Genomic DNA, 288358 nt, shown 5'->3' on the forward strand with positions numbered 1-288358 from the left:
TAATTATGGCAGTTACAATAACAAACAGTGGCCTAGCTGCCAGGAGCAAGGAGATTGCTGAAAGGAAAACTATCAAGTGTGCATTAGAATTTTTATAGCGGCTTTTCACGTACTACCTACACCCTAATTGGACCGCTTCAAATGTGTTTCTACTTTCAATTTAATTAGCCCGCGTTCCACGCGTCAGGACGGCTGATGGCGTATCCCGCTACCTTTTAACCCGCGTTCCACGCGTCAGGACCGCTAATGGCGTATCCCGATACCTTTTGACCCGCGTTCTACGCGTCAGGATCCCGATACCTTTTAACCCGCGTTCTACGCATCAGGACCGCTGATGGCGCGTCCCGATACCTTTCAACCGGACCGCACTCCGCGTGTCCCCAGGACCGCTGATAGCATATCCTGATACCCTTTAACTTTTTTATAACCGGTTTAACTTGTATACAAAAAAATTTTTCAAATATCTTACCTTGTTTTCTTTTATAAGGCCTTCATCTTCCCTTCATGTCCCGGGTTTCGGCACCAGTTATCGCGCTCCCTCTGCCCGCAGAGAGAGACACGACAAACGTCTGAAGCTTTGGAAGTTTATTATGTACAGTCCCTCTCCTACACTTCCCTTACTCCTAGCTTCCGCGCACTCCCAGCTTCTCTTCTCTCAGCTTCTCCCAGCTTCCGCGCACTCCAGCTTCCAGCTCAGCTTCAGCCTCCGCCTCCGCCACTTCTTCCGCTTCTGCCTCTCCACTCTCCCACCCACCAGGCTTATATACACTTCAACCAATCAGGGGAGAGTACACGAGGTAAACGCGGACAGCTGCAAGCCTAGGATAGGTACACGAGGGGGGCATGCTCTAGTCACATCGTTAACTAGCCAATCATTAGAATTCGCTGGTTGTTTACTGTATAGCTGGCCGCTTTTGGCTCAGCGTCAGGCGCTATCTTGACCATGCCCAAGGCTGGGGGTCCTGGAAACCCCGACAGGTGTCAGACCTATTGTCAGCATAATGACTATTTTGTTTTAAGTTAATTTTACCAAACTGCTAAGCAAAACATATAAATCTTTAGCTCATATTATTATGTTTTTGATTTAATCTTAAAAGTCTATTACCTAAACAAGCTCAGTGAAAACTAAGATAGGTTATTTACTGCCAAAGAATCAGTGTGAGTGCTTAATTTTTATCCTAATATTCTTTATGTTATGAATTTATCCTCTACCTACTATAATGTGAGACCCAAGCCAGCATAAACTACTTAACCAGTTAACATGCAATGAGGGCATTTGATCTTAAGATAATATTTTTCTAGTTGTTTGCATATGCGGTTTCTTTGTTCTTTAGGCCTACATTTCCAGGGTAGCCCTTCATGTCCAAGCTTTTGAAGGAAGGACAAATATTGGACATTTGTCCATTTACCACTAATACTAATTATTCATTTACCATTTTCATTGCACACTACTGTATAGGGAAGAGGTGGATCTGTGGGAGGTGGGTCCTTATACTTATTCACTTGTTTCCCTGTAGGTGGATACCACAAATATCCCCCAATCTTGTAAGTTAAGTAGGGCTGTCCTAGTGCAGTGGGGACAAGTCTCCTGTTTTGTTTGACAGGCTATTTTACTGGTAAAGCATTAACTGAGGCAGATGTGCTCAGCATAGGAGCAAGCAATTCCTGTAACTGTAGTTCCTGAAGAACTCCTTAAACTCTGTACTTTCAGACTTATTATGTGTGATATTGGTACATTTTTTAAAGCATTCCTCATCCTCCCCCAAGCTCTGCAGACTCATTGAAGTTAAATTCGTATCACAACACTCCAGGGAATAGGATTCGTAGTTGCATAGTTATAAGTATGTTAATTACAAGAAAACACCTAATTCCTTGTTGAGATGACAGTGGGAATTTCCTGGAATGGTGGTGGCCTTGTAAAGCCCTTCCCCATGCTTGGACCTTGTCAAGCAGTATGGTGGAAATGGTCCCTGCCATGGAACTGAATGAGTATTAAAACACAAAATGCCAAAAGCTGGGGGATGCAGCTAAAACAGTTCTCAGGGGAAAATTTATGGCATGTTTTGTTTGGTGTTTGTTTATGTTTCTTGTATTCCCTATATAGACTCATACCTGGAACTGATGAGATGTGATCCCAAACTCTAGACCTTGTGTCAAAGCCAAATTGAGTGGGACTTTGGGGGTATCTGTTTTGAGAAAAGGAAGTGCATTTCCATGTAAAAGGCAAACTAGAGGACGGCTGTGTTGGTGATCTTTTTTTTCCCTAAGTATTTACTACTGATGCCCAGTGTATACTCTGCATAAAGGGCATTCCTATGGGGATTATACGTACTAATCCATTGCCGTGAATCACAGAGCCTTCTAAGACAGGAGTATGAGTCCACCAGAACTCAGCCTGCAATTGCCTAGTTTATTTTTGGAAGTTGCAGGCTTTCTCACTTAGTCCAACTGAAGTATAGCCCAGTGTCATGTGGCCTGATGCAAATTCAATTTGGGGCCCATAGTTACAAAAATAATATAAAGTTATAAAGTTAGACATAAAAATGTTACAGGTTTTAGTCAACTCTTGAAAGAACTGACATAAAATATTTTGGGTTTCTTTTCATTTTTGATAAGTCTTGTATCTTATCTACATTAATATAATTACTATGTGATCCTGCTATGTGTGCATGTTATAGAAGTGTGAATTTTACATACAAAACAGTATCAAAATTATGTGAACAGTATTAGTGTCACCAGTATGATAACAGAAAAATTAAAGAATTTCTTTGTAGTCCTTAAAAAATAATAAAATAGATGACCTAGTTCTCATTTTTACCCACTTATCTCATTTTTGATCCTGAGTCTTTCCATATGTCATTTCATTGACTATGAGAGTGTGAAAGGAGAGGTCTAAAATAGAAGAAAAATGGGTTTCTTCTTCAAGACCCAACATGTTATTGCCTTTGCAGTGGAGGCCTTGCTGACTTTCTGTCTCTGTAGTGCCCACACATCCCAGTGGAGTGATCGCTTTACACATCTGCCTCTCTCATAGACAAGACTGCCTCTCATGCTGAACTTCCTTAATATTCTTTGCCAGAAATGGTGCTATTGCTGATCTGCTGACACCAGAATTCTGGGGCTGGTTCCAGTCAGTCACTAAGGCCTGCAATAGTTATTGCTAAAACATCTCTCTAATCCCCATTTACCCCTATTTCCAGTGCTGCAATCACCCCTTCAAGTCTTATTATATCTCTTGCCCAGAATAATGTAATAGCATTCTTCTGTCTTTCCTAGTTTTTAATTCTTGAATTCCCAACAATTTATTCTCCATATAGCAGCTACAGTAATCTTACAAAAATGCGAATCTAATCATTCCATCCCTGTTTTAAACCACTAACCCTCAGGGCCTGCATAACTTGCATAACTTGCCCACCTCTTAGCCTTACCACCCTCATTAGTCATTCTTGCTGTTTAGGTTCCTCTAATGTGCTCTGTGCCTTTTCTGCCCAGCATCTTCTCACATTCTCTTCTCTTTCTGGCCAGCTATTCCTTCACCTGTCCCTTCAGTAGTAATTCCTATTCATGCTTCAGTTCTCAGGCACCATTTTCTCTTTCAGGAAGCTGTCCCAGATTGCTAACTAGGTCAGACATCTTGCCTCACAACTTCATATCAACTTATTTGTAGAGTAGTAGGTCACACAGCAATTCCATACTTAATTAAGACTTCAATGTTTTTCTCTTCTACTAGAATATATATTTCAGGGAGGTTTATCACCTCAGCATTCCTAATGCACAGCAAAGTCCTTTACTAATTTACTTACTAAATAAAATACTGTCTTTTTTGGGTTGCTATAACAAAATGTCTTAGGCTGGGTAACAGAAAAACAGTCATATATTTCTCACTGGAGATTGAAAAGTCCAAGGTCAAGGTGCCAGCATGTCTGGTATCTGGTGAGGACTCTCTTCCTCATAAATGGCACCTTTCTGCTGTGTCTTCATGTGGCAGAAGGGGCAAGCAAACTCCTGGGTCTGTTTTTTTTTTTTTTTAATTTTTAATTTTTTTCTAGTTGTACATGGACAGAATGCCTTTTTTTTAAATTATTTTTTTAATGTGGTGCTGAGGTGTTGAAAGTGTTCAACATCTCTAGTAATTAGAGAAATGCAAATTAAAACAACTCTAAGATTTCATCTTACTCCAATTAGAATGGCTATTATCAAGAACACAAACAATAATAGATGTTGGCGTGGATGTGGGGGAAAAGGCACACTCACACATTGCTGGTGGAGTTGCAAATTGGTACAGCCACTGTGGAAAGCAGTATGGAGATTCCTAAGAAAACTTGGAATGGAACCACCATTTGACCCACCTATCCCCCTCCTTGGTTTATACCCAAAGTACTTAAAATAAGCATACTACAGTGATGCAGTAACATCAATGTTTATAGCAGTGCAATTCACAATAGCTAGATTGTGGAACCAACTGAGATGCCCTTTGACAGAGGAATGGATAAAAAAACTGTGGTATATATACACATTGGAAAATTATTCAGCCATAAAGAATAATAATATTATGGCATTTGCAGGTAAATGGATGGAGTTGGAGAATATCATGCTAAGCAAAATAAGCCAATCCCAAAAAACCAAAGGCTGAATGTTTTGCTTGATAAGTGGAGAATGATATATAATGGGGGTGAGGGGGTGGTGAGTGAGAGAAGAATGGAGGAACTTAAGATTACATAGAGGGAAATGAGGGGGGGGGTATGAAAAATCATGGAATGAGACAGACATCATTACCCTGTGTACATGTATGATTACATGAATGGTATGAATCTACATCGTGTACAACCATAGAAACGAAATGATACACCCCATTTATGTACAATGAATCAAGATGCAGTCTGTAAAAAATAAGAAAATAAATAATTAAAGAAAAAAATGTGGTATTGAGGATTGAACCCAGTGCCTCACACATGCTAGGCAAGTGCTCTGCCACTGAGCTACAGCCCCAGACCCTGGATCTGTTTTATAAAGGCATTAATCCCATCCATGAGGATGAGCCCTCAGGACTAATCACCCCCTAATCCCACCTCTTAGTACCACCACATTAGGGTTTAGGTTTTAATATATTTGAGGAGGGAAAGGGAAAGGGAACATAAACATCTGGATTGTTGCATTTATTTTCTGAGTTTCTTAATGGCTTGAACAGTTTGTTAATCATCTTTGAGTCCAAGTGTCTGGCATATGTTGAATGCTCAATAAGTGTTTGTTAAATGATTGCCTGAATGGAACCATCTGAAGGAATGACTAGGTGAAGTGGAGCAGAAGTCCTGTGTGACTGCAGGAGAGAGAACCAGGACTGAAGGCAGAAATTATGGAAAGACAGAATTTTCCAGAAAACAGATAGAAATGCTGAGTAACCCAATGGGAACCATACTTAAACACTTCTGTTGAGTATTTCTGGGTTCTTAATAATTAATTGTGAGTAATTGCTGTTATAGGTTAATAGTTTTTGTTTTCTGAATTTTCTATATTTTTTTCATAATCAGAAAAATTATTTTAAAAAGATGTGGACTGAGGATAAAATAATGGGCTCTCTCTCCTAGAAGCACTTGAGTAGCTGGGAATGACACCTGCCATGAAGACAAGAGAGGACCTTCACAGGGAGGGGAGGCTGAACCCAGCAAACTAAGATTTTCCAACTCCGACAGCCTGGACTGTGTTTATTGACAGGTAAGTGCCGAGTCCCCTTTCTTGGAAGAGCTGGGCCTAGTTTGCTTGGCTGCCTTGCATTTCCTCCAGTGGCTTCATTGCGCTGGAACCTTACTGTGGCAGCATCAGCTGTGGTAGGATCTGACTTGTGTCCACCTGGGGCAGATACAATCGTAGGGTTTCAGGAGATATTAATATTGTAGTGAGGCCCAAAATGCCTATTGGTAGCAAGAGGTGTTTATGTGGAAAATCGTGAGATATCCCTCTATGAAGTGTCTGAGCAAGTCCTGGTTAAAATATTCTCAATGCAGCTCCTGAGGCATGCATACACTCAGCATTATAATTTTCCAGGATAGACATTTCCAAACTGGCTTTTGCTAAATTAGAAAGATGAGACTCATTCTGATCTTAAGGTTTATGAGCTAGTTTGGCAAACAGAATCATTGTTTTTCTCTTGTAAAAGAAAAGACATTTAGATAATTTCCTCCATATTATAGCAGCTCTGAATTAAGAGGGAACAGAATACTCCCAGAGGAAATCTAGTGTGTAGAAAGTGAATCTCTGCTAAGCACAGAGAAACACACAAAGTTTTTTCTGATTAGGCAAAATTCCAGCTAAGAGGAAACAGAGATTAGAGACATAAATCTAATATGAGATAATGAGCAGTAAGATTGATCTACAGAATGCATGTTAAAACAATTATTGTATCATTAACACCTGTGTCAAAGCATATATGTATGATTCATACTATGGATATTATGTTAATATGAGTGGACTGGTTGACAAGTGAAAAAAAAAACAAGGTAACAAAGAATTCCAAAAGAATAAAATAAAGAAAAATTAGAATTTACCGTTGCTAACCTTCTTTTGCCATTAGTTTCTAATGAGGCCTCATGGATCACTGTTATTCCTGTGCATGATTGAGTCTGCCATTTGTTTGATCACTTCACAATTTTTACACTATTTGAGTACTTTTATAACTCCTCCAGATTCCCTATACTAAAGTGAATTTTAATCATTTTATTGATTGAAAGGCAGAGGAATGCATTTTCTATTTGATGTAAACTTTAAAAGTTTTGTCCAGCTGGGCACAGTAGTGCATGCCTGTAATCCCAGTGGCTTGATAGACTGAGACAGGAGGATCAGAAGTTCAAAGCCAGTCTCAGCAACTTAGAGAGGCTCTAAGTAACTCAGCGAGACCCTATATCTAAATAAAATATTTTTAAAAAAGGACTGGAGATGTGGCTCAGTGGTTAAGTGCCCCTGGATTCAATCCCTGGTACCAAAAAAAAAAAAAAAAAAGTTTTGTCCAAAAAGGCATAAAGGAGCTATGTAAACACAATGTGTCTGATTATCATTTTATAGACAAATGTGCAAGAAAGTTCCAGAATTTCTAGCTTCCCCTCCTCATAGCCCCAGGAAAAAATTTCTTTGAAGTAAACAAATTCAATATGTACTGGGGCTGGAGTGGGGATGAGAAAAATGCCAATATGGATGTGTTCTGCCAAGGCTGGGTTCTCCTGGCAGCATCTGAGAGTGAAGTCTTCCACCAGAGCCAGTTGCTGTTGTGCCAAACACATGGCTGAAGAGCCTTGCAAAACCTGGTAATAGAAGGATGTACACAGGAAGTGGAAATCGTCTCATCAAAGCACATTCAGCAGAACCCTCACAGCAAGGCAAATGCGTGCAAACACCCAGCATGGATGTTGTCCTGCTTCCCTGACTGTCATGCAGCCCACTGCCCATTCTGCCCACTCTGTACTCTGCCTCCTCCTGCTTTTCACTAGTCCACCAACTTTCAGCTTGGCTCCAGGCCTTGCCTTCCAACTCCTGTCTTTGTTAAGACTTTGAAGATCTCTTCTGGAAGTGCTCCTCCTACTCAATCAGCAATTCCTCCTTAGACACCATCCTAATTTTACCCTTTTGGCTCTACAGTCTGTGATAGTGGGTTAGAGACTCACCACATGCACCCCCCACCTACCACCACCTCTGCCATCTTGGCCCATTCCCTACCCAGCTTCCCTGAGAGGCACCATACAAGAATGGCCTGTATGCTTAGTCCTTTGGAAGAGAGGGCAAGTGGCACAGGAATGGCTGATCTCATACTTGTGAAAACGATTGCATTGATGGATTTTTAACCATTTCTTTTAAAGCCACTTCAATTAAATTATGTGGATGGTTGACATTGCATGTGTTAATTGCTGTTAAGTATATCTTAAACAAGTTGCAATATGGTTTAGTTTTAAAACAAAAAGTAATATACATGGAAAAACACAAAAGCAGAGATTTATGCAAACCAATGAGCCATCATTGGAGGAGTGACCACAGTTCAAAATGGTCTTGCAAAGTAACAACCAAAGGTTTCACCTATGGAAAACATCCACTGGGAGGCAAAGCCATGTTTCATTTTTCTCATTGAAATTGACACAAAATAGTTACCTATCTTATACTGACCTATGTACCTAAAGTTGGGAGTAACTGCCAAATCCCTCAGAATAGATAAAGGATGTTTGAAGTAACAACACTACTCAGAATGTCATTAAGACATTGCATCATAGTTTCCTTGGAAGATTTTGCCCTTAATGGTAAATTAAAAAAAAAAAAAAAAGAAAGAAACTGGTAGTGGTAGTGCACACCTGTAATCCCAGCAACCTGGGAGGCTTAGGCAGGAGGATTATAAGTTTGTGGCCAGCCTAAGCAACTTAGTGAGACCCTATTTCCCAAAAAAAACAAGTGCTGAGGATGTGGCTCAGTGGTTAAGCACTCCTGGGTTCAGTCCTGGATACCAAAAAAAAAAAAAAGAAAAAGAAAAACCCAAAAAAAAAAAAACAACAACAAAAGCACCCACTACAGAATAGAAGACACAGAGACAAGCCCACATAAATACAGGTATCTCATACTAGACAAAGGTGCCAAAAACATTCACCAAAGAAAAGATAGGTTATTCAACAAATGGTGCTGTGCTGGGGAAAATGGAAAGCCACCTGTAACAGAATGAAATTCAACCTCTGTCTCTCTCTCTGCTTGAAACTCAACTCGCTGTAGATAGAAGACTTAGGCACTAGAACAGAGACCCTGTGACTACTAGAAGAAAAAGTAGGCCCAGATTTTCACCATGTCAACCAAGGACCTGACTTCCTTAACAAGACTCCTAAAAGTACAAGAAGTTAAATCAAGAATCAATAAATGGGATAAACCTAAACTAAAAAGCTTCTTCTCAGCAAAAGAAACAATCAATAATGTGAAGAGAGAACCTACAGATTAGGAGAAAATTTTTACCACGTGCACCTGAGATAAAGCATTAATCTCTAGAATATATAAAGAACTCAGAAAACACCAAATAAACAAATAAATCAATAAATGGGCAAAGGAACTGAACAGCCCCTTCACAGAAGAAGATATACAATCAATCAACAAATATATGAAAAAATGTTCAACATCTCTAGCAATTAGAGAAATGCAAATCAAAACTACTCTAAGATTTCATCTCACTCTAGTCAGAATGGCAATTATCAAGAATACAAGCAACAAGAAATATTGGCACGAAGGTAGGGAACAAGGTACACTCATACATTGCTGGTGGGAATGCACATTGGTGCAACTGCTATGGAAAGCAGCATGGAGATTCCTCAGAAAACTTGGAATGGAACCACCATTTGAACCACCTATCCCCCTCCTTGGTTTATACCCAAAGTACTTAAAATCAACATACTACAGTGATGCAGCCACATCAATGTTTAAAACAGCTCAATTCATAATAGCTAAATTATGGAACCAACCTAGATGCCCTTCAACAGATGAATGGGTAAAGAAAATGTGGTATGTATATATGATGGAATATTACTCAGCTTTAAAAAAGAATGAAATTCTGGCATTTGCTGGTAAATGGATGGAGTTGGAGAATAAATGCTAAGTGAAATAAACCAAACCCCCAAAGGCTGAATGTTTTCTCTGATATGCAGATGCTAATTCACAATGGGAGGATGGGGAAGAATAGAGTTACTTTATACTAGGTAGAGGGGGGGTGAAAGGAGGGGAAACGGTAGGGGGGAAGGAATAATAGAGTGAAACAGACATTATTACCTCATGTACATGTATGACTGCATGACTGATGTGATCCTGCAATATGTATAATCAGAAAATGAGAGACTACACTTCATTTATGTATGATCTATCAAAATGTATAAGTGCATTCTACTGTCTTGTATAAGTAATTAGAACAAATAAAATTAAGCAATTAAAAAAAGATTCTCTGCTGCATGCTTTTACATGACATGTGTGTCCCTCACCAGTTCTGCTCTGTCGATATTGCTATGCCCATTCTAGAGATGAAAGATGTGTCACTTGCTCAGGTTAATGATCTAGTTTTGATAGAGTAATCAAAACTTGAAAGCTTGAATCTCATGTGTCCACACCCAAGCCCATGCCATTTTCCTGACTGCACTGCTACAGAGCTATCTTCCTGATGTTCCAATCCCTTTGTCTTTTAGGACGTCACTGGGGAGAAGTGGTCCTACGGGGTTCACACACTGGCTTTATTATGGAATAAGATATCTTAGGTTATTCTTGGTTTTCCATGTAAAAATTTAGGTTTTGGAGATTGGAGATCCTTTTTAGGGCATTTAAGCTGTGTCATTTATTTCTCTGTAATACAACTTGAATTTTTTCCTAAAGTGGGTAATGCTTCCTTACTCATGTGATCTTTATTTATGCCTGAGAATAAGTCAGCACAAAGAGGCCTGAATGTACCTATGCAAAGTAGGTGAATTGAAGATAACCCAGTAAATATTCCTTGGCATCACCAACCAAGGGTTTTCTAGAAAACTCAATATCAGAAAAGTATTGAGCATTTATTTTTACTGAACTCTGAAGTTCTGAAGAAATAATCAGATGAAGTACTTAACAGGTTTACCAAGGACATCTGGGAGAGAAAAAGAATCAAAATGAAATAAAAATGAAATAATTTGAACTTCTGTCCACAATTATACTTTTTTTCATATCAACATTTTTTAAAGATTTAAACATGTTTAGAAGAGTGGTTTCCTCTGAGATCAGGGTCAGGAATGGCAGCTCTCTTGGGTAAGGCTGGTTTGTTGTAGACTTGTGATTGAGGTGGAAGTGCCAGAAATATCCATGGCAAGCTGATGATTTTGAAAATCCTAGTTTGATTTTGAACCCAGGAGAATTTGCTTGCATTTGCAATTACTGCATCCTGAAGTGAAATTATTATTTATATTTCATACATTACTTCTTTTTAGATCTGTTCAAAGACACTGAGAACTGTGCTCTAAAATAGAGGCATCCAGTTAACTAAATCACCAAGACTTTGTGATTTCTTCCTCCCAATTAAGTTGGCAGGGCCATCTTCCTCTTTCTTAGACCACACATTCAGTGAAGAAAGAGCCAGCACATGGCTATTGTTATACCACAGCCCTCACCACACAAGGTTTGAGCATACTGTTGGTATCCAAATTGTTAATCACTAATGCAGATCCATCTCACTTTGTGACTATTTGTCTATAACCAGGTTTTCATAATTTATTAGAAAAGCTAGGGTTATCCACAGACTATAAGAATGGTAGATTTAAAAATAACATTTAGAGAATCATTTGCAGCTACACCTGCTTTCACCCCTGTCCTGCCCAACTTCATGTAGTAGATGTCCCCCTGGTCCAAGGTGAGTCCCCCATCTATACTCTGACTGTACACATCAAAACTAAATTTATGGGGAAAGACTGACCAATGGGTACTAAGTTGCGGTTACAAAAGAGTAAGAAGTCCTGGTGTGCAGTTGCACAGTAAGGCGACTACAGATAATGATTTTGCACTGAATATCTAAAAAAAAAACTAGAAGAAAGTTTTGAATGTTTTGCAATGAAGTAGTGATAAATGTTTGAATTGATGGATACATTTAACATAATTAATGCAATTTAAACGTATTAAAACATCATGATACCCCATTAATATGTACAGTATTTGTGTGCAAGTTTGACTTAATGAAAAACGTCAGTCTCCTTTAGAAAGGAAACAAAAGAAAAGGAACAAAAGGAAGAAAAAAATTAAACCTACCATCTGCTTGATGTCTCCAACTGTTGCTTCTGAATTTTCTATTTCAGTGAATGCCACCATCAACCACCCGGTTTCCTATGTAAGCACTTAGGAGTCAGCAGACTCCTTTCCATTCCTATACTACAGCTCCATCCAATCACCAGTGTCCTGTCCATTATTTACCAATTCAATTTTCCTGACTTTCCATTTGTATGAGTCCATTTTCCTTTACTATAATAAAATATCTGAGGCTGGAAACTTTGTAAAGAAAAGAGGTTTATTTAGTTCACAATTCAGGAGGTTCAAAGGCATGAAACTGGACTTGGCCTGACTCTAATGAGGACCTTATGGCAGATGGCATCTCAGTGGTAAGAGGAAGAAATCACATAGCCAGACAGAAAACCAGAGTGGCTAGGGAAGTGTCAGTCTTGCTCATTATAACAGCCCTTTCTAGAGGTACTGCCCTCCATGATCTACGTACTTCCCACTAGGCCCTGCTTCTTAGAGTTTCCACACCACCTCCCAACACTGCCCACTGAGGACCAAGATCCCAGTATGAACTCTTAGGGGACACACTCAAACCACATCCAAACCACAGAACCATTTCTATCTCCTCTGATGTGACACCACTCCAGAGCCCCACTTAGAGCCTCCACCTTCATTGCAAAAAATGGTCTCCCTGATACAAGTTTTGATAGCCGTACAATCCACTTTCATACAACGGTCGGGGTTGTCTTTCTAAATGCAAACCTGCTTAAAACCTTTGAATGGTCCTTTATCATCCTAAGGACTGTCTGCTTTGCAAATGGACTATGTTTCCTTACTCTCTTTTCCCTTTATAGAATGTTTTCCTCTACTGAACCTTTGCTCCTTGCTTGCCCTTCTTTCAGGCTAGCTCATCTCCTGCCACCTCTGGGAAACTGAGAGGCATTCTGGGTTTCAAGTCGATTACAACAGCATTTTCCGTGTTTCTGTAGGCCCCTGGGCAAAACTCCACCAACGCTCTTCCCACACAGCACTTTAATTTTGTTGCATGTGTCTGTCTCCGTTATACTTATCCTTGAAGAGAGAAGTTGTTTTTTTATTTTTGAATCTCTAAGCCAAGTATAGTACAGTAAGTGCTGAATACATTGCTGCTGACTATAGAAGTTTTAATTGACTTCTATCACATCTGGAAATTTTGCTCTAGCAAAGTTGATTTTCTTTTCTTTTTCTTGTTCTTTGTTTCTTTTGTTCTTCAAATCCCTTGCTCTCTGTATTTTTCTTTCTTTTTCTCTTAAAATGTATTCATCTTAAAAGACAAGCAAGAAAACACCCTCAACGCTAGTCCTTTCATCTTAGCCCCATCCTTTTGAAAGTTTAGTCCAATTGTTACTATGAATTCCTGACTTCCAACGATTCTTCAGTTCACTCCAGGGACATTGTTCTTACCAATGATATCGATTGCTTTTTAACTGAGAAAGTCTAACTTTATCTTGAGTGACTTTTCTTTAGCATTTCAGATTGTTGATCCCTCCCTTTTTCTGGAAATCATTAATTTGGCTTCTGTGGCTCGGCCTACATCATCTCTGAATGTTAACCATGAATCCAGCCTGCCTTTGTTTAAATGCTGGTGCCCCAAGGGGTCCCTATTAATTATTTTCTTTCTTATTCTCCTTGCATAATTTCATTTAATTCTGCATCTTTAGCAACTACCTGTATACCCAGCAAAGCCAAACTTTGACCTCTAGAACTCTATTTCCAATGTATAATAACTTCTATATCTCACAATGTCCTCAAACTTTACAAGTTAAAATTGTTTCTTTCCTCAAACATGATTTTTGTTGTTGTTGTTTCCTGTCCCAGTGAATTAGCGGTGGAGTCAAGGTATTGACTGTACTCTTTCTCCAGAGTTCTAGATTAAACTACATGATAAATAAATTTTAAATAAAAAGTTATCCTCTGTATATTCCAAGTGAGCTTCTGTATTAATTATCACTGTATAACAAATTACCACAGATTTAGCTGTTTAAACAGCATACATTGATTATCTTAAAATTACTGTGGGCCAGGAGTCCAAGCGTGGCTTAGTGAGTCCTCTGCTCAGTGTTCCGTGAAGCTGCAGTCAAGGTGGTGACCTGGCACTAGGCTCTTTTCTGAAGTTGAGAGTCTTCTTCCAAGATCAAGTGGTTGATGGTAAACTCAGTTTCCTTGCGGCAGCAGAACACATGGCAGCATGCTTATTTAAGGCCAGGAGGAAGACTGTGGACTTGCTCACCCTGTTTTAAAGAACTTACCTGACTCGGTCAAGCCCATCCAGGAAAATATCTGTTTGATTCACTCAAAACCAGTTTATTAAAGGATCTTAATTACATCCGCAAAACTCTCTTCACTTTTCTTATGACATTATCTTGGGAGAGAATATTACATTGCTTTTATCATGTTTTTTTTTTTTTTGGTTAGAAACCAGTGTCAGGTCCTACCCACACTCACGTGGTGGAGTGTAATACCAGGGCATGGGGCATTGGAAGTCAATTCTAGAATGACACCCTGAGGGTGTGTGCTCTGTGGCTCCTGCTGCTTCCTGGAGTTAAGACAGCAGGCATTAGGGCGTGAAGCCTACTGAGAACCCTGCCATTGCAGGCGCTTCCTAGGACGACCGTCTCACTGGTACGTAGTGAGACACAGCCTGACCTGGTGCATTTCTCTCCTTTTCTTGCCACGGCAACGCCCACTGGGCATGCTCAGGGGAGGCTGGCGTTAAGTCCCTACAGATACGTGGTCACTTCTCTGTTTTCCCTCTCTTTTGCTTGGGCAACTGCCACACTGAGGCACTGCAGCCACTCTTCTGCATTTTTCTCATCCTTGGCCTTGAAAATGTAGGTTTTACTGTCTGTGAAGATTTCAAAAGCCCGAGGGAGAGAGCGGTCCCTGCGTTTCTTGGCCACAGCTTTCACACTCTGTACCTTGCTGAGCTCTATTGGGGCGTCTTCAGGATCATCTTTCTGAAATGCATGGAGAAGACAGAAGATGAGTTGGCTCCTGCTGTAGGCTAGTGCTCTGGCTTCTAAGGGGTTTTATTTTATTTTATTTTATTATTTTTTGGTACCAGGGGTTGAAACCAGGGATGCTTTACCACTGAGCCATATCCCCAACTCTTTTTTTTTTTTTGGTACCGGAGATTGAACTCAGGGGCACTTGACCACTGAGACGCATTCCTAGCCCTATTTTGTATTTTATTTAGGGACAGGATCTCACTGAGTTACTTCGGGTCTCCCTAAGTTGCTGAGGCTGGTTTTGAACTCATGGATCCTCCTGCCTCAGCCTCTGGAGCTGCTGGGATTACAAGCATGCTTCACAGCACCTGGCTGCCAGGGGCTTTAAACAAGGGCCAACCCTTTCGCTTCCTGTGACTCAAGACCTTTGCTATTTGGGATGTGAAGGCCCCAAAGAGCCAGTAGAAAACCAAGGGAGTAGGCAATTGGGCCTTCATTGTAGTATCATAAGTTGGCACAAGATAGCGATCAATAGAACGTTATTACTATTTGGGAGTGGGGAGAGTGCTTTGATTTTCTGTCATTTTCTGTTGAAGACAGCAGTACAATTTGGAGTTCTATTAACTCAGAATTTCAGAGAGTTTGGGAGGCACAACATAGAAGTTTCCTTTGTGCTACCTCTGAGAGAGGTTTGGATGAGACTGTAATGGAATAAACTGGGGTCCAGTGTTTGAGTAGATCAAACTTTTCCAAACCTCTTCCAAACTTCTATAGCATGTATTGTCTATACCCGTGAGATGAAAGAACATTTAATGAAGCAGCATTTGTCTTTAATGAAAACAGAGGTTTAAGGATCTCTGCAACTCCAGGATCCTCACACTGGGCTAGCACAATTGTCTTAAGGCAATTAAATATTTCCTGAAAGCAATTTCAGGTCTTTGAGGTTCCTGAATACATTTTTTTCTACTAGAGAACGTACCTGTGGTTGAGAATCTTGTCCATTTTCCTCTCCCATACCCCCATTTACAGTTACCCTTCTTTCATTTACCATGAGAAAGCACCCTTCTCAGCCATCTTATTGTCCCACTTGGACAAATCTTAGGAGCTTCACACAAAAACACAATTTAACATACTGGTGTCAGAGAAATATCTGTCAACCAAGCAAACAATCACTCTCCACCAATTTCATTAGGACATAACATTTCCTTTTCTAATGTCTAATAGTTGTTTATTAAATTTGGTTTTATTAAATTTGGTTTATATCATAACTGATGTAAATTCTAAAAAGGATAAATCAGAAAATATTAATATTTAGAGACTGATGATCACAAGAAGTTAAAAAAATTCAATTTATACATATAGTTTTATTATAGTGAAAATTATAGGTAGATTGGGATAAATTATGTTGGGAGATACAACAAATATTATTTCCAGGCAAAAAGCAATGTAAATATCCATGAAAACAGGTTAATTTATGTATTTTTAAAAATTAATGAATGATGTCAGGTATCAAAGTGCTTTGGTGTTTTATTCTAATATATTTAAAGGAGAGATGGGATCTTTTTATTTTTAAGTGTCAATATTTATAATATAATGAAAATTACAGTCTGTGCAACTGTTAAAACTTATAATGAAGGTGTTGATGCAACTGAAAATATTGCAAGGTATTTCACAAAGTTTTCAAAGTTATTTTAGGGGATATGCAAGAGAAAGTCTGAAGATGCATACACTAGACAATGCCTTATTAACTGAATTTGGTTTAAATTAAAGTAATAGAATTATAGTTCTTCCCATTAGTCTAAGGTATAGAAATTATACATGGAGGAACTGATGAGGAAACTAAAAAATTATCATAGTAACCTAAGGAGGAACAATGACTCAATTAAAATAGGAATAAACAGAAAGTCAAAGGATACTATGGCCTAATTAGTGGAGATCAAGACCCTAATGATGGAAAAGTTAAAAAAATCGCACTGTAGTCTTTCAGCCTCAGTTTTAATTTAAAAAATGCACATTTCCCTCATTTAAAAGAATGACTTTTTAATGATGTGGCTGAAGTTTCAGCTGATGACCACTGGCAGGTTGTATCCCTGGAGATTAGAGGTATTTCGCTGTGGTCTTCATGCTGTATCATGTTATTTCCTACAATTTGAGCCACACGTTCTGTCAGATTTTTTGAATGCCAAACCACTATTCCCTGACAAGATGTCATACAAGATACTAATTGTAACTAGCTTGTTCTCGTCTTCTTTTTCTTTAGTTTAACATAAAATCTACAAATTTACTACTTGGGCTAAACAAAATAAAGCAAAACAAAATAGCACAATAATCCCAAATCAAACCGATCCCCAAACTTAAGAAAATAACTTATTCTTTAAACTTTACTCAAATATCCTGAGTTAAGCCAGGCACTGTGGTGCATGTTTTCCCAGTGCCTTGGGAGGCTAAGGTAGGAGGATTGCAAGTTTAAAACCTGCCTCAGCAATTTAGTGAGGCCTAAGCAACCTAGCGAGATACTGTCTCTTAAAAAAAAAAAAAAAAGCCAAAAATTAAAAAGTGGATGTAGCTCAGAGCTCAGTGGTTAAGTTCCCCCTGGATTCAATCCCTGCTGAAAAAAAAAAGTCCTGAGTTAAAAAGTATACAGGTCATTATTTGTGTTCTGGAAAAATATCCTTATAGACAAACTGCTTTCTCTTAAGGGGTATGAAAAATCATTACATCTCCACTTCTATTTCTGATTTCTTGAACAAATACAGGAAATTCAGATGATAATTTTAGGCACTTTAAAAATGCTTCAATGTGAACCTAGTCAAAAAAATTTTGCTTCAAACCTCCAAAAACTGTTTTAAGTTGAAGTTGCCATGAAGGGAGGGGAAGGGGTATGTGGGTAGGAAGGATAGTGGAGTGAAATAGACATTATTACCTCACGTACATATATGACTGCATGGCCAATGTGATCATACGATATGTACGAACAGAAAAATGAGATATTATACTCCATTTATGTAGGTTTATCAAAACACATAAATTCATTCTACTGTTATGTATAACTAATTAGAACAAATAAAAAAATTAAAAAAAAAATCTCCAGCCACAGAAAAATTCACATTTGTATGTTATGATGCAGATGAAGTAATGTGAGTTGAAAGTGTTGCAAAAATATTTTAAAAACCTAGCAAAGGGGCTGGGGAGATAGCTCAGTTGGTAGAGTGCTTGCCTGGCATGCACAAGGCCCTGGGTTCAATCCCCAGCACTGCAAAACAAAAACAAAAACAAAAACAAAAAACCTAGCAAAAAGTTTTATTAATTAAAAGCAGAGATCAGAATTTGTGATATACCATATTTAATTTCTATTGGGTAAATTTTTCAAAAAAAGTTTGTATTGAGAACTATAAATATATAGTGCCTATACCCAGAGTGAATTGAGATTTTTAACTAATTTAACATCTTTCATTAATTAATTAGGCATCTTTTGGTTTATGTGGTAAAGTGTACATGTCCACATGACTGGGCTAGTGGATACCCTGATAGTTGTTAAAATATGATTTCTGAGTGTGTCTGTGGGGGTGTTTCCAGAAGAGATTGAAATTTGAATGAGTAAAGGAGACTTGCTATCATCAGTATCTAATACACTGTAGCTGAAAGAAGTGGAGGAAGGGCTGTTTGCTTCCTCTTCTTGAGCTGAGATATCCATCTCCTGGCCTCAGACAGCAGAGCTCCTGTACTTGGACCTTTTTGGACACTGGGACTTAAACCAGTTCTCCCCCAGTTTCACCCCCAGTTCTAGGCCTCTGGCCTCAGTCTGGATATTACAGCATTTCTCCCTTGCTTCCCAGGCCTTAGGTTTTGGACTGAATTATACTGTCAGTTTCCTGGTGCTCTAACTTGCTGATGACATCTTGTGGAACATCTCAGTCTCCATAATTGTGTGAGTCAATTCTTACAGTAAATCCCCTCTGTGTCTCCCTATATGCTATTGTTCTGTTTTTTTTTGGAGACCACTGACTAGTACAACTCACCACTGGCTCTATGTTTTAAGTGTGCATGGAAGCAGCAGTGCATCCTCATTTAAGAACATGCTCTGGAGCCGCAGCCTAAGCTGGACTCCAGTGTCACCCTCTCTCACTTTATCAGTACTGCCCTTGGGCAAGCCAGCCTCTGGGAGCCTCAGATTCCTCACTGGCAATATGACTGTAATAGTAGTGCTGGCCTCATGGCATTGATCTGAGGCTTGTGTGAGGCTGTGCAGTGTGGCACATGACAGACACTGAATACGTGCTCTTATGACTACGTTTCAAAATGGCCAAGAAGTAGTTCAAGATTCCGTGCTCCAATCCTGAATGAGCAGAGCTTAATAATGAACAAAACTGTCATGCAAAGAAGGAAAGAGGATAACTGTTCCACTTGACTGGGATGGGATGCTATTTCAGAGGACCTCACTGAAAGTATAGAATCCAGGTACTTACTGAGCATCCTAGCTCAGATTTTAAATTACATTAATATTTATTAACTCTGCTAGAATTCTATTCTATTCATTAACTGAATGTCAAATGAATGAAAGATAGTAATATTTTCCCTAATCAGAATTGAACTTTGTTAGTTGGCCATGGTGGACTGTAATCCTTGTGACTCAAGAGGTGGATGCAAGAGCGTCACAAATTCAAAACCAGTCTCAGTAACTTAGTAAGACTGTGTCTCAAAATAAAAAATAAAAAGGTTGGGGATGTGTCTCAGTGGTTCAGCACCTCTGGGTTCAGTGTGCAGTACCAAAAATAAATAAGTAAATAAAATAAAAAATGAAATGTTAATATAAAATATATTTACATCAACTTTTATTTCTTCCTTCCTGCCTACTATTCCCCTTCCTTGGCCCTCCAATTCCACATATAACCTATAGCTATTTTGAAAACCGGAGGCAATATCATAAGCCATAAATTTCTGTAGGTGGTCCCTAAGAAAACAACAGCACCATGTTTGAGTCAAGACCACAAAGTAGTTGCTCTTCAGTTTAATTTCTAAAGCTTACATCAACTAAAAAAAGCTCCCATAGCTGGGGAGATAGCTCAGTTGGTAGAGTGCTTGCCTCGCATGCACAAGGCCCTGGGTTCAATCCCCAGCACCGCAAAAACAACAACAACAACAACAACAAAAAACTCCCATAATAAATGACTGTGAGCAAACTAAAATAAGAATTAGAATAGACAAAGGGACATCTGCAACAAAATTATACTGTGTGATTGTAAATGGGAAAAAATTATCAAAAGTTTAACTCAAGACAAAATACCTAAGGAGTTGGTGGAGATCAAGGCCTTAAAAATGCAAGCAAGATAGATGATGGAAGAACTTACAGACTTTCCTTTTTGAAACAGAAGTTGATTTCCAGCCAGTGTAAAGTAACGAGTTTTCCACCTTTTGATGAACTTCCATCTGACTTGCTTCTCCTTAAGTTTCCCTTCGATGAGAGGCTGGCCATCTTGGTTTATAACTGTTGGGGTGACAGAGCAATCAAGCCATTCATTTTCCTTTATTGACTTGGCAAGCGATCAAGAGTGAGAATTGTACAGTGAACCAGAACTCAGTAAGCACATCTGAAAAGTGGGCTAATAAATTGTGAATTTGGTTAACCCGTCCTTTGTCCCTGAAAGGATGCACACACTTCAGACAGAATAATGAGAATGTATGAAGCCCTCACTGAGATCTTCAAAAGGATTAGCTCACAAAGGAGCATCTGGTCCAGGGGACCTGGGTTCATAGGACTCACCACTCCCTGCCCTTCTTGGCCCCTCTATTCTATGTCTTCTGTTCCTTAGGTCAAAATGACCAAATCAGTTTACAACAAGTATGAAATGTTGGCCCCAAATAGTGTGCCATAAACTCATTTCCTACTTTTGATTTTTCCAATAACTAGATAATAAAATGCAAGTTTCCATGCTTTATGACGTGAACTGCTTAGAAATATAGCTTAATAAATAATCATAAATCAAGTATATTTAAATATTTGGCATCAAATGTCAACACACTGCTCCAAAAGACGAGTTTTCTAAAGTCGTCACACTAAGCTGTAAGGCAAACATACCCAAATCTCTTGTACATATTTTGACTGACACACTCAGACATTCTCTTTCCTCTCCATACTTCCATTTTCCTTAGTCAACAACTGACTGCTTCTTTCTATTTGAAATGCTTCCTTCAAGACACCTTTCCCACACCCAGGCCAGAGTGGCTTCCTCTATACAGGCTCTCATAGAATGTTTCTTTTTATCAGCCGTCAGCATTTGTGATGGTCACTGGTGTTTGTCTGACTAATGTCTTTGTGTCCCAACTCAGCTGAAGGGGCACAGGTGCAGGGGCTTTGCTTACTCAATCACCAGGTGTCTAACTCAGCACCTGGCAGAGTGAGGGCGTCTGTATTTCCTGAATGAATCTTGCATTGATGCAGAGTGTGATTACACATGATCACAGAATGAGAAGATCCATTAGTGTCAGAAGTTGAGATACCAAAGAATTTCATTCTTTTGACCAATGACATAAGATCAACTCATTAAATTTATGTGAAAGTCTGTGGTTTCAGTGTGGTTGGACAATGGAATCTCCATTTAGAGCAGGGTGACATTTAGTTATGTACATTTATGTTGTTTTCCTAGCACCTTGAAGTAATGAAATTTGTTCCACTGCTTTGGAAAAACCAGACGGTGCCTGTTTGACCATATGAGAACAACCCTGCTTTTCTACACTATCACGTATTTTTTTCTTAATGTAGGTCAAATAACCACCTCAGACAGGTGGATTGTCTATCTTGGCAGAGCACTTCCAGGGTAAGGATACTAAAAGGTTGTTTTCATAAGCAAAGTTCTATTAGAGATAGTTTGACTTTTTCTCCTTGTCTGATGACTATTCAATTGGCTGTTCTCCTGTCAACTTCAAATTAAGGGTAACAATGGAAAATATGTATCAAAATATACTAGGTAGTGATAAGGGCTATTGTAAGGGTAGACCAGGGAGGGTGCCTGGAGGTGAGTATGCACGTCTTTAGGAGTCAGGAAACAGCAGGAGCAGCTGGGGTCTGCCTGGACCCGGGGTCGGGGGGTGGGGGTTGGGGGGATGTTCAGTAGGTGTTTATTCACACCATGCTGTAGAGTCACAACACTAGCAGTAGGAGGAAAGAAAGTTTCAAGATTCAGGAGGAAAACAACAACAAAAATCAAAATTAAAAAAAAAAAAATGAAAACCAGCACCACCAAAAAAATCTCAGGCCAAAAATTAGGTTAAAAATGTTTTAGAAAAATGTTTTTCCATGTTTTCAAATTAGAAAAAAATAGTCTCATTGTAATGTTCAAAGATTTTGAATATGAACTAAGAAGGTTTAGGCTGGAAATAACAATAGCCCCCTTCTGCTCAAAGGGAACTGAGAGGTCAAAAATCAAAATAAAGAAGTGTGCGTGAGGTCATTGGGTCAATGCCAGCAGGCAGCACTACTTCCCTCCCCCATCTTCCTTGAAGGTTTCACTCCAGTTTGAAACCACACTGCTTTCTTGCCACAGTTTTAATGCTAAGGCAATTTAATGTAACACCATTTAATAATGGTACATTTCTTATTTATCCAAAGAAATACTGGAAATAGTTAAGACACCCAGGATGATTTGGAGTCGTGATTGACTTTGGTAATATCTGAGCGCACAGACCCTCTGGGTCTGGTGCAGGGGATTCACTTCTGTTTCTCCTCAAGGTAGATCCAGATGCTTCACTTGAAGACTGTACGTGACAAAAGTTTTCAAGAAGCACTTGGCCAGATTGTTGAGGGATCCTTAGGGGCATGGGGTGAGCTGGGTGTCAGGCCCACACTACCCATGATAGCAATTGGAACCCACACTGTGACCACAGCTATCAATCTACATGTTCTTCAGAATGCTAATACAAATATTTACACATTAATTGCAACCCTTTTGTGCATCAAGAGTTTAAAATATCTGTTGACAGAAAATGAATTTTGAAGGTGCTACTCAAAGTGAAGTTGATGAGTAAAAGTGAAATAATAACAGGTTCCTTAAAGCTGAGTCTCCACAGCAGGAGGACTATAACGACAAACACTCACCCGCCATTCTCTCAGCCATCCCTCAACTCACACGTCTGGGCCACTGTGTTCAGATCTGAAGGGTCACACAACCTGGCTTACAGGGAGCTTGGCTTTATTACTTGGTGGGTAGGTAAAGTATTTTACAAAGCTCAGTGTCCAGCTTGGCCAGTGCCCCTGGAGAAGTTCAAGCTAAGTGTTACCCCAAGAGAGGAAATGCCACTTCTGGTTGGGAAGAGAGGCTACTGATGAGGAAGGGGAAAGCGTTTCCCAGGGTGAGTGCAGAAGCGGCTGCAGTGCAGGAGGATGTGCAGAGGAGCCCAGGACGCTGGGAGAAAGAAGGGGTCAGAGGCAGGTCCTGAGGCATTTGCTCTGGGAAGACAGGTGGGGGCTGGGGGACACATCGATCCACAATTTTCAAGGTATAAGTCAGGAAGGAGACTGGGCATCAGTCATGGGAGGTCACATGGACTTTTTTGGGGTGATCTTCTGAAGCCATAGTAGAAAGAACTAGTGAGGGGCTGGAGCCTGAGGCCCAAACACTGCTCAGACGGCTTCATGGCCCCCAGCTGGGGTCAGCAGTGTACACAGAGGGCCCAGCAGGAAGCAGGTGGCCTCCAGCTGGGTAACTGAGGAGGTTAATAAAGGGACAGTTTACACAGGTGTGGGCAAGGTGTGCACAGGCACCATAGCTCTCTGGGGCCAGTGGCCATGCAGGCCAATACCTCTGTGCCTGAAAAGGAAAGGGAAAGGACAGTTAGGGATCCTGAGGGAGACCTGTCCATGGCAGGCACTGTGGTTCAGAGTGGAGACCCAGTCAGCCCACAGTGGCCAAGCAGGGAAGGAGCTCCTCAAACACCTGCCTCATTCTCCTCCACAGTGACACCTGCTGGTGCCTTAGTGCTGAGCAGAACCAAAAGCCAGGGGTCAGGAGAACACCGATGCTGTCACATGGCCTCGCGGGCGTGGAGCTGGGTAGACAGATGGAGAGCAGGCCAGTGGAGTGTAGATCTATGTCACATTGGGTAAAGTTGGAATCGGTATCTGCAGCGTGCTCATTTATAGGTAGTTTGTGCCCCATTCCATAGTGGTTTGAGCACTAGACAGGGTGGCAATGGCCTGTTCTGGAGGAGGGGTAGGAAGGAGCAAAGGGAAGTAAAATATAGAGAAACATCTTTTTACACCTCAGGAGTGGAACTTACTAGAAGCAAATGAAGTGCCATAGTAGTTGCCTCCCAGTTAATGAGATGGTTCAACAGTCTTAAAACTCTTGTCACGGAATACTGAGTTCCACTTTTTATTAGTACCTTCTGTCGTTCATTAATTCTCACTCTGTTTTATTCAAAATGCGATTATGGAAGGTACCAGGCGAGGGACATGCCAGGAAAGGGAGATGCAAGGACAACAGGGCAGTCTGAACACAAGAGGGAAGCCGGTGCAGTAGTCACAGTACAGAGGCTAAACCCAGGGCAGAGCTGTGCTCAGGGTCTCTTAGTGTAAACTGGGGTGGAGGAAGCAGGGAAGCTTTCCCGAGCAGACATTGTCGGAATTGAATTCCCAGGAATAAGCTGCAGGTGTGAAGGTGAGGGAGGAAGGTTGGTCTGAAAACCAAACAAAAGAACTAAACCAGCAGAGGGATAGAGCTGAGGGAGAGGCTTGAGCTGTGTTCTGGGAGCTGTAACTCAGTCTGTGTGGGCAGAATCCAGGCGGGAGCTGGAGACCCATCCGGTGGGAGAAGAGGAAGTGATGAGGTGTGAGACTCAAGGAGAGGCCAGTCCCAGAGAGACTCAACCTTCACGAGAGCTGGAACCTAGTGCTTTGTAAGGTATGAAAGGCAATATTTGAAGACATATGACCCCTTTCTTCTTAGGAGCACAAGAATTTAAAAATTTAAAGTCTGCATCTCAAAGTGCATGGCAGTTCTGAATGTTTTTGACTAATTTTAATTAAATACAGTGTGCCATATTTACTCCTTATGTAACAGATGACACAGAACTGTGTGGACTTTCTCTGATTTGATCTATTATTTGTGGGGCAAGGACACTGTCCTTTATGACTGGCTGGTCTTGGGTAAGGCATTTAATCTTAGTGAGCTTCAGTTTCCTCCCTGTAGAGTTGTGCTTAACAATGGGGCAATATGCATGGTGATGTGGGTTGTGCACTGCACAAGGGCACTCTGCCAGGGTGGGGAGGGGAGCTGAAATTCAGCCTGAATTTGAAATTGAGCCATATACCCCTGAGTGCACTATGTCCACCATAAATAAAGGGACATAAAAGTGGCAAGAAGGTTCACAGTGGCTGCTAACCAAGACCTGGCCATAGTAAGGAACAATAACCAGCAGTTACCAACATCATAATTATGCTAAACAAAAATGATTTTCATCATCCTTTCATTGTGATGATGTACAGAAGGTTTTAGAAATAGCACACCCTAGTGGATTTAAATAGGAAACTCCTTCCTTCCTCGAAGAGTGTAATGACTATTCTGGATCTTTTGTTGTTCCAGATGAATTTCATGATTGCTTTCTCTATTTCTATGTAGAATGTCATTGGGATTTTAATTGGAATTGTATTAAATCTGTATAGCACTTTTGGAAGTATGGCCATTTTGATAGTATTAATTCTGTCTATCCAAGAACACGGGAGATCTTTCCATCTTCTAAGGTCTTCCTCAATTTCTTTCTTTAATGTTCTGTAGTTTTCATTGAAGAGGGCTTTCACCTCTTTCGTTAGATTTATTCCCGAGTATGTTATTTTTTTAGAGGCTATTGTGAACGGAGTTGTTTTCCTCATTTCTCTTTCAGATGATTCATCACTTATGAATAGAAATGCATTAGATTTATGTGTGTTGATTTTATATCCTGATGTTTCATTTATTAGTTCTAGAAGTTTTCTGGTGGAGTTTTCTGGATCCTCTAAATATAGAATCATGTCATCCGCAAATAGTGATAGCTTGAGTTCTTCTTTTCCTATTTCGATCCCTTTAATTTCTTTGGTCTAATTGCTCTGGCTAGTATTTCAAGGATGATGTTGAATAGAAGTGGTGAAAGAGGGCATCCCTGTCTTGTTCCAGTTTTTAAAGGGAATGCTTTCAGTTTTTCTCCATTAAGAATGATTTTGGCCATGGGCTTAGCATAAATAGCCTTTACAATGTTGAGATGTGTTCCTGTTATCCCTATTTTTTCTAGTGTTTTGAGCATGAAGGGGTGTTGTATTTTGTCAAATGCTTTCTTGCATCCATTAAAAATATGGTACTGGCAAAACTGGAAATCCATATGCAGTAAAATGAAATTAAACCCCTATCTCTCGCCCTGTACAAAACTCAACTCAAAATGGATCAAGGATCTAGGAATTAGACCTGAGACCCTTCACCAAATTGAAGAAAAAGTAGTCCTGAATCTTAATCATGCTGGCTTAGGACCAGACTTCCTTAACAAGATCCCCATAGCACAAAAATAAAAGCAAGAATCAATAAATGGGATGGATCAAACTAAAAAGCTTTTTCTCAGCAAAGGAAACAAATCAATAATGTGAAAAGAGAGCCTTCAGAGTGGGAGAAAATCTTTTCTACACACGCCTCGGACAGAGCACTAATCTCCAAAATTTATAAAGAGCTTAAAATACTTTACACCAAAAATACGAAGAACCCAATCAATAAATGGGCTAAGGAACTGGGTAGACACTTCACAGAAGATGATATACAGGTGATCAACAAGTTTATGAAAAAGTGTTCATCATCTCTAGTAATTAAAGAAATGCAAATTAAAACCACCCTAAGATTTCATCTAACTCCAATTAGAATGGCTATTATCAAGAACACAAGCAATAGTAATTATTGGCATGGATGTGGGGAAAAAGGCACACTCATACATTGCTGGTGGAGTTGCAAATTGGTGCAGCCACTCTGGAAAGCAGTATTGAGATTCCTCAAAAAATTTTTAATGGACCCACCATTTGACCCAGCTATCCCACTCCTCGATTTATACCCAAAGGACTTAAACTTAGCATACTACAGTGATGCAGCCACATCAATGTTCATAGCTGCTCAATTCACAATAGCTAGATTGTGCAACCAACCTAGATGCCCTTCAGTTGATGAATGGATAAAGAAACTGTGGTATATATACACAATGGAATATTAGTCAGCTACAAAGAAGAATAAAATTATGGCATTTGCTAGTAAATGGATGGAGTTGGAGAATATCATGCTAAGTGAAATAAGCCAAGCCCCCAAAACCAAAGGCTGAATGTTTTATTTGATAAGTGGATGATGATACATAACTGGGGTTAGGGGGTGGTGGAGGTGGGCAAGAAAACAATGGAGTAACTTTGGATGGTGTAGCGGAAAATGGGTTGGGAGGGGGTGGGGGAAGGAAGGATAGTAGACTGAGACAGACAGTATTACCCTAGGTATATGTATGATTACATGATTGGTGTGAATCTACATTGTGTACAACCATATAAGTGAAATAATGTACCCCATTTGTGTACAATGAATCAAAATACAATCTGTAAAAATAAAAATAAAAATAAAAGAAAGAAAAGAAGCCAAAGTAAAAAAAAAAAAAAAAAAGCAATTACTTCCCATTCCTAATAAAATCAAATGTATTTCTCTTCACTTTAAAAAAAGAAAAAAAAGTCATGAGATAAAAGTGTTAGGGACAGTGAGCAAAGCCAGAGTGAGAAAGGGAGTCCTTTTCAGGTTCAAAGCCTGATGCTTTGAACTTTTACCTTTAATGAAAATGCAGGTGGGAGAGGCACTTCAGGATCACAAAGTGAAGATGAACTCTAGTTTTGGAGTAACTGATTGACTTGTTCATAAGACAGCCATTTTCTGGTCAACTCCATAATGGATTGGCTGCACTGGGGGTGTTTCCCATGGTGTCTGTGGTTGCTCCCTTCTCTTTCTGGGCTACCCCTGGTCCTTGTGTTAAGTTGGAAAAGTGACAGGAGACAGTACTCTCCATCCAGACTCAAATTCCTTATCCTGTGTGCTTTCTGGCATTTGCCAATTTTGTCTAAAAAATGTTGTATTGCATACCCGATACTTGAGACCATCATAATTTAATTTATCTTTGAATTTTTAGATAATCTTTCCTGATTGTTGAAGATACCTTCAAAAGTAGTCATATTTTGGAAGAAAATACATAAACCCCAAATACTAACTTTTTAAATTTAGAGATGAGGAAAAAATATGTAATCCACCCACATTTTGAAATCTCTGCTTCTGGGAATCATGGCTCCTACACAGTCCGTAGGGAATTCATTTGTGTGTATTGAGAGTCTCAAATTTACTTCCATCTCTTTCCCTGGTTTTACTGATTTTGCATGTGCATGTGTGTGCGTGTGCTCGTGTGTGTGTGTGTGTGTGTGCACCAGTTCTATTAAAGCAGAGGGTGTGCTTACAGAGGGTCACGCAAGTGCAGAGGCCACGGGAGCCACATTTACTAGACTGCTCGTCTGCGGCTTTTGAAATCACTGAGCACCGCAGGAGAAGGCGTGTTCTTATACACACCCATGCAGTGTTTTAGAGGCCATGCTTCTTCATCAGCAGTGTGAACAAGGAGGCGTGAGCAGCATGGACTTTGTAATGCCCCACAAGATGCTTTGGGGACCAAACAGGACAGACAAGGCAGGCTCTATAGCACCCCTTTGAGGATACTTGGTGTGTGCCACTTGCTCAGTGGCTACACCAAATAGCGTGCTTTCAGGGCTTCTCTGACCAGTTGCTGAGTAGTGAGCAGCACTACCACTGTATAGGCCTTCAGAGCTGTGTCGCAGGCTGGGTTCTGAGAACCACCTCTGTCACAATTATCCACTGACTTGTTAAAAGTCACACTCCACGCACTACCCCAAAACCACTGAATTCAAATTTTGGGGCGGGCGAAGGGCCTATTTTTTAGTGACTATTTCTTCCACTCAATAGTAAGTTTTATGCAGTAGTCCCTCCTGAAATTTTAACAAGTTTCCCAGGTGATTCTTGCTAGTCCAAGAACTTCCAGGAGATGGTTGGCATCCTCGTGATAGATGACAACGGCAGGTCCTCTCATGTACAGAGGAATAAAACTGATAAACTAACAGTAGAAAGAAATTTAAATGCCCTTGCTATGAAATAAAAGGCGAGGACAGCAGTGTAAGATCATATTCATAGCCTTGGCTTCAGCTGAGAAGATTCTAGAGAAAAGGCTCAGATCAGTGTCCGCACCATTTGATTTTATTGTCTTATTGGTTAGACAAAAATTCTAAGGGTGCTCTCCAGGAAGATGACCTGTTCAGGAGTTCTGAGTGGCATGTGTGGTCATCTTTGTCCCTTTATAACCCAAAGAAGATTGGGCTAAACTTGCCAAGCGATGACTAATATTTAGGGACCAATGGAAAAGACCAGGGAAGGGAGATAGACAATCATTCAATTTTAGGGTTACATTTTAAAAGAGTTTCACATAAACTGTGTTGGTCCCACTTAGTCCCATTAATAAGATCTCATGGACAGATACCACTGGTACACCTGGCCATAGGACTTTGGATTGTTTGAATCACTGACCACTTGCCCATATAGCCTGGACATTGCAGAGCTTGCTGGGTGCTGGGAAAAAGAAATCTGATCTGCTCATACCTTGGTGACCAGGAGAGTTTGGGTTGTGCAAGTTGAGCATGTTCTAACCACTCTCCCAGTTGCTTCTGCTGTCCTGGGATTCTAGAACACTTTACAGGAGTTACCTGCAGGACCTTCATGGAGTTCTTAACACAAATTCCATAAGCTATCTTCAGCACTTGGCCACAAACCTTTTGGCAGTGAATAGGAGTTTACAAGTCCTGCATTAGGAACTTTGGTGAGAATATATACATCATCATATACTGTAGGTCTTATATACATACCCATGCATATGTATTTACATATATATGTGTATATAAACACACATGAAATACTTCATGCATTCTGCTAAATAATCTGTTTATCATAGTACTTTTGAAAGAACTTGTCTTGGAAAATTGCTTACACAAAGAATATATTTGGGATGAAAGGTATGCAGCAAATGTCATCATATGAGTGTCTACCCTTTTTCTCCTAAGATGAATCTATTGTGAGTTCATTAATTTGTTTTTTGCCACTGCTTGACTGAGAAAAATTTTACTATTGAAAATCTTCCAAGATACAAACTTTGGTGATTCATTTATTTGGTAAATATTTACTGAGCATCTTTTGTGTACTAGGGACTGAGAATGGGTGCATGAGGAAAGACCACTTACTTCATAGAACTGACTGTTCAGTGGAAGAAATAGGCACTGATCAAAGGCTCACCCAAGAAACAAGATGGCAGCTGTAATTAGTGTTACTGTGGGAGTGTTGGCTGCGGTTACAGAGGCTTCCCTGAAAAACCACTGAGTATATTCAAAAGAGCTCTGGGCATCAGTTTTCAGAATAAGTATAATTTTTAATTCACATATAAATATTTTAGGAATGAAGTTTTGTTTCCATTTACAAACTCACCCGTTGAAAAGTATAGCGGTGCTTTTTAGCAAACACAGAGAACGAAGTCACTAAATGTCTCAAGAGGGCGTTCTTATCCTGCCTAGGTTTTCACTTCCCATCTTCTCAGAAACTTACGGTAAAGATCATCATCTCCCCTCCTATACTCTGATCTCTCCCACCCAAAGAAGCCTCCCGAGGACTTGTAACCACACTCAGGGGCTTCACCTCTGCTTCGCCTCCACCCACTGCTGTTTTTCTCACCTCCTCCTTATGCCAGAACTCTCTCCATTCCCTTGCCTCCTTCCTCCCTTGAGGCAGCCTCCAATCCTTTGCCTCTCTGTGGTCTCTGATGGCTTCAGGTCACCCATCTGTGCACATGGTCAGTCCTCATGATACTGGCCTCTGAGCAGCATTTAATCCTATTCACTGGCTCCTCCTTAAAATCTTCTCTTTTAGTTTCGGGGACACAACACTTCCCTGTTCCCTCCTGCCCTCTGGACACTCCTCAGCCTTTTTTCCAGCTCTTTCCTGAGGAACTTCTCTCCTTTTCACTCTGTACTCTCCTGGGCCAGTCTTCGCTGGTTCTACAGTTCAGTGACCACTTCTTCAAGAACCATTTTCATGCACATATGCAGGTTCCTCTGAACTCTAAATTTTCACCTCCCACCATCTACTTGATACTGGGTATCTCAAACTCAGTTCATTTAAATTAAAACTCACCACTGTCCCTCCTTCTTCCCCCAAATGCTTGTTTTTCTTCCAGGATTCCCTAAGCTGTGTAAATGAAACACCACTAGGTCTGCTGCACCAGGCTGAGACCCACTGTCCTGTCACCCAGTCTAGTCTAACACCCGGTATTGAGGATTCTACTTTCTCATGCCTGTCTGCCCCTCTCCATAGCCCTAGTACAAGATGTCCTCACCTCTTACCTAAAATAACAGCAATAGCCTCCTCATTGAATGACTCTGGACCCTTCCAGTCTGCCTCTCACACTGTGGCCAGAATGATCTCTTAAAGCAGAAATCGATGGTGACATTGTTGTGTGACATCTCATGGGGCTGGCTTTCCATCACTCTTAGCTTAGGGACCACTCTTCAGGGTCTCACATGGACTGGTCTCTCTGCCTCTCGGCTTCAGCTGACCCACATCCTTCTCCCCTGTGCTCCACTGTGCTGGGGAGAAATCTCTCCGTTCCTAATACCCACCATGCCCTTTGCTGCCACCAGGCTTTTGTGTGGGTGTTTTCTCCTGGAACTCTCTTTCTGCCCTCTTCAGCTGCTTAGCCCTCCGATCACAGCTCAGATCTACTGCTTCAGCAGTATTTCCCCAGGAACACATTTCTGTGCTGGCGATTTGTTTGTGGGTAATCGGAGTGACTAGTGGCTTGCTGCAACTGAGCCTTACCAGACACTTTTACCTACATCAGGACAGGGCTGTTGACCAACACGCAAAGGCAGATGAAAAGTGGTGCCAGTGAAACAGGAAGTCCACCCAGAGGGTGCTGGGCCACTGGACTCAGCTTCTCTCCCACCCAGGCTCACCAGTTACCAGCAAGACTGCAAGGGGCTCTGTGCGAACATGTGTGGGAAGCTTTTGAGTAAGACGTGACAATTGGCCTTGCCTAACCTTTAATCTTGTACACAGCAACTTTTATTTCAAAGCTTTAGTTCAGTTAGGTTTCTTTTTTCTTTTTTTCTTTTTTTTTTTTTTTTAAGTTGGGGTCTTGCCATTTTGCCTAGACTGCTCTTAAACCCCTGGGCTTAAGTGATCCTCCTGCCTCAGCCTCCCGAACAGCTGGGACTACAGGTGAACACCACAGTGTATACGTTTTGTTAGCTTATAAAAATTTTTGATAAAGTGTTAAATTTCCTTAAGTTAGACTCTAAGACTGCATTTCAAAACAAACCCTACCTTTTCCATAGTTGTTCTATCACTCACATGACTACTGAATTAGGCATCCATTTGCTAAGTGCTTATTAGGCATTCCCGTGTGCCAGGCCTTGGGTAGGGCACACAAAGATGGGTGATGTGTGGCTCCTCCTCTTGCAGTTACTGTCTAGTGGGAGACTGATGGCAGACAGCATGCTCTGTGCAGTGCAGAAGTGGGCAGGGGACAGGAAGGACAGAGGGGAGAGGAGTTTCTTTTGTTGTGGAGTATGTGTGTGTGTGTGTGTCCAGGTGCATATGTGCATGTGTGTGTGTGTGAGTGTGAGTGTGAGAGAGCGAGTGGGCAAGAGAAGGAGAGTGTGGGAGGTTTGACAGAGGAAGGTCCAGGACACAGAAACGCGGAAGGAGTGGAGGAGGGGCAAGGAAAAAGTTCCGTATCTGAGTCGGTTAATGAAGTGTGGATTTGATTTGTCGTGGATATTCCACAGTATCTTGGAGCAAGCTGGGGCTCAGTTTTCTGTGATTAGCATACATCCAGTAGTCCTGACAGAATGCAGACGTGAATGCATGCAGCTACGTGCGGCAGGCCTGGCCCTGGTTTTGGCACTCTAGCAACATTTAGCACGGAAGGCTATTTTAGCCTGCGTGGCTGGAGGAAAGAAAAAAGACAAACCAAAACATCGCCTACAACCAAAGTGGGGTTCCTTTCATCACTTCAAAAAGCCTGTGAAAGTTGGCATTGAAATTAAGTGGAGAAGTTGGATATTGATGCTCATGAGGCTATTCGTGGCATTAGGAGTGGGGTCCTCGGAGCTCCTTCACATTGGCATTTGGAGCAGGAAGTCCACTTGCCCATGAGAGGGAGATCCATCACAGGAGAGCCATGGTCATAAGTACCAGTCGCTGCCATGTCTCCTTCCAGAGGAGGCCTGTTTCTACTGATTTCATTCCCAACCATCTCTGATTGCCATGCGATTCAATTAACACCACGTTCTTGTGAATATTTGAACTCAGTTCTATAGAGGAATCAGAATAGAAGGTCGTCTGAAAAGAATTTGCCCATTTCCTTTTAGAACCGGAGGAGACCTCCCAGTGACAATCACGTTCAGATTCTCCGTATCTAGTGATTCAGAGAGTGGTCACGCTGGAGACGGCCCAGATTTATAGAGGAGAACATGACTGCCAAAACTCCAGGCTGCTTTCTGCGGGACAAAGGCGTCCCACGTGTCTTGAGAAGCAGGAGTGAAAGTCATGACCTAGTTCTTCCTCCTACTTTAAAGCATGGGACTGAACAGAGAGCCAGAAGTGTCCCAGGGTAGTCCTCTGACTGACTCTTACCGTCACATGCAGTTCCAGGACACAGGGCAGCTGAGGGAGGGGCCCGCATGGTTTTCCAGAATAAGTGCTGTTCTGTTACGCCCACTTGCTCAATCCTGCGACAAACCTCACCAGCAAGTCTTCCAGGATTACTGAGTTATTTCTGTGATTTTCTAATTTTCTATTCTGTACTTTTAAAAAGTGGTTACCAAAACTGAATCAACAATCAGAGGAACCGGAAATAGCAGCGATCATTTGTTGTGTGTAATAATTTCCCACACATTGCCACAGCAAAATTCTTGCTCTTCTTGTAAAATATCACCCAGAGGTAGAACACTTCTAAAATATCAGACGTCCTCTGGGTCCTGACAATATATTATAACATTAAGGAATAATTATTCTTGCAATTTCTGAAATTCGATGCCCTTAACTTGGACTTGCCTTAGAGGTTGAAATTCTGGGTTCTGGAATCAGCCTGTCTGGATTAAAATCTTGGTTTTGTGATTAGATAGATGTGTAACCTTGGAGAAATTGCTTAATTTTGGTTTTCTCAGTCGTAAAACATAGTCAGTAATGGTCACAAAATGATAAAAATGTATGTAAAGCTTCATATATAGTAGTTAGAATGGTAAATGTTAGCAATTATAATCATTTCTGGGCCTCTGCAATAACTCTAGAATTTCGTTTCCTCTGACTTAATATACACTTAATTGAATACAAAAATTATTGATCTTTAAATATTAAACTCCAGTGAACTTCCACGTGTTGGTGTGGAAGTCAGTGGGAAGGTGGTGAGAATTTACCCACAGAGGGGACACAGAGGTTGCTGTCAGGTTCTGAAGGACTCCACAGCTAGGTCCACACGTTTGGAAGAAGCATTTTACGTTTCTGGCTGTCTTTCCTGGTGTCTAGATGCCTAATTGCCTCAGATATTTTCCTCATTTATGGAGATGCTGGCCAGCATTTTAAAAAATGTTGGAGAACTGAGTATGTGAGAACAATTATTGTATCATTGATTGGTCTCTTTAAAGAATGCTAAAAATCCAGTTCATTCAGGCTTTTGAATTAGAGTCTGATTCTACTTCCTTAGACTCCTCCTCCCTGAGGCTGGCAGGGCAACTAGCCCTGGTGGAGACACCAGCGGAGGCCAGAGCAGCGCACCACACATAGTGGACACAACAGTCAAGCACCAAGACAGGCAGAGAGCGGCCTTTTGGTTTCATGTGGCTACTTTTCTTAAGGCGGAAAGAGCACCGATGTCCACTTACCAGGTTCAAAATTTCCTGGGTGTGGGTGGTGCTGTATTTGGCATAGTTTACACATAATCACGATCCTGAGGCAGCACATTTTAACATTCAAGGCATGTTTGACTTTGCCATTTCTAAATATTATACATCCATTCACTCACGCAACAGATATCTAGTCCATGCTGACGACATACAAAAGATTACACTAGATTTTCTCATGTCCATCTTCTGGCTCTGACTGAATCAGAATCCCTTTCAGGGCAGAGATGTGGTAGCTTATTCATTTTCCTATCCCAGGGGCCAGCCTGTAGAGGATGCCCAGCCAGTGCCACCAGCATGTGCTGCCTAAATGGAAACTGGGTGCAAGTGCTGAGCTTGCTGTGCATGCCCAGTAACAAGATGTTCTGTCCTGAGCATCTTAAAACCTGGAACTCAAGCAGAATGTAGATGCAGATGCTATCTCCATGAGTATGCTTGGCAGCAGCAGCATGTTAAACCTTTCACTTAAATTAAATATATGATTTATATGCTTAGGTAAAAATAAGAGACGAAGTCAACAGCCTATATAAACTCTTCAGGGGGTCTATGGTTTTGGTGAAAATAACAGTTTAAAATAGGATTTCTCTCCAACTCGAAGCCCCTTTCATGTAGCAAAAGGAAATGAGCAAAGAAATCCAAACACACTCAACTTCTCAGGGCCAAACATTTTGATTCAATATGTTCTGCTATAAAATATTTGGCCTTGTTTGAATTTTTATTGCTATATGTTCTCAGTCTCTGGGTAACTGTGAGAAACAGATAAGAAAGAGTGAATGTGTGAAGTGTGCTTTTCAAGAGCATGGCAGTGAACTTGAGAAAACATACGCTAAGGGAGCACTTTGTGCTTCCAAGTTTTCAGCCCCTTTCCTGAGGCTTCCCTTGGCCAGAGAGATTAAATGCTGGTGCACCAAGGACTCAGCTTCCTCGGAGGGAGCCCTCAGGGCTCTCGGGCCACCTTCAATAAGTACTTCACTTCACCATGCTCTCAGAGAGAGTCTCCTTCATGCTCATTTTTACATGCGAAATAGGGCCTAATTAGAAAGTTTTATAAAGGAGACATTCAATTCTGCAATTCCTTATTTGCTTGAATTAACTTTTTAAAAAATTGGGGTGTTCACTCTGGCATTGATTCAATTCAGTTTCTGCAATCAGCCAACAATCTGTGCCTCACAAAGGCTGGCGTCCTTAACTGCCGGCTCTTCATCCACACCTTTTCCGTGGGGTAATGCATTTTAATTAGTGCCTCTCTGTGAGCGCCTTACGTCTCCATCTGGCCATATAAACACACTTTTCTGATTCAGCCTCAACGTCTTGGCAGTAACAAGAGGATAGACTTGCCACAGTGGGTAATCTTCAAGATGCACAGAATCCTGAAGTTAAAGAACCGGTACAGGTGGCATTATCAGTGGCTTTCTGGAGGGTGGCTTATCTACCAAGTGCCCTTGTGTTCTACAGTATTTCAACACTGCTCCCTTGGTCTAAACTGCACTTCCTGAGCTGAATCAGCATTGCAAAATCTCCTTTCAGAGGGGAAACTAGTCATAAAGTATTCGACCTGCAAGGACACATGACTTTTTAGCATTGGCTTATTATCAGCCTCTTTCCACTGGTCATGTAGGCCAGGTCACCAGGAGGGAGAATGGCAAACTGCTAAAAGAATGGTTCTGGAGTCAGATAGAGTTCAAATCCTGTGTGACCATGGACAGTTGCCATACCTCAGTTTTCCCATCAGTCAACAGAGATAACCTCAGTACTTACCTCATAAGAAAATCATTGAGTATTGATGAAATGATAGAAGGTATCTGATATATTTAGCACAGGGCTTGGATCATATTCACTAATGATTATTATTTTTTTGAAAGGTCAGAAGACCAAATTCCTAGGCAGCAGAAAAGAAAGGGGAAGGGAAATAACCAGACATGGGTTATTCTTCAAATAATCCCTTACTCTTTCAGTGTTCTGCTGTCTACACAGCCAGTCATCAAGCCACCCTGGAAGGGGTCACTCTGAGATAGCAGTACCTGTGTGCACACTCACTTGGTGCACTTCCGTGAGACTCTGGAACATACCTTCACAGGGGCTTGATTTTCTCTAACCCTCTGGACTTTCGGGTGAAATGAAGGGTGCTTTCTGAGAGAAATGACTGACACTCCCTCTCCTCTCCCTTCCACCCTTCCTCTCCTTCCTCCCTTCCTCTCCTTCCTCCTGCACTGGGGATGGAGCTAGACAAGACCCGGCCCCAGCCCTGGCCCCAGCCCAATACTGCCTTCTCCAGACCACGTAGGTGAAAGGCACTGTCTCGTGCTTGCCTCTGGTCTGAGCTTCTCTCCTCCCAACATCTTCCCTTTCCCCATGTCTTTGGTGAGATGCCTTTCTCAGCATGAAGCAGGGATCAGGTACAACCGCATGATTACAACTGGGGATGTTTATGCAGAGGAAAGTCAACCAGGCAGCGGGGCCCACAGACCCGGTGAGCCCACGGGGCACAGGGCTCTGGGCGACGCGGGGCCTCTCACCGCTGGCTCGGTCAGGGTTGTTGCACATGAAGCACTGCCACGCTCCCGCCGCTTCACTGAAGCCAAACACGTCAAAGAACCGCACTTCCTCCAGGCGGAGCTGAACCTGGTCCAGATCCTGTTGCAGGAAGACAGAGCACAAAGAATACAGGTGATCTGCTGCTCTTGGCCTCCCGAGACAGTGAAAGAGGATGCGGGATGAGGACAGCCAGTGCTCACCAACAGGGGCACCGAGGAAGTTGCTGTTGGCCACAGTGGATGGAGCAGTCAGCTCAGACTCCGCCACGGGAGTGCTCTCAGATGCAGAGAGGAAGCAAGCCCCAGGGCTGGTGTCAGCACCTGGCGAGGCCCAGAATCTCTTGCATCCCTTGCATCCAGGAGCAGTTCCAGATTTTCTAAAAAGGAGGGACATCCCAGGTAGCAGTGTTGTTGAAGGAAATGTTGGACGACTTCTCTTTTATTTACATTTTATATAAAATTATGAACCAATATTATTCTCATAAATATTGTTTTCATAAGGCTGGTTTTGCAGGGGCTGATGGAAAACTACAGGGATGGACCTAATGTCTCAGCCCTGGGCTCCAGCACTGTTTTGGTCATACTGTTTATCTTAAAAGCATGTGCAAATTTGCATTCTATTTCATAATATAGCTCTATTGGTTTTATTGGAAAATTATGTCTTGCTATTTATCAGTAAACCAGTTAACTTTTCCTCTAAATGGTGGAGTTTAATTTGATCACGGAGAGGATCGTCCAGTTTTAGGACCCTGGGGCACCCTGCCAATGTGCTCCTGTTGAGAGGCTGAGGAGAATTTCCATTCGACTGTAAATGGATGGAAAAGTATTAGCCTAACCAAATTAAATAGCTCTACTGTCCTCCTGAGGCCTTGCTGGTATGTAAATACCGGTGTCTTTTGTTCTAGGGTGGCCAAGGCTGCACTCTTCAAAAGTTGCTCCTTCTCAGGGGACTGCATGCTCTCCCTAGCCTTCCACGCTCCTTGCTCCCCGTGTACTTGTGTGTTTCTTCTGGGTTGAGCTGGAGTTTCTGCCCCTGCCCTCTGGCCCACGTACTCTCATCTCCTCCACCTATGGTAATGATTCTTTTTCCCAGATCTGGACAGTGTAGGCAATATGTGCACTGCTTGTAATGGTCTAAACAAAGAATGGCTATCTGGAGCCTGTCCAAAGCTCCTGATCCCCACCTCTGGGTTCTTCACACAGGTGACAGGGACCATGAGATCCTTGAGAGCGGAGCATGCCTACGTGGTTTGCAGTTTCATCCTCCATTCTGGCACCAGGAATGGAATAACATCTTTGGTTTGAGACCCAGGGCAAAGTCCATTTTCCAATAAACTGTATGAGGGGTGTCATGGAATTTAAGGGAATTCTTCTCAGAGAACGTTCTCGCTTACTGGAATGTAAGCACGAGGAATTCAGGGATTGTGTTTATTGTGTTGGCCGCTGTGACCTCAGCAACTGAAGAGCTTGTCACATAGCAAGCCCCGAGTGAGTGGGTGGAACAGTGAAAGGCGTAACTGGGACTGAACTGGGTCCTTTCCAGCATTCTCTGTTAAGATCCTCCGTGTTAAGATTCTCTGTTAAGAGGCTCCGTGTGCTGAGTATCTGGGGTTGCTAACATTTCATAACTTTACAGGCTTTCCGACAGGCACTGCATATACAGGAATGTTGATTTAACAAGGTGATTTAGAATATGTTCACTGGAAAAAAGGAGACTTTTCTCTCTCTTTCTTTCTTTTGTTCTTTCTATCTTCCTTTCCTTCCTTCTGTCTTTTTTATAAAAAGAATGTTCCACAAGATAAAGACTAAAGAAGCACCTGGGAGTTTTGTAGGTTTCAAAGGATGAAATCCATATTAAAATTTATGGGGAAAAAGCAGATGTTCATAAATATCAGTTTCGAAACTGCTAACTCTCTGAAGTCTGTGCTTGGCCATTGGCATGCATATTACTTCTCTGTTTCTCACACAATTAAGGATCAATTTTTCATTCACCACAAACACTACTAGCAAACAAAGTACCTAAAATAATACTTTGGGGTTCCTTTATTTTTCCTGTTCTGAGACCAGAAAGGTCCCAGGTTGTTGCCTATAATCCACATTTGTCTTGGCAAAAAGTTACTTACAAAGTTTAAGACAGATGGTAAGCTACATCCCTGCATTCAAGTTCTGAAGCCAAAAGCAGGCTTAGCTCTTCAGAGGATTCAGGTGTTCTACAAAGGGAACCGAGTGAAGAGGATGAATGGTAATCCTGCGAACAACTGAGGTCGGCAACAGGAGCCAACTTTAAACAGAGACAGGCGAAATATGTGCAATTTCAAATATTTGTGGAAGATCAAAGTAAGACAAATCACACAAGAAGCAAGGACAAACCAGTGACAGCTGAGTTTGGGGGTGCTGACCACTTACATGTACTTCAGTCACTCTTTGTCTTCTTCACACTTCTGGGCGCTGTAGCTTCCCTGGGTCTTGCCCAAGAATTGCTACATGGCCCTTCTATTTTGTGATATTTAAAGATAAGAGAACTAAAATTGATTTAGAGAATTACAGATGTCCTTTAAGACAACCAGATTCCAGAAGAATGATAAAAATAATTCACCGTTAACTCTAAGTCATTCTGAGTACTTCAGTTCTGATTGGATTATGGCAGATGGACCCTCGGGTGACCACCCTGTAATTTCTACCTCCTGGTGTTCCTCCCTTTGTGTGTTGGCGGGTTCTACCACTTGCTTCTAACCAAGAATAAGCAAAGGTGATGGGCTGTCACCTCATGACTATCACACACACATACCCAACCACAGTTGCGGTCCTGGTTAGCCCCCACATGCATAGGGAGACTCCCACTGGCCTTGAAGAAGCAAGTTGCCATATTACAAGCTTCAGGGAACTATGGCCAGCTTCTGATAGCCAGTAAGAAATCAAGTCCTGTTGGGTACAGTGGCACACACCTGTAATCCCAGGAGCTTGGGAGACTGAGGCAGGAGGATTTTGAGTTCAAAGCCAACCTCGCTAACTTAGTGAGGCCCTGTCTCTAAATAAAATATAAAAAGTGACTGGGGATGTGGCTTAGTGGCAAAGTACCCCTGGGTTCAATCCCTGGTACCAAAAAAAAAAAAGATGTATAATAATCATACACTAAGAAGGATTTTCCTGACAAGCATCACTTAATTCAAAAAGACAAACCATCACTGAGGGGAAATGATCTTTTAAAATAGTTGGATAGATGAGTTTTTCTCCAATTTTAGGAGAAAGTCATTAATGAGAGCAGGAATTTGGAAAACTACATAAGAAGCCTCTTAGGGGAGAAATGAACCAGTCAATTTGGAAAGAGGAGGGAATATTTCCAACATTGTTCTGCTGACGATGACAGCGTGAGTCCACACAGTGAATCCTGCTCAAGTGTGTAGTGGCCTCTGGGTCTCTCAGTGTGACCCACATGCTGCAGGGGGGACTGTGAGCAATTCTCCAGAGACCAGCAAAAGCACGCATCTGCAAGAACTGTGGGTTCTGGCACACTTCTACTGTCCTAAAGCTATTTATACAACACAGGGCACACAGGTTGCCTCCTGAGCTCTGTGTGCCTCTGGGTACCAGCAGCAACTCCAGCCACGTAGTTCATGCGCACTGTAGGAGACGCAAACAAAAAACCAAAACCCCAGCATTTTCCACATAACAGTAAGGCTCTCTGTCTTTGTAGTTATTTCTAGTGCATACATGCTAATTGTACAGAGTCTGGGGGTGAAATGCACTCATCCAGGGGACATGACGGCAACTCGTCTGCATATTGTTCTGCAGTGTATAGGCGTGGTGTCTTGTAGGCAACTTGGTGTGTTGAATGGACTACCTGGCAAAAGAGACTTCGAAGCACATCTGTGCTGTAAACTTCTGAAAAACAGTATTGAATTCAATTTAGAACACTTAGTACTTACAGCACTGGTGTCAGAGAACATGATACAGAGCCAAGGAGGCACCGTCCTGCATGGAAGGGAGAAGGCACTTGAGTTGGTGCGGTTTTCCTCACAGAGCAGAGCTGGAATAGGCTTTCACCCAGCTGGGGGTGACTGTGTGAAGCTGCTTCTGGTCTGACTCTTGGCCCTTGACTAGATTATATCTGCTGGGCGTGAAGACTGGTTTCTGTGTTATTTTGTTACTTCTGAAACTAGAATAGCATTTTGCCCATTGTAGATAGATACTCAACAAAGCATTATGAATTTTGACTGAGTGAGGCCTATAGACCTCATCTCTATAATAGTCAAGGCATTTAGGAGTTCTATTCTCATGTCTATTCAATTATGACCATTAAGCTTTTCAAAATATTTATTTTTGATTTTTCTTAAGAGATGGAGTTTTGCTGTGTTGCCTAGGTTGCTCTCAAACTCCTGGGCTCAAGCCATCCTCCCGTCCCAGCCTCCCAAACCCCTGGGATTGCAGGTGTGCGCCATCACACCCAGTGGCATCTGCAGGTTGTACTAACTCCCCAAGTCAAATTTGCACACTTGCCTAAGGATCATGAAAAAATAATGTGACAAGAGAATGTTGGCAGATAACACAGCAAGAGGTTACACACAGCAGTTTCTAGAAAAGCTGATGAAGAGTATGGCTTGATTAGAAAATGCAGGTGGCCACCTGGGTGATGTTAGCTAACAAAATTTGTAATATTTGATAGACCCACAATTAATTTTTTAAATCCAATTTATTTTAAACTTAAGCCCATTAAAAGTAGCAAAATATTTTTATCAGTGAAAACCAGGACAAAAGTCTCTGAAAATAGTCAAAATGTCAAGAAAGTGGCATTTTTACAGTGGTGTCAGCATTAGAGTTTCTGGCCATCAGGATGAGTACTTCTATGTTCTCCTTTCATATTGGGAAACAAAGGATTAAGGTGGTTTCTAACTGATGATTTCCATCTACAGGTGTATAATGAGCAGCTACTGTAGGGCACTGGACCAGAGGGCGCTGGCACAGAATGGTTTTTTAGAAGGGTCTGCCTCTTCTCCCTTGGGAATCTCCCTTGCTGGGGGCAAGGTCCTTCTCTTGTCCTTTTAATTTTTCCCCTCTACCCTGATACCACTCATTCCCACTTCCCCTTTATGCAGATGATCCTCAACTTACAGTGGGGTTATTTGCTCACGAACCAAGGTAAATTGAAAAAGCATCACCAGCCGAAGATACATTTAAAACACCGACCCAAAGAATGTCAGAAGCCAGTGCACAGCAGAGGGCTGCTCATCCTGGGCTTGGGGCAACTGAGGCTGCCCAGCAACCTAGAGCATCTCACCACAGTCACTGAAGATTCACATTTGAAGGGTTGGGGATGTAGCTCAGTTGGTAGAGTGTTTGCCTCACATGCTGGGTTCAATTCCCAGCACTAAAAAAACAAAAAAAACAAAAAAACTGAAGATCCACATTTGAAGAAGGGGTCTATCAAATGTGCACTGCTGTGACAAATTTTCAAGTTAAAAGATTTTCTGTGAAACCATTGTACGTCAAGGGCCGTCAACATGGTCGCTCATCTTTTGGTTTGATATCTTGGAACAGGCGTGTGTTCTTGAAAAATAGCAGCGTCTGCTAGTGTGTTTCATGTTCATGAAGGACGTCAAGCCCCAGGCCTCATTCTGTTTCTCGTTTGTTCACTCAAGATTTCACGTGGTGCTGTGAGTACCCAGCTTGTGCCTCTGCGGCTGTGCGGTGAGTCCTGGTGCATGCCCACACCTACCCATCTCATCTGACTACTTCCCCGGTCATGGCCACCCTGTGCCAACTCTGTAACAAAGCACATCCTCACACGTGTCTGTGGTGGACGTGAGCAAGTGTTTCCAGGATGGTCACTTCATAGTGGAACTGCTCGGTCACAGGATATCAGTGTGGGACTGCAGAAAGGTATTTTTGTGTTAGGGTTTCCCGAGCAAATTGTACTGAAACTTGGGAGCTGAGCTAAAAGAACAAAGTGTAGCAGTGAATTTAGGTTTGTTTTCTCAGAGATACGTGTACACGTGTCAAGATGCGGCCCTGGGTCTGGGAGGTGTCCTGGGTTGTCAACTGGAGATGCTGCTCATCTTCTTCCTGGAGAGATTCATTCATCTTCCAAAGGGTGAAAGTAAGAACCAGAGCCCTTCCCCAGAGCTAAGGGTTTTTTCCCCTTCTTTCAGGTGAGAAGGCAGCAATCCCTCCTCTGTATGAATTCCCTGATAAGAACCTCAGAGTTCCTCACCCATAGTGCCAACCTTAGTTTGTGGAGGATGCCTCTGGACCAACCTCAGAGGCAAAGGGAACTAGCAAGCTTATTTGCTGTAAGAAAGTTCTAATCTCCTCTGCATAGAAACCTTGTTTGCATGGGATGGTAAAAATGAACCTTATGCATATCTTTAAGTTCACTCGGTCCTTCCAGACACCTTCCAGAATCAATGCCCAGTTTACATTCCCACCAGCATAGCACGATTTCTTTTTCCACATCACACAGGAAAACTTTCTAGGCTCTGAATTTTCTAGAAGAATTACCATCCCAAATCCCAGTTTGAATTAGGTCAAACTTTTGCAGAACGACTTTGCATTGGGTATTTGCAAGAGTCTCTAGTAACTTCTTAAATGATTGCTCGTTAAATTATGGGGAAATCTAACCATGCTTCCATAGAAGTCATTGTAATTTTCTTCTTCTTTATTGTCCTTTTCTGAGGTATTCCAACTTCTGGGAACCAGATCATCAGTGTGAGGTGTGATTATTTTAATACTCTAACACACGTCAATATTTGGTCAGAATCTAATTTTATTTTAACAACTATCATTTTGTTGATGTGTTCACTACTTGAAGTGGTGGAAGGGGAGACTCTGTCATGGACTTGGAGAGAAAGCATGGCTTCCCAAGATGTTGGAATATTAAGTGTCTCCACTTAGTCATTCAATGGACCAAGCTGCACTCCAAGTGCTGGTGATAATAGTGAGTGTTGCATATGTGGTCAGTAACTGTACTGGCCCTCAGCAGAGAAATGGATAACTGCTCTCCACTTACACAGTGGAAAATTTTACAGATACTCAATGAGTTAGCCCTAAATGTATACAGATATATACAGATATATCTTTAAAAAATATAATGTTAAGGGCAGAAAGCACATTGCTAAAGATACTGCAACATGAAAATATATCAGTAAAATTTTAAAACAATAGTACAAAAACATTCATGGAAATAAAACACATCACCCTCAGGAGATGCCTCAATTTCTTTTTGTAAAGGGAGATGGTTGAAGCAAATATGGAACCTCACCTTCTAACTTGTGGTGGAAGTGGGTATCATATTTCTCCACTCTCTGAATTATGAGCTATTTCATGATTTGATAAAGAGTAAAAGTGAGGCAGAGACTGAGACTGAGGAAGAGGAACTCGGTGAGCAGGGCTTCTATGGTAGCCCTCAGGGCATCCAGAGAGGGGCCTCTGATGTCTCCAGGGGAGGCTGGTCTTGGTGGGCAGAGCCACTAGAGGACTACCTCTTTCTCCTGATTTTTGCACCTATCCTTGTCAGAGGGCTCCATGGTAAAGTTCTTTAACCCAGCTCTTCAACCATGGAGATGCAGAGATAGGCACCAAATAGTGTTTGAAATATATTCTATTTTGTTTTAGAATATAAAACAAACTTAAAGCACACTGACACCAGGTTCTAAATAGGGAGTATTAGAGACTGGGTCAAATGACAGAGGTCATACTTAAAAATAAGATTCCTTCCTCTGCCAAGTGTGGATTTTGGAGCCTGCTGTTGCCATTCGTTAGCATTTCTTGGGAAAATAGCTCTGTTTCCAATGAGTTTCTCAAACTGCCAAATGACTGCTCTCTGAACTCCAGCAAGTCGTAGCCACCATCAGTTCATGGGTGATCATGCTATTTTGTAAACTAGAGAAATAATAGCACGTGGTGAAATTATGATGATTTGAAAAAGCAAGCTGAGAAGTCCCCTTTTATGCATATAGAATACAGTGCCTTTTGTCTTTTAGCTAGATAAATGTATGTAAACGTTTCTGAAGCGAATGGCTGGTTTAAGAAACACTGGTGTTGGGTGTCTGAGAAACATATTTGGTTTTCTAAAGAAAGGGACATGCTTATCTGTCTCTTTTTGTTGGGCTGTTGTCAAACCTGGGAGGTAATGAGATGCAAACAGAAGGGTGTACCGCAAGGCCAGCATTTCAAAGGGAGTAATGAGATGCACATGCTTGATGGGGCCGTAATGAGGCGTGCGGAGAGTAAGGCGCGGGTGATGTGCACAGGCCACGGGGTAACGAGATGCATAAATGGATGAGCGCAACGGGAAAGGTGCCGGGGGTGTGATGTGATTCATAAACGGGAGGCTGGAAAGGGGCAGGATATGATAAGAAGCGGAGAGGAAGACCAGGGCGTGATGCCCGGATGCGGGGCTGAGGCATGTGCAGGATGAGGGGTAATGAGGCCGAGTGGGATGGCACCAGAAGCCGCGGGTGGAGGGGTGTGGGGTGCTGCGGAGGAAGGAGGGGTAATGACAGAGGGAAAGGAAGGATTTGATACCACGAATAAAGAAACTGGCGTCAAAAGATGTGAGGACTGAAAGGAGGTGCAGAAGAAAGGGATGTGGGTGCAGGGATGGAAACAACCAGGTGGGCCGAGCAGCGCTCTAATGAGATGCCGAAATGAAAGGACGCAAGGGGCGTGCCGGTTTAGGGAGCAGCCAGGCACCCACGTAGGATGCTAATGAGGGACCCGGCTCCCATCAGCCACAGACGGCCGCATTTGGTCCTTACTGAGGAGGGGAGAACCGAAAAGAATTCAGAGTGAGCCGCGGTGGCTTCAGTCCAGGGGAGCAGACTACATGACAGCCTTGAAGTTTCCGAGCTAATGGTTTACGGCTGCTGTTTCTTGGGTGCTCGCTCTGTGCTGGGTGCTCTGCTGGGTGCTTCTCCGAAGGCACCATCTGCCTCCACCTCCCGATCAACCCAGTGAGGAAGGGGCTGGCTTCTGGTTTGCAGATGGAGAAACTGAGCTGCCCTGAGGTGAACTGACCTGCAGTGTGCGGGTGATGGAGAAGGAACTTGAGCCAAGCCAGCTGGGTTCCAGTTACCTTTGTCTCTGTCCTGGTGCTTTTTAAAGATCGGCTATGGGACCTTCTGCCCCAGAACTCCAGGATCACTTGTCAAAGATGTAGAGTCACAGACCCACCCCAGCAAGTACCATCTGTAGGACTTGCAGAGACCTGAAGAACTGGCAGTTTTTAACTGATGCATGTTATACAGAATGATGTGTATTCCTGTATGTATGTAAGTGTAATTTGGTCAATTTCATTCCTAAAGCCCTCTACCTCCCCCACTCCCATGGTCCCCTTCTCTACCCTAATTATCATCTCCCTTCTGCTTTCACGACACCCTTTTTTCCTGTTCTGTTTTCCTCTTTCAACTTCCACATAGAAGAGAAAACATACAATCCTTTTCTTTCTGAGTCTCACTTATTTTGCTCAAATTTATGCTCTCCAGTTCCACTCATTTTCTTGCAAATGGCAATTTTGTTCTTATGACTGAGTAAAACTCCATTGATACTACATTCTTTTGTCCATTTGTCTGTTGACACTTGGGCTGGCTCCATAACTTGGCTACTGTGAATTGTCCTGTGATAAACGTGGAGATGCATACATCTCTACAGTATGTTGACTTTAATTTATTTTGGATAAATACCAAGAAGTGGTAGAGTTGGATCATATGGTAGCTCTATTTATACCGTAGAGGACCCTCCATAGAGATTTCCATAGTGTCTCTACCAATTTACATTCCCACCAACAGTGTATAAGATTCATTTTCCCCTGCTTTCTCGTCAGCACTTATTGATATTTGTATTCTTGAGGGCTGCCATTCTGACTGAAGTGAGATGGAGTTTCAGTGTAGTTTTTGATTTGCATTGTCCTGATTGCTAAAGATTTGAACATTTTTTTCACATGATTGTTGACCATTTGCATTTCTTCTTTTGAGAAGTGTCTGTTCAGTTAATTTGCCCACTTATTGATTCTTGCTCTTTCCTGAGCTACAGGAGTTCTATTCAGGAAGTTGTTGCTTCCATCTATATGTTGTAGTGTTTTTCCTAGTTTTTCTTCTAATAGTTGTGAAGTTTCTGATCTTATGCTTAGATCTTTGATCAATTTTGGGTTGGCTTTTGTACTGGGTGAGAGATAGTAATTTAGTTTAATTCTTCTGCATATGGATATCCAGTTTTCTCAGTACCACTTGTTAAAGAGACTCCTTTCTCTAACATGTTTTTGGTACCCTTGCCAAGTAGAAGGATGCAAAATCAACATACAAAAATCACTAGCTTTTCTATACACCAATAATGAATCTGCAGAGAAAGAAATCAGGAAAACAGTTCCATTCATAATCCACCTCATAAAAATCTTGGAATAAACCTAGGAGGAAAGGAGGTAAAAGACTTCTACAATAAAAATTATAAAATACTGAAGAAAGGTCAAAGAAGATACTAGAAAATGGAAAGACCACCCATGTTCATGGATAGACAGAATTAATATTGTTAAAGTGGCCATATTACCAAAAGTGATCTACAGATTCAGTGCAATCCCCATCAAAATGCCAATGCTATTCTTTACAGAATTAGAAAAAACACTCCAAAAATTCATATGGAAAAACAAAAGATCCAGAATAGCCAAAGCAATTCTGAGCAAAAAGAGCAATGCTGGAGGCATCACAATACTCGATTTCGAATTACAGACATAGTCATAATAACAAAAACAGCACAATACTGGCATTAAAACAGGAATGGTATTTTAAATGAGCTCCCCAAGGACTTTTGCGGGCACTGAGATCTGGGAACTACTTAGGGAAACCAGCTTTTGAGAGGGTGGTAATCTAATGTTGCCCACAGAGCACAGGAAAGGGCTTACATATGACATGAAGAATTTACCTTTGTAAATTAAGAGGACTGTCACACAAAGAGGACTGTCTATTGGTAGAAGGAATTACTAGACCCTAGAATGAGGTATCAAATGATTTCACAGACCTTCATTTAACAGAGAGGCTTTTAAAAAATGAGTTTCTTTAGGACTGGTATTCAATAGGAGGCCAAAATAATATTGAACATAGTATCAAAACGAAAAAAATATATTGAGAAAAATTAGACTCTTGGGCTGGGGCTGTGGCTCAGTGGTAGAGCACTTGCCTGGCATGTGTGAGGCACTGGGTTTGATTCTAAGCACCACATATAAATAAATAAAATAAAGTTCCATTAACAACTAAAAAATATTTTAAAAAATAATTAGATTCTAGGAAATATTTGTATATCGAATTCAAATAAAATAGGGATATTCCATATTCTTGTTAGTCCCTAAGGGAAGAAGGCAATGTGTTCTTAGAACCAAAAATTTGCCAATTCCCCAGAACTTTCAGAGTTCTAAAGTTAAGAGTAAATAATGCCAATACTGTCCTCTTTCCTAATATATCCAGTACTGAGATATCTAACTTACTATGATTTTAAGGTAAAAACTAGAATTTATATTTTGAAACGAGTTTAATAACTTGAATGCTTACTCACGTTTTAGTGACACAACCTCTGCTCAAAACCTTTTTAGAAGTCTGGAAGTCTCTTTTGGAATTTTTTGGGAGTGTACTTGTCACAGTGTAAGCAAATGTAAGAACCAAGTTTCATTTCTTTCATGAACCCTGCTTTTAATGTGGGAACCTATGTTCAGTTTGAGAAGTCTCCTTTAATAATATACTTGGGCCCAGATAAATTTGGGGTTATTTGTGAAAATAAAAGTCATTCCCAAAGGGTGAAATTTTTGTCACGACTGAGAATGTATATTCAAAAAGTATTTACTGAGTAGCTGCTTTGCCTTAGGCTGGCAGTGCGGGGCGACAGATGTGAATAGGAACTCCCTGACCCCACAGACTATGGAAGGCACAGACACCAAAATTCAATGATTCTGCAGTATGTTGGCTGCTTCACTGACATGGGAGGTTATGGGGACATGGCTAAGGGGGTCATTTGTTTTCTTCAGAGGGACTTACTTTATTGAATTTTTACTAGAAGGCAGTCACTGTTCCAAGAATTTTGCATGAATTACATCTTTTAAATCTCATATGAAGTAGGAATCTATGAAGTAGGTCCTGTGCTTTTCTGTATTTTCCAGGTAAAGGAGCCAAGCACAGAGGTATCAGGTAACAGGAGTGGTATGCAAGTGGCAGAGGCAGGGTCAAGCCCAGCCCATTTCTAACCACCATGCTTTGAGGATGCATGAAAAGAGGTGCTGTGTATTCCAACAGCTTGGTGCCCAGGGTTTTTTGGCACTCACACAATATCCATGATAGCAGCAAGGGGGACACAGATTTCACTCATGCACTGTTTAAAACAGGCTTAACCGCTATTGGATCAGAAGAGACAGTTCAGAGGGACTGCATACTTTGGTTCCCCTAGGAATAGAGTTATTTCTGTTAACTGTTTTCTAAAGCTTTCTCTCTCTCACTCTCTTTTAATTTCCTTGACTGATGCAGAACATCTGGCTGACTGTGTAGGAATGTTCATGACAGTAGTAAAATTGACATGCTTCATTATAGGATAGTCTGGCTCATGAACACGAAGGAAATACAATACAGGTGATAAACCAGGATTTTAACTAAGCTGAGAAAACACTTCTATGCCAATTTAAATTTTTTTAAAAAGCATATGTACAACATAAATATAGTATACATGGACAGTTAGGGAGGTATGAGTAATATATATTTATTAGTTCAGTGAAGCACAATGATTTTCCAAGGGAGATAAGAGTATTCAAAAACAAGGGCTATAAAACAACAGACCAAGGAAAAGAAATTTGTTTTTAAATGGAACGGTCACTTCGGTCAGGTTCAAGTGTTTACAAAATTATGTGCACTTAACAGAATGGGTCACGTGCATGGAACAGTTTAAACGAGGGACCCTGATGGATGGCCATAAAGGGAAAGAACTGCATCCTAATGAGGGCAGGGATAGTGTTTAGGGAGGCAATGTTTATCATTTGCCTGGACTTTCAAACTCTGGTCCCATAGCATCAATAAAAAGCCCTGCTGGAGAAATTTCTAAGGGCCATGTTATTCCTCACCAGAACTTATTGCTTCAAACCTCTCCTCCTCTGTCATCATGTGAATCCCAGAAGAAACATTGTGAGACCATGGCAGAGGAGTGGGAGCCCACCAACTACAAAAACTGATAAAAATGGGAGCTTAAGCTACAAGCCTCCCAGCATCACCTTGCATTGCAAACCTTATGCTCAGAGCATGGTGCGCATGGGCCTCCGTGTCTGTGGCCTGCCTTCCTAACCTGCATCTTTACCCTCTGTCTTCTCAAACACATCTCCCCTATCTGGAGACGTTTCACCACATCAAACCACTCACACCAAGGCCCATGCTCAAGCCTGGCTGAGCTCCATTTCAGCTCCTGCTCCTGGATGGATAACACTAGACCTCTGTCTTATCTAGAATCCATAGCTCAGGCTCCACATGATGCTGCCTGTTCCTAAGAAGCTGGGGAGTGTCGTTAGGAAGCTCATGGCTCCTTTCTCAAAGACTACATTTCTGACCTCTTTCCTCAAATCTCCTGTGTCCTACCCATTCCCCCTGACCCTACTTCCCGCTAATGATCTCTTGTCTTATTTCACTGATAAAGATGAGAAGCCATTGAGAGAGAGAGAACGAGAGCAAGAGAGAGAGAGAGAGAGAGAGAGAGAGAGAGAGAGAGAGAGAAAGTCACTCATCTTTCCACCATCAAATCTACTAAAGGATCTGGTTGGAACGAGTTGCCTTTCTGTAAACTGCCTTGTCAGTCTGCCTTAGTTCCCTTATAACACAAACACCAGAAAGCCCTTTGCCCCTTCTGCCAAGGGAGGACGCTGTGAGAAGGTCCATGAGCCACACAGTGGGTCTTCACCACACTGAATCTACTTTGATCTTGGATTTCCTAGTCTCTGGAACTGTGAGAAATAAATGTCTGTTGCTATAAGCCACCAGTGTATGACAGTTTGTTATGGTGGCCTGAATAGACCAAGACACTGGGCAGTGTCTGCTGATCAAAATTCATCAGGGTTTTCCCACAGGTTGCAATAAACCCAGGCTCCTCACTTGGTCTACGAGGCTAAGACTCACTCTGGTGTTGACCTCCTCCACTCTGCAGTGTCCATCCTCCCTTTGCTCACCAGCTCCTACCTGGTCCTTCCACTTCTCCAGTGCTGTGGAAGAGAATTATGCTCTCAGGTTGGGCAAGACAATCCACTGTGATATAGAGAGAGGACAATACAACTTTTATTTATATGATGTGATATGTTAACACATGCATACAGCTTACAGTGATCAAATTAGGGTAATTAGCCTCCTGATTGTTCCTTCGTGTTTAGAGGTGTTGAGCCACTTTCTTCTAGCTCTTGGTAAAGTGTGTGATGGTCACGTGGACTCCAGTCATCCCTCTGTGCTGTGGAGCTGGACCTCATTCCTCCTCTGAGCTGTGTTTGATGCCCATCATCCGCCCTTCCTGTGCTCCTTCCTGCCTACTCTCCTCAGCCTTTAGTAATCACTAGAGAACGTGGGACTTGTCTTTCTGTCTGGCTTTTTTCATTTTCCTTCAGTTCCTTCCATTTTGCTGCAAATGACAGGATTTCAGTCTCCTTTATGGCTGAATAACATGCCATTGTGTAAGTGGACCGCAATTTGGACACCTAGGTTGATTCCGTATCTCAGCACCACAATAAACACAGGCTTGCAGCATCCCTAGGCATGCTGACTTCATTTCCTTTGGATCTATACCCAGAAGTGGGAGAGCTGGATCATATGGTGGATGCATATGTAGCTTTGAGGGATATTCATTCTGCTGTCCATAATCTACATTCCCACCAAGTGTGTTTCAGAGTCCCCTTTTCTCCAGACTTTCAGCATCATTTGTTATTTTTGTCCTTCTGACAGTAGCCCTTCTAATTGAGGTAAGAAGATATCTCCTTACACTTTGAATTTGCACTTCCCTGATAGCCAATGACATCACACATTTTCACTTTTAATTATTTTTTCACCTCATCCTTTAAAATTTCTGGTTTTGAATATGTTTTATAGTAAAAATAAGGATGTAAAATAATATATGCATACAGTTTAAAAGTGAATAAGTGTATACACTTTGAATGTGTTTGCTCAAAAATATTTTTCTGATGGTATGTGTGAATTTAAATTTGGATGAGATGCTCCAATACTCCAAGGGTTTTTCTTTTCCTTATGTTTCCTTTGTTGTTGTTTGTTTTTAGGCCTTTGTGCAAATTGCTCTTCCAGGAGAACTTACCTGATATCTGCTTAAAGAAGCCTCCCTGACCATCCAACAAATGCTCATGTTTTTAAAGTATCAGTGTAGAACTGTGTATTCATTTGCTAGTATGTTGCTTGTCTACATGATTTTCATGTGCATTCTCTGCACAGTGGTTAGCATAGAGCAGGTATTTGCTCATGTCATTCGTCCAAGTAGAACTATTTGATTCTTTTTTACAAAAAACACTCTAGCTCTGTAATTTTAGTGTCCACTACCCTTCCAACCAGCTCCCTCAGAAGGAGTGTGCCAGACACTTACATTAGTGTCCACATTCCACCTCTGTCTTCCTGCTTTGTGCTGAAAATCAGTTTATTAGTCACTGACTCAAACCTTTCCTTGGTTTCTTTGGCTATTCCCTTCTTCTTTTTTTAATTTTTAAAAAATTTAAATGTTTGTTATTAGTGCATGTTATGTTTAGATGTGGTGTCCCCCAAAAGCTCACCTGCAAGACAATGCAAGAAGCTTCAGAGAAGAAATGATTGAGTTACAAGAGCCTTAACCTAATCAGTGAATTAATCCCCTGATAGGGATTAACAGTGATAACTGAAGTGTTAGGGTGTGGCTGGAGGAGGTGAGAATTGGGTGTGGCTTTGCGTTATATATTTGTATCTGGCAAGTGGACACATCTCTCTCTGCTTCTGATTACCATGTAAGCTGCTTCCCTCTGCCACACTCTTCCATCATGATGTCCTGCCTCACCGTGAGCCCCAAGGAATGGAGTCTGCTGTTCATGGACTTAGACCTCTGAAACCAACAGCCCCCAAATAAACCTTTCCTACTCTATAGTTGTGCTGGTCAGGTCTTTTAGTCACAACAGTGAAAAAGCTGACCAAAACAGTGCATTATATTTATACATAATAGTGGGTCTCATTTTGACATAATTTCACATGTATGGAATAGAATTTACTCTATTCAGTCCCTAGTGCTTCATCTTTCCTTCCCCTCCTCCCTCCTCCTGTTCCCCTTCCTCTACTCTACTGGTCTTTCTTCTAGTTATTTATTGGTTTTTAAAAAATTAGTTCTTTGTAGATAAACATAAAGGTGAAATTCACTGTGGTATATTCATATGGACATAGAAAAATGTGGCCAATTTTATTCTGCATTATCTCCCTTTCCTGTCCCTCCTTAATCCCCCTCCATCCTCCTCCTTTACTGCACAGATCTCCCTTCTATGCTCATGGGTTGAACTTGCTGGAGCAAAGTGAGGGGAAAAGCCTATCCATGAACATGGGAGGTTTCTCCATCTTCTAAGGTCTTCAGTGGCTTTCTTCAGTGTTCTATAGTTTACACTATAGAATTCTTTCACCTCCTTGGTTAGATTTATTCCCAAGTATTTTATTTTGTTTTTTGAGGTTACTTTGAATGGGATAGTTTTCCCAATTTCTTTTTCTGCAGATTCACCACTGAAGTGTAGAAAAGCTATTGATTTATGAATGTTGACTTTGTATCCTGCTACTTTGCTGAATTTATCAACTCTAGAAGAACTCAGATGGAGTTTTTTTGTTTTTTGTTTTGGTGAGAAGTCCTTTAACATAGGATCATGTCATCAGCAAACACAGATAGTTTGACTTCTTCTTTTCTTATTTGTATCCCTTTTATTTCCATCTTTTGCCTAATCCTCTGGCTAGAGTTTCAAGAACTATTTGAATAGGAGTGGTGAGAGTGAATATCTCTGTCTTGTTGCTGATTTTAGAGGAAATATTTTCAGCTTTTCTCTGTTCAGTAGGATATTAGCTTTGGGTTTGTTGTATGTAACCTTTGTAATATTGAGGTAAGTTTCTTATATCCCTGGTTTCTCCATTGTTTTCAACATGAAGGAATGCTGAAATTTGGCAAAAGCTTTTTCTGCATCTATTAAGATGATCACATGATTCTTGTCCTTAATTCTATTTGGTGAATTACATTTATTGATTTGCACATGTTGAACCAACCTTGCATCCACTTGATCATGGTATACTATCTTCTTAAAGCTGTCTTGAATGCAGTTTACTGATATTTTATTAAGATTTTTTTCATCTGTCTTCACCAGGGATATAGGTCTGTAGTTTTCTGTCCTTGAAGTTCATATCTTTTTACCTCTTGACTTCACCTTTGCTTTGGAGATACTGCCTAACAGATTTTCCTGGTCTTGAGTTTGTAGAAACCCAACTAGGCTTCTGAAATCCCAGCCCCTCCCCTTTAGCTTGCTCTGAAAGGGGTTTAGCATAGCTAACCTCCCCCACACACTGAGGCACACTGCCCTCCCTGGAGGCTGAGTATCTACTACCCTTGTCATCTGCATTACCCGTGTGGACTTAAATTTCTTATACGACTTTGAACTGTTATTCTTATACAAAAGAAGCCCAGTCTTTATTTACTTACTTGTGCATTTATTTATTCAAGCACATTAGCACCTTAACTCAAAGCACTACATCTAAGCCTCTGGGAGCATCAGGAGGCTTTTTGTTTCACCCAGAATCGGCACTTTAATTTTATTTATGCTTCAACACCCTGGCCAATTACCCTGGAAACTGTCAAGTGTGTTTGTAGCAATGTGGCCTGAAAACAAATCTCCAAATGGCAGCCAGATGGGGCACATTTGATTTCAGCAGTAAATTTAATTTTTTTGTTTCCATAATGGGCATAATTTTGAGACCTAATTTCAATGGCATATGGAATTTCCCTATGCTTTGAGAACTGGAGCATGTGTGTCAATAAAGGCACTTTCTCCAATTCTGGCCAAAATAGTAATCCTCCTACTGTCTGGACCTCTAAGAGTAAGAACTCTGCCCCTCTTTAGGGCTGGGCATCACGAACAGCACTGGGAAGGCATTATTAATAGTTCTCTTTGCTCCATGGGGTTGTCTTATTTCTTCAAAATATCAGCTGGTTTTCCATCCTCTTTCTAAAGTTCCTGTTTTATGATAGAAATTGATTATCTTAGAATGAAATTTTCTTTAACTAAACTTCTCATTAATGTTTACTTACATAAAGCAATATTTTTCTTGATGTTAAAGAACTGCTTAGAGAGCCAGGTGTGGTGGTGCACACCTGTAATCCCAGTGGCTCTGGAGGCTGAGGCTGAACTACATCCTCGGCCCTTAAATTCCATTAAATTTTTAAATTTTGAGATAGGATTTCACTAAGTTGCTGAGGGTCTTGCTAAATTGCCTAGGCTGGCCTTGGATTTGTGATCATCCTGTCCCAGCCTCCTGAGTTGTAACAGACATTCACCACCATGCCTGGCCTAAGTATATTCTTTATATAAATGATTTTGTATCCTGAACTGTGGTGCTTACCATAATTATGTTTCGTGTTATTAAACATTTCTCATAAACTTGACTTTATGTTTTTGATATTATTTGACATATATAATGATTTTATTCTTTCATTTTTTAGACATGTAGGCTATTTACAAATCATTCCACAGTTCTAATTTCATGTGTATCTTAAATTTTATACATGTTTCAAATTATTTCTTTAGAACAGTATCCTAGAACTGGAATCTCTGTGTTAGAGGATATGACTATCTTTAAGACTCTTGACCTGCATTGATGAACTGCTGTTTAGAATCCCCCTGGACACCATCTTCTCTGTGCCGTCACTCACAGGCACTTGCTGGGACAGTCTGGCAGTGTTTGCTCTCCCACACTCCCACAGCAGCAGGCTACATACTGTGGCCTCCTCAAGATGGCTCTGCTTCAGCCCTCCACTCGCCACTTGAGAAACACAGCACTTTTCAAACACCAGCTCAGTGTGCAGACTCTGGATCAGCTACGTTCAAGCTGCTTCTTGTTCTGTAGGTTTTTCTGTCATTCACCTGCTGTGTTTTTCTCTCTGTTTTACCCCTCCCCTCTGTGGTGAACAGCTACACTGCCCTGCCACAACGAGATTGGCTCCAGTGTAATCTCTATTGTTCTTGGTTCAGTTCACCTAAATTTCTGAGTCTCTAAGAGACTCCGACTGTCCATTATTGAATTTTAGTGAATTTCCTCTTTCACCCACCTCACTAAGAACAGTGCTCCTGGTGCTTAACTCCCAAGCCAAAGAGCAGTTTAGTGACTCAAGTGACCAACTGAAGAGGGCAGGGAAACTGGAGGGTGGAATATGATTACTTTCAGGAATTAAGCCTAGAAAGGCTGTTTGTGGGCAGTGGAGTGTGTGAGATGTGTGGAGGATTTTCTCCCCTGACTTAGGAGTAGAATTCTTGGGAGAATCCTGAGATCCAAACCCTTAGCAGATATTGGCACTTGCAGAATCTTAGGGGTGTGGTGATCTAATCTTTCCAGAGCAGGTACCATCCAACGAAGTCCTTACAGATAAATTGGAGCTAAACCCCATTTGCTGGAATTCTCCACTTAGAACTCAGCAGCAGCCACACCTTGGGAGTGCACTGATTGCTTCTGTCCAGATACAACTCTCATTGACAGGACAGTCCATCCCATCTTACCTTACACTGGTGAGAAGGGAAGTTGAAAGTTCTTCAACCAGCTTCAGTGTTAGGCTACTCTAGCTGGCAGCTAGGTGAGCAGCACAAAAAGAGGAAGGGGCAACAACCCCTGGTCCTTCCTTGTGTTCCCTCACACTTGTGTTCATGTTCTCTCTGTCTCTGTCTCTGTCTCTGTCTCTGTCTCTCTCTCTCTCTCTCCATAGCCCAGGATGAAATGGAAAGGACAACTGGGCACAGGAAGTGACCATTCTGACAGTTTTGACTACCTCAGTGGAGGCAATTATTTCATTAAAAATATTTCTTTCCTCTTTCTTTTTCTTTCTCTCCCTCTCTCTCATGTTTTCTTTTTTCCTTTTTCTGCTATTAATCTGTTCATGGGTATAAACGCACATACCTATTTGTTTCTTTTTTCTCATTTTTTAGCATTTTTTGAATGATTGTTGTATTTTCTTGTCATTGGTGGTTAGGGATTTTGTTTTGTTTATTTTGTTTTTGTTTGTTTGGTTCTCTTATTGCTCATTCTTTCCTTTCTTCTCCCTCTAACAGCCAAATTCTCTTTTTTCTATCTTTCTCCCATTAATTTGTTTTTTAAAATTTATTTCTCTCTTCTTTGTAGCCATTGCTTGCTATATCTCTTCTCCTTTATGTGTTCACATTTAGAATATTCTAAACTTTTTTCTACCTATCACATTTTATTATCTCTAAATGAACTATATTTAATTTTTTAAATTTATTAGTCCTTTATGGTTGTACATAATAGTTGAATTCATTTTGACATGATCATACATGCATGGAACTTAATTTAATCCATTTCAGTTCCTTTTACCCTATTCCCTCCCCCCTTGTTTCCCCCTATTCATCTTTCTCTATTCTTCTGGTCTACTGTCCACTCATTTACTTATTTATTTTTAATTGGTACTTTATGGAAGATGGAATTCACTGTGTTATATTCATACATGCACATAGTGTAATTTCGTCAAATTTATTCCCATTTCCTCCCTTTTCCCATTCCTTCTCCCTTCCTCTCAAATCTCCTGACCTTCCCACTGTCTTTATATCTGACCTCACTCTTTATCCCTTAAATTGTTCTAACTTCTGCATGTGAGAGAAAAAATTGAACCCTTGAATTTCTGAGTCTGGTTTATTTTACTTAGCATGATGTTATCCAGCTCCATCTATTTATCAGCAAATGACATGCTTTCATTTTTCTTTATGGCTCAGCAAATCTCCACTGTGTATACATACCACATTTGCTTAATCCATTTATTTATTGATGGACACCTGGGCTAGTTCCATAGTTTGGTTATTGTGAGTTGTGCTGCTATAAACACTAATGTGGCTCTACCACTACATTATGCTGATTTTAGTTCTTATAGATAAATACTGAGGAGTGGGATAGCTGCATCATATGGTAGTTCCATTCCTAGTTTTTTGAGGAATCCCCATACTGCTTTCCAGAGTGGTTGTATTAATTTTCAATTTGATGAACAATGCATGGGTGTACCTTTTTCTCTATATCCTAACCAGCATTTATTATTTTTTTGTATTCTTGGTAATTGACATTCTGACTAGAGTAAGATAAAATCTCAGTATAGTTTTGATTTGTATTTTTCTGATTGCTAGGAATGTTGATCATTTTTTTAATATTTGTAATTAAATGTATTTTTAAAATCATCTTTTTAGGACTATTTGTTTTATATAACTCCTGCCCCCACCATTAATGTTTGCAGTTGTTAGCACTGTGGAGGTCATGTAGACATCTACCGTTTACTTTAATGACAGATCTAGTTCATGGCTATTTATTATTTTTGGCAACTGTTGACCCTGCCATTCATGTGTATGTTTACGTGTGTGTGTGTGTGTGATGCTTAGTGTTGTAGATGTCATAATAGGTACTGGATATTTATTTTAATGCTATATAAAATGCTTGCTTCTGTTGTTGCTATTGTTTGTATTCTCATTTTTCATGAGTTATGGGGATTTACTGGGACACTACAAATTCACAGGGTAAAGACTCTGCTACTGTGCTCAATTCAGTCAAGAGACAGTGTACCTTGTTCCATATACAAATTAATGACACTCAAATGTCAGTGATACTTTAATACAAAAAAAGGAAGAGATAAGGCACCCAAAATAACAGCCAGGCCCCAGGCGGGAATGATTAGGAGTGGTCCTCATGTCCAGTGCACTAAGGGATATACACTCCTATAGCAAAAACAGAATTAACACAAAGGCTATGGGTACCACAACTATGAGGAGTCTTAATCTAGATCATTCTAGAACATTGTGGCAAGAGAAGGCTGTGCCCTAAAGGACCATACATATGATGAATCCCAACAGATACGTAACACCCAACACAGGAATATAAGAAATAGGAAAAAGCAAGGTAACATGATGCTTCCCAAAGTTCATAATTCACCAGCAACTGACTCCAAAGATATTGAAGTAGGTAAAATATAAGATAAATAATTTAAAAGACTAAATATAAAAATAATCAATGAATTCCAAGAAAACACAGAAAAAAAGCTGGATGAATTAAGGAAGTCATTACACAAGAAGGATATAGATATGTTAAAAAAGAACCAAACAGAAATCTTGGAAACAAAAGACATAATAAATCACATAAAAATTTCAGTTGAAAGTTTAATAGAGTAGACCATGCTGAAGACAGAATCTCAGAGCTGGAAGACAAAGTGACTGGCCATGAACATTCAGATTGTACTAAGGAAAAGAATATAAGTAAACATGTGCAGAATGTATAAAAACTATGGGACAATATTAAGAGAAAAAATTTAAGAATTATTGGAATTGAAGAGGGTTATGAGATGTAGGCTAATGGGATGGATAACTTCTTCAGGGAAATAATAACAGAAATATTTCTGAACCTTGAGAATGAGATGAACTTCAGTTATAGTAGGCATTCATAAAGTCAAATATATAAGATCAAAAAAGAATCTCTTAATTACCTATTATGAATATAATGCTTAAAATACAGAACAAGGATTTTTCAAGAGAAAAATATCAGGTTACATTTAGAGACAAAACAATCAGTATTACTTCTGATTTTTCAGTGCAAACAGTAAAATCCAGGAGGATTTGGAAAACATCATTCCAAACCCTCAAAGTAAATAACCATCAACTAGCAAAAAGCAAAGCTATGCTTCAGAGTTGAAGCAGAAGCTAAAAGAACTCATGATTACTAAGCCAGCACTACAAATATGCTTAAAGAAATACACAGAACAGTCAAAAACAAATGGACAGAGTTCACAAATGGACAAATCTGATTAAAGGGTAGCTAAGCAAATAAGAAACACAGCTAAAGCAAGCATTATAAATAAACCAAAATGACAGAAATTAGCAAACCTTTTTGTAATAACATTGAATATAAATGGTCCCAACTCTCCAATTAAAAGATATAGGCTGGAAGAATGGATTAAAAATCAAGACCCAGCTATATGTTGTTTGCAAGAGACTCACCTTATAGCAAAGGTAGTCACAGGCTGAAAGTGAAAGGATGGAAATTGATACACAGTGCAAATGGGACCCCAAAACAAATATGGGTACCTAAGACTCTCATATCCAAAAAATCAGACTGCAAGTGAAAATTAATCAGAAGAGACAAAGAAGGTCACTTAAACTAGTAAAGGGAATAATCTCACAAGAATTTATAATAATAGTAAATATTTATGCCCCAAATGTTGGCGCACCTAGTTATATAAAACAGACACTACTCAAATTAAAGCCTCAGATAGACCGCAGAAGAATAATAATAGGTGATTTCCACACACTTCTCTCACAAATAAATAGGTAATCCAGACATAAACTCAGTAAAGACTCTTCAAACCTAAAAAAAAAAAAAACATAAACTGAGAGGACATAACAGACATCTATAAAATATTTCATACAGCAATAGGTTAATAGTTTATTCTCAGCTGCTCATGAAACCTTCTCCAAAATAAAACATACTAGTCACAAACTCCTAGCAGATACAAAAAATAATTTTTTTTGCATCTTATTTGATCATAATTTAGTTAAATTAGAAATATATGCCAAAAAAACCCTACAGAAACTATATAAGCACATGGGGATTGAATAATATATTTTTGAATGATGAATGGGTGATAGAAGAATTCAGGAGAGAAATTTTAAAATTCTCAAAAATCAAATGAGAATAGTGATACAACATACACAAAACTGTGTCACTGTGAAAGTTTTAAGAGGGAAGTTTATAACTATGAGTGCCCACATTAAAAAAAATAGATCCAAAATAAATAACCTAATGATACATCTCAAGGCCTTTAAGAAACAGGAACAAACCAATTCCAAAACCAGTAGAAGGAAGGAAATAATTGAGATCAGAGCTTAAATCAGTAAAATAAGAGAATAAAAAATGCAAAGGATCAATGAAACAAAATGTTCTTTGAAAATATAAAAGAGATTAATAGACCATTAGCCAAACTAACCAAAAACTTTTCTTCTCTCTTTTGAGAGAAGACCCAAATTAATAAAATTACCACAGAAATCACAGAAATTTGGAGCCTCTTTAGGGACTATTATGAAAACTTTTACTCCAATAAATTAGAAAACTTAGAAGAAATGATGTACTTTTAGACACACATGACTTGCCCAAATTGAGTCAGGAAGACATAGAAGAACTAAAGAGACAAACAACTAGCAATGGGATAGAAGCAGCAATAAAAAGTCTTCCAACAAAGAAAAGCTCAGGACTAGATAGATTCTCAGTCAAAGTCTACCAGATTTTTATTAAAGAAATAATGCCAGTACTTTTCAAATTATTCCAAGAAATGGAAAGGGATGGAACACTTTCAAGTTCATTCTGTGAAGCCAGTATCACCCTGATACCCAAACCAGATAAGGACAATCAAGGAAAGAGAACTACAGACCAATATCCCTGATGACTTTAGATGCAAAAATCCTCAATAAAATATGAGCAGATGATATTCAGCAACATATTAAGAAGATCAAACATCATGAACAAATTGAACAAACTGGTGTTACCCTAGGATTGCAAAAATAGTTTAACATACACAAATCAATAAATGTAATTCACTGCACAAATAGAGTTAAGGGCAAGAATCATATAATTATGTTAATAGATGCAGGGAAAACCTTCAACAAAATTCATCACTCATTCATGATAAAAAAATTGAAGAAACTAAGGATAAAAGGACTTGCTTCACATTGTAACAGCTATATTTAACAAACCCAAAGTCAACAGCAGGGTTAAGGGGGAAAAACTGAAGGCATTTCCTTTAAAATCCAGAACAAGATAAGAATGTCCACTCTAACCATGCCTATTCAATATAGGTCTTGATACTCTAGTCAGAGAAATTAGGCACAAGAAGAAAGTAAAAGGGATAAAAATAGGAAAAGAAGAAGTCAGGTTATCTTTGTTTAATCATGACATGATCCTATATTTAGAAAGCTCAAAGGAATTCCACCAGCAGACTTCTCGAGCTGATAAACAAATTTAGCAAAGTAGCAGGTTACAAGATCAACATATAATCATTTGTCAGGTGGATACCAGGGATTGAACTCAGGGCATTTGACCACTGAGTCACATCCCTAATCCTATTTTGTCTTTTATTTAGAGATAGGGTCTCACTGAGTTGTTTATCGCCTTGCTTTTGCTGAGGTTGGCTTTGAACTCGTGATCCTCCTTCCTCAACCTCCTGCGCTGCTGGGATTACAGGCATGTGCCACTGCATCCTGCAACATATAATAATTGATAGCTTTTGTATACATCGATAGTATCTGCAGAGAAGGATAATGAAGACAACCCCACTCAACAATAATCTCAAAAGAAAAAGAAAATAAAAAGCCCTAGGACTAAATCTAGCCAAGGAGGCAAAAGATCTCTAGAATGAAAACTTAGAACAATGAAGAAAGATTGAGTACACAAGAAAATGATGTTCATGGACAGGTGGAATTAATATTATTAAAACGACCATCCTACCAAAAGCAATGTATATATTCAATGCAATTCCCATCAAAGTTCCAATGACATTCTTCACAGAAAAAATAGTCATAGAATTCAGTTGGAAGAATTAAAGACCCAGACTAGTCAAAGAAATTCTAAGCTAAAAAAAGCAATGCTGACCAAATTATAGTAATAAAAAGTGCATGGTACTGGCATAGAGTCAGACACATAGACCATAGTCTTCAATAGAATAGAAGACTCAGAAATAGACTCACACAGATAGTCACCTGATCCTTGACAAAAGTGCCAAAAACTTACACTGGAGAAAGACAGCTTTTTAATTGGTGCTCAGAAAACATGTTATCCATTTGTAGAAGAATGAGACCAGATCTTGTCTTCCACCCTGTACAATAGTCAACTCAAAGTGGACCAAAGACCTAGGAATTAGACCAGAAACTGTGCGATCCCTTGAAGAAAACGTAGGGGCAATACTCTTACACACAGGTGCAGGTAATGACTTTCCTAATAGGACCCCTAAAACTCAGGAGATGATGTCAAGAATTAAAAAAAAAAAAATGGGATGGCATCAAAATAAAAAGCTTTTTCCCAGCAAAGAGAACAATTAAGAATGTGAAGAGAGAATCTATAGAATGGGAGAAAATCTTTGCTATCTACTTTTCTGACAGAGGATAAATATGCAGAACATATAAGGAACTCAAAAAAAAAAAAAAAAAAAAAAACACCAGAAAAACAAATGCCCAATAACTGGGCAAATAAACAGACACTTCTCAAAAGAAGAAATGAAAATAGTAAACAAGTATAAGAAAAAATGTTCAAGCAGGGCAGAGTATAATCCTCAGTCTCCAGAGGCTCAGCAGGAGGACCGAGAGTTCAAAGCCAGCCTCAGCAAAAGTGAGGTGCTGAGCAACTCAGTGAGACTCTGTCTCTAAATAAAATACCAAATAGGGCTGGGGATGTGGCTCAGTGGTCAAGTACCCCTGAGTTCAATCCCTGGTACCCACCCTCTCCAAAAAAGTTCAACATCTTTAGCAAGGAGGGAAATGCAAATCAAAACTACATTGAGATTTCATCTCATTCCAGTTGGATTGGCAACCAGCCATCAAGAATACAAACAACAATAAATGCTGGAGATGATGTGGAGCAAAAGGAACACTTTTACACTGTTGACAGGACTGTAAATCAGTACCACCATTATGGAAATCAGTATGGAGTCTCCTCAAAAGACTAGGAATATCACCACCATATGACCCAGCTATACCACTTTTCAGTATTTATTCTAAAGAATTAAAGTCAGAATACTGCAGTGATACATGCATATCCATGTTTATAGCAGCACAATTTATAATAACCAAACTATGGAACCTGCTTAGGTGTCCATTAATGAATGACTGGATAAAGAAAACGTGGTATATGTAAACCATGGAGTTTTATTCAGTCATAGGAAAAACAAAATTATGTAATTTGTAGGTAACTGGATGGTACTTGAGAACATTATGTAAATTGAAAGGTCAAGTGTCATAATTTTTTTTTCTCATTTGTGAAAGCTAGAGAGAAAATAGATAAGGAAGGTGTATAGGATCTTAGGAAAATCAAAGGGAGATCAGAAGAATAGAAGATAGGGACCAGAGAGAGGGAAGAGGGAAAGGAGAGGGGAAATACTGGGAAATGAAATTGGCCAAGTTACATATCATGTGCATCTATGAACGTTTAACAACAAATCCCATCATGTGTACACTTAAAGCGCACCAATAAAATATGAAAAAAATTAATAATTTCTTTATTAAAGAGTTTCACATATTATACTTAATCCTATGTCCTCTATAGGTTTTATAGTTATGAAACATAGATCTTTTTACTGTATTTTCTAATTAGTTATTGCTTATGTAAGGATTATTATTATTATTTTATTTATTTATTTTTTTTAGGATTATTATTGATTTTAGACATTAATATTTTAAAAAATAACTTTAGGATTTTTCTCACAAATTATAAATATTGTTCTCTTGATTTTTTTTCTATACAAATAATCTTATTATTCATAAATAATTTCTTTCTCTTTGTGGTGTTTTCTGAGCACCAATTAAAAAGCTGTCTTTCTTCAGTGTAAGTTTTTGGCACTTTTGTCAAGGATCAGGTGACTATCTGTGTGAGTCTATTTCTGAGTCTTCTATTCTGTACCATTGGTCTATTTCTGTACCATTGGTGTATTTCTCTCCTTAATTTCTTGTCTTTCAATCATTACAGCTTTTATCTGCTTCTCTTATCTCCCTACATTGGATAGGACCCTCTGTAATAGGTTAAATGCAGAGAGTTCTAATTCCTAATTATAGCAAAGGTATCTACAATTTTCTATATGTATAAATTGCCCCTTGGATTTTGATATCTATTCTTTTTTTTGTTAGTTTTAAAGAAAGTATTTGACTTGTTTTATATAGTATGAAATGAAACATTCTCACTTGTTCACCACTAAAGTTAGTAGCTGGACTCTTTCATTCGATTCAGTCAGCACACCACTGATTGCCTCACATGTGCCTGGTGATGCTCTTGGTGTTGGGTGTACAATTATATGCATGTGTTCTCATGGAAAAGTGTCTAATTAGGGAGACAGACATTAATGAAATTTTTATTCAAAATGTGTGATTACTTAAAGTGGTTTAGGGTTTTATCAAATGCTATTTAAGTATCTGGGGATGATAAGGTTTCATTTGAACCATTGAACTTATATATTATACTATTATTAAAATTTTCTTATATTTTTGTAACTTAAAAATATTACAGCATTATATTATATAAGAATTTCCACACTTCGATTCCTGCATGAAATTGATAGTTTGCAAATGATATTTTGATTGAGTTTTATAATGAAAATTCATTTTTGAAACTTGGAGAATGTTCTCTGATAATGGTCTGATAAAATTTAAAAAGTTTAATAACTTATGAGATTATTCTTTAGGTTCTGTATCTCTACTCTGAACATCTTAGTGTATCTAAGACAGATTTTAATTTGTAGTAATTTAGAGATAGACAGAAAAGCACTGCCTAGGAATCAAAATATTAGGTAGCTTTGTTGGAAGACAAAATCGTATGGCCACTTATCTAAGAGCTCTACCTGTGTTAACTCACTCAGCCCTCAAGGCAGCTCTGTGAGGCAGCCACCAGGGCACTAATATAGTCTTTATAGAGCAGATAATAAAACTGGGGCACAGAGACAAAGGCCGCAGTACTGATTGGTGGCAGAGTCAGATTTCAAGCCCAGGTAATCTGGCTTCAGAGCCACATGCTTAGCTACTTTGCTATGTGTATGAATCAACTCACGCTGCCATAACTAACCCCGAAGCTTCAGCTTGTAACAAAGCAAAGACTGTTTCTTGCTCATGCAAAGTGTGTGGTGAGAGGAGCTGGCTCTCAGAACAGCAGGCCTCCACAAGAGGTTCAGAATTCCAGGCAGTATCCCCCGCTGGACTCCAGCACCAACACTGGCCTCGCTAGTCACTGTGGTGGGAAAGAGAGGGAGCAAGACTGGCATGCTGCCTTTGGAAGCTGCCTGGAACGTGCACAACCCTCTCACAGCCCGTAGGTGAAGCAAGTCACATGACTGACTAACAGAGCAGCAGATGCACAAGTGTCCACCACTACCAAATAAGGAGTGTGGGCACACATGCCAGCACACACTGTGAAAATAAAGCAAACTGCAGCTATTTTGAATTTTGTGTGCAGAACACTTCATAAAAGATAGGAGAAAGTCAACTGGATTGAGAAATTCCTGGGCAGATAAGTTTGCCACATAACATACATTCCAGATATCAAGTTTTTCTATTACTCATGAATAAAACAAGTGTTGAAACTTCAAATATTTCAAAAATTCGGTTTACAGTTAATTTTCCCCTAGAGGAATATTTATTGGTATGAAATAGAGAAAGTATGAATAAGTATACTTGTAAGCAAGTACAAAACTGTTTGCCAAGTTTTTTAGTTTAATCTCTTAGGACTTGAAGCAGCCAGCCAAGTTTTAATTTATTAGTTGCCTCTAGTTAAAATACAGCTCACAATGAAAAATTTATGAGAATTTGAAGCATTGTTTTTGAAAATGATGCAACAATTGAAAATTTGAATGAAATGTGCAAAGAATTCCATGTTACTTTATGCTGATGCCATTGTGGTACTTCCTTCATCTTGAACTCTGACTGTCGAATTCTTAAACCAAAGCCAGAAAATTCGCAATGCAATAGTAGGATGTGTCTTTAGTGTCTTACAGACCTTTATAAATAAACATCTGGTTAATCACATTCAGTTCACATCCTGTTGCAATTATTCACCACTTAAGAGCTATTGAGTTTGTTTCACAATATAACAGTTTTGATTAATTAATTTGCTAATTTTTATTTCATATTGGCATGGTTGTTTCCCTTCTCAATAATAAAATGGGGGGAAAGAGGGAAGGGAAGACTGGTCAACTGGTACCAAGTTATAGTTAGAGATAGAAGTTCTGGTGTTCCACTGCAGAGCTGGGTGATTACAGATGGGGCAATATGCTGTTTGTTTCAAAAAGACTTGGAGAAAGGATTTTGAATGTTTTCAAAATGAAAAATATTTGAAGAGCTAGATATGCTTGATTTGAACATTACACAAGACACACATATGTTGAAAAGCCATGGTATTCCACACCTATGTATCAACCACAGAGTTGCTCCCAGAGTCTCTGGCTTTCCCAGTAGGCATGCACTATTTATTATTGGCTTTCTTGAAAGCAAAATTTGGGTAACCAGAATCTCTGAGTCTGGAAAGGGCTTAAAGAGAGAAGCTGACGGTACCTGCCAGGAAGAGCTCAATGCCATTCTCCATTCGTAGACGTGCTCCCCTAGAGCGACCCAGTCTATTGCATGGCAACAAGTGTTACTCATGACTCTCAAGGCCGCATCTCCAGTCCTGGTCTTCTTTGTGAGACCCACAGTGTCATTTCAACCCAAATGGGTAAACCAGTGCTCAAGTTTGGATCTGAAATGTCACCCAAAGTCTCCTGTGTTAAAGGTGTGGTCACCAGCCTCTGGTGCTCTTGGGAGGTGGTGGAAACTCCAGGAGGTGGCCCTGGGTGGATGCTAGGAAGTTATGTCACTGGGGAGGTGCCCTTGGGGGGACATTGGGCACCCTGCCCCTCCCTCTCTCTTTATCTCCCTGCTGCCATGGGGTGAGGTTTCTTTCTCTTCCTGCTTCCACCATGATGTACGGCCTCATCACTGGCCTGAAGCAGCAGGGCCTACTGACCGTGGACTGAAACCTCTGAGATCATGAACCAAAATAAACCTTCCCTCCTTATCTCAGCCATTTTTTCACAGTGTCTGAGGCCGACTAATACAACCAGAAGGCTTTGCCTTCTCCCCACCTCCACCAGCCTCCTCTGGGGGCTTTCTTTCAGAGCAGCGTCAACACCTATTTGGCGAAATGATGCACCCGGGTTGTTCTTGATTCTTCCATTTTCCTTCCAGATACCACGTCTTGGAGATTTGACTTCCTTACTAGCTCTTCTGGTCATCTTTTTTCTACAGCTTCTATCTTCAGTTCAGACCTATCTTAGTCTGTTTAACAACAATAACAAAAACCAAAAAAATTCATTTCTCGTGGTTCTGGAGGCCCAATACCAGAGCACAGGCTGGACTGGTACCTGGCGAGAGCTTGGTGTCCGTTTCTAACACGGTGCTTTGAATGCTGCTTCCTTACCAGGTGGAAGGCAGAAGGGCAAGAGGTTCCTCCTCGCTTTTCTACAAAGCCACTAATCCCATTCGTGAGGGTTTTACCCTCCTGACTTAAATCACTTTCCAAATGCTGCTTTAATACTGCCACAGAGTATGAAGTTGGGGCTTATGTTCCAACATTTGGAATTTGGAAGGGACACAAACATTCAAACCATGGCACCTTCACTTCTTGGTGAGAGTCTGGCTTCCTAAGCAGCCTTCCTGTTCTAGAAGTGCTTCCTCTCGTCATTCCCTGCTGTGCCGTGCTCCTGACTTTTCTCATAGGAAATCTGGGCCCACCAGTGTCCTCCACTGCCAGGCTCCCCGACGGAGTGGCTGGGCCTGGTTCTCTGCAGGGCTCTTCCCCAGCACAGTGGTCTGCTCAGGTCGTGGTTGGCTGTGTCTGAGAGCCATGCCCCTGCTCCTGTGCTCCCAGAAGGCTCTGTATCTCACGCCACACTTGCCCGCCTCAGAGACCTTCCCCACCCGACTGCTCTCTCTACCTGCCCAGCTTACCCTCGTTTTCTTGTTTTGTGGTGATCGCCAAGGACCAGGGAACGAGAGGCGGTAAGGAGGGAAGGAATGGAAAGTACCAAAGATCCTCCAGCCCAGTTTCCTGGGCTCTTCCTTTTCAGTCCTTGAGTCCACAGTCTGCTTCTGTAAAATGCAGGTTTCGTGTGGTCTGAGTGGGCTGAACTGTGTCACTCTTGAGCCTCCAAGGGCAGGGGCCCCATCTGCGATGCCACTGTGTGAGTCCACTGTGGCGCTACCTGAAAGTCATTTCTTAATACATGTTTTCCAATAATAAGAGAAGGGAAAGGAAATGAGGAAACAATTGAATGGTTCAGAGAAAGGCAAACTGAAAGCCACCTTGAGTCCTGGTTTTAAATATCCTGCCCAAGAAGAGAAGCATTTACCTTCTGCTGTGGAAACGTGGACTCTGTCATGGCGGTTTCGAAGCTGTGGGCGCCTCCTGCCTGGGTCTTCTCCCACAGGGCTCTGAGGAACTGCACGGAGCGGCTCTGTATGGACAGGGGCTCAGGAAACAGGCTCTGAGCGGGTGTGAAGGGGAGAGACAGCATTACCTCCCGGCCCAACAGTAATGTTTGGTGGGTTCCAAGGCACTATGTGGACTTGGCTGGAGGTTTATCATATTTAGATTTCAATGGAGAATGTGGAGCTCTATCTTGGAGAACAAACATGTATTTTAGGCCTTTCATTTTGTTGTTCAAACAGAACATTTAAAATTATTTAATAGGATTTTCATCTCTACAAATGTGCTCCGATTATTTTACATAATGTTTATCTTGATAATTTCCCAAGAATGTTACTTTAAAACATGACTAATGTAAATATTCAATTTTATTTTATCAAAGATCTGGGAATTAAAGCCTAACATCAAAACTACACTCCAAATATCAAGTCTGTTTCTACAGGTTATGAAGAATAAAACGCAAATGAAGAGTTTATTATGTAGTTATGTAAATATGAATAGTGTGAGAGGGTGCCTGTGGGGAAAGAAAACCACTTTTAATCCTAAATGTATAATGGGTGGATATTCTTTAAGCTTTAAGATAATTTCTTTAAGTGTTGGGCATTGATGTAATGTAAAGAAAATTACATTTATATGTACTTCATTCAAGCCAGTGAAAATCAACTCTTCAAAGAAAGAGGTAAACTTGTTTATATATTCACTAACCAATAATGTGTCTAATAACCATTTACGTGTTGTGCTGCCATATCGGTGAATGTGAGAGGCCTTTCAATTCAAGGGGATGATTTGAAAAAAATGTGTGGAATGTCAATAAAGAGTATAAAGTACCATCTACTCACACACAATAGCATAAACATTATTCTGTATGGATGATGTAGGGTACAATAATGAGATTGCTTATATGATCATATTTTCTATGTCAATGATTGTCCAAGCGTTACACAATGAGACTTTCAGGTGTGTGCAAAGCTTCTATTCAGTGAATGAGGAGTCATGCATATTTTTTCCTAGAAAAATCTCATTATCATCATGAAAATGAGTTGGTACTAAGCAGGAAAAGATGGAGGATATCGAACCCCAAGTAAGGGGTCGGCAGGTTTAAGAAGTTTCTGAGCCAGTCACAGATTAATTACGCAGCTTCTAACAAGGACATGTTTGTGGATTTCTTGATGCTAATAGAAGGTTCTGCAGGACGTGACTTCTCATTTAGAGAAGAGCTGGGCCTGATTTAATGAAGCATCCTTGAATGTTCAGAGTTGACAGAAAAGCGAGAGTCAGGCTCAGCACCCACGATGCTGGGTTTGTAATTATCAAGCGAAAATTTTATTTTTCACTTACCCTAAAGCCATAATTTGCCCAGAAGATTACATAAGATCAAAGGTGTAGAAAAAGAAAGAAACCATTATCTTATCTTAAAATGAACACAAAGAAACATCATAAACAGATGCTTTTTTGGTGATTTTGCTTAAAGAGAAAGAGAAAGGATCAGACTAGATTAATAAAATAAGATTGAAGGGGCAAAAAAAAAATCAAGTTTTTTTGATTTGTTTTTAGGAAATTGACAACTGTTTAGAAAAAGTCAGTCAAACCAAATACAAAGCCACTGATGAAAACTATTTGAAAAATCTAAGTAGAAGAAAACTGTGATCATGATTTCAGGAACAGGCAGAAGAATCCATGTTATTTTATGTGCACATACAATGTGGTTCACATCAAATCCGAGACTTCTATAGGAGATGGTACATGTCTTAAGACTCATACAGGAACAACTGGCATCCTGAGCCACATCCAACCTCTCTTTTCATAATACTGGGAGTTATGATGTATTCAGCATTAAAATCCATTTTTTCCATAAGCTTGATTTTATAAAGACATAGACTATCTGGTTGGTGACTTTTGTAAGAGCTATAGAAATATTTTATTAACTGAAGTGAATAAACCCTCTTGTCACTTGGCTTAATTTTCAACCCTACTTAATGTTTGTACTCTCTTTTTCCTGCCTCTGCCCTGCATTCTCTTACTTGCCTCTCCCCATTTTGTTTTTCAACACGTGTGCAAAAATGAGATCACTGTATCAGAGATCTGATGATCTGAGCTCTGCCCTTGAGTTTTCTTATATATAAAGATGATATCTAAGATCTCCTCTATTACAAACATTTTGTAGTCTGTTTGCATTTTATGTGAGAATTTAATGCATCTAAGATAGTTTGACATTTTGCACGAAATTCTTTAAGTTCAAAGTGCCTCTTTAGGTAATTTCATCTATATTCATGTATTAAATAGAAAAAAAAGTGTCATTTCAGTGTCAAAACATCAGAAAGGATGCACTTACACTAAAACTAACTAGAGTTTAGAAACCAAGGAAACCAAGGCTAGCTCTACAAAAGGTAAGGTATTCTCCCAAATAAGTTGGTTTCTTTTTTTGTGGTTGTTGTTGTCGTTTAAAGAGTATTTTCTGTGGCATTCTTCTATTGTAAAACTAAGGATATTCAAAATAAGAATAACTTTGGCTGGGTGCAGGATTGCAGGCCTATAATCTCAGCAACTTGAGAGGTTGAGACAGGAGGATCTCAAGTTCAAAGCCAGCCTCAGCAACATAGCGAGGCCCTAAGCAACTTAGTGAGAACCTATCTCAAAATAATAAATAAAAAGGGCTGGGGATGTGGCTCAGCGGTTAAATGACCCTGGGTTCAGTCCCTGGTTAAAAAACATAGCTTTGGCCTTCAGATTGATTTTTAATCCAGGGTCCTTTATAAGGAAACTATCTTAAAATATAGAAAATATTATATGCTAAAAATACTAACAAAATGCTGATGTGTTACTGTTATCTACATATCAACTCTAGTCAAAGAATAATAATTCAGTGGGATGACCTGAGCTCATACCCTACCAGCTCCTTGAAGGGCCCAATGAGCATGAATCACACACACCTGCTGAAATAGAAGCATGATCTGGATCCACGGCTGAGGCTCTTGGCTGACGAGGATGAAACTGGACTTACTGTACAGGCAGTAATGACCCTTGAGGGAACAGGTGAAGAACAGCTTCGCCACACAGCTCCTCACAGTGTCTAGGAACAAGAGCACGTAGCATTACACACTCCTTTCTTCCCAGGGTTGCCCTCCATGCCTCAACACAGAAACAGAAGCCATTCTTCAGTTCTCAGACTGAGATGATCACTCCTATTTCAGGGAAGGCAGACTGAAATGAAAATGTCTTAAAAAGAGTGCTTCCTACTCATCTTTCTCCTGTTTTAATTAACAATGTGTGAAGAATTTTTAAGCAACTTCCAAGGAAGAAAAAGTTCTTACCAACAAAGAGGGAGATACCATGTTATGCTCATCTGACTGGATACCTCCACGTGAAAACCAGGAGAATATAGTGGGTGCAGGAAGCCCAGGAATTTTCTGGGCAGTGGGTGTGGGCCATGAGCTGTTTCTGTGCAGGATCCACAGACACAGCTTCCAGAATAACTCTGGCCAAAGATGGGGCTGTCTGTGAGTGGGCCTGGTCTGGTCTAAAAATCACCTCATCTTGAAGCTCTTTAGCAAGGAGGCTTCGTGAGCTCCTCCTTTAGGGATAAGAAAGTGGTGGATGTTTATGTAGGAACAGAGGAGGTGAGGAGCCATGTGTAAAGACTGTCAATAATGAATACGTGAATGGATGAAGTACATTTGGGCCAAGACTGTGTGTAGGCACTGTGTTGAGTCAATCAGTGACTCCCGCATACCTTACATGCTTGCTTTTGTTTGATTTTTACAACTATACATAATGGCTGTTATTATTTCTGTTGTAAAGATGAGGAAACTTCACCCACTAGGAAGTCAGCCTAGTGAGCCACTGAGTCTGGCTTGCTCACTGCTGTGAGCTTGGCACACTGAAGACAAGTAGGCACTAAGCTAAGTGGTGTCTAGATGGATGAATGACCCACGATAACAGGGACCCAGAAGAAGTTGCTCAAGGCTGGTCCTGTGGCAGGGCCAGGATTCAAACTCAGTGGGCTGATGCCACCTTGGGATGCTTTAGGTTCCACCACACTGGGGTCTTGTGAAGTGTGTAGTCCTGTGGATAGCTCACAGGGAATCTGTTGTTTCAGAAACAATCTGAATTTTAAATGGAATGTCTTGAAAATTAACACATCCATTATGTTCTACTCATTGAAGTAGAAATGGACTAGAGTTTCTTTAAAGTTGATGGGTTCTCAGTAAGGGTCACAGAATCAGTTACTACCTAAGACAACATATTGAAGTTGATTATCTCAGGCATTTTGTTATAGTGGTGAAAAGCTGACTAGTACAATGGTAATTTTTAAACATTGGCACTCATGATCTAAAAATTTGAATTTAAATTAATCTGTGCCAAAGAAACAGGGAAACAAATATTCCACAAGAGCACACACAAAAATGTATTTGACATAAGTCTAAATATAAGGTATACACTGAGACAGCAAGATATTCTACTTCAATAGAAAGTTTCAAAGGAAGCAGTTTTCTTAAAGATGGACCAGTTTTAATGATCACAAACATGTTAAGAAAAATGTCATTTTCTTTTTTTTCTTAATTATTTTTTAATTCTTACAGACTGCATTTTGATTCATTGTCCACAAATGGGGTACATCTTTTTACTTCTATAGTCGTGCATGATGGAGATTCATACCATTCATGTAATCATACATGTACATAGGGTAATGAGGTCTGCTCAATTCACCATTTTTCATACCCCCCTCCTCCCTCTCATTTCCCTCTACATAATCTAAATTTCCTCCATTCTTCTCTCACCCCCGAACCCCACTCCCATTATATATCATCATCCATTCATCAGGGAAAACATTTGGCCTTTGCTTTTTGGGGATTGGCTTATTTCACTTAGCATAATATTCTCCAATTCCATCCATTTATCTGCAAGTGCCGTAATATTATTATTCTTAACCTTGATGGTTATAAGTTGGACCTCTGGCATTTGCCACAAAATGAGCAGTGTCTTTTTCCTTCCCCTAATTTCTTTTCTTTTTTTTTGTACTGAGCATTGAACTCAGGGGCACTCAACCACTGAGCCACATCCCCAGCCCTATTTTGAATTTTATTTAGAGACAGGGTCTCACTGGGTTGCTTAGCACCTTGCTGTTGCTAATAAGACTGGCTTTGAACTCACAATCCTCCTGCCTCAGCCTCCCAAGCCACTGGGATTACAGGCGTGTGCCACTGCGCCCAGCTCTTTCCCCTAATTTCTTACTGCTCATTTCTGTTTTATTTGAAAATAAACATTGATTGATTGATTGATTTCACCCTTTTTATAAACAGGAGTAGGGGTCTCAGATCACAGAAAATGGTCAAAGTGGTAGAAGAGAGAGACCCTCACTTGGAAACACACACACTGACTTTTAAAATCATTCAGTCCTCTGGTAATGCTTTCAGTACATCTGGCCTATATCAATATCCTCATTTTTTTTCTCAGAGCTTTCCTAGCTTGAAAAAATTTCCTCAATATTAAGATTCAGTTGTTAACTTGTCTGTAATTTCCCCTCTGCAGTTCATTCCACAGTACCAAATGGTGGGCAGGTCATAAATGGACGTGGGATGAATGAATGAATGTCACATTCTACACTGAGAGCAATAGGGGCCACCTTACTATTAAGATGCTGATAACCAGATCTGGAGTTAGAACTCAGTGGTGGAGCATTTGCCAAGCATGCTCAAGGCCCTGGGTTCGATAAAAAAGAAAAAAAGGAAGAAAGATTTATTTGCCAGGCATGGTGGTGAATGAATGCCTGTAAGTAATCCCAGCAACCCGGGAGGCTGAGTCAGGAGAATCACAAGTTCAAAGCCAGCCTTGGCCCCTCAGCAAGACCCGGTCTCAAAATAAAAAATAAAAAGGATTGGGGATGTGGCTCCATGGTTAAGCACCCCTGGGTCAATCCCTGGTGCCAAAAAAAAAAAAAAAAAAAAAAAAAAAATGCTGATATCCTAATGGGAGGCACATCTGTAGATTGACAGTTGTTGTGGTTCAGCCCATGAGAGAACAGATGGACCTGTAACTATGGCTGCTCAGAGAGACGGAGCCAGGTGGAACTCGAAAAATGCATTTTGAACTTAAAAGCACTTTAAATGTAGGGAACCCTGACCCTAAAGAAAATCACATACAGCATGAATGTTCAGGAAATTCCAGGGAGTGTGCTTGGTATATTTGATCGTTAAAATGTTTTTTAGTTGCAAGGTGATGCCTGAATGGTTTTTGATTTTTCTAGACTAAAGGTTGAGGAGGGAGGAGGTCATACTTCTCTAAATGAAGAATGTTTTCCAAACCTGATCCTCCCTCCCTTCTTTCCTTCCTTCCTCCCTCCCTTCTTTCCTTCCTTCCTTCCTCCCTCCCTCCCTCCCTCCTTCCTTCCTTCCTTCCTTCCTTCCTTCCTTCCTTTCTTTCTTTCTTTCTCATTTTTATTTTTTTGGTACTGGGGATTTCACCTGGAGGTGTTTAACCACTGCATCACATCCCTAGTGCTTTTTAAATTTTTTTATTTTGAGACATGTTCTTTCTAGGTTGTAATTTAGCAAGTCAAGGACCTTGCTAAATTGCAGAGGCTGGCCTCCAAAGTGCAATCCTCCTGCCTCAGCCTCCCAAGTTGCTGGGCTTATAGGCCGATGCCACATGCCCAACTGGTTGTTATTTCTTTACTTTTGATAGATTGTAGCTTCTTTTTCTAAAAATCAAAAGATTTATAGACTGAAGTTGGCATGATCATTAATATTTGTTAAATGTAATGTATGCTACAATAACTCAAAATACATACTTCACACAGATGGATAAATTTAAAGACATGGTACCCAAATACAAGGGTGCTTAGTCTTCTGAGCTGAAGTCTTCAAGACTCGTTTGGAGTTCTGTCTCCTGCCTCTTACCCCTACAGTGCTGTTCATATTTCTTTATTGCTGCATGGTTTCACTATATCGTATAAAATTTTTCTGTCACAATTTCTGGACAAACTTACTTTAGATACTTTCTGATATACAGGAACCCTGGGCAGGTAGCATGGAGTTCACACATACCACACTCCGTTTCCCTCCTATTAATATTTGAGCTTTGAGTGGCACATTTGTTGCAAGAAATGGAACACTATCAATGCGTTATTCTAAGCTAAGCTCCATGGTTTGTCAGCTTCCCTTTGCTGACACCTAAGGTCCTTTGCCTGCTCCAACATCTGGTCCTGGATACCACCTGGTGTATGTTCACTGGGGGCCTTGGGCTCCTTTTTGACTGTGACCATTTCTCAGAGCTTCCTTGTTGTTGATGACTTCCACAGTTTTGAGAAGTACTCTGGGTACTTGGTGCGACGGCCCTTGATTGGGGTGTGTCTGTTTTTCTCATGCTTATTTGTGACTTCAGTGTTCTGAGGAGGAAGGCCACGGAGGCCAAGCGCCGTTGTACCAGTGACGGCCGCATGGGATCTGCTGGCTTTTGCCCACTGGGGTTGACTGGAGCACCTCGCTGGCGTGTGCTCTAGAGGCTTCTCTGCTGTAAATCCACTTGCTTCGTCCCCACTTGCTATATTCTTGGGGAGGAGTTGGCTGTCAGAGCCCACGCTTAAGGACCTCCTTGAGGGTGGAATAGCTGCATAAACTGTTTGGAATTCTTCTGCCTAGAAGATTTGTTTATTCTTCCCCCAGTTATTTCATTTAAACTGTTTATTTGATTTTTTTAAATCTTATTGATAAATAGATTCAATCATCATATCAGTATGTACCCATGGATGTTTATTTCATACCTTGAATTATAATTCAGTACTAATCTATTTTTTTCCTGCTCAAGTTGTTCCTATTTTGGCCACTGAGAATTCCTTCAGTTGGCTCCTATGTCCATCTGATGATCACCCCCCCATAATTGTGTGTGTGTGTGTGTGTGTGTGTGTTGATGAGAGTTCCTATACTCTCTGATACTAAAGGATGCTCCAGGTTCATCCTGTATATTTCCCACTTCAGTCCTAAAATCAGCCTTTTACCCAGGGCCTCTGGGTTCTTTTATTAGAGCCAAGGCACGGGTGCTAAGCTGCTTGTTGCTGTTGGGGTGTCGCTATTCCTGGGTCTTTCAGCTGACGGAGCTTGGACATGGTCTGTATAACAGCCCCGGCAGGTGACTACCTCCATATGTGAGCACGTTAAGCTAAACGTGCACTTACACTGGTAACTCACAACATGTCACGCACGCATTCTAGCTTCCTTCCCTTGCTTAACTGAGAACTCCCACTTAGCAGCAAGCGGCTGGGCTCCTGCTCTGCTGGTATTTCCATCTCTGTCCCCCACCCCGCCTCTCCTTCCTGTACCCCTCCCCTTTCTCTTTTCTCTTAAAAATCTTCGTGAATTCCACCTACCGAGGAGTCTGGCACACAGACACGTTCAATACAAATTTACTCTTCCAGGCTGACCTCAGAGTGTAACAATGACCCTTGATTACATGGTTCCTGGTTTCTTCTGAACCACAAAGATGAAACCAGCAGGGTGTTCCCATGGAAAAAAAAATGAGAACTTATAATGCTAATATTTTACAAAGTTCATCTTACCTGCAATTTTAAGTAAACACTCCACATTGCCATCTACCCAGCATTAAAGTCATTGCTATTTGTTAATGTGAACATTCTGCCTTAGTTTAGCCACTTGTATTTTAGCAATAGTCCAACTATCAGGAATTGTGCTTCTTTGTAAAGACATTTTTTGTTTTATAGTTTGTAAAATGTTTAAGAATTTAGAAATCTAGAAAGATTTCTAACCTTTGGGGGAACATTATAGAATTAAAAAATAGTGTTAAATGATATCATGAGGTTTCAGAAAGAAGTTATTATTATAATCTGTAATAGTTATTTTAAAAGTTTAATGAAAATTCTAAATCAAGAAAAATGACAATAAACAATAAAAATAAGATTTTAGTTTCTGTGTGGATACGTTGTATGAATCACTTAAAATATTAGTACAAGCTGTAAGTATCTACTTTTGCAGCAATTACATTTTTAGATATTTTAATTAATTATTTACTCTTCATAACTATTTATTATGATCACTATTTTTTACACTTGTCTCTTCTTCCCCAGCGGAGCTGTGGACAACCTCTCTAGGGACAAGATGGGCAATCCAACACAGATGACCAATATCTTTAACAAGACCACATAAGATGCCCATTCCTAGAAATATAGCCAAAGGCATTAATTCCTATGCCATTATTATATATAAACACAATTTCTAACACAGGAAAGGGCAAATTCTTTCATAAATCCAAAGATTATGGCAAAGCTGTAAAGAAAAGTCCTTACAAGTCCTGTGCAAAATGGAAACAATCTTTCTTTAATCCTCAAAAATGACAGGAGGGAGTAGGTGAGGGTTCTGAACCCAGAGGGAACCGTCAAAATGACTGGGCTCCTCAGGGGCAGGGAGCCGTGGACTTAGGGAAGGAGGGCCGGGTGCTGCTCTGCTCTCCTCTCAGTCCAGGATGGCGGCTGCTTTTCTAAGTATTCAGTTTGGGTCTGAGAAACACACCATTCTTCTTGGGAGACTGGACGCTGACAGCCCATCTCCTAGAATGGTCACTTACGTGTAATCGAGGCCATTAGTTTTGTTTAGAGGTAAGGGACTTTTTTTTTGAATCAGAATGTTAACAATGCTCTAAGTTTATTATCTTCAGAATTCTCTACTTTGAGAATCGTGACCCGCATAATCAGGAATTAAAAAAAGAAATCTTCAAAGAAAAATTAAAGAAGGGTCATGCAGTAGAAGGTGAAGGATTCTTCTTCATGCAGTAGAGGGAGGACTGTTTATTGGCCTTTCTCACGTGTGTGCTGCCCTCACTGACAATTCTCAGACCCACATCGAGTGTGAGGTCAACTTCACTGGGAGGCTCAGTTGGGAGTCTGGTGGGGGTGACGCCCTGCCCCCTCGGCGCCCTGTCCTCTGCACTGCCACAAATGTTTCTCCCCAAGCCCAGCTATTGTGAGGGCATTCCCCCTCTTGAAGCGTCATTAAACCTTCCTGGTGGCTCTCAGACCAGACTCACTCAGCCTCTGCTTGCTGCAGCCGTTGGTCTTCAGTCGGGTTGCCCTCAGGCCTCCTCATATCCTGCCCTCCAACCCAGCAGGCAGCTGGGCACCTTCATGATCCTTCAGCTTGCCCACCCCACCACTTTATCCTCATTTTTTGCTTTGTCCTACTCATTCTTCAAAGCCCTGCTCACATCTCCAGAAATGTTCATTCTGAGTTAATCTCTCTCCCATTGTTTCCTCTTTGCACTTTATTGATCCTTTTTTCATACATTTATCAGGAGATTACTTGTGTTATGGTTATTTCTGCCTTTCTGTTCTTGTATTGATTGTTTTATTGTTCGTCCTATTTAGTTGTATAAGACAGCAAAATGCATTTTGATTTGTTGTGCATAATGGAGTGGGCTTTTCATTTCTCTGGTTGTACACGATGAAGAGTCGCACCATTCGTGCAATCGTAAGTGTACACAGGGTAATGCTGTCTGTCTCAGTCCACCATCTCTCCTTCCCCGGCCCCTCCCCTCCCCTCATTTCCCTCTGCACAATCCGAAGTTGAGAGGTAAGGGACTCTTAAGAATAAAAATGAAACATGGCTTTGATTTTTATTAAAGAGCTGGTAGAAATATTAGAGTTGGCTTTACTTTTGGAAAAGAGAATTAGTTCACTCTGTGTTGAATTCTTTATTCAGCGTACATTTTAAAGTTCCCTCCCAGCTACAGAAGGGTCGTGCATGTGTGGCTGGCTTGTTTCCCAGGGTTTTAAGTGAGCCAGTCTTCATCATATCTAAACTTTAGTTCTAGAGTGATTTACAAAAACTCAAGCTCAGGAATATGTTTGCTGACATTGCTGGGCTGAAAGTACTCATGGTTTATATGCAAACAAACGCAGGGAAGGCATTTGGAGGGACCAGGGAAGGGAGCTGATTCTCATGAACTCCTTGCTTTGCACCAGAGTGGAAGAGGGACAAGTTCTGTTTAACCCTCCTGAAGTAGGCTCTGTTATCTCCACAGGCCTGAAGTGGGAATCTCAAGATCCAACTTCTGGGATGCAGCTGAACTAGAATTTGAACCCAATACATGTTTGAGTGGCTCAGAAGAGCTAGAGAAATGGAAGAATCCCCAAAAGGAAGCAGAAGCCGATGGCAAGATCACTGGGCCTGAAGTCAGACAACCAGGGTCTTAGCAGTGAACTGTGTCCTCTGGTTTCTTATCTGTAAAATGGGGCAAACCCAAAGCTGATCTAGAAAAAAAAAGAAAACCGATCTACTTGAAAAAACTTTTTTGTTTGTATTTGTTTTTTTATCTCTCTCTAGGATTATAATCGCCATGAAGGCAAGGATTTTTTATTGTGTTAAATTATGTAAAATGTCAGAGTGCGTTTTAGTAATTGTTGTGTGTATGGCTCACTGAGATTTAGTACTTTCACACTGTTGTATTGCTGTGCAACCAACCACCTCCCCTCTCCATAACATTTTCATCCTTCCCGAATAAAACCCTCCACCCGTTAAAGAACACCTTGCCAGTCCTCCCTCCTGTCGGCCCTGAATCCCACTCTTCTGGGTACCTGGTGTAAATGGGCCATGCACACAGGTCTGCTTATTTCACTTAGCACATTGTCTTCAAGCTTCATGCATGTGGTAGCATGTTCCAGAACTTCATTTCTCTTCAAGGAGGAATTCTTCTCCATTGCAAGCACAATGCTTCGTTTATTCATTTGTCCATGGACTTTGGGGTTGCTGATACCTTTCAGCAACTGTGCATGATGGACACTAGTACACAAATATTCCTTGAGGCTCTAATTTAAATTTTTTGGTGTACACCCAGAAGTGCTGAAAACTCTGAGTTTATTTTTTTCGAGGAAAAGTCATATTAGAATTAACTTTTTTTCTTTTTCTCCCTCTTGTTAGGTTGGGGAAGGGACCCGGGACTTTATGCACACTAGGCACATGCTCCACCCCTGAGCCACATCACCAGCCCTCCTTTTTTCCTTGTAATTGACACATAACAATGGTACACGTTATGGGGGTACAATGTGGGGTGAACAAAGCTGATGATTTGAGCTGGTGAAGAAACATGCGTGGTGACCATCCAGAGCAGGGAGGGACTTTTGGCTGGGGCTACGGGGCTGGCTCTGGGTGCTCAGGACAGGAGGGAAGGCAGCAGCTTTGCTGGAGTAGGCTTTCTCCTCCCACTTGACACCAGCCCTTCCTTCAGTCTCCTGGGTGACATGTCCTGACCCATAGCAGTACTGTGCTCATTCTCCCCCCTGTGGCAGAAATTCCTGCCCGTCATCACAGAAGCATGACGGACACCAGGGCCAGGCCAATACAGTGATGGTCCCATGATATCAAAAGGGAACCTAAAAGTTCCTTTTCCCCACTGACACCACAGGCATCATCATGTCTCAGCACCATGTTTGTGGTGGTGCTGGGGCGCACTCCAGCGGGAGTGGGTGGGAGTGACCCAGGGCAGGTGTTGGTTACAGAACAAAGGAGGAGGAAGGCTGGAGCCCACCTTTTAACCGCCCTCAAGGATCGAGTGGACGATGCTTGAGGAAGGATTTCCAAATCTCTTTACTGCCTTTAGTCTGCCAACCTCTGAGCGTGGAGGACAGGCATTAAAGGGCTGGTCTGAAGGGGGTCAGCCAGGTCAGTCTGATTGGCAGGGAGGAGGATATAATGCAGAAGTGAAAGAGGAGTTCTGGTGGGGAGAAGGACAGAGAGAAGTTCAAAGTCATCAGAAGTGGGTCTTGATCCCCCATCTTCCAGCTTTGGCTAGATTAGTTATGGTAACACCATAACTAAGGGGCAAAGGTGGCCCGTTGGGAGGGTATCCACTCCCAGGTGGCCCTCAGCACCAGCCAGGGCAGCCAGCCTAACTAAAAGCACCGCTCATGAGCCGGGCGGCAGGATCCCCTGAGGTTCAGCTTTCAGGCACCACCCTCGCTTCTGTTATGGAGCAGACAGGAGCCAGCGTAGCTCTTGTGGGGCCGCTCTTCTGAGATGTCACGATGGTGAGAAGGTAGGTGCGGCTCTGCCCACTGTCTGCACAGAGGATTCTAAGCCAGGATTCAGAGGGGCCGTGCGTGGGAGCTGAGGTGGGCCAGCTGGCAGGTAGACCCATGGCTAGCCCAGGTGAGTGGCAGCAACCGGACTTAGCTGTGTCTGCTGGTGGTGAAAGGGTGGTCCAGAAAGCCAAGGACGCGCCCTGCCACTACCCCAACATCATCGCTTGCTGTCCACCAGGAGGAAGCAGGGACCCAGCGCCACCTCAGGGAGACAGGCAAGGGGGACTGAGAGGAAACCACGTTCATCTAATGAAGGGTCGTCTCCCGACGGTACCGTTCAAACCATCAGGTGGGAGAGACTGGCAGGTGGGACTCTTCATTAATTTCCCCTCTCACTAACCAGCGGTTGGCCACTGTTTACCACCATAGGCAACTCTAGACAAAATGATGGCACATTTTTTCTATAAATCTGAGATGCAATCTTACAATAAGTGAGAAAGTAATTGTGTAGAATAAAAATGTCGGGGAACAAGGAGACTGGAGGAGAACAATTCTTGTCCCAGTGAAAAATCATGGAGGTTTAGGCATGCTCGGAGGAGTCAGGTGGAAAGGGCAGAGGGTGGGGAGTCAGACGAGGAGGTCGTTGGACACTGCACAGAGTGGCACAGTGTCACCTGTGCACATGAGCAGTAATTGAGGTGTCTTCTGAGAAGCTGTTTCTAAGGACTTGTGCCCACTTGCTGTTTTGTGTTTCTGGTAAAGACCAGAGTGTGACTCGCCACCATCTACCTCACGCCAGGCAATGGAGATCCCAGGGGGCTCCCATGACCAGTTTCTGCCCTGAGAGAGGGACCCCTAGGACTGGTGTCCCTGACCCCTCCTCCAAAGGCCAGTCTGTCCCGGGTCATGGTGAAGTGCTCAGACCTTCCTACCTGCTAGTCGCCTGTCTTTGGGCCGATTCCAGGACCTCTTTATGACTCAGCTGGACCAATGGCACCCATTTCTGAGGGTGCGCAGGGAGGCCAGCCATCCTGGTGGTTTCTGGGACACAGACCTTCCAGCATTAGGAGTGGGGAGGGTGCCAGGCAAACGGGGATGTGTTGGTCCCCTAGCGAATGAGAGCAAGAGATGAGTTAATCCACGTGAGGCTCTCAGAGGACGCGTCCTGGGCTCAGAGTTAATAATGTTTGTTTTCTTATCAGGACTACTATTATATACAGAAAAAGGACAAATGGCCCCTTAGCCTGGTGGAAGGGTTTCAATGTTGCCATAACGCTGATTTAATCAGATACATAGAGCTGCAGGATGACTCTTGAAATCTAGGGTGCTTAGCGTCCAGAAACCCTTACCTCATTGCTTCTTTTAAAAAACAATTTATGGACTGGGGCTGTTGGCTCAGGGGTAGAGCGCTTGCCTAGCATGTGGGAAGCCCTGGGTTCGATCCTCAGCACCACATAAAAATAAATAAAATAAAAGACCATCTATAACTAAAAAATATTAAAAAAAAACAATTTTCTATAAAGTTAATGCTGAAGTACAGGTGAAATAAAATTCGATAGAGTTGAAATTTCTCTGGGGGCGTGACAGAAGCAGAAGATCTAGAGAGAAGGAAGATCTTGCGACAGTGCCTGAAGCCATTGCTTGTTCCCTGGGATCCTGCAGAAATCAAGGACTCTCAGGCACGCCCAGGGGGCGCTTTCAGGAGCACAGGAGTGTGGCAGGAATGCCCCAACGGGAGGCTTGATACCTTTTATTCAAAGAATCGTAAGTAAAAGAGTGAAAGGAAGGCGTGTGTGTGTGTGTGTGTGTGTGCATGCACACGTGTGCGTGTGCACGTGTACATGGAAGAAAAAGGGGGAAATAGCTGATTATTGATTGTATTTTTACACATTGGGCTCTACTTTATGTATTTTTTTTTTTTTAAGTACTGGGGATTGAATTCGGGGGTACTCCATCCCCAGCCCTATTTTGTATTTAGAGACAGGGTCTCACTGAGCTGCTTAGCACCTCACCATGCTGAGGCTGGCTTTGAACTCGAGATCCTCCTGTCTCAGTCTCCCGAGCCATTGGGATTACAGGTGTGCGCCACCAAGCCCGGCTGTTATGTGTGTATTTTGAAGTATATTGCCACTTAATTCTCATGAGAACGATTCCAGGAGGAATCTGAGGTCAAAGATGTCATTTTGCCAAGGTCAGGTGGTTGACCAGTGGCCATGAAGACAAATCCAGGCTGTTGGGCCTGGTGCCCACTGTGCTCTGCAACCCATACAGGGTTATGCTTAGATTAAACAACTGTGAATAGTCTGAGTCAAAAAGGGGTTTAAATTACAGCTAAATATTTTAAGTTATTTGTCTTATAAATTATGTATGATTTTCATTTTGCACCATACTTACAGACTTGTTGATCATTTATTTTTGGTTTTAACTGCAGCTTTGATTTTTATAGTGTTGCTGAATGAGTTATGAGGCACATTCCTGTCCCCTGCTTATACTGCTCTTGAAGAAAGCCCAGGTGACGGACCTCAACATCCTGGTCTGCGGGACCGCTGTTCCCAGTGGGAGCACCCTGGAGTGCAGGCATCAAGCATCAAGGACATAAAGCAAGGAGATAAGTTACCCCTTGGTCAGGTCAGCCTTGGAAGCCAGAATGTCTACAGCAAAAGCAAATTCATAATCATAAAATCATTTTTCTATAAATGGATGTTCACATGACAGAGGTCAATGTATCTTAAAGTCTGAGGTCCATCCATTGCTTTTTAGGGGGTGTATTTATGTGTAATGCTTCATTCTTGTGTGACCTAATTCTAATGAGATGACATTCATCATCATAATTAACATTAAGCAGACTTGGTGCTTTACTGTTTCTGGTTAATTATTTATACCTTCATTTCTTACTGCTGCCCAGAGAAAATGTAACATAATCTAGAGAAGCAGTGTTATTCAACTTCCAGAAACTCAACCTTTTAGTTGTAAATCAGAAACAGCTGGTATATACATTGTGTCCTATAGAAGGAGATAGAAAGATCTATTGAAGAACTAGAGTGAAAGTTAGTGGAGTTGCATTATTCCTGGCTTGGTGGCTATTTCCTAGCGGTCCACAAACTTTGGGGTAAAAAGATGACATTCACTCAACAGAGGCTGTAGGAATGATCCCCTCCCCTCAAAGACTCTGGCATCTCAGAAATTTGCCTTTCAGGGCAAATCTGACGGCAATACTTGTTCAGACACATAAAGTTGTGGTGCAGTGGTCTCTGTAAGGCAGGAGTACAATGGACCTGCTCAGAAAGTTGTTCTTTTCTTTAAAATTTTGAGATTTGAAATACTTGAAAGCACGAAGCTCACAATTCAACTTTCCTTATGTCTTTCTATCATAATGGCTTCATTTTGAAATCTAATAAAATGTAATACGTTTAGCAAAGCCTCTATTGTAAATTTTCCTGCCTCACCAAGAAGTGGAGTCTGGGAGCCAGTCAAGAGGGTTCACGACCCAGAGCCTATTGGAAAAGGGTTGAGATACTTAAATCTCCTGCGCTGTAAGAGGGCTTCTCACCAAAAGGAGGCTCTGCAGAGACCGTGGGCACCCTGTCCCCCGCAGGCAACCACAGTCGGCTCGGGTTCTGCGCGGGACAACTCTGTGAGGACAGACCTCGTCATGGCCAGTCTGCTGAGCTCCTGGAGGCGGGTGGTAGTGGTGGGTAACACGCAGGGTCTTCCCAGGATTTGGATGCGTGACCACAGCATTCAGCTGCAGCTGGTGCCCGGAGCACTTGGCGGAGCCTGAGGTGTCCCCGTGTGTCCAGCGTAGGGACCGTGGAACCGGCTCTTGTGCTGGCCCTGGTCACCTTTTAAGAACTACGATCTCCCAGGTCAGGCTTTGCCTCAGCCACATGCAGGTCCAGAGAGGCAGCCCTGGTGGTCAGCCAGGGGCTCTGAGGCCACGGGTAGAGTGGGTGGAAATGGCTGGGCTGGGCGTGAACCCAGGTCAGGGAGACCAGGCTCAGGAAGCTCACCCTCACTCGCTCCCGCTGGGGGCACTCGCCCTGTCCCTGCTGCATGGGAGCCATCTGACTCCTGCCCAGCTGCCACTGGAGCCCTGCTGGCGCCTCCGTTCTGGAGACTGCCCAGCCTACCTGTGGCTCTCCCTGGGTCCACCAGATGGACGTGGTGGGAAACGTGGAGTCGGCCTTGTTGTGTGGCCAACACTGCTCTGTCCAGGTGTTCTCACTCGGCTGCGAGCTTCATCTCCTGGGTACGGCCCTGGGCCCCATCCGCAGGTCACTGTGCACAGCCACCGTGTCTGGGGTGGGTGTCATCCTACAGGTCACTGTGCCCACTGCAGTTGGCAGTACCGGGCTCTGGGCACCCAGTGCAAGTGAGCCGCACTCCCGGGAGTGTGACTGGGGACCTGTGTGGCTCTAGGAGGAGGCCGACGCTCTGTTCTAGTCAGTCCTTCTCAGCCATCGCTTCCTACCCACTCTCCTTTGCTTTTCGTATTCCGTACATCTTCCAGCCCGTGTCCCTTGAAGCCACAGGCCCTGCTTTATGATTCAACCAACCTCACCTGGCTTACCAAGTCCAGCCCTGGAACGGCAAGACAGGAAGGGAGAGACAGACCTGAGAGACGGTGTAACTCTCGTTCCAACAGAACACGCGTGCAGAGGGCCACAGGACACCTCGCCCCAGGGAACCGCCCACATGGCAGAGAACTGCACTGGGGGGACCTCAGACGCTGCCCGCAGTCCTTCGGTGGCAAGTGCATATCCAATGGCAAGAGGCAAAGAGACGAGAAAGGAGGTAGAACGGTGTGTGCTTTGCAGATCTGCATAAAAGCCGTCTGATCTTCAAGAACTGGAACTGTTAACACTGTGCCGAGAGCTCCAGGGCACTGCCCTAGCACATCCGCCTTCCACCAGAGACGGGCCAGCTCGCCTCGAAGCACAGCAGGCAATGGCGCAGGCCCTGCTGTGAGGCAGCTGGGTTCAAGTTGCAGTCTGCTGTCTGCTAGTTATGTGACCTTTGGCAATTTTCGTTTTTTATGTTTCATTTCTCACTTCGGGGATAATAATCACGAATCTGCATTTTGTCTGTAGATCTGCCTCTTTTGGATATTTCATATAAATGGAATCATAGTATTTGCCCTTTTGCGTCTGGTTCCTTTCACGTGGCACAATGTTTTCAAGGTTCATCCATGTGGTAGCATGGATCAGCATTTAATTGCTTTTCATGACTGAATAGTATTCCATTGTATGGACATACTGCATATCGTTATCTATTGATGGACATTTGGGTTGTTTCCACTTTTGGTTACTGTGATTAGCCCTGCCATGAACATTTTTGTGCGTGTTTTTGTTTGAACATTTGTTTTCAATTCTTTGGGGTATTTATATACTTAAGAATGGAATTGCTAGGTCACATGGCAATTCCATGTGTAACTTGTTGAGGAACGGTCATATATTTTCAAATAATTATTTCCTTATCCTTATAATGTCCGAATTTAAAAATAAAGCTGTCATATTATTTGTGAGGAGGTGTATATCTGAATAATGACATCTGCAGTCACTTTCCTGGTCTCCAGATGCAGAACAGCCCTTACGAAGTGCTCAAACCAGGATCGTTTCCAGCTAGGTGACTGAGCACTTGTGATTAGAGAGAAGGGTGACTGTGGCAACATTTTTTGTGTTTTTGGATTAATTTCAATGTTATTTCTAATGCTTCCAGGAATTTAGCCAATAATCCCCCCAAAGTAGGAATAATGAAAATACAAATTATGAAACGTACTTAAAATGGAACTCATCTTTAAATAATGTATTTTGCTGTTTTCGATTCTCTAGTGAGTTTTCGGTATCCACTGGAAAAAAAAAAATAAGTCTGACCCCACTCTGGGAAGAGGAGCTTGATGTTGTACTTATCCCATGACAAAATCCTTGGGGAAGATCATTGGGAAAGAACTCAACATTTCTGTCCTACACTCTAGATGCTCACCACATATAAGCTGGATGTCCAAAGAGTAAGGCTACAAAGTAGTCAATAGCAGCACAATCAGAAATACATCTGGGATATTTTCTTAGGAGCTAGCAGAGTTTGTAGACATGAAAGTGATTTTGGAATTTATATGAATTTTAAATCAAATACACACTTTTTTGCACAGTGCTAATGTGGCTGATTTCTGGCAGTGACAGAGTCACTTTGTGGTCACACTGAGTCCCTGGAAGCCCATATGTTACAGATGAACATTTGGCTCTACCAGGCAGAGATTTATCAAAAGTTGTAGGGAGGCAACTAAGGAGGGCAGTGTGGTCCCCTGCAGGTGCCAATCCATGTGCTCCCAATTACTTTGCAATTCTGCAAAACGCATACCAGTAACCAGATTTGGAAACAGAATTTGAGGAAATTTTATTATTAAATTCCACTGAACTGGAATGTTTACATTTTTTCTCGGAGGAAGGAAGGACCAGCCTAAGATGGTCTGTACGTGACTCCGCTATCTCAGGCTCTCTCCGACTGGCAGTTCTGAATTCAGGGTTCTGGCCTGGCTGCTACCCAGCACCTCCAGGGACAGTGATGCCTCTTTTCCAGCACTGATGGTGTCGGGTGGGTGCTGGGGTGCTCGGTGCCCCACAGAGTGCATGGCTACCGCCTCAAACTCTCTGAAGCTCCGGTTCACGCTGGCCTTCCCAGCCAAGCCTGGCTCTCCCAAGACGTCCACCCTCTGCCCTCGGTGGCCTTCATCAGCAGGCGGCTGGCGTTAGAAAGTGGGGAGGGTTTCAGGGAGTAGAAAGCAGCTACCACGCGAGCCCCTTCTAGGGACAGGCCAGGAGCTTGGCAGTCAGTTTGAGAACCCGATTGGGCAGGTGCGAGGCACCTCCTGAGGGGTCACTCCGTGGGGTCACTGCGCTCTCAGAGCACACATCCTGAGAAGTGTCCCGGGCGCCTTCTCAGCGCTGCAGCGGCCCTGGCGACGTGGGGCGGGGCTTAAACCGGAGCACGCCTGATGCCAGTTGCTCAGTGTCACCGTTGTCAGCAAATACTTGAGAGAGTTCCCAAAAACAGGGCATTCGACTGGGTGCTAGAGCCATAAAAAGACTCATCGGGAGTCTCATAATTTAAAAACGAGATATTAGAAATTCATGAATAGGAAAAACGAAGAGCAGTGGAAGGTCACGTGCTAGGTGCAGAGTCCTGGGAACCCGCAGAGGAGGCGAGGCCGGATCCAGCTCGGTGAGTGGCAGGCTAGGTGGAGGGACCTGGGCGCCGCAGCGCGCGGCGGGACAGAGGCCCGGCCCCTCCTCCCGCAGCCACCTGCATTTCCAAATCATGAAACGAGCACGGTTAGGAAACGCGGGAAGCTGTTTCACCGGGATTAAGTCATTCGCGTGTTCTTTCCTGCAGTGTGTTCACTGTGCACCAGTAAAGCTGGCTATTCTGGTGACTGAGAAGTTTGCCCATTTGGAAAGCGCAAAGGACCACGTGGGAAATGACCGGAACCGGGAATTAGGGGACAATGTTGCAACCACAGACAAAGCAGAGTCGCCATCCATGTCCCCGACCAATGGCAAAACTCAAATGGTGGCACATGCCTGTTATCGATGACATATATTTCTTTGTTCAACCATTTACAAATAATTCCATGTTTTTCTTTTTTAAAAAAGGAGACAGGAATAGGTTAACAAGAAGGTAACCAAAATAGGAGTTATGGAAGTATAATCCCAGGGGCTGGCGCTGGGGCTCGGTGGCAGAGCGCTTGCCTAGCATGTGTGAGGCACTGCTTGGATCCTTAGCACCACACAAAAATAAACATGTAAAATAAAGGCATGCTGTCCAGGTACAACTACAAAAAATATTTGAAAAAAAAAAAAAAAAAAAGAAGTAAAATTCCAGGTATCCAGGCATACAAATGTCAGCTTGGGCTATAGAATGCCATATATTGTTTTTTATAATCAGTAGAAAATTACTAAAAGGGGTTTAACTATAAATAAATAGAAGATAGATCTGTAGAGTAGAGGAAAGGGAAGAGGGAAATACTAGGAACTGAATTAGAACAAATTATATTCCATGTTTGTATGATTATGTCAAAATGAACTCCCATATTAAGTCTAACTAAAACAAACTAGTAAAAAATATGCAGAATTAGTCAATCTATAGAGAAAGGAATTATATTAGTCATGGCTTCAGGCAAGAAGTTTGGGAAGGAGAGGAGGATAAATGTTAATGGTGATTTTGGGGGGACTGTAATGACCATAACTGTTTTAAAATTGATGGTTTTGGCTGCTGTACAATTCATATGTCTGTGTCATACTGAAAGCTATTGATTTATACACTTTGGGTGGGTAAACTGAGAGATATGTGAAATAAATTATATCTCAATAAGGGTGTTATCAAAGACAAAAATAAAATATACAATAAAAAAGAAGCTTAATACAGTGTAGACAAATACTCTTATAAGAATTTTCAAAACCTTTCTTTCAACATGCATTTTCCAGTTCCTGAAGTGAAGCCTGCTGTACCCCGTGACCCTCCACGTCTGCATCTGTCCCTACCAAGCACACCACTCACTAAGGCACTGCCTTTGTCTGGCCTGGGGAAGGCAGTAGAGTCAGACCCCCACAGAACCCGGGGCTCCCTAACTACCAGCCTCTCCCACTACCCGTTTCTGTGCAAAGAGACCCAGACGTGCAAATCAGCACCCTGCAAGCCTCTGTCCTGCACTTCCAATTCTCTGGCGCATCCTCATATGATAGAACCTCATTAATAGAATCTACAAGTGACCCTGCAAACACTAGCAAAAGCCTCCCTTGGGTCATAGAAAGAAGGCTGGAGCGGAGGATTTCACAACAGCTTAGTAGCAGCACCAATACCTGATATGAAGTAGCTGGTTGTTATTGGTACCGTCTCTACCCCCACAGCCTGGTGCACACCAGGGTGATTACGGTTGGCTTCAGTCCACTTCCACCGCCCACCTGAGCTTACAAATGAGCTTGGTGGTAGCCCAGACAGTGACTTGGTGGGGCAAGACCAGCTCTTGTGAAGAGCAGTTTGCAACCCCTAAGTGACTGATCTCCAGAAGACCCCGGCGGATTTGTACAAAACCCTCCCCAGGAGCTGCCTCTTTTGGACCACAAACGGTATTACCCAGGCACTCTGTGCTGGCAAGCCCGGGTTGCACTGGCATCTGCTTTACTCTGCCTGTGTTGACCTTTGTCTGTGGTCCTCTCCATTCTCCTATCCCTGGGTCTTTTAACTCCTTTATTACTATTGCAGTGCTACTTTGGTTACAGTGAGATATACGAGTTCCATCAACCATGCTCACTGGAATTCTCACGTCCTTTGTCCAAAAATATTTACTACCTGGCCTTCTACAGATAAAAAGATTGCCAACCTGGTCTACAATGCAAGCTGACAATGATGAATAATATTATCAGATATCATTGAAATATTTTTCTGTATTTCAATAGCATTAACATTTTTGCAACTACTTAGTTTTAGTGTTCAACGGAATGTTATGAGCAAGAGATATCAATCTAGATGTGAGTTGTATCCTCTAGAGCAGTGAGATAAATATACTCACGGAGAGAAATCTCACTTTTCTTCACAGATTAAATCAAGGAAATGTCATTGAGCGAGACTCTTGTTTCTGGTGCTTTGATACTTGTTCCCCTGAAAAGATCACCCTGCTAACGTCGCAAAGGTGGCTACATTGCTCCTTGCTGGCTTCGGTCTTTACATTGTGTTTTCAAATTACTCCATGTCTTTCAGATAGAAATTTTCACCATCCAGATTAAACAGTAAAGTGTTTTTGCAAAGCACTTTTTCTCCCTACTGTCAAAGTATTTTCCAACATGGTAAAAATCCTGGAAGAACACACCTAAAATTTCCGAAAGTAGTAAGATGGTAAAAATTCAGGATGATTTTCTTTAGCCCTTTATCTATTTTCTAGTAAACAAATATACTTTCATAACTGTAAAAAGAAAATCCCTTGAGTAGGATTTTTGTTTCCATTAGAAAGTGGATTAGACTGGGGCTGCACTGTTCTAATAGGTCCTTTAACCCGTGACAGTTTTCATCCCAGGGGCTGATGGACACGTATCCGAGGGATACGCGATCAACCAGGCTTATTTTATTCATAAAATGATTTCAGGCGATGCCAGGCTCAGAGGTCAAAATACTCAGAAACAGAACTGTATCCAAAACCCATTGGTTGTAGATAAATTGGCAACAACTTTGTTTTCCTTCAGCTCCCATTCTGGAGACTCCAGTCACACAGCACGTGCAACTGTCCTGGAGGGGAGTCGTTATCAAGTACGCTCAGCAACCCCAAGCTTTCTTAGATGTGGGTCATGAAGAGGGGGACAGGTCACACCGCACCCCTCCCTGGTGCTTACCTACAGATGAAAACCCATGTGTAATGAGTGAGTGGCTAGGGCTGGAGACGTGAGTGTTGACTGAATTTAGGGGTAAGAGCACTGAGCAGTTTGAGAAGTGGTGTTTTCCGGTGCTTTCTGCATTGACCTCTCGGGTATGTGTGCATCACTGTTCTTGGGGAAAAGGATGTGGGATGCAGGGGGGCACTCGAAGCAGAGGCCTCTGCCCCCACCCTGGTGCTGCGGCCCTGCCCTCTACCCAGCAGCCTCCTCCTGCACTCCCCTGCACTGCTGTGAATAACCGTTGTGCAGCTCACCTCTTCAGAAATGGCTGAGTTCTCCTCAGTTTCCGCCAATTCTGTTTTCTTCAATATATGAAATAGTTGAAGAGTGCGTGCACGTATTCCCAACAAAAGGTTAATATCCTCATCTTCCTGCTTTTTGGGTTTTTGTTTGTCTTTTCCATGCTGAGCTCGAGATAGAGTCTCCTTGTGGCAGTCTCTGTGTTCACACTTCCGTGGTGAATCACAAGACAGTTAACTTTCCCTTTCCTGATTTAACACAGGCTATTGCCTTAACCATGGGGAAAGGTCTCCTGCAACGTTAGAGCCCACAGAGGGATTGGTTCTCTTTCCGGCCCAGAGCTGCGCCTCAGTGACAGGCACGTCAGCCAGGGCTCCTTCTCTCTCTCATTCATTGAACAGAGGCATGCTGAGCATTGCTCTCTGCTCAGCCCTAGGCCCTAGAGAAGCAGGAGGTCCAGACAGCTCCGGCATGTCCACTCGGACCCTAGGTAGGATCCCCACTAGGCCGGCTCCTGGGAGACCCCAACACTCAGCAGGTGTACCACGAGGCAGGTGAGTGGCAGATGTTAGACAGCTGGGTTGGGACAGAGCCCCAGAAGCTGAGGCTACTGGAAACTGAAATGTGGCAGCTTGAATCCCGCCTGAGGGCCAGCGTATCTCTTCACATCCATCTTGGGCCTGGTCAGTTCTCAGGGGCTGAGGAGACGGTACAGTGCCTGCTTGCTTCAGCTTGGGAACTGCAGAGAGGTAGTGGAAGGCTCCAGGGAGCCCCTTCTGCAGCACAGAGGAGTGTTCGGGGAAGGTCACCAGTCTGTGAAGGCTGTGACCTGCAACCTGGGCCTGTGCTGGCTGGGCTGGTCCAGGCTGGATTCATGCCTGCCCCCCTCTCTGCCCTGTTCCAAAGTCTGCCTTCTGTCCAGCTCCAGGGCTGGCATTGCCAAGTGCTGGGCCCTGCCTTGGGAGAGCAAGGAGGCAGCTGAGACTCCCGCAGACACTGGCCATTCCCGAGGACCCCGCCTTTCAGGACCCCTTACTCCTGTCTCTCCAGACCCTCATCCCTCTGGACACTGTCAGCTCCTTCTGTCTGGGGGATGACAGAGGTTGGAGTTTCGAGGAACGCACTGCTACAGAAACCACCTCAGGGATGCGGGGTGCAGTCGGGATTTGAAAAGAGAGGGGTTTTTCTGACTCTGTGTCTGGCTTATTGTACCTCGCCCCTCCCTGTTGTATGGCGGGGGTATCCCAAGCCCGTCTTTCTGACAGGAAGGGCTCCAGTCTCCCTGCACGGATCTTGCCCACAACAGCTCATTCCATGACAAGCTCTTACTCTTGCCACTGTTTTGCCAGGTCGGAGAAGGAGAGGATTCCGTTTTCCTTCAGAAGTGAGCAGGCCCAGTCAATCTGGGTACAGTCTCCTCCTGACACAGGACAGTCAGCTCTCTGATATTTCTGTTCTCAGAACACCCCTCCGGGGTCAGAAGAGCTTTCCCAGCTGGATGGGTAAAAGCGAAAGTGAATTTGAAACACATGGATAACATTTCCTTAAAAGTGTGCTTGAGTTCAAAAGTTAATAATAGTATTGCTTGACCAAAAGCATTTGGGAATTTCTTAAGCCCCGATGTTTAAAAAGCCAGCTTTGAATTTAGGTGGGTCTCCTTACCCATTAGGGCATTATCATTTACATTAAAGTATTCAGAGATAGTACTTTACCCAACCTAGGATGGCAATATGCCATTTTAAGTTTTTGCTTTGGGAATTTCCTCATATTTTAGTGGTTTAAATTCTCAATTAGACCCCTTTGTTTTTACAGTTTCTGAAAAACTTAGAGAAATAGAGTGATTCTTGCTGTTGCACATAGATTCAAAATACATAATAGACCAAGGAATGCAAAGTCAAACATAAAGAAATTTCAAAAAACGATAGCAAAGATTTTTAAGTGTTCAATGTATGTCTGACATTTGAATTACTGAGAAGCTGTACAATATCAATACTGTAAGAATACAAAAGATATCTATGTTTGTCTGGGTTCTTTTATAGTAGACTCAACTATTGGTACAAGTTTAAAGATTTTGTTAAAAGAAAACAAGCAAATTATCTCATTAAAAAACCCATGGCGTAACTGTATTTATGAACTGGTGTGAACATAAAATAAAAATTCAGTAGAAAGATATGACAGGGATGGAGGAATAGACTTAATTTTCCACATTTACAGGAAAGATAGCTTATATTTAAGTATAGTCAAGGTTGTTTATAAATGAACCTAGAAAAAACAAAACACGCAGATTCAGTAGAAAAGGCAATCCAAAGCACAGGATGTCAGTTCCCATAAAGAGGAATGAGGGGAGGCCTCCAGCACTACCAGGCCAGGTGAGCTTACCCCTGTCACTGGACGTCACCCACTTTCAGTGTTTGGGGTCCCAGGGAACATGTATCACCTACAGCACATGCTCGCTCAATTTTAATTGTCTGCATGTTTTAAGGGAAATGTAATCCATGTTTCTACCTCATTTACACAACTTGATTAAACATCACTGAAGACACAATTAATACTCTAGGTATTTTGAGATTTTTGGGGGATGGGGGCTGGCGTACCAGGGACTGAACTCAGGGGCACTCGACCACTAAGCCACATCCCCAGCCCTACTTTGTATTTTATTGAGACAGAGTCTCACTGAGTTGCTTAGCGCCTTGCTTTTGCTGAGACTGGCTTTAAACTCGCAATCCTCCTTCCTCATCCTCCCAAGCCGCTGGGATTTACAGGGGTGCACTGCTGCACCTGGCAAAATTTTTAAAACTATGTTTCATGAGGAAATACCTGCTATGCCCATAAAAAGTCAGAAGTGTGCACAACACAAATTCAAACAGAGGTCCAGGGGAAAGATTCCCTGGATTCTGAGCCAGCTGCCTTTTCTTAAAGCTCACATTCTGTGGGAAGAGTCAGAGGATGACTGGAATATGAATTCTGTGCCCACAACAGTCCTGATGACCAAACCTAGCATCCTCTATTGTCCTTGGGGGAAAAAAATCATCCTCTCAGTTAAGAGGTGATCATTAAATGAGGAGGCAATAAATTAAACCATGAATTGATTGTGCAGAAGGAAATTCCTTCCTTACAACTGGGATCCCTTGGGACTTCTCACTCCTGCAGTGCATAGTATGTCTTAAACTTTAATGTGCTTTGAGTCACCTGGAGATCTTGTTAAGTGGTACATGCTGATTCGATAGGTCAAGGTAGCCCTAAGAATTGGAGTTTCTAACAAGCACCCAAGTGGTGTTGTTGCTGGTCCATGGACCTCGCTTTGAGAAGCAAGGCTATGTTGCTGTGTCTTTCAACCCCTGCTGAGATTTTGGGCTGGACAAATCCTTGTTTGGGGAGGGTGTTTCTGTGCATTGTAAGATATTTAGCAGCATCTCTGGGCTTTACCCTCTAAGATGCCAGATGTCCCCTTAACCCCAAGACATTACCAAATTGGTAGTGGTGGGGATTACCTCGGATTTAAAATCAATTGCTCTGTTGTTTTATATAATAGTTAGATATTTGTTGCCTCATACAAATACCTCATATAATAAACTGGTTTAGCAAAATCGCTTTCTTTCCACTGTCCCCCGGGCAATTAGTGCACCCTAACTATAAATTCCATAACTGAAGTTGTTTCCCTTCTTACTATGACCACCAGGGTGCTCAGAAGTAAGTTGCAAATAACATTTAGCAAATGAAAATTTCCAAGAGTAAATTTCTGAAAAATAACTCAATTACTGGATTCATTTTATTTCCCTATTTTCCCCTCATGTTGAGTAAATCATCTTTTTATTTTATTATACATAATAAAATATATGCCACCTACTGTTTGATATAAGATTGGTTTCTTTGGAGCAAGGTAAACAAAACTATTAGAATAGAAAGAGTGAGGACAGGCACAGTGCTTTAATTTACTTTCAGGGCTTGTTACTTGCTGTTTGATACATATTAATTAATGAACCTAAGCAAATGAACTCCTGCCAGTCTCCTCCCAACCCGAGCAAAATGCAGGTTTCTGGGAAGGACAGGAAACTAATAGGAAAGGAAAGTTTGTGGGGGAGGGTTTTGTGTGTGTATGTTTTAAAATTTTTACATTAGAGATATTAAATTAGCAGTAAAGTTGTTTGAGGCTGATGAAAATTTGGCCAAGTAACAATAGTTTTATATTTTTTCCAGCTCTGGCATATGATATTTAGAATTAACTGCGTTCAGAACACAAAGGTCTTATAAAGTTTAAAAGCCCTGTGGATTCTTGGTGTAAGTATCTATGCAGAAAGTCCACGTAGAAGCCAGCTAGACCAGAGCTGCTGTGCTGCAGGCAGGAGAAGGGAGGGGAAAGGGGGATCTGGAGCCCTTTGAAGGCCCCCCCGGCCCCCGGGTCTTCCAGGAGCACAGCTTGAAAACCCACAGACCCTTAATCCTCTTGGGAAAGAGGTGAAGAGGTGGCGGCCCAGGGAGATGAAGTAACCATTCAAGGAGTCAGAATTGCCCTACAGCAGAGCTGGGTCTGGAATCCAATTTTGACAGGATGCTGGGGAGTCTGTAGTTACTACCTGGGTTCAGATTGCCAGCATCTCTGTTACTGAAGCCAATTATTTCCATGGAGACATTCCAAACCTTGCAGAAAATGTACACATTATGTGCAAGTTTCCCAGTTTCCCCTTCCCTCTCCCCTTCTCCCCAGCACCCCAACCTGATTTTTCATAAAAAAACAATGGTAGCAGGTTTAATGTATGACCTTCTAGAACTTTCCTTGGTCCAATATCTCTCTCTCTCTCTCTCTCTCTCTCTCACACACACACACACACACACACATTCTTCTCAACTGGCTTTTTCTTTGATCACAGCACCTATTACTTTCTAACATCTATCTACTTTTCTTACCGTTTCTGTTATTTATTGTATGTCTCTCCCCACTACAACCTTGAAGCAGGACAAAGAGTCTGTTTCGGTCACTGGGGTTTCCCAAGTACCTAGCAGGGTGCTGGCATGTCCAGGCACTCAATAGTCCTTGTAGAATGGACGGGTGAATGGCCCTGAGTGGTCGGGAAGCGGAACGTGGAGATTTCTAGGGCAGCAACACGGTTCTGTACAAAACTACAAGGGTGAGCACAGGTCCCGGCACATTTGCCAAAACCCAAGCAAGGTACGTTGGCGAGTGTGAACCTGAAGGCAGAGTGTGGACTTGGAGGGACACTGACGTGCTGATGCAGTTTTGTTGGCTGGACAAATGTCCATCGTGTGGGGAGATTGATGGTGGGGAGCTCGTAGGTGTGGGGCAGAGGGTGTAAATGGGAATCTCTGTGCTGTCTAGTTTTGCTCTGAATCTAAAGCTTCTTTTAAAAATAAAGCTTATTACTGAAAAAAGGGATGGTTATCTCAGAATCTGTGTCTAAAACCACACTCCTGGCTTCTGTCTCTATACGTTCTCTCTAGTCCTAACCGGTTCCGCAGGGGTGCTTCCACCCACTGGTGAGCAGGTCTGACCCACAGCACGCCGGGAGCTTTCCTTGGAAATAGACGGGACAGCACACTTCTCCAGCCCAGTCACCCTGGTCAAGTCCACTGCCACGCGGGTCCTTCTGCCTCATGGCTGTGCGCTGCTGTTGCTTCCTGCCCTTCTCAGCCTGGTCCTCACTGCCAGATCACCCCAGTGGAGAGCCCTTCCCAGCCACTCTGCCTGGACAGCAGTCCCACCCATCGCTCTGTCCCTAGCTGTTCTGTTTCGTGATACCCGCCACTACTTGACGCTATGCATGTACTTCTCTTATTCTTGGTTCATCTCATCCCACAGAACAAGCTTCAAGTGCTCCTCCGGGCCAGCTTTCAGTCCCTGGAGTGAGCTGTGCCCCTCCTCTTTATAGGACCTGTGCACAGGTCACACAAGGTGCTGGAGCGCACCTGTGCTCACCAACTTGATTTTGTGATGTGTCCTAGGTGTTCAGTTCACCAGTAGGTAAATATCAGTCGATTTTTCCTACCACACATATTCTGGTGCAGTCATCTGCAATGACCCGTGAGACATCCAATTGCCATGACTAACATAACTCTCCAGTTCCTTTCGAAAAGAACTACAAATTCCTCTAACGAGTTAACATCAGATTACTGCCCTTTTTGGGTCCCAGGCAAGCGCAGGTGTAGGGTCAGGCACCATGACCCCAAATCACTGGTAAGGACCGTATGCATTTGAATCCACAGCTTAACACATTACAGAGTTCCAACAGAGGACATCAGATAACTGTATTGCCCATTGATTATACTTTCAAAAGTTCCTCCTTAAAATGGAAAAGAAAGTTTGGTTTCCTTTGAGTAAAAAGCAAAGAAAACTCTGCACCATGATGTCTTACCCCCTTAAACTAAAAACCTGCTCTTCAGAGAAATGGGAACTGGGGAGTAACCTAACCTGAGAAAAGCTCCAGAGCACCAAGAAAACTTATCTAGAAAAAATTTCCCTAATGAATGTCCTTCAGAAAGGGCCGGTGGACCACCTCAAAGAAATGAGACTCTGGGGAAATTATTTTTCCTTTAAAATTCTGTGAGAAAGCTATCAAATTCTTCTGGCTTTAGATTTTGTAACTTTCTTTATGGAGAAGTGATCTGAATTCTATGATTATATGAATACATTAAAAAACAAAAAAGAAACCTCCCTGGAACCATTCAGTGGATATGATCATCCCCCAGATCAGACCAACTGTACCACAGGATGCAGGGGCCAGGGTGGGCAGTGCCCTCCGCCATCTCAGAACTGAGGGGGACTCAACTACACACAAATTTTTGATTGGGGAGCTTCATTGTAATTAAGCATGAAAACAGTTCTTGATATTTTTAACAAATTGTATCTTATTTTAAGAAAAACCAGTTCACATGACTGGATTAGAAAAAGGGTCAGTTTATTAGCTTAAAAGTTAGCTTTGTGCAAGTGAGGCTTGCTGATACCCTGGACAGATGGGATGTATTTTCACCCCATCAAGGAATACTTCAAAGCAAACCAAAGTATCACTGATGGGTTCTGAGGAGATTTTATATCATCCTTTACAGAACTCCAGCAATGGGCCAGGTTTTCAAAGACTTATTTTAGTATCATGTGAGTTTTTTATTTTTGGAAACTATTTTGTTCACATAAGTGAATACCGATAATTCAAAATGCCATCGGTAGATGAACTCAGTCCTTCTGGTCCTATGTAAATGTATCAGGCCGTGACATTAGACCACAGTTTGCTTATGAACACGTGACTCTCAGTGGTTGATGACCTGTACCCAGAGCCTCCCCGGGATCAGAAGTGGGGTCCTGACCTGGGAATAGCAGGCTCTTTCATACCCTGAATGCCACTGCTGACCCCGGTAAGGCTGGGGCATGACATCTTCTCCAGGCATGACCACGGATTGTACTGACCCGTTGTCTTTCCCCAGTACCATCGATACCAGGCAATAACAGATGGCTGGTTGGGGTTAAGAGAGCTATTTGTGGCCTGGTTCCACCTCATACTGAATTCTGCCATGGAGACCTGTGAGGTTCCTAGTCTTTCAATGTCATTTATTACTGAAGTATTAGGTTGAAACATACAGACTTGATGTTTTTATAGATCGAAAAAGTCAAATATCATTTTTTTCACATGGATCAAGCTAATGCCAAACGAACTTCTTTAAAAGGTTCTTTTGCCACGTTCTTATGGCATGGGCTTAGGAACACAAATTCAAAGCTATTCTTCTGTGTTGTCATATTCTGCCAGCTATGGGTTTAACTTGAGATGTTGTAGAAGAGGTTTTGATACTTTTTTCATTGTGTTTCTTGATTGCTTTGCATAAGTCATGAAAAAAGGTCAAGTAGGTTTCTTTTCTCTTGTTTGGCATAAAAATTTCTAAGCCTGACTTTGTTCTGTGATTTTTTTAAGGACAGAAATGCAATATTGTTGTACCGAGTGATCTTAGAACAGCCAGCAAAACTGTGTCAGCCAGATGGCTGTTGGTGACTGCTGAATGGTTTACACAATCTCTGAAACAATAACAACTTGTCCCCTGCAATCAGCCGGGCCTTTTCTTGGTAGATATATTAGCAGTGAGTCATATAAATCTTCCATCCCTCACACATATCCCTGTGCAAGGAATTTCCCAGGAAATTGCAGAAGCATGAATGAATTCCAAACGATCAACTTAAAACAATATACACTCAGTTTCAGGTCATCCTTGGTGGAAAAACATCATTATCAAGAGAAAACACTCTACTTTTCCCTTTAAGTAAAGAGGATGGATTGGTTCAATATTTCAGAAAAAATCCAAGTCACTTAGTGGATTTTTAAAACTAATTTTAACTCCTCAAATGACTCAAGGCAATAGGAAAGTGTGCTTTTGACCACCTGGGGCTTGGTGTAATTCTGCAAGGTTTCTTCCACCGTCTGTGGGTTAAAACTCACTGTAGAAAAACTGTCACACTTTAGGTTGAACTTAAACACATAACTACAAAAATTATTCCAGTTAATGGAAACGTGCCTCGCTCTGTAATTCTCCAGCCTATGCGTTAGGTACACAGATCATCTGCAGAATGAAACGAGCCAGTGGGGAGCTGACTGACTGCTTCTGAGGGAGGTCTGTCTCACGGCCTGGTCCACTCTGCCCCGTGCCTCCTGGCTGGCTAACACTCCCTGGCCCCTTCCTCCAAGATCCCCTGCTGACTCTGCTTTAACCATCTTCCTCTGCACTTGGATCACTCTGATCTCCAAGAGCTCAGGTGGATGGTGTCTATTTGGTGTCTGCATAGTAGATGAATCATGGAAATTCAAAGAAAATCTGGAGCTCATGCTCAGGGCTGTGTGCGGCTTTGCCTGCGTGCACAACACGGGATTCTGCGGCCCGACCCTACCCCGAGCCTGCTTCCAGGCCACAGACCCCTTTATGGGGTTTTTCTGTACGCTGAGGACAGGAAACCGCGAACAATATATCACAAAGATATACAAAAAGGTGCACCTATGTAGGACCAAATGGGAATCAACAAGATGAAAAACAGTAATTAAAACGATGAAAGGTATTCTCCAAATGATCAATTTTGCAGAAGACCCATAAAAGGCTCTGACAATTAGTATGACTGGAGGTTTTTGTCTGCTTTTCAGTGACTCCTGACCTTTCTTTCTTCCTTTTTAAAATTTAACTCCTGACCTGTCTGAAGTTTGGGAAATTCAGAGCACTCACCTTCGATGGTGCACTGGTCGGGGACTGGAATCTTCCGTGCCATTTCCGTGGCATACGCCTTCACTTTACTGAGGTTTTCCTTCAGGTGCAGGTAGAGCTTGTCTTGGTATTCTACAGGACTCCTGGTCATCTCGGGCGTCTCTTCCTGGAAGTTCTCCTTCACCATTTCTGGCAAATCCTTAGGTGCTATGTGTATTATACTTGGGTGCGAAGCTGAGGAATTTCTTGGCTGGGGCCCCACCGTGTCCATCTTCAGGGGTGACTTGCCACATTCGTGGCTAAAGGGAGCTATTTCTGAAAGGGAGTGGCTGCCGGGCATCCCTGCAGGCTCTTCTCCTTCCCCGTCATCTGAACTCACACCCCTGGTGAGCGCAGTGTGGAAAGCCAAGCTCTTTGACCTATGATACGGAAGTTAAAACAGGTAAAGCAGTTGAGTTGCCCTTCTCTGGCAAGGAAAAGAAATAACACTGCGACACAAAGTCGCTCCCTCTGGAGTGTGGACAGCTAACGGGCTTGGCCAGCCGTGGACACCAGGTTATGCCATCAATCTCGCCTCTGAAAATCTAGGTCAGTTCCAAACACTAAGATTTAAAGTCGATTTCATGGCAAAACTAGCTGCAAAATGGTGGACTTGCACGCTCTTATTCTCCTCTATGTCACTTTTGATTTTTCATTGGAAATCAAGAGAAGCCATTGACGGTCATTCTCAATGTGGTAAATCAGTATTAAAGAGTGTTTTAAGAAGATAAGCCATGCGTTTGTCTTCCATTGGTTTTTTTAAATGAAAATAATGAGCCTACTGAATACTGAGTCCACCATGGATAATATTCACTCGTGAAAGGACAGAACTTTGCGTGGCTGTAGGTCAAACGTACATGAAAGTACCCCAAATGGCGTAAGAGGAAACCCACAGCAAACATGAGGTACGGACTTAGAAACTGACCGAATGAAACTTTTACCTATTAAATCTAATGGTTTTTCTTTCTTCCTTAGAAACTTGGCCCAAGCTGTGTCTTCTGATAGAGCCAGGGGCACTGCCTTCTGCAAGTATTTTGTCTTCAAAAGCCTGGATTTTAACTTGGAGTTTGTCCTGATCCTCCTTTCCAGGTTCCACGAGTTTGGTGTCTCCCAGTTTCTCAGGGAATCCATGTTCAGTGCTGGTTTTCCTCCTAAAGGAACAAAAACCATTGCATTAGATGCTGGTCCTCTGTGCCCTTCTGAGCAGTTGTACCCTCTGTTTATCGGCCTCTTATTCAGAATGGAAAACTTTGCTGGATAATTTTTTTTCATTAGTCATTTATCAAATACTTATTGAATACCTATGATGGTTTTAGGTCTTTGAAATTGCTTCTAAAGAGCTTGTTCTGCAAGAAGTTTAGAAACATTAGTGTTGGTGTCAACTTTGTATTAGAAATGCTGTTTGAAGGGTTCAGAGAACGAAAAGAAGTTTTTATAGGCCTCTCACATATTGACCTTTAGAAATTCTCCAAAAGTAAGGCTTTTGTATGAAATTCATGCCAGGAATTGCCTAGGAAATTCATGTGCGCTGACATGTTTGCACTAAAATTGGTAGAATGAGAAATGTTCATCTAGGCCCCATAAACTCACAGCTTTGTTAATCTTATAGAAATCAATGTAACTCTTTCACCTTCTAAGCTAGAAAAGTCTCTCTGAATTTTACGATGTGAAGGAAAGGAGATTTTTTCCATGAATGATATTAACAGTTCCAAATGCACCTTATAGCAGAGTTCATAAACCACTCTTTGGGTCATTAAAATTGCCTCCTTGAAGCAAGGGTCACGTGGGGTGTGACTTGGAGCCTGCTGAGGGCTAACCGTGCCTCAGGTGGAGAAGGAGCCTGCAGACTAGCTGCAGAAACAGCTCTCTGTTGCTTGCTGCACAGCATTTACCTTCCCTTACCTGTCTCCTAATAACGAGCTGGCCTGGAGCTGCTTCACATTTTATGTAAGGATCACTATCCATCAGAACACATGATGCTAGAGTTAATTCTTTCCCCTTAAGAACAAGGGTAAAGTCAGCACCTTTGTTCTCCACACCTCTGACACCCCACATGCGGGGGCTGGTCTGGTCGCAGAGGCCAGGGGTGGGGCCCTGTGACCAGCCCCTGTGGAAGTGCTCAGGGCAGCAGCCACCAGCACTCTCAGGGCACACGGGACCAGCTCATCCCTCCGGAAAGTCCAAGCGTCTTAGGAGTAGTGATCCAGAGACAAAGATCAGACATTTGTTTAATTTTATCACATAATAATCCCAAGCAATGCATTCCCCAAGCTAGCCCGATGGCTTCCTTGGTTGGTCTGTTTGTATTTATTTGGTTCTCTAGTACTTTTCCTAGATGTTGAGAAAAAGGACCCCAGAATTATAGAGCTACCCTAGCTTTTTCAAACATGTTCATCTAAGCCCCATAAACTCCTAAGGGGCAAAGGGCAGCTGGCATAGTACCTGGGTGAGGGTGAGGTGAGAAAGAAACTTTTTTTTTTTTAACAGTACCACCAATCAGAGGAAACCAATGCAGAAGAGCTGCTTTTCTCACGCATGCTCTGGCCATTCTGGCATGCTCTCTGGTGACAATCAGCAGGCAGCAGGCCACCAGAGTTTTCCTGGCTGACCAGAACAGGCCCTGGCCTTGAGTGAGGGCTCCTGGCTGTAGGACCTCTGAGATCAGAATCCACTGTAAGCCCAGCCCAGGGACAGAGCACAATGGTAAAGAGCAGGAAAGGGGAGTAGACCCTGAATTAGGCGACCAGGAAGTTGCTTGTTGCTTAATAAATTCTTGCTGATACAATTTAAAAACATGTTCTCTCATAATCTTTATGAGTTTCCTGTGACTTTGCACAGGTTCATTTAAATTCCCGCAAGGTAGAGTCTGACCTCAGTGCATTTTCTCTGCTGACCTGCATGTGACTCTGGCTACACAGATGGGGAGATCTGACAACTTCTGCCCAGAGACTTCTAGAAGCTGGACCTCTACTCCTATTGTAGGTGAGACCAAGGCGGTACCATCTGTGGATGGTATTGCACAAACCATGGTGATTACCCAGGCTGATTTTTAAAAGTTCGAAGAATTCTCTTAATTCAAGAAATTTGGGAAGTTTTTAATTTTTTGTTCATGGTAGTCACCAAACGTATTTTTCTGATTCCTAGGAGTTTATTTCAAAATGAAAAGAGGTTCTTTGGCTGTGATCATTAAAACTGAAAAATTTGTAAAGCACAGAGGATATCTTAATAGTTCTATATCAGATATTAAGCATTTTACAATATGAGGTATAATATATATGATATTACATGATATATTCCATTCAAAACACATATATTCTTAGAGCAACAATTTGTCATGAATTTATAATCCTTTTCTTTATTCACGAAGCTCTGGGTTATGACAACAGTTATAATAATTTCATCTTCTTTCAAAACATTTCAAATTTCATATGATCATAGTAAATGTCCCAATATAATTTTATTGGCTCAGTTTCTGGTTTCTGAATTTTTAAAAAAGTGTCTGCACCGAGGCTGTAGCTCAGTGGTCAAGCACATGCCTGGCACACATGAGGCCTTGCGTTCAGTTTGTAACACTTTTTATTTATTATCTGTACTATTTGTAGCAATTTCACCACCTAGAAAATGAGGTAATGGTTATCTGTACTTGGCGGGGAAGATCAAATTCTGGATCAGCATGAGGCACACAACAGGTCTGGGCCAGATTCTATCACTATGGTTGGCTGCTTTTATACATCAGACCCTTGAGAACTTTATAAGTCATGTGTTTACATGAGCAGAAAACATCAGTGGTCCCCCGCAGGCAGAGCGGGACTCCATACCCAGGAGGGAACCCATGACCTTGGAGAAGACCCAGGTGAGCCTTTGGGGAGAATGTCACGGGGTCCCCTTTCCTGTCTGCACCTCTTCTTTCCAGGTGCTGGTTACCAAGGCCTGGAACCTACACTAGTCAGATGCTAGTAGCTGGGAGCAGCTTGCTTCCTCCTCAGTTGCCTGTTAGCTTCTTCCTGAGCAGAACTGGGGTACCAGAGAAGTTATGGGTTACCTCTAGGCACACACTGACCCCAGGAGGGACTTGTGGTGCCTCCAGGGTACAGCTGGTGTGAAATACAAAATACTCAGTCACCTGTAGACATCGGGCAAACAACAAATATGCTTGGGTGTATTTCTTCTTCTTAAAATATTTATTGTATGTATTATTTTATCTATTTATTTGTATGTATTTTTGTAAAATAAAAATACTTGACATGTATCTTAATACTTTTGCGTCATATTTATATGTATATATGTGTTTATGGTTTATTAATATTTTAAAACATACTAAAATATACTATACTAAAATCATCATATTTTATTAAAATCTTCTAAAAATTAGTCTTTATCTGAAATTCAAGTGTGCTGTATTTCTAGATGTTAAATCTGGCAGTGCCATACTGGAGAGAACCCCTGGACCTGGTAAGCAGAGCTGGGTGCCGCCCATCATGTTCCCCAGTCTCTGAACAGTGCTTGGCCACACACAGTTGGGCACCTGGGTGTTTGTGGAGTAAGAGATCTGAAGCCACACCTGCTGAGGTCTACCAGATGCCTGCAGGCTTGGGCCACCTCTCCTGTGAGGAGGGCAGCACACTACATTCTGGTTAATATAAAATGAGAGAAGAAGGGGGAGGGGAGAGGAACCTGAAGGGAGCAAATAAGAAAAGCAGGAAGGCAGTTGTAAAGTGGGAGGAGCGACCTCCGGCTGGGTGCTGCTGAAGAGGGCTGGCCAAGGACTCTCCTACACACACTGCCTGCTGTGGTCAAGCGGAGACTGTGGCGCCCAGAGGCTGGGAACAAGGGTGGTACTGAGGAGTGGCTGAGGCAACAGGGTTGAGAAGAACTTTCTGCCACAGGCCCTCAATCCACAGGGGCCTGACCAGGGCTTTGCAGAGTGGGGAGATAGGACAAATTTTGATAACAATAGGTTAGAAGGTCAGGAAATTTCGGCTAAAAGGATTGGGCTCATAATCAGCATTTCCAGCTCCTTCACGTCTTCCTTTTAAATATAATATAAAAATAGAGGAGAGGAGAATTTCTTCAGAAAACAAAGGACTTCTTAAGAGCTAAACAAACATGCAGCACAGAACTGGACGTGAACGGGAATGTGCTGCTGAGCCCCTGCCCTGCGGGTGTTTGCTTGCAGGGTGGAGGGCCAGAGGGTGGAGCTCATGCAGGGGGTTGTTATTTCTTTTCTATTTGTCACTTTTAACTCCAGAAGTAATTTTACAGAAATCGTTGCCAGCATTCTATAATCCCCTAAATATTAACTTGGCCTTAACTCAACACACCACATTACAAGAGGCTCAGATGATTTCCAGTCTGAACAGTTTTTAGTCTCTCTTGCCAAAGTAAAGTTTTTAAAAGTACCTCTAGGGATGCCCAGGGGGCGACCTAATTACCTCCCTCTTGTGTGAGCTGGACTGCCCTAAGAAACAAATTGGCCCTTGGGCAGCTTGCTGCTCTCACTAAGCAGGGAGATGAGACTATAAAGCTGGCAGAGGGGGAGAGATTGGCAGCCTCTCTTCCTGGCTCCTTAAATCAAAGAAAAATAATATTAGTTAATGTTTGACGATCTTGGCTTATGATCCATGTCCAGGATGTGCATTCCTGCAGAGCTGAGCTTGTTAGAGGTAGGAAGACACAACGGACCGAATCCACTCTGCAGGCCTGAATTCTTAGGATGTTATTTTCCTTGCTCTTCAGCAGTTTCTTGGGTCATCAGTCATCCTCAGAGTGACAGATGATCCCCTGGCTCCCTGGTCCTATCACCTGTTGTGGGATTGCAATGTGCTGCTGGAACAGTCACGCTGGACATGCAGGGGAGGGACGATCTAAGTCCAGGTCCCTGCTGCTCCACTCTTCCCCTGACCTGCTCAGTGGCAGGGGCCCAGTTACACAGGGAGCAGAATGGGGTCATGCCAACAGCAGGACTTCACTGAAAAGAAGTGTCTGCACAGTTTATTTCATTTGCATAGATTTTCCAAAGGGATTTCAAAACTCGTGGGAAGATAAACTGATCATGGCCATAGAGGGCCATGTTTCTTGCTTATTAGTGAGGTGGCAAATCTCTTTATGACTCTGAGTCTCACTTCTTGTCATATATAAAGGGATTAATGATTGCACATCACTGGATTGCTGAAACCATTATACAAGATAGTGGATTTGACAGTGTAGCCCATATAGAATGGGTGTGAAAAAGTCAAGCGATAAAGCCCTGGGTGACTGCTGCCTGCTGTGGACATTTGACATGCAGGTGGCTCTAACCTGGGAGAGAAACTTTTTCTGCCTGGGGCCAGGATAGGCCACAAAGTCCCTCCTCCAACTGTAGTACCCAGGAGCATGGTGCTGAAGGAGAGGGGACCTCCAGGTGTGGGACAAGAAGCAGGGACACAGAAATGGTTGCCTTAAAGGATCTCTGTACTTGAACTATGAGTCTGAGCACCTGCAGACATGGACAGAGGCTTTCCTGAAATTAGAAGCATTGAGCTTCAATGCAAGGAAGTCATCCCTCGAATGCAGAGGCTCAGTCACGTGCTTACTCTTCAGTTGTTGAACCAACATGGGAGAGAATGGGACATGAGGAAAAAGTGCAAAGCCACGCCCTTGCTGCTGCGAGTGGGTGGCTGGGCTGGCCCACCAGACCCGCTGCGGCCTCATGGAAACACAGAATCTGGGCTCCACCCCCCTGGTGTCCAGTGGCTCAGTCAAGCTTGAGAAGTACCAACTCAGACAAGGGAAGACCAGGATCTGAAGTGCACTAGGACAGAGGCAAGGCCCTCCACCAGGCAAGGCTGCGAAGCATTGCAGGAACATGGAAGAGAGGCGACTTGAAGCAATTGGGCATGATTTGGAGTTGGAGGGCTTCAGGACTTCTATAAATCCCAAGGAAAAGGGACCTTTTCGATTTTGCTACCAAGAGATGCACCCAAGGCCTTAGCAGGCTCACCCAAATCTTAACCAAGATCCCCGAGTTGAGAATGGGCATTCAGGTGAGAGGCGGCCCTTACGGAAGGCTGTCCCATTCTAACAAACTGCCCTCTGCATGTGGCAGGAGCTGCAAAAGCACTTTGTAAACTATGAAGACATGGGTGGTGATGTCACCTCACACCTGGAGTCAGGGGTGGGAACCGCACGGGCAGCGTGTGCTCCTTTGTCCAGGGCCCCTCTCTCCAGCACCAGGGAACTGCCAGGCACGGGGCTGGCAGTGTGGGGCCAGCAGTTAGGACACCACGGGTCTCCACGTGGGACACGGGAGGAGCAGGGGAATGGCCACTTCCCTTTTAGTCACTCCCCCTCGCCGTGCTTGCCTCCAATACCACCCTACACCACTTTCAGGAGCTAGAAGTAGGAACCCAGATGGGGGATGTAAGTTATCCAAACACACCAGGGCCTGAGCTGGGAAGGAACCCACGGAGACCCTGGGATCCCATTCCCAGTCCACCCGGGGTTCAGCATGTACTGTAGAAAAGGCTAGCTCGCTGTTGACATAAGAAGCCACCTTTGCTTTTTTTTTTTTTTAAATATTGAAGAATATTAGGAACTCTGTTGCCTCCAACCCATCGCGCACGACTGAGATGGAGTGTGTTCCTCACCCTTCAGTGTGTTCCTCACCCTTCATTAATCACACCTCTTTCCTTTAGGTCTTAAGGGAAAGTTTGGGGAGCAAAATGTTAGATAGTGGGGTATTCTCGGATTTGCCCAGGTTAAGCTGCCTGGGGGATCTAATGCCTGTGGTAAACAACTATTTTTTAAATTTTCATATTTTGAAGACCAATATTTTTGTAAAAACCAGTAAAAATAAATACCAGAGACTTGCAATGACTAGAACAAGATATGCCGTGTGCACTGGTCTTGCACTTGGATATTGTGGTGACATCATTCTATAAGAGTTCTAAGCTCTTACTCTCTTATCTCCGATTTCTGTGATAAGGTAGTTGCAGCCTGGGAAGACACTGTTTTCCGAAGGGCACTGGGCGGTGGGTAGCTCTGGCCTAAGTACACTCATTTATTTAATGCCCACCTGGAACACAGTACTAATACCCATGAGGGTTTTCTGTGCACAGGAATGTTCTAAATCCACTACCCTAGAATTCCCCTCATCTTCAGTGTTGCTTTCTAAGGTTTAAGTTACCTGCAATATAAAACGTAGAATTCCAGAAACAAACCATCCCTAAGAATTAAATGGAACACCATTCTGAGCAGCATGAGGCAATTGTGCACTATCCTGCTCCAATGGACACAGGACAGGAATCACCCCTTTGTCCAGCATATCCATGTTGTATATACTACTCACCTGCTTATTACTTAGTAGCTGTTCATCAGACCAATCATTTTGGGATCCCAGCTTTTGTGTTTAAATTAACCCTGTTTTTACCGAATAATGGTCCCTAAGCACAAAGAGTCCATTTTGATTCACCATAAAGGACTTCCTTTACAAGGAAAAGTAAAGTATAATATTCTGAGAGGGGGAGAGAGAGAGAGACCACATTCATATAACTTTTGTTACAGTATACTGTTAATAATTGTTCTATCTTATTGTTAATTGTCTACTATGCCTAATTTATCAATTAAAGTTTATCACAGATATATATATATAATATATATACAGATATATATATATATATATATATTATATATATATATATATATAATGAAAAAATATAGTTTAAGCACTCTCTGGGGTTTTAGGCCTGCACTGGGGGTCTTGGAACATACCTATTGCAGACAAGGGGGTCTATTGTATACTTCTCACACAATTGAAGGTGGGCCTATCACTGTTCCATTCACAGGCACAGAGTTGTGGAGCAACTGCCTGAGGGTCACTAGTCAAGCCAGCGTGGAAAGCAGGGCCCACCTCCAGAGCTCCCACACATCGATTCTCAGTAGGCGTTGCTCTCAGCCTGCACCTTAATCTACCTCAGAAATGAGCAGCGCGTATTATGGGACTGGTAACAGGATTCCTGCACCCTAATATGTCTGAGCAACACCTTGTTGGAATTAGACACCAGAGCCCAGTCCATACATGGTCACTGAGTCACCTTCACGTTGATTGGAAAACGAATTTTGGCACCTTCTTTTAAATCAGACTGAAAGGATGTTAAAAACTTAGAAAATGTCATCCATATGGCAACTATGACAGGTGGCAAAAAGAAAATGGAGCATTTATGGAACAAAAAAAAACAAATAGTAAGGTTGTCAGGGTCCAGTGAGGCTGGGCCTAGAGCTGTCACCATCCCATGAGGCTGGATAGGACCAGTCCCTTGGTCTTCCCCCGCGAGCACTCAGCCTCCTCCTCCTGTCTTGTTTGAAGTGGAAGCCAGGCCAGAGGAGCTCCACAAAGCCTGTTTCCTGTTCTGTATGCCCAGAGCCTTGGCCACCGCTGCGCTCCAGGCAAGGGCCCGCACCCGCTGGGGAAGCCGTGTGGCCCCGCGCTCTGCAGGCCGCCCCCACCTCCCAGCCTGCAGGCTGCCCCTCGCCTCTGGGCTCCCTGGGCTCCACCCTCTCTGAAGCCGATGATGATGTCTCCCACCCACAGGGTCCTGATCAAGGAGTTCCTGAAATACCTCTGAAGACCTCCTATCACCTGAATCTTGGTAAGAAGGACAACAGTGGAACGTAAGTGGCACCGTGTGTCAGACCTAACCTCTCCAGGAAGAAGTGTGTACCAAGCGGGTCCACCCTTCCCCGTGCACGGGCACTGACAGCAGCCTCCTGCTGCCACAGAGGCCGCCGAGACTCTCTTTTTATACAAGTGACTCCCTGTCTAGATTGAGGGGATGTATCTTTTCTTATGAAAGCTCTGGTTTCCTTCTGACAAGTTACCTTGTTGGGATGAAATTACATTTGATTTTTCCTAAGAGGGGGCAGAGCTGACCAGAGCATGGCATGATGATCCTGACCCACCTGCACATTCCCTGAGCCAACGGTCCCCCTCACACCCCCAACGTCCTCTTGCCTAAAAGAGTGGCAGTTCTTATAAGTACTTTAGAGACTGCATTTCCTCTGAAGACCAGCTCTGCAAGTTGAAGGAGAGTAGAAGAGCGCAAGATACCCAGTGCTGGGGTGGGGGTGGGGGGTTGCAGGCCATGGAGAGGCAGGAATAGGGGCGGGAGACTTCAGGGCAAGTGGTACCAACTGGAGCCGGGGAGAGTCGCAGCCTCCCATGGGAAGGGAAGGGCAAAGAGGGCCTTCTAGAAGGTAATGGAAAAGGTTGGCAGGGTCCTGCTTTAGGTAGGAATAGGCAAAGGTCACTTGAGTGTACACGAAGCTCTGTGAACACTAACTCTCATCCATGTGAAAATTTGAGATCCAGTGGACCAGGATCCAGGAGGAAATGAAAGGAGTCTGTACCTGGGGATTTAGTCATTGATTCTCCAGAAACTACCACGGGCATAGAGGGCAGAGAACATGGCTGTGCTTGCCTTTCTGCTAGGTTGCTTCGCTTTGCTTTAGTTCAAGCCTCTATAACCCTGAAGGGCACTGAAGGGCCACCACTGGGAGGGTAAGGACAGCATGGGCAAAGTCTCTTCCACAGGCTCTGCCTTGGGGTAGAAGCTGTTTTAAGGCTCAGTGAACCTAAAGCAACATTCTTTGCAAAGCTCTAGACAAGTTGGTCCACTGTTCTCTTTAAAGAAATTTTTTTTTTAGATGTTGACAGACCTTTATTTCATTCACTTATTTATATGTGGTGCTGAGAACCAACCCAGTGCCTCACACAGGCTAGGCAAGTGCTCTCCCACTGAGTCACAACCCCAGTCCCTGGTCTCTGTTCTCTTGATTTCTGTCCTGGACTCTGCTTAGCTACCACTCTCCAGCTGGGTTTGGGTCTTGGGACTGTGTCAAGACAGGGCTGGGTTCTGATGTGATTCCTGGGATGTCAAGATGGAAACTCTGGAATGATGGGTTGCAAAGGATCTCACAGACTTATTTTAAAGAGGGTTTTTACAGCTACATAGTAGGGTCACACATCGAATCAAATCCCTGCTCTCCATGTGACCCATTTTTGATGTTCATTGCATGCAACTTGGGATGGACCAAAACTGTGGAGCCCTCCAGGAGGACAGTTCCTGAGGTCAGTCTCATGTGCACATAGTCTCCTTGTTCCATTTCCTTTCTTTCTCCCCCACATCCTGTTTTTCCTCCTGCCTTCCCTCTGTCAACTGGTACCATTGTACTAAAATCAGTTTTATGTCTGCCATATTGGTTTTGACTCTAAATTTTTCTTGCATTCTTTTTTATTTTCAGTCATGGTTCTTAGAAACAAAGAACAAACCCCAAATCCTACCACCACTACCTTCCTTACTACTAAAACAGCGGAAGATCTACTACTTACCTAACCCTGCACAAGGTCTGCCACCAACCTAACCCAGCATAAGGTCTACCACCAACCTAACCCAGAGTAAGGTTTGTGTCCTCGTTTTCTTATAAGGAGATTCTTTTCTCCTCTCTGTCTTTGTTGGCTTTGTCTAGGGCCTGAAAAACTAGATCTGAGGGAATTGTCACTCCCTGACCAGGACTGGGCTTGGGTGCTATCTTCAGGGATCTTTCTCCTTTCATCTTGATTGCAGACTTGAATTTTGATAGTGAAACTTTTTCCTTATATTTACTTAGCTCCTAAATTCTTCTTTCCTTATCATCCTCCCCTCTCCTTATCTTTTCTGGATTTACCTCCCTAACTCTGCTTTCTTTCCACAATTTCAATCACTCAAAGTGTGCATCCCCTTGGGGCCTGGACTTGGCCTCCTCCTGAGACACCGGTGGCCCTTCTGAGGGCACCTAATCAGAGCAGCATCCCTGGCCCACATGCATTTGGCAAAGGTGTCTTCTAGTGAATGGTCACTTGACTGAGTGACCACCAGTCACGCCATTGCCAGGAGCTGACTTTCTTCTTCCCCAGCTCCCAGGGGTCCTGGTAGCCAAACAGTCCAGTGGTTAAGGATAGCTAAGGGCTGCCCAGAAGTCTAGATAGGGCTCGCCTGGCTTCTAAAGGAGCCAATCTCCTCCCGTTCCAGCACCCTCTCCTTATTGCTGTTGTACCCCTTTTATTTCTCCTGAATTAATTTCAAAATCTAAATGCTTTCCTTGACTACCCTGTCCTCTAGCCTCTGTTGGTTTTTATTTAGATATGCACACTCTCTTATAACAGGAACAGGGAAGGGCACGTGCTCTCACCTGCTGCAGCTTATAAAACTTGCCCCGTTTGTTCATTTATTCAGAATCCTGTGGCACAAGGAAGCCCCCTTGCTTCACTTTCAGTCTCCCTGGGATGCTGACTGTTTTTCTTTTGAGGGTCTTGTAGTTTTGGCCTGGAGTCCACAGTCTGGCCCGCTGAGCTGTGTGGCAGATTTGTAAATCAGATGGTCTCTGTTTCGAATGGTATCATCTTTAATTTTCTTTCTGGCTCTCTTCCTTATTCATTTTCCCTTTCATTGTAAGGCTTGGATTGTGCTGCACGCTCGAGACAAAAGCTTAGACCTTTCTGCTTTGGGGGCACAGATTAAAATGACGGGCGTTACGTGGTCACAATGAAGGCCTTTCAGGGAAGAGATGTTGGGACAGAAGCCTTAGCAACCATCCCAGAGAGGATGAGCAGTTGACACAAAAGGCCGGCGGTCCCCACGGTGTTTCCAGGTTCCCACAGAATAATTACAATCCATCCCAAGGAGATCGAGGGCGAGGTTGCAGGGGAAGTCCTCTGAGTGCAGAGGCTGAGGTGACCATGGTGGTGTGCCTTTTCATCTCTTCTCATTTAGTGTTGCTCTTTCTTTATTTTCCCCCTCCAAAAAATAGCAAAGGAAGGAGAACTTAAACGCCATCTCGTACGTGCAGATTCGAATGTTGATAGGGAAACACTCTCTTTTTATCTACTTGGCTCCTAAATTCTTCTTTCCATGAGAAAATTGCTTGTTGCTGAGTGAATTGGGGAAACTTCTGAAGGACGAGGTTCCCTGATGCTGGCCTGGTGCCACATCGTCCTCCAACACATGTCCACACACACGACCTAAGAGAGGGTGGCCCATCCAGAGCCTTGCGTTTGTGAGGGCGACAGAGGACAGATGGCCAGTGGCCGGAACTCGAGCCCAAGCCTTCCCTTCTGACGTGTGCCGCCGCGGCGGGGAGGAGGCAGGAGCCACGGGCTGGGCACAGGACACGATGCCCGCACCCGCTGCCCAGACGCGGAGCCACGTTCAGCCACCGCGCAGGGGCTCTGTGGTCGTCACACACTCTCGGACGCTGCCATGCTTGGGTCGTTACCAGCTATGTCTGGGTCTGTGGAAAAGCCATTTTTCAATGGTGTGGGTCTACACAGCAGTAGATCTCAACTAGGGACGGCTTTTCTCCTATAGGACACTTGGCAATGTCACCACTGAGAGGGGACTGCTGCTACCAGCATCTAGGAGGCTACGATACAGAGGGCAGCCCCCACCAAGGACTATCTAACCCGAGGATGGACAGCAGGAAATGGAGACACCCTGGCACATGGGCATCTACGCGTGGAACCAGGTGGTGACAAATTCATACATGCTGCATCCAAACTCTGCTGTTGAGAGAGAGGGACAGGGCAGCTCGTCTTCTCCTGGCAAATGGCGACTACTGACGCTGTGGCCCGTGTCGGTCAGATGACATGCTGTGTTCGGCAGGCCCGTAGGCCTCCCAGACGGGCTGCCCCATTGTCTTTGGTCTGCGTCACTCACGCTGGGACCTCTGATCGTCTTCTGCCTGCATCACTCACGCTGGGACCTCTGATCGTCTTCTGCCTGCATCACTCACGCTGGGACCTCTGATCGTCTTCTGTCTGCGTCACTCACGCAGCGACCTCTGGGGTTTCCTCCTCTCTCCTCCCCTGCCCTCCGCCACCTTCCGTGGTGATCAGTCCTCACAGTGCGGTGCTCTCTCACTCCGGTGACCTGCCTGACTTCTGAGCTCCCCAGCACCGCCTCTGCCCCGGTGACCCCCGTGGCCTGCGGAGGCTGCAGCCACAGCACCCTCGCATCTGCCTCGCCAGCCTGCCGCTGCAGCCAGATCCACCCTGTGCCCCCCGGGTGAGCTCTCCTCAGCCCCTGGGTCTTGGGTGAAGAAGCGGCTATTGAACGTGTGCTGTCTGAGGACCGTGCCAGGGGCTGTCAGCACTCTGGACTAGAATCCTTCCAAGCCTCCACGCGGCCTGGAGAGCGCGCGCCCGGCTTCTAACACAGCACATAAGCTGTGATGATCTGCTCCGGCCTCCCTGTCAGCTCGTTCTCCCACCCAACCCTGATGACCCCGAGGAACTTGCTTCAGTCACATGGAAACACATTATTTTTCCTTAGTCTGGGTCACATATGTCACCTTTGTATTTTTTCCATGTTTCTTGTTATATTTATTATAATTATACATAATGGTGGGATTCCTTGTTACACAGTCATACATGCATTTGAAATAACAATGTAACTTGGCCAATATTGTTTACCCATATTTCCCTGGTCCTCCCCTCCTCCTTCCCCCGGTTCCTTTCCTCTACTCTACAGATCGTCCTTTGATTTTCATGAGACACTCCCCCCATCATTTTGGGGGGCCTGGGGAGTACCGGGATTGAACTCAGGGATGCTCAACCACTGAGCCACACCCCCAGCCCTATTTTGTATTTTATTTAGAGACAGGGTCTCACTGAGTTGCTTAGCACCTTGCTTTTTGCTGTTTTGCTTTGGCTTTGAACTTGCGATCCTCCTGCCTCAGCCTCCCAAGCTGCTAGGATTACAGGCATGTGCCACGTCATCCGCTTGTATTTCTTCTTGAGAAGTGTCCATTTAGTTCATTTGTCCACTTATTAATTGTGCTATTTGGTTTTCTGGTGGTAAGTTTTTTTGAGTTCTTTTTATATTCTGGATATTCATTCTGTGTCAGAAGAGCAGCTCATGAAGATTTTCTCCCGTTTTGTAGATTCTCTCTTCACATTCCTAATTGTTTCCTTTACTGTGCAGATTTTTAACTTGAAGTCACATGATTTGTTACCTCTTGGCATTTTTTCCTAAGCTTTGTAGGTCCTATTGAGAAGGTTATTCCCTGTGCCTGTATGCTGGAATGTTGACCCAGTGTTGGACTTGATTTTTGTGCAGGGTGAGAGATAAGGGTCTAGTCTCATTCTTCTACATATGGATAACCAGTTTTCCCAGCACCATTTGTTAAAGAGACTATATTTTCTCCAAAGTGTGCTTGGAAACTTTGTCAAAGATCAGATGACTGTCTCTGTGTGGGTTTGTCTCTGTGTCTTCTATTCTGTACCATTGGTCTATGTGTCTGTTTTTATGACAGCACCATGCAGTTTTAGTTACTATAGCTTTGTAGTATAATTTGGAGTCAGATATTGTGAGGCCGACAGCAATGGTTTTTTGGCCTAGAATTATTTTGGTTATTCTGGGTCTTTTATTCTTCCAAGTGAATTTTAGGACTGTTTTTCTCTAGTTTTGTGAAGAATGTCATCAGTAATTTTGATGAAGATTGTATTGATTGTGTATATTGATTTTAGTAGTATGGCCATTTTAACTATTAATTCTGCCTGTCCATGAACATGGGAGACCTTTCCATCTTCTTTTGTTTTTTTCTAATTTCTTTCTTCAGAGTTCTTAGTTTTCATTGCAGCGGTCTTTTACCTCCATGGTTAGATATATTTCTAAGTATTTTATTTTATATTACATTTTATGAGGATATTGTGCATGAGATTTTTTTCCTGACTTTTTTCCTCTGAAGATTCTTTATTAGTGTATAGGGAAGCTATTGATTATTGTATGTTGATTTCATAACCTTACTTTGTTGAATTTGCTTATTAGCTTTAGCAGTCTTCTGGTGGATCTTTTTGGATCTTCTAAATATAGGACCATGTCATCTGAGAACAGTGATAATTTGACTCCTTTCTTTCCCATTTTTATTATATTTCCTTCTCTTGCTTAACTGATATGGATAGAAATCTAGTACTATATTGAATAGAAGTGGTGAGAGAGGACATCCTTGTCTTGTTCCTTACTTTAAAGGAAATGCTTGCAGTTTTTTCCCATTTGTTTTGATGTTGTCTTTGGGTTTGTTGTATATAGCCTTTATGATGTTGAGTTAGGTTCCTTGCATCCCTAGTTTATTAAGTTTTTTTTTTTTTTTTTTTTTTGGTTGTGAATGGGTACTGAGTTTTGTTGAAGGTTTTATCTGCATTTATAGAGATGATTTGTGATTTTTGTCCTTAATTCTATTTATGTGGTGATTTGTCTTTATTGATTTGCATATGTTAAACAATCCTTAAACCTGGGATAAAATCAACTTTGTCATGACTTACACTCTTCTTAATATGTGATTGAATATGATTTACTGTTATTTTATTAAGGATTTTTGCATCTGAGTTCATCAGGGATATTGGTATGTTGTTTCTTCCTTTGATGTGTCCTTGGTATCAAGGTGATACTGGCTTCATAGAATGTATTCAGGAGTGTTTCATCCCTTCCTACTTCATGGAATAATTTGAGAAGTATTGGCATAAATTCTCCTTTAAATGTCTGGTGAGCTCAGCTGAGAATCCATCTAGATTTGGGCTTTCCTTTGTTGGACATACTTTCTCTTACTGTCTCCATCTCATTGCTAGTTATGGATCTGTTTAGGTTTTCTATGTCCTCTTTAATCAACATTAGCAGGTCACATGTGTCTAGAAATATATCCATTTCTTCTAGGTTTTCTAATTTATTGGAGTATAAGTTTTCAAAATAGTCCCTAATGAGCCTCTGGATTTCTGTGATGTCTTTCTCTGGTGATTTGTCCTTTTTTGTATCTAATTTTTCCTTTTACTGGTTTTGTAATTGGTTTGTTTTTGTTTTTCAAGGGTATTGAGATATTTCATTAAGTTATTTATTTGGGATATTTCTGATTTTATTATGTAGCCACTTACAGTTATTGAACTTTCCTCTTAGAACTGACTTCCTATTGTCCCAGAGGTGCTGGCATATTGTATCACTCTTCTCATTTTATTCTATTAATTTTTAATTTCTTACCTGATTTCTCCTATCAACCATTCATCATTCAAAAGTGTATCATTCACTCTCCATTTGTTTATGATTTCTAATTTTGTTCTATTATGATCAGATAAGATGCACATAATTATATGTTTATTATATCCTTTTTGTATTTGCTAAAAATTTCTTTCAGACCTAAAATACATTCTATTTTGGAGAAGTTTTCATGAACAGGTGAGAAGAAAATGAATTCATCTGTCATTAAATGAAATATTTCATAGATGTCTATTAAGTCCATTTGCTTTATAATTTTTTAGTTTTTAAGAATCTTCACTGAGTTTATGTCTGAATGATCTGTCTGTTGATGAGAGAGGTATAATTAGATCATCCAGCATTATGTACTGAGGTCTATCTGAACCTTTAATTCAAGTAGTGTATATTTTATGTAATTAGGTGCAACAACATTTGGGGCATGAATATTTACTATTGTTATATTTTCTTGTTGGATTGCTCCCTTTACCAGTATAAAGTGATCTTCTTTGTCTCTTATGATTATTATTTTTTTAAATTTATTTTTATTGTAAACAAATGGGATACATGTTGTTTCTGTTTGTACATGGAGTAAAGGCATACCACTTGTGTAATCATACATTGACATAGGGTAATGGTGTTTGATTCATTCTGTTATATTTTCCTTCCCCCCCACCCCTCCCACCTCTCTTTTCCCTCTATACAGTCCCTCCTTCCTCCATTCTTGCCCCCCTCCTACCCCCCCATTATGTGTCATCATTCACTTATCAGCAAGATCATTCGTCCTTTGGTTTTTTGAGATTGGTTTATCTCACTTAACATGATATTCTTCAATTTCATCCATTTGCCTGCAAATGCCATAATTTTAGTATTCTTCATGGCTGAGTAATATTCCATTATATATATATATATATATATATATATATATATATATATATATATCACAGTTTCTTTATCCATTCATCCATTAAAGGGCATCTAGGTTGGTTCCACAATCTGGCTATTGTGAATTGAGCAGCTATGAACATTGATGTGGCTGTATCTCTGTAGTATGCTGATTTTAAGTCCTTTGGGTATAGGCTGAGGAGTGGGATAGCTGGCTCAAATGGTGGTTCCATTCCAAGCTTTCTGAGGAATCTCCACAATGCTTTCCAGAGTGGCTGCACTAATTTGCAACCCCACCAGCAATGTATGAGTGTATCTTTTCCCCCACATCCTTGCCAACACCTATTGTGCTTGTATTCTTGATAATCGCCATTCTAATTGGGGTGAGATGGAATCTTAGTGTAGTTTTGATTTGCATTTCTCTCATTACTAGAGATGTTGAACATTTTTTCATATGTCTGTTGATTGCTTGTAGATCTTCTTCTGTGAAGTGTCTGTTCATTTCCTTAGCCCATTTGTTGATTGGATTATTTGTATTCTTGGTGTAAAGATTTTTGAGTTCTTTATATATTCTGGAAATTAGTGCTCTATCTGAAATATGAGTGTCAAAGATATTCTCCCACTCTGTAGGTTCTCTCTTCGCATTGCTGGTAGTTTCCTTCGCTGAGAGAAAGCTTTTTAGTTTGACTCTATCCCAGTTATTGATTCTTGCTTTTATTTCTTGTGCTATGGAAGTCCTGTTAAGGAAGTCTGATCCTAAGCCGACATGTTGAAGATTTGGACCTACTTTTTCTTCTATAAGATGAAGAGTCTCTGGTCTGATTCTGAGGTCCTTGATCCATTTTGAGTTGATTTTTGTGCAGGGTGAGAGATAGGGGTTTAGTTTTATTCTGTTGCATATGGATTTCCAGTTTTCCCAGCACCATTTGTTAAAGAGACTATCTTTTCTCCATTGCATATTTTTGGCACCTTTGTCTAGTATGAGAAAATTGTATTTATTTGGGTTTGTGTCTAGTGTCCTCTATTTTTTTTTTGTTTTTGTTTTTAGTGTCCTCTATTTTGTACCATTGATCTACCTGTCTATTTTTGTGCCAATACCATGCCGTTTTTTATACGACTGCTTTGTAGTATAGTTGAAGTTCTGGTATGGCGATACCCCCTGTTTCACTCTTCCTGCTAAGGATTGCTTTAGCTATTCTGGGTTTCTTATTCTTCCAGATGAATTTCATGATTGCTTGCTCTATTTCTGTAAGGTACATCATTGGGATTTTAATTGGAATTGCATTGAATCTGTATAGCACTTTTGGTAGTATGGCCATTTTGACAATATTAATTCTGCCTATCCAAGAACATGGGAGATCTTTCCATCTTCTAAGGTCTTCCTCAATTTCTTTCTTCAATATTTTGTAGTTTTCATTGTAGAGATCTTTTACCTCTTTGGTTAGATTGATTCCCAAGTATTTTATTTATTTATTTTTTTGAGACTATTGCAAATGGAGTTGTTTTCCTCATTTCCCTTTCAGATGTTTCATCACTTGTGTATAAAACTGCTTCAGATTTATGTGTGCTGATTTTATAGCCTGCTATTTTGCTGAATTCTTGATGAGATCTAGAAGTTTTCTGGAGGAGTTTTTTGGATCCTCTAAATATAGAATCATGTCATCAGCAAATAGGGACAGATTAAATTCCTGTTTTCCTATTTGCATCCCTTTAATTTCTTTAGTCTGTCTAATTGCTCTGGCTAGTATTTCAAGAACAATGTTGAATAGAAGTGGTTAAAGAGGACATCCCTGTCTTGTTCCCATTTTTAAAGGGAATGATTTCAGTTTTCTCCATTAAGAATGATGTTGGCCATGGGCTTAGCATAAATAGCCTTTACAATGTTCAGGTATGTTCCTACTAACCCTATTTTTTCTAGTGTTTTGAGCATGAAGGGGTGTTGTATTTTGTCGAACACTTTTTCTGCATCAATTGAAATAACCATATGATTCTTTTCCTTAAGTCTATTGACACGATGGATTATGTTTATTGATTTACGGATGTTAAACCATCCTTGCATTCCAGGGATGAACCCCACTTGATTGTGCTGCACGATTTTCTTAATATGTTTTTGGATACAGTTTGCCAATATTTTGTTAAGGATCTTTGCATCTATATTCATCAATGATATTGGTCTAAAATTTTCTTTCCTTGATGTGTCTTTTCCTGGTTTGGGTATGAGGGTGATATTAGCTTCATAGAATGAGTTTGGTAGGGTACCCTCCTTTTCTATTTCCTGGAATAGTTTGAGAAGTATTGGAATGAGTTCTTCTTTGAAGGTCTTGTAGAACTCAGCTGAGAATCCATTTGGTCCTGGGCTTTTCTTGGATGGTAGATTTTTAATGGCTTCTTCTATTTCATTGCTTGATATTGATCTGTTTAAATTGTGTATGTCCTCCTGGTTCAGTTTGGGAGGAGCATATGTCTCTAGAAACTTGTCAATGTCTTCAGTAGTTTCTATTTTGTTGGAATACAGATTTTCAAAGTAGCTTCTCATTATGTTATGTATCTCAGTGGTATCTGTCGTGATATTTCCTTTTTCATCATGAATTTTAGTAATTTGAGTTTTCTCTCTCCTTCTCTTTGTTAGTGTGGATAAGGGTTTGTCTATTTTGTTTACTTTCTCAAAGAACCAACTTTTTGTTTTGTGAATTTTTTGAATTGTTTCTATTGTTTCAATTTCATTGATTTCAGTTCTGATTTTAATGATTTCCTGTCTTCTACTACTTTTGTTGTTATTCTGTTCTTCTTTTTCTAGGGCTTTGAGCTGTAATGTTAGGTCATTTAGTTGTTGACTTTTCTGGAATGCGCTCCATGCAATGAATTTTCCTCTTAGTACCACTTTCATAGTGTCCCAGAGATTTGGTATGTTGTATTGTCATTCTCAATGACCTCTAAGAACTTTTTTATCTCCTCCCTGATGTTTTCTGTTATCCATGTTTCATTCAGTAGCATATTATTTAGTCTCCAGATGTTAGAGTAATTTCTATTTTTTATTTTGTCATTAATTTCTACTCTCATTCCATTATGATCTGTTAGAACACAAGGCAGTATCTCTATTTTTTTGCATTTCCTAAGGGCTGCTTTGTGGCATAACATATGGTCTATTTTTGAGAAGGTTCCATGTGCTGCTGTGAAGAAAGTGAATTTGCTTGTTGATGGATGGAATATTCTATGTATGTCTATTAAGTCTAGGTTATTGATTGTGTTATTGAGTTCTGTGGTTTCTTTGTTTGGTTTTTGTTTGGAAGATCTATCCAGTGGTTACAGCGGTGCATTAAAGTCACCCAGAATTATTGTGTTGTGGTCTATTTGATTCCTGAAATTGAGAAGGATTTGTTTGATGCACTGTTGTCTGGGGCATAAATATTTACTATTGTTATGTCTTCCTGATTTATGGTTCCCTTAAGCAGTATGAAATGTCCTTCTTTATCCCTTCTGACTAACTTTGGCTTGATGTCCACTTTATCTGATATAAGGATGGAAACCCCCACTTTTTTACTGAGTCATGTGCATGGTAGGTTTTTTCCCATCCTTTTACCTTTAGTTTGTGGATGTCTTTTTCTAAGAGATAAGTCTCTTGCAGGCAGTATATTGTTGGGTCTTTCTTTTTAATCCATTCTGCCAGTCTATGTCTCTTGATCAATGAGTTTAGGCCATTAACATTCAGGGTTATTATTGAGATATGATTTGTATTCCCTGTCATTTGGGCTTACTTTTGGTTTTTCATTTGGCTTGGTTTCTCCTTTGAGTGGTTTTTCTCTAAGGTAGTTCCTCCCTTTGCTGACCTACATTGTTGTTTTTCATTTCCTCCTCCTGGAATATTTTCTTGAGAACATTCTGTAGTGAAGGCTTTCTATTTGTAAATTCTTTTAACTTTTGTTTATCATGGAAGGATTTTATTTCATCTTCAAATCTCAAGGTTAGTTTTGATGGGTATAGGATTCTTGGTTGGCAACCATGTTCTTTCAGAGCTTGAAATATGTTGTTCCAGGCCCTTCTAGCTTTTAAAGTCTGGGTTGAGAAGTCGGCTGCTATCCATATTTGTTTCCCCCTTTATGTAATCTGATGTTTTTCTCTTGTGGCCTTCAAAATCCTATCTTTATTTTGAATGTTAGGTATTTTCATTATAATGTGCCTTGGTGTGAATCTGTTGTGATTTTGTGCATTTGGTGTTCTGTAAGCCTCTTGTATTTGATTTTCCATTTCATTCTTCAGGTTTGGGAAATTTTCTGATATTATTTCATTGAATAGGTTGTTCATTCCTTTGGTTTGTATCTCTGTGCCTTCCGTAATCCCAATAATTCTTAAATTTGGTCTTTTCATGTTGTCCCATAGTTCTTGGAGATTCTGTTCATGATTTCTTACCATCTTCTCTGTTTGGGCAACTTTATTTTCAAGATTAAATATTTTGTCTTCATTGTCTGAGGTTCTGTCTTCTAAGTGGTCTAGTCTCTTGGTGATGGTTTCCATTGAGATTTTTATTTGGTTTATTGTTTCCCTCATTTCAAGGATTTCCATTTGGGTTTTTTGTTTGTTTGTTTTTTGTTTGTTTTTTTTTTTAGAGTCTCTATCTCTTTGTTGAAATGATCTTTTGCTTCCTGCAGTTGCTCTTTCAACTGCTTATTGGTATTATCATTCATTGCCTGCATTTGCTCTCTTATCTCATCCTTTGCTTCGCGAATCATCTTAATCATGTATAATCTGAAGCCCTTTTCTGACATTTCTTCTACCATAGTGTCATTGGATTCTATTAATATAGAATCTAGATTTGTTTGGATCATTTGTTTTTTCATGTTGTTCATATATCTTCCCCTCTAGCAGTGTAGATCTGGGGTATTGCAGATTCCCCCCTATAGGCTTATAGTGGCCCTATGGGTTTCCAAAACCTTTTCTTTAAGGGGAGATCAATATTAGCAGTGCCCAATCCAGACAGTATGCAATCCTAGACCAAATAGTCCCTATGAGGACATTAACAATATTGTCATAATAAACAGAATGATTTAAATTATTATCTTCAGTATAACAAACAGATTTGCAATAAGGTCTGCAGTTTCTAATGGAGGACAAAGAGGATGCAGAGGGATTTAAGATGTAGCTGTTAATGGGATAAGAAAAGAATATACAGAAGTTCTAGATAATAGAATGGGTGAGAGTGTAATCAAAAGAAATTGGATGTTAGCATGCAAAAAGGGAGAAAGAGACTCTGAGGGAACAGGTAAACAAAAGGAAAAGAGAGCAAAAAAAAACTAAAGAAATAAAAACTTAAAATTGTTCAATAAGGAGAAAAAAGAATATCTGCACTATAACAGTCACACAGTATTCAAACCTTCCAGTCCTCAGTAGCCTGATGCATGAGAGGTACCTGACAATGAGCTTCAAGTCTCCTGCAGGCGTCTCAGGATGGGATTTGCCCCACCTAAAGATAGGAGCTGCAGTTTCCAGGATTATCCAAGATGGCCGCTCTGGCTTCCAAATTTGCTGGCAAATGGGGAGCTGCAGCTTGGGGTGTGGATGTGGTTGGCTGGAGGTCCTGGAGTCGGGGTGTGGTTGGTCAGGCAGGGGTCCTGGAGGTCTGGTGTGTTTGGTGTGGTTGTGGGATCCTGGAGGCTGGGAGGAATCAGTTGGTCTGGGGTCCCGGTGATAGGGCGCAGTCAGTTGGTCTGTGGGTCCTGGTGGCAGGGAGCAGTCAGTCGATGTGAGGGCCCTGGAGGCAGGGAGTGATCGGTCGGGCTGAGGGATCCTGGAGACGGGCTCAGTCAGTCTGGCCAGGGGTCCTACGGGGCCTAGCTGTTGTCTCAAAATGGTGGCAGCCACGTGTAACCAAACCTACAGGTACTGTTACAGTGAACTTCCAGGTAACAGCAGGCAGCTGGTGCTCCATTGGCGGTCAGCGATCAGTTTGCCGACTGTTGTTGGATGATCGGGAGGTGAACCTTGGACGGTGGGTGATGGATAGGTGAAAGGCAGGCAATGGACCTGCCAGAGGCAGGTAAATGGTGGATGATAGGCACCTGACAGTGAGCAGTCTGCACTCAAAAAAGGTGTCAATATGCTGGCAGACTGCCGACGATCACAGTAGACAAATGGGGTAAACAGCAGGGGATCGATAAGCAGCAAAAACTGCCTCATCAAGAAGTAGATATCCTCTGCTTGAAAACGGAGTTACAGAGTGACAAGGAACACAGAGCTTCCTCTAGTCCGCCATCTTGGATCTCCCCTCTTATGATTATTTTTTATTTGAAATCTGCTTTGTCAGATGTGAGAGTAGCTACTCCTGCTTTTTTTCAGGCTCTGTTTGCATGGTATATAAATTTCCATCCTTTCATTTTCAGCCTGTGACTGTCTTTGCCTATAAGGTGAGTCTCTTGCAAACAACATACACTTGGATGTTGTTTTTTTAGTCCATTCTTCTAGCCTACATTTTTTAATTGGAGAAAGTAGTTAGTAGTCATGAATTCTTAAGTTTCTGCTTATCTTGGAAGGGTTTTATTCCCTCTTTGATTCAGTACAGCAAGAACAAAAAATAAAAAAGGAAAAACAATTCTTAAAGAATTGCCTCCACTGAGGTGGTCACAGCTGTCAAGGAGGCTGGATGGTTATGGCCTTTTTTGTTTCTTCTTGGGTTATGCACCCCTTAGAGAGAGTGAAGGCAGGGGGGTATTATACCCTTTCTTTTTGTTTTGTTCACCTAACTGCCAACTGGAATGACCTAAGATTGAAACTGCCTGAAATAGCTCTCAGTTTCCCTCTCACCAGTATAAGGTAGGATGGAATGGGAAGTACTGTAGATAGGAATTTTGTCTGTACAGACCAGATGAATGCAATCCCAGGTGGGGCTGCTGCAGAATTCTACATGTGGAGTTCCAGCAGCTGGGATTTACATTTAATCAGTTCTTAGGGACTTTGTTGGAAGATATATGCTCTGGAGAGATTAGATCAACACCCCCGAGGGCTGGGCAGATGCTGATCTCTGCTGATAGTCTGAATCTCAGATGACTCTTGAAAATTCTTATCATAGGACCAGGGAGCCAACCCTCCATAGGTCTCCCATACTCCACTGCCCATAAGTACGACCTTCTCAGGCTCAGTCCCTGAGTGCAATCATGGCTTCCTATTCAGTTTCTTGACCCTCTTCAGTTGGTCACTTGAGCCACCAGACCCAAGGAGAAAGCAAGTCACAGTCCTTTCTGTATCTATGACTAGAATTCCGCTAGGTACAAGAGCAGTGTCTGTTTTGCTCACATTCTGCTGGGTACACCCTAGGTTCTTGCCATGACAGTACTGCAATATTTGCTACGATGTCCCAGGCTCCAACAACAGCAAGCTGCAGCATGGTTTCCTTAAGATAGTTCTCATTTGGGCTCTAATGCCAGTTGAGAAACACAGAGCCTTTTCAAACACTAGTTTGCTGTGCAACCTCTGGATCAATTATGTTCAAGCTGGTTTTTCTGTTCTACAGGTTTTTCCATGCCAAATTTGTCTGTTGTGTTTCTCTGTATTCTCCCTCTCCTCTGCAATGAACTGGAACTGCTACTACTGTCTCATCTGGCTTGGCTCCAATGTATTCTTTATTGTTCTTTGTTCAATGAACTCAAATTTCTGAGTGTCTGAGAGACTCTGACTGTCCAATATTGAATTTCAGTGAATTCTCTTTTTCATCACCTTCCTGAGAAGCAGTACTCCTACTGCTTGAATTTTGAGCCAAACTACTCAAATGCAACCCACCATCTTGAATCCATCTCCACTGATGCTTTTGGATGATGAGGGAAGTGGGAGACCCCAGAACTCTGTGTTTCTTGAGAACTGGTGACTTTGACTGCTGGAGAACCAGGGAGGAGCACCAGAGTCCAAGTTGCCTTCCTCCCACTTCTACTCAGTTTCCTTGAAGTCCTTGTATTTTTGCGTGGGCTATGTTCTCTACTTGTAGTGCCTTTTCTTCCCCTTTCTAGGGAATTCTCATTCATCCTACACAACTTAACCTAGCGCCTAAAAAAATGCCTGGCACCTGGAAGATACTCAATAAATAGGAAATGAACTTAAATTTCACCTTTTTATTTTATTTTATTTTTTGTGAAACATACTCTTATTTCCCATCTGCTGGTCAGTAAACACATCTCTCTGGCTCCACACCCTGCTGTATGCACTTCTACCCAAATCCTGTGCCTTTTGTGAGCCCCTGGAGGGCAGAAATGACATCTTGTGTCACTTGGGACCTCCAGACTCTGTTCCTTGTGGCCATAAAATGCAAGTAAATGTGCACTATTTTGTCAAAATGCTTCTTCTGGTTTTGAAATTCTTATTTCATGCTAGAAATGCTTTATTCATTATTCCAGAACCTCACAGATTGGAAGCTAGTCCCAGAGGGACCTTTCCTCTCCTCCAGAAATGAATTACCTTTCGTTGCACAGCATCTGAAGTGTGAAATTGGACATTTGAGTCCCTCCTCCATCAGTTAGTCATTGTGTAACATTGAGAAGATGATTACCCAACCCTGAGTCTTGTTTCTTCCTCTATAAAACAGGAATTATGAGATCTGCCCTTCTTACCTTGTAAGGTGGTCATGAGCTCAAATGAAATAGCATATTTGTTATTTTCAAATATTTCTTCAAAGTTCAGCATAACAGTATAAAACTCCTTCCTCCTCTGTACAAGGTCTTCCTTATTTTTTTCAAAGGCAATCTTCTTGAAAGGGTTGGTTCTGGGCATCATATTAACTCTCAGTCTTAAACACGAGGCATCCTGTCTCCAGCCCAGCCATATCACTAGCTGTGCACTCACCACCATCATCAATAATTTTGTTTTGGGCAGCACCCCTGGTCACTTTCCTGTCCTTCCCTCATTTGATCTGATTCCTGTCCCCTCATTTGATCTGATTCCTGTCTCCTTCTTCCTGAGATTTTCTCTGCATGAGGCCAAAGTGAGCTTCCTGAAATGAATTCTGATCACATCTTGCCAGGCACGAAATCTCACAATAACTGCTTATTTGCCTACATGATAAAATGCAAGTTCCTTGGGAAGGAAGGTCCAGCCCCCCATCCTCTGGCCCCTGCCTACCTCTTCATCAGCATCTCCAAATACTGCTCTTTTTGTAGCATATACCTTGGTGGTACAAAAATGATTCCTGTTTCCAGAAAGTTCCATGCTTTCCCACATGCTGCCCCAAAGGCATCCTAGTACAATCTGATTCTTTCAAGACTCAGTTCAAAATTTTACCTCTCTGGAGACCTTCCCCGAGCTCAGCTTCCACCCTCTTCCTTCCATGAGGAAGTTGACATTGCCATCCAGTGCTCCCACATTTTTTGAACCCATCTCAGTTAGCACCACCTCGCACTGCTCTCTAGTTGCAGCCTATAGTTATTTAAATCTTCATCTCCTTTACCAGAGAGTGAGCACGGTGGGTACACGCAACAAGTTCCCTTTCTTTATGTATGTCTCTTTTCTGTACAAAGTGGGTTATTATGGAACACTTGTTGAATAAACACGTGAGAGCTACATGATAGTATTACTTGTAGTACATTCTTATTCCTTTCCTGTATTTCAAAAGCCTCTTAAAATTTTTTGGTTGTTATATTTGGTTTCCAAGGATAGAAAAAACCTTGTCAGTGCCCTAATCTACTCAGAAGAGACTGCTGAGTTGTGGGTTTGGTTTCCTTGGAAGTCACAGAACTCCAAAAGAAAGTGGCTTCCTCTGAGCTCCCCCTCAGATGTTCCCGGCAGCCCCTGAGACAGGCGCTCAGGAGCCCACTCACCTGCCACTCTCCACCGTGGCGTTTTCTAGCTGTTGGGAAAGGAGGCTGGCAATGGTGGCGAAGCTGTTGCTCATGCGGAAGATGTCTCTGCTCCGAGGGCCCAGGATGCTGGAGAAGGCCTCAGCGATGCTCCTGATCTCCAGCAGGAGGACGTGGTGGAAGGAGTGCTCCGTGCTGGTCAGCTGGCTCGCCAGGTACGGCAGGCAGCTCCTGGCTCTCTCCTGCCAGAGCAACGAGGAGGGAAGCTTACCATTTTAAAAAGAAAATCAGAATCTCATGGGCAGCAGCTGACAATTCTATAGAAAGCTAAATAAATTCCATTCACAGTTCCTCTGAATCAGTTTCTTAGAGATTTTACCTTTTTTTCCCCCTGATTTCCAGGAAAAATTCTTTTTTTAAAAAATAAAACTTTCCCCCAGTTGTTCTTTTCTCAAAAAACATGCCCGTATTCTTATTAGCCTCCCTCACCAGGGCAAAACCTCTCAACCCTATTGATGGTCTGACCCCCACCCCCCACCTACCCTTCCGAGCTCTGACTGGTCATCCACCTGCATGGTGGAGGCACTGTCTCAAGGTCAGCCTTGACCCCGGCCCTCTCATCTGCCCACGTGTCAGGGGTTGGCCGCACACCACTGGGGGGCAAGGTCTGCTTCTTCCCACACCGTGTTCTCATGCATCGGTTTATATAAGCCTCTTTCAGCTTCCTAGAGTTCTTAGATGCTTGATCGGATGAGTAACTCCCACGAGTCACGAAATAAGTGCCTTCCAAGAAATGAAGGCAATTTTGATAATGCAGACATTCGTGAAAGCAAGGCAAACAAAAACACCGATCGGGAGTCACATCTCCACCTGCTTAAGCTCATCAGTCAATGCAATCTGATCCCACATGACGAGGGATTAGCCAAAATAATTCAAAATTATCAAAAAGATTATTTGAAATGTAGACTTGGGCTTAACAGAGATAATGATATGACATTAGTAAGTAAATAAAAGAATGGCTTATTTTATTTTTAATTTCTCTTTTAAAATCTATTTTGAAAATTCATGTTAGTGAATCAGAACTTATATAACTATGAATAAATATATTTTTGAGGTTGAGACTCAAAATCCTTCTAACGGATGGGTGCACAGGTCTAAACCACTCTTCCATTTGGAATTTCTTTTCACCCTTCGATCTTGCATTCAAAGTTTTAATTTCCTTCAGGGCACACGGCCTGTCCTGCCCCATCCCTGAAGCTGTCCCTAGTGTCGCCTGGTGTCTGAGTTCTCCCTGCACAACCTTGTTTAGGGACTGACCGCTTTCCATCATGGGTCTCCTCGTGCTGTATCCATAGCCAGGTGCTGTGTGCCTGTGACGGGCCTCTGCTGGACACTGGTGAGAAGGGGAGCAAGCAGTCCTTGTCCTCCTTTCACCTGTAACTCGGGGCTGCTGTGCCCGTCCAGCCTCCTAAAGAGGCTGCTTCTCGCTCCGCAGTCCTCAGCCTGGCACAGAAGTGGGCCCAGAGAGTCTACCCCAGGGTGTGTCTGCCTCAGGTCACTGATTTAAGCAAGACTTGTGTGCCAAAATGTGACTTTACAAAGAAGTAAGCAGTTGCAAAGGAATTCTGTGCTTTCCAAGAAATATTTACTGGGGGACACATTGATGCAGTGATTTAGTTGATTTTCAAAGACTTCATGTGCAATCGCACGGGTGCATCGCTCTTGAGGAAGTGGGATACATCTGCCAATCAATCTTTTTAAAATTATTTAGGGCACAATACTCTGTATTGGTGCTGGGCAGTTAGCTAACAGAAATCTGTTTACTAGAGGACAACAGTGCTAGATAACTGAAAAATAAAGGCCATTGGAATGAGCGCCTGGTCTATTAGGAACTGTTAGGAACCGTGTGAGCTCACACAGTGGTCAGGCTGCAGGGTGACCTTTCACTGCTCCTGGGACTGATAGATTTTTGCAAGACACTTTTTGCATACCATGTGAAGTCACACTGTGCAATGCATCCTGGGGACGTTTTCTATTTCCCATCTAAATGTAGAAGTGGGATATGGGGGTCTCAATCATGGGTCGGGCCCATTCTAGAAGTTAAGGAAACAGCACTGAAGAATAAGGACAAGAAGTCCACTGTCAGAATGAAGTAGACAGACAAAGAGCCAAACACGGAGGTGAAATGCATAGTGTGCGGGTGGAGAAATGTGCCTCAAAGAAAAACCAAACTGGAGGGGACACGTGGGGAGTTAGTGTTAACCAGTGTCATCAGGCACACCTAGAGCGGCGACATCGAGCCCGGCAAGGTTTGAGGATCGAAGCCCAACATTTTCTGTAAGTTTGCAAAACAATCTCAATAAATACCATCCTGCTCATACCAAGAGGTAGGAGGATGCCGAGACTGGGACACAGGAGGAGTGACATTTTATTTGCTATTTGTCCTCCTGAAAACGTAATTTCACATTTTGGGTAACCTCTTCAGCTTTGGAATCAGATTCTTCTTTAGTATTTTTAACAGCCATTCCATGATCCTTTGGAAAAATGTCCCTTCAATTTCAGTGAGAGTCCTTCTCACTATAAAATCAGTGGGTCCTCCTCAAGGTGAGGGTGGCTGCATATTTGCTGAAGTAAACATAATTCTGAATGATCCTCTGGCAGCCCAACTGGGCTGAAGGGGAAATTAATCACACTGCAGGAACCGGAGAAATTATAACTGCTCTGGAACAAGCAGATGTAGGCGAGCCAACCTCACGTTGTCTCTTCTGAAAGCTTGGAGCACAGCCACGTCACTCACAGGGGCAACGGATGTGGTCTTGGATTGGAAAGTGTGACCTCAGGTCAGGAAGGGGCTTGCGAGACTCTGATTCCTTTCTCACCCCAAGGCTGTGGTGTCTGGGGCCAGAGGCTGCATCTTCTGCCTTCAGTTGTCCCCGGTGGGCAGGGTGAGCCGCACCTCATGCCTTCGCAGTGGGCAGACCCTCTCCTTGCTGACGTCATTCCTTGCTGTTAAATAGTAAGACCCACAGAGAGCAGTTCCTCCGAGGGCCGAGCTCCTTCTCCAGGCCTTTAAGGTGCCTGCTCCTGAGTCCCCTACGAGGCACCAAGATCACTGCCATTTTACCTGCGGGAAGCAGGCTCAGATAGAAGGTTCGCTTGCAGGTCTCTGTCTGTCGCCGAAGCTGCACCCTGGCTAGACTGCCACCTGCCCTTCTCACAAACCCAAGTCCACCAGGCACAAATCCGTGCACTCCTGCGCGCTGTCTCCTTCATCGCCCAGTTCTGCAGTCCTTTTCATTTCATTGTGTGAGGTTTACTTACACAAGCATCGTAAACCTCTGGAAACACAAATAGGTCAGCAGTTTTTAAGCCTTTTGGTTTCAGGACCCATTTACCTTCTTGAAACTTCTCAAAGGCTACAAAAGAGTTATCTGGGTTATATCCATGGACACTTGCCACACTTGAAATTACAGTTGAAAAATTGAAGGAATTATCAGACAAGAAACTTGGTATGTTAAACACATGACATATTTTCATGAAAAATAACATTTTCCAAAAATGAAATAGTAGAGCAGCGATATTCCTGCCTGTGCTGAGGCACCCCGGCCTCACCCACCATTGCTTTGCTGTCAGTGCAAAGGTCAACACAGCAGAGCAGAAACAGCGTTACTGTGACAAGAGCTTTGACTTTGTGGATCCCCTGAAGGGCCTAAAGGGTGGACCGTAGGGCAATACTGAGGATTGGGCACCCGAGTCGGGTGGGAAACTTTCTGTAACGGAACGGAGAGCGAATGTTTTCAGCTAAATGGGCTGTGGTCTGTCACAGGAAAACAGCTACAGACAACAAGACAATGAAGGAGCAAGGCTGGATTGGGCCCGCAGGCGGTGGGCAGCTGACTGCTGGACTCCATTGCACTGGTCCCAATAGTGACTGACGGGTGCCGTCATCTTGAGTTTTCCACGGTACTGTGGCTCCCATCAGGCAGAGCTCCTCTGTTGTCTTGATCGGGTGGCAGAACACAGTCAGAAGACGGTCCAAGATGGAAACGTGGGGCCTGGTTACAGTAATCAGCCTCCATGCACAGCATGCAGGGATTTGGCCTCTGCTTCCCACCCAGTCCTGCAACCTCGAAGGATGGGCATCCAGCCCAGGTTAATGATTCCGGAGGAGACACCTTGGCAAACGTAGTGGTACAGCCAGCGTGTGGCACAGCCAATGAGGCATCAAGATCCGACTCCAGAGTCCGTTTCCCTTTCTGGGGCTGAGCTGACCCTGGAGCCCCCTGTCTTTCCTGCCTTTGGCGGTATCCCCACTGATCACCGCCTTCTTCCCAAGACGGAGCCTGGGGCTCCTTCCCTGCCCCACCTCCTGTGGGTGGTTCTCAGCCCTGGCTGCACTTGGAATCACCTGGGAGGCCATAAAACTGTGACCCCTTTCCCCATCCCATTTAAGTGCACTGAAGCAGGTGAGGTCCAGGCACAGGAACTTCCGAATCTCAGATAAATCTCACTGCACAAGGGTTGTAAACCACTAATCTACGTAGCATCCTAAAACTCTGAAAATTGGAGAATTTTTCATTTTAGGAAATGTGGATTTGGCCCTATAATTCACACTTTTTCTCTCCTCTGTCTTCAATCAATTTGCAAAAGAGTAATAAAAACCAATGTGTTTGGTTGCCTGAATAAAAATATCTTATTTTCTGAGTATCTGCTGTTTTTTTGTTTAAACATTTTCTTTCTTCACCACTCACCTCTTTCAAGTCCCCACTGACACAAGAGAGGCACGAGTGGGTGGTGAGCAGTGGAGAGCCAACGCGCCTCAGCAGTGGGGCTCTGCAGGCCACCAGGCTCTGCATGGGACCTCCAGAAGCTGGGGTGCTGGCCTCCTTGAGGACGCCTTTCCAGGGTCCTCCCTCTCCAATGATGCCGACTCACTCGCTCAGGACCCAGAGCTGGGAGGGCGGGCACTGGTCCCTCCTCTCACCCCGGTTCTTTGGTTTTGAGAGACAAACTCTTTAATCTAGCTGAGATCTTCCTGGCTTTAGTGTTGAAAGTCCCTTGTCATGGGAACCCATCCATGGTTTGGATGTTGAGTGTCCCCAAAGATCTAGGTGTTAAGGACTTGGTCATCAAGGGTGGGACTACTAGGAGGTGGGGCCTGGGGTCATTGGGGGTGTGTCCTCAAAGGTGGTCATGGGCTTCATCCCCTGAGTCTCTCTCTGGGCCTCCTGGCTCATGACATAAACGGGTTTGCTTTGCTGCACTCCATGGCTCTCCACAGGTCCAAGGCAATGGAGTCAATCAATCATGGGCAAACTGTGAGCCAGAATAAGCTGCAAGCCTCTTTATAAGCTAATTATCTTAGGCATTTTATCATAGCAATGGAAAACTGACTAACGTATGCAACAATCAAGGGGTGGGCAAGTCGTGACTGTCGGGTGGGAGTAAATTACTTCAGCTAAGGGAAATCTGCTTAACAGACTCATTGCAGGTGAACTGAGGATACATCACTTTATATAACTCTCTCCATATACAGTCATGGAATACATACACACACACACACACACACACACACACTTTCATATATGTGTGTAACACACACGCAGCTATTTCTCACTGTCGCCTCAAACACTGAAGGAGGGGACAGTGAAGTGCTGCTTCTCAGGGAAGCACGGGGTGAGGATCTGTGAGCCTCTGGTCCTAGCCTTATGCTTCTGTGAAAGGGCTGCTCATTTGATGCAGGCTGCGGGTTAAACTGAACTCCCTGCAGTGCATCCCACCCTTGATGACCAAGCCCTTAACACTTAGATCTTGGGGACACTCAACATCCAAAACATGGTGATGGGTTCCCATGACAAGGGACTTTCAACACTAAAGCTCATCTAACAGGGACGTTCCCCAGAGGCCCACAGAGACCCTCTTGCCGTCAGGAACGCTAAGGGCTCTTCAGCAGTACGCTTGGGTGGCCCTTTAAATAGCAAAGTCACAAAGATGAGAGAGTGTCACCAAGGTCACAGAAAGAGTTGACTTCCTACAGCACCAGCAGGGACAAGAGGTAGAACTCCACCTTGTCTGTCTCTAGTTGGGAAAATCCGTGCCCACTCTGTGCCTGTCTATGAGGGACCACGGAAACATCACGGTGTTGACTCCAGGTGACAGACACCTCAGTGAGCAGGTGACTGTGCACATATGAAATCGCTGAGGTAGGTAGGTGATAGATAGATAGATAGATAGAAAGACAGATTATAGACCACAGATAGATATAAATGAATAGGTGGGTAGGCAGACCAACTGAGGGATGGATCTTTGTGGTTCTCTTATAAAAGGAAAAACACATTTCATTTGTTAGGATGCGACTTTCTATGAAACCATTGAAATGATCCCAGAGAAAGGCAAGTTGAGCCTAATTTATCAGCTTAATTCAGAGCAGGTAAAATTTTGAGTTTGTCTCCTACATGTCTTCTGGTTCTTCTCTCCTACTTTTCACTGTGGGCTGATTTCCTTATTGCCTTTACCCTCATTGGACTTATCTTTCATTGGTAAACTATAATATATTCAAATCTACAAGACCTTTAGCTGTTTTCTACCCACATCTTAATTCTTCTCCACATTACAGATTGTATGCATGTTGGGACTAATGGCACGTTAACTAACTCAGGCTGACTCCTTACTCCCTGGTGGGTGAGCAAGATCAAGGCCTCAAGGCGGTTTCAAAGCTTAATGATGATAAATCGGACCACCATCAGGGATGGTTAACAACAGTTCCGCGAACGTGATCAGCTCATGCTTGCCATGTAGTCCTATGGCACTCTCACCTGCATGAACCCTCCATGCCTTGCTGACCTTTAAGCTGATTGGTTCCCGCCTAGCCTCCACCCTACATAAAAGCTGTGTGACTTCCTCAATAAATGAGTTCCTGCTGTGCCTCGTGCACTGACAGACCTCCCGGCTCTGGTGGGTTTCCTTTGCCGCCGACACTCATCATCCTGCTCGGCCTCGCATTCTCCTCAGGTGGGCCCTGAGGAGGTACATCAGACCTTGTTGCCTGACAGGGAGCAAAAGTATGTGATGTGACCCAACTCAGGTGTACAGGTTGGAGACTGGGGACAGACACTTGCTTTCACTCTGTACAGCAGAATAAAAACTCTGTGAGTGGAGTTAACATATTGAAATATTTTAATTTTTCTTTCTTGATTCTCCCAATAAAGCCCAATAAAGAGATACCTGAATAATATCATTTTGAAAAGAAAGGATCCCTTTGATCTGAGACAGTACATTAGAGAACTGCTAGAGTGTGAATGTGGTTTGTCCCACAAAGGTTCATGTGCCAGAATTGTGGTCTCCAAAGAGATTGTACTGAGAGGTGAAGGAACCCAGTGGGAAGTGGTTAGGTCAGAGGGCACCACCTTCAGAAGGGATTAGTGCCTGGCTCAAGAGTGGGTTAAGTCTTGGAAGACTGGATTGGTTGCAGTAAGACTGAGCTGCCAAAATGCAAGGCCACCCCACAAATTTGGCTTCCTTCATACCCATTTCTATCAATGCATGATGCCTTCTGCCATGTTGGCCCAGAACAAGGCCCTTGTCAGATGTAGCTGCTCCATCTTGAACTTTCTTGCCTCCACATATGTGAGCTAAATAAACCAGTGTCAGGTGTTTTGTTATAGCCACACAAAATGGACTAAGAAACCATCCCTGAATGAGAAGTGAAATCATGAGAAAGTGAAAGGAGAAATTTATCTGCTTATCTTTCTTAATGGATCCTGATGCTATTGGACAAAACAGGAGTGCTAACTGGAGATGTTGAACTCTGCTTTCAGATCTGCTTGGAGCTGGCTGTGTCTTGGTTGTTATCTGTGACCAATCCCTAAAGATGCCCCTAAGGTCCTTTTGTTTCATTATGTGCATTAACTGCTCAACTTCCATTAGGAGAAGATACTTTTCAGCAGGGCAGGCCTTTGGCTGCTGGCAGGCAGGCTTTGCCCCCCTACCCCTCCTTGTGCACCCCTGTAATGGTTGATTTCACGTGTCAACCTCATTGAGCTGAGGGTTGCCCAGGTTGCAGGTATAGCCTGATTTCTGGGTGCGGCTGTGAAGGTGCTTCTGGAAGAGGTTAGCATTTGAATCAGCAATGGAATAAGGAGGATCCCCATCATGCCATCTGTTGGGGCCACCTGAAGAACAAAAAGGACAGGAGAAGGGAGAATTCTCTCTCCTTCTTTTTGAGCTGAGATGTTCTTCTTCTCCTGCTCTTGATACTGAAGGTTTTAGTTTGGGGACCTTTGGACTCTCAGACTTAACCCCAGCAGCCCTCTGCTCTGCTCTCTGGCTCTCAGACCTTTGAACTAGGACTGAACCGCACCACTGGCTCTCTTGGTTGACCAGTTGGCAGACAGCATATTGTGGGACTTCTCAGCCTCGACCGTTGCGGGCGTCTCTTGCCATAGTCAATCTCCGCCTAAACAGCTCTATCTGCTGTCTCTGTCCCATTGTTCTGTTTCTTAGAGAACCCTAACAGAGCTCCTGCATACTTGTGCAAACTACTTCAAATGCCACCTCTTTGGTGGTTCTCCCTGACTCTTCTAGCCAAAGTTGGCTGCCCCACGCCTGTGCCCCTCAGCCTCTGACCCTGCCCTCCCCTGACGTGCCCACCTGCCTTTTATGTGCCAGGTGAGCTTCATTTCCTACTGTGTCTTGCAAAGTCTGCACCGTACCAGGCTCATATTTGGACCCTCAGTGCCAATACATGTTCCAGCAGGGGGCAATATTTATTGTTTGGAAAATCACCCCCTACCACTCCTGCACACAGGAGCTGAGGGTGGGAAAGTCCCATGTCCTTTAGAAAAATAGGACTTTTCACTTCCTTACTTCCTTTTGAGGGTGGCTGCACCAGTGGATTTTATTTTATTTTAATTTTTGGCAGGACCAGCTTTGCCGTGAGGCCATCTCGAGATATTCTTTATTGGTTGTGTAATTTTCAGCCTCTTCTTTAACCACTTTGGACCTCGGTCTCTTCATCTGTGAACGGGAGCTAGCAGTTCGGTGGCAGATACTTTGGATAACTTTGCAGTCGTATTCCTCCCATCGCGTCTTCCTCAACAGTAGAACCCCATCCTGCTGTAAAGTGAAAATCAAGGCTGCTCGACTCCTTAAGTACGGGCTGAGTTTATGATTGATCCTGGACAACTGGACCTGAGGGAAGCTTTCTGGGGTGGGAGATTGCTGGAAAATGCCTCCCCCCAAACAAAAGGAGACGGGACGGGCCTCTTTTCTTTAGGTAGACTAGCTGCTTCGGCAAGTCCTGCCTGGATCTGGGGTAGCCATTGTGCAGGCGTGAGGGGCAATGTCAGGGAGCCAAGTCAGAAAACCTGAGGATGGCGGAGAGGTGGGGGAGAGAGCCTGTCACCAAGGGTCCTTCATGACATGAGGCGCTTCCAGCAAACCTCGGACCCACCCTGTCTTCCAGGCCTGTCGGGATGGGAGGTGAAAATGCTCCTCCTGTTGAAGTCAGCCTTGGTTGGGTGTGCTGTTACCAGACTCCATCATGTGAGGAATAAGGTAATAATGCCTATAGAGGACCTGGCACGGAGCCGTTGGTGTCAAAATGGTGGCAATCAGAGCCGGGCATGGAGATGCACGCCTGTAATCCCAGTAGTTCAGGAGGCTGGAGCAGGAGGATCCTGAGTTCAAAGCCAGCCTCAGCAACTTTTAGCAAGACTCTGTCTCTAAATAAAATACAAAATAGGACTGGGGATGTGGCTCAGTGGTCAAGAGCCCCTGAGTTCAATCCCCAGTACCTCTCCCCTGCAAATGCTAGCAATCGAAAGGGGAAGTACTGGGGAACAAAGCCCAGCAAGATAGGTTATGCACAAGCACAAACATGTCAGAGGGAACCCCGTGTTATGCCTGATCACAATGCACTAATAGAAACACATCTAAAAATGGTAGCAATCAATTGTATTATAAGTATTATTTTTATAGGATCTGATGATCCCAGAAATATCCATGAAGAAAAAAAATGAAGTTATTTGATAAAGGCTGGGTGTTTTATTATAATGCCAGGCATTTTAATAAAATGCTATCTGGCACATAGTAAATACATTGTAAACCTTCAGTGGGTTTTTTGACATTAGAACATGTGTGTTACATATGAAGGAATATGTAAAAATGTCTGTAAGCATGGAAACAGGAAATTCTCAGCAGCATGGAAGGCGTCAGTGAGCACCTCCTTCCCCACTTCCCTTCCCCAGAGAGCTCCCTGCAGTGAAACCAACATCGGGTTTCAAAAGCCATGTTAACTAGTGGGCCTCACTCTGGAAGAGGTAAAATTCTACCTACCAAAGGTGTGTGGTTCTTGGTCCTACTGTACGCCACAGGTTTTTGGTACCTCTTGTTCTATTTGTCCAGAGTATGAGATGTTAACCTTTAAAATGACATTTCAGATACTCTCATGGACTGTGGGGTTAGAGTCACTTAAAATGCAGAACCACAAAGTCACTAAACACCCCTAGTCCTGCTGTTCTGCTGCCTGAGTCTGGGGTCAGGTGGCTCCACCCCAGCCACGCCCAGGCCTCCCTGAACCACACCCACACTGCACCCCGCAGCTCCCCCTCAGACATCCTCCTGCAGCAGTGGCTTAAACGGTCCCATTGCCTAACATCCGCCCTGGTTTTGAGGGGCTTTCTTTATCTGCGAAGTAGAATTGGATGCAAAGAACGGTGTCGACTGCTCAGGTGCCGGCTCCTGGGAAAGATTTTCTTTGAGTAAATACCAGCCTGTACAGTTCAGGGAACTCACGGCTGTGGTGTGGCCACTCACGACGGGGCTCAGACGCTCTTCCCTGAGTTGAATCTGGCACTGTGGTGACCAGTCACAGACCCTGGACAGGCGACTTCACCCTCCATGCCTCAGTTGACAAAGCAGCGTCTGAGGACTCAGTGGGACAGAGCATGAAGCACTGGGGACAATGCCTGGCACAGTGATGTGCTAGAGAAATGCCAGTGATCAAGACTCAAGTCGAAAGTCCTATGTGGAAGTATGTGAGCTATCAGGAAAACCGAAGCCAGCCGTCTCAGAGCCCTGCGGTCCCTCAGTTTTTCTGAATTCTCTCACTTTGTGACTTGACAATCCGAGAAATGCCCCAACCCCACACCCTGCTCAGCATAAGCACCTGGGGACCAGTGTCTTAGTAACCCGAAAAAACTGTCCTAGAAGGGAAAAATCTCAGCAATTTAACAAGAAAAACCAGTTTCCCTTTTTAAAAAATGTTACTTCATTCAATCAAAACAAATACAAGCTTGTTTTCTTGGTGATCTGAACTCAGTTTTGGATCATTAATTATAGATACCCAATCATTAATTATAGATATCTTGATTTTTTTTCCTTTTTGCAATAATTTCCTAGTCTTTTTCAATCTTTTTCTGCTTTGGAAGTAAAAATTATTCTGTTAGGACAATTTTAATTCTGCAAAAAGTTGCTGTTATTAGAGCAACTTTTTGGCAAGCCATAGTAGGCAAGCCAGCAAAGGCAAAGCTATTCAGTAACTTGTAAATTCCAAGATAATTCTACAACTAACAAATTGCATTTTTTTACATATTGTGATCCCTAGACAGGGATATGCTCCTCTCAACTTAAATATTAGCATGAAATACATATAAAATGTTTGCAAAGAAAGTAGACATCAAATGTGAGTTTCTTGCTCAAAAGCTAAGAAAATATGTTTTTAAACAGAGTCCCAAAACATCAACTGCCTACAATCCTATTTTTGTGGAACAAAGTGGAGAATAAGCCAACAGGCGCCTGGCTAATATCTCTCTTAGATAGATAACCCTTAAATTGGGAGTTGATTAGTAAGATGTCACAGTAGGTTACTTTCCTCATCCCTTGGTCTGTATGTCCTCTGAGGGTAATGAACACATTTTTCTACCCATTGATAATATAAACTGCATTAGAACTGCAACATATTTACATATCCTGAATGGCCACGTAGGGAAATGGAGAAGATACCTCCACCCTTCATTATTTGTAACTCTGTTTGCATGCCTGGGAACGGTCTCCATGGGCATTTGGAGAGTCATAAATCATGCCAGTGAAAATTGCTGTCTGGGCAAAACAATTTTTAAAAATAAATCCAGTAATAAAAGTAAGAAACAGCTGATGGAAACAGATGTATCCTTTGTTTTGCATGAACCTCAAATTTTGTAACATGGCAAAAATTAAACATGAATTGGACTCTGTTCAGCCCTAAGCATTTGGCACGGATGAAGTGAGCGTCCCTGGTGTGGGAAGTACAGGGTCCGGTGGGGGATGAGCAGTTGGGGCTCAGACTTATTTAATGGGGAATTTATTAAGTCTTTCTTTAAAGATGTCTGAAGGAAATTGACTTAAGATATAAATAGGAAACCAGAGCATGGAAGCTGGTTAACTTTATGCCCAGGCTACCTGCAACAATAACGAAACCAAGTACATGGTGTCTTCCCTTGGATTGATTTTTTTAAAGGGCAAAACTCTGGACTTGGTCTGAGGTCAAATAAATTTTTCTAACCCCCTTTGTGTACAATGAATCAAAATGCAGTCTGTAAAAATAAAAAAATAATTAAAAAATTACTTTTCCCCAAAGAGTATTTAGTGTGACTAGCTGATGTTTCAAAACCCGAATCTCTCTATTTGTGCTGAATTTACTTTCCAGCATCTTTTCATTACATTACACAATACTTACACATCTTAAAGCCCCAGAAGTCCATCTAATTTGAGCTTTGAAATGGTGTTGCTTTGTGGATTCAGAAAAGATTTAGAGGTTCTATAGTTCAGATTTACTCTCTAAAAACCAGGAGCTTGGGAACATAGCCTCTTAAAGGTAAATCTTTTGTGTTGGCTCAAGGGACCCAGAATGAATCAAATTGAGCCAGGATTTCTTCTTCCAACATGCACAGTCCCTTCATGTAAATGACCTCTCATTGATTATCCCAAACAATGGCCCCACTATTTCTTCTGCATCAGTTAAAGAAACTTTTTGAAAGACCACTGGAGACTTAGCATTGAAAAACTTCTAGAGAACTCAGAGCAGCCCATCTTTAATTACCCAATATTTGTTTAGCAAACGTGTCGTGATCACTGAGTGAGAGTAAAGAGAACCACAGCCTTTCTGGGCCAATCACTGGAACTGTTTTAAGGAAAGATGTTGTTGTTGGTCCAAACAAAGAAAAGATGGAGAGGAGGAAGAAAGAGAAAGGGAAGGCGGGAGGGAGAGAGAGGAAGGAAGGAAGGAGAGACGGAAGAAAGGAAGGAAGGGAGGAAGGGAGGGAAGACAGTGTATTTAAAACTTTTGCCAGGAAGAAATAAGTACTTGCTTTTGGTTCCATGGAAAAAGGAGCAATATGCTAAAATTTAACTCAGCTGAACTGTACATCAGCTACAATTGAACTTTCCACAATTTACTTATTACATGACATAATTTACTCATTACCTAATTAGATGTAAGGGACTTACTTATTTTCAGAAGAAATAGCCAGAAGGTTTAACTTGTGGTAGTTGAAATAAAACTCCCAAACTATGAACTAGACAGAAATATTTGGGTATTATTTTATTACTTGCAGGGAAGAATGAAATGGAAAATGCTTTTTGAAAAGTATAAAACTAGTTCTTCACCCATGGATCCCTACAGCTCTCCTTGTCTTTCTTCCTGAATGTTCTCGTGGGTTGTTCTTTTTTAGGGGCGGTGTCTTGTAGCAACTCTGTTCCCTTGTGAGCTGCTTTAACTGCTTTCTGAAAGGAAGCTGGGATGAACGAGTGAGTGAGTGAAATCAAACGGCAGCTTCCAGGAGGGGCTGTGGAGGTGGCCAGGGTGCCATGCTGTCCGAAGAAAACAATCACCCTCCCAAATTGCTTCTCGCCCATTGTGAGCTCACCTTTATGTGAATGTTGCAACACAGAGTTTAGGGACTTTAAATAGGGTTGGCTGTGGTCTTGAGTGCCCAGCCACCTGTCATGACCCCTGCAAAGGAGCCAGAGTTCATGTGTCTTACCTTTGAGGTCATCGGGCTTCCTGAGAGGAGGAAGGCAGATTATGCCTGGCAGAGAGATTTGTAACTTTGTAACCCTAGCCTCCAGTATGACGGTATGTACTAGTCCTGATGGTTGGTAGCTTATATAGTTGGAGGGTCTGTCTCCTTCCCAGGTCATGCTGAAATGTAGTTACCATCGTAACAGTATTAAAGCATGGGACCTTCAAGAGGTGATTTGGCTGTGAGGACTCAGCCCTCATGCCTGGATTAGGGCCGTTCTCTGGGGAGTGGGTTCCTTTTGAAAGGATGGGCTTGGACACCATTTGTCTATCTCTTACCCTCTCTTGTCCTTCCCCTTGATCTTGGACTTCCTGGCCTTAGAACTGACAGCCAGTAATTTCTGATCATTACAAATCACCTGGTCTGCCATACTCTGCTGTACAGTGCAAAACTGATGTAGGCAGAGGAAGCAGACCGGGCACTGGAGTGGGGTGCAGCCACTGCAGAGACTGTGGCTCTGGGGAGCGTCTGCATGAGGAATGAGAAGCTGGATGAGGCAGGGACAACCTGTGGGAGAAAGAGGTCTGCCCTCTGAAGCAGAAGGCAGAGGAAGGAAGGGCCATGGGAGTGTGGACAGAGTAGTCTGATCCGGGACTTGAAAATCAGCCACACTTAGAAAATAAAGATGTCGTCATGGAAACTCTGAGTGCTGCTCAGCTCCAATTTATTAATCTTAAGTAACAACTGTGTCTTCATTGATTTTAGATTTACTTGCTTCTTAAAAAAAACCAATGGATATTGAGATTTTTTTTTTTCCATTATAATTTCTTACATGTTCCCTGCATGTATTCATGTAGACAACACCAGTCTCCCCGGTCAACACCAGGAACTATAATGTGGACATTGCAGGGTGACAGTCCCCTCCCTGCTGATAAGCCAACTGTAAGTACATCTTTTCCTGTGGGGCTGTAGCTCAGACCCTGCAAACCAATACTAAGCTCTCAACTCAGTATAAAAAAATTAAGACTTAAATTTTAAGATAAATAGAGAAGAAGCTGAAATGCAAATGTCAGTCTGAAACAGCACAGTGCTGACCTTGCACCAAAGTCCACCTGCTTTCAAGGGCTCTCTTCCTAGTTTTGAGAGTACAAAGGTAGGAGAACCTTGTATCATAGACACCTCTCTGTGGGACCCCGCAACCAGTTTGGGGTTTGCTTCCAAATCCTCACAATAAACATTTAAATCTCCAAAATCAAAGTTTGAGCAGTAGGCACATCTTGTACTATTCCCTCTGACATCTGTGTGACACCGTGGGTTAGGAGCACCCCCACAGAGTGGATGGAGGAGGGGTGCTAAGCACCCCCACAGGAAGGAAGCCATCTTGGATTTGGCCCAGGGTGGGGCACTTCCACGGGAATAGACAGCAAAGCCCTGCTCAACAGCACCGAGTAGATTCATTAAGCCCAGCGCTCCTGCTGTAGCTTGCACACAGCAGGTGTGAGATAAATGCTCATAACTCTATAAATAAATAAAGGTTGATGTTTCCTGGGTTCCCATTCACCCAGCACTGCCGAAGCTGATGCTTTATAAAGTTCACGGATTGTTTGCACTGAGGCGAACGGGTCTTCCACAGAAAGCTTAGGAGTGACTGGGAGACCAAGTGCCCGTCGTGGTGCGTGGGCACACAGTGTGGCCTCGCCCAGCTCTCTGGGTCCTGGGGAGCACCGCATCCTACACATCCATGTGCCTGCACATCACCAGGGAGTTTGTCACTTTGCAGTCTCTTCCTAGTTCCTGGGTGACACCCGGTGCTGCCGGTCTGAGGACCGCACTGTGGGCACCATGTAGGAGGCAGAGCACCACGTGGAACCTGAGAGCCAGTAGCCACAGCTGAGGACTGGAACCCAGCGGCTGTGGTCCTCCTGGCCCTCCTCACACACAACCTGCCAGGCCGTTGATGCCCTGGGCTAGTGCAGGCCCTGGTGTGCAGCCAAGTTCCAGTCTTACACACCGTTGGCCGGTATCTGTGGGCCTCCTGCTATGGCCCAGCACCCGGACAGGCCGTGCTAGAGGCCCCACAAGGCTCTTCCTTCAGAGTGGGCAGGGACTGGGTGTAATCACGAGCTAAGCGAATGGCAACCAAAGGCACCCAGAGGACCTGAGATGCTACACTGCTGCAGATGTGCACTCTCCAATGTCCAGAGCCGGGCAGACCCCAACAGCCTGGGATGGCGGTTGAAATGCCTTTGTCTTGGACTGGGGTCCCCAGACCCAGACAGACCCTGAAATGAGGTAAGTGAAAATCATTTATTTGGAAACTTCAGGGAACCAGAAGGGGAATGGGAGAGTGAGAAAGAGGTGGGAAGCGGCTCAGAAAGCTCTCTGAGGAATTCTGTGGCCAGTTTATCTCAAGTGAGGCCATATTGATGCCCAACTCCCGCACTGGTCGTAGGGATTAGGGGCAAGGGGAGGAGAGGCCATTCTTCACAAGTGCATCCTGCCGAGGACGTCGGCATAGCAGCCTGAGGAGCTGGGGAAGGCCATGGGGCAGGGGGATGCAGATGCTGGCAGTTGGAAATAGCAGGTTTTTGCAGAAACTATGTAGGTCTGAGGGCAGGGGGCAGGGCTAGGCTGGCCATCTTAAAACAGCAGCAAGATGGAGCTGGAATTAGCCACTACTTCAGCCTCTTCACCCCAGCTGCTGTCGATGCCTCTCCTCTCTGGATTAATTAACCTCTAGGCTTATAGCCCAGAAGGACACCCCTAATTTTAAAGGCACTTTCTGTTCTCTTTGGGGTGGCACCCACCAACTTCCCTCACTGGCACCAGTGTAAGAAAGCCAGACGGTCCCCTCTGAAGAGACCATCCAGGGGGCTACTCTTCAAAAGTGCAGGGACCAGGCTGCCCATCTGCGGCCCAATGCCAGGGGAGACTGATCAGGTGAACACCCTTCAAGCTGCTTTGCGGCATCCTGGGGATTGCCAAGCTCCCAGTCACAGCGGAAGAAGGGCCCTTTGTGGCCTGGGTCAGCTGGGCCCAAGAGGATTCGATAATTACAGGCATGGTTGAAAATTGTTACAACATGAAACTTTGGTAACCGTTACTTACTATTCTGTATTTTCAACTGTTTTAGGGGCCTGTTTGTCCTTTTCCTGGCTCTTGGTTTTCTTGGGAACTCTGGGGTATGTAGGATCATGTTAACATAGCTGCACTATGAAGAAAAAAAGACTTTTCCAAGACCACGTGGGCAGAGTGGAGAGAGAAGGAAGCAAACAGGAACTGTCTGCTAATGAATGTGAGTTCCCATGATTGACCCCGGTCCACGTCCAGCCCACCCCTCTCCTCCCTCCCACCATTCAGCCTATGCTCCAAGCGCTCAGAGCTCCTCAGGCTTTGCAGAAGACCCGAGGCCTTCCCAGAGGAAGGCCCCGTTTACAGGTGCTTCCTGCAGATCCCTTCCGCCCCTTCCCCAACATGCCTCTATTATCCTACAGACCCCACTTACAACACCTCCTCCCCCAGTGCAGGATTAGTTCCTTCTTTCTTGATCCAGTTCAAAATTCAGAAGTAGCAGGTGCCAAGTTACATCCTAACATCTGTCCGTACATCTTCCTCACCCTCATTTCCTGGGTGCTCCTCTAGGTCAGGAGTCCCATCCTCCCCTTCTCTGTGGGCCGACTGCCAACACTGGGTCTCGAACCCAGAAAGAATCAACAACTCAGCCCTGTGTCATGGAGGGAGGGAGGATCAGGAGTAAGAGCACTCTTATTTGAAAGTATATTTTATTTCTAACACTTTGTTAGAGATTTAGTGTTAGTATTACTAATGATTAGTGTGGAATCTTTTTATGATATAGAAAATAATATTTTCATTTTAGAAAAACGTAAAACCTTCCCCAGTTGATGGCAGTTTGTAGTGTTTTAAGCGGCAGCCCGCTGCGCCAGCCAAGACTTGGGAACATGAATCCCTGGTCACTGAGCCTACTAAGGTTTTAACTCAGTTCCTCATCTTTGGGGAAACCGTGGTCCAGCACAGTCCGCCCCTCGTGGAGTGGCCCGGATTCTTCAGTCTCGGTTTGCAGGTTCAGGTGGGACTGTCCCCGCAGCTGCCTCACACAGGATGTTTTCCACAGTCAGGATGTGCAGGACGGCACCTTCTGCATTCTTTTCCTTTTCCTCCCCAAAGTGTTTTTGTAGGCCTGCCGGATGCCACAGAAATGCGACCTGGGCAAAATGTGTGTCACTTCTTTAATTGACCAGTGTCCATGACTCTGAGCCCAGAGAGGAAGTAATAAACACGTCCTGGTGCTGGGCCAGCATGTTCCAGCCAGTCAGAGAAGCAAGGCGGAGGGCACAGGATCTAACACCCAGGATGGCATGGCTGTGCTGGGCAAAGCCACTCACTCCACACAGGCGCCGACTAGCAGTCTCCAGCTAAGGAGAAGCAAGTAGCCATGGCCTTCCTTCATGCGCTACCTGATCATTGCAAAAGCATTCGAAAGCCTCTCATTTCTGCTTCACCAGAAATGAGAACCTGGCATAGGGAGAACCTGGTACCTGCTGCTGTCTGCCTTCTGCAGCCCAGGGCCCCAGGAGACTCGAGCATATGCCAACCTGGCTTCAGTTCAGTTACTTGGAATGTAAGTAGAACGGGATGCTAATTTCAGCCTGTCAGGTTCAAGTCTGAGGGTGCATATTTCTCATGCAATTAGAGTCCTGGGCCATGGCAATGAAGTACAGTGTTGACATTAATTGGTGCTTACTGTTTGCTGGACACCACTCTATACAGATCAACTTACTAAGCCCATACAACAAACTTAGGAAGTATAATATTGCTAGGTCTACTTGATAGATGAGGCAGCTGAGACAGGAGAGGGGATTCGCCTTGCCTCAGGCCACAGAGCTGCTCTCCGGCTGAGTCAGGAGTGAGACAGGTGGGCTGACTCCAGCCCCTGCTCTCAGTCACCACGTGACACCACCTCGCAGTACAGTGAGCTCATGCACGGGGTGGATTCGTCCAGTGTTCAGGCTGTGGCGATGGACAGGAACACAGTGTAGGCCATGTCACGTGCCCAGGCTGCTGTCATACTCGGGCACCCCTGTCTGCTTCAGCCAGTTGGCTGCCTCCCACGGGTTCACCTATGGAAACCTCTTTTCACGCGACATTCAGACTCATCTTCCACTTGGGGCACTTAGCAAGGAGCCAGGATCATTCAGTATCTTATATGGCCAGGCCTTGGCACATGCTTCCTGGATGTCCACCCCGTGCTCCCCTCTCTGTCACCTGTCGCCTGTTAGGTAGGACAACTGTGGCGGCTTTGGAGTAGTACATCCTTTCCCTGTTGTGGACACACAGTGCTTGTGCACGTACGACGTAGAATGGATGTTTTGGTTCTTCTTCAGTCGCATCCCCTAGAAGGACCACACAGAGACTCGATCTAACGAGAGTGTCCCGAGAGGGTCCAGCCTTCCAGGGTTTAGTTAACCACACCCTGAATTCTCCCCCATTCTGTTGGCCCCAAGTGAATTCAGATGAATATGGTGGGATTTCTTTCCTCTAGAAGCTCAGAAACTCATGGAGGACAAACAGATCTGTGGAGATCACAACTCGGAGAAGCTGAAACGTCATGGGGCGCAAGCCGGCGCTGGGGGAGAGGACAGGGTGACACACCTTGCCTGAGGACACTGGGAAGACTCACACAGGAGGCAAGGTTCCAGGAAAGGAGGAAGAGCCAGTCAGGGGGTCCCTGAGGATAGCACAGCGTGTTCAGGGAAGAGCGCAAGATGCCCAGGAGACAGAAGGCAGGAGGTGGAGGAGCCTGGGCAGGGGAGAGGGGAGCCCAGGGCAACCCGGGCATTCCACCCTGTCCTGCAGGCAGCAGGCGAGCCCACAGAGGACTTCGTGTGAGGAAGCGGGATGGCACTTGCATTTTTAGGAAGAAGACTGGTAACTACGGAGCCACATGGCTCGGCGGACGCCCACTCCTCCCTCGCTGCTCTCTCCAGAGGGCAGGGCCATCGCATTGCTGCTGCTGTTCTGTTGTTAGCCCAGGTTCACCAAGCCTGTGCCGTATGTCAGTCATGTGCGAGGTGTCTGCTATGAACTTTTGGAGAGGGACCCTCAGGAGCCGCAAAGAAGTCACTTCTGACGTCCAGAGGTATCGTTGAAATCTTCTCATTTGAGAAAAACAAAAGGACCCGTGTGTTTTTGCTGTGTTTAGGACATATCTAAAACAGGCTGCTTCTTGCTTACGACTTTGCTTCAGCACAGGCAGAGCAAGTCCTGGAGTGATGGAGAGCCGAACGTGACCTTCACCAGGCAGAAAGGTGCACCTCAAGGGCTACACTTCTCCAGCTGCCCCAGAATCACAGCCTCTGCGCTGCAGTCCTTTCACTTGAACTCTGTATTTAATAGATGTGCTCTTGGTGCAAGCACGCACTTGGAGATGGTCTGTGAGTCATTACGTGGCCTCCCAGGGCGACACAAACGCTACACAGCCACTAAACGCAGCTTTGTTTAAACTTGGGCAAAAAAAGATCTCTGAGCTAATTTGAGGGATAGAGAAAATAAGGATTTTGCTTTTTGTTTTATAGATGCAATTTTCCTGTGCCGGGTGACACAGATGGAAAAATCAAGATGCTGCTATCGAGCTGTTGGAAACAGTGCCCACCCAGATGGGCCCTGATTGCAAAGACAAGCCTGCCTGGTCAGGCTCAGTGGGCAGCCTGCAGTTCCTGCCTCTGGCTTCACGCAAGCACAGAGGGTGAGGCCCAGGCCCGCAAACGCAACTTGCATGTCTCCGGCCGACCCCACCCCACCCCACAGCCGTCTGTGGACCAATGATTGCGTGCTTTAAGCAGACCTCCCTGGACGATCAAACCAGGGGATTTTTCTGGAAGCCAGGAAGCAAGAGAGGGGTCTCACAACAAGCCCCAAGCTGTACATTTCAGCAGTTGGGCAAGACTTTTCTGTATTTCTGAAACCTTTTAAATCCCAGCAGTGAAATGAATGGCTACTTTGAACCCCTGAACACAACTGAAACTTTTGCTTGGGTGTCAAAGAGAAAAAATTCTAATGAAGTCTGTTTTTAGATGAGACCAGGGCAGGATGGGAGAGAGGCTCCTGGGACCAGCGCTCACTCAGGGCCTATGTGTCTCATCATGAGGACACCTGGTGCCTCTGTTACTCCCACGGTCCGTTATCTCCCCGTGACCCACACTCTCCACACAGAAGGTGGTGGGGTGTTCAGGGAAGAGATTCTGCCTCTCTCTTTCTTGCAATTCCTGCCCCATAGGTGTCCGGGACACCATACTGGACTTCTGCCTTCACGCCCACCTCTCCATGTACCTCAATAACTTCCCATTTCTTTTTGAAAAAGCCTGGATAGAAACACTCACCCAGGTATGACTTGCCTGTTGAATTTGTTCTTTAGGGATATTGCTCCCCAAGTTTTTCTTTATAAAGTTTAATAAATTTAATTAAATTAAGCAGGTATTAGCTTCTCAGACAATCAGATTTATTCTTGGGACATCTGAGCTATACAAGGACATTTGAAACCGGGCATGGTGGCACACTCCTGTAATCCCAGCGGCTCCAGAGGCTGAGGCAGGAGGATCCCAAGTACAAAGCTAGCCTCAGCAACTTAGTGAGGCCCTAAGCAACTCAGCCAGACCCTGTCTCTAAATAAAATATTAAAAGGGGTTGGGATGTGATTCAGTGGTTAAGTGCCTCTGGGCTCAATCCCTGGTACCAAAAATAATAAAAATTTTTAAAAAGTAGTAAAATAGAAGGACATTTGAAGGGTAAGACTGCAGGCCTTAGACATTAACGAGACAGGTATTATTTCGGAGCGAAGGAGGCTGCCTGACATTTGTGGATGAGTCGAATAGCCTGGTCCTAACCTGATCAAAGAACGTCAGTCAGAAGGGAGATGTTCCTGGGTAATGCTGTTGTTTTTGAGGACAGAAAACAGACCCAGAGAAATTAAATGACCTGATCAGCTGCAGAGACCTCTGCTTGTCCTTCACTAGTGCTCCTGCCCTCTGTCCATGACCTGGGCATGTGGCTGAGGCTGGTTCCAGCCTCCCTCGTGTGGCTGCGACACACTCAGCCCGTGGGGTGAAACCCAAGGTCAGGAGGAGTCCTTCTCTCCTGTCCCCTTCCTGCCGCTGAGATTCTGATTTGATGGGTGGAGACAGTACCTCCTGGACCATGAGTTGGAAGCCACTTGCCCTGCGTGTCCTCAGGGACGGCGGCACACCAAGGCAGGAGCCTGCCCCTGGGATGTGCAGCTCTGGACGGACTGCCGCTTGGACATTCTGAGTGAGGGAAATAGATGCCTGTTTCTGTTTAACTCACTGCTGTTTGCGATTTTTTCTGTTACTCTCTGTCAAACCTAGCCTACCTGGCCATACCAATCATCTAGAAAATTATTAAATTGATTAGTAATAGCTCTCCGGAGGAGGTCAGGAGGGGTGATAGGTAAGGCATGATTCTGAGTCTATCCCTTTAAAAGTTCTGAGTCTATCCCTTTAAAAGTTCTGAGTCTATCCCTTTAAAAGTTCTGAGTCTATCCCTTTAAACCTTCTACGTTGGGGGATCCCGAGGAATGATCTACAAATAGCTACAGCAGAATTGCCCTGGCAGATGGTCCCATAAATTCAGATTCCTGGGCCCCTTTTCCTGGAGATTTTGATTTAGTGGCCATTCTATGGGGCCCAAGACATTGCTTAAAATCCCCCTATGTAATCCCGGTATACAGTTATATTTGACAATTATTTGATGGATAACTGTTCTCTGCTGATTGTTGAGGCGATTAGAACCACCAGAAAATTTTGTTTGGAGGGTGAAAAGCAAACATGATTGAATTCTGAAATAAATCCCACTCCTCTTTCTGTGTTTGTGGGTTCTGCCTTCATGTATTTAACCAACTGTGGATAAATGTTTGGAAAAAACTTTTGCCTGTATTGAATATGTGCAGATGTTTAAAGATTATTATTCCCTAAACAATATAGGATGATAACTATTCCACCGCATTTGGTGTCGTACGTCATACAGAGAGAGTTCAGAATGCACTGGAAGGTGTGTGAGGATCTTAGGCGATGCTGTACCATTTTACACAGGGATGTGAGAATCTGCGGAGTTCAATCTCCTCAGGTCTGGGGACCTTCCCCAAGGAAGCCCAGGGAACTGGTATCCTCAGGTAACTTGTCCCTCTTCTTCCTGCACCCACTGACAGCACGTGAATGTGGCCACCAGCCCACTCTCGGGCCAGCCTCAGCTGAGATGCCCCACAGCAATGTGACTGCGTGTGGTGGTCTGTGTGTGGGTGGCCTTGTTTTGGATTTTTAAATTTCCAGTTTTCCTGGGAGGTGAGTCCCCTCCAATATGCATTGCTACACATTAGTGAATCATAAATGTGTCTGTGACAAAAAGAACTGCCGTGTCAGAGCTCTTTTGAAAGGTTCCAGGGTCTCAATCTCAGAGGTGGAAGTTTCTGGTTCTTGCAAAGATCTGCAAGGTCAGCAGAGTCCGTCAAGCAGCTGCCGGCTGAGGTGGCCCAAGAACACACAGCAGCAACTGTGCCAGTCAGGGAAAGCAGCACCGGAAGGCAGAGGGTGGCAGGTGCAGGACATTCTCAATGAATGGAGGCCTCATACTAAGCAGCAAGTCCACACCAGAGAAACCCTGTCCAGGTCATCTCACGAGTGGGCTGCTCCCCTCCAGGGAGGCCGGAGGAGGGCCCTCCGCCAGGGGCAAGCCCGGGACTCAGGGGCTTCCCACAACTCTCCGCAGAAACAAAACAGAATGGCACCAAAGATGCATTTTTAAGATAAAATTTGAAAATGAATTTTAAGGATATCAAAGATGTAACTCCAACTTGGTCACTAACTGGCCCAGTCAAGGTGTGGGTAAGTCACAGAATCCTTCTGTTTTTAAAATTTTATCTTGTGCAGAATCAAGGCATTGAACTTGATGAACTATGAAATTCCTTTTAAAAGCTGGACGATTTTGTATTTATCTAATAGCTAATTACATGCAAGTGAATTACATGAAAACTTCTGTCAACTACCTATTTGCACTTAATGGAATAAAAACCCTAAATCCCAATATAAACTCATCAGAGAGACACATTTTGTGTGTGCATGCAGGTGCATGCACCTAAATTTCTAGAAACTTCTTCTTCACTTAATCCCCACAAACTCTGATGGCATTCTCTTGTCCCTGCTGAAACATGCCACTTATGTAAATATTTAGGCTAGATCTTTTAAACATCCACAGAAGTTTATTTCACTCTCCCAAGTGACATCATCCAGAGGGCTCAAAGCACGCTGAGCCAAGCCTCACAACACGACAGCTTCCGGCTGTCGGGAGCAGGTAGACCCCGAGGAGGTCCAGTCCTGTGCTCCCAGGTTAAGTGGAGTCGCTACCAAAATGGAATACAGCTCTTTTATGGGCCGCTGCTACCACAGTAATCTGAGTCTGTCCTCGCACCCTGTTCATGGTGACCCTCCTCCTTCCTCAGGTGATGGACTGGCACAGAAATCCTCACTTCCTGAACTGTCCGAGGTTCAACCCAGAGGCCACTGTCTCTGCAAAAGGTTTGAAAGAGAAACGGGAACCAAGAAGTCCCAGGACAAAGTGGAGATCATGAAGGATTCAGGGAAACGGAAAGGAAAACCAACTTACTTCATCCACGTGCCCGACAGCGCCATAGATCCTGGCCAGTTGTCTGATGAGGCAGGGGAACCTCTCCCCAATCTCCTTCAGCCTTGGAAGGAAGCTGTCCAGCGCCGCTGGCTCGTAGCCTGCAATCTCTGTGAGGATGTTTAGGATGACGTCACTGTGGGTTGCATCCTCCAGATGCCTGATTAGGAAAGGAACACACTTCTGAACCACCTACAAAGAGAGAGGAGAGGAGGGAAGAATGAAGAAATGGAGAAAAGCAGTGAAGCAGAATCGATTTCCAAAGCCAACATGTCGAGTATTAAAGCTGCACTCAACACACCTCGGATGATCATCCTCGATGGGACATAAGCAAATCTCTGGACCTTGGAATCTACAATTCACAATAGAATCTTCAGGGTTATTGGTTGCTTTCTCTTTTAATCTGTGCCCTGTGTTGCAGAGAGCAGGTTATAAAATGCTGAGATGCTGCTACTCGTAAATCTAGTTTTGATGTGTTGTATCCGAGGAAAGTTGCATCCCCTGCGACAACCCTGGGAGCTGCGATTCAGAGGACTTAACATAAGTACGTAAGGGGTCCTTGGTGACTTTACTCAAAGGCTTCAAACTGGCAAAAGATTACTTAGAAATGTTTAGTAATAAAGGAAAGAGCTCCCATATTTTCTTCAATTTTCCATTTTGAAACAAGAACAAGAAGATAAAATTATTGAAGCAAAATGATTTCCACCATATTCCCACTGCCTTTCCTTGATTCTAGTGCTTTTATGAATATAAAGATGAAATCATTCAAGTTAGAAAATGTGACTTTTTTTTTTTTTTTGGTACCAGGGATTGAACTCAGGGTGCTTAACCACTGAGCCACATCCTCAACCTTTTTTATTTTTAATTTAGAGACAGGGTCTCACTAAGTTGCTTAGGGCCTTGCTAAATGGCTAAGGCTGGCCTCGAACTTGGAATCCTCCTGCCTCGGCCTCCTGGTTGCTGGGATTTCAGGTGTGGCCACCATGCCTGGCTCTCCCTTCATTTCTTAAAGTCCTTCTCCTTGACCTTGCTATCAAGATAGAAGCTTCACATGCCTTTTCTGAAGTGATTCCTCTCCGGCTTTTCACTTAACTCCCTGCCTACGGGTCCTCCCTCCCTCCCACAGCCTGCTCCCATCACAGATCACCATGGTGCTGAACTGTCCAGGCGGCTCTCGGGCCCTGCTGGGCTTGCTCCTGTGTTGGGGTTTTACCCCTGGGGCTTGCTGCACCTGGAACGCTCGTTCGTATTTGCTAGATCAACTCCTGATCATTCTCAAGGCCTCAGATTAACTGCTGCTTCTTCAGAAGCTCTCCTCTTCCCCCGTCAGTCTAGGGCCCTGCAGAGGCTCTGCTGTGCCCTCTGGGGCTCTGCGTAGGTCCTTCTTGCGCTCCCTCTTACTGCAGGTCTAGACTGCTAGCCAGGTCCACCAGGGGTACCCATGCCCAGGGCACAGCCTGTCTGGAAAGTGGGTTATTAAATATTTAAGGGAAAAAAAAATCAAAAGCAGGCAAATCTAAATGATTTTGAAGGGTAGTACTAAATATCACTCCCATCCCAGAGCTGCTGAATGGTCAGTTAAACACAATTGCTGTCATGAGTCACGTTAAAAGATGGTTCTCGGATAAGCAGGACTGTGTGTAGATGAAACTTCCTGACACATCCAGCCCTTCGGGGGAAGGACAAGGCTAGTTCCTGGTGAATGGCCCATGTGAGCCCTCAGTCCGCTAAGACAGTCAGCCTGTGCATCCGGGAGGGCCTGTGTCCCGCTGAGACACCAAGAGAGGCCCCGGGCACACAAGGCACAAGTGTCAGCCAGCCGCTCCAGGTCAGGCAACATCCCTAAGCAAGCCTTCCAGAAACGGAAAATGCTCGCACATTTCCTGCCCACTCCCATAAATTTTGGTTTCCCATCCCTCACTCTGCAGGTCCTGTTCTGGAACACCAAGGCCTCTGAGACGTGTGCTTCTAATCACATCAATTTTGTTTTAAAATTTACACTTCAGCCATCTATCGCACACCTCACAAGAGCGGGATGTATCTGTTGCCTCAAAGAAAAAGACAAAGAAAGGAAAGAAGGAAGGAAAGGGCACACAGATAGCCTGGGCACAGAAGAGAAGCGCCGAGTTTATAAACAAAGCAATAACAATTTTACCAAAAAACAGAAGTTCATTATTTTGCTTTGAATTCCTAATAATCCAACCTTGACTAAGATGGTGGTAAAAAAAAAACGATGCTTCTTGAAGTTCATCGCATACCTGAAAGAAAGGTGCTGCTTTGGGCTTCAGACAGATTATTCCTGGATCAGGAGGACTTTATTTTCCAAACTCAGTGCTGCCTCAGGGGAGCTGGCTCCATGCATCAGAGAAAGTTCAGTCTGCTGCGGGCAGAGCCACCACTGAGCACCGATGGCTGCAAGTGCCAGCAAGTGGCTGGCATGCCGCAGGCCCTTCCAGGATCACAGAAGGAGCCTCCAGGCTGGCCTCCTGCCCCGTCTCTGCCTTCTGTTCAGCCTGCTCAGTGCCACCAGAGGACCCGTCCCCAAACCCCAATCTGATCACATGGTCTCCCTGAGAGACTCAAAGCTCTCCCGTGGCCCTGGGTGGGCCTGGCAGGGTCACGGCCCTCCAGACCTTCCCAGCGGGCACTCGTTCTGCCTTTTCCCGAGGCCCTGCTGCACGGCACTGGCCACCACGGTGGTTGAACACAGAGAGGCGTCTCACACTTGCAAATTCCGCCTTCCCTCCGGCCTCCCCTTCCACACCAGGACCAGGGCTAGACTCCCGCTGCAGGTGCATGTCGCTGGCCCAAATGCTTCGCGAACCCACCAGGTAAGCATCAGGCTGTTAGATCTGAAGTTCCACCGGGGGCTCTGTGGAGGGGATGGAAGCGCCGACCCTCAGCCTCCCTCCTGCCTCACCCCTGCCCCTCTCTTCCTGCTCCTGTCTTTTTGCACATCCTGGCCCACACATGGAGGTCACCTAAGCCACTCCTTGGGGACACGAGGTCACACTGCCAGCTTGGCTTGTCCTCTAAAGACCCTCTGGACAGGCCTGAGTGCCCAGGCCTGTATGACCCATGGAAGCAGATCTGTGTTGTCCAGGAACAGTCCAAGGCCCCGGTCACCTGCGTGTCAGTCAGTGCTGCCTCCATGGGACCAAAATACCTGACGTGAACGACCTGAAGGAGGAAAACTGATTAGGACTCATGGTTTCAGGGGTCTCAGGCCATGCTGGGCAGCTCCACTGCCGTGGACCTGAGGTGTGGCAGAGCATCATGGTGAAGGGTGTGGGGAGGACAGCTGGGAAGAAGGAGGAAAGGAGGAGAGACAGAAGGGGCCAGGGACAAGTCCCCAGGGCATGTCCCCAGCCACCTACTTCCTAACTAGGTCCTGCCTCCTAAAATTTCTACCACCTCCAATAATGTCGTCAAAGTATCGATCCATCCATGGATCCATCCACCCATGGGTGGGAGCCCTCAGGATCCAGTCACTGCCCAAAGCCCCACCTCTGAAACTTTGCTGCACTGGGGACCAAGCCTTCAACCCATGCGCCTTGGGGGACATTCCAGATTCCCACGGTGACATCTGGGCTGTTTCAGTCAGGGAGTGGGTAGGGAAGGGGCCTGAGAAGGGGGCAGACAGAGCCCTCCACAGCAGGGGAAGGGGCCCGGCTGGATGCTCTGCTCCTTGCCCGCTCTTCTGTCCTCCCACCCCAGGCTGTTCACAAGCTTGGTGTGCTGTCACTGCGTTGAAATTTTGGGGATTCAGCTCACCAGGCCATGGGCACCTTAAGGACAGGGTCCTCTGAAGATCTTGCCATAACTTACTTGGCAGCAGATGGCATTTAAATTCCTGTGTGCAGGATAAAAGGGAGGCCTGTGGCCTGCACACGCGCGGTGACTCATACATTGGTCCCGGGGCCAAACTTCCTCTTTCAATCAGTTTGGCTGGCATTAAGGTCACTAATCTCAAGAAGTCTACAAAATGATGGCCACCCTTTCCTTTATTACTCATTTCCTCCACACTGAAAAGCATGTCTTCCACAGCCGCGGCTCTGCTCCAAGGTCGAGCGGTCTGCGTGTTCCGTGGCGCCCCCTTCTTGGCGTTCTGTGAATGACTGCTCACTTCAAATCAACACTCAGACGCATCTCGGAGCAGTCAGCTTGCAGGCCTGCCAGGAGCTGTAGGGTTAGGCACGCGAGGAGGAAGGGTCTACGCTGCCCAGAGAATCCTGGAGCGACTCTGGTGCTGGGAGTGGCCCCAGAGCAGTGCCTCTAGGTTGAGCACCCTGCACGGAGGGCTGCCCTGCCCTTTCTGTCCCTCCTCTCTCTGTGCCTTGGGCAGAGGTTCATGTCGGAGGATAACAGGTGCACCTACACGCTGCTAGATTCTGTTCCTTGGGGTGGTTAGACTACAGCAGGGCTGGGACAGCCAGGAAGACAGCGTCCATTCTCATAAGGCCACTTGGAAAACTGACCACCCAGACTTTTCCTAGAAGTGGATCCTGAGGACTCTCTGGAGGATCGACCATGAGTCATCAGCCGGGAAGCCTCTCTTCATCTGGGAAGAATAGTTTGTTTGTTTGTTTTAATATATTTTTTAGTTGTAGGTGACACAATACCTTTATTTTTACATGGTGCTGAGGATCAAACCCAGGGCCTCACACATGCTAGGTGGGCCCTTTACCACTGAGCCCCAGCCCCAGCCCCCAAGAAGTTTTTTGAAAAGAAAGGTGCCCAGAGGCCATGACGAAGGATGGGCCCACCTGCCCAGCTAGCCCCAGCCCAGAGTTCAGCAGCTTATGTAGAGAAGAGCTTTTGAGGGTCTACTGTTGACCCTCCAGACCTGGAGAGTCGCCTTCTCCCTGTCAGAGGGTGGGTGGTGTGAAGGGTCAGGAAGCAGGAAACACCCTGTGTATTTAAATTCCCGAGTGCCGGCCTGCTCAGGTACCTCTGGGGTCATCAGTGATCCCTTATGCAGAAACCAGCATTCCATTTAATTACAGTCTTGCAGGACCAAAGCCCTCCCTGTTCAGCTGCTTATTTCATCTCAAGTAAAATTGATTAGACTTAAGTTGAGAGCTGCAGTCTGCATTTCCTTCTTTTCTTTTTCTTTTCTTTTTGAAACACTGAACCCAGGGGTGCTCCACCACTGAGCTACCTCTCCAGTTCTGTTTTTGGGTTTTATTTTGAGATAGGGTCTTGCTACATTGCTGAGGGCCTCGCTAAGTGGCCGAGTCCAGCCTGGAACTTGTGATCCTCCTGCCTCAGCTTCCTGCTGGCTGAGACTCCAGGGGTGGCCACTGTGCCAGCTGCAGTCTGCCTGTCTGATTATTGCCACTCACTCACTTTCCTCTCTCAGCAAGCCCTGACTCCACATTCCTCCTGTCCCCTTGCTGGACATCTAATTAAGGACAGTGGGGAGAGGAGCCGACCCAGCCACCTCTGCTGTGGCAGCGTGGGCCCAGAGAGCTCAGAAGAGCTGAGGGGCAGGTGAGGGCCCACAGGGACCAGGGGGCAGTCATTTCCCCTTTGCAACTCTCTGCACAGCCAGGATGCTGAACGGCAGAGTCCACACACGTCACTGCAGGTGCCCCTTAACCCTGGCCTCCTGGCCCTGGGACTCAGGCTCAGCACCCACAGCACCCACCCACGTCTGCACTCCCCTCTTCTCTTGCTGTCAGTACTCCCCCTTCTATCCTCTAGCCCACCCTCTGGTTGCCACGTCCCTGCACCTTCTACTGTGTTCTCTGGAACACCCATTTGCTCCACACGTCACAGCCTGACCACCTCCAATTTTTAGTGTCAAAAGCTTTCATTGGTAGCTTGGCCTCACCTCTCTGACTCTGAGAAACTTACCTAACTAGCCTCAGACTCAGCTGTCTGTATGGGGTGGTTTGGGGGAGTGCAGTCTGACTGGAGGGAGACATGGATTCACCCAGATAAAGACCGTCGGGCTGATAAGGCTGAGGCGCCTGTGAAAAGACACCTCGCCAAGCCACTCCTTGTCTCCACCGCTGTTCGTCATCTCTCCAAACTCTGGCTTGTCCATGTATAAAATGCAAAGCTTGTTGTGGGGAATGGATGAGGTCATGTCTGCCACCCACCCACACAGGGCCTGGCACATGGCGTGAGCTCAGCCACTATCAGTGCCCTTTGTGGGCCACAGCCAGCGCTGCAGAACGACCCCCTCGCAGCTTCTCAAGTGGAAGTGGCTCGGTGGCTCCGTCACCTCCCCAGGCCAGGAGAGGAGGGAGCTGGAGCCAAAGGGCCTGGCTTCAATCCCGGAGCTGTCTCACTGCTGTCGACATACGTGATGTGGGGCAGGCTTACCTCACAGAGGGTCTGCTGTGACCAACAGAAAACATGAGGGGAAAAACAACACATCACAGAGTCGTTTGTAGGATTTGATGAGATATTAAGTGTAAATAAAGAGTCCTTGAAAATTGTCATGTTCCCTGCAAATTTAGACACGAATACTACCTCATCCATGGAGGACTAAAGGACTTCTGTGTCCACTGCCAGGTGCTGTACTAGCCCTGGGGACATGGGGATGAACAGGAGGTTCTCATGTCTCAAGCACCTGCCTCCAGTGCCTGGAGGAGAGGGGCCAGTACCAAGAAATTCATGACAGTGTGAAACTCTGCTGTAGTAGGAACTGAGAGAGAAAAGGAGCCGGAGAAGATTTACGGCACTTTCAAGCTGCCATCTAAAGGACTGGGACAGTCAGGAAAGAGTGGTAAGAAACTTCCAGGAGACAGCATGGCTGTGAGGGCTCAGTGGCCTGAGAGTCCATCCAGGACCACTTTTTGGAGGTTGTGAGGACAGGGCTCATAAGCTCTCCCTGGGCCTCTGGGCAGCATAGCGTTTGGACGGAAGCTCTTAGAGTACCATGGAGGGCACTCTCTCTCTCTCGCATCCCACCATGTTGGATGGGTGGCCCCAAGTCCTTTCCCTCCATTGTCCTTTAAGTGAGCTTCCTTTTGGCTTCATTCACCTTCATATCCAGCCTTTATCCCGTGGGAAATAACTTTAATTATGATATTCTCTTCAGATCCCTCTTGAACTTCTACTGAACCCACCCTCCAATTGGGGTTGCTCTCTTCCTAGTCCCAGTCTGCAGCTAGAACAGCACACCAGTTGCATCTGTGAAGCCACATTTGGATTTTTGGTTACTCCTCCCTTCTCCCCGTATCATCTGGTCCCCAGGCTCCTCCTGTGTTAGGTAGAATAATGATCCCCCAAGGATACCTGTGTTCCAGTCCCCAGAACCTGCAGGTGCGCTACCTCATGTGGCCAAAGGAGCTCTGTAGACATGAGTAAGATGAGGATCTTGAGATGGTAGATTAGCCTGACTTCTCTGTGTGACCACCAGCATCCTCCTAAGAGGGAGGGAGAAGGGAGCGCCAGAGGCAGAGAAGGAGACAGGGTGAGAAAAGCAGAGGTGAGGGGGGACGAGCTATGGAACACCAGCTGCGTCTCAGAGTCAGAAAGGACAAGATTCCCCAGATCTCCAGAGGGAATCAGCCCTGCCGATCCATTTTGCACTTCTGCCTTGCAGAATTCTAAACAGAATAAATGTATGTGGCTTTAAACCACTAAGTTTGGGTGTTTTATCATGGCATCAGTGGGTGAGGAACACACCTCCCATCGGGGCCCACTCAGTGAGCCTGAGGCGACCAGGGATCCCCCATGCCATGCCTCAGCCCACACCACACTGTTCCCTCGACCTTCCTGCCATCCTTGATCCTTTCTGAGGCTGGTGCCTCCACTTGCGCCCCAATTGCCTTCCTTGGCTTCCTCCGGCGCCCTGTGCTGTCTGATATTTCCTTGCACACCTTCCATTTCTTCGTTCTTACTGCACTTTTTAACTCTCTTGTTTCGCTCTGGCCTTTCTGAATTGGCAGGCCACACTCGCAAGGGCCTTTGCTAAGCTTCCCTGATATGCTGTCCACAGTAAATGGCTGCCTGCACCCGCCCTGCCCCTGACGCTGCCCTCGTGGGTCGCTAGTGAGCCCCGTTGCTAAACCCAAGGTCTGGATGCTGAACACAGATGCTCCCGTCTTACCCTAGTGTTGACAGTGTTTTCAAGTGGTGGATATTGACAGGAAGGGGAGGGAGCACAGACGCCACCGTGATTGACATAGCCTCGGGTTCACCATCCCCCTTCACTAAGCATGCATGTTGGAATCCTCCAGAATCCACTTCCACTTCCTTCTTCCTGGCAGCCTCTGGTTTCTCTCTGGGTGCCGTCCAGGTCAGGAGGAGCTCAAGGGGTAAAACAGGCGTCCTAGGTAACCCTGTTAAACTTGCACGAGAGACGTCCCGCAGGCTGTAGGTTTGCACTTGGCTGATTTTCCTCCCCTGTGGTGGTTAGCTGTGCATCCCCACCTGGGCCTCAGGTGCTCTGATACTTGCTCACACTATTTCTGGTAGGCCCGTGAGACTGGGGATGTGACTAGCACTTCACTGAGTGTGTGGAGTCAGGCAGATTGCCCTTCCCTGGCGGGAGGGCACCATCCAACTGGTGGGTGAACAGGAAGCTGGAGGAAGGGAGATGGCACTGCATCCCCGCTTGATGGGGAACATCAGTGTCCCGCCCGCAGACAGGGACTGACACCATCGGTCCCCAGGGGTTGGTACTGAACGGCGCCTCTGGCTTTCCTGGGTCTCCGTCTCCCAGACAACAGTTGGGACAGCTCAGCCCCCAAACCGCACGAGCCAATTCCTCACCAAACACACACGGGTGTGTACAAGTACGTGTGTGCGTGTGCGCGTGTGTGCGTGTGCGCATGTGTGTGTACACGATTCTAGCTACACAAGTGGTGAAGGCCTTCCCGTGCAGAGGGATGTCCAAGCGTGGACGCGAGGCATCACCGGGAACCGCGCGGGTGTGCGGGCCCAGGCGCTGGAACGCCTTCTCACCTCCAGTGGCCTTCTCCTCGCCGCCACGTGCAGGAGCCGCAGGAGGTGGTACTGCTCCGGCTGCTCCAGCTGAGGCATCAAGGCCAGGAGGCCGGTCAGGTGTCGGCGGATCGGCTGGGGCTGCTTGTCACACACGGCAGGCAACACCCTCAACAACATGGCATTTCCTGTTGAGGAGACAGACGGTAAAGGGAGTGGTGACTTCACTTGCCCACAGCCATAGAAATGCCACATTGCCAACGCAGCTCCTCTGTGCTCACACACCAAACAGCACAGGTTGACGGCCACTGCTTCTGTTAAAAAAAACACACAGCGTCACCAGGCACAGAGGTGCATGCCTGTAATTCCAGCAACTTGGGAGACTGAGGCAGGAGGATCGCAAGTTCAAAGCCAGCCTCAGCAACTTAGGAAGACCCTAGACAGCCCTGTCTCAAAAATAAATAAATAAATAAATAAATAAATAAATAAATAAATAAATAAATAAATAAGTAGGGCTGGAGATGTGGCTCAGTGGTTAAGTGCCCCCGGGTTCAATCCCTGGTACAAAAACTATTAAACAAAATCACACAGCATCTTTTTCTCAAAAATCACTTAAAGCTTGATTTAAACTGATGCCCTAAAAGGAAACATCTTGTGATAGCATTATTACCTCAGGAACATTTTTCCTGAGTCATGCCACATGGGGATAGTAACAGATCACACGCTTGGGAAGGACAGCATTCCGATCAAGGATTCCTGAGTTGCATGATGTTGAAGTGAAAAGCAAGCAATGTCGTAGGGGCGACCTCAGTGAAAGGAGCCCAGAGCAGCGCGGAGGAATGTGTTCGCATTCCTGAGCTACAGAGGTCAGTCAGGGGAATGATGTGCCAACTTCGCCTGCCTTGTGTTTACTGGAGCTTAGAAGGTAGCCATGCAGATTCAGACCCCCGATTTCTGCCCTGTTTCAAGGGAAGTTTAGACTCAGCCCGTTTGTCACATATGATCTGCCTCAAAGATGTATATGACAACTGCATTTAAAATGCAAAATTTCAAGAGAAAAAGGTCATATAAGCTGCAGGGACTGATCTGCAAACGACATATGGGAAACATCTGCTTATCGCTTTATGGTATGGATTTTTTTTTTTCTCAAAATCCTCTCAAGTACTTAAGTGTCTCAGGGGATTGGTTTCTAGGGATCTCTTGAACAAGAATTGTCCTGGCTCTGTTTACTTTTACTTTAAACTTGGCTTTGGGTATAGAAGACCTACCCAAATGACCCATATGTGGCCCTTCATTAGGTACTGGGAACAATCTTACATACAAGAGACATTTAGTTACAAGCATTTGGGAAAGATGGCAGGGATTTTCAGAATATCAATATTTACATTCAGTGAAAGGGTAACTCTGGATAAAACCGAATGTACAAAAAAATAAGAAGAGCTGCTTTTTCCATATGTACTTCATAGAATTAATCTCAAACATAGCCAGAGTACAAGAGTGTAGAAATACTCAGATTTTCATTCTTTCTTTTTTTTAAGGAAGTTGTGTCTATCTATATCCAGTTTCAACAATGTGATTTTAAATAACTTATTTTGTTTGTTTGCTGTTTATTCTTACTAAGAGCGTCTCCTTAAAGGGTCAGGAAGTTTTAACGCAGTACACCATCTGTACAGAACCCATTGGGTCCTAGAATGTGGTTGTGTACATACTCTGATCAAGATGAGCGAGGTCATGTTGAATGAACTACAGCTGAACTGCAGGACAGGGAACTGCCCTATGGCTTTTTGATACAGCACTTGCTAAAGGCTCTGGAAGTGTTGAAGGGGAAATCCCGAGATTACTCATTTCAGCTGGCTTCAATTTTAATCAAATAATACAAAAATAAATGCAGAACTTCTGGATAGACCCATGAAGACTTCTGGATGTAGAGATCCTGTAAATTCCACTCACAGATTAACACGTTCTTTTTAATCAGGAAGCATTTCTGAATTTCTAGAATGTTCTCAGGTGAAGTCCGTGGTCCCCTGGACCACATAATTCAGCAGCATGATGGTGGGGTACCCCTGGCAAGTCATTTTCTAGAATGTTCCAGAATTTCTTTTGTAAAGCCATGGTGTTAGTTTTCTATAGTTGCATAAGAAATTATCACAGTTCATGCCGAGAATAAAGATGGAGTTCAGAGGTCTCATCTGAGTCTCACAGATGAGGACCAACTATAGGCAAGACTTGGATCCTCATGGAGGTCTCCTTGACTTCTGGAGGTCCTCCTGTGTCCTGGCTGTGGCCCCTTTGTTTGTCTCAAAGCCGACAATGACACCCTTCATCCCCTGTGTCACCACATCTCCACCTCCGATTCTGTCTTCCACCTACCTCTTTCACTATCTTTTTTTCTTTTTTTTTTTTTTCGTACCAGGGATTGAACCCAGGGGCACCCAGTCACTGATCCATGTCCCCAGACCTTTTTATTTTTTATTTAGAGACAGGGTCTGGCTAAGTTGTTTTAGGGCCTCACTAGGTTGCTGAAGTTGACTTCCAACGCATGATCCTCCTGACTCAGCCTCCTGAGTCACTGGGATTGTGGGCATGTGCCACCCCATTGAGCTCCTTCTTTCACTTTTAAGGACCCCTGTGATTACATTGGGCCCACCTGGATAATCTGAGATGGTCTCCCATAGCAACCTTAATCTGTCTGGAATGCAATATTAAGTAGAGGTTTACAGGCTGCAGGGGTAAACTGTGCACATCTTGGGGGTCATTATTCTGCCTACCACCAGGAGTACAGGAATTTCCACTCCAACCAGCTGCGCTAGTGTTTCTGTGGCTCTGTGTCCTTCCCAGCATTTGGTCTTGACAGCCACTGGCTTTCACTGGCTTTTGCTAATCTGATGGGGTGCCTAATCATATCTCATGTTTTTAATGTTCATCTTAATGACTTGAGAGGCTGTGCACCCTTTTTCTTTGTATATTTACTGCTCATTTCTTCTCCTGTGATTTTAGTCATTCATATCCTTAGTATATTTTCTATTAGGATGGTTGCATTTTTCTTATTAATTTTTAGAAATTTTTAAAACTTATTCTGGAGATAATTATTTGTGGGTTTATCAGTTTAAAGTAGCGATCTTAATAGAGTTGGTTAGTTTTTCAATTTTTAACTTTATGGTTTATGAGGGGTTTTTTTGGTTGTTGTTGTTGGTGGTGTTAGAGAGAAAACTTTCTCTAGGTTCATAAAAATATTGTTCCATATTTTCTCCTAAAAGCATTAAGGTTTTGTTTTTCTGTTTTGACTATCTGGAATTTGCTTTTGCCCATATGAGGAAGGAACCTAATTCCATTTTCTTCTTTGTGGAAGAGCATTTGTCCCAGCACCACTTCCCCCTGAGTCTGGTGTCGCTCTTCTGATCTGCAGCACCTCTTTGATAGGCCGGGGCTCCCATACTCGCCGGGGGCTGTTCCTAGGCTTATCTACTCCTTACCAATTCCACATTTTCTTAATTACAATAACCTCACGATAAATCATCATAGGGGAAATTTCCTCACCTTCTACTTCTTTAAATTCCTCTTGGTTGACTTATATGAAAATTTTAGCAATGGTTTATCAACTTCTTTGAAAAATAGGTTTGGATTCTTTTTCCATATTGGATATACAGACTGGTATAATTGACATCTCTGTGACACTGAGTCTTCCCATTCAAGAATATGATTTATCTTTCCATCTGTGTAGATATTTTTTATGTCTTTCAAGAAAGGGCTGTAATATTGGCTGTGCCTTATGTATCTTTTATTAAATTGATGCCGAGGTATCCTACATATGTTGCTGCTACTATAAATGGAAGCTTTCTCCACCAAAGGATATTTTCAATTTATCTGCTAGTATTAAGAAAGCAATAGATTTTTTTGTATGTTGATCTTACATCTAGCAAAACTGGCTCAATTCTTTTATTAATAATGTCTTTTAAGTCTTATGGGTTTTCCGTATGTGGGTAATCAACTCATGATGATTGATGAGAGGTTTCTTTCTTCCCATCTCCATTCCTGTTCTTTCATCTTATGTCCTGACGTCCTACTTCGCAGGCTGGAATTTCTTATTCTCCAATGAGGAGAGCCATATCCGTGAGCACCCTTATGTTATTTCTGTTTTTAACAAGTATCTTTCCAAGGAAGCATACTTTTATAATTTACAATTATATAGGTAGCTGTTTGTGTGGGCTATTGTTACGGTTTGGATCTAATATGTTCCATAAATGTCATGTGCCAAGGGCTTATTTGCTGGTCTGTGGTGCTATTGGGAGGTGACAGGAGCTTCAGGGTGGGGTCCAGTTGGAAGAATAGGTCACCAGGAGCATGTTCTTGAAGGGTGTATCTTGTCCCCTGCCCCTTTCTCTCTCTCTCTGTCTCCTCTCTGCCATGATGTTCTCCTCACCAAGGGCCCACAAGCAACAGTGCCTGGTGGCCATGGACTGAAACATCTAAATCCACAAGTCGAAATAAATCTTTCCTCCATTAAGTTGATTTTTCTCAAGTATTAGGACACATCAATGGGAAACTAACAGTTTTGGTATTTACATTTTATCCATCTATATAAGTTCCTGTCTGTTTTCTAGTTTGATTGTGAGGATTGAATTTTATCAAATGTGTTTTCTCATCTGGTGACACAATCATAATTTTTATTGAAACAGCTAACATAACAAATTAATAGCTATTCTGAGATTAATCCTCTTGCAGTCTTAGAATCAGCTTAATCGTGATGTATTTTATGCATCTATTTCTGGGTTTGTTTGGATATTTTTTATTTAGTATAAATAGCCATGCTTTTAAATGAGACCACCTGCAATTTCCCTTCCCTATAACGTCCTTCTTTCTTTTTGGTATTATAATTACAAGACATGTAAGATTAACTTGGCACATTCCTGCACATTCTCTTACCAGAAGCACTTCAAATAAGATGGGTTTTATGTGCTGCTTGCATATTTGTAGGAATTGCCTACTAAACTGTCAGGCACTATATATTTTATTACAACAACTTCTTTAAGTTTCTATGTCCTATAGTGGGTCTTTCTTTCTTTTGCTTCTTGAATATCAGCCACAACAGATGAATTCATCACTTCCCTTAACTTCTCCCTCCATGATCAATGATTTGTTGATTTTTTTAATAATTCTGTCAATTTCTGGTATATATTTTCTGAAATGTTACTATATACTTCCAAGTTGTCTTCCTGGAAAAATATTACATTAATCATAATGGGATTTCATTACTCTTTAAGAGTATCCTGATATTTAATTGTGTAACGACCCTAGGTGTCTGTTTTCATCTGATAGCAAAATAGCGCTACTGGTTTTTTGCTCCATAAATTCCATTCATCCCTTTCCCTTTTAAATTTTTTAACTTTCAACATTTCTCTTATGTCTTACATGTTGCTTTCTATCATAGGTAACTGTGATGTATAGTTGAGTTTTCAAAATATTCCTGTCTGACAATATTTGTATCTTAGGGAGAAAATGTATCATTAGCACTTGTGGTGATTATCGTTATATTTGGACTTGGTTTTAGCCACATCGTATTGTGCTTTTTGTGGATCTTGATTTTTCTGTGCTTTTCTTTCCTCCTTTGCTTTATTAAATAGATCAAAGGGGTTTGGGTTTTTTTTTTTTTAATTATCTCTATTCCTTGTATTTGGACATCCATTTCCTTTTTCCTTTTGGTTTTGGTAGTTGTCCTTAAAATTATAACAAACCGTCTTGAACAAAGAAAATTTAACTTTTGTTTTTTTTATCATTCCCCTCAACATTGAAAATATTTCAGAAACCAAACAGAAAAATGAGTGTATTTTGGATTATTTTCTTAGGTCTGTCTTCCAGGTCATTAATACTCTCTTCAGCTTTGACTGATTTGCCTTTTAATCCATTCCTTGCCCTTTTAAAATTTTCTATTAGTTTTTCCATTTCTAGAAGTTAGATTTGATAATTAAGAAAACCTGCCTAGTCTTTTACTTTTTTGTTTTTTATTTTTGGTGCCAGGGATTGAACCCAGGGGTGCTTAACCACTGACCTACCTTTCCAGCCATTTTTTACATTTTATTTAGGGAAAGGGTCTCAATAACTTGCTTAGGGCCTTGCTAAGTTGCTCAAGCTGACTTTGAACTTGGGATTCTCCTGTCTCAGCCTCCAGATCCACTGGGATTATAGGTATGTGACAAGCAGTCTGACAATATCTTATTCCTTCTCATATTTCTACTTTCTTCTTTTAGTTCTTAAATAATTTTAAACTTATTTTCTAGTTTTGAGCTGAGATTTTAAATTAGTGAAGTTATTGGGTAGAGATGTTTCACTGCTTTGGGTCTGTGGATTCTCAGTTATGATGAATCATTCCCCCACATGTTGAAATATCTATGATTGTGCATCCATTTTTTTAACTGGGGCAGATAGTATACATCTGCACTCCAAACATGTGAGGCCCAAAGTCATCAACCCTTAGGTGTCTTGTAGTGTTCAGCAGAAGAGAGATTCCTGTTTCTCATGCTTGGGCAGAGTGGTGTTTCACCCCTGAAATCCAATCTGTAGACTTCTGAGGGTCCTGGCCCTGGGGGCGGGGGTCTCACTTCTAACTCCCGATCCTCTGCCCAAGCTCTGCTCCCATGTGGCCATTAACATTGCTTGTGGCTGATGACCTAGCCTCCTTGGCTCTGCTCCAGCTGAGCTTGAGCCTGCCCTTCTCATTTAGTTTCCCCCTCTCTCTTTGGTCCTGGATCGTTTCCTTACTTTATTGTGCACTTTGCCACAGAGCTACTTCCCCAGCACCTGCCCCCCCTTTTTTTTTTGTTTTAATTTTGAGATAGGGTCTTGCTAAAGTACCCAGGCTGACCTTGACCTTGTGATCCTTCTGCTCAGTACTACCAAACTGGCTTTGGACCTCATCTGAATTTTTGTTACTAATATTATTATAAGTAAACACATTTCTAGATGTTTTACAGGAGGTTTTTCAATTGTCATAGTTCTCCATGTATTGTCAGAAAGGAGTCACTGAATTTACTTTTATACTATGATCCTTATCTCTAAGTCTCAGAATAATATAACGTCCACATAATACTAGATCATGAAAAGAAACAAGTCTAAAGTCATTTTATCTCCCCCTCCCCCAGCTCCTTTCCATTTTAGGCTTATCCATTCGTACTGTGCTAACCACTGAAAATGTGTTGGTAAAAGTATAGCTGCAACTCCTAAAGGACTGAAGACAAGATAACTCAGAACCGTCTTGGCTTCTAGAGTCCAAGAAATTCTTTATGTGTTGGTTTATCTTGGAATCACAGCGCCACTTTAACAGCTGACAAGTGTCCAAAGGACAAGTGAAAAAAAAGAGAAAGTTTTCTGTAAAGGGTTGTGAAATAATAAAAACTCACACAAAATGCCGAAATGATTATTTGCATTCACACCTCCCTTCCCGCTGAGTTATGTCTCTCCCCCGCCCCCTCATCCCTAGCGCTAACAATTCAAGTTACAAAGGCTAATCTCAGGGGGACTGTCGAGCCCAGCTTCTCCCCTCTTTCCCCTCTGACCCTCCTCCAATTAATCTGACTGCAGTGTAAGCCTTTGTGGCTTAATATTGCGCAACTTCCACGTCCCCCTCACCCTCCCCCCAGCCCCCTCCCCCAAATCCAGGGGAACTCCGGTGCGGTGCCACCGGCATTACTCATCCCCATTCAGGCTTCGCGGGGTTTATTAAGCTCGGCCCAGCCTCTCCCTCTCACTGCCTGCGCCCTGCTCACTGGAGCCCTGGCTTGCTCCCTCCCGCCAGCCAGGAAAGAACTTCGTCTCTCCAGCAATGCATCGCCGGGTGATTTTTCTTTGCGCTCTCTGCGCTGCAGTGTTGGCGGAGAACTCGGATGACTACGATCTCATGTACGTGAACATGGACAATGAAATATTCAACGGACTCCATCCCACCGAGGACCGTAAGTTCTTTTCAACTTTCTCTGCTAACCCCAATTACATGTCCCGCTCCTTTCGGTCTAAATAACATACATATACTTTGTAGCTAAGGGAACAAGCTAAAGATTATAGTTTGTTTTTGCACAAGGGAGAGATAATTGAGGGAAGGGGGAGGTTTCGAAAGTTTTTTCTGTAGCAGATACATCATGAGTTGGACCATGCGAAATCGCCGACATATGGCTGAGTCCAGCTGCATAAACGGCAATTTCATAGAGTTCAACTTAAAACTCTCCCGGACGGAATGGTTTCCTTCATTTTTGAGATATTTACGGGCTGTTACTCTGAGGTGTCCTTAAAAGGAAGGGGGATGTGGGTGAGACCAGGCTGTGGCCGGGGACCACCGAGGGAGGTCAGCTTGCACCGCGCGCCCCCAGGGAAGACCAGGCGGGCTGTAACCTGTGTGTCCCGCGCTCTAGCCACGCCGTGCGACTGCCGCCGGGAGCACTCGGAGTGGGACAAGCTGTTCATCATGCTGGAGAACTCGCAGATGCGCGAGGGCATGCTGCTGCAGGCCACCGACGACTTGCTGCGCGGCGAGCTGCAGCGGCTGCGCGCGGAGCTGGGCCGGCTGGCGGGAGGCCTGGCGCGGCCGTGCCCCGCGGAGGCCGGGCTGGCGGGCGCGCTGGAAGAGCTGCTGCGGGCGAGCCGCGACGCGGGCCGCAGGCTGGCGCGCCTGGAGGGCGCCGAGGCGCCGGGCGCGCTGCTGGAGGAGCTGCGGCGGACGCGGGCGGAGCTGCGCACCCTGCAGGGCTGGGCGGCCCGGCGCTGGCTGCCCGCAGGTAAGCGCGACGCGGGGGTGAGAAGCGACTCCTAGGCCGCAGAAACTCCGCGGAGCTCTGCTGCAGCGAGCCGAGCCAGGGGCGCAGAGGCGCACGCGAGGCGGGGCTTGTCCTGAGCATCCCCGGCCGGGGCCGCCCAGAGGAAGGCTGGGGCCCGGCCATCGGTCTGGATGCAGACGTCAAGGGCCGCTGACACCCGATCCCGCCCGGCGCTGCAGGGGCTCCATAGGCCGGTTATGACCGCGACCCGCGCGGCTCAGCTTCCCTCCGTTAGGGATTTCCAGTTCTTCTAATTTTGTCCTGCCCCGCTCTCCGCTGGAGCTCTGGTTTCCCGCGCTATTTCAGGGTCCCCCGCCGGCTCCTCCTCCCGGCCCATTCCCAGCCGGGGACTTGGCTGAACCCCTGCTCCCCAAGGGTCAGCAGTTCCCCGGGGCTCCCCCTACCCCGCCTGCGCACGGGATCTGTGGAAGAGGGAGGGCGTACGTGCAGACGGTCCTCCCCACCCTAGGGGCTCAGAGGGCCACGCGCAAGACAGACAGTCCCCACTCGGTGTAACCTGTGGGAACTGGCCCCGGACACTCCATGAACCTCCCAACAGACTTGGGTTCCGGAGATAATGCATTTTAAAGTTGGTCAAAGAAAGAGATGAAAGACCTGGAGCTAAATAATACTCCTTTCTTAGTCAAAATTTCTAAGAAATGGTGATGTAGTAATTATTTGGGGATTATTTTAGAAAATTCGTGTCATGTCAGAAAATATAACAAACTTCATAAACAAAAACAATCAAACAATGCCATCCTTCCCTTCATTTCCAATAAAGCAACTTCTATTGGATGAGGCAGGGAGAAGTCATAAGCATGTGTGAGAGAGAGCGTTTTCAGTTAAACTCTGGAAACCAGGCCAGACTGCTGGTCTGTGCGAAGTCCTGGAGGACTAGTTAGCAGTACAGGGCACACTTTCTTAAATATTAAATAGAGCTTCAGAGGAGAGAAAACATAGAGTCGAATGTAAAATACAGCCTTCATGTGAGAGGAGACATGATCATTTCTCTGTTTTCATGCATGAAATTTCTTGTGCTCTGCAAACCATGTAAAGCCACTGTACATAAAATGTACCTGAAGAACAGAAGAATTACCCTAATCTTCTTCTTCACCTTTGCATATTAGTTACAGCAGAAGAGGGATATTGCTTCTGAATTCTAAATGCCAGTTCTTACTACATTCAATACTACTTTTACCCAAAAGCTTTAATTTGTCCACTTTTGGTCTCCTGCCAGTTCAGCTCTTAAGGGATTCCTAATCACTCTGTTGTCAGCTTTCTAAGAAGCTGGTTTTAATTTTGCTTGATCTTTGATAATATAATTAGGAAAACCTCTTAGTTAAAAGCTATTTCATGCGAGAGTTTCTGATATTTTTAGAGGCATAAAGAGCCTCAATCACTGAGCCCCAAAAGAAGCCCACAAAAAATTGCAACACATATCTCTACTCTATGCAGTCAGTGCAGCCTAGAGAGAAGTGGGGTCTCCCAGAGGCAGTCAGGAATGCTCTGGAATGTGATCCTGACCGCCTGGGCTTACTTAAACAGGAAGTCAGTTAATTAGATTGCAGTAGGCACTCTCTCCAAAGCCACTTGACTAAAACTTAACAGACCAGAATATCTCACATGCCCTTGGTTGGATAGGGTAATCTTTTGTTCTATGATCTTCATTTGATTTAATTAATGTATGCGTTTAGAAAAAAAATCAAACCTAGCAACTTCATTGAAAAATACCTCTTTAAAAATTTTTAAAAACTTTGACATTAACTTTTTCAGGGAACAGATTGAATTTTCAAGAATAACAGGATCAGTTTTGTGCACTAGTATTGTAGTTACTTTTATATGATTTCCTGAGATTCCTGAGCTTCAGCATTTCTTCTGACCATCAGTAAAGGTTAAAATCCACACGTGCTTCATGTTTTCAGAACGGAGCCAGCTTAGAGCCATTTGTAGGAGTTGGAACATAGGTTACAACCCTTTGCATGGACATTTGGTTCCTGCAAATTCTGCCTGTTCACCAGTTAGTGTTGAAATGTTTTCGGGTTTTCAAAACCATCTTAGGGCACATCATCAGTTTGTTATAAAGTAAGGGGCTGGGGATATAGCTCAGTTGGTAGTGTGCTTGCCTTGTAAGCACAAGGCCCTGGGTTCAATCCCCAGCACTGCAAAAAAAAAAAAAAAAAAAAAAAAAAAAAAATAAGTAAATACCTGGGCCTAATTTCATTTTTAAAAATTCCTTATCATGCCCATGTGCAGGGAGCCCACGTGTTAAGAGTTTCAGCACCACCATTTCCCAGAAAGGTCTTCACTTCAGCATCCCCAGCTCCCAGGTGCCCCTGGGGCCTTGAGCAGGACAGAGGAGGGAGTTCACAAACTCTCACCCCAAAGTCTTCCTTAGCAGAAACATGTTCTCCAGCCAGGCCCCTAGGAAGAATTCATTCCTCTTAAACTTTTCTGTTACTGTGCAACTAATATTTATAAGCATGTGAACAAAGCAGGAATTTTGAAGCACGTCCTTGGACTACCCAGTTCTTCTTGAGTGCTTGTGACTTACAAACTTGGGAAATAGAAGTGTCTTTTATGGATAGCAGTGAGGCCTGGAGAGGGGATGGGACTTACCAAAAGCTGCTCAGTACTCATGAGCAGCAAAGCAAATTGAATTCCAACCTCCTGGCCAAATCCAAGGATTCTGTTATTTGGAGGCAATATATAGTGTGCTGTTTAAGGGTGTGGTCTCTATAGCCAGACTTCCATAGTTATCAGCTATGGAAGCACAGATAAGTTCTTTTTGCCTCATTTTCTCATCTGTGAAATGGGAATAAAAAGTCTATTTTTTAGGGTTGGTGTGAGGATGAATTAAAATAATATACTAATGGATTGGCACAGTATCTGATGCACAGTGACTACCCTTTAGTCATGGTTATTATACACTGTTGCCTTTCAAAGTTTACTTTTCTGCAAACTTTTTGAAGGCCACAACTTCAAACATCTGAGAACATGTGGTTATTAAGATGTATTCCCCAATAAAATCACTGTGCTACAATTTTGTTGAAAAGGCATGTGGATAATGGCCACATATAATGAGGCAGGCCCACTGGGTTTCATGGGTTTATTATTCTAGGATGCTAGTGAAGGCTAGAGGAGGGAAGCCAGTCAGCTCTGAACCCCTGGGGGTTATAGGTCATTGTCTTAAGTTAGCTCATTGTGATTCAACATTAAAAAAAAAAAAAAAAGATACTTGGGAGGGGAGGTGGTTATTGGTGGTTTTTATTACTTTGCGGGCGTGGAGGGTCGGCCTTTCTATCTGCAGGCTCACCCCTCTATTCAGGTGCTTCATTGAGTAGGACAGATGACTTTCTTGTCTTCTTTGAGCGATCAGACTCGAGGACCCTCAGTCACAATGCAACACTGCATATTGTTATCAATTACAGTCACTAACGTGCCTGTGCCAAAGTCACTCAGTGAGACTCGATCTGAGCTTCTCTCCCATTCCTCCTCCTTGCTGCTCCAGGCTGCGAAACGGCGCTCTTATTCCCCATGCGTTCCAAGAAGATTTTTGGAAGCGTGCATCCGGTGAGACCCATGAAGCTGGAGTCCCTCAGTGCCTGCATCTGGGTCAAAGCCACCGAGGTCTTGAACAAGACCGTCCTGTTCTCCTACGGCACCAAGAGGAATCCCTACGAGATCCAGCTGTACCTCGGCCCGCAGGCCGTGGCGTTTGTGGTGGGCGGAGAGGAGAACGCGCTGGTGGCCGACACCGCGGTCTCCCCGGGCAGGTGGACCCACCTTTGCGGCTCCTGGACTTCGGCAGAAGGGCGCGCGGCGCTGTGGGTGGACGGCGAGCTGGTGGCGGCGGCGGCGGGGAAGGCCAGCGGCCACGTGGTCCCCGAGGGCGGCGCGCTGCAGCTGGGCCAGGAGAAGAACGGCTGCTGCGCGGGGAGCTTCGACGAGGCCCGGGCCTTCGCGGGCAGAGTGACGGCCTTCAACCTGTGGGACCGCGCGCTGCGCCCCGAGGAGGTGCGCGCGGCCGCGGGGTCCGAGTCCTGCAGCCGCCGGGGCAACGTGGTCGGCTGGGGCGTCACCGAGATCCAGCCGCACGGAGGCGCGCAGTACGTCTCCTAGGCTTGCACCGAGTCAAGGTCAGACTCGCTGCAGCCCCGCCAGAGGCCGAGGCTCGAGGCCGGCGCGCAATGGGAACACTTGAGACCGGTCGACCTGAGAGGCCAGATGGGCCTTTATTTATCTTGGCAAAATCCAGAGTAAACAGCGGAAGGGAGACAGCGGAGAAGGCTTGGGGGACTGTCACCAGACCGGGCCGCGCCTTCAGATTAATGCGGTGTCGCTGTCAGATAAACGCCAAATAATTGAAAAGAGCTGTACTGTTGAACAGAGGGGCGACTGTTCTGCTCTCCTTTGGTTAATTTATTCTTGGCCAGAGATGAATTTTGCATTGGAAGAATTACAAAACAGGATCGGTTGTCCACTGTTCATTCTTACTGGTATGTACTTTTGCTATGGAAAATGATGATAAAAACATATTTATACCACAAAGTGACTTAACGAATACAAATGTAGTTTATGTGTTATGGTCAAATGTCTCTTTTTTTTTAAGAGGATAGTTGTGTAAGTTATATTCTGAAATGGTTTGTATTAATTTTATTTTTGTAAAGCTCTGCTGTAAATAAAATGTTTTATAAAACTAGCTTGTGGTGTCTGATTCTAGGTGGAAGGAAGGCTTTGGAGACGGGCACTTTCCCTTTTTCATTTAAGTCAGCAGTTAGTTTTCAGAGACTAATTGATGATATAAATAGCAATGGTTAATGTTAGAAACAAACTGTTGAGTCTTAAGTTTGGGCCTCCCCTAAATCCTAAGTAAGAAACAGGATCTTGGCTAAGTCAACTCATCTTGCTGGGGTTTAGTTTTCTGGCCTGAGAAGTCAAGCAGTTGAGGAAGTACGATCTCTAGGTCTCTTCCAGTTTGAAGATCCCATGGGCATATATAATTTTCCCACTGTTTAAACACAAAACAAGCATGCGTTATCCGAGTTCCCCAGAGACAGCGTGGCACCTGCACGCAGTGGTTGCTGGGGAGAACTAGGAATCTGGGAACCACGCAGTAACTCCTGGGCTCAAGGCACACGGCTCTCATCCTCCCAGGGGAGAGGATGGCCCACCTGGGCCACTTCCTGGGCACTGGTGTCTTCAGGGGCTGGTCTTAAGAAGGTGTTTCTGAAGTAGGTGAACCACAGCACTGGAATGTCCTTCCAAAGATAGGGCTGGAACAGATGCAGGTCACATCCTGCTTGAAGATTTGCAAAGAGGGCCAGAGGTGATTTGTAACTAGTCAAGTGTCCTTTGACAAGGTACCTGACTCTCCTGGACCTTCTCAGGAAAAGGAGGGGTTGAGCTTTTGGTGCTTTTAGGCAATAAAAATCTTATAAATGTAATAATTTTTGAGGATGTTCCTGATATCATTAGAGTTTTATTCTACCCTTGAGACCCACAAAACCACGCCGATGAAGCCTCTAAATGGCTTGCAGTTATGAACTGAGAGGCCAGGTCTCAGACCCGGGGAAATCACTTCATTGACGTTTGTAAGTCCTGCCCCTTGAGGCCCCGTCTTGCTAAAGGGAACCCACCCAGCCTCAGCAGAGAGTTAAGCATGCCTGCAACTTCCTCCCAAGTCTCCTCATGGATTGGACCTGTTTAAGAGACCCAGTTGATGCGGACCAGACAATGCACACTCCAGGCTAACAAAAGTAAGGGAATTTTAACTTCTCATGGGGTTTCTATGTTGGGGCAAAGAATAAATAAACAGAAGGAATAAAGTAATCCTGAGACATACAAATAGAAACTTCATCTGCTACAGCAAAAGTCTGGAAATGGGTGCTAAGGACTTCTCATTGTTCTCTGATACCGATTTACCTCTTTTCCTAAGTAATAGAATTCTAGTTTTAATGGCCACTAAGGTAAAGTTAACATTTTCCAGCATTACCTGTAGCTGAACATGGCCATGTGTCTAAGTTCTGACCATTGTTGAAATGATACAAACGATTTTCTTCTTCTTCCTTCTGTCTTATTGGAATGTGGTAATGATGGCTGGAATTTCAGCAACCATTTCAAACCATGAGATTTCATGCAACAATACAGAAGCCTGAGTTTCTGATGATTATGAAGCTGCCCGGCCTGGCCCGGGCTGTCTGCACCCAACTTCTTTACATAAAAGAAAAATACATTTTTTAATCTTCTTTACTCCATTTAGTTTATTTAGATCTAATCCGGATCAGTAATTTTTTAAATTAAAAAGACCATGCATCTTAATCTCTCCAAAATTACCTACAGCCTATACTCAAAAGATACATTTTAATTCTCAGGAAGTTGGATCCGGGACTTTTATTTATTTTTTTTAAACTAACTAATAGCACTTAATGAGTTCAGAATTCAGGCGTGGCAGCAAAAGGAAGAAGTAAAGAATTTGTAAACATGAGAAAATATATTTAAAAAGAAATATCAGCTCATTAGCTTAGTTTAACACATTGGCACACAATTTCAATCCCAATTTAGTTACCAAAAAGTCATTGCCATATTGTGGCATAGTAAAACAATTCTTTGGGACAAACTATTAGGAGAAAAAAATGTGTGTGTGACTAACATGTAATACACTATACATATAAAGCATCGCTTGTGTGGAGTAGGGGGACCAGATGTCCTGGTTTTCCTGGGACTGCTCCAACTTTAGCAAAGTCCCCATGTCCCACGAATTCTGAGTCCCTGGGGAAACTGGGATAGCAGTCACAAGCACATGTGTATGTACGTCTAGTGAAACAACTCTTCAACGGAGAAAATATGTGAATAAAACAGTTGATGTGTGTTCCTTGTCTACACATTGGCTTTGAAGTATTAATTCCTCTCAGATATGTTCAGGACATTTCACTACTAAGTATCACAAAATTTTAGAGGTTGGGATTTATTAATTTGTAGTTAATTGACTTCACTTTTTTTTTTTTTTTTTTTTGTCAGTGCTGGGGATTTGAACCCAGGACCTTGAGCCTGACAGGCAGGCACTCTACAAACTGAGCTATATCCCCAGCCCCACTTGACTTCACTTTAATAAAAATTAGACATAAAAAATAAATTATAACGGATTTTTATTTCATTTATTGTCAAGTCTTACATTAGTAGCTCATCTTTGAGGCAGTTACTAAGGCCAATGTTCCTAGAATTGTCTTATAGGTAGTTAAGAAACAGTATTTGTAAAGATAAAAGTCTCAGTTACTTTAATTATATATGCACATGTATTTCTGGATTCCATGAACATGAAAATTCATATTGCTGAACTTTGCATTCAGTTTGATTAATCTGGAGTGCAGAAGAAAGTATGGTGGCCCTCAGGTAAAAAAATCCAACATCCAAACCCCAGCACTATCACTTACTAACTTACTAAATACAAGACATATGGCAGGTTGACTAATCTTTATGATTTCAAGTTGGTCAAGAAATTAGGGATAACAAGACTTGCCTACCTTGATGAAGAGTTATCAAGGACATATTGTACATAAAAGTACTGTCTAAACTAAGAAATAACATTTGAAGTGAAATGTATATCTTAAAAAAAGTTTTCCTTTTATAAAATTAGTGCTTTGTAGGTATGCATGAAGGTGAAATCCACTGTGCTGTGTTCATATATGTATGTAGCATAATTTCCAAGTTATTCCCAGTGGGTTTAAACATGAATAAACAAAGAAACAAATCTGCAAACTAATAAGTGAATGTTAGGATCCTTCCATATGATGGTGAATGGTTTCAGAGTCCAGTCTGTGGCCCTCCTATGAAGCCTCCTTCACCACTGTGCAGAAAGATGCCTGTTATGGTTTGAATATGAGGTGTCCCCAAAAGCTCATGTGTGAGAAGATGAAAGAATGTTCAGAGGTGAAAGATTAGATTATGATAACTGTACCTTAATCAGTGGATGAATCTACTTAAATGGAGTAACTGGGGGGGGGGGACTATAGGCAGGCAGGGTGTGGCTAGAGAAAGTAGGTCACTTGGGGCATGACTTTGGGGTTTAGATTTTGTCCCTGGTGAGCAAAGTGTATGCTCTCTCTCTCCTCTCTCTGAAACTGTGAGCCAAAATAAACTTTCCCTCCTTGAGGTTATTCTTATCAGATCTTTTTGCCACACAAAAACTCACTAAAACAGAAAATGGTACCAGGAGTAGGGTTGTTGCTGTGACTAATCTGACAAAGTGGTTCAGAAGACTTTGGGATGGTTTGCTGGCGGGGGTGGGATTTGGGAAAATTTACATATACAAGCTGGAAAAGCTTTAGAGTGTTGTAAATGGAGCTTAATGGGTGATTCCAGTGAAAGTCATAAGACCAGAATGCCAATAGAACTGTGGACAGTAGACTGGGTTCACAAGGTTTCAGAGAAGCAGCACACTATTGGACATTGGACAAGAGGCCATTCATGTTACATTCTGGCAAAGAAGTTCTCTACATTATGCCCACGCCTTGAGACTTTCAGTGAAATTGAATTTAAAGACAATAAACTAATTAATTTGGTTGGAGGAAATTTCTAGATAGCACAGCATTCAGGCTGTGGCATGAATGTTGATCACGATTTTCAGCCAAGTTTACTTTTCAGGAGCAGAAAGCAGAAAGATTCCAAAAACTTGCAGTTTGGCCAGAAAAGTGTGAGTACAGCTAGGGCTAAGGAAGTTCTGGTTGTTAAAGGGAGTATAGCCAGTAAAGAGATGCTAAGTACTTTCCCCAGAAACAAAAGGAAAGATGGCATGAGACCATCTCAGAAATTGGCAAGCCCACCCCATCTTAGGCTAAAGAGCATAAAACTAAAAATTCCTTTGAGAAGAGACCACCAGGGCACCTTGCTTGCACAGGGGGAGGGGCCAGAAAATTGTTTTCATGCTCAGTCACCTAGGCACTCAGAGGCCACTCCAGTCATGGTCCCAGGAGGCTGGACTACTTCTTGAGATGGTGGCAGAATTTGGGAATAGCCATGACTATAGCAGGAATAGCAGGTTGTTAGAGTTAGGGGGTCATGGAGGTTTCCACTGAGATTTCAAAAGAAGGCCTGGGAACCCAGGCAGAATGCCTCAATGATTGAATTCTTGAAGGCAGTCACTGAAAGAGTGATGCATGAAGATATGAGAAGGAAACCAAAGCTGCAGTGGAGACCTCCAAGATTAAGAGATACCAGAAATGAGCAATGTCTGCCAAGAAAAACTGCAGGAATTAAGCATAGACAAGTCAATTCCTGCAGTTTTCCTCAGCACACATTCCACATTATTGTGCAAAGCATAGATGTTCTATTTAGGCCTCTTCCATCCGACATGGGATGTATTATTACTTCTATAATAAATGGAAGTCAATTTGCTATCTCCATTTTTCTAAAGCAACTCACCAATCAGTGGTTTGAATTTTGTCTCAAACAATTAGAAGAAAGAGGCCATATAGGCTATAACCAGCAAGGTCACGGGCAGAGCTGCACAAACCCTTTGAATATAATATCATGATGCCACACACCCCAGATGCTGGACATGGAGCTACAGCACTTGTTTACCCAGCTGGGTTTTGGTGTTATTTTGTTCTTATCTCTTCTTTCTATGCCTCTATTTTTCTCTTTTGGAATTCAAATGTTTATCTGTGCCATTATATATCGGATATATGCCGTTTTCTTTTGATCTTCATAGGGGTTCACAGTTAAGAGTTTACCTTGAGACTCAGATGAGATTTTGGACTTGGATTTTTGACAATTCTGTAACTGTTAAGATTATGGGAACTCTTGGAAATGGACTACATGTGTTTTGCATTGTGAGATGGGTATGAGCTTGAGGAGAATGGAGGAAGAATGTTATGCTTTGGATATGTGATGTTACCCAAAAGCTCATGTGTGGGACAATGCAAGAATGTTCAGAGGTGAATTATTAGATTAGGAAATCTGTAACACAATCAGTGTATTAATCCACTTGAATGGATTAACTGAGTGGTAACTATAGGCAGGTGTGATGTGGCTAGAGGAAGTAGGTAACGAGGGACATGGCTTTGGGTTGAGATTTTGTCCCTGGTGAGACTTCTCTTTCTGCTTCCTGGTTCTGATATCCTGAGCTGCTTTCCTCCACCACAACCTTCTGCCATGATGTTCTACTTCACCTCAGGCCCATCGCTCTGAAATCAGCCAACCACAGGCTGAAACTCTGAAACCATGAGATAAAATAAACTTTCCCTTCTCTCAGTTGTCCTTGTTAGGTCTTTTGGTCAAAGCAACACAAAAACTAACTAAATGATGTCCAAGTTCAGCATGTAGCTTCCTGTCTGTGAGGCCTCCTGTACTTGTCAGCTGCATCAGCTGGTGAAGTCATGAAGATGCAGACTCTACTTATATCAGATCTGAACCTTGGCTAACAATTCCCAAGAAATCCTTTCCTGTTACAAGATGTGTCTCTGGTTTTTCTTATTCATCTTTCAATTGGATTTTATAATATTATATTTAAAATCTCCCTATATGTATTAACATTCACGTTGAATATTCCTAATAAGTTTGGTAACTTGATGCCTAGAATATTTGATTAATATATTCTTTCCTAGCAACCTGCAATATGGTGAAACTGAAAATCTTTTAATAATAATTGTATCATGAATGCTCAAAGGCTTAGCATCTCCCTAGAGATGATGAAACTCCATGAATGAATATGGTTCTGCCTCTAACATTTTAACATGGGCTGGTACATGGCAAATACTTCATTAGAGAGAGAACAGCAATAGCAGCACTGGTGACAATAAGCAGGAGATGCTCTATTTTTTATTCCTCATCCACCCTATATGGGGCATATTATTCCTTCCATAATAAATGGGAAGTCAATTTCCTATCTCCATTTTCTTGAAGCAACTCACCAATCAGTGGTTTGAATTTTGTCTCACACAGAGAAAGAAATGAGGTGAATCTATCATAATTAACTGGACAGTCTTCTCCAAGCTGTTGCCAGTAAGTCAGAAAGGAATTTGGACTCTTGCTGAGACAACATTATATTTTCTTTCCAACTTTCTGCTTAGGTTTCAAATCATTTGAGGTCATCTTGTGCCTTGTGCCAGAGGACCACGTAAAAGGCCTGTTGATGGAGAGGTGTGGTTCCGTGTTGGGGCTACTGACTCAGGAAAGCAGAGGACGGACAGCACTGTTTCTGGGTTTGATGGCAGAGCTGTGCTTGGCATCACAGAGCTCCAAATCAAATTTGGAAAAAGCTCCCTTCAAGCTGTCCAAACCACATAAAGTTGGAGACAGCCTCATATCCACAATGACAATGTCAACCTCCTAGGTGAGCCACGTGGCAACTAGCACAGCCTACACATTGGTCACGCTTTCATTTCCCATTGCTGATCAGAAGGGTAGCCTCTTTCCACATGGCTTTTATTATAAACAGACTTGGAATTTAACTAACACAGATGAATGTTTCCTTCTTATGTTTAGGTCTTTTTTACACCTGAAATTAATTTGTGTATACGTTCTGCAGACCGCTGTCTCAGAACCATCTATTGAATTGTCTGCTCTTCATTGCAAAGATTTCCTTGCCGCATGTTCAATGTCCACATGTACATGGTTTGTTTTTGACTTCCCATTATCACATGGGCTCTTGCCTATTCCAGGAGCAGTACTGCGCCCTCTTAGTTACTGTGACTTTATGTGTCTGGATACCTGGTAGGGAAATGACTACCTCCTCCTCCCCAGCAGCTCCCATCTTCTCCTTCTGCAAAGTAGTTTTGGCTACGTGCTCCACTTTATCTCCTGTGCATTTTATTTTATTTTATTTTTGAATTTTAGCATCTGTAGAATTTATTCAGCATAACCACAGAGGCATTGTCTTCATGCTGTCAGACACAGACACAAACACAGATACAGCACAATATCCATATTTAGCCCAAGGGCATTCCTTCTAAGGATCATTTATATGTCTTCATATGCCACAGCCCAACATTTAATAGTGGATATTTTCAATGCCAATTCCTTTGTTGACTTTCTCAATATCTTCTGCAGACATCTTCAAGATTCCACAACATAGAGCATGCTGTTTTCCTTCTGCCATGATTGCAACAAAGGTATGGACTGCAGTGGGGTAAAGCTTAGCTCCAGGAGAAATTAAGCCTGGACACAAGATATTTGCTCCACTGAAAAAATTTGATGGTTCTTTTATCAACCTGCTGGTGAGGCAGAATAAAAGAATATTTGTGAAGTAACCTTAGGCCCTTCTCTTTGTCTAAGAAATAGTAATTCTCCATTTACTGTAAGGATTTCTATATGTGCATGGCATCAGACTATTTTGACAGGCTCTTTCTTAGGCATGATGTGATTAAGCCATGGTTCAATACCTGGAAATTGCTCTATCAACTGGTTCTTAATACCCTTAATAACTGATGTTTTCAACTGGATGCAGTTGGACACATTTTCTTTTTCATCAAATTTTTTGAACATGGTCCAAAGTGAAGGAGGAGATGATAGGAAAGGGCCCAGAAAGGGAAAGAAGTTGAATTAGCAAGGGTCCGACAGATCCCCTTACACAAGGAAGGCCGGCACTGACCATTGGAGCTGTTGTCATTATCCGGAAGGTGCTCTTGTGCATTAAAATCAGTTTGTTATCTTTAATAAAAATCTCTGCCCATGGCTAATATCATTCTCAATGGTGAAAAACTGAAAGCGTTCCCCCTAAAATCTGGAACAAGGCAGGGATGCCCTCTCTCACCACTCCTATTCAATATCATCCTTGAAACTCTAGCCAGAGCAATTAGACAGACCAAAGAAATTAAAGGGATACGAACAGGAAAAGAAGAACTCAAACTATCCCTATTTGCTGATGATATGATTATATACTTAGAGGAACCAGGAAATTCCACCAGAAAACTCTTAGAACTCATAAGTGAATTCAGTAAAGTAGCAGGATACAAGATCAATGCTCATAAATCCAATGCATTTTTATACATAAGTGATGAATCTTCAGAAAGAGAAGTTAGGAAAACTACCCCATTCACAATAGCCTCGAAAAAAATAAAATACTTGGGAATCAATCTCACAAAAGAGGTGAAAGACCTCTACAATGAGAACTACAGAACACTAAAGAAAGAAATTAAAGAACACCTTAGAAGATGGAAAGATCTCCCATGTTCCTGGATAGGCAGAATTAATATTGTCAAAATGGCCATACTACCAAAAGTGCTATACAGATTCAATGCAATTCCAATTAAAATCCCAACGATGTACCTTACAGAAGTAGAACAAGCAATCATGAAATTCATCTGGAAGAATAAGAAACCCAGAATTGCTAAAGCAATCCTTCGCAGGAAAAATGAAGCAGGGGGTATTGGAATACCTGAACTTCAACTGTACTACAAAGCAATGGTAACAAAAACGGCATGGTATTGGTACCAAAATAGACAGGTAGATCAATGGTACAGAATAGAGGACACGGACACAAACCCAAATAAATATAATTTCCTCATACTAGACAAAGGGGCCAAAAATATGCAATGAAGAAAAGATAGCCTCTTCAACAAATGGTGCTGGGAAAATTGGAAATCCATATGCAACAAAATGAAACTAAACCCATATCTCTCACCGTGCACAAAACTAAACTCAAAATGGATTAAGGATCTCGGAATCAGACCAGAGACCCTGCATCTTATAGAAGAAAAAGTAGGTTCAGAGCTTCAACATGTCAGCTTAGGACCAGACTTTCTCAACAGGACTCCCATAGCACAAGAAATAAAAGCAAGAATCAACAACTGGGATAGATTCAAACTAAAAAGCTTTCTCTCAGCAAAGGAAACTATCAGCAATGCGAAGAAAGAGCCTACAGAGTGGGAAAAAATCTTTGCCAATCATACTTCGGATAGAGCACTAATCTCCAGAATCTATAAAGAACTCAAAAAATTCAACACCAAGACTACAAATAACCCAATCGACAAATGGTCTAAGGAAATGAACAGACACTTCACAGAAGAAGACCTACAAACAATCAACAAACATATGGAAAAATGTTCAACATCTCTAGTAATAAGAGAAATGCAAATCAAAACCACCCTAAGATTCCATCTCACCTCAATCAGAATGGCGATAATCAAGAATACAAGCAACAACAGGTGTTGGTGAGGATGTGGGGGAAAAGGTACACTCATACATTGCTGGTGGGGTTGCAAGTTAGTGCAGGCACTCTGGAAGGCAGTATGGAGATTCCTTAGAAAACTTGGAATGGAACTACCATTTGACCCAGCTTATCCCACTCCTTGGCCTATACCCAAAGGACTTAAAATCAGCATACTACAGAGATACAGCCACATCAATGTTCATTGCTGCTCAATTCACTGTAGCCAGATTGTGGAACCAACCTAGATGCCCTTCAGTTGATGAATGGATAAAGAAACTGTGGCATATATATACAATGGAATATTACTCAGCCATAAAGAATGATAAAATTATGGCATTTGCAGGCAAATGGATGAAATTGGAGAATATCATGCTAAGTGAGGTAAGTCAATCTCAAAAAACCAAAGGAAGAATGATCTCGCTGATAAGTGGGTGATGATACATAATGGGGGGTGGGAGGGGTTAGTTTTAGGGTTAGAGTTAGGGTTAGGGAGGGGGGCAAGAATGGGGGAAGGAAGGACTGTATAGAAGGAAAAGAGGGATGGGAGGGGTGGGGGGAAGGGGAAAAATAACAGAATGAATCAACCAACATCACCCTATGTAAATTTATGATTACACAAATGGTATGCCTTTACTCTATGTACAAACAGAGAAACAACATTTATCCCATTTGTTTACAATAAAAAAAAATCTCTGTTGGTATTTTATAAAAATATCATTGAATTTATTGAAAGTTGACATCTTTGCTACCTCACGTTCTCCCATCCATGAGCATAGTATATGGATCCATTTATTCATCTTTTGACTGCTTTCAAAAAGGTTTAATAATTTTACATTTAAGAGTCACATACATTTTTCCTCTAGAGATCATATAGTTTTCTATTTTAAATAATACTTTTAACTATTTTTTCCAATTTATCATTACTGACATGTAGAAAAACAACTGGCTTCTATAAATTGAATTACTAAAGTTTCTGTTATTGTGTCTAAAACTGAGTAGAGAATATTTGTATTTTATACTATGAACAATCATATTTTTTAGATAATGTTTGCTTTGCCATTTCCCTTCTGATTCTTTTAATGTCCATTTATTTTTCTGGTCTAGGCTAGGGTTTCCAGTGCCACAGTAAGTAGAACCAGATGTAGTAACATCCTTGTCTCATTCCTGGATTCAAAGTAAAGCTTCTGCTGTTTCACCAGTAAATATATAAATATCAGCTAAATCACATTAAGGGAGTTTTCCAAAATTTCTAATTTGCATTTTTTTCCATGAATGGATACTGAACTTTTTGAGACACTCCTACTGACCACTGATTACCCTGTTAGTCTTACCGTGGGAAATTACACTTTGCAGATTAAGCCATCCTTGCCTTCCTGGGATAGATTCAACTTGGTCACTGTGCATTTTATAAAATGGGGTAATGAAGTTCCTCCTCATAAACCACCAGGGGGTGGTCATGTGAGTGAAAGATCAGTGGCGGGGAAACAGCAAGCACTCAGTAAATGCTGACCATCACCTTCTCCCAGCACTGCTAGAGCCAGTACTGCTAAAAGCTTGTGATTTGTGCATCTATGTTCAGAATAAACAAGGACCTGCATTTCCCTTTCTTACACTTGTCTGGCAATATTATGGACACATAGTTCTTGTTTACTTGGAGAAAGTACTTCTATTTATATGGAAAAGTTTACATAAAATTATAATTTTGTATTTCTTCCATATTTATTAAAATGTGCCTGCAAAACTAAATGTAACAGGATTTTTTATAGTTTAAGAATTATTTGTTGTGGGTTGACTTTAAATTGCTGGTACAATTGTCTATTTTATATAACATTCGGGTGTGACCCAATACAACTCTGGTTATGTTTGTGACCCTCCTTTTATAAAAGGCTTTTTATAGTTTCCTTCTCATTGAGAAATCAGAGGATACAAAGCAAACAAGTGAAGTCTGCATAATTTGAATAAAATGAATTTGTATTTACATTTAATGTAAAAGTAAACATTACCTATGTAATGAAAATGACAAAAATTGACATGAAACTATTGAAACAATTGCCATCAGGGGTAAAACTTATAAGCATATACAAAGCATCTGGTTTGAAATTAGGGACAGACAAAATAAATTGTAAAAAAAAAAATGTTAGTGGAATGATAGCTATCAAAGCTAAGGGACCAACACTGCTGGCACACCACCAGGCTCTCCTGCTCCCATCTGGCCCATGCTTTAATTAAGGTTCCAAAACGGAGACCAGAGTGTCAGTGTGCTTACAGATGACAAGAGTCTTGGAAGAATTGTAGGTATATTGAGATGAAGGATACATTATCTAATAAGATCGTGGCATGGAAAACAATAAACTGAAATCTCCTGAGAAAAAGGCATAAAGAATTAAAGAATTAAGTAGGTACTTACATGGGGATTAAAAAATCAGCAGAACACACAGAGGCAGCAGAGACTGCTGAATACACTCAAACATATGCACACATCATATATATTATGCACATATACATAATATGTATGCATATATTATATGTGTATATATAAGTACATATTTGTTAGATCAACATTATACACACACATACACATATAATATCCTCAAACAACTCTATGTATGTATGGGGACTTAGTAGACAATAGCTCCAACAGGATCAAAAGTCAGATTGTTCAATGGACAGACAGTGAATCTGATTCATGGCTTCTAGGCAGCGGGCTCCATTTTAGTCCTCACATGCACACGGCTGAGCCTGAGGTGTCACAGACAGCACAGATTGCACACTGATGACAGGGAACCAGAGGGCAGCCATGCAAGGGGACTGGGGTACACCCCACAAATGGATGCAGAATCGGCTCATCACCTGCTGAGTTGAGGGAACTGGGAGGAAGCTGCGGTGGTTACAGTGAGGAGGAAAACCCGCGCAGGGAAGGAGTGGCAATGTCATCCTGGGTGCCCACATTTGAAAGCTTGTGTGAAGAGCAAGAGGGGTTGATGGCCCAACAGGACAACAGCCTTAACCAAAAGTGGGAGACCCCGGAGAGAGAACTTTTAATTCAACCTGAGGAAGAAATGCTGAGCACTCAGATTTGTCCGGAGATGATCTGTATCCTCACAGGAAATAGCAAGTTCCCTGACCCCAAAGGGATTCAAAGTTAGGGGGGCAGTCATGATTGGCATCACCATCTTGGCTTATACTTATGGGGAGACAGGATCTGCCATTATCTCAGGTAACTGTTGAGGGCCGTCTTGGACAAGATGGCACCTGGCAGTGAGCCAAAGGGCACTGGCTACCAAAATAAGGAAGTACCCAAAAAGGTTGCTTCCCTACTAGTTCCTTGGAGACTTATGACGTGTTAACGCCAAGCTCTAGGATTGGTTATCTAATATCATGTCGCGCGTGGACAGCTCGTGATTCATATAGTGCTATGCTGACATTCCTCTGCATGCTCTCCTGCGTGAGAGAAAGATTTGCTATAATTGGCTGATAAGCTAGGAGCCTGGGGCAGGAGAGAGGGAGAGGGTAGAAGAAGGGAGAGAGTGGGAGAACAAAGGAGGCAGAGAAACAGGGAGGACGCAATAAATCTCATCAACTAAAGATTGGTGGTGTCTCCTTTCTCTGCACCGGTTCTGCTGGATAGAACAGGTAACAACACCTCTATTTACATATGAGCAGACACAGGCTCAGAAAGATAAAAATACAAGTGTTGGGTGGAACTGAGATTCGGTTCTGAGGATGGACTACAGCACAGCATGGCCAGGGCAGATCTTCCTGGTAACCTCCCAGAGCATCAGCCTGCAGGTCTACACAGTGGAATGGCAGGTTGTGGGTCCCCGTAGGTACGCACATTATTGCCAGCAACAGCCTGGGTTTCTTTTGGGGTCCACTCCTTCTCCACTCCCCACCCAGGTGGTGGACCCAAGCCTGGCCAAGGATGTACAGTGTCCCCAGGCAGTGATGATGGGTTGGCTTAGAAATTTTCTGGCCCACGTCAGATCGAGCAGAGCTGCAGCTGAACATGGCCTATTGTGTAGCTGGCATTTGTGATGACAAGAGCAAGGAGCTGTGGAGGACAATCATGAACACACAAGTAAACCCACTCGCAGGGAGCAGAACTGGGCCATGACCTTCAGGACAGCCACTGAGCCATGCGAGAAATCTGATATACTAGTGGACTCTTTGGTCATGTGCCAAAGAGGGGCTGTTCCTCCTCCTAGCCCTCCTCCTCCTCCTCTCCTTCATTAAGCCATTTATATCTGGGGTTTCTACTTAAAATACCACTAACCATAAAATGGGATAACAGGACCTCAGCTCTGGGGTTCTTGTGGGCATTACATGATACAATGGGTATAAATGGATTCATATAATGTGTCATGGAAAGGTGTGCTGTAAACTTCAGCCACTGTCATTATTATTAACATCATTATAATAATCATGATCAAGTGGATGACCATTCAGAAGAAGAATTATGGAGAATGAAGATCAGGACACTACAGGTCAAAGTCCATGGTCTGTGGGCGAGAAAAACGACAGGTAATGAAGAAAGAAGTCCCCAAAAGACTCCTGGAGCTGTTTGGCAGGAGGACAAGACAAAGATCTGCAGAGCAGAGAACCTCCCACTCAGAGAGAGCAAAATTCCTCCTGTGTTGCTAAGCCTGTGGATGGTGGGGGAGTTTACAGTCACAGCGATCCTGAAAAATCTAAACCCTGAAACACGCGGTCCCAACCTTCTGTAGGTCAGGTTACCATTCATTTCATGGTAATTTTCATGGTGCTAAATCAAATAAACCAAATCATTTGTTTATTTCAAATACTTGCAGTGAATTTAGAAAGTATACTTTGTGTTTCAAAGATTTCTTTGTCATTGAAAAAATATTTTTAAAAAACCCAAATGGATGAGCTAAATTCTTGGCGGCTGTAAGGATATAATTCAATATTTTTCGTAAGTCTGTTACTTGCAAGCTGGACTACCACGGTCTTGAAATGTGTGTGTGTTTCAATGTTTGCAAGTCCTATAAATTTGTTCCAAAAATGTTTCCAAGGAGGTGAAAAAGTATCATTGTTATTCTGGACTTTTAGCAAATTCAATATCACATATAAAGTGAAATTAGCATTTTAATTCTATAGTCAAAGGAAATTAGAAATGAAAATACTGACTGGGATTGTTAATGACAACCCTTCACAGGCAAGCACAACGTCGAGAGCGAAACCTCACCATCAAGCTGGCAATCTCATGGACTAGTTAGACTTTAATCAGGAGGGCTGGGTGGAACTGGGGGACTAGTTAGTTGGCAATTTTGAGGCTGGGTGGAACTGGACTGCTAGTTTTTGTTCCACCAGTTGAACTGGGAGCACTTCGCAAGAGTGGAAGCTCCTCCTGGGCATGTGGGATATGTCAGTGAAATTCCGGATGAGCAGCTGGTGCATTTCACATGTTTTTTTTTTTTTAAAGTGAGACTGGGGGCATTTGGACACATATCACATATACTGTATATTGTTCCCTGACCCCAAATTTTACGAAAATGTTTTGGATCTGAAACCAAGAGAAAACGAGAAGACAAGGTGAATATTTTGTGTAGAGTAATTTGACCTTGTCTGTAATTCAAAAGCTTGGACAATTAACAGAAGGGTCCTGATTTGATTTTTTTGTGGTAGCATTTAATGCACTTTTAAATCAATACCAAATTACGATCACATTGAAGACATCATTACACACTCTGGTGTATTTTATCTAACCAAGGGCATTTCTTACTTTTGGAAACTGTGGGAAGAAGAGGTTCTCATGTTCCACCAGCAGTGGGGTTTTCCCACCCTCCCAGAGACACCCTCCAGAGCAGGTGGCCAGGGGCGTGGAAAACAGGCCCCTGGACTGGGGTATGTATGCAGGGTTGGAGAGAGCTCACCACTCACTGATGAGTCCAGGCAACTCATCCACCAGTGGACAGAAGGCTCACCAGCCCCAGTGACCTTACTCATGCTCACAAGTCACTTAGAGGGAGGGTGGAAGACCCAACGTGCCTCACCTCCAGATCTCAAGGTGCCTCACCTCCAGATCTCACTCTCCACAAACAGTAAGCGCTTCAAGAACACACCTCTAGACAACTCCAGAGACAGGTGCCTGAGCTCGGCCTTCGCACTGTACCTTGAAGTATGCTCCTTACTATCACCTCAGTGTGCTCGGCCAGGAGATCTGCCTTGGTGATGGCAGCCAGGCACAGGTAGTTGGACATGCTTCTGCACAGTTCCTTGCTGCCTCTGTGGAGGAACTTCACGGCAATGGGGATGGCTAATGCCATCACAGGGGGCCGGTTGTAATTCTGCGGAAACACAAGAAAGCAACAAATAACAGTGACTTGTTGCACATTTACGCATTTATTCATCCCAAAGTATTTCCTGTGCCAAGCTCCCAGAATACACCTGTGGAAATGCAGGCCCCGTCCCCCCTCCCTGGCACCTGGGAGCTCTTGGTCTTATTTGGGAGACTTTGACAGAGAGTTGACAGCAGAAGCAAAATGCAGGGTGCTCAGGGGGCAGAGAAGGGGTGTCAGGGTGGACCAGGAAAGACTTCCTGGAGGAGGTGGTGGCATCTTGGCTGGGACCTAAGGGGTGCACAGGAGATGGCTGGTGACAGGTAGGAAAGCCATGGACACAGGAAGAGCCCCTGGGGAGGCACAGGTGAGGGGGCCCTTGGTGCCCTGGGTGGGGGAGATGGAAACAGCTCAGATGGCCGGATGGGTGGGGTGTGGGGAAGCTGGGGGACAGAAGCAGTGAACAGAGGCATGAGGAGGCAGGGAGCTTGGAATGCATCTCCATGGCAGGCGGGGTCACTGGGGAGAGGAACACACATCAGAAAGCACAACCAAGGGAGACTGAAGGAGTCGCTTTCTGACTGCATCTTGAAAACTGAAGCTCTGTGCAGGCGATCCAGGAGGAGCACCTGAAGAGACCTGGTGCGTATGCACCACGGGCTGTTATGCAGCCATAACAGAACAGATCCTGTCGTCTGTGACACGGGTGGAACTGGAGGTCTTTCTAGTAAGTGAAATACACCAGGCACAGAAAGACGAGTTCTGCAAGATCCCACTCCTGTGAGGAAGTGAAAACAGGTGACTTCACAGAAGTAGAGTGGCCACAGAATAGTGGCCACTAGAGGCTGGATGGTCAGAGAACAGGAACCAAAGCACAGATTGGAGAGTGTGGGTAGCTTAGTTCACAAGGATTTATTATATATTTTACAAAGGCTTAGAGAGGGGGATTTGAAGTCCATGACACAACACAAAGAAATAAAAAAAGCATAAATGGAAGGAAGTTACCTGCTCTGATTTTTTTTTTTTTTTTGTGGGTGCTGGGGATTGAACCCAGGGCCTTGTGCTTACAAGGCAAGCACTCTATCAACTGAGCTATCTCCCCAGCCCCTACCTGCTCTGATTTGATCACTGCATGTTACATACAGGTGTCAAATGATCACCCTGTGTCCTATAGAGGTTTATAACTGTTATATGGCAACCACACAAAACCAAGAAACTAAAGTTTTAGCTGAGATTTAAAAGAAAAGAATACATCAGACTGAAAAACAAGGAATTCTGTACCCTAAAAACTTCTCTTCTTGATTTATTTTGTGACGGAACATAAATGCCTTTGTATATAAAATACTGCTGTTGGAGATGCAGAAAAAGTATTTGATAAAATACAGCACCCCTTCATGCTCAAAACACTAGAAAAAATAGGGATAGTGGGAACATTCCTTAACATTGTAAAGGCCATCTACGCTAAGCCCATGGCTAATATCATTCTAAATGGTGAAAAACTGAAAGTATTCCCCCTAAAAACTGGAACAAGGCAGGGATGCCCTCTTTCACCACTTCTTTTCAATATCGTCCTTGAAACTAGCCAGAGCAATTAGACAGAACAAAGAAATTAAAGGGATATGAATTGGAAAAGAAGAACTCAAACTATCCCTATTTGCTGATGATATGATTATACACTTAGAGGAACCAGGAAATTCCACCAGAAAACTTTTAGATCTCATAAGTGAATTCAGTAAAGTAGCAGGATACAAGATCAATGCACATAAATCTAAGGCATTTTTATACATAAGTGATGAATCCTCAGAAAGAGAAATTAGGAAAACTACCCCATTCACAATAGCTTCAAAAAAAATAAAATACTTGGGAATCAATCTCACAAAAGAGGTGAAAGACCTCTACAATGAGAACTACAGAACACTAAAGAAAGAAATTAAAGAAAACCTTAGAAGATGGAAAGATCTCCCATGTTCTTGGATAGGCAGAATTAATATTGTCAAAATGGTCATACTACCAAAAGTGCTATACAGATTCAATGCAATTCCAATTAAAATCCCAATGATGTACCTTACAGAAATAGAGCAAGCAATTATGAAATTCATCTGGAAGAATAAAAAACCCAGAATAGCTAAAGCAATCCTGGGCAGAAAGAGTGAAGCAGGGGATATCGCAATACCAGATCTTCAACTCTACTACAAAGCAATAGTAACAAAAACGGCATGGTACTGGTACCAAAATAGAAAGGTGGATCAATGGTACAGAATAGAGGACACGGACACAAATCCAAATAAATACAATTTTCTCATACTAGACAAAGGGGCCAAAAATATGCAATGGAGAAAAGATAGCCTCTTCAACAAATGGTGCTGGGAAAATTGGAAATCCATATGCAACAGAATGAAACTAAACCCATATCTTTCACCATGCACGAAACTAAACTCAAAATGGATTAAGGATCTCGGAATCAGACCAGAAACCCTGCAGATTATAGAAGAAAAAGTAGGTCCAGAGCTTCAACATGTCGACTTAGGACCAGACTTCCTCAACAGGACTCCCATAGCACAAGAAATAAAAGCAAGAATCAATAACTGGGATAGATTCAAACTAAAAAGCTTTCTCTCAGCAAAGGAAACTATCAGCAATGCGAAGAGAGAGCCTACAGAGTGGGAGAATATCTTTGCCAATCATACTTCAGATAAAGCACTAATCTCCAGAATCTATAAAGAACTCAAAAAACTCTACATCAAGAATGCAAATAATCCAATCAACAAATGGGCTAAGGAAATGAATAGACACTTCACAGAAGAAGATCTATAAGGAATCAACAAACATATGGAAAAATGTTCAACATCTCTAGTAATAAGAGAAATGCAAATCAAAACCACCCTAAGATTCCACCTCACCCCAATTAGAATGGCGATTATCAAGAATACAAGCAACAACAGGTGTTGGCGAGGATGTGGGGAGAAAGGTACACTCATACATGCTGGTGGGGCTGCAAATTAGTGCAGCCACTCTGGAAAGCAGTACGGAGACTCCTTAGAAAACTTGGAATGGAACCACCATTTGACCCAGCTATCCCACTCCTTGGCCTATACCCAAAGGACTTAAAATCAGCATATTATAGAGATACAGTCACATCAATGTTCATAGCTGCTCAGTTCACAATAGCCAGATTGTGGAACCAACCTAGATGTCCTTCAATTGATGAATGGATAAAGAAACTGTGGTATATATATACAATGGAATATTACTCAGCCATAAAGAATGATAAAATTATGGCATTTGCAGGCAAATGGATGAAATTGGAGAATATCATGCTAAGTGAGGTAAGTCAATCTCAAAAAACCAAAGGACGAATGATATCGCTAATAAGTGGATGATGACACATAATGGGGGGTGGGAGGGGTTAGTGTTAGGGTTAGAGTTAGGGTTAGGGAGGGGGGCAAGAATGGGGGAAGGAAGGACTGTATAGAGGGAAAAGAGGGGTGGGGGGGGAAGGGAAAAAATAACAGAATGAATCAAACAACATTACCCTATGTAAATTTATGATTACACAAATGGCATGCCTTTATGCCATGTACAAACAGAGAAACAACATGTATCCCATTTGTTTACAATAAAAAATAAAAGATAAAAAAAAAGGTGAAGTATGGAAAAAATATCTAAACATCCTCCAAAAAAAAAAAAAAAAAAATACTGCTATTGGCATTGAGTTACCTGATTAGGGAATACTATTTAGAAGATACAAATTGCTTTCTTACCAATGAGTGGCACATATTCAGTATGGTCAACATCACCTTTCTCTTTAGGAAGCCAGTTCATATTATTATATTATAACAGAAAAGTGGTTGTTCTCTCTAATGGTTCGTGTGAAAAGTATTCATCGTTCCTTCCTGGAGTGTGTCCTCGAGCACCCACCACAGTTCTGGGCTTGTGGTGAGTCCTCCATAAACACCCGTCAAGTTGAATAACTGATGGAGCAAATGTCGATGTAAGGCCACAGTGGCCACTGGGACATAATGTGAGAAAGCATGTGATGGAAGGACAGACCCTGGATCCTAGTCTGCCCACCTCCATCCTACTGGGTGGTCATGGAGGTCTGGCCCAACTCTCTAGGTCTCACCAGCAAAAGCGATCACCACCACATTTTCCAATCAAACAGTGTCTGATAAATAGACCCCAAGGCAGACATGACCTAACTGCCTGGCACAGGAAGTCATGAGGCTGCTGAGGGAACACTGGCCTGCTAGTAAAGAGGACCAATTCAGGATTACCATCCTAATAGAGGTCCACATGTGGGCCATCAATACCTAGATATCACCACCATCAGATCCAGAACCCTAAGGGGAAGCCCAGAATGGTGAGCATGAGTGTTATGACAGAAACTACTAATTGTCCACCAATAATGATTGGCTCCCTTTTCCTGAATTATGGTGGGACAGGGGCACATGGCTGAAGATAGCATTCCTCAGTCTTTGCCATTAAACATGGCCATGTGCAGTGGGATAAGGAATGGCATTAATGTGTTCAACTTTTAGGTCACTGGTACATGAAATGGCTCGGCTTCTTATTCCTTCTCTCCATTTAGTGCTGGTTGGAACGAGGCTAAGGTAACAAGCTAGAAGTAGTCATCCTAGAATGGTAATGCAAAGAAGACAGATAAAAGGAGCCTGGGTTGGAGCCGCCATCAAGCCACCAGATCAGCCTGGAATGCTACTCTTGAGTTGCTTAGTGGGAGACAATTCAAGTTCTGTGCTGTTGGGTCGTCTGTCATGTTTAGGTCTCCACTGCAGCAGCCACGCCTGTGCCTGACTAATACAATGCAAAGCCAGATTTCACTCTTAAAGTTTCCCCTAAGCTTAAAAAGAGAGCTATACCCTTAATAATGTAAAGTGCAGAATTCCATGTTTGTACATCAAGTCATACAAAAAGGACAAAAGAAAGGATATGAGGAAAATATTCTCACTGCTCTATGGGATCCCTGAGCAATGGTATGTCATTTTAGAAATGAGGCAGATGGTTCCGCTGAATATTTATCCCAACCATCACACCAGCCCATAATGAAACTCAACTCCAGGTAGGTGCATGTCTACAGGTGAGGAAAAAAAAAAAAAAAAACCCACAGGGAATATCCGGACAGTCTCAGTGGACAAAGACGTCCCACAACCAGCTTGAAAACCTTAACAATGCAGGAAAAGTCATAACCTGGATCACAGTAAGAACTTCTAATCCTTCTGTGATATCTCCAGGAAAGTGAAAAGATGACCCAAAGATGGGGAAGATATTTGTAATAATTTATCCAACAAAGGTCTACTAACACCCAGAATATATACCAAAAATTCAAAATCAATAAGACACAAACGAATACAAAATTAGAGGATTTAAACAGATACTTTACACAAAAAGATATCAAAGTGGTTCAAAAACATAAAAAATTCGCTCAATTTCACTAATTACTAATTTTGGTCTGGGTTCTGATTATAGGGTCGTGTTTAGTTAGAATCATTGAGATGTGACATGACTTCTTTCTGTTCTGAAAAAGGGATGCAGTCACATAAATTCAGCTTTCAAGTATTTTTAAAGTGAACTCAAAAATTAGTATACAGGCAGGACTGCATATTTAAGCATACCTAAACAACCCCTGATGGGTTTGAATGACAGTGGCAGGTTCAATGCAGCCGAAAATACAATATGGTGGTGACGGTGTCGGGAAGATGACTCCTCCATCTCACAGACCCTGGGGTGGCAGAGACAGTCCAATGCGTGCCCTTCCCACCGTTAGTCCTCTTGGGGGGAATGACGGTGCACTGCTCACATCCTGGTGTCCAGCCCATAAATACTTCCTGACTTCACAGGAAATGTCGTTGCTCTGGATTTCTCCCACCTCCAAACCTCATTAGACAGCCATTTGCCCTCCCTCTGGAGGCTCCACCCTAGCTCCCCTTTGAGGAACCATCTCAGATGCTCTTGGTGGCATTTCTATCTGAGGTCTTGAGGGTTCAAGCACAATGACTGCCTTCCCCAAATCCAGTGATGGGTTCACATAGGAGGTCACCAAATCATAATTAAGGGCTGTGTGAAAGGCTCTCTTCTGCTGGATTCAGGGAGTTGAAATGGAAAGATCCAGAGTAGCTGCCACTCTCTTGTGATCTCACTACTGAGACCCTTAGGAAGGCAATTGTACCTATCTGAGAGACAAGTCGTGAAAACCTGGACATGCCATTTCAGCGCCATGCTCTGGCTGTGCCCGAGGCTAGTTCTATCCCTGTGTTTTTCTAAGAGTCTTTAAATCTCTAGTGCTTCAGCTCCTCCTCCCTTCTTGTCACTAGAAACAAAAATATATCAGTCCGGGGATCCTGGAGGCAGGGAGTGGTTGGCTGGGCTGGGGGGTCTTGGAGACAGGGCTCCATCAGTCCAGTCGGGGGTCCTACAGGTCCTGGCTGTTGTCTCAAAATGGCGGCAGCCACGTGTAACCACACCTGCAGGTACTGTGACAGTGGACTTCCAGGCAACAGCAGGCAGCTGGCAATCCACTGGCAGTCTGCGGTGGGTCTGCTGGCTACTGGTAGATGATCAGCAGGTGGACCTCAGGCTGTGGGTGATGGGTAGGTGAAAGACAGGTGATGGGCAGGCAAGAGGCAGGCAAATGACGGATGATAGGTGCCAGTCAGTGCGCAATCTGCACTCAAAAAGTAGTCAATATGCTGGCAGACTGCAGGTGATCACAGTGGACAAATGGGGTAAACAGCAGGGAATCCATAAGCAGTAAAAACTGCTTCACCAAGAAACAGATATCCTCTGCATAGCTTGGTGTCTCACCGTGAAGCCACCTCCGACTCTAGGCTCTGGTGACAGATCATGTGTCTAGATTGCAGTTCCATTCAGTAGATCATCTGAGAGCTCCTAACACCACCCAAGTAACAGGGGCATGTCATACCACTGGAACTTTTCTGAAGGCTTCTCTGGATGTCTTTGGATTCTCTCTTCTTCCAGTGAATTAAAGTGGTCCTGATTAGACTGGGCACTACTGCTGAGCCAGGAAGCCTCCCTTTCAGCCTCAGGGGCCTGGGCAGATGCTTGGTCAGGCCACACAGAACTGTTTGGATATGCCAACTCTTTGATCTAATTCACACCAAAGAATTCCCAAAAGCCTGTCTCATGCCAGTCATCCGATGGATTTGCCCACAGAGGGAGACTTCCCTAGGTCAGACCCTGGGCATCCCTTTCTCTTCCTCAGGATACCAAGAAGTCAGACTAGAAACCAGAGTGTTTACTCATGGCACAAAGTCAGATCAGAACAGAGAGATACTGAGGGACATTTCATCTAGGACCCTGATGAAACCTGATTTTAATAACACACCAGCCCTAAACAAAATCTCCATCTCTGCTAACGGCAACTTTCTATTCATCAAATCCATTCTCTAACTTCCACACACCATCCCTCCACCCCTCAGTGATGAGTAAACTTGCCAAACCAGTGGCCCCACCAGAGCACCCTCTTTCCATTGGTATACTCAGCAGGGTAATTGATTTGACCAATTTCTCCATTATAACCCTATCCTATATCTTGAGGTTACATCCAAGTCACTTCAGTTAGAGTGCTGGATGTTCCCAAACCCCACAGTCTCATTTGGGTCTCTCCTCTAGGCGGCCAGTCTCTCCATGACATGTAGGCTTTTGATGAGTGAACTTAATACAGCATATCCTTGTCCCTACAGTGACAGGTCACAGCTGCGGCCCTGAGGCTGAAACACAATCACACAGTTCTCAGGGCTTTCCAACCAAGAGCTCCATGCCCAAGTTTACTTCATCTACTTCAGGTCTCTTGCCAAAAGCCACTTGCCAAGTGGCTTTCCACTAGAGGAATCCGTCTTCAAGTGCATTTACCTGTAACTTGAAAAATCAAAGGTAGTGGCATTGGAAAGTGTTCCCTGCTCTCTGTGGACACAGACAGGAATGGGGAGAGATCCATGGAAATAAGTCTTTCCCGCAACTGAGGTTTTTAGACCTTAGGACAAGTGAGCATTTGCCTGCACCAATGAAAGAATGGGCTGTCCTGGCCAATTAGATAGCATTCTTTTTAGAACAACTCTAGATGTTCAGGAGAAAAATAGCAACCAGTCAACAAAGTGTCTGATGTGTGAGTCCAAGTGAAATGTATAAAACCTTCCCCAAATGCATAATGGGATTGTTTAAAAAAGCAAACTTAAACACATTCATTTTTTTCCCGTTTTCTACCCACATGACATTTGGAAATCTCTCAAACGACACAAAAAATGACAGATTAATCAAAGAGCAAATAGTTCACATAAACATCAAAGTCTCTTGGTCTCCAGACGGTTCCTAGCATACCAAGGAGCCACAGCACTGCTGACACCAAGGGGACCTGAGCAAGGGGCCAGGAGCCAAGAGAACTTGAGGGAGGAGGGCCTGCTACCTGAGAGGTGGCCAACAGCTCCGGCCAAGGCTCAGCTTCACTTGCAAAGGCAGCAAAAGGAGCTGCTGATGCAGCAGGGCTGGACCCACAAATTATTCTACCTCCAGAATCGTGTGGACCACAGGCAGGGGAAGTCCGGGGTTAGTGTCCTACGCACAGACGCAAACGGGCTGGTCTGAGTCTCTTCGTACTCAGTTCAGAGCTCTGGGTGAACATGGTGAAGCACAGTGTGGACAAAAAAGACTGGCTCGTTGCGACAGCGATGTCCAGTTGCACAGGCAAAACAAGAGGGCCTTGTTCTGCTGATGCCGAGCATCGTAGCTCTCGACTAGATCAGCACCAGCTGAAGCTTTTGGTGGAGACTTTTCCCCTGAAAACGCACTTTGGGAACGTTTCCCAGTGTTTTAAAATGGAAAAGAATAAAGCTAGGGAGAGGAGCTATCTGAGGTGATATCGACTAAATGGCGCTCAGGTCATGGATTCAGCTAAAGGGCCAAAAAAAATGATGACGCTCAAGAAATAATAAACTCCACTCCTTGGTCATTCATCCAGCATTAGCATCAGACAGTGGAACTGATTCTGGATTTCTATTTAAAATGCTAGATTCTTACCCACTTAGCAATATGTAAAAGCTAATTGACACACGCCTACGTTTTCCCAGTGAAGTGTCTGACAGGTGATGACAAGAGGGTGTCAGGACCCCAGCAGGGTGGTTGTCCCATCTCCTCCCAATTCATACCACTGTCTGAGGACTGGGATTTCACACCCACCAGGGAGAAGTGTAGCTACCAGGAAGCCAGACAGCTGTCACCTTTCCTGAGTCTACTCATTCTTTTAGTCATTCGGTGAATATTATTTGAGCAACTATGTGCCACACACTATTCTAGGCGCTGGTGCTACTTCCATGAATGAACAGAGCCTATAATAAATTGGACAGGTGGAGACAGGCAGTACACAATGGCCAGACTAATAAGTAAGTCAGCAGCCCGTTACAGTGTGTTGAGAGCTATTTTAGAGTCTCCTGAGAATGGTGACAGCACCAGCCAGAGTTAACTCGGGCTGCACTTCCCATATCCTAGACACTGTCTTTATGTTCTATCTGTTCATTTATCCTCTCAGCAAGCTCATGAGGCAGCTACCCCATCATCTGAATTTTACAGAGCAAGAAGAATCGATCTGCCCCAGGGTTACACCTCAGGTCCATGAAGAGCTGGAACTAGCTGGAATGAACCTCTAAACTGTCACCCCGGTCCCTCCTCCGAGAGCTCTGGAGGAGACACTCCCGTCCACCCAATGCACCTGGCTCGGGAGGCCAGCCAGGGGCAGCATGTGTGTCCTCACACAGCAATGACCGGGAAAGACGGCCAGAGACCACCAACGCCTGGGAAGGAGGAGGGTGGACAGGAGGCCCTTCTGAAGGAGGGAAACAGACGCTCCTGGGTCTCCAATGGGACTTGAGGTTTTTTCCTAGCCCCTGCTCTCCACAGTCCTGCACACTCACCTTGACCTCCCAGGAACCCTCCTTGGTTACCCCTCTCCATACAGCCGCCCACGGTGGTAGCAGAGATGGGGGAAGAGGTGACACAGAGCTGCTTAAACGCCTGGCATCAGCTGCGCTAAGCAGTGCGGCTGGGAAGAGGCCGAGCCTGGACTAGTATGGAGGTCCACCAGGTGTGGCTCTCAGACTCCATCCTGGCCCGTCTGCCGAGCGGCTGGGCTCTTACTCTGGCACATCAACCGTGTGGATCGCACAACATCCCTGAGGCACATCTGAATCTTCGTCAGCCCTCTCCAAGCCTGTATGTGGCTTAGAAGTAACAGGCCTTGTGGGGACAAGGGGAAACCTGGCCAGAGGGAGCTCTCCGCCGAGAAGCTGTAGTTTGAACCAGGTGGTTCTGTGTCAGGTCTGGACCATGGACGGAGAGTCTTCTGTCAGGAAGGGTGCCCCTCTCATGCACCCACCAATCCCAGCAGGGAGCAGATGGGCCTGGAGCCAGCAGACGCTCGTGGCTACTGTCCGACAAGACAGAGCGCTTACCAGGAAGCCACTGCACCGCTTAACGGCATCCCTCTCCCTGTCACCTGTAACCCTAGTCATCCTGAGCAGCAGGCAACGCCCTCCCCTCTTACAGATGGTAAAAGGGAGACTTGGAGAAAGCAACAGGCCAATCTCACACTTACATGACAACAGAGCCCCAAGACTCCAGGGCCTCACGCTCTAAAGCTCTTTGCTCTTCTGCCTCCGCATCTCCAGGAGGAGGAATCAGCAGGTAGGTGCTCTGACTCAGTGCTCTGTTGTGTATGTGACAGATCACAGGTGGGTTGGTAGAAGCAGATGGCTCCAGGTGAAACCAGACCAAACCAGACCCAGGACTCACAAGCGCCTGCCAAGTGCACACGTACTGATTTTGTATCAAGGGAGGAAGAGAAAGTGACTCTGGAATTCTGAAAGTTATTTTTAAGGTAAGTGTGGCAAACTCATAACTTTAGAACCAAGAAAAGAAAGAATTCAATATAATTGCCACTTAAAAGAAGAACAAGTTCAGATATCTGCACTAGTCTGACAGTAGGCCGAAGAAAGGACATTTGGGTATAAAAAAAGTTCGAAAACTACACGCACACCACACACACACCAATGGGCGCTCACAGTCAGCTTACTCACTGAACTGGTCAGCAAAAAGAAAATTGAAATGGTTAGGGGGCGGGAAGAAGTGGTGGGGCCCTGGCCTGGTTAGACAGGATGGTTCTGATCACCGACCTGCCTGTCTCGAGAAGGGAGAATCTGGGTACAGAGGAAATCATTCCTTTTTATTCTCCATTTCGTGCAAGCTAAACATCCAAACTCCCTGATTTTTGAAAGTTGGTCTGTTTTATTTTACTGAACAAACAAAGCAAAATGAGTCATCTGAATAACTCCCTGGTTCCCACAAGAACTTCAATTACAAGTGGTAAAAAACCATGTTTTCAATGTTTACTGCAGGCAAAATTGGATGGAGGCTAAACCCTCACTCTGTGACCACAGCCCTTGGAGGATCTGGGAGGCACCAGGGGGTCTGGACCTCACTGAAGGACATGCTGTCCTCAGGGCTTCCTGCCCTCTCCACAGAGCTTCTGCCTCCCCCTGGGGCCCATGAAGGTCACTCTGAGCCCCCACTGGCCCTGTAGGCTGGCTCTTTTGTCCCTCTCAACCAAGAACCCATTGCTCAGTCCTTCTCTCTGCTCCTTCCCAAAATAGCCGTCCTTGACCTCCCAGTCCTGTCTCCACAGTCCTGCACGCTCACCTTGACCTCCCAGCCCTGCTCTCCACAGTCCTGCATGCTCACCTTGACCTCCCAGCCCTGCTCTCCACAGTCCTGCATGCTCACCTTGACCTCCCAGCCCTGCTCTCCACAGTCCTGCATGCTCACCTTGACCTCCCAGCCCTGTCTCCACAGTCCTGCACGCTCACCTTGACCTCCCAGCCCTGCTCTCCACAGTCCTGCATGCTCACCTTGACCTCCCAGCCCTGCTCTCCACAGTCCTGCATGCTCACCTTGACCTCCCAGCCCTGCTCTCCACAGTCCTGCACACTCACCTTGACCTCCCAGGCCTGCTCTCCACAGTCCTGCACACTCACCTTGACCTCCCAGGCCTGCTCTCCACAGTCCTGCACACTCACCTTGACCTCCCAGGCCTGCTCTCCACAGTCCTGCACACTCACCTTGACCTCCCAGGCCTGCTCTCCACAGTCCTGCACACTCACCTTGACCTCCCAGGCCTGCTCTCCACAGTCCTACACACTCTTTACGCCAAACACCAGTGAGCTGTCCATTTCTGCTTTCAAAAGTATTTGCTTTATGTTCCCCTTTTACACAGGAGACCCCACACTTTGCCTAGAATAAAACAGCCCTCGGTGTTAGAACTATGGACATTGTGACTGGCAGCCACTTAGAGTTCTCCACCCTGGGTCTTTGTCATGAGTCCGTACTTCTGCACAAGCTGTGCTTAGATTTCTTCTGAGGTATGTATGTATTCTGCTTGCTCCCAGTGTCCTCTTGCTCCAGCTCACCTATCTGCTGACATTCAGAAAATTTAAAATGACACATGCCACTCACATTTGTGGTTTGCATCAGATTTCCGTTGGATAGCTCTGCTTTCAAGTCCATACCAGTGGTTTTGAACCTGGGGGAGGAGCTAGAAAGTAGGACTGATCTGTGAGTGTCTATCGGAATGTCTGCAGAGTGGCTCTTCCAAGTGAAATAATCTAGGTTTCCGATGAGCACCAGCGATGTCTTCAAGACAACCAAGGAAGAACACATGCAGTAGGTGTTTGCCGTTTTGTACAAACAAATACTGTAGGTCCCTACCGTGCGTCGTGCTTATAGCAGGGGCTTGCCACAAAATCTTTGTTGATTTTGCTGAAATCCCCATCACCTCCCCACCCATCCCCAACCCGGGGGACACAGGAAAACAGTGTGGTGGCATGTGTAGTCTTGAGTTGACCAGTCCCTGAACTGAACAGACTAGGTAGAATTACCCCAGTGAACATGGGCAACTGTGAAGGGAAAGGAGGAAGAGGAGGAGAGGGAGGAGAGGGAGCAGGAGCAAGAGCTGGAGGAGGAGGAGGAGGAGGAACAGGCAGAGGAGGAAGGGAGTTACAGCCTGCTGCTGCACAGTGACTGGCACTCAGCCTGACCAGAACGCCCTGAACTGGAGCAGGGGAGGTCAGCGGGCTCAGAGGGATGTTCATCAATGTTGTGTTGAGGGTGAGGCAGGGAGAGGGGTTCTGTGGTCCCATCAGTGGGCCAGGGCTGCACCGAACAAAGCTACCCAGTTTGTTTTGTTTTGTTTTTTCTTTCTCCTTTTTAATTGCAGGACTTTTCAGGGTCTTTAATCCACTGTGTAACATTTTGACAGCTCGAAAGGCAAAATGACATTATTACTTCATGTACTTACATGACTACATGACCGATGTGATCCTACAATGTGTACAATCAGAAAAATGAGAGATGACACTCCATTTACGCATGTTCTATCAAAATGTGTAGATACATTTTACTGTCATGTACAACTAATTAGAACAAATTAAAATTTTTTTTTTAAAAAAGGAAAACTTGAATTCAGCATTCCCAACATACCTCGCCACAGACTTCCTTTTTAAGAAACACATGCCAACATAACTGGTTCATTAAATTTGTCATGAACAATGAGCTTTAATCTGCATTTAGGGTGAAGAAGTCATGACTCAGGAAGTGGTGACATGCCCTACATTTCTTTATTATACAACTGGTTTGTGTCTGAGCCCAAATTTCAAATTCATATTTCACCAGAGAAAGGAATTAAACAGTCAGAACAGGCAGGTATCATCATGAAGAATTCACAGTGCGTACAGAAATAAATACATGTTTTTGTATCAGGGATCGAACCCAGGTCTCATTAAATTGCTTAGGGCCACGCTAAGCTGCTGAGGCTGGCTTTGAACTTGTGATCCTCCTGCCTTAGCCTCCCGAATTGTGGGGATTACAGGCCCAAGCCACTCTGCCTGCCAGAAATACTCTTCAAATTGCCTTTTTCCTTCCACAGGACCTGAGCTCCTCCCTTCAGTCTCCACTTCCTCTTTGGTCTCCTAGGAAGAAAGTTTCCCTCGTGAATTTTCCAGTATTCTGCATTTGGATCTCAGGACACGTTGCTTTATTACTAGCTTTTTATGTGAACACATCTTATCTCTCCAAATAGACGAGATACTGCCATGGTATTGCTTTGAACTCCCTACGGTGCATTGTGCTTGTAGTAGGGGCTTCTTAGGACTCTCTCAGTTTATCATCATCAGCCTGCTGGGTTAGCTGCTAAAGGATCATGGTGTCTTTATAGTATCTAAAGGGTACAGAAGAAGTGGCTCTTGGTTAGACTTGTGTGTTCACCCAGTGTCAAATCGTTCACCACTGAACACGGACGTACCTGTAAAAGGCAGCTCATGATATCAGACGCGATTTTCGCATGAGGAGTGTCCTCGTCCCTCCCCGAGGGCCTCAGGCTGTGTTCCAGGCAGGACTCCCAGAGCGCCACAAGGGCCTTGGCGTGTTGCTCAATGGACTCTGTCTCTCTGATGGCCGTTGTGATTCTTGTGATACAGATTTCAACCACTGCCTGGTCGTTGTTATTGGTTTGGTAATCCTGTTTGGAAAGAAAACCTTCATGGTGACTAAGACTTTAGAAAGTTCTCCTTCAAAGGACCAAAGACTGACTCTGACATTTAGAAAATGGGCGGTCCACGCTGCAGCTAAGGGGTGAGGCTATAAACCTGGGTCTACAAGGAGGCCATCATCCTTCCTCCTTGGAAGAGGCAGGGAGCAGATGTGCTAGGATGGGGCAGCTGGGCAGCTGGACCTCTGCCAATGGACTGGAGGGCTGAACCCTGCACTTGCATGGGCTTAGCCTCAGGGCTGTCGGGGCTTCTCAGCCATCCCAGGGCGGGGTTACCCTGACCCTTCAGTACCATTTGTGAAGGTTTTCACACTTTCCAATTTCCCCTCGTGAGTTCTCTCTCTCTTCGGAGACACAACAGAACACATCATTTCATTTCTCAATCTCTTCCACTCAAGTAGCTGCCAAACCCAGGTTAGCTTTCCCAGCCAAACTGCCTTCCACTCCCGTTTCACATCTCCTAAATACCTCCTCTCTACTGCGTTATTACCACCATCCAGAATATCTAACTGCGGAAAAAAGACCCATCACCTGCATTTGAAAATTGGTCTGTGAACTGCATGTGGCCGACTCACAGAACAAAACACAATGGAGCAGATAATGTTGAGGTCTTTCGAAGCGAGAGGTGACGGGCTTTTCTATCCATGCTGGCTCTCGCTCTTCACGTTCTCGTGGTGGCTGTTACTGAAACTAAGGGACAGTTTGCAGATCATTTGTAGCCCAGATTCTCCAGAAGTGGAACTTCAGAGACTCAGGATGGGATTGCTTTGCAGGCTCAGGATATGTTCACAAACTATTCTGGAAAAGTCTTCCTACTTGGTGCTTGGTCACCTGGGTGACTCTGACCTCCTTCTGTGCCTTTTCAGGAACAGCATGTCTGATTTTTGCCAATTTGATCGGTGAGAAACAGTATCTCATTGCTGTACTAATTAGGTAGTTAGGGTTCCCTGACCCAGAGTGAGATGGAGGCATTGCCCTGGGGACCCAAGTACCCCAGGTTCATCTATCTTGGTGACTTGCTTTGCTCTTTGGTGGAATCTTTTCCTTCCATGGAGAAGGCTAAGTCAACATTTGACACTGGGGCTCGGAGGAGTCTGCACATTTCCCATCTCTCAGTTTAGTTTGGTTTTGTGCTTCTATTTACTGAAGTGCCAAGATTTTAGACAGTCAAACCTATTAATTTTGTGGGGGGGGGGTCTTTGTTTTTCCTTTTTATTTTTGATTGGAAATTTGATGGCTTAAATTACTCATTGAGTTAACAGGGAATGCAAGAGGCATGGTACAAAAATTCAGAGGCTGCAAAGGAAAGGTTCACTAGGAAAAGTGAGGAGTCAGTTTCCCCTGAGCCCTGCTCCTAGGCCCAGTGCCCTTCCCCAGACGTGCCTGCCAAGGGCTGAGTGGGCCTGGCGGCAGCAGAACACACAACTGCCCATGCAGTCGCCTTCCTTCCTGTGTGCTTCCTCTAATGCCTCAAGACGAGACAAGACAAGACACTCCAAGTTTTCCTTATTGGAAGTCCTAATACCAGTCCCCGTTATTTTTCTAGATTAACAAACACCTGACAACACACTCCACGTGATACTTTAGAAACGAGCCTTCTAGCCACGCACTCAGCTGCTCTCACATGGCTTTGGTTCATGGAAGGCCAGAAGGACTCCTGCTGGCCATTTTCCATGCCTCAGGTGTGGGTTCAGGGCCATCGGGGACTGGCTGTGCGGTTCCTCGGTCCCCGGACACCACAGGTCTGGCACTGTCCCTGTGTCAGCACCAGGAGTCCTGACTCGCATTCTGTGTTTTTGCCGTGGCTGTTAACAAAATCTGTTTTCCCCTCATCAGGAACTTTAATTAGCGTTGCTGATGAAGTGAACCTAGCGCTTTTCCTATTTACCTTTTGTAGCCAGCTGTTTAGCCCAACTATTCTTAATTAGGATGAATTTTCAAATTATCCTCTTGGGTTTTCTAGGAAGATTTCTGTACGGTGCAGGCTGCTGAGGTCTGTCCCTTTTATACATCTCACAGCTTATTATGTTGTCAAGAATTCCCTAGGCTACTTCACGTAAAAATGATCAGAGCAAGGTGCTGCCTCGGTTCCTGCTTTGGGCTTCGGATTTTTTTTAATATATAAAATTCTATGGCCATGGTGAAACTCCACCTCATGTACAACCACAAGAATGGGATCCTAATAAGAATAAGTTATGACCCATGAATGTATAATATGTCGAAATACACTCGGTAGTCATGTATATCTAAAAAGAACAATTTTTAAAAAATTCTACAGCCAGAATCAAGATAATACAGTAAATGTTTTAAATCATACAAGATGTATCACTTTCTTCCTGTTTTTAAAGTTCATAAATTTGATTTAATATTGTAATTAATAATATTAAAGAAGTATCAATCTATTTCTATTTTATTGAGTTTATTTCTTAATCAAGAATGGATTGTGGGCGGGGCACAGTGGCTCATGCCTGTAATCCCAGGGACTCGGGAGGCTGAGGCAGGTGGATGGTGAGTTCAAAGCCAGCCTCGGCAAAAGTGAGGTGCTAAGCAACTCAGTGAGACCCTGTCTCTAAATAAAATACAAAATAGGGTTTAGGATGTGGCTCAGTGGTCCAGTGCCCCTGAGTTCAATTCCCAGTACTCCCCCCAAAAAAGAATGGATGGTAAATTTCATTAAATGCCATTTGACCATCTCTAGATACATCATTTTATTTTTGTTCTTAGAGCCATTGTTATGACAAAGTTCAGAAACAAACTTCCTTAAAACAGTTAGTCTTGCATTCCTAGAATGCATTTTACTGAATTCTGGAAATAGTTTTTTTAATATGCTGCTGGATTCTGCTTTTACTATTTATTTAAATATTTTGTATAAATAGTTGGTCCTTTTGTCAGTGGTATTTTGTATCAATTTTATTTTAATTTAATAACAGGATTTGGAAAGAGCTAAGCTCTCTGTACCTTAATTTTTTTCCCTTAGTGTATCATGGCCCAAGAGGAGCAAATGAAAATCTTCTGCTACTCCCTTGTCTATCTACTTTTCCTGGAGTCTCTTATGGTTTTGTCTTGTGAATATTATTGCCATACACTCTGATACAGAGATATTACTTTCATAACTCTTGTCATCTAAACCCTCTGGCATAAAAAGTACCTTTGTAGGTTGTTATGGTTTAGATATGAGGTGTCCCCCAAAAGCTCTCATGGGAGACTGTGGGACAAAGTTGTCAGGTGAAATGATTGGATTACAAGACACTTAACCCAACAGCGTGTTAATCCACTGATAGGGATTACCTGGGTGTGACTGTAGGCAGGTAGGGTGTGGCTGGAGAAGGTGGGTCACTGGAATTAGGTTTTATATTTTGTCCATGGTAAGTGGAGCTCTCTCTCTGCTTCCTGGTTGCCGTGTTCTGAGTTGCTTTTCTCTGCCAGGCCCTGTCACCATGATGCTCTGCCTCACCTTGGACCCAGAGCTGTGGAGACAGTCGACCGTGGACTGAACCTCTCAAACTCTGAGCCAAAATGAGCTTTTCCTCCTCTAAACACTCTTGCCAGGTCTTTTGGTCACAATGACAAAAAGGTTGACTAAAATACTGGTCTTATTTAATGTCTTTTGGCATGAATGTTTTCCTGTCTGATATGAATATCATCTCTGTTTCTTTTGGTTTGTATTTGCCTAGCATTAATTTCCCATTTTAAAAATTTCTTTTGCAGTCTATGTTGCAAAAGTCTATGTTGAATGGTTGATAATCTTGTTTATATAGATCTGCAAAAAATACTTAATAGTCATTATTCAATGATTCTCAGTAGCCCAAAGCATGTCTAGTATATGGGGTTTACAAAAATATAAAAGTATCATTTGAACATCATTTAATTTCCAAATACTTTATCATAATCAATGATTTAAGCATGATGGGGCTACACATAGATATCACAGATGTTCATTTGAGAACAGAGGACCCTGCCTCAGCAAATAAGTAGGCAAGCTTCTCCCATCTGAAAGCATCCTTTCCTATGCTTCGTCTGGCAATTTATCATGGTGCCAAACAACAACAACAACAAAAAATGTAACCTATATATGAAGTCTGAATGTGTGCTATGGCTTTGTTGCAAAATTATTTGCCTCCATCGGAATAATCAACAGTTGACATGCAAAGCAATGATTTCAAATGGTACTGAAGTGGACCACAGTGGACACTGGCAAACTGTCCAAATTCCACCAGGGAGAAAGCTACTCATGTCCTTAGCTGCTGCTGCATAGCTGAATCTGCTGCAGAAACTGTCCTTGGTCAAAAGAAATGATTCATTCAACATTTCATTCTTCCATCTGGACAGTCTGCATCCAACTAGACTGGTCCAAGTGGGGACAGGAAAAATTCTGCCATCCTAAGGGGGCCATGCTATAGCTTTCTGCTGCAGGAGCCCAAGAGGTCATAGCAAACACTGTCACACTGCTCCAGCAAGCACCTACTGTGTGGCCTAGGGTATACCAAGTGGTACATGAATGAAACAGGAACAGAGAAGGTTGTACTCAGGATGATTCAAGTCAAAAACATGGAGGGGAGCCAGCTTGCTTCTCTTTGAATCTGGAGACTCACATGATCAGCTGAAGAGGGTCGGGAATCTCAGCAGGCAAGTGTGAACACACCAAGGGACTAAGCCTGGGAAGGTTGCATGCATGGACAGGAGAAGGTGAAGGGTCGACTTCCTCATCCCATGAGAATTCTTGGGAGGAGCCTTAGATCCAGACTCCAACAGAGATTGGCATCTGCCTGGTCCTAGTGGTGTGCTGATCTAATCTATCCAGAGTAGATACCACCCAACAATGACCCTAAAGCCTGATTACACCCAAGCCCCAGCCACTGGAACCCTCCACTTAAGACTCTGCAGTAGCCCCACCTGGGAGGGTAGTCCAGTCAAAACTCCAAGACTTCTCATTCCATCCGACCTTATGTAGGTGAAAAAAGAAGCTGAGAGCTATTTCAACCAGCTGGAGTTTTAGGCCACTCCAGCTGGCTGCTAGGTGAGTAACACAAAAAGTGGAGGGACTAACATCTCCCAGTCCTCGTTCTCTCTATCAGTATGTAGCTCAAGGAGAAAGGGAAAGAACAGTTGGACATAGGCAGTGACCATCCTAGTGATTTTTTTTTTTTTTTTTTTTTTTTTTTTTGGTGCTGGGGATCGAACCCAGGGCCTTATGCTTGTGAAGCAAGCACTCTACCAACTGAGCTATATCCCCAGTCCCCTAGTGATTTTTTTGATGGCCTCAGTGGCAATGATTCTTTCATTTTTCATTAACAATCTTTTTTCTTTATTTATTTTTTTCTTTTTGTGAGGGTTTTTTTTTTTTTTTTTCTGGGCTGATTGCTTCATGGTATATGCACATATATAATTGTGGTTTTTGTTTCTCATTTTAAGCATTTTTAATGATAGTTATCTTTCCTTATCTTTTGAGGGTTAGGAGTTTTGGCTTATTTTGATTTTGTTTTGTTTTTGTTTGTTTCTCTTTCTCACCTTCATTCTCCCACCAATACCCAAAAGCTCTTGCTTTCTCTCCCTTTACTTTGTTTTTCTTTTTATATTTTGTCTCCTTATTCCTTATAACCATCACTTGCTTCATCTCTTCTGCATTCCCTTAGTTCACATTTTAAACATTATAAACTTGCTTCTACCTTCACATCACACTTTCTTTTCCCTCCAAGAACTGTACTTTTACCATTTTTTACAACTCTTTGGTTTACATAACTCCTGCCTCACCATCCATGTTGTGGATGGCATAGTTGACACCTGCTATTTACTTTAATGCTGGATCTAGTTCATGGTTATTTCTGGTTTTTGCTGTTGGAAATTGTTGACCCCACCATTCCTGTTTTTTCCTGGTAATTAGTATTGCAGACATCATAGTAGGCACAAGGTGTTTGTTGCAATGTTGTTTGCACCTTGCTCCACCTACAAATTCACCACACTCAAACTTCAGCTATAATTTTATACAAATAAGAGAAAAAACAACTCAAACTAATGACAAGGCCCCAAGTAGGAATATCTGGGGGAAGGGAACTCAGGTCCTACTCATGGAAATCTACTCCAACAGCAAAAACAGAATTAACACAAAGACTGCTTACTGCACCTACAAGGGGTCTCAATTCAGATCACTCTAGGACACTTTAGGAAGAGAAGGCTGTGCCCTAAAAAGACTCACATATAAGAATGAAAGAGATACTCACCAACAGATGCATAAAATCCAACACAGGAATACAAGAAATATGAAAAAAAGCACAAGTTCTAAAGTTCATAACTCATTAGCAACTCATTTTAAAGATGTTGTAGTGGATGAAATATCAGATGAAGAATTCAAAGAATCATTATAAAAAATGATCAATGTATCCTAGGAGAACACAGAAAATAACTGAATGAATTAAGAAAGTCAATACTGCATATGAATGAGAAATTCACTAAGGAGATAGAAACATTGAAAAAGAACCAAACAAATCTTTAGGAACATTAAAAAGGAACCAAACAGAAATCTTGAAAATGAAAGACACAATAAATCAAATAAAATGTTCAGATGAAAGTTTCTGTAGTAGAGTTGCTTGTGCTGAAGATAAAACTTAGAGCTAGAAAAAAAAAAAATGGCCAGACTTGAACATTCAGGCAGTGTTAAATACAGGAAAATAATCATGACCAGAATATACAAGAACTCTAGAACAACATTAAGAGAATAAATTTAAGAATTGTTGGCATTAAAGAGAGTTTTGAGATGTAGCCTAATGGAAAGGATAGTCTCTTCAGAAAAATAATGCAAGAAAAATTTCCAAACTTTGAGAATGAGATGGACATCAAAGATAGGAGAGGCATTCACAATCCCATATCAATAAAACTAAAAAAAGAAACTCTTCATGAAACAATATAACAAAAAAGCCTAACATACAGAAGAAGAATATAATTTTAAAATTTTCAAGAGAAAAAAATCATACCACATTTAGAAGCAAGCCCATCAGAATTACTTCTGAGTTTTCAGCACAGAGTAAACCACAGGAGGGCTTGAAATGATATGTTCCAATTTCTGAAGAAAACAATCATTAACCAAGATTGCTATATCCAGCAAAACTATCCTTGAGAATCAGAGAATAAATAAAACCTTCCAAGATGAGCAGAAATTAAAAGAATTCATGGTTAGTAAGCCAGCACTATGGAAAATACTTAAAGATATACTACACACCAAAAACCAACTCCCAAAGCTCACAAATGGACAAATCTTATTTGAAGAGGAGCTAAGGAAATGAGAAATGGGACCAAATTAAACATTAGAAGTTAAAAAAAAGGCAGAAATGAGTAAACATCTCTCAATAATGATATTAAATATAAATGGTTTCAGTTTTTCAATTAAATGACATAGGTTGCCATAACAGAATAATAAAACAAGATCTTACTACATATTGTTTGTAAGAGATTCACCTTACAGACAAACAGCCTCAGGCTGAAATTGAAATGATGGAAATTGATATACTGTGCAAATGGAGGACCAAGACAAGCAGGAGTAGCTACTCTCATTGCCAAAGAAGCAGACTTTATGATAAAATTAATCAGAAGAGATAAGGAGGTCACTTCATTCTGATAAAGAGAATAATCCAACAAAAAGATGTAGTGATAGTAAATATTTATGCCCAAAACATTGGAGCACCTAATTACATAAAGCAGACACTACTTGACTTAAAGACACAGAAAGAGCCCAGAACAATAATACTGGGTGATTTCAAAACATCTCTCTCATCAATATATAGGTGCAGATATCAACTCAGTAAAGTCTTTTCAGACTTGAAAAAAATTATAAATCAAATGGACTTAACAGATATCTATGGAATATTTAATCCCCAAACAGCCAAATGTACTTTCTTCTCAGTTGTTCATGGAACCTTCTCTGAAACAGATCACATTTTATATCACAAAGGAATTCATAGCAAATACAAAAAAATTAATATAATTCCTTGTATCTTATCTGATGGAATGAAATTAGAAATCAACAACAAAAAGACATACAGAAATTATATAAACACATGGAAATTGAAAATACCCTTTTGAATGATGAATGGGTGATAGAATAAATCAGGAAAGAAATTTAAAAAATCAATAGAGTCAAATGAGAATAGTGATACAACATACCAGAATATCTGGGACAATATGAAGGCAGTTCTAAGAGGAAAGTTCAATAACTATGAGTGACTACATAAGAAAATCAGAAATCTCAAATAAATAAACTAATGATGCCTCAAGGTCCTTGAAAAAAAAAAAACCTATTACAAAGTTAGTAGATGGAAGGAAATAACTAAGATCAGAGCCATAATCAATGAAATAGAGAATTTTAACAATGCAAATAATCAATGAAATAAAGAGTTCATTCTTTGAAAAGATAAACATGATTGATAAACCCTTAAACTAACCAAAAGAAAAAAAGAGAAAACCAAATTTTAAAAAAACTAGAGGTGAAAAGGAATAAATCACTACAGACATCACAGAAATCCAGAGCATCAGTAGGGGGTATTTTGAAAATTTATATTCTAATAAATGGGGAAACCTAGTAGAAATGGATACATTTCTGGACACATATGACCTGCTAAAATTGAGTCAAGAGAATATATAAAACCTATACATACCAATAATTAGCAATGAGATAGACACATTAATAAAAAAAAATTCCAATAAAGAATAGCCCAGGACCAGATGGATTCTCAGCCAAATTCTATAAGACCTTTAAAGAAGAACTAATTCCACTTTTTCTCAAATTATTCCATGAAGTAGAAAGGGATGAAACATTTCTAAATTCATTATTTAAAGTCAATATCACACTCATACTAAGACCAGATAAGGACACATCAAGGAAAGAAAATTATAGATCAATATCCTTGATGAACTTAGATGAAAAAATCTTTAATAAAATATTAGCAAATTATATTCAGAAACATATTAAGAAGATTGTAGATCATGACCAAGTTCATATTATCCCAGGGATGCAAGGATGGTTTAATGTATGAAAATCAATAAATGTAACTCTTCACATAAATAGAATTAAGGATGGAAATCACAGTAATCTCAATAGATACAGAGAAAATCTTCAATCAAATTTGATACCCATTCATGATAAAAACCCTGAAGAAACTAGGGATAGAAGGAACATACTTCAATATCATAAAGGTTATAAACAAAAAAAAAAATCCCCAAATCCAACATCATAGTAAAGTGGGGGAAAAACTGAAAGTATCTCCTTTAAAATCTGGAATAAGACAAGGATGTTCGTTCTCACCACTCCTATTTAATATAGTGCTAGAAATTCTAGCCAGAGCAATGAGGCAAGAGAAGGAAATGAAGGGATTAAAAATAAGAATAGAATAAATCAGTTATCACTGTTTCAGATGATATGATCCTACATTGAGAATATTGAAAAAGCTCCACCAAAGGACTGCTAGGACTCATAAATAATTCCATAAAGTAGCTCATTACAAAATCAACATACAAAATAAATAGCTTTCCTATTCATTGCTAATGAGTCATTCATATAATGACCTCCTCAATGAAATCTATAGAACATTGAAGATAGAAAATGAAGAAGAAATAGGAAGAAGGAAAGACCTTCCATATTTATGGATTGGCAGAATTAAAATTGTTAAAATGGCTACAGTAACAAAAGTAATATGCAGACTCAATGCACACCATTAAAATAGCAAATGACAGTCTTCATAGAGTTAGGAAAAATGGCCCTACAACTCATTTGAAAGAATAAAAGATCCAGAATAACCAAAGTAATTCTAAGTCAAAAAGCAATGCTGGAGGTATTATGAAATCTATCTTCAAATTATACCTCAGAGATAATAGTAACAAAAACTTTATGGTGCTGGCATAAAAACAGACAAGCCAAAGTACAGAATAGAAGACAGAGGGACAAACCCACCCAGATAAAGTCAGCCATCTGATCCTTAACAAAGGTTCCAAAAACACACAATGGACAAAAGACAGCCTTTTAATAAATGGTGCTGTGAAAACCGGTCATTCAGTTATAGAAGAATGAGACTAGATCCTTATTTCTTGTCTGCATGAAAGTCAACTCAAAATGGATCGGACTTAAGAGTTAGAATCTATGCAACTCTTAGAAGAAAATGTAGGGTCAACACTTCAACAAATAGCCACAGGCAATGATCTTCTCAATAGAACCCCTAAAGCTCAGGAAATAATGCCAAGAGTTAATTAGTGGGGTTACATCAAATTAAAAAGCTTCTGCACAGCAAAGGTAAACAATTAAGAATATGAAGAGAGAACAGAATGGGAGAAAATCTTTGCTAGCTACTCTTCTGACTGAGGATTAATATCCAGAATACGTAAAGAACTCAAAAAGCTTACCACCAAAAAATCAAATAACCCAATTAATAAATGGGCAGATTAATTAAATGACACTTCTCAAAAGAGGAAATATAGATGTCCACCAAAAATAGAATAAATGTTCAGAATCATTAGCAATTAGGAAAATGCAAATCAAAACTATACTGAGATTTCATCTCATACCAGTCAGAAGGCAGTCATCAAGAATGCAAACAATAATATGGAGAGGATATGGAGAAAAAGGAACACTCTTACACTGTTGGTGGGACTATAAATGGAAACCACTATGGAAATCAATATGGAGGTTCCTCAAAAGACCAGAATGGAACCACCATACGACTTAGCTGTACCACTCCTCAGTATTCATCCTGAAGAATTAAAGTAATCAGACTACAGTGATATAGATGCACAGCCTATCACTGTATTGTAGCAGCACAATTCACAATAGCCAAACTAGGGAACAGTCTAGGTGTCCATTAACAGATGAATGTATAAGGAAAATATAGTAAATATACACAATGGAGTTTTAGTCTACCATAAAGAAGAATGCAATTAGGTCATTTGCAGAAAAATGTTTGGAATTTGAGAACATTATTTTAAGCAATTACGTCAAAATAAGAAAGTCAAGGGTTTCTCTCATATGTAAATGCTAGAGAGGAAAAAGAAAAGAAAGCTAGGGGCAATCTCATAAAAATCAAAGAGAGATCAGCAAAGGAAGGGGACTAGGGGGAGGGAGAAAAGGAGAGAAAGAGGTAATCTGGGAAATTATATTGGTTAAATGACATTGTTATATTGTGTGCCTGTATGGATATGTAACAATGAATCCCACCATTATGTAGAACTATTACACACAAATAAAAATATGGGAAAAATTAATTTATACTTAAATGTTATCCTCCCATACCTTTCTGCACACACAAAAAGTTTCTATTTTAGTGCCACACAGTCTAGTAGTTTTGAAAATATTTAAAATGGATATTTGGCCAGGCACAGTGGTGTATGCCTGTAATTCCAGCTACTCAGGAGACAGGCAGGAGGATCACAAGTTCGAGATCAGCCTGGGCAACAGCAAGACCCTGCCTCAAAAACAAAAACAAGCAAGATTCTTAACTCAACATTGGTAGGGATAGCAATACATCAAATTCAGCTGGAAGGGTAACAGTATGAAGAGCTGTGGGAAGTTCATGTGTATGTAGATAATGAGTTCTGTATTATACCTATGTCCAGTCAGCAGCAAATGGAAGATGATCAAGTATCAAACAAGTATTTGTTTTAGGAACATTAATATGTGAAGGATCTGTCATGGAACTGAAAATATATTGTGACTGCATTTGCTAAAATATTAAAGGCAACTAGTACAAAAACAGAATATATATCTTTTATTATGATTTAAACAAATTTTTTAGTTGTTGATAGATCTTTATTTTATTTATTGATATGCAGTGTTGAGAATTGAACCCAGTGGCTCATATATGCTAGGCAAGCACTCTACACTGAGTTAAATCACTGTTCTCAACAGAAGTGAAAACTGAAATACTAAAAACTCAATTAAAAAAAAAGCAGAAAATAAAATAAATAGAAATGTAGAATCAAGGAATATAACCCAAAACAAAATGGAAAAACACATTCAAATATACTACATAACACAATAAATGTAAGTTGACTAAATTTACCAATTAAAAAACATTTACTATATTTTCAATTTAGAAGATTTTAAAAACTTAGTTATATGGTATGTAAAAATTACATTTAAGTCATAATGACACAGAAAGGTAAAAACAAAAAGAGAAAATAGGGAACTACAACTGCAAAGAAAACAAGCAAACCTTATTAGGAATAAAGATTATTAGTATATAATAATAAAAGAAAAATTTCTCCAAGAAAGAAATAACAATACTAAATTTGTGCAAACATAATAAAGAAGATCTCAAATTTATAACACAAGTTTGACAAATTTACAAGGAAAAATTGACAAATCCAAAATTATAGTGGAAAAGTTTTCGAATATTCTCTCAGGAACTGATAGTCCATACAAATGCAAAATTATTGAGAATATGGAAAATTAGAACAATAGCACTAAAGGAATTCTCCAATCAGCATATTTAATATTTGATGCCTAATTATAAGAGAATACACATTCTTCTCAGGCACAAATTAAATATTTAGAGAATCAGTACAGTTTGTGAGATCAAACTCTCTGGGCTTAATTCTTGGCTCAGTACTTACTGACCACAGAGTCATGGTCAAGTTAAATTTTAACTTCTCTGTGCCTCAGTTCCTCATCTGTAAAATGGGGATAACATTAGTGCACTATCTCAAATGCTTCCCGAAGTAAATAAATATATTAATGTGGGATCCCTTAGAAGAGTTTCTGGCACACGTGCATGCTATTTACACAAGTATTAGCTATTGCTATTGACACAGATTAGCCATAACCTAGGTGAGAGAGAGTCTCCTCCACTTCCAAACAACTGATACTGCAGTTCACTTTTTCTGTCTACATAAATAAAAAATAAATTTCCAAATCACTGATGAGTCAAAGAGGAAATCACAACAAAAACAAGACAACATTTAGAACTCAGAGTGAAAATATATCTTGGAACTTCTGGAAAGAAATGGTACTTATCAGGAAATTTATAGTCTTAAATATATTATAAAATCAGAAAGTTTAAAAATCCAATAGTTACATAATCAAGGAGATTAGAAAAAGAATAGCAGAATAAAGCTAGAGAAAATACAAAACCAAAAACAACGTTTTAAATGAAATTAATGGGATAAAAGAAAGATCCCATACAGATGATTAATAAACCAAGACTTTTTAAAAGAAGACAAGGCTCTGAAAATATTGATTAAAAAATATGAGTGAAAACAAAAATAATAATTCTAACAATCTTAAATTAATAAATTTGAAAACTCAGGTACAGTGTAAAATTGACAAGAAAATATACTTTACCCAAAGTGATTGCAACAAAACTCCCAACTTTCCTCAAAGAAACTGAATTGGTTTTAAACTCTATTAATAATAATGGCATTAATAATCTATTATTAATAATAATAGTGATAATAATAATTAAAAATTCATGGTATCAAGAGGGTTTGACAGCTTTCTATGAAATCTTCAAGGATTAGAATATCACGACTTTGTAAAACTCTTATTTGCAATAAAATCTAAGGAAACACTTGCAATTTTATGAGATTAGTGTGTATAACTTGATGTCAAGGCCAGTAAAATCGGTAGAAGAAAGGACAGTGAGAGCCCATCGCAGATGTAACCATGGTTCCAAAACTCACTTAAAAATAGCAAACCGAGTGAAGGAAGCACTCAGTAACTGACAAATTGCATTTTATTCCAGTGACACAACAACGGCTTCGCTTGATAGGTCTATTTCTGCAGTTAACCACAGTAACAGGTTAAAGCGGAGAACAGATGCCTGGGTGGGGATTTAGCTCAGTTGGTGGAGTGTTTGCCTTGCAAACACAAGGCCCTGGGTTCAATCCTCAGTACCACCCCCCCCCAAAAAAAGCAGAGAACAGGAAATGTTAAGAGGATAGAAAAAATAGTTGACACAGTTAAATATACTTAAGAAAAGTGGGAATAAAAGGGATGCTCCTTAATCTGATAGGAGATGTTGACCACGATCCTGGCAGAAACCTCCCTTTAAGTCAAGGGTGGTGGCTGTGATCAGGGCAGGAGCCTGCAGGGATGGGCTGTCACAGTAAACCCATTAATCTCTACAGTTAATACGAGTCGATAACAACAAATACCTTTAAAACTCCCTTTAAATAAAAAGCGAGAAGGATCACACATTCGATTCCACCTCGCTCTGGAGAGCGAGGGGACAGTCATCAGATCAAAGGCCCGAGGGCGGGGTGGAAGGAGGTGACCTTGGAGATGACTGAGTGCAGGAACCCTTCAGAGGTGTGCCTCCTGCTGAGGAGCGTTCTCTGGACACGGCGTCCTCACCTCCTGCGTTCTACACCTTCCCATCCTCTGCCTCCTGTGGGAAAGGCCCGGCTTGCTGCTGCTCCTTTCCTCCAGCTCTCTCCCCTTCTAGCTTCAGTGACACCACTGCCGTCCAGCCGCACTGACCTCCCTGTGTCTGCATCTGGTGCTCTCCTCAGTCCTCCTCCTCTTGACCAGGCAGCGCCTGGGCTTCACTGTCCTTGGGAGTTACTTCCCATGGCTTTCGGCCTGCTTTGTGGGTGCTGGTCACCTCCCTGACCCCTGAGCACTGGGCCCAGGCTTTAGATTTCCTTGTTTTCCATCTCCACTTACTTCCTTGGTCATCTGACTCAGAGTCAAGGATGATTCGCTTCAGAATTATCATTTCCAACCAGACTTCTCAACTCCGGACTCCCATGTCCAACTAACTGCACCCCATCTCCTCCTGGAACCCGATGCTCAGTCTCTGCCTGTCCAAAGCAGAACCAGTGACTCTCCCCCTCACGCCCCTTCCTCAGCACCCCTCCCTGCATCTCCTCCATCAGTCTTCTGCGCCTTACCTAATGACAGCTTCATCATGCTAGTTTTTAAAGACAAAAACCTTCAAGTTATTTCCTAACTTGAATAACTTCAAGTTATTTTCTACCACATTCACATCAGCGAATTCTGTTGGTCCTACCTTTAAAATTTATCCAGATTCTGAATATAGTAATCTGCCCTTATCCAACAGAGATATGTTCCAAGATCCCCAGTGGATGCCTAAAAGCACAGACAGAACCACAATTCACAAGGTTTTCCTATGATGCCCACCTATGGTGGAGTTTAATTCATAACTCAGGCACAGTAAGACTGGCAACAATAACTAAGAATAAAATAGAACAATTATAATAACGTACTATAATAAAAATTATGTGAATGTGTTTCCCCCTTTCTCTTTGTCTCTCAAAATAACTTCTTATTCTATAGATCTCAGCAACCTCAATATATGATTTTTTTCCTTATTGAGAACTTATACTTTTTCACTTAAAGGAAGTGCTTTATGGCTTTTCTGTGACACACTCAAATTGCCAGCACCATTCTGTTTGCACTTTGGGGCCGTTGTTAAGTAAAATCAGGGTTGCTTGAACACTGTCTGATAACCAAGACAGCTACTGAATGACTAACAGGTGGGTAGCACATACAGTGTGGATACTCTGGACAAATGGATGGTTCACATCTGGGGCAGGCCAAACTGGAATGGCATGACATTTCATCCCATTTCTCAGAACAGCAGGCAATTAAAAACCTATGAATTGCTTACTTCTGAAATTTTTCATTTAGCACATTCAGGTCAAGGTTCATTTGGTTTATTCATGGTCAACTGAAACTTCCAAAAACAAAACCTCAGACAAAGGGGAACTACTACTCATCACCACCATTGCTCCATGATGGCCAATTTCTGTGGCTGCTTATCTGGATTGCTGCTTATCTGGATTGCTGCTGTGTGGCCTTCTACTTTGGTTCTACTTTTGCTTTTCAAAGCTATTCCCAAAACAGGAAAGGGAAAGTCACATCAAGTCACTTCTGCCCAGAGCTCTCTAATGCCTGCCCAGAGCTGTCCACCATCCAGCCTCCAATTCCCTCCTGACCTCTCTCCTATGACCTTTCCTCTTTGCTCCCTCCACTACAGCCATACCAGCCTTCTTATAGCTCTTCAAAAACTCCATGCCTCCACCTCAGGGACTTTGTACTTGGTGGTCCTTCTGCAAGCATCTGGGAGTATTCTTCCTCTCCTTCAAGGTTGGCTCAAAAGTCAGCTTCTCCGGAAGGACCAGCCTGTCTACCCTACTTGAAATTTCAAACCTCCACTCTCTATCCCCATCTCTGCTTAATGTTTTTATGCAGCACTTAATTATCACCTGCTAATATACTACCTATTTTTCTTGTTGATTTTATTTTCTATCTATCCTGATTTATGGATTAGGTCGGAGTTTTTTTTTTTTTTTTTTTTGGTCTATTTGCTTCTTTTGTAACCTGACATCCAGTATTAGCTCTGGCACGTACCTGGCACCTAATAAATAATGGCTAAAAAAATGGAAGAGTGTACCCAAATTGTTAGCATTAGTAGGAGAGTTGGTGAGTTTACTGGACCACTACACAAGAATTTTGTGTTATGATCACCTGAAAAAACAGTTGAAAACATAATTTACAAAAGATTATCACTTATAGTTTCAGATAAAAATATAAAATACTTTCAAGTTTAACAAAAGATATACAACATTCTTAAGATCCTTAAAAATTACAAATCCTCAAAAATGGATAGAATATGATGTCTGTAGATAAGAAGACAGTTGATAATGTTAATGACTTTGCTTTAAATTAATCTATTGACAAAAGAAATTCCACCAACATACCAACAGAATTCATAAAACTTGAGAAGCTTAATATAAAACTATTAGAGAACGAAACAAATTAAAGCAGATTTTAAGCAGAAGTTTATGGATACTTGTCCTACCAGACATAAATATGAATTACAAAGTTAAGAGACAAGTTACACATTGGAATGAGGGATGTATAAGTGACATCTTGTACATAGAGAGATGCCTAAGGGACAAGGGATTAATGCTAGAATATGTTAGATGCTCCAACTTAATAGAGATGTTTTAAAACCACAAGAGAAAAAAGAAGAAAAAAAAACCACACACATAAATAGGCATTTCTCTGAAGAGGAAACCCTCGTGGCAAATTGCAAAAGAACGTTTGAAAAAATGGTGGACCTCACTAATAAGAGGGGGAGTACACACTTAGACCACAGTTACATGCTGCTTCACTTAGATTGAAGAAAAAAATTAAAATCTGGTAAAAGAAAGCATTGGTGAAGGCACAAAGTCACCAGAACTCTCATACACTGCTGGGGGGGCTATAAACTGGCCTAACAGCATGGGAAAGCAATTTGGTGTAAATCTTAAGTTTGGAAACACAGAAATCCAGAACCAGTTGCTTCACTTTTTACTGTGCACCTTAGAAATACACACTGACAAAAATTGACAAATACAAGAATATTTCTTATAGCACTGTTTAAACAATAAATGTCAATCAAAAGAAAGATGGAAAAATTGTGGTATGTCCATACAATGGAATACTCTGTCCATTAAACAAATGGAATTACGTGAACCAGAATGGATAATGTCAAAAGCACAGCATTAACCCTTATGGTACTATTTATATAAAGTTTAAAAACATGAAATACAATGCTATTCATAATTTTTGAACCATGCATATGTAACAAAGAGATAAAACCAAACATGGATGAATATCACAATCAGAATAGTGGTTAACTTGGGAAACCTAAGGGAGAAGGCTTGGATTAGAAAGGATCATGATGTTTAAAGGGTTCAGACATGCCGGAAGGGGGGCTGACAGAGGAACATGTTTGTAAAGGTTTAAAATGTCACACAATCCACTTAAAATATTTTCAAGTTATCTCATTATAAGATTTGATTCAATCACAAAATCTTAGCGCATTACAGGATATATGCAGACAATGCATGATGTCACCATTATCAGTCATTGCTCTGGGTACTGATAGTGATCAAGGATGACAATAAACCAGGACACTACAGGGGAGGGTGACCAGATGTTGAGGACAGAGCAGCACTGGGAGCTATCTTGAGGTTCTCCACGAGCTTGGAACAAAACTGCCCTGGGAGGATTAAATGAACCATGTCCACTCTTCAGAGAGGGACTAGCCCACTAGTGGCCTAGCTTGAGACACTACCAGCACAAGGCATGTCCAGGTGAAGGGATGTGCCTCGAGGACGGAGGTTGGAATGAGGCAGTAACAGAGGAGGAAGAAATGTAATTAGTAATTGTGCTCCTTCTCTAGAGAAAGGCTGATCAGTAGTCTTGGACAAGAATTCTGCCCATGCGAGTAACAATTTTCCTAATAAAGGAACAAATTGGCATTCTAATTTAACTTCCAAACCCTGCATCTGCAGAGAGCTATTGGGATTGCATTTTACACACAGTGACAAAACTAAACCTCTGGACCTGAGGTTAAGGTCTATGAGGGCAGGGGGCACAGCCTTCCCTAACACAGGCCCCTCCTTTGTCACAGAAAACCCTAGGCCACCGAGAATGTCAAGCTGGAAAGAGAGGAGCCAGAAGTGAGACCTGAAGCTTAGTTTCAACGTTTCAAACTTTTTCTTGTAGGAACAGAGTTAGACTCTCAATTGTGGGGGTGGAGAACCAGAATAAAGAACAATGAGCAGAAATTCTAAAGAGCAAGGTTTCATCGGCTAAAACAGGGCACAAACCAGACATGGGAGCTTCCAATAGTGGAAGAGCTATGTGTTTACCAGTTAGAATTCCTTGATCAAAAGCAACAGGAAAAGTCTGGATAGCTCCAGCAAGTAACAATGACCACAGTAATAATAACGATAAAGACAAGAGGCAGCCAGGGATCTGAAGGAACAGCTGGAGTGCCCAGCTGGAAGAGGCAGGCAGCAAGGTGGCTACTGGACAGAGGGCAGGAAGCCCAGGGCTACATCTTGGGGTGCTACCATGATAAATCTTCCCTAGAATGATAGGAACTAGTTCTGACTGACAAGGGCGGATCCAGTCCCTCTGTTCCCCCTTCTGGTGTCAGGACAGGGCAGGGCAGGGCGGGGCAGGGATCCATCAGTGAGGAAGGCCCATCAAGGCTCCGTGCAATGGAAAGACTGTTTTACCACAGGAAAACTGAGGTCGGAGAAGGTTTCAGAAACCTGCGATGTCCTCACCCTTGCACATGCCGGAGAAGCCACCTGCTTGCGGGAATCCCAAGGAAGATGCCAAAGCGAGGAGGGGTCTTGTACTTGTTTCTGAAGAGGAACTGAGCATGACTGCTGAGATCCAGGGTCATCAGGAAAAGTCCAGTAAGAGAGACGGACCCTGGCCTGGTCAGGAGGGCGGATAAAGCAGCTAGCAGGGAAGGTAGTTACCAAGTGGGCAAGGGGGCTCAGTGGACTAATCGGGAGAGGAAGATAGGACTACTGGCATTTGTCACCCCAAATTTGATAATGTAAACTAGAAGTCGCCATTTTTCTGCTCTCCCTGCCGTGGCTACAGATAAACAGAAGTAGATGTGAGAGAAGTGAGTGGGTGAAGAAGACGAGTGGTCTCCTCGCCCTTCAGACCTGCTTCAGGAGCAATGCTAACCTTAACGTCCCCGCAAAGCTCCTGGTGACAAGGGATCTGCCAGCCTTAATGGTTAACCAGCGAGGACACATAACAGGACCTACCAGTCCTAAAATCCTGCTTTTGACGTCTGTAAGAACAAGCACTTGGTGACAGAAGCAGAAGAAATCATTGGCCACTAGTGACCTCTGGTGGAAGTGGGCTTTAGGGACCTCAGATGCTTTTGAGGTTTTGTTTCTTTTCCTATTAGAGAAAAACCAGTGGCCTATTTAGTCAACTTGTTTCCAGAGGAGTCCCCTGGTGAAGGGGACTGTACCAGGATCATTTTATATTTTGAGTCAAACTAAACTGATTAATGTTCTGGGGGAAAAAAAATGTGGACAGGTAATTGCTGTCAAAGACATTATCTGGGAAAAGAAGAGTGTTTGGGCAATGACGTCACTGGCCAGTGGGGACATTTGGCATGCCACTGGCAGCCAGCAAGGGGTCCTGCTGACAGGCTCCGAGGGCGTGTTCCGGCTGCCAATGTGCCTGTTAAAGGTCTCTTTATTACAGCTCGGGAGGGACCTGTTGTCTCTGAAACACGCACACATTTGCCAACTCAGGACTCTGCACTGTGGGGATGTGACCAGATGCTTGGTGACCAGGCCTCTGAGTGGGACTAGTGTCACAGAGGTCCAAGCACAACCAAGAAGGTCAGCTGCAGACGGTACTGGGCACTCGCCCTCTGTCCCCACCGGGAAGGGCTTTCAGAACAGGTGATCTTGACGTGGTGGAGAGGCACGGCGGGGGAGGTGCCTGGAGGTTTTTAATCTGTCCGATCAATAATGGGCGAGCTGAACTGAGTCGGGGTGGAGGGTAGAAAACGGAGCAGAGGAAGGATTCAAAACAGAGACAACGGGGTACACAGAGTCCACGTTAGTGAGCTCTGGGCAACTGTGCTCTGGCAGCAGAGGATCCTCGTCCTTGTGTCCCGTCACCTGGGAGGCAGGAGGTGTCACCTGCCCGCTCCCATTGTCCAGCCCCCACCACACACCCCACTTGGTCTACAGCTTGGTAGGTCTGTTTTTTCCCTTGAACTTGCTACCTCTCCTCTCCACGTCAATTCGAGAATGCGGAAATAGCCACAGAATTCCATGCTGGTCTCCACGGTAGGCAAAAGTACCCCCTGGTGCTATTTTTTGGAAACTACATAGCAGAGTTTAGAAAGACCAATGCTACTGTCCTTCATCTTCCTCCTGCAAAGCTCCTTCCCCCAGTCCTCTGGCCCTAGGACAGGCCCTTTCAGGGAGCTGGTCTACAAGCCAGTTTACTTACTGAAGATGAGCTAATTATTTTAATCTGCTCCAAAGCTTCTGTCAGGCTGTCTTCAATCTCAGAGTCCTCTAAGGAGAAGAGGTCCCCAGCACGTGAAAGATCTTTTTGTCCCAAAACCAGCCTGAACAGTTGATGCATGATGAGGGGTTTGATCAGTGGACCCTCCCCAGACCCCAAGCCATACGCTCAGGGGTCGGAGGTTAGTGACGGAAAACACAGCAGGAGGCCCTTCATGATCCACGCCAGGCTGTTGCAGTCCAGACTTTGGGTCTTCGTGGACACTCCCTGCAAGGACAACAATGACACAAAGTGACCACTGGCAGGCAGACAAGAGCCCAGACAGAGAACGCACAGCACAGAGAGAGACCTGGACGTGTGGGCAGAGTGGCAGACCCTGGCTTCATGGTCTTCAAACGATTTTTCTCCTTATTTTTGTCTCAGAAAGTGGTCAGAAATCATTAAGCTCCCCCAGAACTTAAAAGTTGAACCTTAACAAGCAGCGAACTCACACTCGTTTTTCTCCAGTTTTCCTTTTACATCTCCTACTTCTCTTTATGCCTCCAGGAAACAGGAAGCATGCCCGACACTCGCCAGCCTTTCCCAGATTTCCATGGAAATCAAACAGAAGGGGAGAATGGAAGGGGTTTTAGACCCGCTGCCCGGTGCCCGTTCCTCTAGAGCCTGGTGACGGACGCCCGGCGGGTCCTCCTGCCTGGAGTGCCTGGTGACTGTGGCAAGAGACGCTCTCCTCACGCTCAGCTCAGAGGTGGCCTCATGACTCACACGACTCCCATGCATTCCCCCATCAGAGGACAGTGAAATGAAGGCTCTGCCTGGTGTCACACAGTCCTGTGCGTTAACATGACCCTGACCTAGAACACTGACTGACGGGACAGCTCGGCAGCGCAGGCAAGAGGCGGCGCCCTGAGATCCCACAACCTCCTTCCGTTCCCACAGCAGGATAATAAAGTCCCACTGTACTTCCCACCCCAGGGACAGTTCACAGAGAGGAGCCCACTGACACAAATCAGATCTCTGACTTTTCTGATCAGCTCCGTTCCAGGCCAATCAAAATCCCAGACCCTTTGCACTGGTAGAGACCTCAGTAGCCACTTAACGGCCTTGGAGGGATGACAATTCCCCAGGGCCCCATAGTGGCTGGGGCAGACCCAGGGTCTGGGACTTCCCCAGGGTCTACAGTGAAGTGGAATCACCCGTATGTGCAGGTACACGCTCAGATAGTACGTGTCTGAGTAAGTCACTTGATAAAAGCAATGGATGATCTTTCCCAGTGTTTCACTCTGAGTGTGTTCCTGTGAATGTGGGTGAAAGGGAGAGGGAGGCTGGCTCCCAGGGTGGTCTCAGATTTCCCTCTGAGCTGTCACTGTAGGAGCGCATCTCTGTACTGGATGCAATTTTAAACTTTCAAGATACACACTCTCCACAGAATGTGGTCTCTACGTGGCAGACTTCTACGAGACTCTCAACTACGCAAGTTCTCTGCAGGATTTCACGCGGTGCAATTGATGGGCCTTTTGAGAGATCTCAGGGGCATGATTGCCCGGATGCAATTTTGCTCTTTTCTGCCAGCTTTAGAAATACAATGCCTGATACTCACATACCCTTGTTGACATGCCAGGTACAGATGCTCTGCAATATTGACTCATTTAATCCTCAAAATACCTATATGAGGATATGTCATCCCCACTGGCTGGTGGGGAACCCAGAGCAGTTAAATAACTCACTCTGGCCATGCAGAGAGTAAGCTGGAGAGCTAGGGTTTGGACCCAGAGACTCCAGTACTGACTCCAACTGCATAACCACTAAGATGTATTGACTCGGTGTAAGATGGGAGGCCACCATTGGGAGTAAAGGTCCTCAGAGCAACAGTTGCATTTAGGAATGAAGGCGGGGTCATAAAACGAGAAAATGAATGCCTCTGCTCTCCTGATCCTTGTCCATCTGGGATTTAGGCCAACTGGAGAGCGAGAAAGGGAAACCTAGGAAGAGGAAAAGAGGAGGCGGGGTGGAGAGGGTTTCTGGGTGGGGAAGGGCACAGCCAGGGTACCACAAAGTAGCCTGCATCTTGGCAGATGTGGAAAATTGAGTTACAATATCTACCCCCAAAAAAAGAGGATAGTATTTGCTAGGTTTCCCCTGAACACATTCTTCCTCCAGCCTCAGACATTTGCAGACAATCTCAGTGAAACAACGTCCAGGAAAACAGACGCTGCGTGGAAAGGCGTTCCCTCAACCAGCCAGCCTGTTGGACCGTCCCAGGCACTTCAGGAAGCAGAGGCAGCTGGCCACTGCACAGGGGAAGTGACTCTGGGAAGGAGCAGACCTGCGTGCTGGTGGGGGCGGGCACCCTCTGGCTCTCCCAGGTCCCTGCACTCGCTGCACCTGGGTGACACAGGTGTGGCATGCCACATTCCTGCTTTCCGTGTCAGCTGTTCCTCTGGAGTGCCCACCAAGTGCAAAGCCCTCTGCTGAACACCAAGTTGTCCAGCAGAGCTGTGTTGAACTCGCTCACACATCCAGGAGCTCAGTGAGGGACGAGTCAGCACCGTGCATTCTACAAGATGGAGTGACCGAGAGAAAAGCCATCTGGGTACTAGAGAAAGAAGTTTGGGGAAGCATGAGAGAGAGGGGGGGGGTCTTAGAGGAAGACGACAGGGGGGCTTATGAGCAGCACCTCTGAGGTTAGGTAAGATGTTCCCCGATTTTGTTCAATGCACATGTGCTGAGCCCACACAAAATCAAAGTTTGTCTGAGGTTTGAGATTCCAGGCCCAGCGTGGCCACTCGGTGGCTGTGGGGACTGGGGTGCATGCTTTCCCCTTTGATGGGTCTCAGTTTTCTCATCTGTAAGATAGGACTAATGCATGTCTAGTCTCTCTTGCCAGTTTCCTAAAGATCAGAGCTAATCATGTGCAAATGAATCCTTTGCAAAATAACAACACTCTTGGGGCTCAGAAAACTATACCCCAAGGTGGAGTCCTAGGGGAAGCGTCAGAAGCAAAGTTTCTCTCTGACCTTCTCCTGCATTCCTGTCTCATGTTCTCCCTTTTCTCCCCCAAAGTAAGTCACTGAAAACTGGACTTTCCCTTGCCCAAGGCTGGACATAGGAACTAGAACCCTTTCCACAAAGTAGGCCATAAAGCCTACAAATATGAATCTCCTCCTGCCCTTCCATCTTGGAGTTAGCCATAAAGAAATTCTCTGATCTACCTTATCTGATGGTAGGTCATAAAGACCCCCATTCCAGGGACAAATCTTTGCTAACTAACCTTCTGACTAGAGGATTAATATTTAGAATATGTAAAGAACTCAACTCAACACCAAAAAATCAAGGAACTGGGGATATAACTCAGTTGGTAGAGTACTTATTTTGTATGCACAAGGCCCTGGGTTCAATCTCTAGCACCACAAAAAAAAAAAAAAAAAAAGAAAAAGAAAAAGAAAAAAAAATCAATTAACAAGTGGGCAAATGAATTAAACAGACACTTCTCAAAGAGAGAAATACAAGTAGCCTACAAATACATGAAAAAAAGTGTTCAACATCATTAGCAATAAGGGAAATGCAAATCAAAACTACACTGAGATTTTATCTCACATCAGTCAGAATGGAGTCATCAAGAATACAAATAATAATAAATGTTGGGGAGGATGTGGAGAAAAAGGAACACTTTTACACTGTGGGTGGGACTGCAAATTAGTACAACCAATCTGAAATCAGTATGGAGACCCCTCAAAAGACTAGGCATGGAGCCACCACTTGACCCAGCTATACCACTCCTCAGTAGTTATCATAAAGAATTAAAGTGATCATATTACAATGATACCTGCATACCCATGTTTATAGTGACACAATTCACAATAGCCAAACTATGGAACCAGTCTAGGTGTTCATCAATGGATGAATGGATAAAGAAAATGTGACACATGCGCGCACACACACACACACACAGAGTAGAATTTTACTCAGCCATAAAGAAAAATGAAATCATAGCATTTGTAGGAAAATGGATGGAACTAGAGACCATCATATTAAGCAAAATAAGTCAAACTCAGAAACTTCAAGGTCATATGTTTTCTCTCATATGCAGAAGCTGGAGAGGAAAAAGGAAAACAAAGGTGGGGGTGGCTCTCCTAAAAATCAAAGGGAGGTCAGAGAGGACAGGGACCCAGGGGCAGCAGGGAGGGAGAGAGGGGCGAGGTGCTGGGGAGTGATATTAGCCAAACTGTATTGCTCTCTTGTGTGCATGTATGAATATGTAGCAACAAATCCCATCAGTATGTACAACTATAATGCACTCAATAAAAAATGTGGAGAGAAAGGCCCCCGTTCCAGAGGGGTGCTGCCTGACACCAGGCACCAGAAAGAACAGCAGCAGACAGGCCTTGCTGGGTCTCCCACTCAGTCCATTAAAATTAGGTCACACCCTCTCTGTTCAATCAGATTTCCACATGGCTGTCCATGCTTCACTGAACCTAAGCTCAAAAAATGAACGTTTCACCTTTGGGTCTTTGGGCCTTGGTTTTAATGGCTTTTGTGTCACATAAAACTGTGATCAAATACATTCACTATGCTTTTCCCTTGCTAACCTTTTAGTATAGGAGAGTCGGCTGTGACCACTTGACAATGGCAGGAGAGAGATCCATTTTTGCCCCTACACAATCAACAACCAATGTCCAGAGGGCGTTTGTCATGCGTCCAGCACGACTCCAGGGGTTTCTCAAGTACTGAGTCTGAATTATTTTGAAGATTCCATGGGAGGAAAAACTGAAGTTCAGAGAGAAAAGCAACCAATAGACTGTTGGCGCTGGGAGAGTAAGTTGCAGAGTTAGGGCTGAAGGCACTTGGTCTTTCAAGACAAAGCCTTCGGGCTGCGTCCCTCATCGTTAAAGAAGCACCCCACATAGTGCCCTTTTCTGAACGAGGATTTGGGAGTCAGGATATTTCTTTTCCAGCAACTTTGGCCCATGTTTTGCGCAGAAGTCTGGCTGCTTCTGCGGGTCATTTTAGCAACAGCAGGGGTCAGAGTCAAATCAAGTTCTGCCTCATCTCTTGAGAAATTCCTTAGGCTTGTGAATGTCATTGTCCTGAGGCTTGCAGCCCCACACACACAGGCACACGCCGCACAGACACATGCAACACACCTGCGCGTGCACACTCCGTAGAAGGCTCTTCCCCAGGCACCTTCGTCTTGGTTCCCCCATCCACCTTTTCAGGGAGGTATTATTACTGACGAGGAAAGAGGGCCCCCGAGGCTAACCACTGCACCGCAGGTGACACACACAGCTAACACTGTAGACCAGGTAGGTCAGTCTGCAGGTCGCATACTTACTACAGAAAGGGGGCGGGGCTTATAAAATTCTTTTTTATTCCGTATCTTTCATTTCTCTGCTGCAGGTTTCTTCCCCTAAACTTGAAGCGACTCTGACCTGAGGCCCACCCGCTCATTATTTAGGTTTGGTTCCCGGTTTGTTTTTAAGCAGGTGGAGTTGCACCAGCTTTCCCTAGGAGGACACAAACCCACGGGACACGAGGAATGACTGCGGGGACCCTCCCCAGGAGTCGCGCTGTCGCGCGGACTCGGTTTACCTGCAGCTCGGCGCACCTGCACCTGCGTGGCGGCTCCGCGGACGGACGGGCGCAGCGGCCCGAGGCGGAGGAATGCGAGGAACGCGGAGCGATCAGGTGACCCGCACCTCCCCGGCGGGACCCGGAGAGCGCGGCTGGGGCCGACGGGAGCTGCCCAGTAAGGAGAGCTGTTGTTCACAGAGACAGAGCCGCCTGTGTTCCTGAAAACCTGCCCTGGCCCTGGAAGAGGGGCGGGCGCGCAGGGCCCGGGGCGGGGGCGGCCTGCGCAGGTGGCCTGCCACCGAAGGAGCCCCCGGGACTGCGCACTGTGCTGGAAACGCCAAGCGCTGTCACGAGTCTCAGTTCCCGCAGAAAGCGTCCTGCTCTGCCCCCAGATCAGTGCTGCCGAAAGTTTAACATGCAGGAAGTTGCTAGAATTCTAGGCGAACGTCCTCCACAAACACGCATCTGACTATTCCACTTTATTTGCTGGCAAGGTCTTTGTGAAAATCTACACGGACCAGATATGCTGGACTTTTGTTCTTGAACATTGCAACAAAGCTCAGGGGAAAAAAAGTTTGTCTTGCCTAATCTATTGGTACGTCAAATAAGCAAAGGGCACCAAAACCCTCCCTTATTCTTTGAAAACAGAACCACTGTATGACCCAGCTATCCTTCACCTCTCCGTGTGTACCTGAGGCAATTGGCATGCTACCGCGCTACCTGCATGCCCATGTTAATCGCAGAACGATCTGCAACAGCCAAGTTACAAAACCACATTTAAACTGTAATCCCTGTTCTTACTTGTCTGTTGCTGAGTAGTTCTATTACCCATCAAATCATTTGCTGGTGGCAAAACAGAGGCAGGTGTCCTTTAGATGAATCCATCTTCCGGATCACATAGGTATGGGACACTGAGCCCCAGGAGAACCACTCCACATAGGTGAGGTCAGTCACTACTGAACCAGGTCACAGTCACCTCATGAACCTTCTTAGACACCTGGTGATCAACCCTCAGGCAGAGTACAGTGCCCACAAAAGGTTTCTTTATGAAACAGAGAACCTAGTCATTCAAAAGAAGGCGTGTTCTTCTTTAGTCATTTTCCAACTTACAGGATGCTACTGAAGTCTCCTCTTCTAAGGAATAGACTCAATTTCTTTAACCTTCCCCTCTTCTTCACCCTCTCATTGTGATCACTGGTTTTTTATGCCCAGGTTTTATCTATCTAATGTTCATACCCTTTCAAATGGGTGTGGGGTCCAGAATGGGACACTGTAGACTCCAGTAGGAAGAGCAGAGGGGTCAGAGTGTGGGAAGCTGAACAGCACTGCACTGGGCAGGTTAATTAACCTCTCTGAATCTCAGGTTCCTCACTTGCACCTGAGGATCTGATCTGGGTGGTTGGGAATTTAACGAGATTGTGTTGAACGTTTGACACACAGCCTGGCATAGAACACCCACCAGCCATATCCTTAATAGCACCATTCTGTTGAAATGCCCTCATGCCAGTCGCTTTCAAAACCTAATGAGCCACTGCACTGCTAACTAAATTGAGTTCTCCATGTACTTTGCGTAGGTCTTTTCCATTTGTGAAATTTTTATATTTCAGTGGCATATTCCCTCAGTCTTAAACTTTCATTTGTCACCTGTACACCTCGTTATCTGGCTTGTGTCCCTGTTGACTTTTTGGCAACTTTATGTTATTCCCTGGAGAGATAGTCTTACTGTGATCCTATCCCAGAGTGGCTGAACAAAACAGTGAATGTTTCTACAGAGCACAAACAGAGAAGAATACAATATATCTCAGTCTCTTTGTGACTAGGCAACACAAATGCCCACTTTCCGTGTAAGCTCGCTCTCGCCCCACATTTGTTACCCAGAAGGGAGTGGCAGGGCACCAGCTGCTTTCCTTATGACTTTTCAAGGTGACCTGCACTCATGTGCACTAATAAATGTGTTCATAGTTTGTTGTGCATCTGTAGATCCTGCTGTAAATGTGAACAGGAGGACTTCATACCTTCACGGTGTAAATAGTGCCGGTAGAAAAATTACAGCTTTACTAAGGGGGTGGGGGTGAATTTTGAGAAACATGATTAACTCAGGAAGCCCATTAATTCGGAGGAATTCAGCCTCTAACTGCCAACTCATGCTAGGATATGCCCGATTTTCTCACTTCAGAAAATTCTAGAATAGTAATATTTATTTACATTATGTTTGGACTGCTCTGCATCAAAACATTTTCATTTTATTTACCTGAATCAAAAAAAACCATTGACTAAGTAGATCCATTTGAGTTCTAGAAACTTTCGATAAAGTTCTCAGATTTTCCCTTGAAAGACAGGATTACGGATTCTTTAGGAGGAGCATCTTTTTCACACAGTGTGAGAACACAGGCGTTTCCATGGGAACAGGCCACACATATTTCCACCTCCCCACAGCCATTGTTTCCTGGACCCTGGGTTTCTCTGCCCTGGCAGGTTGTTGCCCCTCCCACCTGCCCAAGCCTCTGACCTTGGATGACTGCAGATGATGCTAAAGGGTCCAGCCCTCTTCTCTGCTGGGATGCATGCCATCCAAGATTCAGCAGGCCTATTATCATGAACACGTCGAAAGATATATTTAATTTTGAATGCGAGTTGCAACTTTTGACACCAATAGGAAACATTTTCCTTCACCGGGAATAACTTATCTTCAAGTTCATCAAATTTTCTGAAATCAAGTATCTTGTGTTCTCTCATAATGATTTCACAGTGTGTCCATTGTCACTCTAAATGTTGACATGGCAGGTCACATTTACTCTGGAACATACAAAACTTTTCAAAAATCCTAGTTCAAATTTATTTCTCCAGAAAAAAATGCCCAAACTGTCAATGTTAAATGTATCTTTGTTTACACTTAAATGCCATGCAGTCTACAACTATGTGACCACTTCATATAGTATCCTAAGTATTTTTCTACTTTATATTTTAAAATGTATATAAAATGACAGTGAACTCAATGGCTGATTGCCATACCAATTTAAATATGTATTTGAAAGAACAAAACAATGGTTAGATTCAATTGTACTTTGGAAGACACCTGTGTACCAAAGCAAAAAGAACGTCAACAGCAAGAGCCATGGCAACTCTGTCCAGCCCAACGACTGCAACAAAGCCACTTAGTTTTCTATGAAAAGCACAGGCAGAGACAGCTTCTTGGCCCACTGCAAAATGTGTCCTGAGGTAAACAAAGGTAGAGTGGAAATGCAGCTAGGCTAGACTATTGTCCCGGAAAACAACACCGCACAGCCTGTGAGTCTGGAAGCACTGCTTTCTGCTCCTGGGGCCTAGAGACATGTTTTGATCAAACATGGAGAAGTGACTTTTACCCAACGACAGGCATGCACACGGGCTGGACACAGCTCTCATGCACACGGGCCGGACACAGCTCTCATGCACACGGGCTGGACACAGCTCTCATGCACACGGGCTGGACACAGCTCTCATGCACACGGGCTGGACACAGCTCTCATGCACACGGGCTGGACATAGCTCTCATGCACACGGGCTGGACACACAGCTCTCATGCACACAGGTTGGACACAGCTCTCATGCACACAGGCTGGACACAGCTCTCAGACGTGCTGTATCTGCATAATCAGCCCAGCCCCACTCCCCAACCCAACTCCTTGTCTCCCCGGCTTCTGTCACTTACTTTAACTAGCATTTGTTTTTGCCTAACAAAAGGACAGGAAAGAAGACAGTCATACCTCTCGGCACCGGATGCTGGCCACCATTAGAAATAGAAGCCAAAATGCTTGCCAGGCCCTTCACTGGGACCCAGGACCAGGCTGGGAGGCAGTCCTGCAGCCCTGCCCTGCCCTGCCCTGCCCTGTTCTGTCCTGCTGTCGCCTCCAGCTTCTCCCTAAGCACTTGTCAAGACAGCAGGCCTTGACTCCCCACAGACTCGCCATGCAGAATTGGTGAGCGAGCAACTTCTCCTGCCTCTCCCACACTTCTGTTTAGATCTTACGATTGGCACAAAGCTTCCCTCACTTTTGTAGTAGATCTGCAGCAACTTCTCTGAGCAGATTTGTAGTTTGAAAGAATGAAAAGATTTGCCTACCAACCAGTGATTTAGGTTCTGTTAATGCATAACTCACATTAAGGAACGGAGGAAGTTTTAGGTTAATATCAGATGTGGGGCCTTTTCATAGGCATGAGGGGAAAAGCGTGGGGAGGGACAGAAAAAGTGAAATGAGATGATGCTTAGGCCAAATATGATAGAAGAAAAATACCAAAGAAAAATACCCAAACAAGCAAAGTGGCCAGGGTGGCGCTGGGCTGCTGGTACAGCTAGTGAGACCCTGGACGCCTCAGCCAAGCATCTCCAGCAGCACTAGGGACTCTTCCAAGCCAGCCCAGCTCCTTCCTGCATCCACTCAGATTGCTAACTCCTTCCAAATATGGAACTCTTCTCTGGCCCAGCCTCCTCTGCTGGGGATTCTTTCAAGCAGCCCCAGGCCTCCTGCCAGCTCTCTCTAAAGGGGAATGAATGCACTTGGAAACCTCTAGACGTGTAAATGAATCGCAGTGCCCAGTGGGCTGTTACTTCCGGAGACTCTTCTCTTCCTTAAAGGTATGATGCAGGTTTTCTCTCTTTATTGATCTGAGGTTTTTCCTACATATAAAGTAATAAAATATTTCTGAGCTTCCCCCTACTAGAGCTTTCAGTCAGACTGTGTGAGTGCATCAGAGCCGCCCCAAGAGGGAGAGGAAGGTGTCAGGTGTAAAACTAGGTAGATCAGTAAGCCCTTGTGGCCGGCAGCCCTGCTGCTGTGGAATGACTGACGGGTTGAATTAAAGGCCACACTGACGTGGTGAAGGCTGTCTTCTCCTTGGCTTACCACCCAACATGCACTTATGCTGCCAACATAAACTGCACCCAAATCTCCCTGAGGTGACCATGTTCTTTAGGGAAGAGTTGACATCCATAAACAGGAGGGGCCTCATCTCGTCTTAGACAATCAGAGTAACTGCATTCCCCTGATGACGGTGACTTGTTTAGGGGAGCTGTGAAGATCCCTTCCAGGCCAAGGATAAAAATTAACATTTGGCCTTGGGTGGGGTTGGGGAGGAGCCTTTGCTGCCGGCCTGATGACAGGGAAACACACTTGGGTTGCTCCTGCCATTTTACTTCCAAGAAACCTGGTGACTTCATGCAAATCCTTAAAACCAGCTGCCCCTAAAGCAGGCAAGATCCACCCTTCCACTGATAGATTTCCTAGTGACGTAAGTGACTTTGGGTGGGTTTTCTGCTGCTTACCATTGAAAAGGTTCTGCCTGACAGAATCAGCCCAACCTGGGTTTGTGGGAAGCTCCTGGGAGCATGCATTGAAGATCCAGTGGACCAAGACACTCACTGGACCATTGGTGATGGTCGGGCCCTTCATCGACCACCACAGGCTTCCCCAGACAACCAGCAGAAGCAGGGCAGACTTGGCAGGCTGGGCTGTCATCCAGGGACTGAGTGTGGACTCCCCAGGTTCGCCCCCCAGCGCGGGGTCACTGCCCCACACTGTCATCTCAGTGTGTCATCTCAGCTCGTCTGGCAGTGCCTGACCCATGCTGCATGGCCTCCTTAAGCCCGTCCTGGGACCTGCCCCTCCACGCACGATTTCATCAATTTCCTTGGGTAATGGGTTTTAGAGAGCGTTGCTCTATGTTATTTTCCTCCTCTCTTCCTGCACAATTCCCACTCCTTACCCCCCTAGGGAAATTAGAAATAAAAAAACACTCTATTTATGTATGATCTATCGACATGAATAAATGCATTCTACTGTCATGACAACTAATTAGAACAAATAAATTTTTTAAAAAAATTTAAAAAACAGAAAGAAAACCACCATCTCTAAGCATAAAATCAGACTAAGGTGTTTGCCAAAAAAATATGGATGCTAAGTAACTTTAAATGGGTGAATTACAAATAGGCACTGAGAACTCTTGAGTGATCTCATTTTCTATGAATAATTTTCTATGAATAGTGCTCTTTCAGGTGCACTATTGCTGTGGTCGGACTCCCAGCTCTGGGACAGTCCTACAACAGCATGGAAACTCAGACATCTCCCTTTTAGCTCTGCAGAACAGCATGTGGCTTGAACTGTCAGTCAAGCTTTTTAAGAACAAGAGAATAGACATGCATAGCTAAGGTTTACTGAGTTTGTTTCATTATAATAGAGAATACTGTGATTAAAAGGATTATAATAGAAGTAATATCTCCTACTCCCAAATTAGAACTTTTATTTTCTCAGATTTGCTCCTCCTGTGCAAAGAAGGGATTCAAACAGGAAAGCTGAGTGCATCCTGTCTTCCTCTCTGCCCCTTCCCATCAACATCAGGGAGTCTCTTAGGTTCTATCCATCCTTAATATTCCTTAGGACTGGAGATCAATAGATCCTAAAGTGATTCTCAGCAATCCATTGAGTGCTGCGTGCTGTTTTAAGCCACTAAGTCTGTGGCAACTTGTTACACGTCCATACAAAATGAACACGTGACCCGCCCCAACACCACCATGGCTGTTTTCTGTTACTGTGTCGTTCCCTCTTGTCTAGATATTGACAACGGTCTCCCAAGAGCTCATACTCCCTACAACATGCCCTTCAACTTTAGTCTCAACCCTGCCACTCAATCACTTTCTAAATTAAAACTTGATATGTATCTCCTTCGTGGCCTAAGGATGAAATCTGAAGTCTTGTGCTCTGCACACAGAGAACTTCGTAACTGGTCCTCATCCCTCTCCGTCTTTGTCTCACAAGTTAACCACCACATGCTGTGATGTCACCACCTTCAGATGCACCCAGGGCCTGGGCCTCTACCTTCTCCACTACTCTCGCGGCCATCAGGACATACCTCCTGTGGAGCTTGGCTTACTGCAGTAACTCCTGAATTGAAGCAGAGCTTCAACGGAGCATCCCAATGATCCTATTAAAAGACAAGTCAGAAGTGACCGTCCACTGCAGCAGAATGGCCCTCGGTCTCACCCTGGGACAGAGCCAAAGTTCACCTGGTGATCAGGAAAGCCCTCTGTGAGACAGCCTCCCTTCTCACGCTTCTTCTTCCTCTCCTTCCACTCCTGCTCTGGACCCCTCTGCTGCAGACCCTGGGATGACAGCTCCTTGCTGCTCCTTGGACATGACAGATACATTCCCACCACGGCTTTGCCCTTGCTGTTGCCTCTGCTCTTCCCAGGGTCCATTCAACTTCACCCTTCCTTCCTGGATCTTTTGCCCTTACGTGCTAACCCTGATTGAGCTACGTAGAGTAGTTCCCGTTCCCAGAATGTCTCATTTCCTGGTATTTTAAAATTTTCTTCATAGCATGTACCTCCATCTGACCTACTATGTTCTTATTTTTTATTACCCTTCTCTCTCTCTATTCCTTCTAGAATATAAACTTCAGGAGGGCAGGGATTGTGTTTTGTTCAGATGGTTCCTAGAGTTTGAGGTGGTATCTGGCTCATCGAATGGACAGAAGTTGGTGAATAAATTTTACATAAGTTAGTGAAGGTAATTTGAGCTCAGTCGAATTCTCCATGCAAGACCTGGAGTGCACAGCCCATGAAGGGTAACCATATAAGCCACTTTGACTTTGTGCTTGGTAGCAGAAACCTCCAGGACTCATGAGCAACCCTGGTTGCAAGGTCAAGTTCCCGGCTCAGCACTGGTGCCTGGGGCAGCCAGGGTCTCCCTCAGGACTTACCAGCAACAGTGCTTGCTCATTAGGTCACTCTCCGGTGTGGTTTTGATCTTTCTGTCATTTCAGAAATTCCCATTATCTCTTTGATAAATTTCATTTCAGTTTATCAGATAAGAACTGCTTCTATGACTTGCAATGGAGAAACCCCAGCTGATGATCTGCCCGTCTCCCTCAGCTTCTGCAAGGGCCTCAGTTCTACTGGCTCCTCACGCTGAAGCACCCGTCTGACTAGACATGCCAATGCATACCCCAACCAAAGTCCTTCTCTTTCCTCTCTGGAAAGAATTCCAGGCCATTTCTTCTTTTGTCTCCACAGGGTAATTGTATGGACATCTACTCTATGATGCTCATTCACTCCCACTCACTGACAAACCCTCAAGAAGATTAGCCAGGATTTGATTCATCTGAGAAACTGAAAGAAGTCAGTAAAAAAGAAAAAAATAATAATGATAACATGAATGAAGAAATTCCTTTATAAGAGCATCAATGAAAATAATTCTGATTAAATTAACTCTCATGTAGAAAGAGAGATGAATAGCAAAGAAGCCCCTGGGCTGAGAGATGATTTTTTATCTTGTCAAATTGGTAAAAATGTAAAATTTCTGGTTCTCTCAGTACTAGTAAAGAGGAAGAAAGGGGGCACATCCCTTTATTGAAAAAATGCTAAGCAGACCAACAAGAAAAACACAGATGAGACACAAATTACCAAGATTAGGAATAAAAGAGGGTGAGCCCACTAAGATTCCGTGGAGAGGAAAAGGAGAATAAGGGGGTTTCGCAAGATGGCGGAACAGAGGCGCCCCGCACTCACCTGCCTCTCCAACAGGAAACCCACGGCACAGGCCCACAGCTGCATCTTGAGGTGACGATCATGGGAGAACACAGGACGGCGACGGAGAAAATGACACCTGGTAAGACCCAGAGACCTGGAACAAGAGCACAGTAAGAGAAACAAAATACCCCCGCACCTGCCGCCGGGTTCCGCAGCCCGGTAAGGCACCTCCCTGGAGGGAGCTGTGGACCAGAGTCCAGGCGAACTCCATCCGCGGAGATCCCGGCAACGCTAGTGACCCGGAACTTTCACAGTCCTTACAGCCGACTCCAGGAGAAGCCTGGATCTGCACAGCGGCCTGGCTTTAGAAAAGGATTCCACATACCTCCCGTGAACCCCAGGGCGACCCAGCCATCCCGAGGAGGGGGCATTGTCTGAACCTGGACTGCTCTGGGGATCAGAACCCCCTGCATATTCCCACCTCCGGGACCCACAGACCTCGCCCTGCCCTGGCTTCTGCACAGAGCTGCCTCATGAACACAGCTTGGTTCAGCAGAGTGGCCGCTCCAACCCTTGAGGGTGCTCCCCAGAGTGGTGCTCAGCTCACCTGTCACTACTGAGATGGGGGGAAAGCTGGAGCTCCCCTGCTCCCAGAAATATTGCATGTGTAGAAAGAGGAAGAGGAGGAGGAGGAGGAGGAGGAGGAGGAGGAGGAGGAGGAGGAGGAGGAGGACTCAGCCTGAAGATGAAGTAGTGATTCCTGGGGACCAGGAAGGATGCTGGTGGGAGGGGAGATGGTGGCTGGATGTGACCCATGCACACTGCACACACAGATGGAAGGATCGCAGTGCACCTCATTAACACGTATGCCTAGTATGCTAATTTTAAAGGAGAATAAGGAAATATTATGCAACTATGTCAATGAATTTGACAACTTCGGTGAAATGGGCAAGTTCTTTGAAGGACAAAATTTGTCAAAACTCACTCAAGAGAAATCAGACAGGCAGGATATCTCTATACTTATTTATTTAAAAATTTCAATTATAGTTTAACACATTTTCATGAGGAAAACTTCAGGCCCAGATGACTTCACTGGTAAATTCTACAAAATACTCAAGAAAGAAGGGATGTGAATTGTGCACAAAGTCCTTCAGAAAGCCTCTCGTTTTGGTCACTCACTCGAGGAGACCATTAACCTGACACCAGAATGAGACGGCATGATGCCGGCGTCAGGGAGGCGGGACCCACAAGGAGACCCACTATGTGCTCATAGCTGGTTTCTGTGTCAAAGCGTTTCAGTGGAGAAAGATGGTCTCTTGGGCACAGTGCTGGGACAACTGGATGCCCAGGTACTGAAAAAGAATCTGGATTCAAATTTCATGCTGTGTGCAATTCCCTCAAAATGGACCATAGACTTCACAGTAAGAGCTAAAACTGTAAAATTTCTTTAAAAAATGAAACACGTTACAAAGTTTTCTTAACTTTAGATGGTGAATGAAGGTTTCTTATATACGATGCCCAAAACATGATCCATAAAATTAAAAAGTTGATCAATTGAGCTTCATCAAAAATGACTGTTGTTCAACAGTTTGTTAGCAGGATCTTTTGACACTGTTTACAGGATGAGAAGGCGAGGAAGACTGGGTAGATGTATTTGCAGAACAGGGAGCTGACAAGGGACTTGAGCCAGAGGATGGGAAGAACTCCAGCTACTTACTTACCAGGAAACAAAAACCTAACCCAAACTGGGCAAAATACCTGAACGGTGACTTCACCACAGAAGATACACGAGTGGAAAGTGAGACATGAAAATGTGTTCCACATCAGAGCATTTGGGGACAAATGACACACAGAATGAGCAATGACTCCAAAAGCCTACTGAGACATTTGAAGTTAAAGGGACAGAGTAAAACTGCCCACACTGCATGTTGGTGAAGACGTGGATGCAGACGGGTCGGCACCTTGGAGAAGCCAAGCAGTTTCTTTCTTTCTTTCTTTTTTTTTTTTTTTTTTTTATGGTTTTACCTCGAAGTTGGGTTTCCTCCCAACAAACTCATACAGCTTGGAAATCGATTTCAGTTCATTACCCGCCTTTTCCCTCCTGCCTGCACCCCTCCCTTCTCCTTCCTCTAGTCGACTAGACTTCCTTTCCTTTGTCTCTTAGTCTGTATTTGATTGGTTCTTTATGTAATTTTTAAAACTTTGTTCTAATTCGTTATACATGACAGTGGAATGCACTGCGATACGTCATATATAAAGGATTATAATTTCTCATTCTTCTGGTGGCACATGACGTAGGATCCCACTGGTATAGTTACAGATGTGCACAGGATAATAATATCTGATTCACTCTGCTGTCCTTCCTGCCCGCTACCTCTCCCCTCCCTTCACTCCCCTCTACATAATCTAAAGTAATTCTATTCTTCCCTAGCCCCCTGCCCCCTTATTGTGAATTAGCATCCACATATCAGAGAAAACACTCGGTCTTTGGTTTTTTGGGATTGGCTTATTTGGCTTAGCATGATATCCTCTAGCTTCATCCGTTTACTGAAAAATGCCATAATTTCATTCTTCTTTAAGGCTGAGTAATATTCCTCTGTGTGTGTGTGTGTGTGTGTGTGTGTGTGGTATATTTATGTATATACCACATTTTCTTTATCCATTCATTTATTGAAGGGCACCTAGGTTGGTTCCATAGTTTAGTTATTATGAGTTGAGCTGCTATAAACACTGATGTGCCTGTGCCACTGTAGTATGCTGATTTTAAGTCCTTTAGGTATAAACTGAGGAGTGGGATAGCTGGGTCAAATGGTGTTTCCATTCCAAGTTTTCTGAGGAATCTCCATGCCGCTTTCCATAATGACTGCACCAGTTGCATTCCCACCAGCAACGTATGAGTGTGCCTTTTCCCCCACATCCTTCCCAACACTTTCTGTTGCTTGTATTCTTGATAATTGCTATTCTGAGTAGGGTGAGATGAAATCTTAGAGTAGTTTTGATTTGCATTTTTCTAATTACTAAAGATGTTGAACACTTTTTCATATATTCCTTGATTGTATTTTTTCTTTAAGTTTTTTGAATTCTTTATATATCCTGGAGATTAATGCTCTATGTAAGGTGCATGTGGTAAAGATTTTTTTTTCCATTTTGTAGGCTCTCTCTTCATGTTCTTGGGAATCAGTCTAATAAAAAAGGTGAAAGACCTCTACAATGAAAAGTACAGAACCCTAAAGAAGACCTTCAAAGATGGAAAGACGTCCCATGCTCCTGGATAGGCAGAATAAATATTGTCAAAATGATCATACTACCAAAAGCATTATATAGATTTAATGCAATTCCTTTTAAAATCCCAATGACATTCTTCATAGAACTAGAAAAAGCAATCATAAAATTCATTTGGAAATGGGCACAGTGACTCAGGAGGCTGAGACAGGAGAATCTCAAGTTCAAAGTCAGCTTCAGCAGAAGTGAGGTGCTAAGCAACTCAGTGAGATCCTGTCTCTAAATATAATACAAAAATAGGGCTGGGGATGTGACTCAGTGGTCTAGTGCCCCTGAGTTCAATCCCTGACACCCCCCAAAAAAATTCATTTTGAAAAACAAGAGACCCAGAATAGCCAAAGCAAACCTTAACAAGAAGAGTGAAGAAGGAGGCATCACAATACCAGACCTTAAAGTATACTACAGAGCAACAGTAACAAAAACAGCATGGCATTGTTGCCAAAACAAACACATAGACCAGTGTTACATGATAGAAGACACAGAGACAAACCCATATAAATATAGTTATCTCATACTAGACAAAGGTGCCAAAAACATTCACAGGAGAAAAGATAGTCTATTCAACAAATAGTGCTGGGAAAATCGAATATCCACATGTAACAAAATGAAATCAAGCTCCTATCTCTAACCCAGCAAGAAACTCAACTCAAATTGGATCAAATACTTATGCACCAGAAGAGACCCTGCACCTAAGAGAAGAAAAAGTAGGCCCAAATCTTCACCATGTCAGCCTAGAATCTGACTTCTTTAATAAGACCCCTAAAGAGCAAGAAGTCAAATCAAGACTCAATAAATAGAATGGATGCAAACTAATAAACTTCTCTTTATGTAATCTTATCCTTTCCTCAACCCTTTCCTTTATTTTACTGTATCTTCTGCATATGAGAAAACATTCAAACTTGGAGTTCCTGAGTTTGGCCAATTTCACTTAACATGATATTCTCCATTTCCATCTATTTACCAGCAAATGGCTCAATAGAACTCTACTGTGTGTGTGTGTGTGTGTGTGTGTGTGTGTGTGTGTGTACCACATTTTCTTAATCCATTCATCTACTGACAGGCATCTGGGTTGATTCCATAATTTAGCTATTGTTAAGTGTGTTGCTATAACCATTGATGTGGCTGTGTTGCTGTAGTATGCTGATTTTAGATCTTTTGGGAAAATACCCAGGAGTGGGATAGTTGGGACATTCAGTGGTTCCGTTCTTAGTGTTTCGTGGAATCTCCAAACTGCTTTTTAGGTAGGTTGTACTAGTCTGCAGTCCCACCAAAAATGTATGAATGTTCCTTTCTCCCCGCATCCTCATCAGCATTTACTGTTGTTTGTATTCTTGATCCTTGCCATTCTGACTGGAGTGAGAGAGAATCTTAGTGTAGTTTTTATTTGCATTTCCCAGGTTGCTAGAGATGTTAAACATTTTTTTATCCATTTGTTGCCTTTTTGTGTTTCTTCTATTGAGAAGTTTCTTTTTAGCTCCTTTGCCCATTTATTGATCAGGTTACTTGGTTTTTGGTGTTTTTTTTTTTTTTTTTGAGGTCTTGGTATATTCTGGATGGATATCCATCCCCTATCAGAGCAGTAGCTGACCAAGATGCTCTCCCATCCTGTAGACTCTCTTTGTGCTCTTAATCATTTCCTTAGCTGTGCAGAAGCTTTTCAGTTTAATGGTCTCCCACTTATTTATTGTTGATTTTATTTCTTGGGAAGTTTGTGCCAGCACCCATATGATGGTTGTTGACCCTATGATTTCTTCTAGCAGTTGTAAATTTTCTGGTCTAATTCCTAAGACTTTGATCCATTTCAATTTAAGTTTTGTGCAGGGTGAAATAGGAATCTAATTTTATTTTTCTACATATAGCTATCCAGTTTTCCCAGAACCATTCATTAAAAAGACTGTCATTTCTCCAAGTTATATTTTTGGCACCCTTTCAAATATCAGATAGGTATAGGTTTGTGGGATATTCTCAGTGTCTTTTATTCTATTCCACTGGTTGTCATGTCTATTTTGGTGCCAATACCATGCTGTTTTTGTTAGTACAGCTCTGTAGTATAACTGCAGATCAGGTATCATGATGTCTCCTGCTTCACTTTTCTTGCTTAGCATAGCTTTTGCTATTCTGGGTCTTCTATTCTTCCAAATGAATTTAAGAATTTTTTTTTTTAGTTCTGTGAAGAATGTCATTGGTATTTTGATGGGGATTGCATTGAATCTGTATATTACTTTTGATAGCATGGCCATTTTGACAATATTTGATTCTGCCTATCCAAGAACATGAGATGTCTTTCCATCTTCTGTGGTCTTCAATTTATTTCTCCAGTGTTCTATATTTTCATTGTGAGCTCTTTTATCTCCTTGGTTAGATTAATTCCCAAGTATTTTTTTTTAAAGCTTATTGTGAATGGAATGGTTTTCCTGATTTTTTCCTCAACTCAATCACTGTTGGAATATAGGAAATCTATTAATTTATGGGTGTTGATCTTGTATCCTGCCAATTTAGTAAATTCATTTTTAAGCCCTAGGAGTCTTCTGGTGGAGTTTTTTGAAATAAGATATAGGATCTTATTGTCAGTTGATATAATTCAACTTCTTTTCCTATTTGTATCTCTTTGATTTTCTTTTCTTCCCTGATTGCTATGGCTAATATTTCAAGGACTACATTGAATAGGAGTGGTAAAGAGTGGACAGCCTTTCTTTCTCCTGAATTTGGTGGAAATGCTTTGAGTTTTTCTCCATTTAGTATGTTATTGGTTTTGTATTTGTCATAAATGACTTTCATGATGTTGAGGTAAGTTCTTTCAATTCCCAACTTCTCCAGTGTTTTTAACATGAGTGGATGTTGGATTTTATCAAAGGCCTTTTCTGCATCTATTGAGATGATCATGTGATTTTTGTTCTTTGTCTGGTTTTAGTATCAGGGTTATACTAGCTTCATAAAAAGTATTTGGGAGTGTTCCTTCTTCAATTTTGTGGAACAATTTGAGTTCTTCTGTAAAGGTCTTGTAGAACTCAACTGAGAATCCATTGGGTCTGGGGCTTTTCTTTTTTTGGAAGACTTAATTGCTGTTTCAATGTCATTATTTGATATTGATCTGCTTAGGATTTCTATATCTACCTGGTTCAATTTGGGCTGGTCATTTGTGTCTAGGAATTTGTCCATGTCTTTTAAATTTTCCAGTTTATTGGAATATAAATTTTCAAAATAGTATATAATAATCCTCCAGGTTTCAGAGGGGTCTTAGGTTATATCTCCTTTTTCAACCCTGATCTTATTGATTTGCTTCTTTTCACACTATCTTTTGTTAGTTTGGCTAAGGGTTTGTCAATTTTTTATTTATTTATTTATTTATTTATTTATTTATTTATTTACTTTCTATTATAAACAAATGGGGTACATGTTGTTTCTCTGTTTGTACATGGCGTAAAGGCATACCATTTGTGTAATCATAAATTTACATAGGGTAATGTTGTTTGATTCATTCTGTTATTTTTTTCCCTTCCCCCCCACCCCTCCCACCCCTCTTTTCCCTCTATACAGTCCTTCCTTCCTCCATTCTTGCTCCCCTCCCTAACCCTAACTCTAACCCTAACAGTAACCCCTCCCACCCCCCATTAAGTGTCATCATTCACTTATTAGTGATATCATTCGTCCTTTGGTTTTTTGAGACTGGCTTATCTCAGCATGATATTCTCCAATTTCATCCATTTGCCTGCAAATGTCATAATTTTATCATTCTTTATGGCTGAGTAATATTCCATTGTATATATATATATACCACAGTTTCTTTAGGGTTTGTCAATTTTATTTATCTTTTCAAAGAACCAATTCTTCATTACATTGATTCTGTGTATTGTTTTCTTATTTTCAATTTCATTGATTTCAGTTCTGATCTTAATTATTTTCTGTCTTCTAATGGTTTTGGAGATAGTTTGTTCCTCTTTCTAAAGCCTTAAAGTGTAGCATAAGCTTATGTATTTGGGAATCTTTCTAATTTTTTTTTAGGTTGGAAAAAAAGGGTATATTTAGAGTTAGACAGCTGAACTCTGTTTAGATGATCCCAATTTTGTTGGCAACATCCAAAGCATCATAATCAAGAGACAGTTGAACATATGCCTTTTTCTCTCTATCAGGCCTGATCAGGTTGTTAACCTTGGCCACATCAGTGTCATAGAGCTTCTGTACAGCTTGTTCAATCTGGTGTTTGTTGGCCTTGACGTCCACAGTGAACACAAGTGTGTTGTTGTCTTCAGTCTTCTTCATGGTTGACTCAGTGGTCAGGGGCAACTTGACAATGGTATAGTGGTCAAGCTTGTTTCTCCTGGGGGCAGTGTTATGAGGATATCTGGGCTGCTCTGGAGCCGCAACGTCATGGGTTGCCAAAAGGTAGGTGATGTGTGGATCTTCTTCTTTTTATGCCTGTGGACACCCTCCTTCACTGCCTTCTTGGCCTTCAAAGCTTTTGCTTTGGCTTTAGCTTTGGGAGGGGCAGGAGCTTCCTTCTTAGCTTTTGGTGATATCTTGATGAAAAACCTAATTTTTTAATGTAGGCACTCAGTGCTATAAATTTGCCTCTTAGAACTGCTTTCAGTGTCCCAGAGATTTTGATATAATTTGGTTTTGGTCTCATTTGTTTCTATGAATTTCTTGATTTCTGTTCTCATTTCTTATTTGACCTATTATTCATTTAAGAAAGAATTGTTCAATCTCCATGTGTTTATATGGTTTCTATTATTTTTATTGTTGTTGCTTTATAGCCTCATTCCATTATGATGGGATTATATTAATATTTTTATATTTGCTAAGATTTTCTTTGGGATCTAGAATATGATCTATTTTGGAAAAAGTTACATGCACAGCTGAGAAAAAGTTCAATTCAACTGTTTGGAGGTGGAATATTCTGTAAAATATTCCATTTTATTTGTGGTGTCACTGAAGTTGGAGATATCTTTGTTGATTTTTTGTTTGGATGACCTCTCTGTTGGTAATAAGGGTATATCAGAATCCCCTACTATTACTGTTTGGGGGTCTATGTGGGATTTAATGCCATGGAGTGTTTCTTCCATGTAATTGGGTGCGTTGACATTTGGGGCATAAATGTTTACTGTGGTTATATCTTCTTGTTGGATTATTCCCTTTAATAGGATGTAATGTCCTTCTTTGTTTCTTCTGACTAATTTTTGCTTGAAATTCACTTTGTCAGATATGAGAACAGCTACTCCTGCTTGTTTTCTTGGAGCATTTTCTTGAATTACTTTTTGCCTTTCTTTTATCTTCTGTCTGTGGGTGTCTCTGCCTGTCAGATGGGTCTGTTATAAATAGCATATACCTGAATTTTGTCTTTTGATCCAATTTGTGTCTTTTAATTGGGGAGTTAAGACCTTTAACACTTTAACATTCAGCATTAGGATGCATATGTATTTGTGGTTTCTGGCCTTTTTTTTTTTTATTGGGGGTTTTAACCTCTGAGCCACTTCCCCAGTCCTTTTAAATATTTTATTTAGAAGAGAGTCTTGCTGAGTTGCTTAGGTTCTTGCTAAGTTGCCAAGGCTGACCTTGAACTCACAATTCAGCCTCAGCCTCGTGAGCCACTGGGATTACAAGCTTGCACCACCACACCTGACCCATTTTGGTTTTATTGGTGATATTTTATCCCATCTTGATTCTCATTTAGTGGATTATCCTTCTATTGAACTTCTTCTATTTGCGGGCTTTGGAAATTATTTTTAGTTCCTTTGTGGGAAGTTTCTCCTAGAGTATTCTTTGTAGTGCTGGTTTAGTGCTCATTAATTCTTCTAGTTTATTCTTGTTGTGGAATGTTTTTATTGCTCCCTCGAATTTGAAGCTGAGTTTTGCCGGGTATAGTAACCTTGACTGACAGTTGTTTTCTTTTAGGGTTTGGAATATCTCATTCTAGGCCCTCCTTGATTTTAGGGTCTGGGTAGAGAAATCAAAAGTGAGACTTATTGATTTGCCTCTAAATGTGATCTGATGTTTTCTCTTTTGCAGCTTTTAATATTCTTTCTTTGTTTTCTGTAGTAGATATGTCTTGGCGAGCTTCTCATTTGGTTGGGTCTATTTGGGGTCCTGTAAGCTTCCTGTATGTGGATGGGAGAAATTTTCTGTAACTATTTCATTGAAAATGTTCTTAATGCCATTAGTTTGTATCTGCAAGTTCTCTTTTATCCCACTAACTCTCAGGTTTGGCTTTTTAAAGTTGCCCGAGTTCTTATATATTCTGGTCATACTCAATATTTGTTCCCTTTACTGCCTTCTGAGTATTCAAGATTATATTGCCTGTCTTCAATGCCTGAAGTTCTGTCTTCAAGGGCTGAGGTTCTATTTTCTACACTATCTAGTCTGTTATTGATGGTGTCAAGTGAGTTTGTAATTTGATTGATCTTGTCACTCCTTTGTGGGAGTTCTGCTTGCTTTCCTTCCCCTATTTCTATTTCTTTATTAAAATGGTCTTTCGTCGCTCTTCAGTCCTTCCTTAGATCTTCTTTTAGTTCATTTGGATGATCAGTTTTTGATCATCTTTTTCTGAGTGTTCATCCACCTCACTGTCCTGGGGTTCCTTTGTTGGAATTGTGGATTTGGGGGAGATTTGTTCCTGTTTTCTCATGTGTCCAGAGGTTCTGGTCTTGTGCTTCCATTGCAGTGGTTTCCTCTGCCTCTTTTTTTGCACGTGTCCTTCTATGTGTGGTCATCTTTTTTGTTCTGGGACTTCTCTCTGCATATAAGTAGATGCCAGGGGTGGGACCTGAGTTCCCTCTCGGTTGTTCCTCCTTGGGTCCTGGTTCATGTTGGGGCTTTTGACTCCTCCCTTCTTTGGGTAGGGATAATGTGAGGGAATGCTTAGTTCTGCAGCAGAATCTCTAACCTGCGAACTTTAGTGACCCTGTAGGTTCCCAGTACCTCAAAGAATGGGGGAAAATAAACTGTAACAACCGTTGCGAATAACAAATAGTACATGGTGTTAAAGTAAATGCTCAGATCCTACATTAACTGTCACCCACAATCGGAAACAGTGGGTTCAGCATTGCCAGCAGTGAAAACAGTAACCGTGACCTAGCGCTGGCTCTAAAGCCTCCACAGCAGGAACGACTGTGTGAGCCTCAGTGGTGGGCGCAGGGTTATTAAGCCATTTAGTTCTGAATGGTGGCAAAACTACAGTTCATGGGGGGGAAAGGAAATGTGTTAGGAAGTTAGAAAAGACTTTGCAATTTTGGAAAGTGATCAGAGAATGCAGAAGAGCAGTAGTAGGAGATGCTGCTACAGAGGGAGGGAGCAATAGGAACTGCAGAGTATTGGGAGAGAGGGAGGAAGAACCATAGAATTAGGCTGATAGCAGGAGAGGATAAGATTGAAAGGGAAATAAGAAAAATCCACACATGAAAATAATACAAACTCAAACTAAGGCATACCATCCTACGAACCCAAACCCTCACCACACAGCGCTAGCAAAATTAATTACGTTGAAAAATGCTGAATGTAAGAGAAAACAAGGCACATATGTATATATGTCCCTGAAAGAGTTGGGACAGACAGAATCCACATGCTCACACACACTCTCATTCACATACAGAAGGAATGAGAAAGAGTACCATGTAAAAAAAATGTGTGTGTGTGTGTGTGTGTGTGTGTATAATTTTTAAAAATTCAGTATCTCGGTGCAAACTGAAGAGACCGTCTCCACTGCAGTGGTCAGAGTACCTGACAGGAAGGGGTGGCCGAGGTCTCTGAGCAAGGGTCTCTCTCACCAGGTATTCCCGAGTGAAGTGCTGGCAGAGAGAGCACCGGGTTGGGATGATGACCCCTCCCTGCAGGGTGTACCCTCGGGTTACCTGCTGGAGTGGCCTAAGATCAAAGTAGTTTGATATAAGACTCAGTTTCCCTTCTGGCCAGTACGAGGTGGGGTGAGTTAAGATGCACGGTCTGTGCTTTGACCCTTCCTACCAGATCCGTGCAAGTCCGGGGCACTGCCTCCGCGGCCTCCCAGGAGAGGAGGCCCCAGGGGTGCTGAGCCCTCCCGGCCTCGGGTCCACAGGGCTAGGCTGAAAGGTGCCTTCTTTGGAGAGACGCGGCTGACCAGCCCCAGGGCTGGACGTGGCCTACTGCTTCCTTGGGCTGGGTTCTCAGGTGTCTCCCAGGAAATCCAGTCATGGGCAGGGGCCCATCCTGTGCTCGGATTTGCCCGGGAGCTCGGCCTTCCTGTGCATCTCCTGGGCGTGTTCACCTGGCCTGCTCGACTCCCCCAGCTGGTCACGGAGCGCCAGGCGGCGGCTCCCCATGGCCCTTGCAACTTGGGTCCCCCGTAGGTACGGTCCAGCCTGTTTCTCCCATGTTAGGCCCACAGCTCCTCGGTCCCTGGCTAGGCCTGTGCTGGGATGCTGTGTGTGTGTGTGTGTGTGTGTGTGTGTGTGTCTCTGTGTGTCTGTGTGTGTGTCTGTGTGTGTGTCTCTGTGTGTGTCTGTGTCTGTGTGTGTCTCTGCGTGTGTCTGTTTGTGTCTCTGTGTGTGTCTGTGTCTGTGTGTGTCTCTGCGTGTGTCTGTTTGTGTCTCTGTGTGTGTGTCTGTGTCTGTGTGTGTCTCTGCGTGTGTCTGTTTGTGTCTCTATGTGTGTCTGTGTGCCTGTGTGTGTCTGTGTGTGTCTGTGTGTGTCTGTGTGCTTGTGTGTGTGTCTCTGTGTGTGTCTGTGTGTCTGTGTGCTTGTGTGTGTGTCTCTGTGTGTGTCTGTGTCTGTGTGCTTGTGTGTGTCTGTGTGTGTGTCTGTGTGTGTCTGTGTGCTTGTGTGTGTGTCTCTGTGTGTGTCTCTGTGTGTGTCTGTGTGTGTCTGTGTGCCTGTGTGTGTGTCTCTGTGTGTGTCTATGTGCTTCCTGATTCCCACGTCCTGCTGGTGGCATGGCGGGCACGCTTGCCCCATGACGGCTCCCACCTCAGCTCTCTGCTGCCAATCAAGATGTGGTGCGAGCTTACTCAACACCCAAGTGTGGTTGTCAAGGACCTGCGGGGTTTGGGCCTCTTGGTTCAGAGAAGTTCAGGATCCTCTTTGAGCTCAGATTTCTGCGTGCCAAGACAGGCCAAGGCACTGCCCTCTGCCCATGGGGGTGGATTTCTTCTTTGTTTTATCGGATGCACCTTCGGAGTCCCCAGCTCCCTGAGAGTCTGGTATTAAATCCCAGTGAAATCCCACTTTCACCCGCCTCACGGAGAAGCTGTGGATCTGCTACCTTGGGCTCTGGCTATGGAGTAAGTTGGAAAGCGGCCTTCTCTACCCACCTTCTTCCCAGAATCCCACTCATGGTGGTTTCTTAAAAAATGATGCACATAGAGCAACCTTTCTACATGCGTATCTTTATCCCAGAGAGATGAAAGCATGTATCCCTACGAATGCACGCGGACGTCCAGGGAGGCTGCTTGTGACACCCAGAACTAGATAAGATGCACTTTCCCGCGAGCAGACAAATGGATCACTGTGCTTCTCTCTCCTCCAGCACAATATCCAGTCACGCAAAGGACTGAAACATCCAGATCCACCAGCACAGATGAATCTGGAAATAGGACAGTAGCCAGTAGAAGAGTCGGCTGCACGTTCCCATTTAAACAGATTCATGAAAAGTGCAAACTGATCAATAATTATAGGCAGACCATCGGTTATTCATATACTCGTATATGCTGGGGGTGGGGTGTGGCTAGAGGTGGGAGGCAGAGTGCAAAGGGGCCTGAGGAACTGTTGGTGGGAGGACCTGCTCACTCTCGTGACTTCGTAGGTGTACGCACATGTCAAAACCTGTCAAAGGGTGCACTTCAATATCCCTCAACAACGTGGTTAAGAAATTGCCCAGCAAAGGCAAAGGTGGAGAAAAGGCACTCTTATGTGGCTGCTCTAAACATAAATCACTGCATCCTCTCCGTGAAGGGTTGTGTTTTTTTCTGTGTGTCTTTTTTGTTGTCGTCGTCGTTTTTTTTTTTTTTTTTGGTGGTGCTGGGGATTGAACCCAGGGACTTCTGCATGCTCGGCAAGCACTCTACCCACTGAGCTATGTCCCCAGCCCACTACATTTCTCTGAAGGTCAACTTGGCTTATTCCTCAAAATCTTAAAAACTACATACAATTTGATCCAGACACGCTACTCCGAGGACTTGATCATAGGGATGTTCGTTGTGAATGTCTTGCCATAATGAAAACTGAAGATTCTGAGCCTCAATCCTGCAACCCAGACCGAAGTCAGAGGGAGGGAACAAGTCCAGGGTCAGCACCCAGCAAGGGCTGCAGTGGAGGCCACCCAAGCAGTGGTGGAATCTAACCTGATGGCTCAGGGCCCACGTCCTGAGGACTCAGGTCCAGCTGCTGCCAACGAGGCCAGCCCTCAGGACACAACCACTGCAACTGAGCTTGTGGCCATGACCAGAGTTGCTGAGACCTTGTGACCCAGCAAATCACCCACAGCAGGGGCAGCATCTCGAGGGCAGCAGCCTGTGGGCAGCCCAGACAAGAGCATGCTGCTGACCCGGCCTCGGGGACTGCTAGTGGCTGGTCAGACTGGAGAGCTCTCTCTCCCTGGCATTTCCTAAGCTGGGAATTTGGGGACGGGTAAGGATGCGCTTGTTGTCAAAGGAAAGTACTGTATTTCCTGCTCCTAAGAGCAAGTGAGAATGCGGACACTAATTAGAAAAATGAAGTTGAGACCATCACGTTTGTTTCCCAAAACAGTGAAGTGGGTCCCATAGGTAGCTACTTACAGCTGTTTTAAAAAAGCAAAATTGGATCCTACTAAATACATTATTTTTACAGTCTTCTGTCTTCAGCTATGTTGCAAACATCTTTTCCGATCCATAATATTCATCTAAGTCATCATTTTAATAAATAAAAACATTCTACTCTCTAAACATACCATGGTTTTCTCATTTTACCATGCTCCAATGCTTGAATATTTTGGTTCTTTATACAAACTAAGCCATCTCCTATGAGGCAGGAGTCTGCATACCAAGGGATATTGTGAAGAGTGGTTTCTGAAAGACCGGAAAATTTTCCACAGTAAATTCCTGAAGCACTGAGGAAGCTCTTCATTCTTTATTGCATAACTAAGAGAGGGAATCAAGTGACTCTTACCTGAAAAGGAGATAAGCTCTAAGGTGTCTAGATTTATATTTGCAGGAGGAACAGGGAGCATTTTTAAAGAAAATATTCAAGTAGGTTGATGATAGATAAATAGATACATAGATAGAGATAAATGAAAGATGATAAATGATAGGCAGATTGATAGGCAGATGACGGATGATAGATGGATAGGCAGATAGATAATGGATAGATAGATGATAGATCAATAGATGACTAATCCATCTACTGTTAACAGTAGATACCTATTCTGATGAGGTCACAGGAGTGCTTTCTTCTATTTTAATTTCCCTTTAACCTATGGATTTTTCTATACTGATATTTTGTTTTTGAATAGGAAAAATATGTTAACATTAATAAACCTAAAACTAAATTATAGAGTAATTACTAGGATACACTCAGCTACAGAAAGACAGTTCTAAAATGATTTGAATTTTTGTTTTCACAATATAGTCATGATAAAAATTCACTTGATTTGAAAACACCATGATGTTAGATTTCTACCAGTGCATTTAGATTTGAAACGCATTTCTCTACAGAGCAATTTCAGGTGATAAAACTACTCCATTAGAAAGTTTGAACCAGGTGAAGAAGAAATGAAACATTTTTTAATATCTGAATGTCTTTTAAGAAATGTAAATATTTCCACAACCTATCGTTAATAACTATACTTTGTCATATCAGCTTCAGTTCTATGAAATAAATGACAAACGTACTCAATATTCACACACCCAAAAGCAAACCTCATAATGAGTTTGGTGTGTAATATTAAATGTTCGGTTTTACACTCATATGTGTGCATAAAAATTTATGGTTTTTTGTGTGTTTTTGTAACTTACATAAATTGTGTCATGTGGTACATAACAACTGTCTGTATCTTATTTTTCTCCTCATAGTTACTCTACTTTGAGTACTTCTAATATATAAATAAATATCTATATATGGATGAATGATGAGTGGGTGGATGGATGAATTGATGGATGGCATGGATAGACGGATGGTAGATGGAAGCAAAGATGGATGGGTGAATGGTGGTTGGATGGATGAATATCTTTTCAATGGCTGACAGCATTCATCCGATGGATATAACATATTCTACTCATCCGTTTCTCTATAGATGAAGCGATAAGTGGTTTGAAGCATTTACTGAGACAGGGTGGAGTTGGGCTGGAGAGAGCACACTGGGATGGGGCTGTTTGCCTGGATTCACATCTACCATTTACTGGTCACCTACCTTGGGCAGAGTTCTCAACCTGTTTTTAACCTGTAAAGTGAAGATATTAATGGTGCTTACGTCCTGAAGTTGCAAAGAGGGTTCTACGAGGCAGTAGTCGTGAAGTGCTTGGACCCAGGGCTGGACTGTATCTATGGCCACGTGGGTGTTTGTTGAGCAGGCACCAGTACGCTCAGCCCTGAGTGCGTCCCTGAGCTCAGGAGCCGAATTTTCCCAGATCCATTCCTAGAGGGGGAGGGGCTGTGCAAGCTTTTGATTTTATTAAGTGCTGCCAACTTACACTTTGAAATGACAGTACTGACCAAAGTACTCAGAAAAAGTATAACTTTTTGTCAAATATCAACAACCTCAAAAAAGACACCTTAATTTGATCTACTAATGAATGAAAATGGCATCTTTTTGTATTAATTTGCCTTTTTCTTATGAGTGATGAGATTAAACATTTTGAATTCTGAATATATTTATCACTTCTCCCTCTTTCTCTCTCTCTTCTGGTACCGGGGATTGAACCTGGGAGTGCTTCACCCCTGAGCCACATCCCCAGCCCTTTTTATTTTTTTTTTATTTTGAGACAGAGTCTCACTAAGTTGCTTAAGGTCCCACTTAATTGCTGAGGGGGGCCTTGAACTTGCCATCCTTCTGCCTCAGCCTCCTGGGCCAATGGGATTTCAGGTGTGGCCACTGGATCCAGTTATTTTATTACTTCTCTTCAATGTCAATTCACTCATATGGATTTATATGGAGTTCTTCTTACTGACTTGAAGGAGGGTTCTCCCTCTATAGTAGATTTTGTCTGCTACCTATGTGGCAATTGGGTTTAAATTGTATTTCAGCTTTGTCTCTTGCAGGAGGAGGGGGGTCAATCTTTGCTATACAAAACTTTCTTTTGTTCTAATTATTAAAAATGTAAACAGTACTTCATATAGTTCAAATACCTTAGAAATATATATTAAAAGGTGTAAGTGGAAAGATGCCACTCACACCTGTCTCTCATCTCCATTCCTGCCTAACCCTCTGCCACAGGAAGCTGCATGCACCTCTCCAAAGCTTCAAATACACCAAGCAAAACAAACGCACCTTGATTTCCCCAACTTGACGCAGTTGATCATCTGCTGTACTCAGTCTGCATGCTGCTCTGTCACTTGGTAGATCTCTGTTCTTTTTGCATCTGCACTTGCACAGCCTCCTTCTTGTTAAAGCTGCGTGTTATTCCATGATACAGCTGTGACATATTAAATAATGGGAAATAGAGCAATTTTCACTTCTAAAAACAGAGCAGTGACTTCTAACAAAATATTTTAGTTGTTTTAGAAGTTCATCTCCTTTATGACTTTTGTGTTTTGTTTAAGAAAACTTTATTTACCTAAAGTTCATAAAGATAGCTTTTCTCCTATGTATTCTTCTAAAATATGTAGAGTTCGTTCATATTTTATTGCAAAATTTGTTTTTCTTAAGAATCTGTTTTCATTTTCCTGTGGATATCCAGTACATTTCCTAACACAATTTCTTTCAAATAATCCACTGATTTGTGGCAGGTGCTTTAATAAGCTCCTGGTTTACTTCATGTTTAGACCATTTTCTTGCTTGTATTTCGATTGGAATTTTTTTCTTTTCTCCTCAATAAGTTAGTAATTATATACACTTTTACTGTTCTTCCAGCACTTCTTAGAGTGTGACATATATATCTGTATACTATGTTATTTCTCTCTCTATATGCACACACACACACACACACACACACACACCCCTGCACGCACACACACACACTATATATATATTTGTGTGTGTGTCTTGGTGTACATATGGGGGAATACAATTATTCCTCCATAGGATATTTCAGCAATGATAATATGAGATGCTTATGTGTGGATTTATTTTAATTTATCCTGCTTAGGATGAATAAAGCTTAAATTTGTGGTCTGAGATCATTTTTGGAATATTCTTAGTCATTGTCTCTTTAGTTATTATTCTTGTCCCATTCCCTCTTCCCATTTTTCTCATGGGTCTTCAAATTACATGTATTGTAATTGAATCTTCATTGTATTATTTGCGTCTTAATATAACTTATAGTTTCTATTACTTAACTCTCTATGCTTCATACTGTGCATTTTTTCCTGATCTGCTTTCTAGTTCATTAATTCTCTCTTCAGTTGTGACTAATATACTATCGCATTCACTAAAATTTTAAATTTAGTCTTATTATTTTCTTTCTAGAATTTTCACATACACACACATACACACACACACACACACACACACACACACACATATCCCATTTCTCTGCCACATATTTAATTGCATCTCTTTCCATTTCCTTGAACACAGTAAGCACAATTATTTTAAGGTTTGTTCCTAATAACTCCCACATCTGGAAACTCAGTGAGTCCATTTCTGTTTGATGGTTTGTTTATTTTATTCCTGACTTTTATTCATATTTTAGTGCTTTCTACTGTGTGTGTGTGTGTGTATGTGTGTGTGTGTGAATGGACATTGTATTTGCAATGTGAGTTCTAGAAATAATCTAAGACTAGGGTACCATGTTCTTGAAGGAGAATCTACATTTGCTCATGCAGGTTCCTGGAGGCACTAGTGTTGAGGTGCACAGAGGCTGAGCCCAGGTGCTCCATCTCATTCGCCCTGTCCCTGGGATAGAGCCCTGCAGGGTTAGAGGAGTCTCCTTTTCAGGGTTAGAGGAGTCTCCTTTTCACGGTAGGTCCTGGATTCAAACATCAGTTCCCTTTCTCTGAGGAGTCTTGAAGGTGAGGCCCAGTTTCTCAGCTTCTTGGAATGTCAGCCTCCCTTTGAGTCAGCAGAGCTCACTGGGTTCCTCTGGGACCTCTCTCGCCCCCACATCTGACTCACTGATCCCTTACAATCTTTTTGTATTTTCAAAACCTTGAAGCAATTTCCCCCAAACATTTAAAATTACTTTCCATTATTTTTACTGTCCACAGCAAAACAATTGGTCCTATTTTAACCTAGACTATCTTTACTGGAAGTGGAATTCTAAAGGAGGGAAGTTTTTATTTGAAAAGTGCATGTTTTTTGATATGATTGTACTGAATTTTACTACACTTGCTGTCCAGTGGAATTTACGAATATTTTTGTACCACCTCTACAACCTTGGTTTTAGAAGTTGGAGGGTTAACCTTGTGAAGACTCTGGATGAAGCCACGACTTACCTTGAAGAATGTCTGAGTTCCAGTTCTGTTTTGCCAGCATGCAGAACCCTGGTCCTTCACAAGCGTCATGTTACAGTTTCCAGGGAAACATCACACCTAGCTCCTTTGTCCTTGAGCCATCACTGAGATCTCAACCTCAAGTTCAAGGACAAACAATGAGTAACTTTCCTAACTGGTGGGGTTTTGGAAACATGTGGTAAGGAGGTAACATGGTGATATTAAATATTTTTTTATGTCGGTATTATTGTCTTTGTCTTAAAGAATGGTTTGTGGGCTGGATACAACCCCATCCCCTAATGTGCTTCATTATTAAAGCAGCACTTAATTAAATGTAGACAAAGCCAGAAACATGATGTGGTTTAAGGAAATCTCTTAGGTTATTCTCAGATGTTTCTAGTTTGGCAAAAGCTAAGGCATATTTTGTTGAGCACATTTTATTCTAATGTGTGTTTTAGGGGAAATCTAACCCATGTGTTTTATTTCATTAATACTTTGCCAAGTGAAATGGTTCTTTTGTGAGATGTATTTAGTGGTAAGTTATTTTTATGAGGCTTTTCCCCTTGGATGATGAATTCAAATGTCACCTAAAAAAGTACACTTTTATCCAAGTACCCTGTAGTTAAAAGCAGAAACCTACAAAATGGGGGCGATTTCCCAACGTGCCCACCATAATACTTCACCTCTGCTGACATTATAGTTATCAGTCAGTACCTTATTGGGAAAGCAAGTTGCCTGCCTTTTTAAGCCCCTCTTTTTGATAGAAACTCTGGTGAACCATGACCCAATTCAAATGGGCCTCTAACCTCTGACTGTGGGCATAAACCCAAGTGTGTGGCTTGTTCAGTGGCTCAATCATAGCTACGGTGACTTCCCGGCATGACAGGAGAGGACATGGCACTGACGGGGAGGCCGAGCTAGAGGACCCCAGACTCCAGGCCAGCCTGGGCAACTTAGCGAGACCCTGTCTCATGACAAAATAAAGAGACTGGGTGTAACTTGGTGACAGAGTGCCCCTGGGTTCAAACCCTCATACTGGGCAAGGGACACATATCAGAGGACGGAATGACTGCTCACTGCAAGAGTGGCACCCTCCGGCCAGTGCTGGTGGGCACTCGCGCTAGTAAACTGCTTTGGAGGACACCTGCCTCAGCCGTGAGGTCCCAGAGGTGCGTGCTCCCTGGCCCAACCATCCACTCCCGTGTGTATTCCTGGAGGAGACACAAGATGTCACCATCGTCACAACGACCTCCCTGGAAACCACACAGATACCCCGCGGCAGGAGAAAGCACCGAACAAGGCGCGACGTTCGCAGGCCAGGACTGCGCAGAGCAGCAACACCAGTGGACGAGAGGCCTGTGCGTGCTCCAGGTGGACGGATCTCAAACACAGTGCCAGGTGACAGAAACCGGGACATCGCGGGAACATGCAGAATGATGGCATTTATGTGAACTTCAAAAGTGTCCAAAAAAGAATTTAGTGTTTGCAAATATACACAAATATGGAACACTATTAAAAAAAAATCAAAGAGTGATAGAACAAGATCGTTTCTCCTGGGGTGACAAAGACCTAGGAAAGGCTTCTAAGGATGCATCAGGTTCTATTTTTTTTAAGATGTGCAATATGTAGATCTGTTTTTGTTTTTAATCATCATTTCTTATTGTAAAGCTATCTTGTGAAGATTATTTTGTTTTTTATTCACCTTTTAAAAATTAATCTTAAAAAATGGAAATCCATGCTTGCATCGACGTATTGGATCCTGTACCCACAACCCAAATCCAGAGAAGCGAAGCGAAGGTCCGGGCAGGTGGAGTCGGGCTGGGCTCAGGGTCTCCCCTTGGGTCCTGACTTATTAGAAACAGTCCCTTTGGGTTCTTTCTGTGTCTCTGATAGCTGGGCCATTTCTTACACTTTTATATTAGATTAAACACTATCAGGCAGCTTCTGTCATTCCACAGAAGTGGTGGCGATTACTCTATCAAAAAAAAAAAAAAAATTAGCAAGTCTCAGTGCAGTGCTGTGGGCACAGCGACGAGTAACAGGAAGACGAGGCGGGCAAAATCTCTCCCTTCTCCAGGCAGCCTGGGCTCCTTCCCAGCAACAAGGCATCTGTTTAGGGTGTAGAATCGTCATGCACCAATGCAGGGTGGCTGGCTCCCTCCCTCCTCACACTTTGTCACCTTTCTTCCTCCTCCTCCCAGCTTCTTCTCCCCCTGCTTCCCTCCCTTCATTCACCGACTTGGATAAACAGCGATTGTGTGCCCGTTGCCAGTGTTCACACACGCACTGGTGGCCCACAGAGTTAACAGGACCTTCGGCAGTGCATATGCTGCAGCATCTCTGGCACAGAATAGCCCTGAGTCTGCCAATCAAATGACAACTGCACAACATTTGCCCTATTTGTTACTCGTCTGATGACATTTTTTTTTTGTAGCAGGGATTGAACCCAGGGGCACTTTATCCCTGAGCCACATCCCCAGCCATTTCTATATTTCATTTAGAGGCAGATCTCACTAAGTTGCTTAGGGTCTCGCTAAGTGGCTAAGGTTGGCCTCAAACTTGAGATCCTCCTGCCTCAGCCTTCCAAGTCACTGAGATTACAGGCATGCACCACTGCATGCTACTAGGATTGATTCTTAAAATTGTGAGTTCTACAATAAATACATATATTTGTAATTGTGTGTGTGTGTGTGTGTGTGTGCGCGCGCACATGTACACTTAATTTAAGGGACAATAATAAAATCAACACTCACGTACGTATGACTAGCTGAAGAAAGACATTAACAGCAGTCACGGGTTCCCCTGTTCAATTTCCCTCCCTTTGCAGACAATGCAGTTCAGATTGCCTATCATCATTCCCTTGCTTATTTTTACAGTTGCATAAACTATATGTTTATCTGAACTGTTCATGTGTTTTAAAAACATTGACATCAATGTGACCATGTGGAGCCGATTGTTCTGTGACTTCGTGTTTCTGCGTGGCACTGTTTTGTGGCTTACGCGCAACTGGGGTTGTAGCCAGCTGCGGTTGCGAGTGTCCCACTACAGGTCTTCCTCCCACCTCACCTTCCCTTTCTCCATCACTGTCTGGCTTGCTCCTGGGCTGTTCTAGAGACAGCCTGCTTTGCACGTCCCCGTCCCTGTCTCTGGTGCAGATGTGCGTGGCGATGGAGTGGTCAGGCGGGATTCCTGCCTCTCCAACGGCCTGGGAAGTGCTTGTTTGTTTTCCAAAGTGGTTTGCAAGTCTCTTCTGCAGCAGGTGATGGTTCATGGGCTACATTATCACCAGTAGTTATTATTGTGTGACTCTTATTTTTGTTGATTAAGGTGAGTGTGAAATTTTCTCTTACCCTGGTTTTGAAGGTCAATTCCTTCATCACAAATGACATCTTTTAATGTTTTAATATTTACTTATTTATCTTTTCTAATATTTACTTTTCATTCAATTTTCTTCCATGAAATGCCTACTCATGCTTTTGCTTACTTTTCCAATTGGTTCTTTATCTTTTTTCTTATTGATTCATCAGAATCCTTTATGGGAATTTTTGATATAAATTCTTTTACCAATACATGTCTCAAGTATGTTCTTTAAGTGTGCAGCTTGATTTTCACTCTTTATGATTTTTTAAAAATATATTTTGATTTTTAAAAACTATATTGATTTTAATGTAGTTAAAATTATAAATCTTTTTCTCTATGGTTTCTGCTTTTTGCCTCATTTAAGAGATCCTTCTGAGTCAGGCACGGTGGCACACATTGGTAATCCCAGAGACTAGGGAGCCTGAGGCAGGAGGATCTCAAGTTGGAGACCAAACTTAGCAACTTGACCAGATCCTGACTCAAAATAGGAAAGGTTAGAAGGGGCTGGGGCTGTAGCTCAGTAGGAAAGCATCTGTGGGTTCAATCTCCAGTGCCTACCAAAAGAATCCTTTCATAGGAAGAAATCATAAATACATTCTTCTTACAGCCTCTTAAGCATTATTAAGCTTTTGTATTTAAGTATCTAATCCACAAGGAACGGATGATTGTGTGAGGTGGGATGTGGGGATCTACTTTATTTTTCCTCCTATGGTCAATTGGGCCATTTATTTTAGGAGTTTCGCTCTTTTCCAGGGACCTGACTGCCATCTCCGTCCAGGCCGCCCCTTCAGGTGAGACCCTGTTCCTGGGCTCTGTGTCTGGTTCTGGACGGATGTGCTCCCTCCTGGCACCAAGCCCTAATGACCTTATTTGGTAGAGCAAATTGTTTTGCCTTTTTCTTCAGAATTATTCCAACAATTCTTGACCCTTTGAATTTCCCTGTAAGCTTCACAATCAGAACTTCCATGGAAAATCTCATCGAAATATAAAATTTACAGTCATGTTTTGGAGAATTAACATTTTTAGAGGATTACATTTTTCTATCCATAATTACAAAATGACTTAGGTCTTCTTTAATATTTTCCAACAAATTATTCTTTTCCACACATGGTTTGTACATCTTACCAGTTACTTTATTTTGGTTGTAATTGTACATGGTGAGGATGTAAATCACTAAAAGTGTTTTAGAAAACACCATGAGGCTACCTCAGGAAGTGGGAGGAGCCCAGCCCCAGGACCGGCAGCCCCTGTTCCAGGTGTGGACTCCAGAGACGCTCTTCCTACAAACACCAGGGGACCTGTGAGCAGCATTGGTTATGACATTAAGTGAGAACAAATGTCCCCAAGCTGTATCGTGGATAGATTATTATGGCATATTTGCTGGAATAGTGCATGGGAGTAATATTAGTATTATTATTATTAATGATAGCACTGGGGATTGAACCACATCCCCAGCACTTTTTATTTTTCATTATGAGATAGGGTCTTAGGTTGCCCAGAACCTTGCTAAGTTGCTGAGGCTGGTTTGAACTGAGGATCCTCCTAGTTCGGCCTCTGAGCCTCTGGGCTTACAAGTGTGCACCACCGTGCCCTGCTGAGGAGTAAAATTCACTCTATGCATATTAACTCGTACCAATATCAGGATCAGTGCTGAGTGTAAAGAGTGCTTGGTGGGAAAGTCCATGTAGAGTGATTCCTTTATGCAAAGCAAGGACAGGAAATATCACACTAGACTACATCATACAACACCCTCCTAGGGGCATCTGTACACATGGTAAAATTACAGAGAAAGGTCAGAGGCAGCTGGGTATGGAGGCACACACCTGTAACCCCAGGACTGGGGAGGCTGAGGCAGGAGGATTGCAAGTTCAAGGCCAGCTTCAGCAACTTAGGGAGGTCCCATTTCAAAAAATAAAAAAGGACTGGAGATATATTTCAGCAGTAAAGTGTTCTTGGGTTTCATTCCCAGTACCCTAAATAAATGATTTTTTTTAAAAAAAAGAAAGTCAGCCAGAGTGATCAGCAGTGAACCTGGTGCCTGCCGTTGCCTGAGAATGGAGGGGAACGGGGTCGTGCGGAGGGCCACACGACAGCTTTCCAAATATTGTCACTCTCATATTTTCAAAGAATATTTTATGTACATGTGGATATGTGTGCATGTCAAACATACATACGTAGAAAACATGATTTTTAAGTGCGCTGTCATCATAGTAAAATCTTAGCACAACTCTTGTGGAAGCTTGTGTACTGAGCGCTACTTTTTGGTGATGCAGAGGACTTCCGTGGTCCCACCACGCTTCACCGGTGCCAGCCTCCCTTCCTGTCTAAGCTTCTTCCTTTGCGTCTTGTGCGTTGAGGGAGAAAAACCCAAGCCCAGCGATGTGCTTTTAGGCCCCTCTGCCTGTGTCCGACTGATGTAAGAAGAGACTGCAGAGCCTGGCGTGGGCCGGGTGCAGCCGTGGACAGGCCCAGACGGCGCCTGGAGTAATGGGTGGTGCAACTGTGCGGTGTGTTTCTAGAATGTGTCCTCCCGGGTCATGGCTGGGGTTCTCCTTAGCCCACCCACAAGTGGACACAGGACGAGTGACCGACTTTGAGATCTTCTGCTTTCTCTCTTGTCTTCCACTCCTCCCTTTCTGCTTAAAATTATGCACGCGACCAAGGTCTTCTCAACACGGACACAGGACTGGTCACGCGCTGAACTACACGAAACGTATTACCCCATGAAAATACCCTAGTTCACATTTTCCTAAAGTGTACCCATTTGGAAATTCTTTTATAATTTTTGACAAATCCATTAACACATATGCTAGTAAACATGGAATAATTTTAAAATTTACTTTTGACTCACTTTGCTGTCTTTCCTTAACCCTAAGAAATATTAATGACATCCTGGGTTTGATGTGCCATTTCCATTTTGTCTGATATTCATGAAAACAGAATCCTAGCCATTAGCACCTCTACAAGCTGCTCTTGTGCACATTGGACCCACACTCATCCCACTTAGGTCCATGTGTTACAATTTGGAAAAGTCTAATCAATTTTAGACAGACAGACTAAGTCTGTTCCTCCTCCCTGTCCTGTGTTCTAGAAGAACATGCTCAGTGGAAGGACAGGCCGCAGCCAGCTCCGGACAGCACTTGCCAGACTGCCAATCTTCCCCTTTGTCTGCAGAACGTTTCCTATTTGAATTTGCTTTTTCTTTTTCTTTTGAACTGCCATCTTTCTGTGGCCCAGCTCCCTATAAAAGAGGGGTAAATTTATGCCCTGGGAAACCAGCATTCCCGCAGCTGCAAGGCCAGCCGGTCGGCCAAGATAAAGTAGCAGAGCAGAGTCGGTCGACTGGTGCTCAAGCCCTGTTTATTTGTGGGCCAAGTCACCAGGGCATGTGCGGCTGTGTTAACAGAGAGTGGTCGTCTCCCCAGCAGCCTCCTGCCAATCGCAGGGAGACAGCAGGCCCCATAGTCTTCTGTGACAATCCAATTCACACATCTCCTGGGTGATCATCTGCCACTTGGACTTACTTTACTCAGATTCCCCACCAACTCTCAGGCGTGGACGTCCTCCGTTTATTAAGTCCTGCTTCTTTCTCAGCAGCATGGGGCATCTCTGATATAGTTTGATAAAAGAGGTTTTCCCCCCACGCTTCCCCCATTCTTCAAGGTCAGCTGGTTTGGATATTTCCAGAAGGCTGCCACTGCCTCTTAGTTCCACGCCTGTGTCTGATGCCGTTGGCAGGGCCTTCCAGCGCATGGCTGAGCCCATTAAGACCCAGTGAAGCCTGAAAGGGAGAATCAATGTCGCATTTGCATCAGAAGGCTCCGCATCACACCACATCCTGCCGGACACAGGCTGGACGACATCTTAATACTAATCAGCTTTTCCTGCCGTTGATTTAAGGATTGGTATTTTGAAAACGAGTATTAGCTCTGGCCCTCCCTGCTGCTCTCAGACAATCATCTGCCCCCTTGCCAGACTGTACAATTTGACACTCTTGTTCAGCGACTTCTTGCTCATTAAACTGATCAAGATACAAAACTTGTTAGTTAATTTTTCATGCACTTGGGGGATCTGGTTGCATATTTTAATGATCTGCTCTCAGAACGAGCTGATCAAACTGCATATTTTGTTGATCCGCTGTGACATATCCTTAACTACAGTGTTGCTCACGCAGGGTCCTGGGTGGTGTGAGCGGCATTCGCCCAGCGCTGAGTAGATGCTGTGTGTGCTAATTGAGCTGCGCAGGTCCACCGAGGCGCTGAGGTGCTCTCCACTGATTGATCTGAATAACAACCATTTGGAAATCTCATATTCTGCACCCCAGGGCTCAGAGGACATCAGAACCAATATTTATTAGAGTAGCATTCGTCCTAATTAGACTTTAAGACAGTTTCTCCTTTGCTTTAGGTTGGGTCCTGAAAACTGAGTACTGCACATATGTGCATGCATGTGCACATGCACACACACACACACACACACACACACACACACACCAGGCATGAATGAGATAAACAAAGAAGCCAAGGAGGCAGTCCAGCCCAGCTCAGACAGAGCTGGCTTTTCTGGATCCTGTTGATGATGAGAGCTTAGGAATTGACTCTGTGCCTTGGATAATAAATCATCTGAACACAAGACAGTGACTCCTAAGTGATGCCTCAGGTGCAGAAGCTGCCTGGAGTCTCACCAGTGAGGAGGCAGAAAGCTGTGCCTCAGAAGGTCAAGGTTGCTGGTTGCTCGGGCGACTCCCGGAAAAGAAACCAGGGGCTCCAGAACTCATTTGCTAAATCTAATGAAAAAGTAATTTAAAAGGTGGGAATGGCCATAGGTCCCTCAACTTCTAGAGTCTGTAAGACAGGAAGAGTCAGGTCATGGGCTTAACGTATCTCTGCCAGGGAAAATTATTTTCTCTTATAGACAGATTTTGCTTTATTATTTTAACAAAACATAAAACAAGAAGAAGAAAAAGAAGAAATTAAAATGGCATTTGAGGGTAGTTGGACTGGCTTCTCAGAGGCAAACAGAAAGGTAGCATCACTAGACATGATTTTTCAGTGTGCCTCAAAGACTTTTTGGGCAGTTCATGTATATGAATTTACAAAGGGCTGATAATAGACATTTCAGTCTATGTGGTCATGGGTCCTCTGTCATAGCCACTTACCTGTGCCACAGGAGATGCCATGAATAGGGCGCATGGCTGTTTACCAAAGATATCCACAGCATCAGGCATCTGGCTGAATTCCACCAAGGACAGAAATCTGTTTAGCGTCACCGTAGAATATTATTCTACCATCCTTAGGCTAACTCTTCTGTGAAGAGGAAAACAGGGTAGCGACTACCTTGGGAGGTCATCACAAGGAAACCAGTGGCAGCGTCCATACTTAGAACCGGGACCTGCACAGGGCGAGGGCTACGGAGGTGTCCGCTAATTTTATCACTATTAGTTATTATTCAGATTGCTTAGCACAAGCAATTTATCATCCTGATAATCAACCAATAATTAATAAATCTATGCTATGTGCCATTTTGGGGTTCTGGGGCTTCAGTTGTGATCAAACCAATCACAGCCTTCTTGTCAGGAGCCACAAGAAGTGGTGGGATGAGAGATGAGAAGAGAGCAGGGTGCTCTGGAATCAGGTCGCCCTTCCATTCCCTGAGGTGCTGGTTCCAAGAACTCCCACCCCAGCCACCCTCCCCACCCCAAGACACCAAGCCCTCAGATGCTCAAATCCCTTATATAAAAGAGCATATTTGTATGTAACCCTGGCACATACTTTAAATCATCTCTGGATAACTTAGAAACCTAATAAAATGTGAATTCTATGTAAATCAATATTATATGGCACTTTTAGGAAACATTGACAAGAAAACAGTCTGAAAAGTCTGTATGTGTTCAGTACTAATGACACTTTTTGTCAATGTTTTTGAATCCTGGTTGGTTCCGCTCCTGAGTGAGTGGAACCCATGGATGTGGAGGGCTGACTGCAGAGGCTGCAGAGGGTGCCGGAGGTTCTGCAGGGGACACCCAGGGGCGTGCTGGAGACCCACCCAACCCCAGCATTAAGAGGCCATGGAGCCTCCAGGAGGAAGTGGGAATAAACTGAAATGTGAAAGACACAGGACTCAGCCAGCCAAAGGGGTCATGAGGGACAGAGAACAAGGTGAGAAAAGCCAGGTTTCATTAGAGAAAACTGGAAAAGCCAGGGTAGGAAGCAAGGGGAGGATGTAAAACCAAACCAGTGCTAACAAAAGAAGGAAAAAAAGCAGAGAGAAAACACTGGAGAGGCTAGAATCACAGGGACGGGAGGACAGCGTCAAAAACACAGGAAGGTTGGCAGGGGAGACTTTTCAGAGGGGTCATGAAAGTCAAGGCCTGAAGAAAGCCCCAGTGGCCCCCAAGAAAGTGCTCTCGACAGAGCAACAGGGGCCAGCGGAGACAGGGACCACCAGGGGTAAACATGGAGCTGCCATAAGACCGTTGAAAGAGAAGTCAAAATTGAATAGCAGGTGACTGTCTTTGGAACAAAGCAGAGAGAAAAGCAGTCTCAGGGAAGTGACCCACAGAGGGAGAGAAGAGACCAGTTGATCGGGCAGGGCTCTGGAACAGGATCTGAGGGACAGGACCCCAGCAGAGCAGAAAGGAAGGGTCAGACAGAGCATGTCTTAACAGAGCGCAAAACATCAGCCCGTGTGGACGGAGAAAGAAAAACTGCCCCAGATCTCCTGCAGCGAGGGAGGGAATGAGTTCCCCAGGGCGGGAAGCAGTGGCACTGGGCTGGGAACCTGGGGGCAGAGGCTCTGTCTGGCTCAGTGTGGATAATATGCTGGAACAACAAGAGGAAATGAAGGACAGACTTGAAGGAGGCCCCCAGTCCCAGAACAGCGGCTGAGAGCACAGAAGCCTGGGGACTCTCCAGGCTTTGAGATCCTTTTCCCCAAGCAATGCTTGTCCCCTGATCCAGACAGATCAAAACAGAAAGCATGGGAGGCCCAGAGGTGGGCCTTGCAAGAAGCCTGGGAAGAGAGGGACTCTGAAGCCCAGGCAAGCAGTCAGCCAGTGAAGCCAGAGGACAGTCTGGAGGTGGGAAAGCCAGTCGCCCAGTTTTAGCTGTTAGAATCTTCACACTGAATTCGCTGTCATTTTCAAAGCTCATTGGGTTTCATGGTGTGATTTGAGAAAAGTCAAGAAACTTATTAACTAGAGAAAAGGTAACTTCAAGGGCCAGTTAATTGGAGTGGAATTCCCCATCTGATAATGATTTCACGGAGGGCATTTAAAATCCATCTTGGGCAACCTCCACTGAATAGGCCATGGGCAGAGCTAGACACCCGTGTGTCCTCCAGGACTCCTTCAGAGAGGAGCCATGGTGCAGGCCTGTCTGAGGCCCAAGACCATAGGCAGGAGGGCCTCACCTCCCTCCCAATAGCCGCTCTTCCCAGCCTGAGGTCCTTGGTCATACCAGGGCTTCCTGACATGTTCGAGTACCTGAATTTTTGGCAGCACATTTGAGGAAATTAAAAGGTAAACACTTTTTAAAAAAAATCGTTCCAGAAAACCTGCCTTAACTACCTTGTTACTCTTGTTTACCTACTGGCCACTCGCAGGCTCAAGGGCAAGAGGCGATGCTGAGTGCTCTCTCCGGTCCCCCTGAAGTGCAGCCTTTGGGTCCACCCTGAGCCCTTTCTGCCGCCTGGCTTGATTTCCCATTCCTGCTGGTACCTGTCACTTAGTAGGCCCTTACCCCACCCCAGCTCAGCCCAGCTGCTGTCCTGACTGAACTCACCCCAACTGTAAGAAAAACAAATTGGTCACAGGAATCCGAATGTGCCTGAACACGCGTGCACACAGACACAGCTCCAGGGTCGCGTGGAACCCGGCTTCCTCCTCCAGGGCAGCCCTCAGCAAGGCTGGACATCTCCAGCCGCAGGACCCTGTCCTCAGGGGGTGCGCATCGCCGCTGGAAGCCAGGTTCAAAGCTGGCGGGAAGGCGGGTGCCCTGATCCTAATGCACACCGCGGCAGGTGAGGCGACTGCGGTTTTAGCAGGCACCGCACGGGATCACTTTCCGCACCTTGTTGCATTTGCTCCGCGCGCTCTGATCTACCACGACCAACACCGGATCAGACGCCTATGGTTCTGTTCGCGGCTGGAGAGCAGCAAGGCGAGCTGCTGATAGCAGGCGGACCCAGCTCTGGGCCAGGCTCCTCCACCGCTCCGCCAGCTCGCTGGGTGGCTTCTGCGTGTCTGAGTCTTCCTAAGTGAGCCAGGGTTCTGGCACCTCGGACCGCGAGTCCGGCGACCGACCTTTTGCAGCGCGCTTCCTGCTCTGGCCGCTGCCCTGGCCCGCGGCGTGGCCTGCTGGGCGAGGAGCGCGCTTCTCCGCGTCGCCACAAGGGGGCACCGTCCGCCCGCGCCTCCGCGGTCCTTGCCCGTGGCTGAACCGCCCGCGTCACTCGCGTGCCCGGGTAAGAAGTGACCTTATTCAGACTACACTCATGGTTACTCCAGGAGGGGAAGCACGCTGGAAAGGAAACCGTATATTGTCTGCGGACCGTTTGGCCATAACTCATTCCCGGGACTCCTCCGCGAGGCTGTATGGAACCCATTAGGCAGGATATTGAAGCTTATGGATGGAAACCTAGTAATTCCTCTTTAATAAACATGAGTTACTTTTATTTCTTAAACTTTATTAGGCACTTACTCAAAACATTACTGAAAAACATTTGCTAATAATATGAGTGATGATTTGGATTCCGCTTGCCTTATTACTATGTCTAAAGGCCCACAACACAAAGTCTGGATTATTCCTGAGGACGGGGAATGGCTGGCGCTTGGATGTAAATCTTCGTACCTGAGCTTAATTCCATCTTGACACTTCTCACCAAACCCTGTAAGGAGGGGAGTGGCGCCTACCACAGTGGCCTTTTGTACAGCCAAGAACTAACACGTGAGAGGCCGCCAGAGGCTAGAGAGGGAGGCTGAGGCGCAGGGCCACGGCTGCTGGCTCCCCGCAGGCTGCTCGCCCGCCGTCCACTAGCGGAGCTCACTAAAGGGAGCGGGTGCTCAAGGACATAAGCCCAAGTCTCACTCTAAAGCAGCCCTGCCTTGTCCCAGGCCTGCCAACCTTCTAATGTGGGGCCCCACTCTTCCCAAGGTGGCCTGCCGACTAATGGCTCTCACACCAGCCTCTCCAGACCTCCTCCCACCGGTGCCTCCCAGCTCCCCATGTAAGCCGGTCATCCAGAACCGACAGCGGGGCTCCCAGCACAGCCTGAAGCGCAAGGACAGCTCCCACCGTGCGCTTTTCCCGGGGCATGGAATGACCCTAACACATGCGCAGCTACTGAAACCCATACTGCTCACCCCGACGTCCACCCTCGCCCCTTCCCAAATATATTTGAGGCAACCGGTCCTCTTGATTCTAGACACAGCCTGCATTTTTCTACATTTTTCCACTTTGTGTTCCACGTTAAAGATTTCATCGTCTCTGGCCCATGCGTGCGTGCGTGTGTTACATGCACCCACATACAAAAAATATAAGCATGTGTAAAGTATGCATACATGTGTGTGTATACTTTTTTTTTAAACACTAGATGCTTTATATTACTTAAGATGCATCCTTCCAGGAAATGGTGCAACATTGAAACTCTTGATCCATAGATTTCACTTGGTACCTGTCCATCGGCTTTGTGTTAGGGTTCCTTGTTCATGTCCCAGATCCCTGATAACCCTGTGGGCTTCTTAAGGAAGGCACGCTGTCCTGTACTTAGCCTGCTTCACAGCACCTGGCGAAGGCCTTTCTTGTTATGAATGTTTAATAAATATTTACATTAAGGGAAAGAAAACTTCATAAAGCATATCACAAAAACTTAGAGCAATCTTTAAAGTGGTGAAATGTTAGAAAAAAACATTATAACAGCTCACAGGGATCTGGTATCTCCACTTGTACACAGTTTTGATCATTGAACTGAATATTAAGGTGGAGAGAGAGAGAGAGGGAGGAAGGCAGGGAACAGAGAAGGATAAAACATAAAAATTGGAAAGAAGGGGGAAAGAATAATTGTACAGAGATGATGTAATTCTCTATATACAAAACCTGAAAAACTCTATAGAGAGCTTGTAAGAAAGTTAGCAAGGTTGCTAAATTTAAGATCAACATATATAAGTCAATTACATTTCAAAACACTAATTATAAAAAGAGATATTTTAAATTAATTTTTAAGAAACAGTTCTTGTAATAGTAGGGATAGATAAGTGTAAGTAATAGCAAATCTCACAAAGTGTGGACTGCTTTGGTGGATAAAGTTATATAACATAAATCTTGAAGCGTTGGGGGTATATCATGTTTATGAATAGGAAGAGTAAATATCACAACATTGTCAATTGTATGATGAATCCCATGTAATTCCAACTAAATCTTTACCAGAGTTTCCATAGATGGTTACAAATGGGAATTGACTAGATTATTGCTTCTAGGCAAGTTTGCATAGCAGGGACCAGATTTATCATACCTGAAGTAACAGAACTGGCAGAAACATGGAATGCTGGTTTTTATGATACTGGACACAAGACAGCTAAGGACTGTCAGAAAGCAAACGAGGTGAACCCTGTGCTACCCAGACAGTTGCCTCCAGAGTTTCTGCATTAGGGTGCAGAGGGGCGAACTTGGGGGGAGTCAGGTAGATTCAGGAGATGCATCTGGTAGCCCCAGAGATCAGGAAGGCTAGAGCATGCAGGATAAGGCATAGGGATGAGGATAAGGAGAGCAGGGAGCTGCACAGAGAGGGTGCCCTGGAAGATCTTCAGAGTCCCCAGAGTGCACAGGTGAGCATCAGCACGTGCAGGTTGTGGGAGAAGCCCAGATGGAGGAAAGAAATGCCTAAGACGACTGCAGGTAAGGGAGTCTGGTGGCACACATGGCTGGGCAGGAAGACCTCAAATCCCTGGGCCACTGGAGAAGCACGTGGAAGGGTCTTCTCTCAGGAGCAGGAAATAAGTAGCCCTTGCCTGAGCACTGCTCTGCTCCCACCTGACAAATTGGAAAAGCAAGAAGCGGGGAGCTCAAACTACTTTAATGTGACTAAACAGCCTCCCCAAACAAAGCCAGAGAATATTCATAGGAAAATCAAAATATGCAGCACCCAAAAAGGTAAACTTCAAAGTATCTGATACATAAGGGAAAGTTCTCAGGTACCCGAGGAAGTGGGAACCCTCGGACTCCTTCACCATTTCTCTGCTTCACTTGGCTATCCTCCTGTCAATAATACACTCACTTCAAAATTTATTGTGAAGCTGCAATAATTAGGGCAAGCGAGACAAGGGAATCAGTGAAAAGAGAGAAAGAGCCAGAAAAGGTCCTGTTACTCTCTGGAGATGGTGCATTTCACAGCTGGCATTGCAGACGGGGGGAGTACAAACCAGCCAATGGTGCAAGAATAGGCGGACGAAAAAGAAACTGTGACCTAATCTCACATAATAAACAAAATTCATGTCCAAGTAGATTCAACATTAGAATAGAACAGAACACTTCGACATCTTTAGAAGATAATCCTTTTGAACTGGGGCTAGAAAATGTTCTTTATAACAAAAAGCAACTGTAAATATGATTGGTTGACTTAATGCTGGGGTAATTTAAATCACTATTAACCAGGAGAGACCATGGAGCAGGTGAGAAGACCAACTCCAGCTGAGGGGGTGTCTTCAATGCATGCAGTTGACAAAGGGTTCACATCCAGGATGTAAAAAGAGCCAAAAAGGGGAAGGAAGCAAGCCAGGACAAAAGATGAATAGTTTACAGAAGAGGAAACATGCTGCAGAATACCCAAGCTGTCCACCTGCGCTGATCGTCAAAGTGCCAAAGAAAGCCAAGGGAAGCCAGCCCACACTCACCACGGGCAAACACCTGGCGTGGATGAGGAAGCAGAGTCCAAGGGTCCATTGCCCCAGAAAAGGCTGGAACATCTTGTAGCCACGGAGAGGGCATACTGGGTCTCAGAAACCCCTCCCTCCTACGAACCCTGGAGAAACAGCTCCTGAGAATCAGGAGTGTTCAAGCTCCATTTCTGTGGACTCGGTCTCCCAACTGTACCCCAAAGAGGAAACCACACAGAAGCCTGGGCAAATGAATTGTGGGGCATTCACACCACAAAATAATACGCGGCAGTGAAAACCAAGGAAGCAGAGCTGCGGAGTCCGTCGTGGGTGGATCTCACGGATGCACTTTAGCACAACCAGGTGCATGTGGATCTGAATCTCTGCAGAGGCACCTGCTCTTCAGCTGTTCTCCACTCTTTGGTGGTAGGTCACAGTACTACTCAGTAAGTGGCTTCTGAGAACTGAAGGCACCTTTCAGCATGGTGTGGCCGTGGGACGCAGTGCCAACCAGTAGCTGCCAGAGGAAGCCACTACCAGGACTTTCCAGAGTTTCTTGCAGGAGCTGCACCCAGCCTGTAAGGACCACTGTTGACCCTTCTGCCTCCTTCCCTTCTTCCAGTGTGGACATAATGGTTGAAACTCCAGCAGCTGATTTAGACCAGGAGGTGGATGGAAGTGGAAGTCATGAGCCTCCATTGCCGAAGAGGAAATCAGGAGCTGGGTTCTGCAGAACCACCATGAGACCTCTGGATAGTCCACCTCCAGGTTTCTTTTATGTGACAGAGGAATGCACTTGTTTGACCTGCTGTCCTTTTGTAACTTTCTGTTATAGCTCTTTGTTTCTACTTACATTTGATGCAGATGTACCTAACATATAGATGTAAATAAGATCTAAAAATACGCAAAGTGGTGTGTGGTAGCAGAGGTAGGAGAGCCTGCTGCGGCCAGCAGTAGATTAAGACGATGATGCTTGTGAGTCGGGAGACGGGGAGGAGATGAGAGGTGTAAATACGCACTGCACTCTATTCTGTTTTCTTCTTCTTCTCCTCCTTCTTCTTTTTCTTCTTTGTGGTTCTCAGGGTTGAGCCCAGGGGTTCACACATGCCAGGCAGGTGCTCTGCCACTGAGCTACACCTCGGCCTTTATATTTTTTATGTTGAGACAGGGTCTTACTGAGGTGTCCAGCCTGGCCTCAAGCTTGTGGTCCTCCTGCCTCAGTCTCCTGAGTTGCTGGGATGACAGGCTTTCTGCTTTTTTGTGTGTCGTGAACACTGGCTATTTAAGGCTTCTGAACAGAAACCCTCTGGGGCTCCAGGAACACTCCTCTTGAAGGGCTCTGCCTTCCATCTGCCACTCTCTCCTGCCTCCTTTCCCTGTGACTTGGGTCGACAAGCAGAAATAAACCTGTTGGTTCTCTGGACTCTTCCCAGAAGGCCCAAACAGCCACCCCTTCCGCTCCCACTTCTCCCGCTCTTGCCCCTCACAGGTATTCATAGGTACGGAGAGGCCTCTCTCTCCAGGCCCAGCCCTGGACAGGCTCCCCATTCCTTCCTGAGGGTTGCCTGTTCTGGGAGTCCCTGGGGTGGAATGTGGCTCTGCCCACAGGGAGCTTCCTGCGCAGCGGGGGCGGCATTGCGAAGGGCTGAGGAAGCAGGGGCTTTCTGCTCAGCCAGCTGTGGCGCCTGCCCGTGGGCTGCTGCCTCTCAACCAGGCTAAGAGGATGTCGGATCCCCTGGGCACGCAGGAGCCTTCCCCTCAGACAGCCTCTGCAATGGCAGGGAGCGCTTTCTCCAGAGGGCCGCCCAGTCAGCTTGATGGGATCAGACAGCATGCCTTTCTTAGAAGGCACACGGCCACTTATGCAAAGATGAAAGTGGTGTTTTGGGGGAAATGCCAAGCCGCGGCCTGAGGTGGAGAAGATATTCCATTAACCTCAGATCTACTGGGCTGTCTATGAATTTCCAATGACAAAGGATGTCAGATAATGCCAATTAGCATAAAACACTCTTAGTCAGCTTTGCAAACCTTCAACAAATAGCACAAAGGATGAAGGACATGCGGGGATGGAGCTTTTCTAGGGGACAATGAGAAGTGACAGTGTCTCCACTTCTTTCCTCTTGTGTAGTCCGCATGCTGAGTCCTAAGGCAACTGCTAAGTGACTCTGCACCGCGCTCCTCCTGTCTGCTCCCTCCTTTGTGGTTCCGAGCCCTGGATCTCTTTGCAGAAGAGACCAGCAGTGGCATGCTCTTCTGGGGAGGGACACACGTGGTTGTCTTTGATATCCAGAGGACGGGGAGTGCCCCCACCTGCTAGGAACTGTTTCTTTGAATTCTTGATGTACCTCTAGCTGTGAGATTTCCTCTTGGAGTGATTTCAGGGCTTGAGAGTAAGGACGGGGCACCAGGGCATCCACGGTGCCAGTGGGATTCCTGTGGTGGTGACTGTTTCCCAAAAGCCTCTCCATCTCCGTTCTTCCAGGCATATTTTTCAATGGTTCTGGGCAGATCAACGTGGACAACGCCAGAGTCAACTAAGGTAGGGACTTTCCCCTCTGTGAGAGCTCGGAAGAAAGGATCAGGTGCTGCTCATCTGTTTTTGCAGTGCCTGGCACAGAATGGGTACTTGATGATAATTTTTGACTGAATAACTTAATATACATCAAACAAGTGAAGTAGGAGTGATAGTGATCTTATATAATAATTGCCAAATGTGATACTGACCATAAGAGCTAGAGAAGCCATGCAGTGTGGGGATATGATGATTATTATTATAATTATAGCCAGCATCTAATGACGGTTTACTGTGTACCAGGTGTTTCCTTGGTGCTTTACATTATTCAGACTATCACAAGAGTAATATTTGTTTAGCTAAGGCAGTGTCCTAACAAACTTAATACGTACAATGGCTCTAAAGCAATGGAACTTTTTGTTGATCCAAGTCAACTATGAGAAGTTCCATTGGCGGGCAGTTCTTCCCAATGGAGACCCAGGATCCACTCGTTACTCCTTCATTTCCAGCGTGTGGCTCCCTGGAATCTTCTGGGTGTGGACATCCAGTTAGCAAATGAGAGATGAGCAGGTATAAAAGTTCAGCCCACTTCCAAACCACTTTAACAGAAAGTTACATGCACCACACCTGTTTATGGTGAATAACCACACCCCACAGATGCAACAGGGGCCAGGAAATACATAGTTCCTGGCCAGGAAGCCTCTTCACAGAACAGCCCTACTACTGTATGGAAGGGGATCAGGAATCCTCTGTCCTCCAGGGTCTTGGTTGGTTTTGACTGTCATAAATACCAGTGTGCTACTTGAATTTGGTGATCAGGGGCAGGGTTGCTAAATGTCTTCTAACAGCTGAGACAGTTTTACTGTGAGACTTGCTCTATCAGAAAGCCAGAAGTATCCCTGGGTGACAGTAGACTACAGCTCTCCCTTCCGACATGTCCCTCCACGTTGGAGATAAGTGTGCTGAGAGCGAGCTGGTGTGGTGGCCTACCGGAGGGTTTCTGGGTCCAGGGTTTCTGCTTGCGCTCAGCTTGAGCCAGGCAGGGGGGAGTTAGGTTAATGGAAATTCTCAAGGAAGAGATGGAATGGTGGAAATTGAACAGGGAGGGAGAAAAGAGAGAGCGCTTGGGATAAGGGCTGCCGTGAGTGGGCTCGAGGTCCTCTCAACAGCCTGCCCAATCTGCAGGTCACTATCAGGGGTTGAGGACAAGGTTAAGGTTCCATCCTAATTTTATCCCCCAGATCCTCCTGTGCTGAGCCGAGGTGAGAGTGTGACCACAAAAGGGTTGATCTCCCCTGGCTGCAGCCACAGATCACCAACGAGAACAGAATCCCCCACCATTCTGCAGCCCAACATCTGAAATCAGCAGCACTGCAGGAATCCAGGCTGTGCACCCCGCCCCAGGCCCTGCCGCCACCCTGCCCTCCCCCACCTGCACCACTCGGGTCTCCACCCTCTGCTCCCACCGTCTTCTCCTCCAGGCTGAGAGTCTCTCTGCCTCCTTTTTAAATGTGATTGCATTCAGGGCCTCGTGGGTAATCTGCTGCCCTTAGAATCTTTTGCTGAAGATCAGGCACATCTGCAAAAGCCTCCTTTACCATGTGAGGTAACGTCCAGAGGTTCCGATTCGGGTGGGGAAGAGGGGCTCTTCTTCAGCCTACTATAGACAGCCCCGCTTTTATCGTGCGCAGTAAAAAGTGTGTAGGTGTGCAAGTGTGCGGGTGTATGTCTGTGTGTGTGCCTATGTGTGTGTTCAGTGTATCCAGCTAGCACACCACAGGGTTGGGGTCTCCACCTGATTGCCCTCAGTGGGCTGTGGGTTGTGGGCGTGGGGCCTGATGGAGTGGCCCTCTGGGTGGGAAGTTTTCCGGCACTCCAGCGCTGCACAGCTGGCTGTGTGCGTCATAAACTGCCCAGGTGGAGGGTCTCGGCCCATGCTGCTCAAAGTCCCCTCCCTGAAAACCCTGAAAGCTCCATACAGTGCCTGCCAAAGTGGACAGGCGTGGCCCTCTCGCACATCCCAGAAGGAACTGAGCTAACAAAACTGTCCTGTTCAAAGAGCCCCTCGCACATGGTGAATAACCAAACCCCACAGATGCAACAGGGGCCAGGAAATTATAGTTCCTGCCCAGGCAACCTCTTCACAGAACAGCCCTACTACTGTATGGAAGGGGATCAGGAATCCTCTGTCCTCCAGGGTCTTGGTTGGTTTTGGCTGTCATAAATACCAGTGTGCTACTTGAATTTGGTGATCATGTTTCCTAAAGCTTGGGCACCTGTTTCAACCTGTGGCTTGTGAATACCAACAGACACCCAGCCAGTGACCAAGGAGCAGATGACTGTTAATGGCCAGAGCAGGAGAAGCTGGCCCTGAGGTGCAACGTGTGTGCTTTTCAGGCTACAACACAGAGTCTAACGTCCTGCTGGCAAAGTCACCCTCACCATTTGAATGGCACATGCGGGGGCAAAACAGTTTTGCCATGGAAATTCTTTGATGTGTCTAACTTTGCTTTAATTGGTGTCTTTTATTTAAGGGGCCCTGGTTAGTGCGCTGCTCTGATGTGCTCTGGAGAAATTTAGTTGTGTTCTTCAAGCACAGGAGAGAATTGGCACAGAATTTCCAGTGATGACTCTGGTTAATTTTGGTGACTCCGGTAAATTTACTATTTATCTTTCTGGTGTTTGCACTTCTCTTTGATCATTAGTAGAATGATTGACATCTGCTGAGACTGGGTTTCATTTCAAATCTCCAAGAAAGTTCTGATGTCATAGCTTCACATTACTCTGGAGGGGACTTGGGGATATTTACATAAACCTATTTAGCACTTCAGCTGCCAGCAGAGCAGTGTTTTTAGAAGGTGACCTGAAGCCTCAAAGGCATAACACAACCTGTGTGGCACCTACCTGGAATTTGCAGATGATGCTGTCAGTCAGAAGGCTAGACCCACCCACATTCAGGTGTATTGTTTGATGTCCCATTTGCGTCTTGAATTTCTACAACAGAATGGGGTGAGAGCCACATAAATGAAACATTAGTGACCAATAAATGCTGAAGACATTTGCTTCATTGGCTAATAACATTTCTGGTTGTTTTGGACTGTCGGCTTGTACAGGCATGGGATGTGTGAGCTTTTATATTACTTCAGATCAACTCCGAAGCGTTTGTAAAGTTTAAAACTGTCTAAATGAGAGTTTTTAACTAAAGCTTTATTTAGGGATTTCTTGACCAAGTCTATCCCATTCCTTCTAAAAATAACTGCTCACATCCTTTCTTAGAATTAACTAATATTTCTGCCCCCCATGCCATTAAAAATACAGAATAGAAGAAAATACAATCAATCAAACCACACATTGATTCTCTGAAAAATCAAAAAAAATGACAAACCTTCAGTGAAAGGCAAAAAGAAGCAAATTAAGTCAGAAATGAAAGTGAGACATTATTACCTGCCTTACATAAATAAAAAGGGTTTTAGGGGAAGGCTGTGGACAACCATGAGCCACCTCCGTGGGTGACCTAGGGGACATGGACAGACTCCTAGAAACACATAGACCACCAAACAGACTCAGAAAAAAATGGAAAATTTGAATAGCTCTATAAAAGAATAGAAATTGAGTTAACTATCAACACCGCCCAGTAAAGAACAGTCAAGGACCACTGGTGAATTCTACCAAATGTTTAAAGAAAATTGACACCAATTTTTCTCAAATTTTCCAAAGAAGAAGGAGACAAAGGAACTAATTTATCCTATGAGAACTGTACTACTCTGATACCAAGGCCAGGCAAAGTCTACAAGAAAAGAAAACCGGAGTTCATATCCTTTATATGAATGCAAAAGTCATTCACAAAACACTAGCAAAATGTAACCACAGCAAATTAGCAGGATTATGTACCATAACGAGGGGGATTTGTCCCAGGAATGCAAGGGCGAGGTCACATAAGAAAATCAATCAGTGTATTAGACCATATTAATAGAACAGAGGAGAAAAGCCACATAATCATCTCAACTGCAATCATGAAAGAAATGATTTGACGTAATCCAACACTGTTTCATGATGAAAACATTTGGACAAGACAGACAGGAGGGAATTCCCCTGAGCTGATGAAGGGAATTCATGAAAAACTCCCGGCTCATGTACCCATGGCGAAGACTGAAAATTCTCCCTGTGATCAGGAATAAGACAGGATGCCCAGTTTCCCACTATTATTCAAATGTACTGGGACCCCTGACCAGGGCAATTAGATCAGAAAAAGGAAAAAAAGCATCCAGGTGGAAAAGAAAGAAGTCACACTATCTCTATTTGCAGATGACACATCTTATAGAAAATCCTGCAGAATCTACCAAGAACCAAAGCTAATCAATGAATCCCAAGTTTTGGGAGATAAGACCAACACACAGAAATCAGTTGTATTTCTACACATCAGCAACGAAACTCTGAATAGGAAGTCAAGAATGCAATTTCATTTGCAATAGCATTTAAAAGAGTAAAACACTTAGGAATAAATGTAACCATGGTGGTGAAAGACTGGTACACAGAAACTACAAAACACTGATGAAACAAACCAAAGACCTAAATAAATGGAAAAACATCTTCTGCTCATGGATGGAAAACTTAATATTGGTAAGAGGCAATGCTACCTACAGTGATTTACAGGTTCAACACAGTCCCTATAAAAATTCTAACAGCTTTTCTTGCAGAAATGGAAAGGATAATCCTCCAAGTCAAAGGGAGTTGCAAGGAGCTTCAAAGAGCCTAGATGGTATTGAAAAATAGAAAGAAAGTGGGAGAACTCACCTTCCTGACTTCCAGACTTACCTCAAAGCTGTGGTTGCAAGACAGTGTAGTAGAGGTTTAAGGACAGACACGTAGGCCAATGGAATTAAACCAGGACATCTACAGCTAATTGATTATTGATAAGGGGAAAGAACAGTTTTCAACAACGGTGCTGGATAACCACACGCAAAAATGAATTTGGAGTCCTACTTTGAAAAGCTACTCGAAATGGTTCAGTGACCTCCATGGAAGTGCTAGAGACATCTCCCTCTCAGGAGAAAACATCGGGACTCATCTTTATGACCTTGACTTGGCAGTGGAGTGTTAGGTATGACACCAGAAACTTGAGCAACTAAAGGGGAAAATAAATAAATGGGACTTCATGAAAACTAAGGACCTTTGTATATCAATGGACTTTATCAAAAAAGAAAAAAAGGCAACCCACAGACTGGGAGAAAATTTTTGTTTGTCACAGACATTTCTCCAAAGAAAACTTACTGATGTTCAACAGGCACATGAAAACATATTCAACATTAATCCTAGGGAAAGGTAAATCAAAATCACAGTGAGACAGCATTTCACATCAACCAGAGGAGAAAGAGAGAAAGAGAGAGAGAGAGAGAAGGAAAGAAAAAGGAAGAAAGGAAGAAAGGAAGAAAGAAAGAGAAGGAAAGAAAAAGGAAGAAAGGAAGGAAGGAAGGAGGGAAGAAAGGAAGGAAGAAAACAAGTATTGACAAGGATGTTAGGAAAATTGAAACTTGTGTGTTTCTGAGGAAAATAAAAAATGGCTTAGTCACTGGTAAACAGTTCATGGTTCCTCAAACAGACTTACCATTAGGACTGAGCAATTCCGCTCTCAGGTGTACATGCTGAAGAATTGCAAACAGGTGTTTCTCAACACTCCCATGCACAATTGTTCACAGCAGCACTATCTGTGATACCCCAAACTATGGAGACAATCCAAATGTCCATCAGGGAGGAATGGCGGAGCACAGTGAGGTGTACGCAGATAATGGACATCACCCCGCCGTTGACAGGGATGGAGCCCTGATGCAGGCCACACCAGGCAGGAGCCTGGAAAGCACACCAGGTGGAAAAGGCCGAGCACAGAGGTCACACAGAACGTGGCTTCATTTCTATAAAGTGTCCAGAGTAAGCGAATCCATTGAGACAGAAAGCAGACGGTGGCATCCAGGGGCCAGACTGGGATGGGAATAGGGATAACTGGTTGATGGACTTGGAGTTTATTTTAGGGAGATGAAATTATTTTGGAACTAGATAAAAGATGTGGTCACCAATCGTCATGAAGGTACTGAAAGTCAGTGAGTTGTATGCTTTAAAATGTTTAATTTTATGATATGTGAGTTTCACCTCATTTTTTAAAAATGTTTACTTTACCAAGGTATAATTTTCTTGCAATAAAATTCATCCAAGATTTGATATTTATGCACAGCCACATAACTGCCACTTCAGTCAAGATGTAAAACACTCCTATCAAAGCCCCGCTATGCTCCTTCCTAGCTGTGCCACCTGACCACCGATCGGTTTCTGCCTGCCGTAGATCAGTATTCCCTGTTTTAGAATGTCTTATGAACCAAATGAACTCTTTTGTGGTTGACTTCTTTTTGTTTGTCCGTTTTGTTGAGTTATTTTCTCCTTTTCACATCCTGAACTGATTCCATTGTATGGCCAAGCCACAATTTTTTTAAACCAAGTTATCCATTGAATTTTCCCCCCAATTTTGACAATTATGAATAAAGCTGCTATGAACATCTGTGTGAAACTCTTTGTGTGGTCATGTTTTGAGTTCATGGCTGAATACCCACGAATGGAATTGTTAGGTGATAAAGTAAGTGTATGCTTAACTTAATTTTTTTTTAAAGCTTACTGTTCACAGAGCTCGAGCTATTTTCCACTCCCACTGGCCGTGTATGTGCATCAGCTGCTCCACAGCCTCATCAAGACTGGCTCTGATCAGTCTTTTTAATTTCGGGCATCCTAACAGGCATAGTTTTAATCTGCAGTTCCATAATGAATGATGTTGAGCATCTTTTCACATTTGTTTGCCATTCGCGTATCCTCTTTAGTGAAATGTCCATATCTTTGGCTTGTTTTCCAACCCAACTGGGTTTCGCAATTATTATTATTGACTTGTGTTCTTGCCACAGCCCTTTATTAAATAGAGCTATTTTCAAATGTTTTCTCCAAGTCAATAACTTGTTCTCTTGAAAGTCTTTAGAAGAGTCTGTTTTCTTGGTTGTGATAAAATCTAACTTGTCTTTATCTTCTTTTTTCTTTTATGTGTCATGCTTTTGATACCTTACCTAAGAAACCTTTGCCTCATACAATGCCATAAAGATTTTTCTCCTGTGTTTTTCTGGACTTTTGTGGTTTTATATTGTGCATTGGCCCGTGATCCATTTGGAATTGTTTTTGTACAGAGGTACTGTTGGAAGTTGGGTCTACCAGCCCCACACCTTCCCCTGGGGAAGTTTCCCTTGGTCCTGTCCTTGAAGCCCTCTCCAGGGGAACAGTGGGAGGTCACAGGTGTCACCCCCTTGGTCTCAGGGTTCCTCTTCTTCCTAGCCTGAGGCCCAGTTGTTGCTTCACACATTGTGTCCGTTTTTGTAGTTTCCGGCATCATGGGAAACGTAATCCCAACTCCACCATTGCCAGAAATGTGCCAAATATCTTTTGTTGTTTCTAATTTATTTTTGTTGTGACTAGAAAACATAACCTGAAATATTTTGGTGCTTTCAAATTTGCAAAAAAAAATGCTTTATGCCCTATCAAATATGTGGTTTTCCTTGGCAAACGGTCAGCTTACTTGGACAGAGTATCTATCTTTGGTGGTTGTGTGTACATGCCTATAGGATCAAGCTGCTTCATCGTATTCTTCATGCCTTCTTTTTTTCTTTTTATTTTCAAACTGAGACATAAACTTGCTATTATTTATGGAGCACTGTGTGATGTTTCAGTACACATACAGATTGCATAAGATTCAAATCAGGGTAAGAATATCCATCTTCTCAAACATTTATCTTTTGTTGTTATTGTGAAAACATTCAAAATCCTTTCTTCTAGCTTTTAAAAAATTAAAAGTACATCATCACTATCTGTGGTCACCCTACTGGCCAATAGCACCCAGAACTTACTTCTAACTGTGATTTGGTCCCAAGGACCAGCTGTCCCCCTCTCTCCCCTCCTCTCCTCCCCCCAGGGTTGATGCCTTCTGTACCCCACTGTTTCTCTGGAATGCAAAGCAGCCCTTAGTCAGCGAGAAGTTAATCTGCAGAGTTGTTCCACCAGTCACTGAGGGAGGGGTATCAGATTCCCACTCTGGGACCGAATGCACCTTAGTGCCCCTTCCAGCCTGCTGCCGGCGCTTTGCCTCTGTACTAGGGGCATAGACATTGAGTATGGCTTCTTGAAGGGTTGACCCCTTTATGATTGTGAAATGTCCCTTTGTTCCTTAGTCTTCTTTATTGGTCTGAGTTTTACTTTTTCTGATTCTGTTATAGCCAATTTAACTTTCTTATGATTTGTATCCACATGGTATAGTTTTTCCAAAATCCTACTTTAGCTTATCTGGGGCCTCATATGCCAAGCTTGCTTCTCCTGGACATTGGTCATGGTCAAGTCCACCACCTTGCTACTTGCTTTCTCCTTATCTTACCTACTTTTCTCTTTTCTTTTACTTCTTTTAGATTGAGTTTTTGTTTGGGGATTATTTTTGTTTTTCTTCTCAGTACTCAACTTGCTCATTAGCTAGGTCGTTCACCTGTCAGGTGTTCCGCTGTTTCCTCTGATTAATGTATTACCTGTTTTAAGTTTTTTCAGTGCTCTCGGTGGTTCTGAAGTGGGGGAAATTTCACGGCCACTTGCTCTGGGCATTCACAATATCTGTAGATGTACTTAGTTGTCACAGCTTGGGGAGGGTGCCGTTGGTAGCTAGTGGGCAGATGCCAGGTGAGCAGCTGAACATCCTGCAGTGCCCAGGGCAGCTCCCACGGCCGGGATCACACAGCGAACATGTCGGTAGAGATGAGGTGGAGAAACCCCACTCTAGGGTTTCAGAGTTGATCAGTTAATCACAGGCTACTTGCAAATAATATGTGCGTCACTTTATATGTAAACCGAACACTGTTGTCCCTCTTCCCTATCCTTTCTGCCATTATTGGTCATACATTTTATTTCTACATGTGGCTTATTCTCTACATTGTTTGTGTTTTTATTCTAAACAACCAGTTATGTTTAAATAGTGTTTAATTAATCTATAACTTAAAGCTCTTCTCTAACATGTCTTATAGAGCAGCTCTGCTAGTAAAGATTTACTTCAGTTTTCATTGGTCTAAATGTCTTCAGTTCACCATTTTCAATAGATA

At 43.5% G+C, this 288358-nt stretch overlaps 2 protein-coding genes and 2 pseudogenes across 12 annotated transcripts; 1 reads left to right on the forward strand and 3 right to left on the reverse strand.

Annotated features, from left to right (window-relative positions):
- Positions 1–11954: 11954 nt before the first annotated feature.
- On the reverse strand, positions 11955–234652 carry Veph1 (ventricular zone expressed PH domain containing 1). 11 transcript variants are annotated; one of them, XM_047563390.1, is made up of 14 exons: positions 234178–234652; positions 228555–228839; positions 207530–207745; positions 192990–193164; positions 163934–164100; positions 154991–155200; positions 130323–130543; positions 103558–103767; positions 102599–102996; positions 72643–72782; positions 69636–69770; positions 37263–37380; positions 20063–20199; positions 11957–14723 (listed from the first exon to the last, which is right to left on the reverse strand). In XM_047563390.1, the coding sequence occupies exons 2-14, from the start codon at positions 228690–228692 to the stop codon at positions 14487–14489; spliced, it is 2502 nt and encodes an 833-aa protein (XP_047419346.1). In that variant the 5' UTR covers positions 228693–228839; positions 234178–234652; the 3' UTR covers positions 11957–14486. The 11 variants fall into 11 exon arrangements, 10 of the variants coding, with proteins under 10 accessions (XP_047419349.1, XP_047419346.1, XP_047419345.1 ...); XM_047563389.1 differs by having other exon boundaries at positions 234162–234652; XM_047563391.1 differs by lacking the exon at positions 234178–234652 and adding an exon at positions 233717–233752.
- Positions 171668–177392, forward strand: Ptx3 (pentraxin 3). Its single transcript, XM_047563400.1, has 3 exons — positions 171668–171858; positions 172312–172674; positions 176222–177392. Exons 1-3 carry the CDS (start codon positions 171729–171731, stop codon positions 176830–176832), a joined length of 1104 nt encoding a protein of 367 aa, XP_047419356.1. The 5' UTR covers positions 171668–171728; the 3' UTR covers positions 176833–177392.
- Positions 184665–185193, reverse strand: LOC124992531 (malignant T-cell-amplified sequence 1-like; annotated as a pseudogene).
- Positions 234653–249975: 15323 nt separating the features above from the next.
- Positions 249976–262876, reverse strand: LOC124992814 (60S ribosomal protein L23a-like; annotated as a pseudogene).
- Between the last annotated feature and the right edge of the window lie 25482 nt (positions 262877–288358).

The sequence above is a fragment of the Sciurus carolinensis genome, chromosome 9, assembly GCF_902686445.1.
Source record: "Sciurus carolinensis chromosome 9, mSciCar1.2, whole genome shotgun sequence".
Taxonomy (NCBI): Eukaryota; Metazoa; Chordata; class Mammalia; order Rodentia; family Sciuridae; genus Sciurus; species Sciurus carolinensis.

Coding starts and splice junctions, on each gene's coding strand:
- Ptx3 (XM_047563400.1), top strand. CDS start 171,729: ATGCATCGCCGGGTGATTTTTCTTTGCGCTCTCTGCGCTGCAGTGTTG. Junction 171,859..172,311: donor ACTCCATCCCACCGAGGACC/GTAAGTTCTTTT, acceptor CCCGCGCTCTAG/CCACGCCGTGCGACTGCCGC. Junction 172,675..176,221: donor CCGGCGCTGGCTGCCCGCAG/GTAAGCGCGACG, acceptor TTGCTGCTCCAG/GCTGCGAAACGGCGCTCTTA.
- Veph1 (XM_047563390.1), bottom strand. CDS start 228,692: ATGCATCAACTGTTCAGGCTGGTTTTGGGACAAAAAGATCTTTCACGT. Junction 103,768..130,322: donor GCCACGGTGGAGAGTGGCAG/GTGAGTGGGCTC, acceptor TTGTTCCTTTAG/GAGGAAAACCAGCACTGAAC. Junction 69,771..72,642: donor TCATGCTTCTATTTCAGCAG/GTGTGTGTGATT, acceptor ACACCCGCTCAG/AGCCTGTTTCCTGAGCCCCT.